A 288,358-nucleotide genomic window follows, 5' to 3' on the forward strand; every position below is an offset into this window, starting at 1 on the left:
GGTGGGGCTGCGGGCACCCAGTTGTTTTTTTCCCTGTGCTCCACCCCATGCATTCTTCCGAAGAGCAGGCTCAGTGGCCCTGCCCTCCAGGAGGCCTCGGGGCTCCCAGGTCTCTGCCCCTGAAAGTGGGGGTGGGCATGAAGGGCGTGGAAGGTGCAGGGGAGAGGGGGCCTATGGACACCCCCGACTCCACCTGGGCGCCGGGCTTGCCTCGCACCGCAGGTTGGCGAGTGAGGGGGCGACCCTTTGGAGGTCACGGAGCACGGCGTGGCTGGCACACTGTTAGGTGCAGGCCCCACGATGGGACCTGTGCCCTGCCTCGGCTCCTCCCCCGCCCGCCCCTCCCGGCCCCGCCCCGCGCGGGAGGGGTGGGCGGGAACCGCGGGGAAGCGCGCAGACCTACCAGCCAGGTGCAGCGCGGGCTGTCCCGTGGCGGACGCGGCCGGGAGGAGAGTTCGGGGCTCCTCCTGCCTGTGCTGCGTCCCTGCGCCCTCTCAGCCGGATGCCCGGGACACTCAGAACCCAGGTAACCGAGGGCGGGACTCCCCCGCGGCACGCGTCCTCCCGCCTCCCTGTCCACGCGCACCCCACCTCGGCGGCCGCCCCGCAGGCTCCCCGGAGCCCGCCGGCCGCTCCCCGGGCGGCTCTTGGAAAGTTTGCGCCCGGAAAGCCGTGCACCAGACGGCGGCGAAATGCAGCCACTTTTGCCCTCGCGCCCTCCGCCCGGGAGCCGATGCGGTGGGGTGGCCGCTGCCGGTGCACGGGGTCTCCGCTGAGATCGGTTGGAAGTTTGCCTTCTCGCTTTTCCCATCCCTCACTCTTCTGAGCGTTTGCGTCCCTCCCCCGTGTCCCTCAGTTCCTTTAAAAATATGTAGATATCCTTAGATGGGGACGGCAGAGTTGGCGATTTCTTAAGGGATGTTTACGTTTGTGCTTCCCGCCTCCTCTGGCCAAGATGTACGATAGGAGACTGGGCTGAGCCAGACAGGGTGCGGGTGAGGGGGCGGCCCTCTGCCGGGCGTGGGGTGGGGGGCGGGCGCCGTCTGGGCCGTGCTGAAGTGGGTGCCCTGCCACGGGGAGTTCCGGGCTTTTGTCTTGTCTCCCGCAGGTCACAGCCCGGCTGGGCATCCTCGGCTCCCCCAGCACTCCTCGAGATGAGCACTGGGGAGAGGGTAGGCAGAGGCAGGGATCTAGAGCGACCTCTATAACCCTTGACGATTTGAACAGAATGGGCTTCCTCTTGCCTTGGCTGCGAGGAGGGCTCAGCTGTGTGTGGGAAAGGGGATGAAAGATGGTCCTAACCACGCAGAAGCAGAGAGGACAGCTGGGGGAGATCAGAGGATCAGAGAAGAGCTAACGGCACTCACATGGACACTTCCTTGATTTCATCCATACCCCATCCCTAATTAACCCGTGAGGTAGTAGGTCTTAATTGTCAGATGAGCAAAAAAGGAGGCTCCAAGAGGTTAAGTAACTTGCTGGAGAAAAGTGGTGGACCTGGACCACAAACCACAGTCAGATGGTTGGTTCTCCATTTTTCTGGGCCCCTTATCAGCAGGGGTTCATTTCTTTTCCCCCTCCCTTGAGCTTCTTTCCCTGAAAGGGGTAGGCCCAGAGAGTGCACCTCCAAGAAGAAATAAAATCTGGTCAGGGGCTTCCCTGATGGCACAGTGGTTGAGAGTCTGCCTGCCGATGCAGGGGACACGGGTTCGTGCCCCGGTCCGGGAAGATCCCACATGCCGCGGAGCGGCTGGGCCCGTGAGCCATGGCCGCTGAGCCTGCGCGTCCAGAGCCTGTGCTCCGCAACGGGAGAGGCCACGGCAATGAGAGGCCCGCGTACCGCAAAAAAAAAAAAAAAAAAAATCTGGTCAGGAAGCTCCTCCAAGAGAGGGCTGGCTCCTTGCTAAGCTAGGAGGTCTGCAGGAGGCGAGGGCCTGTTTTGTTCACGGCTGTAACCATAGTACCTGGCACTCGGAAGGTGCCCCACAAGAATGGAGTGAATTAACCTGAAATAGCAGAGACTCTTTTCCAGCTGATGGATCTTTGCCCTTGGTGAGCAGAAAGGGCATTCTGAAAAGTCAGACCAGAAAGGGGTCCAATGCCATCACTGTGGGTCCTTGAAATCCTTACCCCACTTGGTTCTTTTAAGCCAATGAGCACATCCATAATCCCATGTGCCTTTCCAGACAGCCAGGCTTTCACCTTACCCCCAATCTACTTCTTGTCAGGTTAGGAGAAGCAGCAGGAAGTGGGTTCCATGCCCAACTTGGCCCTGCTCTAGGTTGGAGGCAGAGGACCCTTGGCCTATCTATACCAAAGTCTTACCCATCTCTCCAGGAAATCTTATTTGGAAACTCTAATCTTCATTGCCTCTTCCCTGATCCTTCCATGGGGCAACCATGGATTCAGGTTGGATCCATGGATTCATGGATTCAGGGAAGAGGACTTGCTTTTCTGAGCCTCAGTTGCCTCATCTGTAAAATGGGGACGATAGAATCTGCATGGCTTTACACGAGAGTGTGGTCCAAAGAGCTCTGCAAGCTGCAAAGCAGACTGAGAGAGATGATTTTTCTTTCCTCACATGTTTGTTAGCCTGACCTCCCCTGGTGGGCTGTAAATTCCTTCTGGGACGTGATCATACATCTTGGTATCCCTCTGAGAGCTCTCCTCATTGTGAGCACACAGTAGGTTCACAGGAATGGAAGAGGAATTGCTAAAATTGGTGAAAAATCCACCCCTGCCCCCATGTAAGGAGAGGGGATACTCTACAATACGGGGGAGGGTCTAGGAGGGACAGGAGGGGTCTGAGATCCAAGACCAGGAACGAGTGGGAAGGCAGGGCGTAGCAGACTTTCCATGGCAGTGCCCTGAAGACTTTTGAGGCTCTGCCAGGAACCTTATAACCTTGGACTCCTTAGCAGATGTGGTGTCTGCTTTGGCCTGAGGACAGGCCAGGACACCCAGAATTGACCAGTTCTGCTCCTTGGGGGAGACCACTGAGAACATAGCTGGGATTCAAGCTCCTGCACATCCCCACTCCCATCCCCCCACCCACCCACACACACCCCACCTGTTCCTCCCCAGGGGCTTGTGCACACATAGGGCCCACCCAGCTTCCTACTGCCTGTTCCTGGCTCTTAATAAGAACCCAGTGGAGTAAGACCTTTAGACACAGAATATCTCAGCTGGAATAAGCCTTAGAGGTCATATCTCTCTACACCCCTTCCCTGCTTTGCTTTCCATAGCACATATCACCATCTAACATCCTGTATATTAAGAATATTGAAGAATCTTGTTTCTTGGCTGTCTTCCCTGTTAGAGTATCAGCTCCACGAGGGCAGGGCTTTCAGTCTGTTTTATTCTGCTCTATTCCCAGGAGTCAGAGCAGTGCCTGGTGTGCAGTGGGTGCTTAGTTAATATGCGTTGAGTAAATGAATACATCCAGGCCACCCTTCCTCATTGTACAGTTGGGGAGACTGAGGTCCAGAGATAGGAGTGACCTCTTGAAGACAGAGCTGGAGCTTTTCTTGATTGGACTCGAGTTAATTCTAAGCTGGGTCTCTGTCCCCTGCACCAGGTTGCTAGGGGTGCTTAGGAGCTGCCTTGGAAAGAACCTTCAGACCAGCTGCCTCCAGTTACTCAGAGGGGCTGCTCCTAGCTGAATAGATCACCATCCACATAGAGTGATCTGAGAGAGCAAAGCGGGGAGCGCCCCCGGTTAGACCCCCATCCCCAAAAGAAACCTCCTAATGCTGCTTTCCAAAGGTGAGTGGTGCCTCTATTAGTGGTGAAAATAGTGCCGTCTCCAGGCAGCCTTTTCAGATTCCTCGGGGCACTGGACAACCCAGGCGGACAAGCCAAGTCCCTGGCAGCCCTGGGCAAAGAGGTGGAGCTTCAGATCTGCTGGGTCAAGGATAACAAACCAGTCTGAGAAGATGCAACCAGATGTGTGGGCCAGGAAGAGGGAGGACATTATTCTGCCCAAGGCACGGGAGAAGGTGGGGGGCTCTGAGGCCTCACTTAGGAATCTGATGAGTGGTTTTCTGGAGGCCCCAAGAGCTTGAAATTCTGAGGCACTGTGTCAGGAGAAGCAGGATGGAGAAGCTTGCATGTGTGTATGGGCGAGGGGATAGGGTAGAAGCTGGAACTATCTATGGGATAGAAAATATGGGAGACACATCCACAAACACCAAGCAACTTCAGTCTCCTTCCCCACCCCATCATTCTGCTGGCCAGTGTTGTTTCTGTAAAGGACTTTTGTCTGTGTTCTAAGGGAGAACTCTAGGCTGTGGACTTGATTGGAGGAAAAGATACCTATGGCAAGAAGACCTCCCAAAGAGGCTATTGCAGGAAGTGTCTTTCCTCCTGACACTCACTGGGAATGTAGACCCTTCCTTCTTTCCTAACTGCTTGGAGGAGCAGGGGTACATTCTTTTTTTTTAAATTTATGTATGTATGTATGTATGTATGTATGGCTGCGTTGGGTCTTCGTTGCTGCGCGCGGGCTTTCTCTAGTTGCGGCGAGCGGGGGCTACTCTTTGTTGCCGTGCGCAGGCTTCTCATCGCGGTGGTTTGTCTTTGTTGTGGAGCACGGGCTCTAGAGCGCAGGCTCAGTAATTGTGGCGCACGGGCTTAGTTGCTCCGCGGCATGTGGGATCTTCCCAGACTGGGGCACGAACCCGTGTCCCCTGCACCGGCAGGCGGACTCTCAACCACTGCACCACCAGGGAAGCCCAGATACAGTCATTTTTGGCAGCTAGGGAAAAAGACAGCGTTCCCCCAAAGCAGTGATCCTAGGTATGATTTCTGCCCATGCTCTGTCCTCTCACCCAGGGTTTATCTTACAGAGTTGTCCTTTCTTCCGTCCTTGACACCAGGCTAGGACCACCCCCAGCGAGCTCTGTGGGGAACTTGCGTGATGAATTTTGCCTAAGCCTCAAATGGGCATCTTGCTGGGATACACTATAGCCCCTTAAGACACTCTTCCTCTTTGATTATGTGGGAGCCCTGTGTTCAGGATGACTTTGCTGGGATGCATTTGGAGCCGGCCACAGGCACAGAGCCCAGCCATCACGGGTGTCTAGATCCCAGGGGCCTGAATTCGGCTACTCAGCCAGCTTGCCACCGGTCTTTGAGTCGGTCACTGGAGTCTGGGGAGCTGAAGGCCTGGTGTGGCAGGTGGGGAGCCCTGGATTCTAATTTTATATATATATATATACTTTTTTTTTTTTTCGGTGCTGTGTGGAATTCGGGATCTCAGTTCCCCTACCAGGGATTGAACCCCGGCCCCCTGCAGCAGAAGCTCAGAGTCTTAACCACTGGACCGCCAGGGAAGTCCCCCTGGATTCTGACACGATCTAACTCACCGTATGACTTTGGCCCTGTCCCTTCCTGGGCCCCAGTTTTCTCATCTGTAGAAGAGACAGCTTAGCTGAGATCAGACACTGTTGACCTTTTGGACCAGATACTTCTTTGCTGCAGGGCTGTCCTGTGTTTTGTAGGATGTCGGCAGCAGCCCTGGCCTCTACCCACTAGATGCCAGTAACACCACCTCTCACTTCTCTCCTGGCAAACAGCAGTGTCTCCAGACATTGCCAAATGACCGCGGTGGGCAGCACGATGCTGCCCACCATCTCTGGTTGAGAACTACGGGATTAGATGATCTCTGAAGACCCTCCCACTGATTACCCTCAGGACCAGGAAGACACTTTTCTCTTTCAGCCCCTGTTTTGGAGATGTTGACTGTGTGAGAACCAGGAGCCTGGGCATGGGGTCTCCGAGGGCTTACAGGGTAGGATGTGAGCTATGAGAACAGGAAAGGCTCTGGGCCCACTGGGCCTCTTGCTGAGAGCCAAGGCCAAGGTCTCTTCGCCTCCCAGACCTTGGGTTACATAAGAAGGGAGGAGGCGGGGAAGCAGGCCTGTGGTTGGCCCAGGCACTAAGGTCAGCAGCCTTCCAGCCAGTGACTAATCATCTCTACATGTCCTAAGGACTTAGCTGCTCCATGGTCCGCTCTCCCACTGCCCTGGGAGGGGACACAGGAAGTGAATCAGCCCACCCGCAGTGCAGAGGAAGGGGAAGGTGGAGCACAGCAGTGTTAGACCCAAGGGCCACACGCCCTTACTCCAACCCATCCCTGGTTTTATTTTGTTTATTCCTCCCAAGTTAGTTGTTTATTAACTCGCCCATGGAAGCCCCTTCTGACCTTGTTGCTTAATGGAAGGGTGAAGATTTATCTTCTCCAGGAATGGGAGGAGTTTGTCAATGAATCTTGGAAGTAAATCACTGTTCTGAGGATAACAGGCTCAGAAATTTGGGGTAGTGTTAAACCAAAATGATCGGTTTGGGTTATTCATTCTTGTAGTTCTCATTGAAGGACGAGAGACTGCTCTAGACGGCAGGTTAGATGCTGTGGAAGGAGCAGGGAGTCAGACAAGCCCCCTGCCTCAGAACCCTGCAGTCTGGGAGGACAGAGGTCAGTCTGTAATTGCAGTGCCCAGAGGAGGGTCTGGTCGGCTCCACCCAGGGTGTGAGGTAGGGAATTGGGGATGGCGGGTTGGGGCGTGCATGGGGTCTTTAGGGGAGGTAATGGTAGCGTGCAGAGGGTTTCAGTGAGGAGAGCTGGGTTTGGGTTTTGGTTTTTGCCTTTTTTATTGTGGTAAAATATACATAACATACGATTTACCATTTTAATCATTTCAAAGTATACAGTGCAGTGCCATCAAGGACATTCACATCGTTGTACAACCATCACCACCATCCAGCTCCGGAATTCTTTGCACTTTACAAAACCAAAACTCCGTACCCGTTAACTCCCCTTTCCCTCCTCCCCTCAGCCCCTGGTAACCACCATGCTTCTTTCTGTCTCTGTGAATTTGACTATTCTGGGTACCTCACCTAAGCACAGTCTTATGACATGTGAGTTTTTGTGTCTGGCTTCTTTCACTTAGCATGATGTTTAAAGGTTTATCAGTGTTGTGGTATACATCCGAATTTCCTTCCTTTTGAAGGCTGAATAATATTCCAGTGTGTGGGTATCCCATATTTTGTTTATCCATCCGTCGATGGACAGATGCTTCCACCTTTCGGCTGTTGTCAGTAGTGCTGCTGTGAACATGGGTGTACAAATGTCTGTTTGGGTCCCTGCTTTCAGTTCTTTGGGGTGTATTTCCAGAAGTGGAATTGCTGGATCATATGGAAATTCTGTGTTTCATTTTTTGAGTAACCACCATACCGTTGAGGAATAGGTGTTGGAACTAGATCTTAAGGATGAACATGAGCTCTCCAGGCCTCTAGGTAGAGGAAGAGGGAGGGAAGGGGGAGGGGGAGGAGAGAGGGCAGGGGAGGAGAGAGCCTGGACTGCGGCAGGAGACAAGTGCCACAGTGGGTGTTTGTGCTTGGGGCTGGAGATGGGGCCCTGGACGGGTAAAGTGCGAAGGGTCTTGGACCAGGCGAGGAACTTGGGCTCCACGCTGTAAGCAGTGAGAAGCACTGAAGGGGGTTTTAATCAGGAAGTGATACAGGCCTATTATCATCTTAGATGGACAGAACTGGGAGTGATGTCACAGATGGTCTGGGAGGGGAAGAGGCTTAAGGCAAGAACCAAGTGGGAGAAAACTGGGTAACACTGGAGCCTCGTGGTTGGGGCGGGTGGAGGGAGCAGGTCTGGAGGGTGGGTGCGCTGCACAGGGTGCCCAGGTTTGTGCTTTGGTGCTGGGTGAGTGGTGGTGAGGCTGCCGATAAGCTTATAGGAGGAGCAGCCGGTTTGACAAGATGATGAGGGCATATCCATTAGCTTGAAGGGGCCATGGAGCCACCTGGGTAGAGACAGGATTTGAGGGCTGGGCAAAGCTGGGCAGAGCTAGGTGCTGTGGAATAGGGGGAGAAGCTGGTCCAGGGCAGGGAAAGGACCGCCATCGGACGGCACAGAGGACCCAGCGGAGTTGGAGGCCAGGACACAGGGAGGCCTCTGCTCAGTACCGCTCAGTTCCTGCCCTGCGTATTTCATATTGATCCGCACATTTTCACTGCCAAGCTCAAGGCTGTGAGCTTGAGGCTGGGCACGGGAGGTGGTGGAGATACAGAGATAAACCCAAGCCAGTGACTTAAATTCATTTATTCATCCCATAAAGCTTAGAACATGGAACTTGGCCAATACCTTTGCACAGTTAAATATTGACACAATTGGGATAGGTGCTATGCAGGAGAAATGGAGCATGTTATGAAAGTGTGTCAGAGGACTTGCTTAATCTAGGGCAGGGTTTCTTACATGGGCACTCTTGACGTTCTGCATCAGGTAATTCTTTGTCGTGGGGTCTGTCCTGTGTGTTGCAGGATGTTTAGTAGCTTCCCTCGTCTCCACCCACACGATGCCAGTAAGTAGCCACACACAACCCACCCCCAGTTGTGATCAACAAAAACGTCTCTACACATTGCCGAATGTCCCCTGGTAGGCAAAGTCACCCTCAGTTGAGAGCCATTTGCCTAGGGGCCAGGAGAGACCTCTTGAGAGAATGATGGTAATCTGAGTTCTAGAAGTTAGATAAGAATCAAGATAAAGCAGGGGTGGGGAGTGGAGGGGAATATTCGGGGCACAGGTAACTGTGTGCAGTGGTCCTGAGGTGGGAAGGAGTGAGGAGGCTGGGGGAGCCGATGAGGAAGGCTTCCATTAGGCAGGCAGTGGTGGGGGCAGGGAAGAGCGGATGGATTCAGGGATACTCAGGAGGGAACACAGGCAAGGGAGCCTCCTGGGTGTGGAGGATGAAAGTGTCTGGAAGCTGGCAAGTTACATTTTGGGCCTGTTGGGTGAGCGATACCTGGGAGTCCTCCAGGTGGGGTCCTGCGCTCAAAAGAGAGGTCCGGCTGGAGATGCACATTTGGGGATGACATGTGGGTAAATGATGAGCTTAGCCTTGGGTAGACCAGATGGCCCAAGGGGAGTGTGTGGACCAAGAAGAGAAGAGCCAAGAGGAGGGCCTAGAAGTGAGCTCCAGGGGTGCCAGCATTCAGAGACGGAGCTCTGGGAGGTGTCCCAGAGAGGGAGCAGGGAACCCGGGGAGCCCGGTGCTGGAGGAGCCCGAGGATGCTGAAGGATGGGGGCCTGGCCCACGGTGAAGTCTCTGGAGCCTTCAGGTAAGATGAGAACTGGGAAGTGGCCGCTGGATTTAGAGTCCCGTGGCTGCCACGGGGGAGGTCAGCCTGGGGTCGCTGAGGAAGGGGCAGGAGGGGGGGTGCTGGTAGACAGCTTTTCCAAACCTGTGTCAGCAGAAGGTGAGGAGAGAGCATGGAAATCAGAAAGGAACTACGTTAGGGAGGGTTTTGTTTTATTTGTTTAATCTTGCTTGTTTTGCGCCCACCCTCCCTTATTTTTTCTTAGAAAATAAAAGTACATGGTTCAGAATTAAAAAATTGTGAAGATTTCGCTGTGAAAAAGTCTCCACCCCCATCTCCTTTGGCCTCCCAGTGCCCTCCCCTCCCCAGAGGCAACTTTACCAGTTTCTTAACATTTTCTTCCAGAGATATCTCATGCACAGATCAGTAAACGCATATGTGGTCTTTCCCTCCACATGGTAGCAACACTATATGTATTCTTCTACCCCTGATTTGGTCTTTTTCCACTTAGCTCTCTTGAGAAGCTTCCAGATCAGTACGTGGAGAGCTTCTTCATTCTCCTTTACAGCTATATGATGTTCCATGATATGGATGGCATGTAATTTATTTAACAAATCCCCTGTTCGGGGACATCACAGTGTCTTAGTGAGTCTCCTTGTGCTTCAGTCATTTTGCAGTGTTGGTGGGTGCATGTGGGGAAATGTCTCAGAAATGGAATTGGTGAGTCGGATGGTTTGTATTTTGAAAGATATCAGCAGGTTGCTCTCCATAGAATTTATAAGAATGTACACTCCTACCAGTAGTGTGCAAGGACGCTCATTTTTCTACACCCTCCAAAATAGAGTGTTACCAACTTACTGATGTTTGCCAATCTGGAAGACAAAGATAGTTTTTTTGATTTATTTATTTGTTTGTTTGTTTGTTTGTTTATGCGCAGGCTTTCTTTAGTTGCGGCGAGCGGGGGCTACTCTTGATTGCAGTGCACGGGCTTCTCATTGCAGTGGCTTCTCTTGTTGCGGAGCACGGGCTCTAGGCACGCGGGCTTCAGTAGTTGTGGCACGTGTGCTCAGTAGTTGTGGCTCGCGGGCTCTAGAGCGCAGGCTCATTAGTTGCGGCGCACAGACCTAGTTGCTCTGCGGCATGTGGGATCTTCCCCGACCAGGAATCGAACCTGTGTCCCCTGCATTGGCAGGCGGATTCTTAACCACTGTGCCACCCAGGGAAGTCCCAAAGATAGTTTCTTGATGTAGTTTTAATTTGCATTTTTCTTGCTCTGAGTAAGGTTGAACATGTTTTCATAGATATAAGAGCCATGTGTATTTCCATTTCTATGAACTGTCTATTCATATGTTTTGCCCATTTTCTATGAGGTTGTTGGCTCTTTTCTCATTGAATTAGAGGTGATCTTTGTGTATTGGGGAAACTAGTCTTTTGCTGGGAATGTAATTTACAAGCATTTTCCCCGCCAGTTAATCAAGGAACTTTTTTGTTTTGTTTTGTTTTTGCTGTTGCTGCTATGTTTTCAGAATTATGAACGCTGATGGGAGAGATTTGCTGGGGTGTGGGGGTCCCTGGCTCAGGGGTCCCTGAGGAAGCATTGGAGTGGGTTCCAGATTGAGACCAGGATGGGAAACACCTTTGCTGTGTAACATGCAGAAGGACAGGTGGGAGGACGGTGCCGGTGCCAGGGGGTTAGTGGCAGCGAGTTTCGAGAGCAAGGGCAGATAGCTGGGTTCGTCCAGGCATGGGATTGTGTTAACAAGTTATCAGAAAGTTAGAGTGGAGGAGAACTACTGTATTAGCGAGAGAGTGATCAGATTAATGAACGCTGACACCAGAGCAAGATGAGGGGAAGTGAGTGGATGGGTGTTCTGTGTTTTCTTAGATAGGGTACTTGTCTGTTTGGCACGCAGTAATCACCAGGCCAGGCTAACGGCCAACATGGTTACATTTCCCCTGCGATCAGACCCCATACTCTGAATCCCCTGCTTATCTCACTGTGTCACAAGCCAATATTTCCCCTGCCCTAAACCAATCCAGTGCCAGGTACCAGGCAACTAGGGACAGCCCCGATGCCTCAGAGGCCACTGGAACTGTTCAAACCAGCCAATCCCAAGCTTCTTTGCCATGCATTTCCCAGTGGAAACCCCAACAGAGGCTCTGGCCTTAGGCCTTCCCCTTGCTCCTGCTTCTGCCTCTTGACCAAAGCCTAGTGCTTCCCTTGTTGGTCCTGTGTCCCCTTCTCTTGGGAAATGTAAGTAATACGTTCTTCTTTCAACATCATTAGCCTCTCCGTGTGCCATTCAGACACCTCCGTAAATTAAAATCCTATGGGTACAGTTAAGACAAGAGGGACCCTTGGACAGGACAGAGTGTGAGGGTGAGTAAACTGCAGGTCCCAGTGGGGCTCCAGAGCTGTCACCATGTGAGTGGTTAAATAAGCAGGCTCTCAGGGTGGACTTCCTGGAGGAGGTGGCTGGAGATGAGGAGAGGCCTCGTGGAGGGAAGGGCAGGAGCACAGACTGGGAGGCACAGGGAACTGTGTGTGGGGGGCCAGGGGGGCGGGCGGCCGGGGTGATCAGAACTGGGAGGCTGGAGGAAAATATACAAAGAGGAGGTGAATCTGACAGTGCACGGGGAAGGAGGGAGCCGTGGGGTCAAAGATGCAGGCTGGGTCCTGTGGATGCTTCTTGAAGACAGTGTTTAAATTCCCAACGTTAACTCCCTTTGTGAGTTCACGGTGGGGCTGTGGAGCTGCAGATGATGAAGGACATGGAAATGACATGGGTCTAACCCAGCTCTGGCTTTTTGATGTCACATTAACGAAAACCTATCCCTGGATGAACTCAGCTATCTGCCTTCACTCCCGCAGCTTGCCCCCTCCCACCCCTGTCTGCCTGTGCCACCGCAGAGGTGTTCCCCTCCTGTCTCAAGTATCCCCACCATTTGGTGCTTTCTGCCTCCCCCATGAAAGCTCCCTCCTCCCTCCGGGAGCCTCTCTCCTCCAGGATCAGATGCTCATCCCTGGCAGCTGGTTCTTCCAGTGGCATTGAATTTGAGAGAAGAATTCTTGGAAGATCAAAAAGTCTTCAAAACATGGAGAATAGAGCAGTAATGGTAGAACGGTCGGTATTGGAGCTGGGGGCCCTGGTCCACACAGCCTCAAATCACACAGAATCTGTGTGTGTGTGTGTGTGTGCGCACGCATGCGCGTGCGCATGTGCTGGGGGAGGATTTGCCTATTCTAGTAATGCTGGTCTACCTCCCAGTCTTGTGTGCTCTGAGTCAATAAATCCACTGGAAATTCACAAACACATGCACACTTGGCAATCACTCATGCTACCTTGCGATTTTTCTTTTATTGTTGCCTCCGGAGTTATTTACCTTTTTGAGAGTGGAATTTGTGGGGAAATAACCTCATATTCAGCTAGTGTTTACCTAGTTCCCCTGAACTCTGAACTGGGCTGGGCGTTGTGAGTCTTGCAGGTTTGTTGCGTTTGTTCTGCTTCCCCGGCAAAGGCACGGTGTCCCCTTCTCCAATATGCTCTATTGCCCCAGATGCCATTGCAGAGAATGAAGGGAAACCAGCTGGGCTGTGGTTGGCAGAGATGACTTCTAGAAGGAGGAAGAGCTCAAGCAGACAGTGGGTCTCCTCGAAGGGGAAGGAGGCAGCAGGAGCCTGGTGAGGCCAGGTGAGGCCAGGTATCCCCGGGGAGGTTGAGCATCAGGCCCTCTGGGGCGCAGGAGGACGGGTGATGGCTGCCCTGGGGGCGATAGGTGAGCCCCTGGGAAGGGATGGGGCAGGAGATGGGACTGGGGGCGAGGAGGAGAGCCCCTTTGTGCTCTCTGCCAACAGTGTCGCCTCTCTGCCGGGAGGGGAGCCCTGGGGGGGGCTGGATGGACTGTGACCTTGCACTTCTGTGAGGGACAGTGAGGCTTTGAAAATGCTTCCAGCTGGGCGGTTTTTGTCCCCTCAAGCATCCTTCAGTGGCCCTCAGGTCAGGAAACAAGTGTTTCCCCAGATCAGGACCCAGTAATGCTTCTTGATGGGGTCCTTTCTTGTGATGGGTGGAGCTGGGGAGCAGCAGCTTTGAGAAGGGTGCCAGTAGTGGAGGAGGGGGGGTGTCTGTTTCTGAAATATGGGACGTCAGTGGTTTATTTCTTAGATGCTTTTGGTACACATCCTCTCTAGAACCTGACCGATGCTTTAAGAAATGTTGTGATTTAAAAAAGCAATTGTGTGAAAGATGCCGAAACATCTGGCTTAAGCAGGAGGCGGGGCAGGGTGGGGGGTGGGATTCGGGAAGAAGGGAAAGTGGCTGTTGCCTTCCTCCCTCCCCACTCTTGGTCTGGTTTGGTTTAATCTTCACCGTCCTCCCAGGGACAGTTCCTCCGAGTCCAGCAGGCGCCCAGCTGCTAGAATGTTGCTTCTGGGTTGTCCCTTAGCAAGACTGGGGGCTTCTGGACTTATCCTAGGACCACCTTGCTGGGTGACCCTGGGCAGGCCTCCTAACATCTCTGGGCCCCGGTTTAACACCTGGCTTCTCTTCTGGAAGCATCAGTTTTGTCCTTTAGGTACCTTTTAGGCTCTTTCTAATGATCAAGTCTTTGCTTACCACCCTTCAGATTTCCATCAGGGCCTGAAAGAACATAAGGGGAGTCTGAGGTAGTGAAGTCCAGTGGTCAGGCTCTCACAGGCAGCGGGCCAGGGAGGGAGGGGAAGGGAAAGGGATGCAGCCTCCGCCCGGGCCTCCACCCCACCGATCTGGGTGTGCTGTGAATACCCCTCCTTGTTCGAAGGCCTCAGATTTGACTTTCAAAGGGAAAACGCCTGTCTTGATAAAGTGGGCCTTGCTCCATGCAAGTCAACTTTGTTCGGGCTCCCGGGCTCAGTTCATGTGTCCCGCCGGTGTGAGGAGGACAGAGGCCGGGCAGGGTCTCTGTGGGGCAGATGATCCCTGCTTTGGGAGAGCCAGAGGGTTTCACACACTTGGTGGTGCCCAGCTGTGCCTTCACGCTGTTCCCCGAGCGCCTCCTGGCACTGGCAGGTATCATCACCTCCGTTTTCTCACACTGGGATGTGGAAACTGAGGCACAGAAGGTCACGCAGCTCATGCGGGGTCACCCGGGCCACCCAGGGCAGCTCAGTCAGACTTGACCAGGTCTTCTGACTCCTTGTCCTGTGCTCTCTTCCCACAGACTGTTCATGATGGTCACTACACAGCTGGTTCTCTGCCCCTTCGTGTCACCCCTCATGCTCGGATTTATCCCCCTGAAGTGCCAACTGCCACCAGTTAGCGTGGAAATGAATTCACTTTGTGCGGGAAGGAAGATCAGGGACTCGGCATGAAAAGTAAGAGGGAAAAAAAATTCCTCCGATAATTTCCGCTACTCCCCATGACACCTCTCCTCTCCCCAAAGTATCAGCATGTTCCTCAGGCCCTTCCTTAAAGGCCCAAAGAAATGAATCTCTAATGGTAAAATTTCTAGCCTCACAGTATGGAGGTGACCCTTGACTCAAACTGCAGAGGTGACCATTTTTCCACCTCCTTACGTAGATGCCAGTCCAGTCTGACATTCCTGGGCCAAGAAATAAAGGGACCTATCTCCAGGCATGTTTCCACCTTGATGGTACTTCCTGCTTCCCAGTGCTCCGTGGGACACTGTGGGGACGTGACTGGGAGAGGTGTTTTAATCATGGAAATGATTTTTTCCTTTCTCACTTTTCATACAGAGGCCCAGCTTTCCGTGCCTGGGCAGAGTGAATCACTGTCCACAGAAACCAGCGACAGTTCGGGCTTTGGGGGGCAGGAAGGGATGGCCAGGGATGGCTGCAGCCAGGGCTCGCACCCACTGTCGCCTGCGTGCTGATCCCACGCTGCTGCCTCTGGTGGGCCCTCTCGGGTTCTGGGCCGGCCTCCGGGCAGGGGTGCAAGCCAGCCTGGAGCCTCAGAGGTGGTCTGGCAGCAGAGGCTCAGGCAGGGCAGGGTTAACTGTTTACAACTTCCCGAGCTCTGGCTGCTCCTTCTTGGGGGCTGATTTGAAGGCACCTATTATTCCCATTCTTCTTTTTTTTTTTTTGCTGTTCATGGGCCTCTCACTGTTAGCCGGATGCGCAGGCTCAGCGGCCCTGGCTCACGGGCCCAGCCTCTCCGCGGCATGTGGGATCCTCCTGGACCAGGGCATGAACCCATGTCCCCTGCATCGGCAGGCGGACTCTCAACCACTGCGCCACCAGGGAAGCCCTATTATTCCCATTCTTCATGGGGTTTTGAATAATGCATTTTTCCTCAGCCCTTAAAAAAAAAAAGCCTGTGCTTAATAATACTAGAGTAATGACCTTGTGTCACACTTGAGCCACTGGGGCTCTTAATCCACCGCTGCATTCAAATATTATGAAATGTGTTGCCTCTGACATTAGTTAGCAGGAAAAATACCGTGCCAGCGAGGAGGAAGGAGGATCTGTTTTGCGGTCTACCTCGTAGCCTGCAGCAGCCCCAGCAGAACATCCTCTGTCATAACAGTGTTGTACGGGCAGGTGACTTTCTGCACGCCTGCTGTGCACCAGGGCCTTACACATGGGCTCTTGTTAATGCTCGAGACAGACCAATGGCGTAGTCACTCGGGATTATAAAAGCACCCACCCGGAGGCAGATTGTGAAAATTCAGTGGGATGTAAAATGCCCATAAGGGTCTTGGAATAGACCAAGTGCTCAGAAAGAGGGATTTCAAATCAGTGCCCTCATCGCCATTTACAGAGGAGGAAAGTGAGGCCTAGAGAGACCTCAGGACTCAAAGCCAGGTCCACCTGACTCCAGGGCCCAGACTCACTCATCACCAGTGGGAATAATTATATGTTACAGAGCTGCCCCCACAACCTGCCCTTGCCCCCCCCCCACATCTGAACTCCTCATTGGCTATGGGGCCACTTGTAAAGTCATGTGGGCCCTGTGTCCTTCCCCTTCCCCCTCTGGGCCCCATGTCCTTCTCTGACCCCCAATGTCCTCTAGTCTCCGCTGAAGGTCTGGGCACATGCCAGTCCCCTGCCAGGTCCACGTGACCTCCTTCCTCCTGCCAGTTCACACCTCCCTGGCTCCTTGGCTGCCCCTGACCATTTCCCCCTTGCTTGTGGGGTGTGTTCTTTGGGTAATAATTACATGAAATGGCTCACTTGCCAGTTAGATCAGTAAATAAAATAATTCCCCCCAGTCCTAGTAGGTGAAGCTCAGAGTTAATGATTGCCAGGAAAGATTCTTAGGATGCAGATCATCTGAGGAGGTCAAGCTGAGCTTGATGGCTGGGAGGAGGGGTGCACCCAGGGGCTCCTGTGCCCCCCTCCCTGCCCCCTGCCGTCCTCCCATCTCTTGTGTCTGAATTCAGCACCAGCAGGCCTCCCTGTTTGCAGCCAGCCCATTTCCCCGCGCGGGGTCTTTGCTCTAAAGCTCGTCTCCTTTCCCCTCCTCTCTGCCAGAACAAGTACTCCCCCTCATTTGGGGTCCACTTCTAGCGCTGCCTCCCCCCAGGGGCCTTCACTGACTGTGCTGACATCCTTGCTCTGGGCCCCTTGCTCTGGGCCCCTTCTCTGGGCTCCTCGGGGCCATTGGGCACGTCTTTTCTGAGTGTTCTCCACCGTGTCAGGGGCAGTGCTTGGTTCTGGGGACCCAGCAGTGGGCAAGGTGGGGTTGGACATGCTCCCAGAGTACCCACACAGCTTGAGGTGTGGCAGGGAGGCCCCGAGGACCTGGGGGCAGTGGGCAGGTGAGGGGCACTGGAACCTGATGAAGTGGGGCTCGGGCAAGGATGAGGTGGAACTTTCCAGGCAGACATGGAGTGAGGGCAAAAGCATCTCGAAGCCAAGGGAGGGGTGTGTACTAAGTACAAAGGCATGATCTGGTGGCTGGATGGGTGATGCCTCACCTGCAAATGTGTGGCATTCCAGACACCTGGGAATCGCCCAGGTGGGTGTGTCCAGGAGGCTGGTGGTCCCTTGGAGAAGTCTGTTTCCCTCCCTCCTGTCGCTCCCTCATGGTTTCACTACTGGACATGTCTGGTTTCTCAGAAAGAAGGGATTCTCTGTGTGGGCGGCCGTGCTTTCCTATACTCTGCTCATCAGGGACCTGGGGTTGTAGCACCTGCTCACCGAGCGATGTGGATTCGAACCTAAACTCCTTCAGTGCACAGTGGATTCTGGGCCACGTGAAGGTGACCGATCCCAGGAGCTCAGGGCAGTTGCTTCCCCCCTGGGCCATGCGTGGGAATCCCCACCGGCGCTTGATACTGGGGATGATTCCCGGGCTCCCTCACTGGGGATCTGATTGAAAAAGCATGAGGTGGATTCACCCAGTAGGTTCTGCGTTCACGGCCCCTGGCTTATTTGGATGCACGGTTGGGTTTGGGACTTACTGCTAGAGTGTTTTTCCAGGCTCCTGCCTCTATCCCTAACTTCACCCCGTCCCCAGAGTCAGCAGCTCAGACCCCACCTGGACAGTTTCCGGGTGGGGAGCTCAGTGCCCATAGAGCAGCCCTTCCTCGTTGGGGGACAGTGCCTCTGTGGCTTGAGCTGATGCCTGCCTCCCAAAAGCTCCCATCTGGGGGGGGCGCGGGGGTGTCTTGGTTATGTATGGCCTCCTCCAGGCTTCCAGGGCTGCTTCCCCAGGATGTGGGAAGGCGTTCACCCTTGCCCGGGGCCCTCACTGGGTCTCTCTGCCTTCCTTCCTCTGTGGTCTGGGCTCCATCTCACAGGCTGACAGCCTTGTCTCAGACTTTAAGCTTCTGATCAGATTAGCAGCTTGGAAGGAGGGTGGAGATAGGATCGTGCCTTCCTCAGCAGCCTGACATTTCCTGTTGCGGGGAGGGGAACGCCAACAGTCAGGGCCTGGTTCACCTTGCATCAACCTGGCAGGGACTCACCCTTTCCCAACCTTGGGGGAGGGAACTGCCTGCTGTACCCACCCTGGAGGCCAACAAGCTGTGTAGCCTAGGCACCCTGGTCCTGATTCTCCACAGCTCAGTGGAGGACCAGCTCAGCTCTCGCCTTGGCCTAGAATCTTAGCGGCCTCACCCTGGCTGTGCTGTAGAGTCACCTGGGCTCCTCCTTCGCTCCCTGATCTTCGGAGGCCTCAGTTAACTGAGTAGTGGGTCCAGGCATCAGTATGTTTTCAAACTCCCTAGGAAAATAGTCCTTTATATTCTTTATCATATCACTTCTTGTAAGTGCTGAATATATTCCTGTTTATTTTTCTATGTTGTTTTGTAGCCTTAAGAAGTGTTTCAAACATATCTGAATGTATAAAATAAGAGTAAATGCCCTACATGGTGTGATGCTGCATTATATATAAAACTGTGTGCATAGGGCTTCCCTGGTGGCGCAGTGGTTGAGAGTCCGCCTGCCGATGCAGGGGACACGGGTTCGTGCCCCGGTCTGGGAAGATCCCACATGCCGCAGAGCGGCTGGGCCCGTGAGCCATGGCTGCTGAGCCTGCGCGTCCGGAGCCTGTGCTCTGCAAGGGGAGAGGCCACAACAGTGAGAGGCCCGCCTACCGCAAAAAAAAAAAAAAAAAAAAAAAAAAAAACCTGTGTGCATATATTAAATTTTGTCTCTTGAAAAAAACCCGAAAAAACTCTCTGGGTAGTTTTAAGGTGCATCCAGAGTTGAGAACCACTGGGCTAGGTGCCCAGCACCCACCTGTCCAGCTCCTACAATGTGTGGAAATAGTTTCACTGGAGTAAAACAGCCAGGGCCGTCTTATTATGTATATCACCTAATACTAAAGTACGTCTTTGTATTTTGTTGTTGTTGTTGTTGGAAGATTTTTTTTTTTTTTTTGCGACACGCGGGCTTCTCACTTTTGTGGCCTCTCCCGTTGCGGAGCCCAGGCTCCGGACGCGCAGGCTCAGCGGCCATGGCTCATGGGCCCAGCCGCTCCGCGGCATGTGGGATCTTCCCAGACCGGGGAACGAACCCATGTCCCCTGCATCGGCAGGCGGACTCTCAACCACTGCGCCACCAGGGAAGCCCTGTTGGAAGATTTTTAATCACAGTTTCAATTTCATTACTTGTGATTGGTCTGTTCATATTTTCTGTTTCTTCCTGGTTCAGTCTTGGAAGGTGATACCTTTCTAAGAATTTGTCCATTTCTTCCAGGTTGTCCACTTTATTGGCATAGAGTTGCTTGTAGTAGTCTCTTAGGATGCTTTGTATTTCTGCGGTGTCTGTTGTAACTTCTCCTTTTTCATTTCTAATTTTATTGATTTGAGTCTTCTCCCTCTTTTTCGTGATGAGTCTGGCTAGTGGTTTATCTTCTCAAAGAACCAGCCTTTAGTTTTATTGATGTTTGCTATTGTTTTCTTTGTTTCTATTTCATTTATTTCTGCTCTGATCTTTATGATTTCTTTCCTTCTGCTAACTTTGGGTTTTGTTTGTTCTTCTTTCTTTAGTTCCTTTGGGTGTAAGGTTAGATTGTTTACTTGAGATTTTTCTTGTTTCTTGAGGTAGGCTTGTATAACTATAAACTTCCCTCTTAGAACTGCTTTTGCTGAATCCCATAGGTTTTGGATCGTCGTGTTTTCATTGTCATTTTTCTCTAGGTATTTTTTGATTTCCTCTTTGATTTCTTCAGTGATCTCTTCGTTATTTAGTAACGTATTGTTTAGCCTCCATGTGTTTGTGTTTTTTATGGTTTTTTCCCTGTAATTGATTTCTAATCTCATAGCGTTGTGGTCAGAAAAGATGCTTGATATGATTTCAATTTTCTTAAATTTACTGAGGCTTGATTTGTGACCCAAGATGTGATCTATCCTGGAGAATGTTCCGTGCGCACTTGAGAAGAAAGTGTAATCTGCTGTTTTCGGATGGAATGTCCTGTAAATATCAATTAAATGTATCTGGTCTACTGTGTCATTAAAGCTTCTGTTTCCTTATTTATTTTCATTTTGGATGATCTGTCCATTGGTGTAAGTGAGGTGTTAAAGTCCTCCACTATTATTGTGTTACTGTCGATATCCTCTTTTATAGCTATTAGCAGTTGCCTTATGTATTGAGGTGCTCCTATGTTGGGTGCATATACATTTATAATTGTTATATCTTCTTCTTGGATTGATCCCTTGATCATTATGTAGTGTCCTTCCTTGTCTCTTGTAACATTCTTTATTTTAAAGTCTCTTTTATCTGATATGAGTATTGCTACTCCAGCTTTCTTTTGATTTCCATTTGCATGGAATATCTTTTTCCATCTCCTCACTTTCAGTCTGTATATGTCCTTAGGTCTGAAGTGGTCTCTTGTAGGCACCATATAGATGGGTCTTGTTTTCGTATCCATTCAGCAAGCCTGTGTCTTTTGGTTGGAACATTTAATCCATTCACATTTAAGGTAATTATCGATATGTATGTTCCTATTACCATTTTCTTAATTGTTTTGGGTTTGTTTTTGTAGGTCCTTTTTTGTTGTTGTTGTTGGGTTTTTTTTGCTGTACGTGGGCCTCTCACTGTTGTGGCCTCTCCCGTTGCGGAGCACAGGCTCTGGACATGCAGGCTCAGCGGCCATGGTTCACGGGCCCAGCCGCTCCGCGGCATGTGGGATCTTCCCGGACCGGGACACGAACCTGTGTCCCCTGCATCGGCAGGCGGACTCTCAACCACTGCGCCACCAGGGAAGCCCTGTAGGTCCTTTTCTTCTCTTGTGTTTCCCACTTAGAGAAGTTCCTTTACCATTTGTTGTAGAGCTGGTTTGGTGGTGCTGAATTCTCTTAGCTTTTGCTTGTCTGTAAAGCTTTTGATTTCTCCATCGAATCTGAATGAGATCCTTGCTGGGTAGAGTAATCTTGGTTGTAGGTTCTTCCCTTTCATCACTTTAAGTATATCATGCCACTCCCTTCTGGTTTGTAGAGTTTCTGCTGAGAAATCACCTGTTAACCTTATGGGAGTTCCCTTGTACATTATTTGTCATTTTTCCCTTGCTGCTTTCAATAATTTTTCTTTGTCTTTAATTTTTGCTAATTTGATTACTATGTGTCTCGGCTTGTTTCTCCTTGGGTTTATCCTGTATAGGACTCGCTGTGCTTCCTGAACTTGGGTGGCTATTTCCTTTCCCATGTTAGGGAAGTTTTTGACTATAATCTCTTCAAATATTTTCTCGGGTCCTTTCTCTCTCTCTCTTCTCCTTCTGGGACCCCTATAATGCGAATGTTTTTGTGTTTAATGTTGTCCCAGAGGTCTCTTAGGCTGTCTTCATTTCTTTTCATTCTTTTTTCTTTATTCTGTTTCACAGCAGTGAATTCCACCGTTCTGTCTTCCAGGTCACTTATCCGTTCTTCTGCCTCAGTTGTTCTGCTATTGATTCCTTCTAGTGTAGTTTTCATTTCAGTTATCGTATTGTTCATCTCTGTTTGTTTGTTCTTTAATTCTTCTATGTCTTTGTTAAACATTTCTTGCATCTTCTTGATCTTTGCCTCCATTGTTTTTTGGAGGTCCTGGATCATCTTCACAATCATTATTCTGAATTCTGTTTCTGGAAGGTTGCCTATCTCCACTTCATTTAGTTACTTTTCTGGGGTTTTATCTTGTTCCTTCATCTGGTACATAGCCCTCTGCCTTTTCATCTTGTCTGTCTTTCTGTGAATGTGGGTTTTGTTCCACAGGCTGCAGGATTGTAGTTCTTCTTGCTTCTGCTCTCTGCCCTCTGGTGGATGAGGCTCTATCTTTGTATTTTATAAGAAGTTATTTAAAAATTTAAATCAGTAAAAGTAAGTATTTAGTAATTTTAAAGACAAAAAATGTGTAACATTTTGGAACCTCAAGTAAATATAAACTTATAAAAATAGACCTTGTAATTCTGGTCTATATTAGCAGATAAACAAAAATGAAGTATTCAAAACATTGAAATCTGCCACACTTCAAAAACATAAAATCTGGGGCTTCGCTGGTGGTGCAGTGGTTAAGAATCGCCTGCCAATGCAGGAGACATGGGTTTGAGCCCTGGTCCGGGAAGATCCCACATGCTGTGGAGCAACTAAGTCCGTGCACCCAACTACTGAGCCTGTGCTGTAGAGCCTATGAGCCACAACTGCTGAGCCCTTGTGCCTAGAGCCCATGCTCCCAACAAGAGAAGCCACCACAATGGCTTGCACACCACAACGAAGAGTAGCCCCCGCTCGCCGCAACCAGAGAAAAGCCCGCGTGTAGCAACGGAGACCCAACGCAGCCAAAGATAAAAATAAAAATAAATTTATATAAAAAAAAAGATCTTAAAAAAGGGTAGATATATGTATACGTATGACCAATTCACTTTGCTGTACAGCAAGAAACTAACACAACATTGTAAAGCAACTATACTCCAATAAATTCAATTAAAACAAAACAAAACAAACCCCAAAGCATAAAATCTAGTCATGAAAAATGGAAGATGAATTATTTGATCCCTTTTAGAGGAGAATCTTAAAATCAAAGTTAGCAGTATAATTATGTCACAAGTATTTTTTTTCTGTAACATTTTCTAGAAAAAGATTTCCCTGACTCTACCCTAGTTTAGGAATGGTAAGAAGATATATTTGTGAGATAACATCGAACATTTTCCACTGACAAGGCCTTTTGGCTTTTTTTTTTCTGGGACTGCAGTCTTTTATTTATAAGGAGCCATAGTTTTTGTTTCTAAAGCATTTCTGGTTTGTCCTTAAGTTCTTTAGTTTTATCTTGTTCAGATGGAGATTCTGATGCAGTACTTCCTGTGTCAGTTTCAAAACTGTCGTGTTGATATTCCACGCGTTAGGAAAGTCTGTGAATAGAGTAATAATTATTCTTGCAACAGCATTTTGCTTTGTCTACTGCTGTGCAATATCTGAAAAGGACTTAAGACATATTTCACATTTCAGCGCTTTTTTGTTTTTTTTTTTACATTGTGATTGTCTCTTTTAAGAACATACCAAAATTGAGAGATGAGTACAATGAATTTCCATGCCTGGCCTCAACAGTTATCAACTCATGGACAACCTTATTTCACCTATACCCATACCCATACACCCTGCTCCTGCCAGATTCTTTTGAAGCCGATTCAAGACATCATCTCATCTCTTCTGTGACTACTTCAGTATACATCTCTAAGTGAAAAGGGCCCTTTAAAAAATTTAACCATCATCCTATTATTATATCTTACAAATTGATCATTTCTTGTTATAAAAAATTCTGTGTTCAGATTTTTCCAGTTGTTTCATACATTTTTTTCACAGTTGGTTTGAGATTTCAGATCTTAAAAATTCTGAAATACAGCAGAAACTAACACAACACTGTAAAGCAATTATACTCGAATAAAGATGTTTAAAAAAAATTCCGAAATAAAAATTTTAGACCAAGCAAAAGAGACCATTTTGGCATGGAAGTGCAGGATTCACCAACAGAGCCTGCAACCACTGGGTAGAAGTTTCTAGACAAGTGGGTCAGACCCTGTCTCTAGGTTTCAGAGTGCAGTGGACGGCAGTATCGTTCAGTCATTCAGTAAACATGTGTTCATTCCACAGTGACGCGGGGCCCAGTCCTGTGCTGGGCACCTCGGACAGAGCAGTGAACAAGACAGACTGGGCCAGTCTTGAGGGGAGCCAAAGCTCATTTCACCGTGAGGTTTGCAAAGGGGATGATATAGACCCTTGCAGGTGGTATTGAGCGTAGCCCGGAGCAATGGGTAGAATTCCCTCAAGAAGAGAGTGTGGAGGGAGTGGTGTCTCTCCCCGAGTAATAAACAAGGGCAAAAGCATGGAAGTGTGAAAGCCTGGTGCATGCGAGGAGAGTGATGGGTGGTGGGCGTCGTGGGTGTCTCAAGGCTGGGGACGGGTGAGGCTACTGCGGGCTCGAGGATATGCCTTATAAGGAGCGGGGGCCTCTGGGGCCTTCCAGAAGGGACCCCACAGTTTTGTGGTAGGAGCCTAAGGTGTGGACCATGAGTCTGGGAGCCTTGCAGGAACTCTGAGGAGTTACTTGGAGTTCCTGGCCCTTCGCGGGGCGGGGCCTCCGCGAGACTGGAGCCCCTCCCCTGGGGGCTGCCAGTGTCTGCCTGGACCTCCTCGTGCCTCCAGGGCAAGCACGGTGCCCTGCACGCAGAACGGGCTCACTGTGTGTCTACTACTGATGACCTTCCGGCACTCCCAGTGCAGGGCACCCCTGTCCCCCTCCCCCTTCACCATGGCCGGCACATAGGGAGCCCCCTAAGGCCTTCGGCTTGGGGAAAGGTGGTGGCTTTTCCAAAACGTGTCAGCTATTTGGCTTTGGAACCTGGGCCCCAGCGACCCTGAATGGGGGACTGCAAGGCCAGCGTTGCCCCAGGGCCAGCAGGCAGGCGGGGGGCACGTGGAGGAGCTCCTGGGCTGGCTCGCATAGCTAGTTTATCCAAGACTGGCCAACGGTTGGAGGACTCATTCATTTATTTCATTTTAATAGCATTGGCGCTTTGGTAAAAAAAAAAAAAAAAAAAAAAAGAATGAATTAACAAATAAATAAATAGTTTGTTTGGGTTTTTTTTTGCGGTACGCCGGCCTCTCACTGTTGTGGCCTCTCCCATTGCGGAGCACAGGCTCCAGACGTGCAGGCTCAGCGGCCATGGCTCACGGGCCCAGCTGCTCCGTGGCATGTGGGATCTTCCCAGACCCGGGCACGAACCTGTGTCTCCTGCATCGGCAGGCGGACTCTCAACCACTGCGCCACCAGGGAAGCCCACAAATAAATAAATAGTAATGCACATGCTCATTGTGGGCAAATTCTAATGTTATAGAAAAGTAGAAGCGAGAGAATAAAGCAAATCCCAAGAGCTAAACCCTACCGTCTAGAGAGAACAACAGTGAACACTTTGTGGAATCCTTTCAAACACTTTTCTGTCCATAAATACAAGCACTTAAATGGAACACAGTTTTATATAGATGGCATTACAAGATTTATGCTGTTCCATAACCTGCTTTTTTCATTCAATAGCATGTCACGACACCGTTTCCTGTCCATAACCACAGATCTGTAACATTTTTGTAGCCCACAGTACAATTTACATGGATGTACCATAACTTACCCAGCCAGCTCTCTATTGCCAGAAATTTGGATTGTTTCCAGTTTTTCTCTACAACGTGCTAAAGAGTATCATTCAGCTTTTTTTAGATGTGCAATAATTGCCTAGCAGTAAATATCTAGAATAGCTGGGATAGCTGGAACAAAGGAAAGATTCCTTTCATGCTGCACAGGAGGTCACCATGGCAACCCCACCCCAGCGTGGCGCACCCATTAGCCTAAGCTCCAGCCAGGGAGGTAGGTCAGAGACAAGGGGAAACAATCCATTTTCAAGCAGAATTATAAGCCAACACAGAAGCAGCATGAAGGAGCATTAATGCAGAATTGAGATGGTTTAGGATGCAGTAGTGGTAGACACCTTGGCTTTTCATTCTCACAAGAGCCATCAATACTTTTATTATCCTCATTTAGCTGATAAGAGAAATTCAAGTTGAAGAGGTTAAGTAATCTGCCCGAGGGCTCACAGTAAATGATGGAGCCAGGGTTTGAAAGTGGCCTGCATCCACTCCTCGTAATTCTCGTTACCTGACCTAGGGTCGCCAGCCACCCTCTCTTCCCTTACCATCCCTGAGACTTCCAGTCCTGACTCTGCACCCCTCCAGTGCGTTCATTCCCGCCGCATCAGACGGGGTCCGCACTGAACCTTCATCTGGGCTCTTCCCAGGCTCCGCCCTGGCCACCTGCCACTCCACACCCTATGCCACCTCCACACTGAACTATAGACAGCTCTTTCTTCCTCCATGCCTTGGCTTCTGCTACACCCTCAGCTTAGAATGCTCGCTCCTCTGTGGCTGCTGGGCTCCTGTTTATTCTTTTTCTTTTTTAATAAATTTAGTTATTTTTTATTTTTAATTTTGGCTGCATTGGGCCTTTGTTGCTGTGTGCGGACTTTCTCTAGTTGTGGTGAGTGGGGGCTATTCTTGTTGCGGCGCGCGGGTTTCTCATTGCGGTGGTTTCTCTTGTTGCAGAGCACGGGCTCGTGCGCAGGCTTCAGTAGTTGTGGCTCGCGAGCTCCAGAGCGCGGGCTCAGTAGTTGTGGCACATGGGCGTAGTGACTCGGTGGCATGTGGGATCTTCCCGGACCAGGGCTCGAACCTGTGTCCCCTACGTTGGCAGGCGGATTCTTAACCACTGTGCCACCAGGGAAGCCCTCCTGTTCGTTCTTCAAGGCTTAGCTCAAGCTTCGTTTCTTCAAGAGGTCTTTCCTGACTCCCTAATGTGATGTCTCTTCTCTGTGTTCCCCTGGAAGCATCTGGTTCTAACTACAGTTTGACCATCAGATGTACTTTGTGTCAGTTGTCAGTGCCGAGCTCCTAAAACGTGAGCTCTTAAGGGGTGGAACCATCATATTCGTTTCTCCATCCCCACATCGTACCATAGCCTTGGACACAGAGTGGGTATTCAGTAAATGTATGCTGAGTGAATGAGTAAATAATCAAGCATCTTCCCGTTCACCCTCCATTTCTGCTTCCAGCCCCAGGGACTACTTTAACCCAAGCAGATTGGATGAGCACCCTGCCCACCAGGGGCCGCTCGCTGCTTCCCCGCCTCTCACCTGGCTGGTTCCCCAGTGTTGCCCGACAACAGCTAGCCCCAAGCTCCATCCTCCTTAAGCCCCAGTCACCTCTTTTCCTACCCTTGCCTTGCCAGGGACACTGAGGTACTGGGCGAATCCTTTATATCACCGCCTCTGCCCCACCTCCCCATCCCAACTTTGTTAGTTTTGCCCCATTAGTCCTAGGAACCCTTTTCTCATTCCTTGGGCTCCTCTGCCTGTGGCTCCTCTCCTTGAGAAACCTCAAGTGCTTTGCAAGTCACCTGTCTCTGCCTCCTAAATTGATATGTAGCCTCAACTTCTCCTCCAATATGTGGTCACATTTTTAAATTGCAATCTATGCGAATCCAACTTGACTGAAAACTGCCCTGGTCTTCCTCCCTCCCTTCATGGGTGTCACCATTTCCCAGCCCTTGGGACATGACCCTCTGAGACCCCTGTGATCAGAAACCTGACCCTTATCACCAGGTCTCCAAACGCAGAGCTCCCGGCCAGGCCTGGTTGGCACATGGGGGCTACCGTGAACCTCAGAGGCTTCCCTCACTTTCCCCATGGGAAGGGACAGCCAGCTGCTGCCATGGGCGAATTTGAACCAGAGCTGTATATCTTTAGATTTGTCAAGAGAAACTGGAGTCCAGTGAGGTCCCTTGATTTTTTAATATTGGCCTAGGTTTTTTTTTTCTTAATAGACTTTTTTTTTTTTTTTGCATTACACGGGCCTCTCACTGTTGCGGCCTCTCCCGTTGTGGAGCATAGGCTCCGGACGCGCAAGCTCGGCGGCCATGGCTCAGGGGCCCAGCCGCTCCGCGGCATGTGGGATTTCCCGGACCAGGGCACGAACCCGTGTCCCCTGCACCAGCAGGCGGACTCTCAACCATTGCGCCACCAGGGAAGCCCTAGACTTTTTTTTTTTTGAGTGCCGTTTTAGATTTCTAGAAAAACTGTGCAGAAAGTAAAGGGTTCCCAGTGCCCCTTCCCTCCCCCCACAGTTTCTTCTATTATTAATATCTTGCATTAGTGTGGTACATCTGTTACAAGTGATGAACCATATTGACACATGACTGTTAACTAATGTTAGGGTTCACTCTTTGTGTTGTATATTCTGCGGGCCTTCACAAGTGCATACTGTCATGTATCCATCACAGCAGTGTCATGCCATTTAAGTCTGCTTTCCACACTCTCCTCCCACTATGCCCCTCCTTTGCATTGTCTCTACCCAGCCCTGTACGCAGGTCTTCTCACCTCTCTGGATTCCTTGGAGCTCACTATCCCTGATCATGGACAGTTTCCTGTCCCTCTCACCTTTCCATCAGACTGTAAGTTCCCTGAGGCCCTCAGAGAAAGCTAAGAAGTCTAGAAGGCTGAGTCTCCCCAGCGCCTGGGGCAGGGGCTTGAATGCTTTGGGGACTCACTATAGCCTGTGTCAATGCTTGCTTATGGGCCGGGTCTGGGGCTTCCAGGGAAAATGCTTTGGGTGCAGTTGACGACAGGGAGAGGGCAGGGGGCAAGCAACGGAGACTCGGGCAAATCTCAAGTGTCAGTGGCTGCACGGAGGGGAGGGAGAAGAGATGTCCCAGTAAGTCCAGTTTTAGAGAGGGGAACGTTGAGGACAAACACAGCTCTGGGTGGTGGGATGTTTGAATACTTAGCAGGAGTGAGCAGAGGTCTCCAGGGAGCAGGGAAGGAGATGCCCCCAGAGAATGCCCCCCTGCTCCCCCCACCTGTCCCTTTCCCTCCCGCCCAAGCAGCTGCCTCCTGTGGGGAAATGGGTGAGCAAGCAAGTATGGGAAAACAGATCAAAAACACCTCCCTAGGGAAGCTGACCTTCCCCTGACCCCTCACCCCCAGCTGCGATGGCAACCCTGGGGTCCCTCCTACTGGCACCTGCCCAACTCTGCCCCCAGTTAGGCAGAAGAGGACACACACCTCCCACTCCGCTGACGGAGCCCAAAGCAGTAACTTACTGTTCCTGTAACATGCCTCTGGGCCTTTGCACGAGCTGCTCCTCCTGCCAGCTGTGCCCTCTCCAAACTGACGGATCCTCTCTGACCTCTTATGCCCCAAACAAACATCACCTCCACTGTAAAGTTGACCCTAACCTTCTCCCCAAGCCTGACAGCACCCCATCCTCCCCCAGATGCTTCCACAGAATTGTTTCCATTATCCACGTAGCATCTAACCCACTGGGTTACTGGTTTGTGCGCCTCCCTTGTTCTGTGTGTGCCTCCCACAAGGCGCAGCTTGTGGTTACACCCTGCATCTCAGCTCTCAGTGGAGTGCCAGCACCTAGCAGCCTCATTTCATGGATAAATGGATGGACACATGAATGAATGGACCCCTTCTTTTGGTTTGTTTTTGGGCTGTGCCATGCGGCTTGCAGGATATTGGTTCCCTGACCAGGGATTGAACCCGGGCACAGTGAAGACGCCAAGTCCTAACCACTAGACCGCCAGGGAATTCCCAACGGACCACCTCAGAGTAGAACAGTCAACATGCTTCAACATGCTATTACTGGGTCTCTTCTTTTATATTAAAACAGATCCAGGCCCTGTCTTCAAGGAATCTAAATTGTGGCTGCCTAAACAACCACACCTAAAAGAGTCAGAGGGCTTCCCTCTGGTTGAGAGTCCGCCTACCGATGCAGGGGATGCGGGTTCGTGTCCCGGTCCGGGAAGATCCCACATGCCGCGGAGCGGCTGGGCCCGTGAGCCATGGCCGCTGAGCCTGCGCATCTGGAGCCTGTGCTCTGCAACGGGAGAGGCCACAACAGTGAGAGGCCCGCGTACCGCAAAAAAAAAGAATCAGAGAACAATATACAACCGGGCGCTGGGACTGGAGCCCAGGTCTGCCGGAGCCCAGAGTCTGTGATTGCCACTCCCTCACTTCGACTAGAGGTGCTCAGGGAAGGGAGCGAGAGGGGGTGGGCGGCGCGGTCTGGGGAAGGCTCCTTCCTGGAGGAGCCCTGCTGTGGCGATGCTTGAGGCTCAGGGACGGGCCTGAAACCTAGACAGTGTGGAGAGACCCCAGGAGTTTCAGGGCCTGGGGTCGGAGTGGCCCCGCCCCAGCCTGTGCTCACTCTGGGGGGCCCACAGAGGTAGCGGTACTAGCAGTGCCCTGCTGGGTCCTGGTGGCCTTCCCCTGGCCGGGCCCCGGGGAGAGCCGGGTCTGTGTGAGCGGCACACTCCCTGCGCCCGTGGGGTGGGGCTGTGTGTGTAGGTGTTCCCACGTCAGAGGCTGCAGAGCCGGCTCCTCTGGGGAGCACACCTCCTGAGGGGGTGCCCTGCCCAGCCCATGGGGCCAGTTTCCAGGGTGGGGCGGCGGGAGCAGGAACAGCTTTCTGGAAAGAACACGGCCCTCATACACTGACTGGTACACACACCCAGAGGGTCCAACTGTTTCCTACGGCTTGGAGCCACTCCTGGCCTGCGGAGGGAGGGGGCGGATCTTCTGAGGAGCTGGCGTGCAGCCTTCCAAACATCCATCAAGCTCAGGCCGTCCGGGGGCTTGTTACAGTATATCAAGGGGGGTGGGCTTCCCGGGTGGCGCAGTGGTTTAGAGTCCCCCTGCCGATGCAGGGGACACGGGTTCGTGCCCCGATCCAGGTCCAGGAAGATCCCACATGCCGCGGAGCGGCTGGGCCCGTGAGCCATGGCCGCTGAGCCTGCGCGTCCAGAGCCTGTGCTCCGCAATGGGAGAGGCCACAACAGTGAGAGGCCTGCGTACCGCAAAAAAAAAAAAAAAGGGGGGGGGGCGCTTCTGGTCCAGCTGTTCTTCTGTCTAGATACCTGGCAGCCTTGGTCCCCCCTAAACTCCATGGACACGTCACGGTGTGTGTGACTCTAGATGAAAAAAAGCCATAGCTCCCCAAAATCAGTACAGGTGACCTGTGACATTAGAAACTTTTTTGACTGTGACCTTCAAGAAGAAATGCCTTTGTGGCTGGGCTGGGCGGTGGAGAGAAGACATGAGGATGTGTTTGTCAAGGGCTACAAATTTTCAGTTATGCAAGATGAATAAATTCTGGATATCTACTGTGCAATACTGAGACTGTAGTTAACAGTACAGTATTGTACACTTGAAATTTGCTGAGGGGAGATCTCGTTAAGTGCTCACATCATAAAAAAATATATGGTAACTGTGAGGTGATGGATATGTTAACTAGCTTTATTGTGGTGATTATTTCATGATGAATATGTAGAGCGAATCAAGTTCTGCACCTTAAATATATATAATTTTTAATTGTTAATTATACCTCAATAAAGCTGGAAAAAATAATTAGTAAAAAAAAGAAATACCTTTTATGTTACAACCCAGTACACACATATGGTCATATGTAATACCACAAATATACATAACATACATAACAGAAATATCACAAAATGATACTTATCTGTACTCTATGCAATACGCTGATATTTTCTGTTCTTTTATTTTGCAAACTATTCTATTTTTAAATGCTAGTCATGATCCACGAAATTGATTTTATGATCTACTGACAGGTTGTGACCTTCAGTTTGGAAAACACTGCATTAACAGACTCGGTAATCGTGGTTTTAATTACTAGCGAGCTATCTGGAAGTTGTGTGTATTTTGCTGAGGTGGGCATGTGACCCTGGCCGTGGGCAGGCTGGAGTTCAGGTACAAGTCATCCAGCTAAGGAGAGACGCTCTCACTCTCCTGGGATTTGGTTCTCCTCTCCCTGTGTTGGGTTTCGGAACTGGCACTGGGACTGCTGGTCTTTCAAATCCTGTTGTCCATCTATGTATGTGTTCCCACTGTTCTTTACAGACCTCGTTTCATCCTGACCTTGCCAAGCCTACGTTGAGTGACCTCAGACAAGTCATTTCCTATCTGGGGTCTTTATCAATAGAATAGGATTAAGGGTGGTTTTACTAGTCTGTGCTTCTCAAAGAAGGAGGGATTTTGCAGCAGTAAGTTGTATATAATTCCTCTGTATGTATATGTGTGTGTATGCATGCTATGGTCTGAATATTTACATCCCCCCAGAATTCATATGTTGGAATCCTAACGCTAGTGTGTTGGTATTAGGAGGTGGGGCATTTGGGAGGTAATTAGGCAGAACCTTCATGAATGGGTTTAGTGCCTTTATAAAAGAGGCCCAAGAGAGCCCCCTTGCCCCTTCTGCCATGTGAGGACACAGCACGAAGTTGGGAGTCTGCAACCTGGAAGAGGGCCTTCACCAGAGCCCAGCCATGCTGGTACACTGGTCTTGAACTTCCAGCCTCTAGAACTGTGAGGAATAAATATTCGTTGTTTATAAGTTACCCGGGTAATGGTATTTTGTTATAGCAACCTGTAGGGACTAAGACAATATGTATATTTATGATTTATACTTTTTCTGGAAGATTTGGAGAAAATAAAATTTTATATTAATACAAACATAGCTAGGTTATGGAGCAGACTGTAAAACTCACAATGCTTTTTTAAAAATATACTTCTTTTTATTGCAGTAAAATATACACAAGATAAACTTTAACATTTTAACTTTTTTTTTTTTTTGCGGTACGCAGGCCTCTCACTGTTGTGGCCTCTCCTGTTGCAGAGCACAGGCTCCGGACGTGCAGGCTCAGCAGCCATGGCTCACGGGCCCAGCCGCTCTGCAGCATGTGGGATCTTCCCGGACCGGGGCACAAACCCGTGTCCCCTGCATCGGCAGGCGGACTCCCAACCACTGCCCCACCAGGGAAGCCCTTAACTATTTTTAAGTGTACAATTAATTCAGTGACACAAAGTACATTCACAGTGTTGTGCAACCATCACCACTATCCATTTCCAGAACTTTTTCATCATCTCAAACAGAGACTCTTGTACCCATTAAACAATTACTCCCCATTCCTTCCTCCCCCTAGCCTCTGGCAACCACCATTCTACTTTCTCTCTCTATGGATTTGACTTTGTACCGGGTATAAGTGAAGTCATACAATATATTTGTCCTTTGGTGTCTGGCTTATTTTACTTAGCATGGTTTCAAGGTTCATCCATGTTGTAGCATGTGTCAGAATTTCACTCCATTTTGAGGCTGAATAATATTCCATTGTATGTATATACCACATCTTGCTTATCCATTCATCTGTTGATGGACACTTAGATCGTCTCTACATTTTGACTATTGTAAGTAATGCTGCTACGAACATGGGTGTACAAGCATCTGTTTGGTCCCTGCTTTCTATTCTTTTGCATATATACTGAGGAGTGGAATTGCTGGATCATATGGTAATTCTATGTTTAACCAGTTGAAGAACTACCATACTGTTTTTCACAGCAGTTACACCGTTTGATAATGCCATCAGCAATGCACTATGGTTCCAATTTCTCCACATCCTCATCCACACTTGTTCTTTTCTTTCTTTCTTTCCTTCTTTTTTGTAATAGACAACCTAATGGGTGTGAAGTGGTATCTCATTGTGGTTTTGATTTGCATTTTCTTAATGACTAGTTGTGCTGAGCATCTTTTTGTGTACTTATTGGCCATTTGTATATTTTCTTTGGAGAAAGGTCTATTCAAGTTCTTTTGAACTGGGTTGTTTGATTTTTGTTGTTGTTGAGTTGTAGGAGCTTTTATATATTCTGGATATTAATCTCTTATCAGATATGTGGTTTGCAAATATCTTCTCCCACTCTGTGGGCTGTCTTATTACTTTCTTTTTTAATCTGTCAGTATATTTTTTCTTTTTTTTTAAATTAGTTATCCATTTTGTACATATTAGTGTGTACATGTCAATCCCAATCTCCCAATTCATCCCACCACCACCGCCCCAACACCGCTTTCCCCCCTTGGTGTCCATACGTTTGTTCTCTACATCTGTGTCTCTATTTCTGCCTTGCAAACTGGTTCATCTGTACCATTTTTCTAGATTCCACATATATGTGTTAATATATGATATTTGTTTTTCTCTCTCTTTTTTCTTTAATAGATGTTTATTGGAGTATAGTTGCTTCACAATACTGTGTTAGTTTCTGTTGCACAACAAAGTGAATCAGCCATATGCATACACGTGTCCCCATATCCCCTCCCTCTTGAGCCTCCCTCCCACCCTCCCTATCCCACCCCTCTGGGTCATCGCAAAGCACCGAGCCCGTCTCCCTGTGCTGTGCGGCTGCTTCCCACCAGCCGACTGTTTTACACTCGGTCGCATCTATATGTCAATGCCACTCTCACTTCGCCCCAGCTTCCCCCTCCCACCCCATGTCCTCAAGTCCATTCTCTGTGTCTACCTCTTTATTCCTGCCCTGCAACTAGGTTCATGGGTACCATTTTTATTTTTAGATTCCATATGTATGTGTTAGCATACAGTATTTGTTTTTCTCTTTCTGACCTATTTCACTCTGTATGAGAGTCTCTGGGTCCAACCACGTCTCTACAAATGACCCACTTTCGTTCCTTTTCAAGGCTGAGCAATATTCCATTGCATTTATGTACCACATCTTATTTATCCATTCATCTGTCAATGGGCTCTTATTGGTTTCTTGATAGTGTCCTTTGATACTCAAAAGATCTTAATTTTCACGTCTGGAGGTGGCATGGGGCCGCTTCTAGGTTCTGCCTCCCACCCTCTTCCCCAAGGGCATGTTAGTCCTCTGTGGTATTGAGGACCTTTGGTGGTCCTCTGGTACAGTGATGGGATGGAAACTCTGCCCGGTCACCTCCTGGGCTCAGGGCTGTTTTCTGTTTAACATGAAGGACATCTCGACAGGCCTGGAGGAGGCAGAGGGCCTGAAGTGTGACTCAGACCCCGAGCCTCGCCAGCAGCTGCCCCTTAGCCAGCAGCCTCCTGCCACATCCAGGAAGCTGGGGCCTTATCAGGACCAGTCAGCGTTCAGACAGCTCTGGGGCCCACCCAGCCTAGGACGGACCGATGAGTAGGGGCAAAAGGTGACTCTGGTCCCCTCTCCACTTACTCCCCACTGGCTTCTCATGGAACCTGAACTCCTGCTGGTAACCTCACTTCTTTGGGTCAAATGTATGACCTCTTGTCTGAAATGCCCTCGGTGACATCCATGCATCCGTTGGTAATTTGGACTAGATGGCCTCTCCTGAGCTTCCTGATCTCATGCTTGTAGTTTTCTAAAAGCAAGCAATGGAGAGATTCCCTACCAAACAGCATTCTTTGCCTTTGCTATGTATGCCCAGGAAGGAATTTTATGTTTCCAACATAACATTTTTCAGAAAAGAGGGAGCTGGGTCCATCCAGAGTTTTTCCTATTTAGGGTCACTCTGTTCCTGTATTTTGAACAATGGGCTGTATGGGCTGCTTGAAGGAAGTCACGGTCACCTGAAACTCTTGCCGTCAGTGCTCGTTTGGGATCCTTTCAGAAGACACCTGACATACACAATCAATTTAAAAAGAGAGGGCTTCCCTGGTGGCGCAGTGGTTGAGAGTCTGCCTGCCAATGCAGGGGACACGGGTTCGTGCCCCGGTCCAGGAGGATCCCACATGCCGCGGAGCAGCTGGGCCCGTGAGCCATGGCCGCTGAGCCTGCGCGTCCGGAGCCTGTGCTCTGCAACGGGAGAGGCCACAGAAGTGAGAGGTCCTTGTACCGCCAAACAAAAACAAAAACAAAAAAAAAAAAGAGAGGACAAAAAATGTAATACAGATTGAGATTTATTCCCAGAAATCTGGTCTTCCATTTGCAAGTACTGGTTTTGTTGTCAAGGAGCTTTTAATGATCCCTGTAAAAAGCAGAGTAGTGGATCTGGAGAGAGTAGCTATGCAGACTGACCGGAGCCCATCACTCGTTTACCCTCACTGTATTTCATCAATTACTATGTGCACTTTTTTTTTTTTTTTAACATGAAAACAGCTCTGAAATCAGGATTCATTTCCAGTCACTGCTGTCTCATGATTATAATTGGCGACAATTTCTTTTCGGTCTTAGTGGTACACGAAGTGGTGGTGTGACTTCCAGCCGAGCACATGTGAAGTTCCTGGAAATACAGTCTCAGGCACTATCAGTACTTCGAGGTCCACGAGGGCTAGAGGACCCCCAACCTGACCGGCAGGTGGCGCAGCACAGTGGGAGTCTCAGGCTGAGTCCCACCCCCCTGTCCCCTCCCCCCATTCAAATATTTTCCAGCAGGCGGGCACAAAAACATTAAGATGACCTGTTTTGTTGGCAAAAGTCCCTGCAACCTACACTCTTAGGGGCTCTAACGCACCTTTCTTGAAAGTTCGTGTGAGCTGATGTGAGAGCTGTGTGGTGGCATGTGTCAGCTGAACTTCTTGTGGGTTCAAGCCCAGAATCCTCCTTATAGGGCTCATCTGGGCTCATTCAGAGGGGAAGCCACTTTGGGGCACCCTCTGCTCATGCAGGAGGGAGGGTGCCTGGGCGACACGTCTCATCAGTGTACATATCTCTAATTCCACTCAGTTCTCCAATGAGACAGCATCCATCTGGCTAATTAGTAAACCCTCTGGTGTTGATCAAAAATAACCCCAACTGAACCAGAGGTGTGGCCTCTGGAATATGAGCTTCAGGTTTGTCTTTCAAATGCTAATGAACCACCACCCCAGGGGTATGGGTTAAAACTAACATTTTCACATCACACTGTCTGTGTGAAGTGTTTGAAAGCAAATTGCCTACAGTGTCATAATAGCAAATGAATACTTGTGACTTGGGTACATTTTTAGCAATAGCATTAAACACAGCTTCAAAACGTGTAGCTTTCGAATAACTTAGATGGAAATGAGAATATTTCACTTAAACTGTGTTAGGTGACTCCAAAAAGTGGCTGTGTTATGAAGATGCTGTTGTCAAAGATGCATGCAAAGATTGTGAACACACATTTCTATGAACTAGGAGTGGAAAAACAATATTTTAAAATTAATACTGGGACTTCCCTGGTGGTGTGGTGGTTAGGGATCTGCCTGCCAATGCAGGGGACACGGGTTCGAGCTCTGCTCCGGGATGATCCCACATGCCACGGAGCAACTAAGCCCATGCGCCACAACTACTAAGCCTGTGCTCTAGAGCCCACGAGCCACAACTAGTGAGCCCACGAGCCACAACTACTGAACCTGCGAGCCACAACTACTGAAGCCCGCGCGCCTAGAGCCCGAGCTCCGCAACAAGAGAAGTCACTGCAATGAGAAGCCCTCATACCACAATGAAGAGTAACCCCCGCTCACCACAACTAGAAAATGCCGGCGCACAGCAACGAAGACCCGACGCAGCCAAAATAAATAAATAAATAAATAAATTTATTAAAATAAATAAATAAAATTAAATTAATACTATGTTGGATATGGTAAGGGATTCTAAATAGGTACGTATAACTAAATTAATAAATTAATGTGATGAAGAGAGTGTGTACCATTTGCATCCCTAGAAGTTGTATATTTTTTTGGACCCTCTCATTGGGGAAACAGCCCATCAGTTTATATTCAGCCACCTAATATGTAAACATATTCATTCGGGAGGTGATAAGTTTTGCTGGCTATGTTCTTTAAGGCCTGAGATACACAGTGTGTAGGCTAAAGTTTACTGGGGGAGGGTCCGGGAATATGGATGGAGCACTAGCCTGAAACAGGTAAGAAGTCAGGTGCAAATTTCACCTCTTGTTAATTTCCCTTGGTTAAATCTGCGAGGACTAGCCTGAAACCTCCTGGTGGTGGTTTTGTTGTTGTGATTTGTCTTATTATTATTATTTTTTTTTTAGGGCTAAATCAGGAGAACTTGGCAGGTCCCTGAAAGTGTATAACAGCCCATTTTCCTTTTTTTTTTAAAAAAAAGCTGCTTTAAAACATATTTTAAAGCTGTGGATCCTCTTTTAAAGGAAATCCTATATGGAACACCAATATACTGTTGAAATATCAGCAAAGCTTCACATTGTGGGTTTTTAAAAATACTTATTTATGTATTTGGCTGTGTTGGGTCTTAGTTGCGGCTCGTGGGATCTTTTCATTGCAGCATGCGAACTCTTAGTTGCGGCATGCATGTGGGACCTAGTTCCCTGACCAGGGATCGAACCCAGGTCCCCCTGCATTGGGAGCATGGAGTCTTAGCCACTGGACCACCAGGGAAGTCCCTCACATTGTGTTTTGATTTCAGACTTCTCTGAAGCCTTCTGTTTTATTCAGTCTTATTTCTAGACCTCTGTGAAAAGAGACAACAAACCAAGCTGCAGTTTGAAATACTGGAAATTACACTCTGGTTTTTACAATGTTGGTGAAATTAAGAGCTTTAGCTTGTGATGGCTAAAAAGACCAGTGAGTTAATTTTATGTGCAGTTAATCTGAAATGATTAACAATAGGCACAACATACAAATCATCACCTATGCTTTAATCACGGCCCATGATCATCCGTGGATGTTTCACAGTACTGACAAACATAAAGGTTTACATTTTACATGCAAAATAACAATGTATTAATGAGAGAGTCCTTATTTCTTTGAATGGTGGAAAAACACCACACAAGAAATCTCCAACCGTTGAAACAGCAAGGTCAGGTTTGGTCTTACCTGTGAGTTTGTCTCAACCTGATTAATTGGCAAAGAGGGTCATTGTTTAGCATCTAGGTTATAAACATCATAGTGAACACTGTATTTTTCATCTTTTCTCAGTAGCAAAGAAAAATTAAGTCCTAGTGCTTTGTGCTAGGACTTAATTCCCCTTAATCAAAGTTACTTCTCTTCTTAAAAGGAAACTTTTGCCTCTTATATTTTCTTCCTCAAAGAGAGGACTTGTGTTATTATATTTTTACTATAATTCAGAAAAATTTCAACCAAGACATTCTTCTGGTTGAAATAGGGGTAGAAGTAACCTTTCTGTTGCTCCTAGTGACTACAGCGTCCACCCCCAAAAAAGTGGTCCCTGGAATGTAACTTAGGGTCCTACAGAATTCAGTTTAGAAGTCTCCAATCTCTCTACGTAGCCTGTAGTCCTCAGATCAAATAACACAACTGCAGAAGCATCCCCATCCCCACCCCAACCTTCCTCCACAGACATCCACGCAAACTGGAAATCAAGTGATAGCATCTTTGGCAAGCCCCCTAACTTTCCAACACCTCGGTTTTCCTGCCTGCAAAGTATAAAATCAGTTTCATATCTGAAAATGAATAACAATAGCAAGTGTTTGTTGGATCTTTACTTTATGGCAGGCCCTTTACATAGGCTCTCTCTTTTAATCATAACCACCACCCTATGAAGAAAGTAACTGCTGTTATTTCCATTTCACAGATGGGGAAACTAAGGCACAAGGAGTTAAGTTCCTTGCCTGGAATTGCACAGGAAATGGCAAACCAGTCTTTAAACCCATGTGGCTTGAATCCAACCCCGAGGCCCTTAACTGCTCTGCCTTAATTCCTGAGACGGAGTGGTGAAGGTGAAGGAGACCAGGTGGGCAGGCAAGGTGACCAGCACAGGCTTGGCACAGAGTGGGTGAGGGTTCCTGTCCTTTGAGGGTGACTTGTCCTGGTTAGTTGGGTGCATATCTGTCTCATCTTTTCCTTTATACATTTCTTGGGGACAAGGACTGTCTTTTCATCTTTTTTAAAACTTTTTCCTGTGCAACATAGGAATACAATGGTATGGAGGACACCTATTTTCCTCCATTCTGTGTGTCACAAACCTGTGCAATTTTTATTTCAGTTAAATTCTCCTTTTCCCTCCAGCTACTGCAACTCACAGGGTGTAATCAGCTCTACATTGAGCCCTTAACCTTATTCGTCACATGATAAAAATGCCGGACACACTGGTTGAATGAAGTGTGTGAATCGTATGCTACTAAGTATTACCCTCCTTTTGTATGTTTCGTTGGGTCATCCTTCCTGGATGGTGTGTGCTGTGAGAGTAGGGACCATTTCTTTCCTTTTACTTGCCCATGACATTGAAATCCAGGGAGAACCAGGGGACCAAGGTGGGCAAGTCCGTGGAAACCCAACCTTGGTCCCATTATTGCTAGAGGTTTTTCTGATGTGCCTGAGTCTCCCCTGGTAGCAGACCACTGCCTCTCATCCTGCCACCAGGTGAATTAGTGGTACATCTGGGAGTGAAAGTGTCTTGGTGATTTAGATCAGAAAACCAGGAGGACCAAGGTGTGCCCGGCCCACTTACATCAGTGTTGTTCATTTGTTTGCAAAGTATCAACTTTTATTTTTTAACCTGGGTAAAATGTACATGTGCTTTAAAAATTATTTTCTTTATTATTTTGCATTCAGAAATATTTTGTAACTTTTTTTACTGTGGTAAAATATACACAACATAAAAATTATCATTTTTAAGTGCATTTTACGTTTACAGTAGTGAGCAACCATCACCACTACCCATTTCCAGAACTTTTTATCCTTCCAAACAGAAACTCTGTACCCCTTAAACAACAACCCCCGTTCCTCCCTCCCCCCGCCCCCAGCCTCTATTCTGTCTCTTTGAACTTGCCTATTCCAGGCCCCTCACATAACTGGAATCATACAACATTTGGCCTTTTGTGCCTGGCTTATTTCACCTGGCATAATGTTTTCAAGTTTTCATCCATGTTGTAGCGTGCATCAGAACTTCATTCCTTTTGAAGACTGAGTAATATTCCATTGTATGTGTAGACTGCATTTTGCTTATTTGCTAGTTTCTCTGTTCACCTGCTGGTGGACACTTGGGTCGTTTCTGAAGCACTTCTTCTTGGATGGGAAACTAACCCAGACGCACCTCGGATTGGGACTTGAACCCACGAGCTCTGACTTAGGAGGGGTCTCGAACCCACTGTCTTTTTTTTTTTTTTTTTGTGGGCCTCTCACTGTTGGGGCCTCTCCCGTTGCGGAGCACAGGCTCCGGTCGCGCAGGCTCAGCGACCATGGCTCACGGGACCAGCCGCTCCGCGGCATGTGGGATCCTCCCGGACCGGGGCACGAACCCAAGTCTCCCGCATCGGCAGGCGGACTCTCAACCACTGTGCCACCAGGGAAGCCCCAGCGCTGTAATTTTATGATTGCCCTATTATGATTTAAGTACCTCCCTCTATCACTCTCAGAGTGAATGACTCAGCAGTCTGAGAGTTTCACTATTGTTTTTAAGGAAGCCTGGTTATTTTGCCATCACAAGCAAGGGTATGTTCCTTAGGTAAACAATCTGACAGTCTTGATCCAGCTGGAGTTAGGCTGACACTCACTGGAGTTCTTCACGCTGTATTCTTTCAGTGAAGCAGCTCGGACACCGGCTGGCCAGAGGCATCCGGAGCCATGTCAGAACTTTGAGCGAGGCCTGGTGACAGGGACCGGCTGTCACCCACCAGTCTTCCCAGCTCGGCTTCAAGATGCTGAGCCTGAAGCTCCCCAGGCTGTTCAGCATTGAACAGGTGCCCCAGGTATGTGCTGTTGTTCCGGTGGTTGAGTTCCAGGCTGGGACTAGGGCTTGGCCTCTGCAACATGGCGACTGCTATGTCTTCAACCAGTCTGCCCTGTGTACACCCACTCTCTTCAAGGAGCCCCTCCCAGACTCCCTTGGGGGAATTCGAGCCTCCTGTTTCCCTCACCTACACCAAACCTGGAAACGGAAGTGATCCTAAAACCGTTTAAGTTGTAGCCCTTCCCTGTGACATCTGTATTTTTTCCCGAAGCAGAGTCATTATTGAGACTACTGATTCAAGCTACACAGGTGAAGCTAGCAGCACTTGTCTGAGTGACAGTTTTTTAAGGACACTCCCGTGGGTGCTTGAAAGCAGGCCAGGGGCAGAGTCACCTCAGAGTGTGGCTTTGTGGTTGTCCTCATCCCTTGCAGGAGGCCCAGGCCAGGTGTGTGTTGAGGCGATGAAGAGAGTTATTGATCCCCCTGTGCCTGGGTGCTCAAGGGCAGCTACCCCGAAACACCTGGGATGCATTGATAATCTGCATTTTTAATAAGCCTTAGGTGAGGTCATGCTGCTTGTGAGCTGTGCCAGTGGTGCACCTCCTCCTTCCCTTGCAAAGTAAATGTCATCTCATTACACCCTTGTTTCGGTGTTATGTTTCCTTCCTCTTTGACTGAACAAGAATAACTTGTTTCATGGATGTTTCATCTGGAGGATGTCACGGAGGGAGGGGAGATCTCCTTTCCACCCAGCCGACCGCCAAGCCCTTACGACTTTCCCCAGAAAAATAAATCCCAAATGATCTCAGCATCATGAATGGAAGGTTAAGAGGAGACAAACCACCAGACCCTCTTCCTAAAAGCCTGTGCGGCTAGGTGATGCCAGCTAGATGGCATTGGGGGAAAACCAGAAGGATGTGGAGCTGTTGAAGGGCAGAGATGAGGATGCGGCAGGTAACAGACACACTGGAAATGAGACCAGGTTCCCACAATGCTGTTGGGCAGGTGGCCCACCTCTGTTCTCACAAGGCTGTAGGCATCTCTTCCTGGTGCACTGCCCCGGTTGGTCCTACTCACAGAGAACTAGTGGCTGTGATTAGCAGGGACACAGTGATCTTTTGATTCATTCACTCGTGACATTTTTATTGACTGCCTACTATGTGCAAGGTGTTACTCTGTGCGGGGCCCAGAGAAGAATCACATACAAATCCTGCCCTTAAGGGGCTCTGTGTTGGTTGGGAAGATTTAAAATTGTGCAGGAGCACTTCCGTTGCAAAGTGGATTAGGGTGTGTGCTCAGAGAGGGACAGATGGCTTCAGAAGAGGGATTGGTCACTTCCATCATGGCAGAGGAGGGAATCAGGGATGTCTCCACAAAGGGGGCGATCTGTAAGATTGGGTTTGAGGATGGGTAGAATTTGGGAGGCGGGGAGAGCACTCCAAGTGAAGAAATGGCACGAGTAAAGGCCTGGAGCTGGGAAACTAGGGGGCAGGTGTGGGAACTCTTGGGGTGGGGATTATGGGTATCTGCTCGGGTATCTCCCTGGGAGTTTTGGTCAAGGTTGGGTTCAGAGACTGTGCCCAGGAAAGAAGTGAAGGAGAGAGAATGGTCTCACTGGGGACCTTGGGTAAACTGCCAGGATTCTGAATGTATGGGGTTTCTGAGGGTGAGGACCGGACGGCCCCTGAGGGCTGAAGATTAATGTGTCTTCTTTGTCCAGTTTTTCATAAATGATGGAGATGACAATTTTCTTTTTAGTAAAATGGCACTAGTCAGAGGCAGAGAACCAACATTACACCTTACATCCGTTTACTTCAGAACCTTCCTTGGGCTCCTGCATCCACTACTGGGTTTCCCAGCATCATGCCCAAGGTTCATGTGGCCACGGAGGAAACACAGTGGCTCTGCCTGCCTGGAGGGTAGTTTTATTTGAGGATTTAGTGGGGGAGGGGGAAAGGCATTTTAAAAATATTCAAACAGATGCAAACATATTAAGGAGAAAATGTGTAATTTTCTTGAGTATTTAAAATAGGAGACTTCATAGAAATATTAAGTTTACTTTTGGTGGTCTCTGTGGGTTCCAGTACTTGGTCTGCAGAATTACCTTGGGCAGAGTGCCCTTAGTCTCCCTACCTCAGTTTCTGCATCTGTAAAATGGGGTGGTGCTAGAATCTGCTTCCTCGGGTAATGGTGAGGATTAAATGAGGTAACCCATGGGAAGTGCCTGGCATATGGTGAAGTCAGTAATGTTGGCCGTTATTATTATTATCAGCTCTCCTGTGCACTCCACACTTGGAGGGGTGGAGTGTGTTGGGAGGAGACATTAAGCAGTACCTCCCACAGACTCCCACCCCAGCTCCCTGCCTGGTATTCACAGGCCCAACCCCAACCCACCTTCCCCACTGTTTTTCATCTGTAAACCCTCTTCTCCAGCCACACTGGTGCTCTCTCTAGACTTCCCACCAGATTGGACATTCACTTCTCTTGATCTCTGTTTGAAGAAGGCTTACCTCCCCTGCCCCTCCATCCCCCTTTCTGGCCTCCTTCTCCGTGGAGCTGCAGGTACCCTCTCCCTTCTCTGAGCCCCTTCAGCTGTTGGTTGGCACCTCTGCAGGCTGCCCTATATGGCCACCTCTCCCTTCGTATATCAACCAGCTCTGTGGCCTGGGCCACTTCCCTACCCTCTCTGAGCCTCACCCATCAGAGGAGAGTGGGGCACCGCCTCTTGGCATCCTCAGGGTTCTAATTCTGGTGCTTTCTTCCTAATGGACTACTCACAGGAAAGGACGGTTCTCCCTTCCCAGAGAAGGTAGGACTTGGGTACATACCTCACAATTTCAACTTTCCCTGTGTCTAACAACAGACCTGGGTACGTTAGGGAGTTGTGAAAGATGTGAGCAAACAGCTCAAGGAATGGAATAAATATCTAGGTGTTGATTCCTACACAGACCCAACCTAGAGACAAACAGGGAAGTCTAGACAGCAAGTTCATATGGAACATGGCATGACAGTTGGCCAGGAAGCAAGAGTATTTTGTGTCAAATTGAGAATCTTTTGTTAGTGGTAGCCTTGGCCCCCAGGCTACAGGTAAACTCACCATATTGTCCTGGAAGCCTTAATTTAGGGGCACAGGCAGGAAGATCCCAGAGATGCTACAAAGCATTTCCCAGCCTGGCGCTGTAGCTCTGCCGCTTACTGTGGGAATTTGGACAAGACTTGTAGCCTCTCCAAGCCTCAGTTTCCTTATCTGTGAAATGGAGATAATATCTGTCTCCCAGAGCTATTGTGAAGATCCAAGAAAAATGAGATAGAGTAGTGGGATAATTATGAAGGAACGGAAGCAGAGCCAGATCAGTGGCTGGGAGTGGTGTTGGGTAGATGGGCTTGGGCACCTGAAACAAGAAACCATCTCAATAGGCAACTGATTTTTCCAGCCGAGAATTTCTCAAAGTGGGCGCTTGGATCACCACCACGAGAAGACCTGGGAGCTTATGAAAGGGAGTCATGATTGCAGGCTTTTTGTATTGTTCTTGATTTTAATCCAAATGAATGCTTTCAACATTTCATCATTTAATATAATGTTAGCTCTTTCTGTGTGTATGGGTGCGTGTGTGTGTTTGTGTGTGTGGGTGTATGTGTATAAATAACCTTTATCAGGTTAAGAATATTCCTTTCTATCCCTAGTTTTCTAGGATTTTTTTCCCTCTAATCAGTAATAAATTCTTTTTTCTATCAGTATATCTTTTGAGATGGCCATATATGATTCATTTAAGTTATTAATGTGGTGAATTACATTGATTGATTTACTAATGTTAAACCAACTTTGCATTTATTTATTTATTTTATTTATTCTTTTTATTTTTACTTATTTATTTATTTATTTATTTTGGCCGTACCGCGCAGCATGTGGGACCTTAATTCCCTGACCAGGGATCAAACCTGTGCCTCCTGCAGTGGAAGTGTGGAGTCTTAACCACTGGACCGCCAGGGAAGTCCCCAACCTTGCATTTAAATATTACTTGGTCATGATGGAGTATCTTTTTAATCTGTCACTGAAATCAGCTGATATTTTGTCTAGGATCCTTAAATCTATTTATTGAGTTGGCCTGAAATTTTTCCTTCTTATACTGCCCTCCCCTGGACTGGGGATTAAGATGGTGCCAACCACAAATGAGTTGGAGAGTGTTGCCTATTTATTCTATGGAAAATATATGTAATATTTGTTTAATATTAGAATTATACATTCCTGACAGCTTGGTAGAATTTACCTGGAAAATTGAGCAGGGCCACCATGTTGCCCACCCAAGGGAGCATCGTTTATCTCTTAGTCTACGTGAATGACAGACTGTGGAATTGTGCAAGGAGCAACTTGATGCTCCAGCTGCATTTTCTCTGTAGAAAGTTTTTTTTATAACAGTTTTGTTGAAATATAATTCACATACCATAAAATTCTCCCTTTAAGAGTATATAGCTCAGTGGGTTTTAGTATGTTGACACACACAAAGTATGTTGTACAAAACCATCACCAAATTGAATTTTAGAACATTAACACTGCAGAAAGAAACTCTGTACCAATTAGCAGACATTTCCCACTGCCCCCACTCGCAGGCCTATGGCAACCACTTATTTACTTTGTCTCTATGGATTTGCCTCTTCTGGATATTTCATATAAATGGGGTCATGCAGTAGGTGGCCTTTTGTGAATGCCTTCTTTCACTTAGCATAGTGTTCTCAAGGTTCATCTGTGCTGTAGCATAGATTAGTACTTCATTTGTTTTTATGGCTGAATAATATTCCATTTATGGATATACCAGTTTGTTTATTCATTCTTCAATTGATGAACACTTAAGTTGTTTCCAATTTTTGGTTATTATGAGTAATGCTATGAACATTTGTGTACAAGTTTTTGTGTGGACATATTTTCAATTCCCCTAGGTATACACCTAGGAGTGGAATTGCTGGGTCACATGGTAACTGTATGCCTAACTTTTATTTTTATTGTAGCAAAATATACTTAACATAAAATTTACCGTCTTAACCATTTCAAAGTGCACAGTTCTGTGGTATTAAATACATTTACCTTATTTGGCAACCATCACCACCATTCATCTCCATTCCTTTTATCTTGTAAAACTGAAACTCTGTACCCATTAAATAAGAACTCCCCATTTTCCCCTACCCCAGCCTCTGACAACCACCATTAATACTTTTTGTCTTTATGATTTGACTACGTTAAGTACTTCATATAAGTGGAATTATATAATATTTGTCTTTTTGTGACTGTTTTATTTATTTTACCTAGCACAGTGTCTTCGAGTTTTATCCATATTATAGCATATACCAGAATTTCCTTCATTTTAAAGGCTGAATAATATTCCATTGTATGTACATACCACATTTTGCTTATCCATTCATCCATCAATAAGTACTAGGTTGCTTGTATGTTTTAGCTATTGTGAATAATGCTGCTATGAACATAGGTGTAGAGATATCCCTTCAAGACCCTGCTTTCAATCCTTTTGGGTATGTACCCAGAAGTGGAATTGCTGGATCATTTGGCCATTAAAAAAAAATTGTTTTTTGAAGAACCACCCTGTTGCTTTCCACAGTGGCTGTACCATTTTACATTCCCACTAACAGTTCACAAGTGTTCCAGTTTCTCCACATCTTCACCAACACTTGTTGTTTTCTGTTTTTTTTTATAGTAGCCATCCTAATGGATATGAGGTGATATCTCATTGTAGTTTTGATTTGAATTTCCCTAAAGATTAGTTATGTTGAGCATCTTTTCATGTGCTTATTGGCCATTTGTATATCATCTTTGGAGAAATGTCTACTCAAGTCTTTGGCCAATTTTTAAGTTGGGTCATTTGTCTTTTTGTTGTTGAGTGGTAAGTGTTCTTTATATATATATATATATATATTTTTTTTTTTAAATTATTTATTTATTTTTGGCTGTGTTGGGTCTTCGTTTCTGTGCAAGGGCTTTCTCCAGGTGTGGAGAGAGGAGGCCACTCTTCATCGCGGTGCGCGGGCCTCTCACTGTCACGGCCTCTCCCGTTGTGGAGCACAGGCTCCAGACGCGCAGGCTCAGTAGTTGTGGCTCACGGGCTTTGTTGCTCCGCGGCATGTGGGATCTTCCCAGACCAGGGCTCGAACCCGTGTCCCCTGCATTGGCAGGTGGATTCTCAAACACTGTGCCACCAGGGAAGCCCCTATATATTTTTGATACAAGTCCCTTATCAGATACATGGTTTGAAAATCTTTTCTACCATTCTGTGTGTTGCATTTTCATGTTATTTATGGTATCCTTGGAAGCACAAAAGTTTTAAAATTTAATATTATCTATTATTTTTCTTTTGTTGCTTGTGCTTTTGATATTATAGCAAAAAAACCTTTGGCTGATCCAAGGTCATGAAGATTTACTCCTATATTTTCTTCTAAGAGTTTTATCCCTAAAATTTAAGTCTATGATCCATTTTTTTTGTGTTAGTTATTGCATGTGATGTGAAATAGGGGTCCAACATTATTCTTTTCTTTTTCTCATGTGGGTATCAAGCAGTTCCAGCACCATTTATTGGAAAGACTATTCATTATTTCTTCATTGAATTATCTTGACACCTTTATTGAAAATTGATTGACCATAAATGTGAGGGTTTATTTCTGGATTCTGTTTGTCTCTTCTTATGTCAGTACCACATTGTCTTGATTACTGTGCTTTGTAATGAGTTTTGAAATTGGGAAGTGTAAGTCCTTTAACCTTGATCTTCTTTTTCAAGATTGTTTTGGCTGTTCAGGGTCCCTTGCATTTCCTTATGAATTTTAAGATCTATTTGTCAATTTCTGCAAACAGACAGACCAACAAAAAACCAGGCAGGATTTTGAGAGGGATTGTACTGAATCTGTTGATCAATTTGGGGGGCATTACCATCTTAATTATATTAAGTAAATTAAATCCATGAACATGGGCTGTCTTTCCATTTGTCTAGTTATTCTTTAATTTTTTTCAGTGATGTTTTGTAGTTTTCAGTATACAAGTCTTGTACCATTAAAATGATTTGTTAAATTTATTTCTAAGTATTTTATTATTTTTGATACTGTTGTAAGTAGAATTGTTTTCTTAAATTCATTTCAGATTGTTATTGCTAGAATATAGAAAAATGAGTTTTGTATATTTATCTTATATCCTGCATGCTTGCTGAATTAATTTATTAGTTCTAATAGTATTTTAATGGATCCTTTAGGAATTCCTGTATGTAAGATCATGTCATCTGCAAATAGAGAGAGTTTTGCTTCTTCCTTTTAATTTAGATGCTTTTTATTTCTTTTTCTTGTCCAGTTGACCTAGCTAGAATCTCCACTACAATGCTGAATAGAAGTGGTGAGAGCAGACATCCTGATCTTAGGGGAAAAGCATTCCATTAAGTATGTTAGCTGTGGGTTTCTTGTAGATGGCCTTTGTTGGTTTAAAGAAGTTCTATTACTATTTTGTTGAGTATTCTCTTATCATGAAAGAGTATTGGATCTTGTGACATGCTTTTTCTGTGTCTATTGACATGAATATATCATTTTTGTTTTTCTGTTCTCTTCTTGGTTAATCTTGTCAGTTTGTCTTTTTTAAAAAAAATTTTTGAAAAGAAGATGATTTGGGCTTCGTGGAGGCTCTTTATTATGAATTTTATATCTCTAATGTCTTTTTGTTATTTTTATTATTTTCTTTCTACTTTGGGTTTATTTTGCTGTTACTGCTCTAATTTCTTAAGTTAATCACTCTACCATTGTAATGTAAGCAATTAAATATGTATATATATATATATATTTCTCTCTAAGTATCGCTTTAACTGCAGTCCACATATGCAGTTCTAATTAAGTTCTAACTTCCATTTTGATTTTTTATGCAACTTAACGATTGCTCAAGGTATCCATAATTGAAATGTGTTAAAATCTTTCCTAATGGTGTCAGATTTGTGAATTATTCCTTGTAGGTAAGTCAATTTTTGCTTTATATATTTTGAGCCTGTGTTTTTTAGGTCCATCCAAGTTTGTAATTGTATCTTTCCGGTGAAGTAAAGTTCTTATTATTTCTAAAAAGTGATTCTCTTTATATCTAGTAATGCTTTTTGTCTTAGCATCTGTCTGATAGTTGTACAGTGACTCTAGTTTTGTTGTTTTTGTTATATGTCTGGTTTATTTCTTTCCTTACTTTGACTTGTAATCTCTCCCAGTCCTTACATTTTAGTTGTTGCTCATGTAAATGACACATAGTTGGATTTCATCTAGATTGACAATATTTGTCATTTAAAGGGACGGTTTAGTCTGTTTATATTTGTAATGAGTATTGAAATATTTGCATTTATTTTGATCATCTTATGTGCTTTCTATTTGTCCTGTTTTCTCTGTTGCCCTTCCCTTCCTGCGCTCTTTGAATTGAGTTTTACATTCTTCTTTTCTTTTTCCTTTTGAACATGCTGTTTTCTCCTGCCCTTGTTTTATAATTAATATACTAGAAATATTCTCTGGATTTATCAGCTTAATTGTTACTCCAGCTATCTTTACATGAATAACTACAGGAAGCAGGAAGGGCTAGGCTATGCTGAGTTTAAACATTACCCCAGATAGCTCAGTGACTTAACAGAGCAAAGGTTTATTTCACCCTCACATTACGTAGCTAAGTGGTCAGTGAGGAACTGTGAAGGGCCCAGGCAGATGGAAGGTCTGCCACCTCACAGATGCTCCATCTGGAATATGTGGCCTTCTAGGTCGCCACAGAAGGGGAAGAGAGAGAGGTGTCTTAGGTTGGGTTTCCCAGAAACAGGCTCTGAGACAAAGATATACATGTAGGAAGTTCATGAGGGAGTGTTCTCAGGAACACCTGTAAGGAAGTGGGGGAAGCAGGCTTGGGTAGAAGGAGAAGTTGCATGAGAGGCCTCTGCTGACCACCCAGGGAGCTCTGGAGTGGGGTTGACCCTTCAGAGTTGTCCCCAGTGAGAAAAGAAGGCCAGGACTTTGTATCCATCCTTAGTGGGTTTGTGCTGCCCCTGGACAGTGAGCATAATGTGGTCAAGGTAGCAGCCTTTGGCCAAAAGTGATTCCCAGAGAGGGGTAGTGTCTCAATTCTGAAAAGGGGAAGAGTTGCATCCCCAGTCCATCATGATGTCTACTACAAGAAGGCATTGTTCTTCAACTGCCCTGGCCTGGAATTAACTTTAACCAGAAATAGTCAACATGGCCCCAACCTAATGACAAGACAGTCTGAGAAATGTAAGAAAGCACATGTGATATTTGGTGAGCACCAATTGTCTCTACCATGCCTCACTTAACTTCTTGGCTCTGAGGACTGGTGACTTGCAACAGTTCTAGACATTTACCAGTTATCTCTTCAAATATCACATCAGAACCATTATATTTCTCCTTCTAGAGAAATATTCATTATGTCTCTTGTTTGCTTTTTCACATCTTCTGTCTCTTAATCTCTCTGGACCGCATCCTGGATACTTTCTTTGGATCTACTTTCAGTTGACTAATTTCCTTGTCAGCTTGGTCTAGTCTGCTATTTATCCTTTCAGTGACTTTTAATTTCAATTATTATTATGTTTAATTTCTAAAAGTTACATTAGGTTCTTTTCAAATCTGCTTGCTTATTCATTTTTTTTTTTTTTTTTTTTTTTTTTTTTGCGGTATGTGGGCCTCTCACTGTTGTGGCCTCTCCCGTTGAGGAGCACAGGCTCCGGACACGCAGGCTCAACGGCCATGGCTCATGGGCCCAGCCGCTCCGCGGCATGTGGGATCTTCCCAGACCGGGGCACGAACCCGTGTCCCCTGCATCGGCAGGTGGACTCTCAACCACTGCACCACCAGGGAAGCCCCTTATTCATATTTTTAAGCTCTTTCTTTAAACATATTGAACACAGTTATTTTATATTTCAGTATCTGTTCTTTGATCTCTCTTTCTGCTATCTCCTGTTTTTTGCTGTTTCTCATTCATGGCATTTTGTTTCTGGGTGTGTGCATGCTTGTTTTAACGTAGAAATCCTTCAGAGAGGATTTGCATTTGTTTTGTTGCTTACCTGAGGGAACTACAAAACTTTGACCTCTATCTATTTGTAACCACTTTAAATTTTCCACTTGAGAGTTCTTGGACCGCAGTGGTAGTGTGGATTTAGGCCACAAACCCCTGTGAAGATGAACTGATGGTTCTGAGTTCTTGACAGAGATTTTTTTTTCAGAGAGACAACTTTTGTAATTGTATTGTTCTGTCTGGTAGGATTTATTTTACATTCACTTATCTTGAAAGTCCTAGCTTTATTGATGAGGTCTCCTATTAGATTCCCTGCCTTTGATGGGCCTTGGATTTCATCTCTCATTTGCAAAGGCTGGCAGCAGATAGATTTATCCAGCATAGAATGTAGGCTTCATCCAGCATTTTAATTGTTTTTGTTGGAAGGATCCTTATGACATCTAATCGACCATCATTCTGTCAGAACCAGATGTTCCCCAGCTATTCTTCCAGGTCCTTCCTGCATCACATGGGTCCAGTGATCCCTTCCTTCTGAAAACTTGTGTAACATCTAGTATATCCATGAAACGTTTGTAGCAATCCTTGGTTCCACTAGGCTGGGTGCAGTGAAGCATCCTGGGCTTTTCAATCTAACAAACTAGGAGTTGCATTTTGGTTCTACTATTTCTTATGAAATAGCAGATGAAGCTCCATCTCACCGAGCTTCAGTTTCCTTATCTGTAAAATGGGCTTGACAATCCCTACCTTTCAGTGCTCTCACGATGAGCAAATAAAATCGGGTCTGCCCCTGCCATGTGCTGGATCTGAATCAGGAGAACAAATAGAGGCCACAGACCATATGCCTAAATATGTAAAAGTCACAAATGAAGCTCATAGTTATATAAATTCTACTTTGACAAATATTCCTTCATAATGACAAAAAACAATATGTAAAGCTCTGATTTTTGTTTAGCGAACGCCAGCAAAATGTCAAAGACAACTAAACTTAATTATTATTGCACATGTCTGGATATAATGTTGATGGATTAGTGATGTTTAGATGGGCATAACATACATAATTCATAAATTTACATGTTTATTCTATAAAATTTATTTTTCTTGCCTTCATTTCAGCAAAATTTTGAGATGTTGTAATCCACATTATCACATAATTTGTGTTCTGTTAACAGTGATGCCAAAAGAGACCATTATTCTTGAATCACTGTAGTTCTTAGATTTTTTTAAATTTTAATTAATTTCATTTGGGAGAAACTTCTGTTGAGTTTTTATTCAATTCTGCTGGGGCAGAGCAACTGGAATTATCAAAAAATCTTCTTAAAGCCACATTTAGAATCAGGAATGAGTATAAAATTTACATGCCAGGTTCAAACATTGTAATGAGGTTTCCTATGATAGTTAGAATTAAGCAGGAAAATTATAAAATATTTTAATTTCATATGGATCACCATCTTTTATGTTGCTGTTTTCACTTTCTTAAAACAATATCTAGATCTATATAGTACTTACTTGATTTTTCTTTTTCCAAGAAAAAAATATAAAGAAAACAAAAGAGCATCTTGCTCAGTCAAAATTATACCTCAGTCTGCAATGGCCAGAAAAATAATTTCTGTGGGAATCAACTTCAGGATTGTTTGTATGTGAATCTTCTCTTTCATAGTCCACAGACATTTTTGTTTCCTTATTTGAATTTTATTTTATTGGAATATCATTTTTGTTGCATATTTCATGTGTGGCTCCTTTAGTTTAGAAAAATCCTAGACATATTTAAAATAATAAATATGCATTTTTAATCCCTTTAAAAGTGAAATAGCCAAACTAGATTTTTCTTTTTTGTAAGCTTTTGCTAGCAACATCCCATAACATATATCTGTGGACAGCTCAGGTTCAAACCTAATGTCATTTCCCACCAAAGATGGGATTTGCTCTGTATTTGAGAACCTTCTGTTGTTTCACTGATTTCTTTCAGTCATCTTGCATCTTGCCTAAATTTTACCTAAGTGTTTAATGATATTTATTTGGCATTCCCATTGCAAGAATAAGAGTAGTTTGTGGTCAAATTTGATATGTGTTTCAGGAAGATATCCCATATTGGGGAAGATTCTGTGAATGTCATATATAATCTTTGAATTGTTCCAAAGGAAGGCATCAATTCTCCTAGTAAGAAATTGAAACCATGTGCTGCCATCTCCAGCTCTAAGAATGCTTTTGGATTTTTGGACAAATCCTGACCTTGTATTAGTTTTCTGTTGTTGCCATAACAAATTACCACAAATTTGATGGCTTAAAAAAGAAGATAAATTGATTATCTTACAGTTCTGTAGGTTAGAAATCTCACATGGGTCTCACTAGGCTAAAATCAAAGTGTCGATGGAGGCTCTCTGGGGAGAACCTGTTGCCTTTTCCAGCTTCTGGCAGCCACCTACAGTCCTTGGCTCCTGGCCCACTCCCTCCATCTGCAGAGCCAGCAATGTTGCATCTCTCGACCCTTCTTCATAGTCACATCCCCTTCTACCTCTCCCTTCCACTTTTAAAGGTTTTTTTAAAAAAATGTTAATTTAATTTATTTATTTCTGGCTACATTGGGTCTTCGTTGCTGTGCGCGGGCTTTCTCTAGTTGTGGTGAACAGAGGCTACCCTTCGTTGCAGTGCGCGGACTTCTTATTGCGGTGGCTTCTTTTGTTGCGGAGCACGGGCTCTAGGCGCGCCGGCTTCAGTAGTTGTGGCTCGCGGGCTCTAGAGCGCAGGCTCAGTAGTTGTGGCGCACGGAGTTAGTTGCTCCACAGCATGTGGGATCTTCCCGGACCAGGGTTTGAACCCGTGTCCCCTGCACTGGCAGACGGATTCTTAACCACTGCGCCACCAGGGAAGTCCTCTCACTTCCACTTTTTTTTTTTTTTTTTTTTTTTGCGGTACGCAGGCCTCTCACTGTTGTGGCCTCTCCTGTTGCGGAGCACAGGCTCCGGACGTGCAGGCTCAGCGGCCATGGCTCACGAGCCCAGCCGCTCCGCGGCATGTGGGATCTTCCCAGACCAGGGCACAAACCCATGTCCCCCGCCTCGGCAGGCGGACTCTCAACCACTGCACCACCAGGGAAGCCCTAGACACTTATTTTTTAAAGAACATCACCCCAGTGTTCTAAATTGACCTTTATCTGTAACTGCTTAATACCAACAATGGTTGGCTATTAATTCAGCCAACTTACGGTTCTAGTAATTGCATGTGGGTTGTGTACCAGTGATGTTTTATGTGTTTTAGATTGAGAACCTAAGGCTTCTCTTTTACCAGGACCAAGCATGGTCCGTCCTGCATGAGACAGTGGCTTGGTGTCCGACCCAGTGTCAGGCACATGGCAGATACTCACTAAATGACGGTTATACTCCATACAGCCATTTGTGGCCTGCTCTCTTCCTCCCCCTTCTATCCATGCCTCTGCCTACCCAGCACCTCACCAGACTCCTCGCTGGTCTCTCACTCTCCCCTCCCTTGCTTTTCATGCCTGTGTCTTTGGGTTCATCTTAACATACCTAAAGGGCACCTTCTCTTCTGTGATGAACTACAGATTCTGGACAGGGAGGTGGCAGTGTGATGCTGAGGCAGGAGCCTGGGCTGGGAAGCTGGAGAGCATGTGCTGGGAGCGTGTTGGAAATGCAGACTCACCCCAGCCCCACCGAACTGCAGTAAGATCCCTAGGTGATCTGCAGACACCTGCAGAAGAAAGCTGGAGAGGCACTGGCTTCGAGACTTTGTCCCCCAACCTTACCACTTGCACTTTGTATTAGCTCGAGCTGCCGTAAAAAGTAGGGGGCCACCTTCTTGCTGTGTCCTCACATGGTCATCCCTCTGTGCACACACATCCCTGGTGTCGCCCTCTGTGTCCAGATTTCCTTTTCTCGTGAGGGACCCCAGTTAGATTAGATTAACTGTCTTGTTTTGACTTAGTCACCTCTTTAAAGACTATCTCCAAGTACAGTTATATGCAGAAGTGCTGGAGGTTAGGGCTTCAACATATGAATTTTGTGGGAGATGCAATTCAGAACAATGACACCACTTTAAGGAAGCAGCAGCTAAGGTTCAGAGAAGTGTGTGACGGTCCACAATCACACTGCAGGCTGAGAGGTGAGAGCTTCATCTCTGACAAGCCCTCTGGAGTGGCAGGTAGGATAGTGTGAGAGACCAGGACACGGAGTCTGATGTCTCAGCTTTGCTCCCACTACTTCTGTGATCTTCGATAAATGCCTTAACATCCACAGACCTTAGTTTCCTTTTCTGTGAAGTGGGGACAGTAAAAGGCTGTCCCTCACGAGGCCGTGAGGATTCAATGAGATCTAGATGGGAAATGCAGATTACCACGCTGAGGCCGGTGGCCTGCTGACCCCGCTCTGACAGCCTCTGTGCTTTGCCTGCCATCAAAATCCTCTCTTATTTACTGCTAGCCAGAATGCCGGATTATTTTCCCCAGGTGATTTGCAGTTTAATAGCTGGAAAAACCAAGGGTTTAAAATGGTCACGGTGGAATTTCAGGCATCAGCTGGCAGGGGCACAGGGCTGTTCTTGGAAGCCGAGTTCGTGACAGGCAGTAAGAGAAAAACCCACTGACGTGCCCTTGCCCTTCCACCTGGCTGCCCGGGGGTTCTCGCTCCTAAATTATAGGCCGTGCGCAATTTGATTTCATTTCATTCTAAATTGCCCAGCCTGCAACCTGGGAGGCAAGGCGGAGTCAAATCAATTCTGCTGTGCAAATATGCCAGCGCCTGCTAACTTTGGGCTGCTTACAAATGAGGCCTAGCTACGGAGTATTAAGGCAATGACCACAGTTTGCCTTTGGGGGGTCAAACTAGGCATGAATGCAAAATTGCTTTCAAGTGTTTTGCTGTTCAGATTTATGTAGCATGCATCCTGTAAGGATCTACTCTATGCAAAGTGCTTTGATAAGGCTGGAGCCGGACAATGGAGAGAACACGTCTCCCTTCCTGTGCTTGGAGGGGCTCAGAGCAGGAGTGGACATAGCAATGCCGCCTCATGAGCGGTGGAGAGGCAGGAGGCAGGAGGCAGAATCACTCTTCTGGGACAGAGGGGCTCCCTTTCTTTTATCCATCCTTTATCCATCTGTCTGTTTTTTTTTCTTTTTGGAGGGGCTGCTTAAAATCCTGCCCCATGTCTGGCGTCAGGATAGCCGGTCAGAGGGAAGCAGGTTCTTTTAATCTGTGCCAACCCTGGCCTTGGTGGTAAGGCATTCTCCCCAGGTCTGGGGCTAGATTCTTCAGTGTGGTCAAGTTGTCCAGTTTGTGGACTTCCCAGCCCCTCCGTTCCCCTCTGGCTTTTGACTCTATCAGCATCCTCTCTTGCCTCCCAGAATGCAGGGTCCAAAGAGAGAAGGGCAATAGTCATATCCTGAGTCACCGTGGACAAAATGTGGGAGACTCCCCGCTGCTCTGGGTCCCGTCCATCCACCGTCCAGCTGTGGCTGTCACTGCATCTGAGCTGTCCTGCAGCCCCACCCTGCTTCCTCCCTGTGTGTCACCCTCACATGCCCAGGGCTCCGTAGGCCCCTTGTCGTAAGATCTCCTGCTACACGGGATCTGCTGAACTTATTCACATGAAGCAGTGAATAATTAATAACAATTGCTCCTTTCTGGGGTCCTTGCATTTTAACAAGAGGCCAATGCTTTAATAAAAAAAAAAGGCAGCTTCCCTGGTGGCGCAGTGATTGAGAATCCGCCTGCCAATGCAGGGGACACGGGTTCGAGCCCTGGTCCAGGAAGATCCCATATACTGCGGAGCAGCTAAGCCCGTGCACCACAACTACTGAGCCTGCGCTCTGGAGCCTGCGAGCCACAACCACTGAAGCCTACTTGCCACAACTACTGAGTCCATGTGCCTAGAGCCCATGCTCTGCAATGAGAAGCCACCACAATGAGAAGCCCGCGCACTGCAATGAAGAGTAGCCCCTGCTCACCAAAACTAGAGAAAGCCCACGCGCAGCAGCAAAGGCCCAACACAGACAAAAATAAAATAAGTTTATTAAAAAAAATTTTTTTTTAGGAAGAAAGCAAGAAACGTAACAGGTAGAATGATAGACCTATAGTTTCTGCTGGAGGGCCTTACTTGTGCCTGCCAAGCACGCGCCATCCTCCTCGCTTGAATCAAAGGCTGAAGGCCATCAGCCCGTTTGCCGCCTTGTCAGCAACCCTGGTGGGTGGGCAGCTGCAAGCCGAGATGCCTGCTGCCCATTAGAGAAGCTTGTCCACTAAAAACCGGGGATGTCAGCAGAAATGCACAGTGAATCAAAAACTGGAACAAATTGCTTTAATTAGCTAAAACCCAAACCTAATTCAAACAGTATTTCTTCACTGGACCATGAACCAACTTCATTCTCCCCCTCTCCCTAGTTGACTAGTTTCACCCGGAATTGAACCAAGATGGGAATGTGCTCACCGTCTGGTGAGCAAACGCCCCCCATTTCATAGGTGAGGACACTGAGCCTTGAGAGTTGTGGCCCAGCTCAAGGTCATAGGGCACCTAATGGGCCCAGATTTGACTCTTTACTCTGATATCCCCTTACTAATTTCTCCACTATTCCATGAGACCTGTTGACTCAGAACCTCAAGAGATAGTCCAAGTTATGCCATACATTGTGTATTCTTTAAAAAAATTTTTTTTTAAATTTTTGGCTGCATTTGGTCTTTGTTGCTGTGCACGGGCTTTCTCTAGTTGTGTTGTGCCGGGGCTACTCTTCCTTGCGGTGCAACAGGCTTCTCGTTGCAGTGGCTTGTCTTTGTTGCGGAGCACAGGCTCTAGGCGTACAGGCTTCAGTAGTTGTGGCTCACAGGCTCTAGAGCGCAGGCTCAGTAGTTGTGGCACACAGGTTTAGTTGCTCCGTGGCATGGGGGATCTTCCCAGACCAGGGCTCGAACCCGTGTCCCCTGCATTGGCAGGCAGATTCTTAACCACTGTGCCACCAGGGAAGTCCCTACATTGTCTATTCTTGTGGTTTTTGTTTTGGTTTTGATTATTTATTTATTATTTTTTAAACCATTTTTAAAAATTGAAGTATAGTTAATTTACAATGTTGTGTTAGTTTCAGGTGTACAGCAAAGTGATTCAGTTATTATCATATATATTCTTTTTTGGATTCTTTTCCATTATAGGTCATTACAAATATTGTATATTTTTGAATCAAGATCCTCTCTTAAACTAAGAAGTTGGTAACCCAAATGGGAAATGGGTGGTTAGGTGGGAATTCTCGCAGCCTTCCATTCCTCCCACAGCCCTAGAAAATCAGAGGGAAACCTTTAAAATTGATTGTGATTCAATTTACATCACGATTACTGATACTGTCATTGTTATTATTTGCCTCAGTTAATCTACTCATTTTTACTTACCTCTCAAAGGTTATAACAACATTTGGCTAAGTCAGTGGTTCTTAACTGGAGGAGATTTTGCCCCCAGGGGCATTGACGATTTCGGGAGACATTTTTGGTTGTCACATTACTGCTAAACAATGCCTAGGACAGCTCCCCCCCAGCACAAAGAATTGTCTGGCCCCAAATGTCAACAGGGTCAAGATTGAGAAACCCTGATCTGATCAACACAAAAGGGGGAGAAAATCTCCTGCAAATCCTGCTAGTTCAACAAATAAATCTCTTTCCTTTTCCGTGTTTCTCCCAGTCTCCACCCCACTATGTGTACTTAAAATGTCTATAGTTCTAATCATCATGGCAGGAATACAGTTGACATTCCACTTTTTTTCACTTAATATCGCATCCTGAGCTTTTGTCCCTCGTGCTTCATTGTCTCCATAATTACCATTTTTAATGGATGTGATGCAGTCCTCCAAGCAGGTTGACACTCCCTATTTTACCTGACCCGTCCAAGTTCTCATCCAGGATGGTTACTGAGAGCCTTGCCAGGTGGGCTGCGTGGGGTGGGGAGCTTGCGTGGGCCCTTCTGTGACCAGCCTTCTCCTCCACCTGCAGCGCAGGCTGATGCCATCATAGTTTTCATCGTCAACAGGCCTTTATGAAGCGCCTTGGTGAATATATCCTAGCCCCGGCGGGGAGGGATCTTCCGCAGAGATCATCCTACCAGCCCCTGGCATCCAAGGCTTGTTGGCTTGAACAGGCAGCATATATGTCAACCAACCACAAGGCATCTGAAGACTGGGCTGTAGGCCCCAGGCAGAGGGTGCAAAAGCAGATTCTTAGGCAATATTCATGACAGGAGTAAGTGCATCTGGAATGCAAAGACAGGCTGGATTCCCAAAGGGAGTCAGGGCCTTGAATCCTCTCCTCCCCCTGACTGCAGGCTTCTGGAAGGACATGGGAGTTTAGAAGTGATGGGAGGGAGGCAGGAGCAGCTTGACAAGGACTTGGGGTTAAGGACTCGGGGTCAAGTGTTCCAGGCTCCAGTGTACAAGTGCACAGCCTGGGAGAAAGCTAGAGACTACCGGAGATGTTCCTCCTGAGACCTTCCCGCCACCCTCTCGTCTCACCTCAGCACCCCTTTCTCTTCCCCCTGCAGGTGTTCCACGAGCAGGGCATCCTCTTCGGCTACCGACATCCACAGAGTTCCGCCATGGCCTGTCTCCTCAGCCTTTTCCAAATGACCAATGAGACCCTCAACATCTGGACGCACTTGCTGCCCTTCTGGTACCTCCCAGCCCCCTTGACCAGCTGCTCATTCAGAGCCTGGGAACTGGGGCTTCTTTAAACACAGCTGGGGTGGAGAGAGCTGAGATTCCGTGATGGGATTTGGGGGACTCCCCCGTGGTGCTGGGAGGCGTGGCGGTCTGCTGCTGGGGTGAGCTCTAGGACCCAGATTGTAGTAGGATTCGAGGGGCTCCTGGAAGCTCCCCGGTCTTTCCCTGCTCCCCTGCTTCGGGGCCTGATCTGAGAGGATTGTCTTATTCGTCTTGGAGGCTTTCTGGGTCTTCTGGAAGCCCTGGCTAAAATTCCCTAGCTTGAGCAAGTCACTTAACCTCGCTGGGCTTCGCATTTTCCCATACGCAAACAGGATAGTCTGCGCCTTTCCTGGGGTTGCCCTGAGGGTTAGGGGATGAGGCATTGGAAAAGGCATCGGGCACAGAGCTGTGGGTGCCTGGGACCACAGCAGCTGTGAGGCATTTGGTCAGGTAGCACTTTAATGGAGCCAGCCAAGAGAACGCTCCGGCACGTGCACACGCACATGCGGGAACTGCCAGGAAGGTGAGGAGGGACCTGGCTGAGAAAGGTGGGGACCGAAGACCAGCTTCACATACCTGGTGCCTGTGCAGAGCGAGTGAAGGGTGGAGATGGGGTCATAGTGTACGAGAGCTGGGAGGACCGTGGGAGTCATGCAGGCCACCAGCCGACTCAGCCCACCACTGGCTGACACAGATGCGGCCCAGAGAAAGGAGTGACTTGCTTACATCCCCTGGCAAGTTCTGGCCCAGGTTGGTCTCTGGACTCCCCCTCCCAATCATATTGAGAAGCCAAGAGAGTAGGAAGGACCCCAGGGTGTGCTGCAGGCAGAGAGGGGCCCGAGGACGGCGGCCTGCCTGGCCAGCGGTCAGAGACAGACCCAGGGCAAAATGCAGGGGAAGGCTGCTTGGTGCCAGCAACGTCGCCAGTGGAGAAGAGGGAGAGCTCAGGCTTGGGGTGGGATAGGACCACCTGGAAAGAAGCCCTAGCGCCTGCAGACTGGTCCGCGTGGCAGCAAGATCTGCTCACGGAGGCTGTTCGTTGTTTTTAATGTAAGTAAACTTAAGTAAAAAGTCTAAATGATGATAAATTATAACATTGTAGCAGGGAGTAGAGTCGGAGTCTTCCCCCGGCCCCTCTTTGTCCTCTCTGGAGCCGCCGGGGTGACCTGCTGCTTGTGCATCCTCCCAGAATGCTTTTCTAGAGACTCGAGCATCTGTGACATGTGTGTACACCCAGCACCTGGTTCTTTCCTCCCTTGCTTTTCCCTCAGAGATCTCTGTCTGACCTTCACAGAAGCCTCTCTGGCTTTTGAACAGCTGCGCGGTGTTCCATTTTCTGGATGAACCACAGGTGACTTAGGCTATTTTGAAGTTTGTGCCACTACAAAGTGCCAGCCTGACCATCCCTGTTTGTGGAGCTTGAGTTGCTGTGTGAAGATCCCATTGTAGCTGTTTTACAGCTGAGACATGCTGGCAGGGGCGCCCCACTGGGCATGATGCCCCTGTACCGCCAGGCCCTGAGAGTGCAGCACAGAGCAGCAAGGGGGGTTTGGGAGAGCCGGAGAAAGATGCCCCAGGAAGTGGGACTCGGGAGTAATCTCGAGATGATAAAAGGGTACATTTTGAAAAATGGCAGATAGCTTAAGCTTGATTTCTGCTGGGACAGGAGGGAAAAGATCACAAATGTAGCCAGAGAATTTAGCGATGCTCTTGGGGTTCCTGCGTGAACAGCTTTTAGTCCCTTCCCTGGGAGAGTTTGTGGGCAAGGGACCTGGCTCTCCAGTAGAGGTTTGTGGAAGCGGGCAGCTCTACAAGCAAGAACCCCACACATGGGTTATAGGTTAGGCAGATCTGACACAGAACTGTGCAGTGTCTCCATGTAAAGAGTCTGGAGGCCCAGGCTTAGCCGAGACTCAGCCGTGGGACCAGGCCCCTCAGAAAAGAGATGGTGATATTAGTGGAGGAATAGCATGGAAGAGGGGGGAGAGAATCGTCCTGTTGTCTTCCAGACTTTCCAGACCCCACAGAGGGGATTGCTGCTCTTTGAGGTGCCCTCCTGCAAGGGGAACTTGGACCAACCACAGGGATGAGGACAAGGCCAAATTTGGATCCCATGAGGAATGGTTGAATGCACTGAGGTTTTTTAATGTGAAGCTCAGAGAGGTGTGAGGGATTATGAAGACAGCCTTGAGATATTTGATGGGTTTGTTTTCTGTTGTGCTGATGGGGAGAACTAGGGCTGATCCAATGGAGAGAGATTCCAGGGAGACAGATGGAGGCTCAGTGAAACTTTGCAACACTTAGAGCTGCCTCAAGAGATGGTGAGCTCCCCATCCCTGGAAGCGTGCAAGCTGAAGCTGGGCAAGATGCTGTAAAAGGGATCTGTCACCACATGCGGGGGTGGGGACTGGACCACTGACTATCCTGCATATTTCCAACCAAAAAGGACCCCACACTCACCCTTCCTCGCTCATGGCATGTCACCAAAGCGAGACCATGTAGGAGCCAGTCATCTAAGGGAAATGGAAGGCAGACGACCATCGGCGGAGGACTATAAGAGGAGCCCCTGTCTTGGAGGTTGAGGGTGTCCCCCTGTGTTCCAGGTTCTTCATGTGGAGGTTTGTGAGCACCCTGCGTGTGACGGACGTCCTGAATGACAGCTACTCCTGGCCTCTGCTCGTGTACATGGGCGCCAGCTGTGTGTACCCCCTCGCATCCAGCTGTGCACACACCTTCAGCTCCATGTCCAGGAACGCCCGGCACATCTGCTACTTCCTGGACTACGGCGCCGTCAACCTCTTCAGCCTGGGTACGTCAGGCCCTGCTCTTGTCTCCTCTTCCCTGGGACTGAACCACCTGCATCTTCCCCTGGGAGGTGGGGTCACTGTGAGGCTCTGGTGGGCTTCCGGAAGAGTCACCGCAATGCCAGTGCCCCTGCCCGGGTGCCTGATGAGTGTTTTATAAGAAACTTGTCCAAAGGCGTGCTGGCAAATATTTAACAACTGGCTCTCTGTGGACGAAAGTCCCGGTCTGTGGTGTTGGCAGGTTTGCTGTGGTGTAAATACTCCTGCCACGGCCGGCTTCAAGCCGCCAACATCACTGAACACAGGGCTGGGGAGAGATGCATGGTAGGTCCCCATTACGTAGCAATTCCTCTGTACAGATACAGCGGGTGCATTGACTGAACAGTTGCTACTCTTGTTAATATGATGCATATCATTGTAAGTTTATGTCATTCAATTTTTTTTTATAAATTTTATTTATTTATGTATGTATGTATGTATTGGCTGCGTCGGGTCTTCCTTGCTGTGTGCAGGCTTTCTCTAGTTGTGGCGAGCGGGGGCTACTCTTCGTTGTGGTGCGCAGGCTTCTCATTGCAGTGGCTTCTTTTGTTGCGGAGCACACGCTCCAGGCGTGTGGGCTTCAGTAGTTGTGGCACGCGGGCTCAGTAGTTGTGGCCCGTGGGCTCTAGAGCGCAGGCTCAGTAGTTGTGACCCATGGGCTTAGTTGCTCCGCGGCACGTGGGATCTTCCCGGACCAGGGCTCGAACCCGTGTCTCCTGCATTGGCAGGCGGACTCTCAACCACTGCGCCACCAGGGAAGCCCTGTCATTCAGTGTTTAGCAATTGGCTTGCGAGGTCTCTGACACTAACAATCTGCTGTCACAGGCCAGGGTGAGCCAACTCCACTCATCAGTGCTGGTCTCTGTTGTGCCCCGCAGAGAAGGAGGTGGTCACAGACCCCATCGGTCTGGAGGCTTGTAGGGGTTAGAGCTGCAGGGATAGAGTGAGGGGAGGTGGGGGGTTGACACCCTCTCCTCCTGTCTCCTCTCCTCTCCCCCAGTTGTGAGCATCCGTCTGTCCCCTTGCATCCCAGCTCTAGCCGCTTCCTCCCTCCTGGTCCTGCTCCAGGTGTGAAAGCAAAGTCACCGTCTTCCCTTTGCCCAAGAGGGGGTGTGAGGAACCTACCTCCATCCTGTTCTCCCGCCCCTCTCCCTCTCTCTTCACTAGTAACACACACGTGCATACATACACACCAACACACATACATAGACAAACATAGACACGCATGCACACACACACACACACGAGTCTCTACATGCTCACCAGTCCTCTGTGCTCTGCTGCTCAGTCCCCACCGTTCACTAAAACCTGGTTGCCGAGGCCCCAGCCTCCTCCTGACTCACAGGCCCCGTGGGCTCCCTCTCCAGCCTTTGATGCAGGGGCACCCCCGTGCTCCTCAAACCTCCCCCGCTTCCTCTGGCCCCTGTTACATCACTCCCTCCTAGTTTTCCTCCCACCTGTCCACATGCTCATCCTGCTTGGCCAGTTCCCCTTCCTCCGTCCCCCCATGGGTGCACAAGCTGGGAGTCCATTCTGGGGCCTCTGCTCTTCCATGGTCAGGCTCCCTGGGAGATCTCCTCTGCACCCACACCATCCCCCAACACCTCTGGGGGACACTCCCAAACCCCATCTATAGTAAACTGCTCACCCAAGCTCCACACCACATCCAGCCCCGGACCGAGACTGTCTACATCCTCCCCACCCCTGCCCTTGCATGTACTCCCCTTCGAGTCAGAAATCTGTGAATAATCAAGTTCCCCCTGCCTCTCACTCCCCACCCATCCCACTTCACCATCCTGTCTAATTGGTTGGCAAACTTAGTTGAGTTTCTCCTGCATACTTTTCAAATCGGCCGTGCCCCCATTGGCTTGGCTCAGTCCCTCACACCTCTCCCCTGGGCTTCGCCCAGCTGCCCTGCAGGGTTTCCTCCAGGCCTTCTGACCATGGCACCCCTCCCACTTAAACTCTTCCAAGTTCCCGGTTACCTGGGATGAAATCCAAACTCCTTAACCCGGCAGCTTCCATCACCCTCGATCGCCTGCCCCAGACTCCTGTATGATAAGGGCAAGCGTTTTGGAGGCATCACGGCAGGCTCCGTGCCGAGCACCCGACCCACATCCCACATCACCAAGGGGTGGCATATCGCGGGGCTTAGCGGCCTAACTGCACCACCCCCTAATACTTATATGCTCTTAGGCAAGATACAGTTGGCATAGTATCTTCCTCATAGGAGTGTTATAAAGATTAAATGGGTTTTGTAAGTGAAGCGTGTCAGACAGTGCCTGGCACTTAGTAAGCAACAGAAGGTAGCGATTGCCACGATTACCTAGTTAACCTTGACAGCAGGCCCCTGAGGTGGGGACCATCATTATACCCATGCTACAGGTGAGAACACTAAAGGTAAGTTACCCAGGTCACGCAGCTTGTAAATGGCAGAGCCAGGGCCTGGGAGCCTCAGGGCCCCTGCCTGTGGCTTCCTCCAAGTCCCCGGGCCTGGATCCACCTCCACAGAGCTCTGTCTGATTCCTTCATTTCTGCTCTGCACTGGGAACAACTCCCTGAGGACAGCCATGCATCTTTCACATCTGGTTTTCCAGTCCGTAGCCCGGGGGTGTTCAGTAAACCTGGAAGGAAGGTCTAGTCAGTCGAGAGAGCCTGTGGGATCCACCTGGGACTCCCTTGTCTGCAGCCATCTCCCCTCCTCCCCGACCCCGTGGAAACCCTCAATCCCTGGAGGGTGGCGTTTGCTCAGCTTCCTCCCCGATGTCCAGCTGTTCCCCTCCCTCTTGGACCTCCCGCGCACTTTCACTAGGCTTTGACCATCTTAATCCCGTGCTCAAAAACCTTCGGTGGGCCCTCTATTGCCTGGAAGGGGACATTCACTTTCCTTAGTCTGGCATCCAAAGGTGTCTCCTGGTCCTGCTCCCTGGAAAGCCGTCCCTGCCCTCAGGCACCCGTAAGAATCCCCCATCTTCCAAGGATGCTTCCAAGCTCAGCCGCTTGACTGCATGCCTGCCCATCCTGAACGCCCACCTCACCCTGGAACCCGCCTGGAGGCACTCACCAGTTTCCCTTTCCACTGCGGTTTTTGGCAGGGACTGAGTCTCCTTCACTCTTATATCACCCATGGAGCTTGGCCCCAGTCAATACACACAGAGCAGATGCATCCTGGTCCACATGGGAGCTTCTCCATGGTATCAGACTGAGTCAAGAATCTGTCCCCCTGGAGGCAGTTCCTGCTGAAATCTCACAGGTAGCCTGCAGGAGTGGGGAGCACTGTACCAGGAGTAGTGTTCCTGGCCCTTTCTGCCTGTACGACCCTGGGCACATCCCTGGGCTTCACTAGATTTCACCAGTCACATGGGATCAAAGGCAGAGGTTGAACTTGCATGGCCTGAGGTTGAGTTCAGCCTTGAACTAGCATTCCAGGGTTCTTTGTTTTTGGATAACAGGTGTCCTTAGGCCTGATCTTAGGCTCTGGGCTGACAGGCCTGCAGCTGCCTCTCCCAAAAGGGACCTCAGCAGGTGAGGGTGCCTGGAGAGGCCATCCGGTCCAGGCTCCTGGACACATCTGTCCCCTTTGAAAAGGACAGTGATCTCCCCTGTTCTTTCAAACAAAAGCTGCAGCAGACAGGTCTCTAAAAGGTCCCTCAGTAACCCTTCTCTCACAGACTCCAAAACCTAAAACAAAACAAAATGCTGAGGCTAGCATCTCACGCCCAGCCTCTCAGCTGGCCAGTCCCCCAGCCCGCTGATATGACACACCTCGCCTCAGCAAGGGCCCTCCCTCATCCCACCCCACCTCCCCTGCAGCCTTGATCGTTCCACAAGGGACACCCATATCATCAGGCAGGTGAGATGTGCACACTCAGAGCAAAGCTGAGCACACTGGGGTGTCATCGTGGACCATAGTTAAAAGCAGGGACTGTTGCTGAACTGCCTGTGTTTGAAGCTTGGCTTTGCTGCTTTCTAGCTGTGTGCCCCTGGGAGGCTTACTAAACCTCTCTGTGCCTCCGTTTCCTCATCTGTAAAATGAGGCTAAGTGCAGGATTGATGTCAGAGGGTGGTTGTAAAGTTTACATGAGTTAATGCATGTCAAGCCCTTGGAGCAGCGCTGGGCTCACAGAGCATTCTCATGCTGCGGGGGTGATGCGTGACGGCATGGGCAAGGGGGCAGCGGCAGGACTGCTCATGGCCTGTGGGGATGATGGGGGGCTCAGCCACATGCGGGGGGGTTGGTCTTCCCAAGGAGTCCAGACAGTGCTGAGTCCTGGCTTATGGCCCAAGGCTGGTTTTTCTCCCCAGGCTCGGCCATCGCCTACTCTGCCTATGTGTTCCCGGACGCGCTGGTGAACACCGTCTTCCACGACTACTACGTGGCCCTGGCTGTGCTGAACACCCTCATTAGCACCGGCCTCTCCTGCTATTCCAGGTACTTGGCTGCTTTGTCTCAGATGGGATGGGGTTGGGGGCGGCACAGAGCACGCAGCTCCCTGGACTGTTGGAGGGGACGGTGGAAAAGACGCTCGGGAACCTGGGACTCAGTTCCAGATGGACTTCCAGTTGCCGGGCAGGACCAGCTTCACAGGCACACACCTGTGCAGGCACTCAGGGCCCTGTGATCAAGAAGGCTCCCCACTTGGTTTAATTCCCTGCTGTTGTTGTTTCAAAACACTTAATGAGTTTTGAACAAGGGGGTCTCCCTACTTTCCTTCTGCCCTGGGCTCTACAGGTTATGTAGCTTGTCCTGTTGCTGAACAAGTCACTTACCCTCCTTGAACCTCAGTTTGCTCATCTATAAGATGGGGTCAAGGGAGTTCCCTGGCGGTCCAGTGGTTAGGACTTGGTGTTTTCACTGCTGTGGCCCAGGTTCAATCCCTGGTTGGGGAACTAAGATCCTGCAAGCTGTGTGGCGTGGCCAAAAAAAAAAAAAAAAAAAAGTGGGGTCAACACTGCTACCTTGTGAGACAGATGTAAGGATTACAGGTAATGTATCCAGAGCACCTAACACAAGCCTGGCCCATAGGAGGTGCCCCATAAATGGGCCATCTGCTAATAGGGACAGAGGGGGCCAGCCTCTTGATAGAGGCACACCTTGGAGATACTGCAGGTTCAGTTCCAGACAACAGCAATAAAGCCAACATCACAATAAGGCAAGTCACACAAACTTTTTGGTTTCCCAGTGCATATAAAAGTTATATTTACACTATAGTCTATTAAGTGTGCAATAGCATTATGTCTAAAGAAACAATGCGCACACCTTTATTAAAAAATATTTTATTGGGCTTCCCTGGTGGCGCAGTGGTTGAGAGTCCACCTGCCGATGCAGGGGACACGGGTTTGTGCCCTGGTCCGGGAAGATCCCACATGCCGCAGAGCGTCTGGGCCCGTGAGCCATGGCCGTTGAGCCTGCGCGTCCGGAGCCTGTGCTCTGCAGCGGGAGAGGCCACAACAGTGAGAGGCCCGCGTACCGCAAAAGACAAACAAACAAACAAAACAAACTTTATTGCTAAAAATGCTATCATCTGACAACACAGTGTTGCCACAAACCTTCAATTTGCAAAAACCACAATAAAGCAAAGTGTAATAAAACAAGATATGCCTGGCTGTGTGGTGGGTGATGGATGATATTCAAATGTCCAACACATCCCCAGGGGAAGACTGGTGGCCATGAGTCATGCCCAGCTCACTGGCTCTTACTCCTTCTATTTTTTTCCTTCCATTCAAGGAAGCTCATTGGAGTATGAGTACAAGAGGCATTTTTTAGGATAACTACTCTAGTTTATTCAGCTCTTGGTAAAAATGAACTACCCGAAATTACTTGGGAAACCTCTGGAATGGTGGTGTTGGGGTAACATCCCTGTGTAGATGGTGCTGGGAGCTGGGGGCCTTTCATGGTGGGTTAGAAGAGCGCCAAGGAAGGCTGGCGGTCACCCCTGGCCATCTGTCCCCCTACCCGCGACTCCACTGAGCCAGTCTGAGTCTTCCAAATAGACTGCTGCTGGCCTCATAGAATTCTTATTCCTGGCAGCCACCACCTCTTCCCTCCCTAGGAGAAAACAGGGAGGGAGAGGTATGCTTCTGCAACTTCCCCGCAATGATTTTGGCTCCAGCTTTCTCTGGGTGACACTTTGGTTTTGTGGGATCCAGAGGTAGGCAAGTTCCCCAAACCTGACAGGTTGGTTTTCTTTAAAAACCAAAGGATAGAGCCTTAAACAGCATCGGGGATGCTTTTCCCAACTTGCCTTCCACTTACCTGTCCTGAGGCAGGTGGTGGGAAGCACAGAGCTGCTTGCCATGGGGGTGAGTCTCATTTCCAGGCTCAGTCTCAAGGTTGGGCTTTGTGTTGCTTCGTCCCTGGGGTAGGAGTGGGGGGTAAACTCCCCCTTCCCTCTTCCTGGAAATCGGAGCACCCCTCCAGCTGTGAGGAGATAGGGTCTTCCCAGAGGGTAGAAAACTGAATCAGACATCATGGGGTTATTACTTCCTTCTCCCCCAGTTCCTCAAGGGCTCTGGCGATTAAAAGCTCTTTCTGAAGTGCAACCTCTGTGCCAGGCCAGAGCTGTGAGGGCTGCCACGGATGGGGGAGAGGCGGAGATCGGGTCCCTGCCTCGGGTGAGACAAGGCATAACATACATAGAAAAGTAACACTGATGCTAAAAACAGCCCAAGAGAGATGAAGCGTGGCCTGGAGGTACAGTGTCTGGATGTGAGGGCTCACTGACAGGCCTGGGCCAAAGACACACCTGGATCAGGTCCTTGGACGAGCCACTGTCCTGCCTGGTTAGCTTCCGCGGGGCTGTGTGGCTCTGCTGTTGCGAACTTAGGATCAGAGGGAGGCAAGCACTGCGGACTGGTGGGGTAGGTGGGCTTCATGGGTGGAAGAAACAGTCCTGCCATTCATGATCCAGAACTGCTTTCCCATGAACTCCCAACGCAAATTCTTGGAACTTTTTTTTTTTTAAATCTTCCTGAATCACCTGTAAGCCACGAGGGTATATTGTTTTCTTCTAGCCAGGAGTCCTCCCTGATTGTTCGGGTACAATGAATGGGTCTTTTATTTCTTTATTTGTTTCTTTTTAATTTATTAATTTTGGCTGCATTGGATCTTCGTTGCTGTGCACGGGCTCTCTCTAGTTGTGGCGAGCGGGGGCTACTCTTTGTTGCGGTGCGCGGGCTTCTCATTGCGGTGGCTTCTCTTGTTGCGGAGCTCGGGCTCTAGGCGCGCGGGCTTCAGTAGTTGTGGCTCGTGGGTTCAGTAGCTGCAGCATGTGGGCCCTAGAGCGCGTGGGCTTCAGTAGTTGTGGTGTGCAGGCTCAGTAGTTGTGGCTCGCGGGCTCTAGAGCACAGGCTCAGTAGTTGTGGCGCACGGGCTTAGTTGCTCCGCGGCATGTGGGATCTCCCCGGACCAGGGCTCGAACCCGTGTCCTCTGCATTGGCAGGCGGATTCTTAACCACTGTGCCACCAGGGAAGTCCCTGAATGGGTCTTTTGGATGTGACATGCCTGGCACCTTTAGACAAACTTGTTTGGCAGGGCAGGTTGGCCAGGAATCTCTTGAATGTCCATTTGGGGCCTCTCCCTTGTCAATGAAATGGATTATTTCTGTTTATGGGGCACATCTGTGGCTGTTTCATCCATCCACCCATCCATCCATCTACCCAACCACCCATTCATCCATCCACCCACTCATCATCCATCCACCTATTCATCCATCCATCCACCCTTCCATCCAGCTACCCACCCATCCACCCATCCACCCATCCATCCATCCATCCATCCATCCATCTATCCACCCACCCATTCATGCATCAATCTACCCACCCAACCATCCATCCTTCCATCAATGCATCCAACCAACCACTCAACATTCCTTAAACGCCTGCCATGCTCCAAGTGTCATGCTAAGACCTGGGAAAACAGGGATGAGTGAGGCTCAGTCCTTGTCCTCAAAGAGTGCCCCGTGCAGTATGAGAAGCAGACTGCAGACCCTCAAAAAGTCCAGATGGAGTCATCATTTCCTTTAAAGGCCAGAGGAAAAGGCTTTCAGTGTGTAGCATTACAGGATATAACATAAGCAAATAATGATAATACAAAATGACACCTGCTTGGATTCCCAGGCTTCTGCGAAGTGGCCTTAGGAATGAGTATTGAGGAAGGTTGAACACTTTAGCTGGAGAGGAGGGAAGGGCATTTTGGACAGAGCCAACAGCCTGGACAAGGGCGAGGGCCTGGAGAGGATGGGATGGCATTGGGAGGCAACAAGGAGCTTCAGAGTTGCCAGAGCCTGTGGGGCTGGAAGGGGGGAGAGAAGCTAGAGGGGGGCTAGAGAGAGGCAGGGGAAATGGAAGCACCTCGTGTGTCCTACAGAGGACTGGCCCTGTCCTCGTGAAGGACAGTAAACTTCCTAAGAAGACAATTCTGTGGATTCAGCTCCCGTGCCCTGCGGGGCTTAAGTGGGGACTTGGGGAACAGAAAGGGAGAGAGGGGCAAACGCCACACGCTGAGAGTCAAGGATAGAGTGGATGTCCCCCCGTGGGCCCGTCCGGCCTCCTTCCCATCTGGTCTGCTCTCCTTTCCATGTGTCGGTGGATCCCTGCTCTTACAAGGCCCGCCCTCTTTGTTTTCATTCTCTGTCTTTGTCTTCAGTGTCTGAGGAGTGAGGAAGGGGGCTCGTGTGTGGAGAGAGGCTCTGGCCCTGATTAACTTCAAGAGAAGCAGGTGGAGGAGGGCGAGGGCCGTCTGGGGTCCCGATTTCACAGACTTGCTGTGCTGCCTCTGGCCGATCACGGCCTTTAAACAGGGGCATCTAAGAAGACGTCCCCTGGGTTCCTTCTGGTGTGAGCATTCTATGATGCCCGCTTCAGTGCCTTTTCCAAGATTTCTCTCCTTGCCTTCTTCCCTACCCCCCAAGCCCATGTCTGCCTCCCCCTTCCTGCTCTATCCGTCCGTGGTATGGCCAGGAGTGTGAGAACCACCTCCTTCCCTGAGCAGCAGACCGTGGAGCTCAGGAGTCATGCTTTAGTTATCCACATGCTTCCCAGAGTAGCATGGTCCTAGTGGCGTTCATTCCCTTACGATACATGTCCATTAGGTAAAGTCCACCCAGGGAGACGTGGCCTCCCCCAGCTGTTCTTTCGATCCTTATTATCATGGAATTCAGTTCAAAGGAACACGTTCCAGAAAACTGCTTTCTTGTTCTGCAGCATTTGAGGGGGGGAATGACAGAACGTGTGACCTCTCTGTGGCTCTCGGAGCCAGGTGAGGGTGACAGAGACCCTGCCTGCTCATACCCGCTGACAGCCCGAAAGCCCAGGAAGGCACCACCACTCTCTCAGGAATGGTAGTTACACAGTATTTGCTGTTTACCACGAGTCACTCCACGCACTTTTCCGTTCATCCATTCAAAGCATCCAACCGTTGGTTTTTTGACACATACTTGCTCAGTGAAATGCCTTGTGGTCGGTGCTGTGAGGGAGAGATGAATTTTCATCCTCGGTGGAGAGTGAGCTGTGCTCTGAGAGCCTTGCCGTGGCAGTGCTGTTGTGGCAGCTCAGAGGGGCATGGGGCAGGCCTGGAAGGGGGTTTGGAGGTCAGAGCTGGAGACAGGAGGCTTAGCAGACAGTGGTTCTCAGATACATCTGGAGGTCAGAGAGCTCAGTCAGATGACAGAGTGCTGCTAGGGCCAGGGGCCAGCACGTGCAAATGTCCACATTCCTGCTGTGTCACCCACACAACAACCAAACTACCATAACATCCGCCCCCAACACACATACAGACACACCTCCGCAACAGTATGATGTTTCCAAAGGCCCACTTCCTTCAAGCACTAGTTCTAGAATTCACCTGCAAATCTTTCCAGCTTTGTTACAACAAGAATTTATCAGGTTTCAGAATAGACTGGTATTGTATCAACCCTCTCTTGCTGGAGGCTTCTCCCAAAATCCAGTGTTTCCTGCCCACCTGGTTCTAGGCAGAGGAGGCCTGGCTCCCTGACTCCCAGCTCTGGGGTGCAGGGATTGCCTTACCAGGCGAGGCTTTGGAGACTTTGGGGTGTGGGGTGCTTTGGAGGATGCTGTGGCTCCCTCCCGTCCCTCTCGGAATCTCTGGCTGTGGCGACACCCTGTGGCCTGATTTGGAATTGCACCTTGGTAGTGGGAGGCCCCCCATCTCTGTGGCTGCTGGCCCTTCTGCCTCTTATTCTTTGTTGCTGTCTCTCTTCTGTTCTGCTTTTTCTCCTTTTCCCCCCTGTAGACTCGGCTTTGAAGCTGGAGAGGCTGGTTCGTTTGCCCTTGGGGAAGTACTTTATCAGGCTGGGCGAAATGTCTCAAGTCGCAGGAAATCCATGGTTTGGGGGATGGCCCTCGTCAGCCAGAGCCAGCCTTCTTCCTGTGTAAGTGGCCGCAGAAAGAGCGTGCTTTAATAGCGAGTCTCTTTGCATCCAGAGGTGATAGGCTGTGGCAGTGCATGGGGAGGGAGGGAGTAGGCTTGCCGTGGCTGGACAGGGTCTGCCAGCGTGGACTGAGAAGGCCATCGAGATGGGCCCTGGTTCCTGGGGCAGCGGGAGTGTGTTCCGATTGCCTCCTGGGGCAGAGGGGTGTCTGTAAGGTAAGGACAGAGGCTGGGTAGTGGTCAGGTGCCTGCTCTGCCTGCACGAGGGGAGAGGGTGGGAAGCCAGCCAGATGGCCCTGGCTGTAAATCCTAGCTTTGCCTCTTATTAGCTCCTGTGATTTTAGGCAAATCACCCAGAACTCATCTGGTCCCTCCTGTTCCTATTTTCTGGCACGACGTAGCTACAGGATGGGGATGGGGAGAGGATAGCTCCTATAACACACATTCTTTTTAAAAGCTGCCATTTCGTGAGTGTTACTCTGTGCTGTGCACAGCTGTAAGTTCTTTGCGAGCATCATTTTATCAAACCCTTGCAACAATCCCTTGCAGGGATTCTGTTGTTGTCCCTATGTTACACATGAGGATTTGGGGGCACACAAGGGTTACATCACCTGCTGGATGACATGGTCACAAAGGGCAGGGACAGGATCAGCCTCAGGGTGTCTGCCAGATCGTGACCCTGTGCAGCCTCACCAATCCCGGGGTTTGTGGTTCCTTCCAAGGCTGGGGTTCTATTCTGGGGATCGATGAATGGAGGTCCCTTATTTCTCCTCCTCCTTCTTGAACTTCTCTTCCATCTCTGCCCAGTGTCCACAGGGTCAGGAAAGAAGGAGGGACATGCCCATGGGCTGGAGCAAAGTTGGAGCTGATCTCTGGAGGTTATGGGGCTTCTCGGGGTCCACGGTGGCTGCCTCTTACCCAGAACAGGGATCCCCAGGCTGGGCTGCCCTGAGAGCTGGACGGCACACAGCAGCCTGGCGATGTCATGTCCTCAGACACGATTCTGAGCGGGATGCTGGGGATGGAGAGCTGAGCAGACCCAGCTCTGCCCTCGAGGAGAGTTCCCCGACCACTCAGGAGGCAGGTGTGGGTGTCTCTGCCATTTTCCATGCCAAAGGATGTGGGCACAGTGGGGCTTGTAGTCAGGTGACTGCACTGGCTTGTAGGGGACGTGAATAACCTGGAGGGGGAGATGGGCCTGGGCTGCAGGGGCAGCAGACTATGTCTGGTGGAGAAAGGGCAGGCCAGTGGGCTGGGACGGGGTATCTGGAGAGCAGAGGTGAAGAGCAGTGGTGGGACATAGACTCCATCCCCGCTGGACAGTGTGATGAGGGGCAGAACTGTCGACGGGGGGCTGAGATGGCCCCAGCGCCTCCCTCATCTTACGGGCTGCACTACCCCACGAGCCTCAGCGCCCGGGCTCTGCACACCACCCTTGGGGGTCCTCTGGCCTCGCAGCCCTGTGGGCACCAAGGGAGGATCCATCCCCCACAACACCCTGTGCTGCTGAAGCGGGTACCTGCCCTGCCTCCCAGCCCAGCCTGGGCGTGTGAGCTCTCCCTTGCCCGAGCCCCAGTTCAGGGCCGTGGTTTCACGTGGAGCCTTTCCTTACCCCTCCCCTCCCAGTACCCAGCCTGCCATCTGTGCTGCCCGGCTCCGCACACCCTCAGCTGCTGCCCCTTCCTCAGGCTGGGCCCAAGCCAGCTGAGGCCCCATCGTGTTCCATCCAGGAGGAGCTGCCTATCTTTGCGACAGTCGGCACCACTCATTTTAATGCTGGCTTCATCTGTCTTGGAACCGGAGGCAGGTGGGGGTGATGATGAAAGAGAGAAGGAAGGACCATGCTTACTTAGTTTCCCCAGCCCAGTATCCCTGTGTGTGGTATTAAATATTCCAGAAATCTCTTAAGTAATTAAACACCTAATTGCACCCAGGGCTTCTGCAGGGTAATCAGCTGGCGCCTCTGACTAATTAAGCATCTCAACCTTCGCAGAGGTGCTCGCCCCACGAGCTTCTCAGGATGCTGGGAGATGGTTGCCCCTCCCCGCCCACCCTGAGCTCTTTCCACATCTGAGACTGAGCCGTTCCCATCAGGGTGGGACAAGTGGAGAGCGCTGGGGGAGAAGCTGCCGGCCCTAGGAGGAGCTTGTGCAAAAATGCTTGTCCTTCGTGGGTTACTCGCCCTTGGTTATTTTTAATGTGCATGTGTGTGTTATTTACTGAAACTCTTTTCATTCTCATTTCTCGCCCCTTTCCTTCCCTGATTTAGGTTTCTTGAGGTCCAGAAGCCCAGGCTCTGTAAGATGCTTCGTGTCCTGGCCTTCGCTTATCCCTACACCTGGGACTCCCTTCCCATCTTCTCCAGGGTAAGGGCCCGGCTCCAACCCCTCTCTGCCTGTTGGCAGCATCGGGGAATCAACTGTGTCCTGAGCTCTGGGGGTCGGAGCGCCGTCCTGGTCACAGTGGGACACACAGGAGTCGAGCCCCAGGTGCTCCTTTCATGGCACTTGGAGACTAGTTAAGAGACGGCATGAACACAGAGGCCCTGATGAACATAGGAGATGCACCAGTGGCCAGTGCTGACTGGGGGCTCAGGAGCAATCGTAGAGGGCTGGGCAGGGGAGGTAGCCTGGGGTTCAGTAGAGTGACCAGGAGAGCGGGCTCTGGAGGCAAATCTGTAATATTTACTCACTGCAAGACATTGGACGAGTTATCTTCCACCTCTGTGTCTTGATTTCCCTCATCTGTAAAATGGCCTGGTAATAACACCTCCTTTTGTCAGGCTATGGGGAGGATTATATGAGACAATGTGTAAAGTGTTAGCTGGTGGTGAGAGTCCAGTAAATGCAGTATTATATATTATCATCAATTAACATAGTAGTAGTAGTGGTGAAGGAAAATATATGAATGAAGGTCTTAAAGGATAGATGGGAATTAGATGGAGAACACAAAGGAAGAGGGTGTAGGAGGAAAGATAAAAGGGGGAAAGTTCATGCACGTTCAAATCCCAGTCCCACTGCTCACGGGCTGTGTGACCCTAGGCAATGAACATAAGCTCTCTGAGCCTCGGTTTCCTCATCTTTATTTTTTTTTAATTTTTAAATTTTTTATAAATTTATTTTATTTATTTATTTTTGGCTGCGTTGGGTCTTCGTTGCTGCACGTGGGCTTTCTCTAGTTGCAGTGAGCCAGGGCTGCTCTTTATTGCGCAGGCTTCTTATCGCAGTGGCTTGTCTTGCTGCGGAGCATGGGCTCTAGTCGCCCGGGCTTCAGTAGTTGTGGCACGCAGGCTCAGTAGTTGTGGCTCGCGGGCTCTAGAGCGCAGGCTCAGTAGTTGTGGCACACGGGCTGAGTTGCTCCGTGGCATATGGGATCTTCCTGGACCAGGGCTTGAACCCACGTCCCCTGCATTGACAGGCGGATTCTTAACCACTGCGCCACCAGGGAATTCCTCCTCATCTTTAAATGAGGCTGACATCCTGTCTTTCACAGGGGGGTAGAGGAGAATAATTAAATAAACAGAACTGATGGGCTCAGCAATGCCAAGCCCAGGCCCAGTGGGTGGCATTCCCCTCCCAGAGGCAGCGTAAGGCTGCCTTACACTGCTGCATGAGGCCAGGATGGCAGGGCCCAGGGATAAAGGAGAGGTGTCGAGCTGGCTTCATTAGCTGAGGCACTGAGCGTGTGCTCCTGCTGAGTTCGTGTGGGCCTGGGGGGGACCCAGAGATGGGGATGCAGCCCATTTCCTTGAATCCTTCTTCAAGGACACAGACCACACACAGGAAACCAGAGCAAAGAACAAGCCGGTCCCACAAGGCCACCAAAGCATACAGCACAAGTTCTTGCTATTATGAGCGCTGGGTGCTCCTGGCACTGCACCAGCCAGTGGGCAGCGGGGGAGGGGAGGGCTTACCCTAAATGGCGATGTGGCTGAGCACACAGGTTCTGGAATCAGCCTGACTTCACTGCTAGTTAGTGGTTTGCAAGTCACCCTCCAGCCCAGTTTCCTCATCTGCAAAGTGGGGGGAATAGTGTCTGCCTTGTGGTCATTGTTGAGGCTCTGATGAAGTGATGCACGTAAAAGGCCTTGGCCTAGTGTCCTCTGTAGTGGTGGCTGCCGCCGCTGTTTATAACAATCGTACAAAAACCGTACTGAACTCCACACCAGGGTAATGTCCATAATTAATAGTTTGTGATGATTCAGAAGGCCTTCCAGGGATTTTTAGGCCTTAAAGCCTTAATTAGGAGCATCAATTCAGGGGATGTGCTGGTTAGAAGTGAGTTCAAGTGTGAATAGGCCATGTTTTACTATACTTACGTTTTAGCCCCAGGAAAAATGTAGCGATATATCTAACTGGATTTTTCTTTTCCTTTAATTTTGTCTTCACTTCTGTTGTTTTCCTTTTCTTCCTTTCTTTCTTTCTTCCTTTCTTTCCTTTTTCTTTTTTTGGAATTAAATAATCCAAAGGCTCTCATGAGCATGAGGGGGATTAAACTACAGTTGCCTTGGGTCTCAGTTGATCACACTCAGAACAGGAAGCCTGCGAGTTCCGTTTCCAAGCCACAGAACTGGAGAGGGAACAGCCTTGGCCCACAGAGTCCACACATATGCGTGGGGATGTCTGCAGGCCTCCTCTCAAGACCTGACATACGTTCCTACCTTCCTTCCTTCCTTCCTCTCTCTCTTTCTTTCCTTCTCTTTTTAAAATTTTTTACTTTATAATGAACATAGTTGATTAACAATGTTGTGTTAGTTTCAGGTATACAACAAAGTGATTCAATGATACATATACATGTATCTATTCTTTTTCAAATTCTTTTCCCGTTTAGGTTATTATAGAATATTGAGTTCCCTGTGCTATGTAGTATGTCCTTGTTGGTTATCTATTTTAAGACCTGACGTTTCTTTAAATACCTGCAGCTATTCCTCTTCCCTGGGGAGACTGCACAGAACGAAGCCACCTTGTACCACCAGAAGCACATGGCCGTGACCCTCCTGGCCTCTTTCCTCTACTCTGCGCATCTGCCGGAGCGCCTGGCTCCTGGACGCTTCGACTACATTGGTGAGTGCCTGGTGGCCCTGATGCCCCTTGCCCTGCTGTCCAGGGAGGGTTCCCATCCCTGACACCAGTGCACACAGTTGCAAAGAGAGGCCGGGGCAGGGAGAGAAGCAATTCTTCAGGAAGTTCTCCAGGCACAGACCAAGGTTAGTGAAATTGTAAGGTGACAGAGGCCAGGATGTACGTAGCCAGTGGACGACCAGGGAGGATGGCGGAGGATGGAGAGGAGGTAGATCTAGGATTCTAAAGCATTTCCAGCAGGTATGGGGACAGGAGAGTCCCATTATTACCTAGAATGTGAAATTCCGTTATTCAATGAACATGTAAGGCAGCCGTAAAGAGGAAGAGGAAAGACAGAGTACAGCTGGCTCTGAGGGTACCAGCTGGCAGGGGGCTGTGCTGAGGAGAGGAAAGTGTCTTTGTCTCATTCAGGTGGGTACGATGGGGCCAGGAATTGTGGTAGAACAGTGGTTCTCAGGTATGGCCCCTGGACCAGCAGTCTCAGCATCACCTGGGAACACACAGATTCTCAGCTCCCAGCGCCCAGACATCCCGTGTCTCAGAAGCTTGTGTGATTCTCCAGGTGAGCCTGAGCTCATTCAAGTTAGAGAAGCCATGTGGTGGAGAGGAGGTGTCGGAAGCACAGGGGTTTACACCTGCTGGCAGGGTTCCTTCCTCTCTGTCTAGGGAAGTGGGTGGCACTGCGGAACGTGTCTCCTCCACCCTGGCTCTGGGACTGGCTGGAGGAGGGACCCTTGGGCCACTTCTGGTGAGGCTGATGAGTCCTGGGATGAGAGCTCCTTAGCTAAGCTATCAATACCACGGGGATTCAGAGCCTCATCCCCAGGTGGCGGGCAGGAAGCTTGGTTCTCCCGAAGCCCATTTTGTCCATGGGGTTCCATCTTCTGCCCAAGACACATGGCCAGATTTTGCTTTGTTTGCTCTGATTAGAGTTTCATCTCCTTTACTTCTTTACTTCTTCTCTCCTGCCAGAAGGGATTACAATGAACAAAATGCTTAGAGGGCAGATTTCAAAAAAGGAGGGAGATGAGAGGGCCAGGGGATTGGAACCTGCCTAAGGAACTGCCCAGCACGTCCACCGCCCCAGCTCCAGCCAGATGAAATAGAGGTGGTAGTGTACGAAGTGTGGGGGTGGGGGTGGTGGGCAGGAAAAACAGCCCTGGGCCTTGTTTTGCCAGCTCTGGCTTCTTAATAACATTTTATTTACTCGCCTCTATCCTGTCCTCTTGGGCCCAGAGCAGAAAGACACTCCTATAGGGGGAAATTGGCCAGACGGGCAGTTAGTAACAGATCTTTAACAAAGGGTTTGGAAAGTTCTCCTTCCCTAAATAACAGAGCCAGTCAGATGCTGGGCTCCCTCTCCAACGCCCACAGGAAGTTCCTCCCTATTCCTGCCAGGAGGGATTGTTGAAATCGCTCTTCCTGCTGCAGGCACATTTCACATCTGTTCAGTGCTCGTGGCTCTTCTGTCTTTTTATCTCCTGCCCTAACAGAGACAGGTTTGTGCCTCAGTTGGTGAGCACAGCTGGTCCCCTCCTTCTGCTTGGCCCTGTGTCCTTGGAGTACATGGCTCTCGCTGGATAAGGAACCACATCGTTGCATCACACACAGATTGGAAATTGGATACAGCCCAGTAGTATGGCTTGAGTGAGGCAAGGGTGGCTCCTCCAGGCACACTTCCTCCCTGGGGGATGCAGGCTGGGGTGCTGGTAGCTCCCTGCCCTAAGGAACTCATTGGCCACCTACTCAACTCTCCTACATCCTCATTCCTGACTCTGCTCTTGCTCAGTTGGGCAGATGGCCAGGCTGTTTCCTTCTGTGGACACATTTATTGAATACTTACTCTGGGTTAAGTCCTGCGGGTACAACACTGAATTCTTTTTTTTTTTTTTTTTTTTTAACTGAAGGAGAATCTTTAACTCTTGTGTCGTATTAGCTAGGGCTGCCATAACAAAGAACCACAGACTGGGTGGCTGAAACAACAGCAATTTATTTTCCCACAATTCTGGAGGTCAGAAGTCTGAGATCAAGGGGACGGCAGGGTTGGTTTCTTCCAAGTCCTCTCTCCTTGGCTTGCCCGTGGCCATCTCCATTTCTCTTCACATGGTCTTTCCTCTGTGTACGTGCATGTCTGCATCCTAATCTCCCCTTCTTAGAAGGACACCAATCAGAGTGGGTCCCACGCTAGTGACCTCATTTTAACTCAATTGTCTCTTAAAGACCTTATGTCCAAATATGATCACATTCTAAGGTACTGGGGGTTGGGACTTTCAACATATGAATTTGGGAGGGGGAGATACAACTCAGCCCATGAAACATGGTTTCTGCAGGCTGTCCCCCAAAGCGATCCCCAGCCCTGGGCAATGGACTCCTTTTCTCACCAGTCACCAAATCAGCACATCCCTGCTCACTCCAACCACCCTCCACTGGACTCCCACCCTCTGGGGATGCATACATGGTGACTGGGGTCCTGTAAGTTATTGGAGAGGAAGAGCCCCTGGTTGTGTCTGGGATTAACCAGCAGTGGGGCGAGGAGCACCTCGTAAGAGGCCAACAGAAAATTTGGCTGGCTTCTCCTTTGGGATTGAAGTCAGTATCTGAGCTGATCAGTGACAGCTCTCAAGAGGTAACCTTTGGCAGAACTTTTTCATGTGAAAAACAGGACTGGTGGATAAGTTGTTTTAAAAATGGATTTGGTTTGCTCTGATGGCCCTTTTATTTTTCTCATATTACATTTTAAAAATAAATTTTTAAAGTATATATTATATATTACATAATACCCTAATTTCAGGTATATGATTCAATGATTTTTTAGTAAATTTACCACATTGTACAACCATCACCATATATGAGTTTTAGAACATTTTCATCACTCCAGTAAGATCCTCTGTGCCCATGTACTGTTAATCCCAACTCCCACCCCTGCCTGAAGCAACCACTAATCTATTTTCTGTCTCTGTGGATTTCCCTTTTCTGGACATTTGATATAAATGGAATCATACAATATATGGTCTCTTGTATCTGGCTTCTTTCACACCACATAGTGTTTTTAGCATACATGCCATAGCATGTATCAATCCATTCCTTTTCTATTGCTGATCTTGGTGGTCTTTTGTGTGTTTGCTATAGGTCATAGTCACCAGCTGTTTCATGTGTGTGTGATCCTGGCCACACACATGCAGATGGAAGCCATCCTTCTGGACAAGACTCTAAGGAAGGAATGGCTCCTGGCCCACTCCAGGCCCCTGTTGTTCTCTCAGATAGCTGGAGCCATACTTCTGTGCCTCATCTTCAGCCTCAGCAACATAATTTATTTCTCAGCTGCTCTGTATCGGATTCCTGAGCCAGAGTTACATAAAAAAGAAACATAATTCAGACCATAAGCTTTTTGTGCCAAATGTCAACATTAAGCTACAACTTCCTAACCACCATAAGCCAGTGTCATGGTACCAGTTTACAGTGGCCTAAAATATTTATAATGGTTGGTGTCTTGGCATTTTTGAATGGGTTCATGTCAATAAGGTATTGACATGGGGACATTTCTCTGGACGTGCATTGGTTCCATATGTGTGATTTTAAAAGGGGAACATGGATTCAAGTAAGTCCTCATTCAGGCAAATCATTAATATTTCATTTAGTTTTTAATTTATTTAAAGTGAGTTCTCCAATCCTATTTAAACAATTGGATTAAGCATACCTCCCTTGTAGCTTTACTATGAAATAGTTGGATTCACCTTTACTACCCTTGTAGTATTACTCTTGCAGAATGCAGTGTGCTTCATCTGATGAGTTTCATGTAACAAAGCCTCTCCCAAGAGCTCCCACAGTGGGAAGAGAATGAGCTGGAAAGGTCAGTAGGGGAACCTGAGAAAGAGTATGTTGGGTCTGTGGGAGCCCTGGGGGCTGGGAAGGCATTCCAGAATGAAGAAACCTGGTTTGGGGAGTGGTCTTCTTCCTTTCCCCACCTAGTGAAGGGAATGAATAGAAAGAGAGTCCTCTTTTCCTACAAGTACATTCTTTTTCACAATGCAGGGTTCCCATGTCATTATAGATTTGGATTTTCTTAAAAGTCCACAGCCTGTGGCTAAGTGTTATGTGTTCTGTTTTGCTCTGTTTTCTTGTCACCAGTTTGATGGTGCCAAGTATTATGCAGCACAGGTAAAATGTGTTACCCAGTGGGCATTGGCTGAGTCAATCCCAATTGGTTGTGCTTGTCTGTCACCTTTTAAGCCAATGACATCACGATATTTGGGGAGGTTATACATTTGATGTTGCTTCAGCATTTCATATATACTGCCGAGTTTAGTGTTCATGTGCAGAGGATGCTAAAGACCTTGCCAAAGGGATGGAAACACTTGGTGAGCTTGTGACAAATGTAGATTCCCCAGGCGAATCAGGAGATGCTGCTTTACTGGTTTAAAATGTTGGTTTCCTGGAGAAGATCTACACTGGAGAAAGTTCCCCAGGTGATTCTGAGTCAGGAGGGCCGTGGGCCAAACTTGCAGAAATGCTGATGTCACAAATTCCAGAAGGTACTGGGCCTATCAGCTTTGTTTTGATTGGTCTAACTTTTAGCAACTCACCACCTAAGAATGTGTCCCCTGCTTTCTACTCTGTGGAGTATATTACAAAACACTGAGTATTTTCTCATCTGTTGCATTACTAATTAAAGTTCACTGTTTCATGATGTGTTCAGAGAGTACAGAAATGCTGACACAAAACAGTTTTTAACAGAAGCCCATCACTCCTGTTGTGCACTTGCTAATGACTTAAGGGGCCATCCATCACAATGCAGGATCCTCTTTTGCTGACTCAGCAGCACCCCCATATCTTAGTATACTGCCTCTATGGTTTACTGGCCCAGACACTCGAATGGCCTTATAAATAAATCATCGTCCAATCTTCTGAGCATAAGTAACAATCTATATTGGATGCGAGTGGTCAAGAAATACGATTTCATTAGTTTTATTATCTGTTTACTTCCTCTGGGGAAGGTAGACTGATAAAATAATCTGGGCTGGTAAATTTTTGGCACATTAATTGCTAGCTGCATGACAAAATTTGTTTTTTTGGCAAGAGGCTGACATTGTTAGTGGAATCTTACTCCAGCAGGGTCTGCGGGCTTCCATTTCATGTTATTGTAACTTCAGTCTTATGGTGGACAAAAGTATAAAGTTTAAATACTCCATTCTAGTAATGCCAAAGGCATGAAGGCTTTTAAATTCTCTTGTTTATAGAGAGTAAAATAAGGTTCTTCATTTAGCTCAGAAGTAGTTGAAAGATAACGGGTGACTAATTTGAAGGACTTTTAGATTATTTAATTTAATCTTTGGTTACGTTGCTTTTTCAGCATGCTTAATGATGAAAATGAAATGTTAAATCAACAAAATAAGACCAGGTGTTTCATAATGTTTTTATAAGTTTGGTAAACTTAGTCCCATTGTATACTTTTGGACAGTGTTACAAATTAAAATTTTATAACAGTTTGCAGTACACTGATTTGGAAGCGTCTAACGTTGAGTGAGAATGGGTTCAAATATATTAATTATCATTAAGTATTATGAAGTCTAATGTGAGTATAGTTTTGCCTAAGCCATTCCGGAAATTAAAAAGTTTGGCAGTGGGTCAGTTGAAACCTCACTGGGAAGATGTCTTTTAATGTAGCAGTTCTCGCATTTTTTTCGTGTCTCAATACACTTTAGAGATGTACCATATTCCCACTGCTGTCTCCAAAGGCGACGGGGGAGAGAATTCCTAAAGAGATGTATTTCTTCCCCCTCCTCCTGCTTGAGAAACACTACTGTAAAATTTGCCAGTCACTTTTGTTGTGATAAAACTCAGATATGTTTGAATGAGGCCATTTAGTCAATTGCCCCAGAGTTTCATTTTCCTTTGCTCAGTTCTTAGAAAGGAACTCTCCCTCTTCTTTCTAAAGACATGAATTTGTCATTGTTGATTAGAATTAGAAGTGGGATGTTTAGAAGCCTTTTGAGTACAAAGTGATTTAAATATTTGGTCTGCTGCAATCTTTCTCAAAGTGTTTTTTGTGGAAGGAACTCAGCTCCCAGGAGATGTTCTGAGGAAGGCAGGGTGGGGAAGAAAGCTGTTTTCGGATGCATTGGAGAAAACTTTCCTGTGGATCTGCTGTGTCCCAAATTTGTTGTGGTTATGGTACCCTTTTTATATGAAACACCTATTAACACTGTATAACAACACTTTATAACATATTGTTGAATGCCAGCCTCTGATTTTCCAGTCGACAATCCATTATGGATGAAAAGGCAGAGACCTATGTCCAAACTCAGAGATGTGGGCTTCCCTGGTGGCGCAGTGGTTGAGAGTCCGCCTGCCAATGCAGGGGACACGGGTTCGTGTCCCGGTCCTGGAAGATCCCACATGCCGTGGAGCGGCTGGGCCCGTGAGCCATGGCCGCTGAGCCTGCGCATCCGGAGCCTGTGCTCCGCAACAGGAGAGGCCACAACAGTGAGAGGCCCGCGTACGGCAAAAAAACAAAAAACAAAAAACAAAAAAACAAAAACAAACTCAGAGATGTTCTTCCAACTTATACTAATGTCTGGTTTTCTTAAACTGTGTGGAAGAAAAAATAAAATGTATTTATTATAGGAAGGTCCTTCCGTTTCTCACTTGACTTGGTTATATTTCACCTACCCCACTGCAAACATGTTCATTCATCATGAGAAATAGATTCCTGTACGTGTGTTTTGTTAAGTCATTCAGTGAACATTTATTTAGTGCTTGGTATGTATAGAACAAACACCGTCCTAGGAGTTGGGGATACAGAAGAGAACAAAACCCAAACCATCCTTCCCTCATGGAGCTGATGTTCTACGTCAGTCAGTAGGACAAGAGATATAGATAAATTCAGATAATGGTAAGTGCTTAGAAAATAAGCCTGGGACTTCCCTAGTGGCGCAGTGGTTAAGAATCCGCCTGCCAATGCAGGGGACACGGGTTCGAGCCCTGGTCCGGGAAGATCCCACATGCTGTGGAGCAACTAAGCCCATGTGCCACAACTACCGAACCTGTGCTCTAGAGCCCACGAGCCACAACTACTGAAGCCCGTGAGCCACAGCTACTGAAGCCCGCACACCTAGAGCCTGTGCTCCGCAACAAGAGAAGCCCACGCACCACAACGAAGAGTAGCCCCCGCTGGCTGCAACTAGAGAAAGCCGTGTGAAGCAACAAAGAACCAACACAGCCAAAAATAAATAAATAAATTTATAAAAAGAGAAAAGAAAAGAAGCCTGGTGAGGGACTAGGGAGGGTTGGGGTGGGGCAGCTGAGATAGGATGGGCACTCTGATAAACTGGTATTTGAGGAGAGACTTGATGGGTGAAAAGGAGCCAACTTTGCCAGCATGTGGGGGAGAGTATTTCAGGTCCAGGTAGCTGTAAGTGCAAAGGCCCTAGGGCAAGTAAGCGTTTGTCTTATTGGAAGGATAGAAATCAGGCCACTCATTCCTGAAATGTATAGCTCCAGAAGACATCGGTGTGACTCAAAGAATTATGAAATTTTTCCTGAATGTTCCTCCCGGGAGATTGCCCAAGGGGTTTTCCTATGGCCCCTTGGTATTTGTATGAATTCTTCAGCTCTGTAATAAACGTACTTCAGCAAATGGTTGTCACACACATTCTCTCTGTGCTAAGAAACGGGTTTCTAAAACTGGCTTACATGTTGTCTCCTCCAGAGCATGGAACCACGAGCCTCAAAGAAAATTTAATCTAGCCTTTAAAAAATGTGTGTGATGATGTAAAATGCACATGCTCAGGGCCCAGATGCACATATGTAGAAGACTCACCGAGGGTGCTGGGGGTGGGCGTGGTCCTGGAGTTTTGAATTTTTATCAGAAGCCCCAGGTGATTTTTAATACCATAAGGGAGTTTAGGAAGCACTGATACAGTCCAACCATTCTCTCTCTCTTTTTTTTGGGTGGGGGACATAATTTCATAGTTAGAAAAGTGTTGCTAAATAGTACAAAGAATTCCCAGGTACTTTTCACCCTTCCCCCTTTCAATATTTATATTACTGTCTAACAGTGAGAAACTTGGTTCCCATTATCCACAATGTATTTACTTGCTCAATCCTGGAATGTACAGAATGTCCTTTCAGAACTACTAACCATGTCTTCAAAAAGGCCAACTAATTAGAATTCAATATATGTTTCAAGGTTTTTTTTTTGTCTTGAGCCTGAGGGCATATACTTAGTCTAAATAGTCTAAATACCTTGGGTAAGTGATAGCTCCCCTTCTGTGTATGTTATTCATTTGAAGTTCTGTTCAGATCTTCTGTGTGTTTTTTTGTATCAATTGTACACCCTCCCCCAAGCTTGTTGATTTTACTAATTTGTTGTTGTTGCTTGAGCATGTAAGGCATTAACATCCAATCATTCATTTTACAGATGGCCTGGGGAGAGAGAGTCACAGGGCCTGGGGATGTGAGATTATGTTGCCAAAACCACTGAAGCCTTGGGTGTGCTGAGTGGGTTGGATGCTCACAGGCATCCCGTCTCCAGCTTACCACCTTTCCTCAAACACTCTGGGCTTTGGTAATTTCTGGTGCTTGCTGGTTATTAGGTTCCCACAGCTGGATGTGTTTAGCTGGGAGATGGGATTAATTACGGTTTCAAATCTCTGTAGTATCAGCCCCTCTTCAGTGATTTGCATAAGATCCTCCCAGTCCAGTTTGGCAGTTTCTTATAAAGTTAAACTTACGATTACCACAAGATCAGCAATCCCACCCAAGAGAAGTGAAAATATCTATGTCTACATAGATAACTTTACACAAATAATTATACCAGTTTCATGCATAATCGCCAAAAAGTGGAAACAGCTTAAATATTCATCAACTAGTGAATGGGTAGATTGTCATACAATGGAATACTAATCAGCAATGAAAAGGGAAAGAAAGTTATTGACAGATGCAACACATGGATAGAATCTCAAAAGCATTATGCTGAGTTAAAAAAGAGACATTCTGGAAAAGACAGAAATCTAAGGAAGGAAATCAGAAAAGTGGTTGCCAAGGGCTGGGGATAGGGGAAGGTGATTGCGAAGGGTCAGCACAAGGAATTTTCAGTGTGATGGGAATATTATACATTTGATTATGGAAGTGGTTACAGGATGGTGTATGTTTGTCAAATATATACATGGGACAAATAAAAAGGGTGAATTTTATTGCATGTAAATTATACTGCAATAAACCTGATCTTTAAAAAAGCCTCCCAGTTGTACTCTCTATCCCTCTTCTACCCTCACCCTGGTCTGGATCTCTAATTCTAGGGGAAAATGCAAATCTTTTACCAGCTGTGGGGAGTGCTTGACCATTTTTGAACAGAGAAAATGATATAATGAATTGGCATTAAAAATTAAGTCAGTGAGCTTTAATAAGGATATAGATGAGTGAGAAAGAAGAAACTGGCCAAAAGAAAAGCTGGGGGTGGTGTATTGTAACTGGGCCCTCCATTGGGGTGTTCTGTGCAGGGATGGGTTCATTCATTCCGTCAAACATGTATGGAACATCTTCATTGCTGGGCACGGGGGATGCAACAGCGCCATCTATTGAGGATGTGGGGATAAGCTGGTAGAGGAGACTAATAAGCAGCGATTGAAAATTGGGATGCGAGCTCCGAAGCAAATCAATAGGTGCAGTGACTGGGGGAGTGCAGGGCACTGTGGATAGAGAACAGGGGTCCAGCATCCAGAGCAGGGTCGTTGGCAGAAGATCTGCTGAGAACTTAGGGTAAGGAGGCATTGTCAGAGGAAGGGAGGGAGGAGAGCTTAACAGCAGAGGGAATGGTGTGTGAGCCCAGTGTGTTCAGGGCACTGAAGGTCGTCATGGCTGGAGGGATGCAAGGGGAAATGATAGGTGATGAGCTTGGAGAGGAAGAACCCCAGGGCCTGTTGAGGGTCTCCAGCAATGGGAACTACTGTTGTATTACAAGCAGGGGAATGATATGATCAGATCTGTGATTTAGTGGTGAGCTGGCTGCAAAATGGAACCAGGATTGGAAGATGGCAGCAGGGAAGCCTGTTAGGATATCGTTGCAGTCATCCAGACAAGAGATGGTAGTGGCCGAGGAGACAGAGAGGAGGGGTTTGAAGGTTATTTAGTTGGTAGAATTGTCAAGATTTGGTGATTGAACGTTGGAACAGAAGGAGAGGCAGAATGCAAAGATGGTACCTTGCACTTGGGCTTGGGTGGGTGGATAGATGGTGATGCCATCCACTGAGGGAGAATAGGTTCAGGGGAAGAGATTAGGATGTATTAGGTGTGAGGTGCCTGTGGAGCACCCAGGTGGAGAATTCAGTAGGCTGTTGGACATATGACTCTGGAGCTCAGAAGAGCAAATGTGAGGTCATAGGAATGGTTGGGAGTGCCTGCAGAGAGGGCATAGCTATTGACCACCAGGTGAAAACCCTAAGCCACAGTATTTAAGGGAGAAAAAAGAACTCACAAATGAGGCTGAGAAAGAGGGGTTAGAAAGCTAAGAAGAAAAAGGCACAGGAAGAGAGGAATTGGAAATTTTTTTAGTGTGTTAAGAGGTCAAGTAAGATAAGGGTGGGGAAGGATCGAATAGATTTAGCATCAATGAGGTGGTGTTCTTGGTGAGAAGAGTTCCAGTGGAAAGACTGAGGCCAAAGCCAGGCTGCAGTGTAATTAAGAGGTAAGTGGCCAGCAGCCCAGCCCAATTCCTAAATAATACAGACCTCTCATTTGACAACAAATAAAGTTTTAATGGTTCAAAGACTTAAACATAAAAAACAAAGCAATAAAAGCACTAGGAAAAAGAAAAGATTAAAAAAATTTATCTTAGAGTGGGGAAGACTTTTTTCTAGTATGGCACAAAACAGAAGCCCCAAAAGAAAAGGCTGATAAATTTGGCTACCTTAAGTTTTTTCTTAAGCTGTCACAAAACAACATAAACTAATTAAAATAAAAACCAAGTTATGAACTATACAAATCTTTGAACTCAGATTTTGGATGAGGACCAATTTTCTTAATATGTGAAGAGCTTTTACAAATCAATAAGAAAAACAACCCAATAGAACAAGAAGGCAAAGGATATGAACATAGTTCTCAAAGAAGGAAACACAAATGGCTATTGAACATAGGCACAGACACCCAACCTCATTCATCATAAGAGAAGAGAAATTTAAATTGGTGACTTTTTTTCATCTATTAGATCAACAGTCACAGAAAAGTTTGGTAACACTTTGCTATCTGAGAATTGTGGAGAAACAGGTGCTCTCATACATGGCTGGTGGGATTGTGCCTTTGGACAACCTTTATGGAGGGCAATTTGGCAATACCTGTGAAATATTACATACACATATACTCTTTAACACAGCCATCTGTGTAAAATGATGAATTTCCAAGTTTATTCACTGTGTTTGTAACAGCAGAGATTGGAACCATCTTTATGTGGAACATTATGGGCCGAGGATATTAATTATGTGTATCCTTAGTGGTGTCTGGTCCTATAGGAAGTTGAGGAGATGGGACTACAGTTCCATGAGAGCACAGATGTAGATGCACATTTGATAGTCATTGGTTTAGGCGCAAAGGTCGAAGTGAGATAGAATCAGTTCATCTTAGAAAAGACTGGTTCTGGAAAGAGCTAGAGGTTTCAGAGAGGGAGATCCCAGGAAGGGTGAAGAAGAGACAGAAAGGAAGCCAAGGTGTTGTGATGCTCTGGAAGCTAGAGAGGGAGTCTGAGACTCTGCGCAGGGTACAGCCCAAGGATAGGACACTCCTGGGCCGGAACGACATTGCTGACTTCTGAATCAACCCTGGATTTGCCCTTCCATTGGACTTCTTGTGCTGTGGGAGAAGAAACTCTCAGTTTCCTCCTCGGAAAATTCAAGGGATTGTATTTTCTAATATTTGAGCTCCGCTTCCCACTCCAGCCCTGAAGCTCAGACACGCAGACAGCCCTTGCCCTTTCTGCGTCGGTCGCCTAGGAGACGAGCGCCTCTCCCCGAGACGCAGGCGTTTCCTGAAGCCCCGCCCCCTTCCCCGCGGGCGGGCGCTGATTGGCCCGTTTGAAATGCGCCGGGCGCGAGCTCACCTGGTCCCGGAGCTGCTTCTCCAGGCGTTTCTGAGCGCCACTCCTGAGCTGCCGAGTCTCGGTGCCCGCGGCCTGTCCCTGCGGCCCGCCGTCCTCGCCAGCCCGCCCGACCGAGTCTGGCGTCCCGCTCGCACGTCTGGGCAGCGCGGAGCCTGCTGCCATGAAGCAAGCGTGAGTACCGGGCCGCGGAGCCGGCGTCTCCTCACGCCGCAGCAGGCCCCGGGACACGCGGTCGGCATCGAGCCCCGCGTCTCCCGGGCCGCGGCCCCCAAAGTGGGAGGGAGCCCCCATCAGGACCGCCGAGGGGGGAGCCCGGGCGCGGAGACCCTGTCCGGCTCCCCGCCGCCCGGAGTCGGGCGCCCGGCTCGCCGCCCTAGCTTCACTCGGCCAGGAAATATCTGCCCCACGTTGGGAGGAGGGGGAAGTTTGGGCGGCAACCCCAGTTCGGGTTAGCCAGGTCAACCTCCACCTGGCTCCGGGACCGCCGCCTCAACCCCTTCTTAAGTTTCCCTTTCCATCCCCTGCCGCCCGCACCCGCGGGTTAAATTTTGCGGAGTTAGTGCGGGCCGGGGGTCGTCTCGCGGGTGCGCCGAGTGTTGTGTCCTGGGGTTGGGGTTGGGTAGGTGGTCTCAGCCCCCGGAGAGCCCCGGCGTCCGAGCGCACTGCGTGATTTTCTTAGCCTAGCGCGGTAGCCTGGGGGCCGCGACCACCCCCGGATGAAGGCCAGTTATTTTGCTCTGTTCTTGGGTCTCAGACAGCCCCGCCGCCGACACAAAAGCCCACGCCCACATTCCTCACGGGGTCGGTGACATTTGCAGCTCAGCCTAATTCCTTGACTGCTGCTGGGTAACGAAATACTTGTGCAAAGAAGAGGGCTGCCTTTATAATTAGCACCATTACGTAGCTAGTCGTTTGCAAAGGCAACTTGTTTTCTTCTTAAGAGGCTAAAGTCAAAATCGTTGGGGAAAAATGTTGAGTTTAAGTAAACCTACAGTAATGTTCTACACTTAAAACACGAATTTGCTTGTTTCATCTGGGAAGGGGTTGAAGAAGTATTTTAATAACCTAAAATCCAAGCCAGTAATTTCACTTAGTGTTAAATGTTTTTCTATAGATAAATGGGGGAAAGGGGGGAGTGGCATGCTAGAGAAATGGTGAATAAAGCAAAATATCTTTTTCTACTGTCCCTACTTAAGAGAGCACGAAATTGCAGTTTCGGGACCACACTTTGAGGACAAAGGATGATAGTTTTGAGAATTCAATAATTCCTTGTTCCTTGAAAGTAAAGACAAATCTTGATGAAAGAATGGATTCCTCCATCTGCATTTTTATAATTTATTGAAGTTAATCACTTGTCAGTCTGCCTTGGCAGTGGGCTGTTGGCACAGCGTGTGTGCTTATGTACCTACATAAATGACTTTAGAGATAAGTGTGGTCAACTATCTGTAGATTTTTCAAATTTGTAGTGTCTGTAAAGTTGTTGCTGAAGAAAATAAGCTATTTTACATACAGAACTATAAATAGATATTAAAAAACAGAATTCAACTAGATCTTACCGGCTTTTTTCAATGATTCATGAATCAGGCAGCATCCTATCTAGCACACAGAAAGGTGCTCCTAAGAGCTGTACAAAATGGAAGTTTTTTTATAGGCAGAGGGGGATGGAACAAGGGAATTATACTAGCAATGAGTGGATTGTCTGTGGCAAGGTGAACATCCTTTAGTGGATGGCAGGGGTCTATCAGGCAGATTACCTCACTAGCGCTGACCGGGTAATTCCAGATTGACTGGTTTAAGATTCTACTCCTGGGAGAGGTTGGAACTATAAGTTAGGTATGAAGTCTCAGTTTGGTGATTTGGGGCCTAGCACAAGTGACCCCGTTTTGGGCCTGTTATCTCTATTTTTTAGTAGCAAAAATGTCTCCTAAGCCAAATTTTAATTACTTTTGGGTTATCCATGCCACAAACACTCTTCTACTAAGGAAATTTATTCTTATTCATGTTTTTGGGATATAGTGTTGTGGAACTGCTAAAGAATAATTTTATAAACCCTAGGAAGGTCGGCTCTGTATGAATTACAGGTGAAGTTTTTATATGTTAGTGTTGAACTGAAATGTTTTTGTATCTATGACCAGGAGAACTAAGACACCCAGGAAACCACCAGTGAAAAAAGGATCCCAAACGAGTCTTAAAGACCCCGTTGGGGTAAGGTCTCCCTGTGTATTTGTGTGTCTTCTTTCTTCAGTCCTTTTATGTCTTATGCTTATGCTTGGAAGGGATGGAGAAGTGGAAGTGGAGTCAAAGAACATTTAGCTAAAAGGATGATACTAAATTGCTTAGGCTGGTTCCAGCTTTGAAACTTTGTTTCTATGTAGGATACATTAGCCCAGTAAAATGAAGTGTTTGGTTGTCAGTTGCATACTTCCTATAACTAATTATATTTGAAAAGTTAGATAATGAAAAAATATTCTTCAACTATCTTGGAGAATTCTTCATGCAGGCTTGGGAACTTGCTTTTAAAAGCAAATGGCAAATAAAAGAAAGATGCTTTGGTCTGGGGTTTTTAAATTTTCCCTTCATTGGAACCAGGTGCTTTGCATTATAGTGCTGAACAGGTTTTCCTCAACCCTATCACTGATTAAGAAGACCATATTTCGGGCTTCCCTGGTGGCGCAGTGGTTGAAAATCTGCCTGCCAATGCAGGGGACACGGGTTCGAGCCCCGGTCTGGGAAGATCTCACATGACGCGGAGCAACTAAGCCCGTGCGCCACAACTACTGAAGTTTGCGCACCTAGAGCCCGTGCTCCACAACAAGAGAAGCCACTGCAATGAGAAGCCCGTGCACCACAACGAAGAGTAGCCCCCGCTTGCTGCAACTAGAGAAAGCCCACGCACAGCAACGAAGCCAATGCAGCCAAAAATTAAATAAATAAAATTTTTAAAAAAGACCATATTTCAGATCTCGCACTTCAGTGTATTAAGTGTTAAGCTGGCAAGTTTTTGGGTTTTTTTTTTTTTGCGGTACGCGGGCCTCTCACTGTTGTGGCCTCTCCCATTGCGGAGCATAGGCTCCAGGCGCGCAGGCTCAGCGGCCATGGCTCACGGGCCTAGGCGCTCCACGGCATGTGGGATCCTCCCGGACCGGGGCACGAACCAGTGTCCCCTGCATCGGCAGGCAGACTCTCAACCACTGCGCCACCAGGGAAGCCCTGGCAAGTTTTAATTGACATCCAATTCCAGACAATCCTAACAGCTTTTCAAATCTCATTGTGTGATATGTTTTTGATTTTTAGAGAGAGTTTTGATATCATATGCATTTAAAATTCTCTCATATCTAAAATATCTGTTTGCATTTGACAATCAGCAAATCGGGTAGCAGGGTAGCAGATCTTGGCTTTCACAGCTCTAAGTATATATACTTAAGTTTAGAGGCCAAATGTTTGAATGAATGAATGAAAAGTCAGGTAAAAAGTCAACCTTTGTTCTTTAAGCACCTTCATGTATTTTCAGGTGTACTGCAGGGTACGCCCACTGAGCCTCCCAGAGCAAGAGTGTTGCATAGAGGTGATCAGTAATACAACAGTTCAACTTCATCCTCCTGAGGGTTACAGGCTCAACCGAAATGGAGAATATAAGGAGGTAATTCCTATTGGAAGCAGCTGTTTTTAATTGATAGGGTCTTTCCTGAATGGCTTTTCCATGTTTTCCATTGAACAACATTCATGTGTTTCCACTTTATTGAAAGACTTATTTACTTCACTCTAACCACCATATCAAAAGTATCTTTAATTTCTGGGCTGTACAGACACACCTTTGGTATACTGGAGTTAGAAGATTGCTTTTAGATGATTAATTTCTTGTATTGGATAATTATTGCTTTTTAGAGCATATATTAGGGATAGTTTAATGTGGAATGATATCTGATTGTGCTAGGCAGTTACATGTATATATATAGTTTCATATGTGGGATTGAAATAACATTTAATAGGCATTGTATACTTGTATTGATCTCTTATGAAGTGTTTTTATTTTTAGTAAAATGTTAAACAAAGAGAGTTCAATTCAGTTTGACAAACGTGCTAAGCTGGAGCATAGAAGGAGACTTTAAAAACTGAGTAAGACATGGTCCTTGCCTTTATGGAGCTTACAATTTAGTTGGGAGCACAGATGCTAAGCAAGTGACCCTCCTTGGTAAGACAGAGGTGTGTTTAAAGAAATAGACTCTGGGAATGCAGAAAAAAGGATTGATTCAGGGTGTCATCTCTTTCAAGCTGCCTTCACTCTTTTGTGTACACTGCTCGAGGGAGATTGCTAGTCAAAAGCCCACCAGTGGCCTCTTTGCTGCTAGATGTGATGGACACCTCTTTGTCTTCATTATGATCTATTTCTCAGCAGCACTATCCTGTCTTCTCCAATTCTCCATGTTCTGTCTTTCACTGGCCACCGTCTGCAGGCTTCTCCTCCTTTTCCAACCTCTAAATACCAGGTTGGGCTATACCCAGGGCTCTCTTCCCTATCTATACTTTTCCATGGCTTTACATGTTGATGATATGGTAATAATTTTGGAATTTTTATCTCCAGACTAAATCTTTTCTCTAACTCTCAACTTGAACGTCCACTGCTTGGATGTCACACAGGCATGTCCAAAAGAACTCTTGATTTTTTTCCCCTCTAGATCACTTCCTCCCTTGTTTTTTCTTGTCAGTAAATAGCACCACACCACCACCATCTATTTGCTCAAACCAGACACCCTGTCCTTACCTTTCTCTTGTCCCCCCTCATATCCCATTCATTAGTAGATCCTATCAGTTCTGCTCCAGTGTGTATCTTGAAACTGTCCTTTCAGTTCTATCTCCACTGCCACTACCCTCGTCTGAGGCCTGTTATTAATTACGGAGACAAGTGCTTCTCAAACTGTGGTGAAGAAGCAGCTTTTTTATTTTCAATGCATGGTGACTGATACTTTTGTGCAGCTTTGCCACAAGAAACTGTTAGACAACTGTTAGGCAAAGTTAGACAGCAGAGGACTGGTTTATAATCTGTTCAGAGATAAGCCCCACTGATCACATGCTGGGATGTTGCAGCCGTGTGAAATGGCTACAGAGGTTCTAAGCATTTACCCTCCATCTCTGTAATTACCTACCCCTGGACTGGAGACAGACAGCTCTCAGAGGGGCATTGGCCTGCCTGCTGACCACACTTTGAGTAACATTAACAAGACTATGCTGAAGCCAGCTGGACCACCTGCTTCCACTCTGAATCTTCTCTAATCCATTGCCACAGAGCAGCCAGTCATCTTTTAAAGCAGAAATCAGACCTCACATTTTCTTTTTTTTTTTTAACTGAAGTACCATTAATTTACAATGCTGTATTAGCTTCTGGTATACAGCAAAGTGATTCAGTTATACATATATGTATATATTCTTTTTCATATTCTTTTCCATTATGGTTTACTACAAGATATTGAATACACTTGCCTGTGTTATACAGTAGGATGATGTTCATCTTTTTTTTTTTTTTTTTTTTTTTTTTTTGCTGTACGCGGGCCTCTCACTGCTGTGGCCTCTCCCGCTGCGGAGCACAGGCTCCGGACACACAGGCTCCGCGGCCATGGCTCGCGGGCCCAGCCGCTGCGCGGCATGTGGGATCTTCCGGGATAGGGGCACGAACCCGTGTCCCCTGCATCGGCAGGCGGACTCTCAACCACTGCGCCACCAGGGAAGCCCAGATGTTCATCTTTTTTGTTGTTGTTGTTCTTTGTGGTACGCGGGCCTCTCACTGCTGTGGCCTCTCCCGTTGCGGAGCACAGTCTCCGGACGCGCAGGCTCAACGGCCATGGCTCACGGGCCCAGCCGCTCCGCGGCATGTGAGATCTTCCCGGACCGGGGCACAAACCCGTGTCCCCTGCATCGGCAGGCGGACTCTCAACCACTGCGCCACCAGGGAAGCCCTATTTATCTATTTTATGTATAGCAGTTTGTATCTGCTAATCCCAAACTCCTAATTTATCCCCCCCGCTTCCCGTCACCATTTTCCTGTTTAAAACCTAAAGGGGCTTCCCGGGCTTCCCTGGTGGCGCAGTGGTTGAGAGTCTGCCTGCCGATACAGGGGGACACGGGTTCGTGCCCCGGTCCGGGAGGATCCCACGTGCTGTGGAGCGGCTGGGCCCGTGAGCCATGGCCGTTGAGCCTGCGCGTCCGCTCCGCAACGGGAGAGGCCACAGGAGTGAGAGGCCTGCGTACCGCAAATAAAAAAAAAACCCTTCTAAGGAATAAAGTTTTTAAATGGGCACAATCCTGCTTAATCTTCCTGCTGTCTCTCTCTCCACATCACCTCTTAGTACTCATACAATCTTAAATTGCTTGGATAAGCCAGAATCTTGCCTCAGGGCTTTGCCCTTAGCTCTTAGCAGGATGGGTCCTCATCCTTAGGTTTTAGCTTAAATCACTTCCTCCCCAGAGTGTGTCCAGATTACCCCCATCAGCAGTAGCACCCCTCCCACTACTCTCCTGGTCTGTACTCTCTATACTTCCTTGACAGCACTTAACCCAATCTATAGATTTATTTACTTGTTTATTGTCTCTCCCCTGGTGTAATATACACTTCTAGGGGATATGTACCTTATCTGTCCTGTTTGCCAAACACTCAGTAGATACGGATTAAGCATGAAGGAATGGTCTGGGAAGGCTTCATGGAGGAGTAGGCCTTTGAGAATGTAAAATAGTTGAGAACTGACTTAATGAATTTTACTTCTTTATTAATTTCATGTATGTGTAAATAGTACTAAAGGTTTGGTGGGGATTAAAAGTTCTCAGTGCTTTTTGACAGAAAGCAACACTGGATAATGGAAGAAGTGTTGGAATGGAAATGGCTTTGACACTAATTAGCTTCATGAGCTTGGGCAAGTTCCTTCTTGCCTCAGTTTTCTTCACCTGGAAGAGGGTGGGGATTGTTCATGAGGACTTGGAGGTCATCTTATTGACCTGTCAGTGCTAACCTGTATATATCTTTTCAGTTCTAAGATTCTTTGTTCTTTCTGTGAACTCTAAAGCTGTTTTACAGGATTGGAATAAAAACTTCTACAAAGGTGAGAGTTAGCTTAGCTGAAGTAGGTGTGTGATCTTTAACAAGTTATAAAATGAGCCATAATAATTGATAGTACCTACATCAGAGGTTGTAAAAATGATGATTCACTAATATGCTAAGGCAGTGCTTGGGACATGGTTAGTGTTAAGTGCAAGTTGTTGTTGTTATGATGATGATGATGTATTTGAGTCCTAATCTATACATATCTCCTTTTGGGGGACAAAACTGCTAATTTTAAAAACATAAGGATCATGATATTGATATGTGAGCAGGTTGAATTTAAGATAAAACGTTATAAAACAGGGAAAGGGGGCCACGTGACAAAGGCTATAACCCATAATAAATTCTAGTGAATACTCATGCACCAAATAATAGCATTGACATTTATGGAGCAAAAATTGCAAGAAATTCAGGAAGCCTACAGGAACAATTGCAATGTTTACAAACTAATAAAGCTAGAAAATAACAAAAATTGAAAGAATAGAACTCCAGTCCCTGGATGATTAGGGTATTTTAATTTACCTTGAAATATATACCCTAGTCCCCAGTCTTATTTTCCAAGTAGGAGTTTGGTAATATTTCTGATAATATAGATATGCTTTATAATAATAGTCATATTTTGAAAGATTTGATAATTGAAGTATTATTGCTTTTTTAAAGGTCACAGTTTATTTAAAATTTATTTCATAGAAGAACTCAGATGAGGGACTTCTCTGGTGGTCCAGTGGTTGAGACTCCATGCTTCCACTCCAGTGCACCAGGGTTATATCCCTGGCCAGGGAACTAGTATCCTGCATGCCTTGTGGCACAGCCAAAAACAAACAAACAAAAAAACTTAGATGAGATTATATTGACAGTTATTTTCTAGTTTTAAAAAAGCAGTACATCAAAACTCTTGGTTTTATACTGCTATGCCATTTTAAATGACACCTTTTTTTGTGTGTGTGGTACGCGGACCTCTCACTGTTGTAGCCTCTCCTGTTGTGGAGCACAGGCTCCGGACGCGAAAGCTCAGCGGCCATGGCTCATGGGCCCAGCCGCTCCGTGGCATGTGGGATCTTCCCGGACCGGGGCACGAACCCGTGTCCCCTGCATCGGCAGGCGGACTCTCAACCACTGCGCCACCAGGGAAGCCCAATGACACCTTTATAAAGAAAAATAGATAGCAGTAAAATAGTATATGAAGTAATGCTTGAGGATCTTCACAAGTCTATGACTGAATCGTTGTAATACCTTTTGAACTCCTTTGTCACTTAATTAAAACAAAATCAGCCTTAGTCTATGGAGCATTAGTAGACAAGACTTTTCTACAGTCTTTTTAGTAGTTATAACTGTAAATGTTTACCAGTTTATAATTGGTATAATTTAAGTATGTCATGAATTTTTTAAAGACTCCAAGTTTAAAGACTTGGTATTTTTTTTTCATGTCTAGATCTAATTGTTCAGAAGTAAACATCTGAATATGTTTAAACAGATATATTTCTAGCCTAGCTATAGTGGAATTCCATTTATGTGCTTTTTATTTTTTTTCTTCTCCACAGACTCAGTATTCATTTAAACAAGTATTTGGCATTCATACCACCCAAAAGGAGCTCTTTGATGTTGTGGCTAATCCCTTGGTAGATGACCTCATTCACGGCAAAAATGGTATGATTCTTGGAGTTTTGTTGAACTTTTCTTTTTCTCCCCCTGATAAAAACTTTTTTGATACTTAGATATTTGGTTTATGTTCAGCCTTGAACCCATTTAATTTGCCAGAGTAGTGTTAAACCTGCTTTTTTGAGCAGTTATTTTAATTTTTTTAATTTGCTTATTTTTTCAAATTTAATTTTTATTTTGCATTGGAGTATAGTTGATTTACAGTGTTGTTAGTTTCAGGTGTACAGCTAAGTGACTCAGTTATACATATACATATATCCATTCTTTTTCAGATTCTTGTCCCATATAGGTTATTACAGAATATTGAGTAGATTTCCCTGTGCTATACAGTAGGTCCTTGTTGATTATCTATTTTAAATATAGTAGTGTGTATATATCAATCCCAAACTCCCAATTTATCTCTCCCCTTTGGTAACCATAAGTTTGTTTTAGTCTGTGAGTCTGTTTTGTAAATAGGTTCATTTGTATCATTTTTTTTATTTTTTAGATTCTGCATATAAGCAATATCATGAGATACTTGTCTTTTTCTGACTTATTTCACTTAGTATGATAATCTCCAGGTCCATCCATGTTACTGCAAATGGCATTATTTCATTCTTTTTAATGGCTGAGTAATATTCCTTTTTATATATGTACCATATCTTCTTTATCCATTCACCTGTCGACGGACATTTAGGTTGTTTCCATGTCTTGGCTATTATAAACAGCGCTGCAATGAACATTGGGGTGCATGCATCCTTTTGAACCATGGTATTCTCTGGATATATGCCCAGGCCTGGGATTGCTGCATCCTATGGTAGCTCTATTTTTAGTTTTTTAAGGAACCTCCATACTGTTCTCCATAGTGGCTATACCAATTTACATTCCCACCACCAGGGTAGGAGGGTTCCCGTTTCTCCACACACTCTCCAGCATTTGTTATTTGTAGACTTTTTGATGATGTCCATTCTGACTTGTGTGAGGCGATATCTCATTGTAGTTTTGATTTGTATTTCTCTAATACTAAGCAGTGTTGACCATCTTTTCATGTGTCTCTTGACCATCTGTATGTCTTCTTTGGAGAAATGTCTGTTTAGGTCTTCTGCCCATTTTTTGATTGGGTCTTTTTTCTTTTGTTTTTTGTGATGTTGCATGAGCTGTTTGTATATGTTGGAAATTAATCCCTTGTCGGTCGCATCATTTGCAAATATTTTCTGCCATTCTGTGGGTTGTCTTTTCATTTTGATTATGGTTTCCTTTTCTGTGCAAAAGCTTTACAGTATAATTAGGTCCCATTTGTTTACTTTTGTTTTGGTTTTTATTACTCTAGGAGGTGGATCCAAAAAGATCTTGCTGTGATTTATGTCAAAGAGTGTGCTAAGAGTTTTATAGTATCAGGTCTTACATTTAGGTCTCTAATAATCCATTTTGAGTTTATTTTTGTGTATGGTGTTAGAGACTGTTCTAATTTCATTCTTTTACATGTAGCTTGTCCAGTTTTCCCTGCACCACTTATTGAAGAGACTGTCATTTCTCCATTATATATTCTTGTCTCCTTTGTCCTAAATTAATTGACCATAGGTGCGTGGGTTTATTTCTGGGCTTTCTATCCTTTTCCATCGATCTATATTTCTGTTTTTGTGCTAGTACCATACTGTTTTTTTGTGTGTGTGTGTGTTTTTTTTTTTGCAGTACGCAGGCCTCTCACTGTTGTGGCCTCTCCCTTTGCGGAGCACAGGCTCCGGACGCATAGGCTCAGCAGCTATGGTTCACGGGCCTGGCCGCTCCGCGGCATGTGGGATCTTCCCAGACCGGGGCACGAACCCGTGTCCCCTGCATTGGCAGGCGGACTCTCAACCACTGCGCCACCAGGGAAGCCCCATACTGTCTTGATTTCTGTAGTTTTGTAGTATAGTCTGAAGTCAGGGAGCCTGATTCCTCCAGCTCCGTTTTTCTTTCTCAGGATTGCTTTGGCTATTCGGGGTCTTTTGCGTTTCCACACAAATGTAAAAATATTTTTGTTCCTGTTATGTGGAAAATGCCATTGGTTATTTGATAGGGATTGCGTTGAATCTGTAGATTGCCTTGTAGTATAGCCATTTTGACAATATTGATTCTTCCAATCCAAGAACACGGTATATTTTTCCATCAGTTTATGTTATCTTCAATTTCTTTCATCAACATCTTATAGTTTTCTGTGTACAGGTCTTTTGCCTCCTTAGGTAGGTTTATTCCTAGGTATTTTATTCTTTTTGATGCGATGGTAAATGGGATTCTTTTCTTAATTTCTCTTTCTAATCTTTTGTTATTAGTTATAGAAATGCAAGAGATTTCTGTGTATTAATTTTGTATCTTGCAACTTTACCACATTCATTGAACAGCTCTAGTAGTTTTCTGGTAGCATCTTTATGATTTTCTATGTATAATATCATGTCATCTGCAAACAGTGACAGTTTTCTTCTTTTCCAATTTGGATTCCTTTTATTTCTTTTTCTTCTCTGATTGCCATGGCTAGGACTTCAAAACTATGTTGAACAAAAGTGGTGACAGTGAATATCCTTGTCTTGTTCCTGATCTTAGAGGGAATGCTTTAGGCTTTTTACCATTGAGTATGATGTTAGCTGTAGTTTTGCCATACATGACCTTTATGTTAAGGTCACTTTCTGGAGAGTTTTTATCATAAATGGGTGTTGATTTTGTCAAAAGCATTTTCTGCCTCTATTGAGATGATCAAAGGATTTTTATTCTTCAGTTTGTTAATGTGGTGTATCACACTGATTGATTTGTGGATACTGAAGAATCCTTGAATCCCTGGGATAAATCCCACTGGATTATGGTGTATGATCCTTTTAATGTATTGTTGGATTCAGTTTACTAGTATTTAGTTGAGGATTTTTGCATCTGTATTCATCAGTGATATTGGCCTGTAATTTTCTTTTTTTGTGATATTCTTGTCTGGTTTTAGTATCAGGATGATGGTGGCCTTGTAGAGTGAGTTTGGGAGTATTCCTTCCTATGCAATTTTTTAGAAGAGTTTCAGAAGAATAGGTGTTAACTCTTCTCTAAATGTTGACAGAATTTGCCTGTGAAACCATCTGGTCCTGGACTTTTGTTTGTTGGGAGTGTTTTTTAAAATTTTATTGAAGTGTAGTTGATTTACAATGTTGTGTTAATTTCTTCTGTATGGCAAAGTGATTCAGTTATACATATATATATATTCTTTTTCATATTCTTTTCAATTATGGTTTGTCACAGGATATTGAATATAGTTCCTTGTGCTATACAATAGGACCTTGTTGTTATCCATCCTATATATAATAGGTTGCCTCTGCTAATCCCAAACTCCCACTCCTTCCCTCTCCTACCCCCCCTTCCCTTGGCAACCACAAGTCTGTTCTCTATATTTGTGAGTCTGTTTTTGTTTCATAGATATGTTGATTTGTGTCATATTTAAGATTCCACATAATAAGTTTTATCATAGTATTTGCCTTTCTAACTTACTTTGCTTACTATTATACCTAGAGTGTGATAATCTCTAGGTCCATCCATGTTGCTGCAAATGGCAGTATTTCATTCTTTTTTATGGCTGAGTAATATTACATTGTATATATGTACCACATCTTCCTTATCCATTCATCCGTCAGTGGACATTTATGTTGTTTTCATGTTTTGGCTATTGTAAACAGCACTGCAATGAACACTGGGGTGCATGTATCCCTTCAAACCATGGTTTTCTCCAGCTGTATGCCCAGGAATGGGATTGCTGCATCTTATGGTAGCTCTATTTTTAGTTTTTTAAGGAACCTCCATACTCTTCTCCATAGTGGCTCTACCAATTTACATTCCCACCAACAGGGTAGGAGGGTTTCTCCACACCCTCTCCAGCATTTGCTACTTGTAGACTTTTTATTGATGGCTGTTCTGACTGGTGTGAGGTGGTACCTCATTGTGGTTTTGATTTGCATTTCTCCAATAATTAGCGACATTGAGTATCTTTTCATGTGCCTATTGGCCATCTGTATGTCTTCTTTGGAGAAATGTCTATTTAGGTCTTCTGCCCATTTTTTATTGGGTTGTTTGTTTTTTTGTTATTGTGTTGTATGAGCTGTTTGCATATTTGGGAAATTAAGCCCTTGTTAGTCACATCATTTGCAAATATTTTCTCCCAGTCCGTAAGTTGTCTTTTCATTTTGTTTGTGGTTTCCTTTGCTATGCAAAAGCTTGTAAGTTTGGTTAGGTCCCATTTGTTTATTTTTGCTTTTATTTCTATTGCCTTGGGAGACTGACCTAAAAACACATGGGTATGATTTATGTCAGACAATGTTTTGCCTATTTTCTCTACTAGGAGTTTTATGGTGTCTTGTCTTTTTCTTTCTTTTTTATTTTTTTCATATTGGCCACGCCACGCGGCATGCAGGATGGTGCTATCCAGGGATCGAACCTAGGCCTCTACAGTGAAAGTGCCAAATCCTAACCACTAGGACACCAGGGAACTCCTGGTGTCTGGTCTTATAAGTAGGTCTTTAAGCCACAGGTGTGTGGGTTTATTTCTGGGCTCTCTCTTCTGTTCCATTGATCTGTATATCTGTTTTTGTGCCAATACCATGCTGTTTTGATCCCTGTGGCCTTGTAGTGAAGTCTGGGAGTGTTAGGCCTCCTGCTTTTTTCTTTTTCCTCAGGATTGCTTTGGCAATTCTGGGTCTTTTATGGTTCCATGTAAATTTTGGTATTATTTGTTCTATTTCTGTGAAAAATACCATTGGTAATTTAATAGGGATCACAAATCTGTAGATTGCTTTGGGTAGTATGGCCATTTTAGCAATATTAATTCTTCCAATCCAAGAGCATGGGATATCTTTCCGTTTCTTTGAATCATCTTTAATTTCCTTTAATAATGTTTTGTAGTTCTCAGCACCAAGTCTTTCACCTCCTTGGTGAGGCTTATTTCTAAGTATTTTATTTTTTTGTGGGAGTTTAAAAGGGACTATTTTATTTATTTATTAATAAACAATTTATTTATTAATTAATAAACAATAAAACAAATATTATTTGTTTATTTACATTCCCTTTATGATATTTCATTGTTAGTGTAAAGAAGTGCAACCTATTTCTGTATGTTAATCTTGTATCCTGCTACCTTGCTGGATTCATTTATCAGTTCTAGTGGTTTTAGTGTGGCGTCTTCAGGGTTTTCTACATATATTATCATGTCATTGGCGTATAATGACAATTTTACCTCTTTCCTACAAATTTAAATACCTTTTCTTTTTCTTGTCTGATTGCTGTGGCTAGGACTTCCAATACTATGTTGAAGAGAAGTGGTGAGAGTGGGCATCCTTGTCTTGTTCCATATTTTAGCGGGAAGTCTTTCAGCTTTTCACCATTGAATATTATATTGGCTGTGGGTTTGTCATAAATAGCTTTTATTATGTTGAGATATGTTCCCTCTACCCAGTTTCATAAGGGTTTTTATCACGAGTGAATGTTGAATTTTGTCAAATGCTTTTTCTGCATCTATTGATGATAATGAGGTTTTTTTCCTTTCTTCTGTTGATGTGGTGTATCTCATTTATTGATTTATGTATGTTGGATCATCCTTGGAACCCTGGGATTAATCCAATGTGGTCATGGTGTGTGACCTTTTTTATGTGTTGTTGGATTCGGTTTGCTGGTATTTTGTTGAGAATTTTTGTGTCTATATTTATCAAAGATAACTGGCCTGTAATTTTTTTTGTGTTACCCTTGTCCAGATTTGGTATCAGGGTGATAGTGGCCTTTTAGAATGAATTTGGGAGTGTTCCTTCCTCTGCAATTTTTTGGAATTGTTTCAGAAGGATAGGTGTTAACTCTTCTCTAAATGTGTGATAGAATTTGCCTATGAAGCCATCTGGTCCTGGACTTTTGTTTGCTGGGAGGTTTTAATCACAGTTTCAGTTTCAGTACTTATGATTGGTCCTTTCATATTTTCTATTTCTTCCTGGTTGAGTCTTGGGTGCTTGTACCTTTCTAAGAATTTGTCCATTTCTTCTAGGTTATCGATTTTATTGGCATACACTTGCTTGTAGTAGTAGTCTCTTATGATTCCTTGTATTTCTGTGGTGTCTGTTGTAACTTCTCTGTTTTCACTTCTGATTTTCTTGATTTGAGCCCTCCCTTTTTTTTGTTGATGAATCTGGCTAAAGGTTTATCAGTCTTGTTTACCTTTTCAAAGAACCAGCTTTTAGTTTCATTTGCTCTTTTCTGTTGTTTTCTTCATCTCTATTTCATTTATTTCTGCTCTGATCTTTATGATTTCTTTCCTTCTACTCACTTTGGGTTTTGTTTATTCTTTTCTCTTTAGTTGCTTTAGGTGTAAGGTTAAGTTGTTTGAGATTTTTCTTGTTTCCTGAGGTAAGATTTTATTGCTATAAACTTCCCTTCTAGCACTGCTTTTCCTGCATCACATAGGTTTTTGATTGTCATGTTTTTGTTGTCATTTGTCTCTAGGTATTTTTTTTTATTTCTTCAGTGATCCATTGGTTGTTTAGTAACATCTTGTTTAGCTTCCACTTACTTGTTTTTTTTGACAGTTTTTTTTCTTGTGATTGATTTCAAATCTCTTAGTGTTGTGGTCAGAAAAGATTCTTGATATGATTTCAGTTTTCTTAAATTTACTGAGGCTTGTTTTGTCATCCAGCATGTGGTCAGTTCTGGAGAATGTTCCATGTGCACCTGAGAAGAATGTGTATTCTGCTGCTTTTGGATGGAATGTTCTATAAATATCAATTAAGTCCATCTGGTTTAATGTGTCATTTATGGCCCGTGTTTCGTTATTGATTTTCTGTCTGGATGATCTGTTTATTGATGTAAGTGGGCGTTAAAGTCTCCCTATTGTGTTACTGTTGATTTCTCCTTTCATGGCTGTTAGCATTTGCCTTATATATTGAAGTGTTGAGCAGTTATTTTAAGTGTTTTCTAATACAAAAAATATTATACGTGGAGGACTTTTAAGATATAGCCAAGTGTGACATTTAATATATAACTGTGACTTGTTACATTGTAGGTCTCCTTTTTACATATGGTGTGACGGGAAGTGGAAAAACTCACACTATGACTGGTTCTCCAGGGGAAGGAGGACTGCTTCCTCGCTGTTTGGACATGCTCTTTAACAGTATAGGGTCGTTTCAAGCTAAACGATATGTAAGTTTAAATTTTTGTATGTTGTGACTCACTAGAGGGCATAGGTGCCAAAATACCTGTGGATACAGTAGTATTAAGGGAGAACTAAGGCATCGGATACCTTTTGGAACTTTAAATATGTTTAAATATTGTTTTTTATTTCTTAAATATATTTCTTACTATTTAAGTCAAAGTCTAAAAATTATGGTCTGATTTTTGTCCCCACTTTAAGGTTTTTAAATCTAATGATAGGAATAGTATGGAAATACAGTGTGAAGTTGATGCTTTATTAGAACGGCAGAAAAGAGAAGCCACGCCCAATCCAAAGACCCCCTCTAGCAAGTAAGTAATTACATTTCTAACACTGGCCTCATGGGAACCCTGTCCAGTGGTTTCCTCAGGCATAGGGAATGGGGAACAGAAGTGGAGAAGTTGGTCTGACAGTTGACTTTAGTGAGGTCAAAGTTGAGAGATGTTCTTAAGTAAGTTTATTTGCTCAGATGTTCTGTTTGGTTCTGAGCACACTGTCCTTGAATCACTGTTTAGGGAAGGTGCCACTCTTGGTGAGAGAGGGTGTAAAAGCCTGTGTTGTGTATCTGGGGAGATATGGGAGAACTGTTGGCCCAACCATGAGTATGAATAAAGTTGCTCTGTGCATTCCTACTTGTAATGGAGGTCATTTATTTACTTACAGTGTGTAAGATGAGACTTTGGGGCTTTTTATTTCTTTTTTCAGACGACAAGTAGATCCAGAGTTTGCAGATATGATAAATGTACAAGAATTCTGCAAAGCAGAAGAGGTTGATGAAGATAGTGTCTACGGTGTATTTGTCTCTTATATTGAAATATATAATAATTACATATATGATCTATTGGAAGAGGTGCCGTTTGATCCCATAAAGCCTAAGTAAGTAGTGGAGAGAGTCCCTTAGCTGCTTAACCTTGGTGAAGTCACTTCACATCAGTGAGGTTTAGTTTCCTCAGCTATAAATGGGGATAAAGCTTACTTTTGTTTTCAAAATGAAATATAACTCATGTCATGCAGCTGGTGCTTGGTAAATAGTTCTGTATATTAACTAGATATGTAGCTGTATTAGGAAAACCACTGGGTTAAGGCATCTAAGGAGAATATTCACCTTAGACTTTACTTTTGAAAAACTCTTGGCCCTGGGCTGTATGTATGTATGTATGTATGTATGTATATATATATATATATATATATATATATTTTTTAAAACATCTTTATTGGAGTATAATCGTTTTACACTGTTGTGTTAGTTTCTGCTGTATAACGTAGTGAATCAGCTATATGTATACATATGTCCCCATATCTCCTCCCTCTTGCATCTCCCTCCCACCCTCCCTATTCCACCCCTCTAGGTGGTCACAAAGCACCGAGCTGATCTCCCGGTGCTATGCAGCTGCTTCCCACTAGCTATTTTACATTTGGTAGTGTATATATGTCAGTGCAACTCTCTTACTTCATCCCATCTTACACTTCCCCCTCCCTATGTCCTCAAGTCCATTCTCTACGTCTGCGTCTTTATTCCTCTCTTGCCCCTAGGTTCTTCAGAACTTTTTTTTTTTTTTTAGATTCCATATATGTGTGTTAGCATACGGTATTTGTTTTTCTCTTTCTGACTTACTTCACTTTGTATGACAGACTCTAGGTCCATCCACCCCACTACAAATAACTCAACTTTGTTTCTTTTTATGGCTGAGTAATACTCTACTGTATATATGTGGGCCCTGGGCTGTATTTTGACAAGGCCCTTAATTATATAAAGAAGTGTCCCTGTAGATGTGCCCTGGGGCTACCTTTAAGAACCTGACACTTAATGTTGGGAGTTTGTAGCCTCTAATCCGTGTTCTGGTGATCCCCACAGAATGGAGCCTAAAGCTGTTGTCTGCACAACTAATAGTCGCAGACCTTCCATCACTGACCAATAAGAAGTGACATCTGTATTGTCATTCCACCAGAGTTAAAAGACTATTACTTAGATTTCCTTGGGTCTTGCCCTGCTGAGACTGAAGAGCAATCACAATCTGGCATCACAAACTACATCTGTGCCAGAGCTGACTCTGGTATCTTGTTCCTTGATGGTTTTGTTCTTAAGCTAAATGCTTATCTTCAATGCTGTCTTTGTCAGGGCCTCTCAAGACAAATAATATGAAGACCTGTGTTGTATTACTTAACTTTTGTGTATATGACTCAGTGAATATTATTGGAGGAACAGCTAGATTTGGAAAACCATTAGACTGAGAACAGCTGTCTGTATACCCACTTTTATTTATATTAAACAATTTATAGACTAATTACTTTCCCATTTGTTTCAAAATATCAGTTGTATGTACCCATTTTCCTAAACTTTTGTGATGTCATTCACTGCTACCAATCACTTTCATGTCTGCACATGTGCCAAGTTTCTGTTTGATTTGTTCCAAATGAGATTGTTTTCTAAGAAGCCTATCTTGGTTTTGTTATGTAAATGAAGACTGACAAATGTGACTATGCCTTGTAACCTTTCTGGTAACTCCTTGAATGAACTCACAGGGTGCTTATTTGGCAGTGAATTCAGATTTTATTTGTTAGGGTGGTGATTAACCTGCTTTTTTGAGCTGGTTTAAGGTTTAGTTTTTAATACAATGAAGAAATATTAGAAGCAGAGGATTTTTTTTTTTTTTTTTTTTTTTTGGCTGTATGTGGGCCTCTCACTGTTGTGGCCTCTCCCCTTGTGGAGCACAGGCTCCGGACGCCAGGCTCAGCGGCCATGGCTCACGGGCCCAGCCGCTCCACAGCATGTGGGATCTTCCCGAACCGGGGCACGAACCCGTGTCCCCTGCATCGGCAGGCGGACTCTCAACCACTGCGCCACCAGGAAAGCCCGAAGCAGAGGATTTTTAAGATACGACTCATTGTGACTGTTCAGATACTCTGGACTGAACGTGTTGCTGTGAGATGGCTGCTATAGAAACAGTAACTTCTACCTTATTCCTTTGGTAGGTGGAATAGTTGCAGCACGCCCATGAGGAACACAGATTTTGTGTATGTGATGGTGCTCTTTTCTTAAGGAGAAGGGTGCAGTTATACTAGTGGTTGGCATCTGTGGCATGTTTGCACGTAGGTGGTTTTTCATTGGTACTGGGCCAGCTGCTACTTCTAAGCCCCTCCTTAGTCCCTGAGAAATCTGCCATTTGCTGAATAATGGTGGCTGGTAAATGTTTCTACCCCCACCATTCACAAGACAGGCCAAACAGGCAGCACCTTTCCCATCCTCATCCTACCTTAGACTAAAACTTGACCAGCCACTTTGAAAGGATTGCCACTCCTGGTATATACCAAACTCCTTCTGAATTTGATTTTTGTTGACACTGAAGTCAGAACCAGCTCTATCTGCTGATCTTTTAAAATTAAGAAAATGCTAGATTTTGATGCTTAACCTGTGCATGTGATGGTGCTATACTACTACTTTGATCTCTAATTGTTTAGTAAGTGTTGTTTCATGTGCTTTGTTAGAACAAATTAGAGCAAAGCTTTTAAAATAAAATAGATTCCTGTTATCCTGTTATGTAACTAATCTTTTTACTATATATCCTTATTCTTATCCAAGTGTAATATGCTTCTGGAGTCTTGCTTAGGCTTATTCCCGTTATAAGAATGGATGTCATGTTGCCTGACATTTTAGTCCTTGTCTTAAGTTGCAATATCAGTATCTCGTAATATAGGAAACTAATGTTTTTTCTTTCCCATAGACTTCCACAATCTAAGTTGCTTCGTGAAGATAAGAACCATAACATGTACGTTGCTGGATGTATAGAAGTAGAAGTGAAATCTACTGAGGAGGCTTTTGAAGTTTTCTGGAGAGGTTAGAAGCAGAGCTAGAATTACAGATATATACAGTGATAAATATAATCCTGAAAGTTGCTACTCTAATTTGACAATACTTTTCGGTTTGGTAGAAAGTATGTACACTGAAATGACTTGGTAGAGATTTGATCAATGATTTCTCTGTCACTGTAGGCCAGAAAAAGCGACGAATTGCTAATACACATTTGAATCGTGAGTCCAGCCGTTCCCATAGCGTGTTCAACATTAAATTAGTTCAGGCTCCCTTGGATGCAGATGGAGACAATGTCTTACAGGTAAAGGTTTAACGTGTGGAGTGCTTTCTTGTTCTGAATCCTTAATTTTGGGAATCAGAGGTAAATCATGGAGGTTTCATTACACTGAATATTGCTCTAGAATTATATGTGTAGGTGATGACATTTAAAAAAAATGTTCCATTAATTAGATAGTATAGTTTTGGGAAACTGGCTATTATATCTTAGAACCTGGAATTTTGTTGTTAAAAAGGTTTACAAATCTTTATAAATATCTAATAGAGGAGATAAAACAATGAAAACATATTTTATTGTATCTCTGAAGACTCATTTTGTATGTAGAAATTCAGTTAATGGTTTTTAAATGTTAGCAGTTAACTTTCCAGGCTAGGTACAGTTCAGGAGTGGCCAATTCTAAATTGTTCTTCTCTTGGCTGATAGGCCAGTAGGGCCATCCATCTGCTGATCACTCTTTACTGCTGGGCCTGTCATGCTACAAGGCTTATATCAATTAGTAACAGCATTTGAGCCTGAATATATAAATCATTTAATAACTTTAAGCTATTAAAATGTAATTCCATTCAAAACATATCGTGAAATTGTGGTATATCACGAAAGTTTTCAGATGGCAGGAGTAGACGGTACAGCATGGTACTAAAGACCACCAGGATTTGAATTCTGATTCCAAGGCATTTACTAGCTTGTCTCACCTAATTGTAATAAACTCCTTGTAATGCTGTGAGGGTTAAAGGAGGTGAGGCATGTAAAGTTTTTAGTCCATTGCCTGGCTTACAGTCAGCACTTGATAAATGTTAGCTAGAAAATCCTTTTAAGTCAAGTCTCTATACACTTGCTTTCCATTGAATCATATCTAATATTATAGTATCAGTTATGTATCTCTTGACTTTCATTTCTTATAAGTTATTAGAGTATTATGAAATTATTAGACTGTTAAATTATCAAATATCTCATTATACAAATATTTAGCCTTGTTGTAGACTCACTATTTAGCAGACATTTATTGAGCTCCTGCTGAGTGCTAGGCACTGTGCAAGGTGCTGGAGATGAAGTGGTTAAAAGGTAGAATTCCTATTCTTGTGGAGCTTACAGTATAATGTAGAAGACCAGACAATGGGCAAGTAATGTCATGAGGATATTTATCATATGCTTTTAGCAAACTCTTCCCCCAAAACATGTATCCTTCACCCCTACTATACATTTTGTATTGTGCAAACATTGTATTCATAAGACTTAATTTGATTTGGATATATTTAAAGAACACTGTAAACCAATTATAACTTATGTTACTGGCATTATAATCTTCCCTTCAGGAAAAAGAACAAATCACTATTAGCCAGTTGTCCTTGGTAGATCTTGCTGGAAGTGAAAGAACTAACCGGACAAAAGCAGAAGGGAACAGGTTACGTGAAGCTGGTGAGCAAAGCATAGTACTTAATTATTGCTACAACTTTCAAAAACTTGCCATGCCAGTTTATCATCACTTATTGATAGGTGGTTTATGCATAACTGTCTTCAATTTGACTAAAAATTTAGAGGCTAAGTGACCAGTGCTTTTTCTTTAGTTATGGTGGTTTGGTATTGATTACAACACATTGATTTCTTTAAGAATGAGGAAAAGTGAGTAAAATAAATATAAAATAGGTTATATTCATATTGAAAGTGTCTATTATATCTACGGCTGGCGTGTCAGTACTGGGTCCATTAAATTAAGTGATTGAATAGTTACTCCAACATTCAAAGTGGTAAAAATTGGCTTCTGGAGATAGGAAAAATCTTTGAATACAAAAGCCAGTTGAAAGGAAATCTGTGTGTGTGTTTTTCTTTTAATCTGTCATTTAGTACAGCCATTCATGTTATGTTTTATGTTAATAACATTTATGGAGTACCTACTGTATTATAGGAGTTGAACACAGATATAAAGGATGACACCCTGCCCTAGAGAGCCCATCTAGTACAAGAGAGGCAGGTAACTAGAGTGTCTCAGTAGAGTATGAAGGAGGTGAGCACGAGGTGCTGTGGGAGTACAGAGCAGGGCTGCTCCATCCATTCTGGGGCTGTGTGTGAGAGGGGGCGCTTTGGGGAAGAATGCGTGGAGTTGACACTTAAATTGAGGCGTGAGCTCTTGAAGGATAGAATTAAAGGCATCGTTCCTGAGAGAACATGGCAGTGTCAGGGTAGCTGGAGTGTAGGGTGTGGGTTGGTGAGCCGTGACCACTGAGGCAGGAGGGCACGGCAAGGTCATTAAGACCCTTGACTATCATATTAGAAAGTCTGAATGTTTTCTTGAAGGAATAATGGTGACTACCAATTATTAAGGGACTAGTGTGTGTCATAGTATCTACTATATGTGGGCTTGATTTCTTGATTGTGACTTTTCAGGATTGTATCATACCCAGTTTTCTGATTGGAAGAGGTTAAGTAATTTTCCCAAGGTTAGAGCCTGGTTCAAACCCAGGTTGGTTGAACTTTCAAAACTTGTATCTTTCTGCTGTTACACAGTCAATGAAGGATTAGTTTTAGAAAGACCATTTCCCCAGTGTAGCAGATTAATTTACCAGAGGCAAGTCTAGAGAGATGAAAAGCAGTCAGGAGCCTTTTGCAGTAATGCAGATGAGCAATCGTGTCACCTGGAGGCAAAGGTCAGCCAAAACTAAGAGCTAGTTCGGAAGTAGGCCCATCTGGATGTGGAGAGGAAGGAAGAGAAGAGGGTAAATCAAGGAAGATCTTGATTGAGGAGAAGTAGCTTGAGGTGCAGGTATGGGCAGTTAAGAGTTTTGTGTTGGATATATTCAATTTATTCAAGTGTAAGTGCCTAGTAATTGGATGCAGACAGGTACATGGATTTGGAAGAGAGATTTGACTTGAGGTTTATAGGTTTAGGTTTTGCCAATAAAAGCATGATTTAAGCAATGGGGAAGGTAAGATTATTCATGGAAAACAAAGAGGAACAAACTGAGGGAAGGGCCTTGAGGACAACAAATCCTTGAGATGATTAATTTAGAGAGACTGGGAAGGAGAGAGTGGAGGGATAGCTAGGTGACTTGAGGGAGTATGGGATGACTAACCACACACACACACACACACACACACACACACACACTTTATATAAGTCTTTATAAGAAGACAGAGCATCCGGAATCCAGATCACAAGAGGAAGGATTAACCTTGATGGGAAAAGAGGTTTAGCTGGATTGGGAGGAAAGTAGAAACCTGAGGGTTCTGATGCTTTGGGGAGAAAAACAGAAAGGACGATCAGTGTTGATATGGATGGGGAACAGGTGTGACATGGTTAGGGAGTGAGAACTAGAAGAAGAGGATATTGTGCCTGGGGCACAGTTTAGCCTCAGGTTTCTAGAGGTGCTGCAGTTCTGAGTGACAAGGTTCAGGGCGTGGTTACAGTGGTAAAGAGAGAAAGATCTACTGGACTTGAGGAGGCTGGGGCCCTCCAATGGCAGGTCAGAGTGACCTTCCTCTTAGATCCTGAAGTTGACCCAGGAGCTGGCATGTATGGGGAACATTTATTTGAAGGCAGCATTAAGAAACTGGGAAAATGTTGCTGGCCTCCCTCTACTCACCATCCTTATAAAATGTCAGGCTTTAGAAAACAAGCAACTTTTATTCACGAGACTACAGGGCTGCAGGGGAAGCACCACCCTTCTGGGAAATAAAAGTAAGGCTGCAGGGCTTTGCACCATGGGATGGGGTAGAGCTTGTGGACACTACTCAGAATGCTATTTTAGAATGTATAACATAAAATACAGGATTAAAAAGGAAACCAATTAGACTGAAATGTGTTTTTTAAAGTATTCTTAAAATCTGTCATATAGTAATTTATGTGCTTTATTAAGGCCTTAAATAAAATCCCAACAGCATGTCTAATAACTGCATAATTTCAAAGTATCTTGAGATCAGCAAAAAACCATAGTGTTATAAAAGTATCTGACTTCTACTGATTAAAAATCACAGGTGGTAGTACTACCACCACTGTAGGTTTTTGGCCTACATTCATAATGGAAGAAATGGCTAAATTTCAGAGATCAATAGAAATAAGGGTGTAATTTATTTCCCATCCGAGATCAATAGAAATAAGGGTGTAATTTATTTCCCATCCATGTATGCAGACTCCCTGAAGTGTACCCATGGACAAAACGGACCCCAGGTTAGGAACCCCTGGCATTAGGGAAAGAGGTGAATGGATCATTCTGTGAGAGGCCTGAGGATGAGGGAAGTCTGTTAACAGGAATATCGATTTTGGAGACACAATGTAAGAAAAGGAGGAAGGGCAGTGGGAGGTGGGGTCAAGAAAAATAAAGCATGCATCATGGAATATCACGGAGGTGCAGATGAGCTCTGTGGTTTTGTTTTTTTAATTTTTATCTATTTTTGGATGCGTTGGGTCTTCATTGCTGCGCGCGGCTTTTCTCTAGTTGTGGCTCGTGGGCTCTAGAGCGCAGGCTCAGCAGTTGTGGCGCGTGGGCTTAGTTGCTCCACGGCATGTGGGATCTTCCCGGACCAGGGCTCGAACCCGTGTCCCCTGCATTGGCAAGGGGATTCTTAACCACTGCACCACCAGGGAAGCCTAAGCTCTGTGTTTTGAGAGGCGGCTAAGAATGAAAGCATGGTAGAGTCAGCTGACCTTAAGGTTTCAGGATGAAAAAATTCTCAGGTACTTCTGGGGTCTATGCAGGTGAGCTCTCCTGTACTGTTGGCTTGATAGATCTGTCAGACTTGCCTTGACTGAGAAATTCAAATGAGTGGCCAGGACTAACAAGTATGCTGCCTAAGAAACCCTTGTTTAGATATTGAGGGAACAGATTTAGTTGGCTCTTAAGATACTTGACTGGTAGAAACAGGAGCTCCTCCTGGTGCAGGGGAGACTTCAGTGTCCGGATGGAGCCAACTGGAGCCTGAAACGGTCATGCTTTAGAGAAAATATTTTATTATGAGGATATTAAACATCTGTATCTAATATACTCTTTCACATCACAGTATTTACGATTTGGAAGAAACTTGATGGGTCATGAAGCATAATGTTGCATTCAGTGGAGGGTCTTTATGATACAGTCCCTGAAGGACGGTACTCACCCTCTCCTGCAACACTGCCAGATAAGGATAGCTCTTTAAGTTGAGCCACTAAAATCTGTCATTTGTAATTTCCATCTAATAGTGCTATGAAGTAGGGATTTCACAGGCAAACAGACCACACTCTAGCTACTCAATTGTCGTCTTCAAATGTCTTCTGTGTACATTTTTCTGTCAGGTAACATTAATCAGTCACTAATGACGCTAAGAACGTGTATGGAGGTCCTGAGAGAGAACCAAATGTATGGAACTAACAAGGTAAGCAGCAGCCTTTGAACATTTGTATAGTTTTGTTTGTGTGCATTTTCTGCCTTATGTATTTGGATTTGAATATATTTATAGATGGTTCCATATCGAGATTCAAAGTTAACCCATCTGTTCAAGAACTACTTTGATGGCGAAGGGAAAGTACGCCTGATCGTGTGTGTGAATCCAAAGGCCGAAGATTATGAAGAAAGCTTGGTAATTTTAATGCCTTTATAAAGTCTGACTTTCTACAGAGAAAACAACCATTTGGATGTGAAGAATAACATTTTGAACATTTTTTAAACTGATACAGAACCATTAGTTACAGAAGTGAACTAATGACCAATCTATTACCGTTTCATTTACTAATTTCTTTAGAAAGACTTGGATATGCTTATTTGTTTAAAAAAACAAACCCCATTTATTTTGTGTCTTAGCAAGTCATGAGATTTGCAGAAGTGACCCAAGAAGTTGAAGTAGCAAGACCAACAGACAAGGCAATATGTGGTTTAACGCCGGGAAGGCGATACAGAAACCAGGCCCGGGGAGGTCCTGTTGGAGATGGTATGAGCTGCTGTTATGTCATTTGCCCACTGATGAGTCTGTCTGTCTGTCTCTTTTTTTTTTTTTTTTTTGCGGTACGCGGGCTCTCACTGTTGTGCCCTTTCCCGTTGTGGAGCACAGGCTCCGGATGCGCAGGCTCAGCGGCCATGGCTCCCGGGCCCAGCCGCTCCGCGGCATGTGGGATCTTCCCGGACCGGGGCACGAACCCGTGTCCCCTGCATCGGCAGGCGGACTCTCAACCACTGCGCCACCAGGGAAGCCCCCATGTCTCTCTCTTTTTGAAAAAAAATCTGTTTCACATAAGAAAACTGTTTACTTCCTTTCCCCTCGAAAACCAAGTGCAAAAAAAATTCTGAATCAAAGTATGTGACATTTCTTTTATTATATACCTTTTTTTCATTTTTCCTTCTTTATAACACATTTTTAAGGAAGTATTATGACGGCCCAACAAGGTACAATGTTGACTGGGGATCTTATCACAGTGTTAAAACTTGTTTGAGTAACTTTTTTCCTGTGTAACTAACTTTTTATTTTTAATAACTCAATACAGAACTGCTGGTTTCAGAAGTGGTTTTGCAGAGTTTTCCACCTTTGCCATCCTGCGAAATTTTGGATATCAATGACAAGCAGACTCTTCCCAGGCTGATTGAAGCACTAGAGAAACAACATCACCTACGACAAATGATGACTGATGAGTTTCACAAACAGGGTAAGGGCAAAACTGCAGTCATTTTAACACCAGAAATTTGCAGGGAATTGAGTTCTTTGTTGGGATAGAATTTTCAAGGAAGGGTTATTTTGTCTCTGAACTTAGTAGTCCCCAAGGCATCATTTTATATTCCAAGAAATTAAAGCAAAAGAGAAAAGTGGGTATGAGTTTCTCCCTTTCAGAAATCAATAGTGATGATCAAAGGGATAACAGCTACTTTTTAGTTCCTACTAGTTGCTTATTTGCAAGGCATTTAACATGTATTACATTATAATAACTGTCTTTGAGAAAATCACTTAATCCTTTATTTCTAGTTTCCATCCGCAAAATGGGGATTGTAATTGCTCCTACATCAGGGTGCTGTAAGGATAAATGAGATAATGTGTGAAAATCATGTAGGACAGGAACAGCTTGGTACATAGTAAGTGCTCAGTGAATGTACTTACACTTATCATCTTCATAAGAAAAATGTGAGATAAGTGGTATTTAAATCCTCATTTTGAAGTGAGGAAATGTGCTCAGAAAAAATGCCCACATCACATAAAAGTTGATTTCTTTGGTTATTTTCGAATCGGAGTAACCTTGGCCTGCATGCTCTTGTTTCAGCTATTACTTTTAAAGCTTTGTTGCAAGAATTTGACAATGCTGTTTTAAATAAAGAAAACTACATTCAAGGAAAACTAAATGAAAAGGAAAAGGTGATCTCAGGACAGAAATCGGAAATTGAACGACTGGAGAAGAAAAACAAAACTTTAGAATACAAGGTTGGCTTTGGTATTATCATGGATGTATATTTAGCACTGGTCTCTGACTTAGCCGTTCTGCTATACTGGCCAGCAGCTGCTGCTTACTGGGAGTTATCATTTGGATATTTACTAATCTTCATCCCATCCCCCAAAAGAGGAAATATGAGTGAAAAGCATAAAAGGGGTAATACACTCTTTAATTTTATGAAATAGACTTTAGCAATCGAAGAGAATGTTCTACAGTTTAGCTTTGATTATAGCTTGCTTTTTGATTTACTAATGTGTAATGTTTGTTCTCTCATTCACTGAGGATCATTTAGAGAGTACACATTCATTCTAGAGAGAAGCTAATCTCAACCGATATAGTGTTCTCTATTCTGAAAGTAGCCTAAAAATTAAATTTTAGGCCTTAATTTTCAGGAAAAGTAATTTTCACATGAAATCAGTTATAACTTCATCTTTCAGTGAGGAACTTGTTTAAAAGTTCTCATTTCTAGGAATGGAGGTGGGAATTCAGATGAAATTTTAGAAGAAAATGCTTTCTCCATGATTTTTCTTTCCATAACTATCCTTGCATAAGATTATGAGAGAGATTTTTTTTTTTTTTTTTTTTTTTTTTTTTTTTTTTGCGGTATGCGGGCCTCTCACTATAGTGGCCTCTCCCGTTGCGGAGCACAGGCTCCGGACGCGCAGGCTTAGTGGCCATGGCTCACGGGCCCAGCCGCTCCACGGCATGTGGGATCTTCCCAGACCGGGGCACGAACCCGTGTCCCCTGCATCGGCAGGCGGACTCCCAACCACTGCGCCACCAGGGAAGCCCGAGAGAGATTATTTTAAACCTACTTGAAATGTTTACATACCAAATGCTGAACATAATGGTCTACTTTCCCAGGTTGAGATTTTAGAGAAAACAACGACGATCTATGAAGAAGACAAGCGCAATCTGCAACAGGAGCTGGAAACCCAGAATCAGAAACTTCAGCAACAGTTTTCTGACAAGCGCAGACTAGAAGCCAGGCTGCAAGGCATGGTGACAGAAACAACCATGAAGTGGGAGAAAGAATGTGTGAGTGTCATTCATACAGTGCTCACGTCAGGGATGATTCATCTCTAATTGGAGCATTCTGAATCCCTTGTACTTGGGGTAGGGTTTTAGTGGTGGTGGCCACAGCAGCCCCTATTCAGTTCCTCTTCCTTCCTTCCTTCCTCTGCCCTTACAAGTCACAACAAATTAATAAGCATTATGAAGAACTGGAGAACTCTCATCTTTAGGAAGTAAAGCGTTCAGGTAAACTAGTGCATTTGTTTGCTATAACTGAATTAGAATATTTATCACCATATATAATCTTCAGGAGCGTCGAGTGGCAGCCAAACAGCTGGAGATGCAAAATAAACTCTGGGTGAAAGATGAAAAACTGAAACAACTGAAGGCTATTGTTACTGAACCCAAAGCTGAAAGGCCAGAGAGACCCTCTCGGGAGCGCGATCGAGAAAAAGCTACTCAAAGACCTGTTTCTCCATCACCAGTACCTGTAAGTTATTTGTAGTTGTGTAGTAACTTAGTAGTACTAGAGAAGGTTTGTTCAGATTAGGTGACTATTTCTGTGAGAATCAATTTTTTGTTTTATATTATTGTATTTCTCAAAGTTCTATTTATAAATATTTTCAAATTTAGTATAAACACAAATTTAGTATAAAAATTAGTAATTTAGTACAAAAATTATGTCTTCCTGTGCTAATATTAAAGTAATGAATTGTTTCATTTTTTTCAAGTCTTGCTCATTAATTTCTCTTCAATTTTTTTAGCCTTCTAGTAACTATATTGCTCAGATTTCCAACGGCCAGCAACTCATGAGCCAGCCACAGCTACATAGGGGCTCTAACTCTTGCAGCAGCATTTCTGTAGCTTCCTGTATTTCGGAATGGGAGCAGAAAATTCCTTCGTACAACACACCTCTCAATGTCACATCTATTGCAAGGCGTAGGCAGCAGGAGCCAGGACAAAGTAAAACTTGTATCGTGTCAGACAGAAGGCGAGGGATGTACCGGACTGAAGGCAGGGAGGTGGTTCCTTCACTCAGAAATGAGATAGAAATAGAAGAGGATCACTGCAGCAGGGTCAGTGCCAGTATTATTTTAAAGCATTGTAGCAATAGATTTTAATCTTCTGTGTTTTTTTAACTAACTTGGTTCAGAAAGTTTAATGGAAAGATGGGTGAGCGCTAATATAAACAAGGTCTAATTTTTCTGTTAGTTTGAAAGATCAAATCACCCTGAAACTGAGGCCTAGCTCTTCACCTGAAAAAGCCTAAACCCATTTGGCACAGAAATACTGCCTCCTGTTCAGTGAAAGCAACTCAGTGGGGCACATCCCAGAGTCACATGTGCTTTTCAGCTGCATAAACTGATGAGCATCCACAAAGTCAGTGACTGAGTGTCTTAGAGCACATTTTCCATTTCTGATTTTGGTTTCTCTTCCCCAAATTAGACTTTTTGCTGTTTTCGAACTTTCATTTTTAAAATTGCTTTCCCAGACTTTTATTTTGAAAAATAGATTTGTAAATATTTTTTTTCTTGAACCTTTGACAGTAAGTCATAGACTTCGTGTCCTACATAACCACAATCTTCATCACACCTAAGATGTTAACCCTGAAACAGTTCATGTTTACATTTCCCCAGTTGTCCCAATAATGGCTTTTCTTTTTTCAAACCTTGGTCCTATCAAGGTGAATACATTCTATGTGGTTATTATCTCTCTTTAATCTCGTTCAATATAAAATAGTCCATCCTCCCCTTTTTTGATTTTCATGACATTGACTATTTTTTGAAGAGCCCAGGCCAGCTGTTTTATAACTGCTGAAGAAAGGTTTCCATCTCCAATACATTGTGTTTAATCTCAAGGCCTTTATTTCAATTTACAAGGGCTCTGCCTCATTCAAGGGTGTTTAAACAAATTCGTGTCTATATTTTCTTCTTAAGGATTAAGGTAAAGTTTTCCTTTGAATCTGAGTAAGTGAACAAAGTTAATACTGTGAATTTACATTTAGTAAAATTTTAATATATCTCTTTAAGAATTTTTCTTCTAAACAACTTAATCTTACAGTAAATATTTGCTTTAGATTTTCTTGTGGTATAATTTAGGGTGCAGAAAAATTTCATTCAGGTGGCCTGCATTCCTGATTATTAAGGGATGATGATGAATTACAAGGTATTTACCAAGGCAACGGATAATTCTAAAGTCGCTTAAGTTCTTTACATTGCAGATTTTGCTTTAAACCTTTTTAGGGAGCAAATCATGGTGGCTGGTCTTTCTGATCAACTCTAATAAATCCCCCTTATTTCATGCAAGTCTATATAGACTGAAAACTATTCAAGGCCTACTTATGCCTGGTCAACATTTATGTAATATCTAATTTGGCTATGAGATATTTAAGAGGATTTACTAGAGGTCCTTTAACTTCTTCATTTGAAATCAAAATCTCTTTAGAAGTGCAGCAGAGAAAAGTTTAGGCTAGTGTCTATGCATCTGGGTTTGCTGGTCAAAAATTAGGTCAGGTGGACTGAATTTATAATACTTCAGTGAGGAAGAAATTTAAAATATCATTTATTTCATAAACAATAGTAGAATGTAAGGACTGTTGTCTTTCCAAAGCTTGTTTCAGAATGTATTTATTGCTAAGTGTGTTTGAGAAATCTGTCACCTTTGCTAAATGGTAGGACATGAGAGCCACATTCTTCCTTTACAACATTAAGCTATTTTAAGAATGGGAAGTTTCCTGCTTGTTGTGAGGTTTGGGCATCCAGAGTGGCAAACTCTCTTGCCCATGTTTTAGTATCATGATTTGTCACTAGTGCTTCATTTGTTTCTTTTTTTTTTTTTTTTTTTTTTGTGGTACGCGGGCCTCTCACTGTTGTGGCCTCTCCCGTTGTGGAGCACAGGCTCTGGATGCGCAGGCTCAGCAGCCATGGCTCACAGGCCCAGCTGCTCCGTAGCATGTGGGATCTTCCCGGACCGGGGCACGAACCCGTATCCCCTGCATTGGCAGGCGGACTCTCAACCACTGCGCCACCAGGGAAGCCCCATTTGTTTCTTGTACAGGGAAAAACACTTCAGTTCTCCGCATACGCATTTTAAATTAGATGTTCATACTTGACCAGCTTTGAAGGATTTGGGCTGTGGCAGACTGTTTCATTTCCTTTCAGTTTTGTAAACAGAAAGATGTTTGCAAAGTTACAAAGAAACTATTAACTATGTTCTGTATGTGATTTTTTTCCCCCCCTTAGGCTGAATGTGCTCAATTTAACTGTCCTAAAGTTAGGTGACATGTTACTGGAAGCATCTAGTTTTTCATTGTATGACAGAGGCTGATTTGACAGTATATGCTTTATCTAGTTCTTGGAACCTTTATGAAACGTTTGGGGGAAAAATGTTGCTATGTTTTAGCCATTATTGTTTTTGAACTTTTCAAAAAGTTGTGTTTTGAGATTTTTAATAGTACTCAGAAGTATTTTATTTACATTCTTTTAATCATTTTATACACAAGGTTTTCATGACACCTTATGTTCTTTAGCAGTCTGTAGTCTACAGCTCCATCAGCTTCGGGGAGGGTCCTGTTTTGTAACAGTAGTATTTTCTCTCTTGTTTAGAGGCTTATGATATATTTAGGGCTTCTGCTGGTCTTTCTGAAGCTTTTAACTTAGTCATGGACCTAACAGAGTACCTCACAATAGCAGGCACAAAGACTGGTTTTTGATTAAGAATGCAAAATGAATTACTTGTCCTGAATACCACCTATGCAGGAAAGACGAGCGGCATTACCAGAACCTTTCCTTCCATTCTTTGTTGAAAGGGAAGCTCCCTAGTAGAATATATAATACATATACACAAGCTGGTGTTAAAAGATGCTCGTTGGTTTTAAATACAAAGAGAACATTTAAATTGCTTGAGTAACGTTTAGCTTTTGAAAAGGTTCATGCATTTGTTTTGATATTGTCACCAACTAATGTAGCCCAAACTGCTGCACTTCTAATTGCACGCTTAAATTAATTCTGGGTTATGCTTGTTTCTTGATTCCTCTTTCAACCTGATCAGAATGCACCACCAATTCGTCTGCGACACAGACGATCACGCTCTGCGGGAGACAGATGGGTAGATCATAAGCCTGCCTCTAACCTGCAAACTGAAACAGTCATGCAGCCACAAGTCCCTCATGCCATCACTGTATCTGTTGCAAATGAAAAGGCACTAGCTAAGTGTGAGAAGTACATGCTGACCCACCAGGAACTAGCCTCCGATGGGGAGATTGAAACTAAGCTAATTAAGGTAAAAAATTTACACAAGAGAAGGTCAGCTTAACAAAAAACCATTTACTCTTCCTGTGTGTCAACACAGGCAGTGTCAACTGGAACTTAAATGGGTATTGATAAAACCCTTTTGTTTGTTAGAAAACTAAAGTAACTACTTAGATTATGACTCTGCTAAATTAGAACTAAATCTGCTACTCTCTGTCAAATGAGGCTTAGAGTCTCAGGTTTGTTAGAGGAACTCCAGATGTATTACGTACTTTTAATTAATATGTATTTTGTTTTAACCCCTACTTAAGAAGTAAACCAAACAAAGAACTCCTACCTTTGATTGTACTGTCACTTGAGGGAATTCCCTGGCAGTCCGTGGTTAGGACTCTGTGCTTTCACTGCCGAGGGCCTGAGTTCGATCCCTGGACCAGGAACTAAGATCCCACAAGCTGTACAGTGCGGCAAAACAAAAACAAAAACAACTGTACTGTTATTTGAATATGAGAGGAGGGGTACATCCAGAGAAGAAAGTTATACTGCCTTCTAACGTTTAGAAGTTTCTGACAGATTTCTTGATCTCTAGTGTAGTTTTTAAATTATAGGTTGAATAAAAAGGGATGTTATTTTCTGCAATTAAGAATGCTACTAATTATATTACATTGGACTTCTTTAGTGAGAGATATGTACACAAATCTTTAAAGTATTTTAACGGTACAGACCCAGCAGTCCAAGCACCATCTGGTTTTGTGGATGGGAGTTTCCATAAAACAGCAGAGTCTTCAATTTAATTTGAAATATATATGTATGTTTACCCTTTGGATGTATAAAAAGTGTAATGGTGACCTTTTCTCTTGGCTGTAGGGTGATGTTTATAAAACAAGGGGTGGTGGACAATCCGTCCAGTTTACTGAAATTGAGACTTTGAAACAAGAATCACCAACTGGGTGAGTGATCATCAAATTCCTTTCTTTAGAGGGCTGTCATTTTCTTAGCTGCTCATTCTTGAGGAACTGACTAGCCTGTAAAATGTATCAATTCTCTGAAGGAGTATATAGGGTATTTCCCTATTTCTAATATATTTCCTGTTCTTAGATACAAAAAATAACTGTTGCATTCTATTTTCCCTTTTTCTGTAGTCGAAAACGAAAATCTTCCACAGGAGCACCTGCCCCACCAGATGGAACAGAGTCTGAATGGACCGACGTAGAAACAAGGGTAGGAGTAAAAAATATTTGCTAGGGATGTCATATTTTAAGCCCTACCAGCTGTAGCTTTTCATGCTCTTTGAAACAAACAACTAAGGTCTGATCCCACATGGCCAATGCAGCCTGTAGGCCTGTCCCCAGCACATCTGAGAAGGTATTTGTATTTCTGCTCTGGTTTTACTGGAGCTCTTCAGCTCAAAGCCCGTTTTTACTGTAGAGGGGTAAGGCCCAAGGATCAAGTCAGAGAGCATCACCCTAGAATAACAAGAATGCCCATCAAACTGATGGGAATCTTCTCAGGAGAAGAACTTCCCTGTGGAACTGTTATTCCTGAGGAGAGAGTGACATAATAAAGATCATGGGAAGGTGGGGGTCAGCCGGCCAAGCTCTAGCCTTTGCCACTTTCTTCTTCCTGATAGAAAATGAGGAGATTTACCTGAATGATCTCTGAAGACCCTTCCACCTCACAATTTTTGTGGCACATCAAATAAATTTCAAGTACCTGATTAGTATTTTAACATATGTATCTGCGCTGGACTAGAAAGCAATGTGGGAATTCACCTTGGTTGAATCTGTCTAAATAGATCTGTTTAATAGACTGCAGAGAGGAGCTGATCTTTCCTCTCTGTGGTTTTTCTCTCAGTGTTCTGTGGCTGTAGAGATGAGAGCAGGGTCTCAGCTGGGGCCTGGGTATCAGCACCACGCACAACCCAAGTGAGTACTGACCACGTGTGGCCTTTCTCTGTGTTTTCCCTCCCCACCACCCCTTCTCCCTACCAACCACTTTTTTTTTTTTTTTTTTTAAAGAGGACCTATGTGGTTTTTGTTTGCCCGTTGGAATATCTGGGCCCCACTGGCAGACGACGCTAGGCAGTAGCAGTGCTGAGAACCGGGGTCGGTGGGGCGGTGGGGGGTGCTGAATAAGAGCAATTAGAGCTGTAAGAACATTCGCTCTTGTTCTTTTTGCCTGTGCTCATAAAGTTTTCAGAGGCTGAACTGAGATCACCTATAAGGAGGGGAGGCTGGAGTCAGGGATGGCAGCTCCTCGTGTAATTCATTCTTTCCTAATTCCCCTCTTTTTACAGCAAAAAGTGTTCGCTAAAATAAAATGGAATGGCAGAATTTATGGCCCATTTTTCTCCCCATATTAATCAAACCCACTGCTTTTCAAATATCTACCTATACAGGTCCATGTGTCCACTTTTGACACACGTATTCCTTAGGCAGTTTGGAAAATCAATGCAACAGGATAAAGATGGAAAGTTCTGTTTTTTAAATTTAATACTAGATAAGCATATTTTATAAGTTATTTGCTTTCTTAGAAGGACTTTTAACTCTTCCCATGATAAAACAGGAATTCTCTCAAAGCCCTCCTAGAGATTTATTGCAAAATTCAGCACTAAATGCTGGTTTTCATTTTTTTTCATTTTAGGCGCAAGAAGCCATGAATTGACAGCCAGCCCCCATAACAAAAGAACATTTTCATTTGTGTTGATTTCTCCAAAGCAATGCCAGAAGGAGTCTTCTGAATGAATCATCTTGTAGAACTCCAGCTTTGTTGAATACCACAGACCTCAGCTATGTCATCATGCACTGGCCTACATAAAGATTCCCCTATGGCTCCAAAGATATCTAGGATTCTACAAACTTTTTATATTATACACCTTGCCGTATTTAATATTAATAGCAGAGAAAGACCCCTCTTTCTCATGCCATATGAACTTTTTTATAATGCTATTTTTTGTATATTTCTTGTATACTTATAAACTAATTCATGCATGTATTTGTTTTAGGTGATTAAGGAAAATATATATCTAGATCACGCTTTGCTTTTTATTGTGACTTTTCTACTTCTTGTCTGAATATTTCTTAAGGGTTTTAAAAAAAAACAAATGCTGCTATTGATTAGCTGCAAGAATGCACTTTAGACATATTTGACAATTCAAACTTCCAAAATAAATAAAGATGTCAGAGACTGGCCAATACTAAAACCATTTTAGGAAGGTGTTCTGAATTTTGTATATATGTACTTTCTGACATTTAGCTATACCAAAAGAATTGAAATAAAAAGCACTAAAATACAAGGTTGTGTGATAGTAATTTAACACTTAGTCCCAGAACCTAGCATTGTGCCTTGCTGGCACATTTGTGGGATGAACTAAAAGAAAGCACTAGAAATTTCTCTCACCACATTGAGGATACTTGTTTCAGCATGCAAAGGAACAGCTTCAAAAGGGGCTATTTCCTCTGTTGAAAACCAGGAACATTCTCCCAGCCCACTGGGTGTACTGCAGCCCCTGGGCAATCCTTCACACACAGACTGTGTTTGATCTGGAATCTTCCTTTTACTTCATTCAACTTAGGGTTTCAAGACCAGCACTCAGTCTCCAGGTATGAAAATTTTAAATTACTGATATTACACCCAACTCACATGCATAGATAAAAGGTAGAGGAGCAAGTGCTGGCAGCAGCATGGCGGTGTGAGTTGTAAATAAAAGAGGGGAAAAAAGGGAACAACTAATGGGTCATTCATAACTGAACAAAAGTATCTGTACATTACACCAGAACATCCAAAAGATTTCTACCGATAAGCGCTTCAGAACGTAGGTGGGTGGACCTTGGAGAGGGCTGCAGATCCAAGGGAGCTGCTGAGCCTGCCTCAGCCCCACTCGCTGTGGGCGCGGTGGGAAGCTAGACTGGGAGTGCAGCACCGGGTGGACAGGAGGTCCAGCCAGCCCGACAGAGAACCAGGCACACTGTGGGGAGCGGGACGGAGACCAGTTTGGAGGCAGAGGAAGAGCAGGAGCACACTGGGCGTCCACTGCCAGGGACAGCAGCCACCTCCCTCACAGAGGTCTCTAAGGGACTGCCTGGCTGGTCACAGCTGGAGGAACCTGTTTCTTTCTCTCCAGCAGCACGAATTCCTCAGGAGCGACCTCCCTGACTAGTGGAAGTGGAAAGAGGGAGACAAGAACAAAGGGCACTGAAGTATCTCACTCCCTGCCCTCTGCCTCAGATTTCAGCAGGAGGTCCATGCATGGCCCTCTGGGGGCTCCCCGCAGTGGAGGATCTCCCTGCCAGGCTGTGGGCAACCACAGGTGCTGAGCCCACACTTGCCCACTCTGCTGCCAGCTTTTTTACAGGCACTCCCTAGCACAGCCCCAGAGCCGGCTCAGGTAGAGAAACCGAAAACTTGAGCTATGGTGCCACCTTCTGGAGAATAAAAGCAAGGTTTCTAATTGCCAGTGTTGAACAAAGTAAGCAACTAATAAAAGAAACAAGTGTGCTACTTCAAACTCAATGGCAGGGGCACATTTTACCAAGCACTATGAAAAATCACAGTGATATGGTATCACAATGAGAAAAATAATAATTCTCCAGCAACTGAACCCAAAGGCACAGAACACGGTGATCTGATAAAGAATTAAAACAGCTGTGATGAAGGATTTATTTGCTGAGCTACAAGAAAACTCAGGCAATTCAAGAATATAGAAATAAAGTTACTGAATGTAAGGTGTTTGTTGTTTACCAAATCTACTGAAATTTTTAAAAAGAACCAAATTCTGGAGCTGAAGAATTCAATGAATCACATCAAGAATGTATAGAAAGCTTAGGAAATAAGGCAAATGAGATCTGGGAAAGAATCTGCAACTCGGAGGGTAGAAATTTAGAAATGACTCAGGAGAAGAGAGAACTAAGATTTTTAAGAAGTGAAGAAAACCTACGAGAACTCTCATATATGACGACAAAATAAATGTAAGAATAACGGTCTACCAGAAGGAGCAGAGAGGGAGAGGGGAGCAGAGAGTGTGTATTTAAAAAAAATAATAGCTGAGAATCTCCCAAGCCTGGGGAGGGAATTGGATATAAAAGTCCAAGAAGCTAACAGGACACCCTATTATCTCAATGCAAAAAGACCTTCTCCAAAACACACTATAATGAAACTGTCAAAAATCAAAGAAAAAAAAAAAAGAAAAAATCTTAAAGGCATCCAGGGGTTAAAAAAAAAGTAGCCTACAAAGGAATCCCCACAAGGCTATCAGTGGATTTCCCAGCAGAAATTCTATAGGCCAGGAGAGAGTGGAATGACATATTCAAAGTGTTGAAGATAAATACGGCCAGCCAAGAATACTTTATCCAGCGAAGTTAACCTTCAGCTATGAAGGAGAAATAAAGGCTTTCCCAGACAAACAAAACCTGCCATGCAGGAAATGCTGAAAGGAGTTCTTCAGCTGAAACAGAATGATGCTAATTAGTGACATAAAAACAAATGAAAGTACACATAAAAAGAGGTAAATTGGGACATCAAAAGTATAAAAGGGGAGGAGCAAAAAGGGTTGAATCTTTATAGGCGAATGAAAACAAGGTGCTATCAACAGCATGAAAAGGACTATTTTACCTATGAGATATATTATAAGCCACAAGGTAACCACAAAACAAAAATCTAGAGGCATGAAACATTAAAAAAAAAAAGCGGGAGTGGGGGGAAGACTGAGCAAATCACTAAGGAAAACCACCACTTTACAAAGGTAGACAGAAACAAGGAAAAAGAAAGGAGACAGAAAGGAGTGATATCAATAATCACTCCAAATATAAGATATCACTTATATGCAGAATCTAAAAAAAAAAAAAAAAAAAGGATACAAATGAACCTATTCACAAAACAGAAACAGACTAACAGACTAAGAAAATAAACTTCTGGTTACCAAAGGTTACCAAAGGGGAGGGATAAGTTGGCAGTTTGGGATTGACGCATTCATGCTGCTATATTTAAAATATTTAAAATGAAAAGACAACCCACAGAATGGGGTTTGTAAATGATGCTACCGACAAGGGATTAATCTCCAAAATATACAAACAGCTCACGCAGCTCAATATCAAAAAAAAAACAAAAACAAAACAACCCAATCAAAAACAACCCAGATCTAAATAGACATTTCTCCAAAGAAGACATACAGATGGCCAAAAAGCACATGAAAAGATGCTCAACATCACTAATTATTATTAGAGAAATGCAAATCAAAACTATGAGACATCACCTCACATTGGTCAGAATAGCCATCATCAAAAAATCTACAAATAATATATGCTGGAGAGGGTGTAGAGAAAAGGGGACCCTCCTACACTGTTGGTGGAAATGTAAACTGGTACAGCCACTATGGAGAACAGTATGGAGGTTCCTTAAAAAACTAAAAATAGAACTACTGTATGACCCAGCAATCCCATGCCCAGGCACCTACCCAAAGAAAACCATAATTTGAAAACATACATGCACCCCCGTGTTCATTGTAGCACTATTTACAATAGCCAGGATATGGAAGAAACCTAAATATCCATCAACAGAGGAATGGATAAAGATGATGTGTACATATATACAATGGAATATTACTCAGCCATAGAAAAGAACAAAATAATGCCATCTGCAGCAACATGGATGGGCCTAGAGATTGTCATACTGAGTAAAGTAAGTCAGACAGAGAAAGGGACTTCCCTGATGGTCCAGTGGGTAAGACTACGAGCTCCCAATGCAGGGGGCCCAGGTTTGATCCCTGGTCAGGGAACTAGATCTCTCATGTGTCGCAACTAAGAGTTTGCATGCCACAACTAAGCGTCTGCATGCTGCCATTAAGAAGTCAGCATGCCGCAACTAAGAAGTACGCATGCCGCAACTGAGAGCCCACATGCCGCAACTAAGACCCAGTGCAGCCTAAATAAATAAATATTTTTTAGAAAACCCAGAAAGACAAATATCAGATGATATCGCTTATATGCAGAATCTAAAAATAAAAAAAAGATACAAATGAACCTATTTACAAAACAGAAAGACTCCCAGACTCAGAAAACAAATTTATGGTCACCAAAGGTGAGGGATAAATTGGGAGTTTGGGATTGACTTATACACACTACTATATTTAAAATAGATAACAACAAGGACCTATTGTACAGCGCAGGGAACTCTGCTCAATATTCTGTAATAACCTAAATGGGAAAAGCATTTGAAAAAGGATACATATATATGTATAACTGAACTACTTTGCTGTACATCTGAAACTAACATGACATTCTTAATCAACTACACTCCAATATAATATAAATTTAAAAAAGGCTAAATCAGGAAGAAATAGAAAATATGAACAGACCAATAATAGCCAACTAGATTAAGTCTGTAATCATAAACTTCCCAACTGAGAAAACCCCAGGACCAGATGGGTACACTGGCGAATTCTATCAAACATTCAAAGAATAATCAACATCAATCCTTCCCAAACTCTTACAAAAATTTGAGAAGGTAATACTTCCAAACTGATTCTATTGATATGAGGCCAGCATTACCCTGAAGCCAAAGCCAGATAAGGACACCACAAGAAATGAAAACGATAGATCAGTACCCCTGATGAACATAGGAACAAAAGTCTCAACAAAGTATCAGCAAACTGAATTCAAGAACTCTTAAGGATTGTACACCATGACCAAGAGGGATTTATGCCTTGTACGCAAGGATGGTTCAACATATGCAAATCAATAAACATAATATATATTCATAAAATGAAAGATAAAAGTCACGTGATCATCTCAATAGATGCAGAAAAACCATATGACAAAATACAACATCCTTTCATGATAAAAAACCTTTAGCAGGCTGGGTATAGAAGGAACATACCTAAACATGATAAAGGTCATGTATAACAAATGCAAACCTAACATTATACTCAATGGAGAAAGATTGAAAGCTTTTCTTCTAAGATCAGGAATAAGACAAGGATGTCCACTCTCACCATTCTTATTCAATATAGTATTGGAAGCCCTAGCTAGTGTAACTAGGCAAGACAAAGAAATAAAAGGCATCCAAATTGGGGAAGAATAAGTTACTCTTCCTGTATATAGAAATGAAGGTGATATGATCCTGTATAAAGATAATCCCAAAGACTCTACTAAAAAACTGTTGGAACTAATCAATCATGTCAGTAAAGTTGCAGGATACAACATCAACATACAGAAATTAGTTGCATTTCTATACACTAAGGAGAAAACATATGAAAAAGAAATGAAACTATCCCATTTGCAATAGCATCGAAACAATAACATACTTAGGAGTAATTTTCTTTTTTGTCTTTTTTTTTTTAATTTTTTTTGGTTGTGCCTCGTGGCATGTGGGATCTTAGTTCCCTGAGCAGGAATCAAACCCACACCCCCTGCAGTGGAAGTGCACAATCTTAACCACTGGACTACCAGGTAAGTCCCAGGAATAAATTTAATCAAGGAAGTGAAAGATATGTACAACAAAAATTATAAGACTGCTGAAAGAAATCAAAGAAGACACAATAGAAAAATATCTGTACTCATGGATAAGAATTAATACTGCTAAAATGTCTATAATATTCAAAAGCGTCTATAGATTCAATGCAATCCCCATAAAATATCAACAGTATTCTTCACAGAAATAGAAAAAAAAATCCTAAAATTTGTATGGAGCCACAAAAGACCCCAAATAGCCAAAGTAATCCTGAAGAAAAAGAACAAAGCTGGAGGTATCACACACTTGCTGATTTCAAACTGTACTACAAAGCTACAGTAATAAAAACAGTATGGTACTGGCATAAAAATAGACACATAGACCAAGAACAGAATAAAGAGCCCAGAATTCACCCCAGCCTATATGGTCAACTAATATTCAACAAGGGAACCAAGAGCACCCAAAGTGGAGAAGACAGTTTCTTCAACAAATGGTGCTAGGAAACTGGATTAACATATGTCTAGCACTGAAATTAAACCCATACCTTACACCACTCACAAAAATTAACTCAAGATGTATCACAGACTCAAACATAAGATCTGACACTATAAAACTCCTAGAATGAAACATAGGGAAGAAGTTTCTCAACATTGGTTTTGGCATTGATTTTTTTGGATATGACAACAAAAGCACAAACAACAAAAGCAAAAATCAACAAATGGGAGTACATCAAGCTTAAAAGCTTTTGCACAGTCAGGTACAATTAACAAAATGAAAAGGCAACCTACAAAATGAGAGGAAATTTTTACAAACTGTGTATCAGATAAAGGGTTAATATCCAAAATATATTTTAAAAAACTCATACAACTCAACATCAGAAAAACAAACAAAAACCCCCAATCTAATTAAAAAGTGAGTAGAAGAACTAAACAGACATTTTTTCAAAGAATACTTCCAAATGGCCAATGGGTTCCTGAAAAGATGCTCAATATCACTAATCATCAGGGAAATGTGAATTAAAATCACAGTGAGCTATATCACCTCATGCCTGTTAGAATGGCAATCATCAAGAAGACAAGAGATAACAAGTGCTGGCAAGGATGTGAAGAAAAGGGAACCCTGATGCACTGTCAGTGGGAACGTAAATGGTGCAGGCACTATGGAAAGCAGTATGGAGGTTCCTCAAAAAATTAAAAGTAGAACCACCATATGATCCAGACATCAAAGATAAATAATACATAAGTACTTCTAGGTATCTATCTGAAGACAACGAAAATGCTACCTTGAAAAGATATCTACACCCCTATGTCCACTGCAGCATTATTTACAATAGCCAAGACATGGAAACAACCTAAGTGTCCACCAACGAATGAATGGACAAAGAAAACATGTTATATATAATAACAATGGAATATTATTCAACTATAAAAAGGAGTAAAATCTTGCCATTTGAGACAACATGGATAAACCCTGAGCACATTTTGCTAAGCGAGATAAGTTAGATAAGTACTGTCTGATGTCACTTATATGTGAAATTTTAAAAAGCCTAACTTGTAAAACTTGAGAGTAATATGGTGGTTACGGAGGACAGAAAAGATGTTAAGTTTACTTGCAATAAGTATAAATAAGCCCTAGAAATATAATGCACAGTAGAGTGAATATAGACAACAATACTGTATTATAAACATCAAACTTCCTAAGAGACTAGAACTTGATTATTCCAACTAGTAAAAAGAAAGAATAATTATGAAATGTGATAGAGGTGGTAAGTATTGCTACAATGGCAATATTATAATATATAAATGATCTAACTATACATTATAAGGTGTTGAACACCTTAAAATTACACAATGTTATATGTCAAATATATTTCAATAAAAAATGAAAAGTAGATTTTTGCAATTGTTAAAAAAAAGAAAGCACTAGATAATATAAAATAATTTGCCACTGAATTCACAAATTCAACGAACTGCCTGACAACCATAATATATATGTATTAAGTATGCTCTTCTAGACATTTCAACAAAAAACAAGGTTTGGGGACAACATAATTAGAAGTACTATTGAACATCATGGCGAAATATCCATTCTTATCTGGGTGAACATACATTTTTCTTGAAGCTAGTTTTTTTTTTTTTTTTGAGGCTGAACCTTTTTATTACTAAAATTATAGTTTACCTGTTTTTTATTAATAGTGAAGGCATGATATTACTCCTAGCCAAACGCAGGTTCAAAGGTTAAGGAAAAAGACAAAATCTACTTTCTTGTCACTAATAGTATAGTAGTAAGCAGTGTCATAGGTGTGTTTCTAGAATGCTTCAGAGCACCTCTCTCAATAGATGCTACTGTATTTCATCTTTCTATTTCTTGACTATTTTTATTTTTTTTAAATATCCTATTGCTTAGTCTTTTGAAATACTTTTTTTTTTTGGTCATACCATGTGGCTTTTGGGATCTCAGTTCCCTGACCAGGGATCAAACCCGGGTCCCCAGCAGAAGTGTGGAGTCCTAACCACTGGACTGCCAGGGAATTCCTGTGAAGTACATCTTAACAGGAAGTTTTTACTATGATACGGGAACGTGGGGTAGCAGAATTTGTCTGAACAGTATGTTGAATCTAGTAAGCCCCTGAACTACACAAAATAAAGGGAAATGCAGGGGCAGTTGATGTTTTGCTTAAATAGTTCTCTTAAATAGTCATGAAGAATAGCTGTGGTTAATTGGGTGCTCAGTCTCTGATGCCCTGTAAAGGTGTTATTTATCATTTACAGGTGAAGAAATAGATGGAAAGAGTTAATGACCTGCTCAAGGACCCCCCAAAGTCATAAATGATGGAGCTGATTTTTAAACCCACGTCTGACATCAAAGCTGTTAACTACTTTGTTAATGACTGACTCATTTTTGTAGTTTAACTAAAAATTTCTTAGCCCTAGTCAATTTTACCTGATAATTTTTGATGTTTTACAAAACAGGACTAGTTTTTAGTCTTTTCTTATTGGTTTGTAGAACTTTATATATCCTTTGGGTACTACGGGCCTCATATCTTCTCCCAATCTGACTTTCTTTTCCCACTTTGGTTACAGTATTTTTTAAAAAAAAAACTTAAGGGACTTCCCTGGTGGACTTCCCTCCACTCTCCCAATGTAGGGGGCCCGGGTTCAATCCCTGGTCGGGGAACTAGATCCCACATGCTGCAACTAAGAGCCAGCATGCCGCGACAAAGATCCTACATGCCGCAACTAAGACCCGGTGCAGCCAAATAAATAAATAAATAAAAACTTAATTTTTAGAAAAGTTTAAGACTTACAGAATAATTGTGAGGATAGTATAGAGTTCCCACATATCTCACAGCTAGGTGTCCCTACTTTTTTTCTTTTTAATGATATCTTTATTGAAAAAATTTTGAAGTTTATTGAAAAAGTCATTAGTTTTAACAATCTCTTTATATTCTCTATTTGATGAGACACTGTCAACACTTCTTCCTTTGTTTCTTTAAGCATGGTTTCCTTTGGTTCTTTGAACATATTTATAATGGCTACTTTAAGGTCTTTATTAAATCTAATATGCGATTGTTTTCATTGGCAGTTTTTGTTGCCTGCTATTTCCCCAAACATGTAGGTTTTCCTTTCTTTGTATGTCTTGCATTCTTTTTTTCCCCTTTGGAAACTAGACATTTTAGGTAATATAGCAAGACTAGGTATTGGTTCTCTGGCTTTTTGCTTACTTGTTTAGTGATTGGCTTGATGAGTTTAGTGAAGTCTGTTTTCTCCCCACATTGCGAAACATCTAATGTTGCTCTTAGATGGAGCAGCCTTGAGCACGCTCAGTCACTCTGGGATGGCAGTGATTTTGGCAGGGCTCTCTGTTTCTTTCCCTGGCCACAACCAGTGGTTAAGCCCCACTGATTGACAAGCTGCCCCTATTTTTTAACACACCAGTATGATATATTTGTTACAATTAATAAACCAATATTGATATATTAACTAAAGTCCATATTGTATTTAGATTTCCTTCGTTTTTACCTAATATCTTTTGTCTTTCCCAAAATTCCACGCAGGAGACCATATTACATTTAGTCATTGTGTTTCCTTAGGCTCTTCTTGGCTGACAGTTTTTCAGACTTGGTTTTTTCAGACTTTTGGCTTTTATTGGGTTGGCCAAAAAGTGCCTTCGGTTTTCAAGTAAAAATAAAAGACACATTTTTCATTTCCACCAAGAACTTTATCCAGTGAGAAATCTCCAGCATAAAACTTCGCAAACCACTTTTAACGTGTTCGGTCAGTCACAGCACCTTCTCCATACACTGCACAAATCTTTTTTTGCATTTCAGTTGTGTTTTTAGCTTTCTTGAAATAATAAAGCATAATATGCCAAAAATGTTGCTTTTTTATTCCATCTTCAATATTAAAATGACTATACAAAAATTCACCAATTTTGGTAAATCTTTTTTTAAAGGCACGCTGATATTTCAACTGTCACATACAATCTAACAAAATTGTTTTGAATGAAGTTAAAGACAACTAAGTGCTACTAGAGCCATCCTACGGAAAAAAACTAATGAACCTTTTGGCCAACCAAATAGTTTTCAATTTTAATGTTATCAAACACATCAATCTTTTCCTTTCTGTTCTGTGCCTAATGAAAATTTTCATCCATTGCTATCACAGAAAAACTCCTATGTTTTCCTCTAAAATTTTATAGTTTTGCTTTTCACATTATGTACGGTATGAGGAGGGAATTAAAAACATTCTTTCCCCACTCCCATACAGAGAGAAATCTAGTTGTCCCACTGCTGGTTTTTGAAAAGGTACTCTTCCCCCTAACCACCTCTTTCCGATTTATAAAGCCATACCTCTGACCTTACCAAGTTCTCTTACAAATAGTGTGTACGTCTGGGTTCTCTGTTCTGATGGTCTGTTTATTTGTATGTCAACAACACTTTTAATTCATTCCATATGTATTTATTTGAGTACCTCCTACGTGCCAGGCACTGTTTTAGGAATAAGAAATGCAGCAGGAAACCAGTTTGTGCCCTCAGTGAAACTTACATTAAAGTTAATCCTCCCTTATAACTTAGAAAGTTATTAATGGCCTTTGATACTTCCATTAAAATTAAAGGTCAATTTGTCAAATTCCACTGAAAAGCATAATGGAATTTTGACTGAAATTACACAATTTGGAGAGAATTACCCATTTTAAGATCCTTCCGGACTTCCCTGGTGGCACAGTGGTTAAGAATCCTCCTGCTAATGCAGGGGACACGGGTTCGAGGCCTGGTCTGGGAAGATCTCACATGCCACGGAGCAACTATGCCATGCACCACAACTACTGAGCCTGTACTATAAAGCCCGCGAGCCACAACTACTGAATCCCTCACGCCTAGAGACCATGCTCCGCAACGAGAAGCCACCACAACGAGAAACACGTGCACCGCAACAAAGAGTAGCCCCCACTCGCAGCAACTAGAGAAAACCTGCGCACAGCAACCAGGACCCAATGCAGCCAAAAATAAATAATTTAATTAAAAAAAAAGATCCTTCCATCTGTGAATATATCACTCTTTTTAGTTTACCTTTGATGTTGTTCCATAAAATTTTATGACTTTTAAAATGATGGTCATCCGCATCTTGTTAGATTTATTCCTAGAAACCATGACTTTAATTGCTATTGTATGAGGTATATTTTTAAATATTGTATCTTCTAACTGACTTCTGCTGAGTACAGGAATGCTGCTGAGTTTTGTATATTAATCTTGAATCTAGTAACCTTGCCAAACTACTTATTAATCTGAACTGTTTGTCTGTTGAACCTCTTGGAACTTCTCGGTAAACAATCATATCATCTATGAATAATGAAGTTTACGACTTTCCCATTTTAATACCTTATCTTACAGAGATGGCTAAACTCTAAAATAGTAATTGGAACAGAAGCAGAGAAAGCAGGCATCATTTTTTGTTCCTGATTTTAAGGAGTTTGTTTCTAAAGTTTCATCATTAAGTATGATGTTTGCTGTACATTTTTGGCAGATACCTTAAGATATGGAAGTTACCTTCTATCCCAGCTTTCTACGATCCATGGGAATAGTTACTTAATTTTATCAAGTGATTTTTCTGAGTCTATAAGAAGTTCATGTAGATTTTCCTCTTTAATTTGTTAATGAATTATTTTTAATAGACTTCATTATGTTGAACTATCCTGTTTAGTAATGATATACCGTATTTTTACATACAGTACAGATTCAGTTCATTAACTGTTTTGGCTTTGTTCCCCCCAGTTTAATTGAGATATAACTGACATTAATATTTTATTTTGGAATGCGTTTACATTCATAACTGAGACGAGCCTATAATTTACCTTTTTCGCACTCTAAGGTTCAGGTTTTGTTACTACGGTTATAAAACAACTTGTGGAACAAAATATTAATTTAATTCAAAAAGTATTTCTTAGGGACTTCCCTGGTGGGGCAGTGGTTAAGAATCCGCCTGCCAATGCAAGGGACACGGGTTCGAGCCCTGGTCTGGGAGGATCCCAACTAAGCCCGTGCACTACAACTACTCAGCCTGCGCTCTAGATCCCGCGAGCCACAACTACTGAGCCGGTGCGCCACAACTACTAAAGCCTGCGTGCCTAGAGCCCGTGCTCCGCAACAAGGGAAGCCACCGCAATGAGAAGCCCATGCAGCGCAACAAAAGAGTAGACCCCGCTCGCCGCAACTAGAGAAAGCCCATGCGCAGCAATGAAGACCCAACGCAGCCAAAAATAATTAAATAAAATAAATTCATATATATATTAAAAAAGTATTTGTTACACAGATGGCCAATAGGCACATGAAAAGAAGTTCAACATTGCTAATTATTACAGAAACGCATATCAAAATTACAATAAGGTACCACATCACATGGTCAGAATGACCATCATTAGAAAGTCTACAAATAACAAATGCTGGATGTGGATGTGGAGCAAAGGTAACCCTCCTACACTGCCTGTGGGAATGTAAGTTGGTGCAGCCACTACAGAAAACAGTATGAAAGTTCCTCAGAAAACTAAAAATAGAATTACCATATGATCCATCAATGCCACTCCTGGGCATATATCCAGACAAAACTGTAATTCAAAAAGATACATGCACCCTGGGACTTCCCCGGTAGTCCAGTGCTTAAGAACCCACCTTCTAATGCAGGGGACATGGGTTCAATCCCTTTTTGGGGAACTAAGAGCCCACACGCCACGGAGCAACTAAGACCATGCGCACCGAAACTACTGAGCACAACAAGCCACAACTAGAGAGCCTGCGTGGTGCAACTACAGAGCCCATGTGCTCTGAAGCCTGCACACCACAACTACAGAGCCCACGTGCTCTGGCGCCTGCACGCCACAATTAGAGAGCCCACGTGCCGCAACTACTGAGCCCACATGCCACAACTAGAGAGAAGCCCGTGTGCTGCAATGAAAGATCCCCCATGCTGCAGTGAAGATCCCATGCAACAAAGATCCGACGCAGCCAAAAATAAATAAATAAATAAGTAAATAAATATTTTTTTGAAAAAGAGAGAATATCAGAAGTCAAAGAAGCTATTAGAGACTATTGGGATATTAGAAGACTCAAGAGACAACTGGAGGGCTTCCCTGGTGGCACAGTGGTTGAGAGTCCGCCTGCCGATGCAGGGGACACAGGTTCATGCCCTGGTCCGGGAAGATCTCACATGCTGCGGAGCAGCTGGGCCCGTGAGCCATGGCCGCTGAGCCTGTGTGTCCGGAGCCTGTGCTCCGCAACGGGAGAGGCCACAACAGTGAGAGGCCCGCATACCACAAAAAAACAAAAACAAAAACAAAAAGAGACAACTGGAAATGGTTCCCACCAGTCAGAAACAAGATAATTAGAGCATCAAAAAGAATGGCAACTGTAATGTACTAAAATAAATAAAATATATATTTAAGAAAAAAATAACTTCTCCCTTTGATTAAAAGAAAAAAAAAGATACATGCACCCCTATGTTCATAGCAGCACTATTCACAATAGCCAAGGCATGGAAACAATCTAAATGTCCATCAACAGATGAATGGATAAAGAAGATGTAGTACATATACACAATGGAATATTACTCAGCCATAAAAAAGAAAGAAACAATGCCACTGGTAGCAATATGATGCAACTAGAGATTATCATACTAAGTGAAGTAACTCAGAAAGAGAAAGAGAGGACAGACAGCAGAAGCAAGAAGAACTACAATTCTACAGCCTGTAGAAGGAAAAGCACATTCACAGAAAAACAGACAAAATGAAAAGGCAGAGGACTTTGTACCAGATGAAGGAACAAGATAAAACCCCAGAAAAACAACTAAATGAAGTGGAGATAGGTAACATTCCAGAAAAAGAATTCAGAATAATGATAGTGAAGATGATCCAGGACCTTGGAAAAAGAATGGAGGCAAAGATCAAGAAGATGCAAGAAATGTTTAACAAAGACCTAGAAGAATTAAAGAACAAACACCCAGAAGAGTTAAAGAACAAACAAACAGAGATGAAAATACAATAACTGAAATGAAAAATACACTAGAAGGAATCAATAGCAGAACAACTGAGGCAGAAGAACGGATAAGTGACCTGGAAGACAGAATGGTGGAATTCGCTGCTGCGGAACAGAATAAAGAAAAAAGAATGAAAAGAAATGAAGACAGCCTAAGAGACCTCTGGGACAACATTAAACGCAACAACATTCGCATTATACGGGTCCCAGAAGGAGAAGAGACAGAAAAAGGACCTGAGAAAATATTTGAAGAGATAATAGTCGAAAACTTCCCTAACATGGGAAAGGAAATAGCCACCCAAGTCCAGGAAGTGCAGAGAGTTCCAGGCAGGATAAACCCAAGGAGAAACACGCTGAGACACACAGTAATCAAATGGACAAAAATTAAAGACAAAGAAAAATTACTGAAAGCAACAAGGGAAAAACGACAAATAATATACAAAGGAACTCCCATAAGGTTAACAGTTGATTTCTCAGCACAAACTCTACAAGCCAGAAGGGAGTGGCATGATATATTTAAAGTGAAGAAAGGGAAGAACCTACAACCAAGATTACCCGGCAAGGATCTCATTCACATTCAATGGAGAAATCAAAAGCTTTACAGACAAGCAAAAGCTAAGAGATTTCAGCACCACCAAACCAGCTCTACAACAAATGCTAAAGGAACTTCTCTAAGTGGGAAACACAAGAGAAGAAAAGGACCTACAAAACCAAACCCAAAACAATTAAGAAAATGGTCATAGGAACATACATATCTATAATTACCTTAAACGTGAATGGATTAAATGCTCCAACCAAAAGACACAGGCTTGCTGAATGGATACAAAAACAAGACCCAGACCATGGCGGTCAGAAAGAACAAGCGCCTTACGAAAGGCGGTAAAAAGGGAGCCAAGAAAGTGGTTGACGCATTTTCTAAGAAAGATTGGTACAATGTGAAAGCACCAGCTATGTTCAATATAAGAAATATTGGGAAAACACTAGTCACGAGAACTCAAGGAACCCAAATTGCATCTGATGGCCTCAAGGGTCGTGTGTTTGAAGTGAGCCTTGCTGATCTGCAGAATGATGAAGTTGCATTTAGAAAATTCAAGCTTATTACTGAGGACGTTCAGGGCAAAAACTGCCTGACTAATTTCCATGGCATGGATCTTACCCGTGACAAAATGTGCTCCATGGTCAAAAAATGGCAGACCGTGATTGAAGCTCACGTTGATGTCAAGACTACCGATGGTTATTTGCTTCGTCTCTTCTGTGTGGGTTTTACTAAAAAACGCAACAATCAGATTCGGAAGACCTCTTATGCCCAGCACCAGCAGGTCCACCAGATCCGTAAGAAGATGATGGAAATCATGACCCGAGAGGTGCAGACAAATGACTTGAAAGAGGTGGTCCATAAATTGATTCCAGTCAGCATTGGAAAAGACATAGAAAAGGCCTGCCAGTCTATTTATCCACTCCATGATGTGTTTGTTAGAAAAGTAAAAATGCTGAAGAAGCCCAAGTTTGAATTGGGAAAACTCATGGAGTTACATGGTGAAGGTAGTAGTTCTGGAAAAGCTACTGGGGACGAGACAGGTGCTAAAGGTGAACGAGCTGATGGATATGAGCCACCAGTCCAGGAATCTGTTTAAAAATCAAACTTTTAATGGTGACAAATAAAAGACCTCATTTGTGATACTTAAAAAAAAAAAAACAAAACAGGGCTTCCCTGGTGGCGCAGTGGTTGGGAGTCCGCTTGCCGATGCAGGGGACGCGGGTTCGTGCCCCGGTCCGGGAGGATCCCACGTGCCGTGGAGCGGCTGGGCCCGTGAGCCATGGCCGCTGAGCCTGCGCGTCTGGAGCCTGCGCTCCGCAACGGGAGAGGCCACAACAGTGAGAGGCCCGCGTACCGCAAAACAAACAAACAAAAAACTCATACAACTCAATAACAAAAAACAAACAATCAAATTAAAAAAACAGGCGGATCTGAATAGATATGTTTTCAAATAAGACATACAGATGGGCAACAGGTACCTGAAAAGGTGCTCAACATCACCAATCATCAGGGAAACACAAACTTAAACCACAATGACCTATCACCTCCCACCTGTTAAGAATGGTATCATCAACAAGAGCTAACAAGTGTTGGTGAAGATGCGGAGAAAGGGAACCCTTACACACTGTTGGTGGGAATGTAAATTGGTGCAAGTGCTACAGAAAACAGTACGGAGGTTCCTTCGAAAATTAAAACTACTATAATCTGTCCCACGCCCCAACCCACAGCACTGGATTCCGAACACGGCCCGGGCAGGTGTGGCAGTGCCCCCTTGTCATGAAGCGGCCTGTGTGGCCACGGAACCCCATGGCTCCCTGTCAGGACAGTGTGGCATTGCCAGCCAACTCTAGATATAGTGTACCAGGTAGTGCCCCATCCACTTGCCCCACTGCTGGGCAGGAGATGCACTTGTTTGGGGTTTACCGTGTCTGGGCACAAACAGCTCCTCTTAAACCGCCACCCGAGGGCACAGCAGGACAATGGCCTCTGCCCTGTGACCCTCATTCTCCGACTCCCTCAGTGGCCCAGAGGCTGCCTCCCACTGGGCTCTCTGGCTGCATCTCCACACCTTGTTGGGGAGTGCCTTCTCACTTGGCCTGTTCCCGCTAGTTGCAAAGAGCTGCACAGATCAGTCCCCATCAAGTTTGTACAGTCCGTGTAACTCTCCCCCACAAACCCACCCCCTTCGGTGCTGGCTGGGACTGGACTGGGTCCGCCATGCCAGCCCTTTTGGACGTAACTCCTGTAGTGTCTGCTTTGACCCCCGCCCCAGTCTCTGCTCCCTGGGTCCCCTGTCCTCTGGACTGGAAGTTAAGGAAGGCTGCATGGAGGAAGCAGCTGCTCTCACTATTCAGTGTAAGTGGGAGGGCGTCTTGGCAGAGAGGGGTACTTCCCTACGTACGGGCTTACCAGCAGCCCTGGCCCACTGGGACAGCTTCGATGCAGGAGGGTGGGGTGCGGGGCCTCCTCGCCAGTCTGGGCTCCCTTCCAGGCACTTGCCTGCAGCATTAGCAGCTATTGTTTGGGCCCGCGCTGCCCTCCCTTCTGCTCTTCAGCAGTCCTGCCTCCATGCCCACTCGTGCACTTGGCTGCTTAAGCACTCACGCCCAGTGCTGTAAGACTTGTGTCTCTGGATGGACTGTGAGCCCCTAAGGCAGGGTTCCATCACTCAACCTTGTGTCCCTGCTACACATCGATGCTATTAAACATGAGTTTGATCCATGGGGGGAAAAATCCAGAAATTCTACTTCTGAGTATTTACTAGAAGACAACGAAAAACACTAACTTGAAAAGATACCCGCACTCCCATGTTCACTGCAGCATAATTTTCAATCTCCAATGCATGGAAACTACCTAAGCGTCCACCAACGGATGAATGGATAAAGAAAATGTGATGGAATACTACTCAGCAAAAAAAGAATAAACTCTTGCCATTTGAGACAACATAGGTGGAACTTGAGAGTGTTATGCTAAGTGAAATAAGTCAGAGAAAGGCAAATACCGTATGACCTCATTATATGTGGAATCTAAACAAACAGACAAAAAAACAAAAAAAAAACAAAAAGAAGCTCATAGATACAGGAAACAGATTTGTGGATGCCCGAGGTGGGGATGCGGGGCTGAGTGAAACTGGTGAAGGGGGATCAAAGCTACAAATTTCCAGTTATAAAATAAATAAGTCATGGGGATGTAAGGTACAGCATGGTGACTACTGTTAATAATGTACCACACGGCGAAAAGTTGCTTACAGAGTAGACCTCATCACACACAAATAAATTTGTTCTCCATGTATGATTGATGGATGTTAACTAGACTTACTATGATGATCAATTCCCAATATAAACAAATATCGAATATTATGTTGTACACCTGAAACTAATATATCAATTATACCTCAATTAAAAAAAATTCTAAAGAAAACCTCTCAGCATGAACCCAACACCAGTTTCATTAGCTTCAAAGGACACAAAAAGGCAATACAGGGCTTCCCTGGTGGCGCAGTGGTTGAGAGTCCGCCTGCCGATGCAGGGGACACCGGTTTGTGCCCCGGTCCGGGAAGATCCCACATGCCGCGGAGCGGCTGGGCCCGTGAGCCATGGCCGCTGAGCCTGCGCGTCCGGAGCCTGTGCTCCGCAACGGGAGAGGCCACAACAGTGAGAGGCCCGCGTACCGCAAAAAAAAAAAAAAAAAAAAAAGGCAATACAGCACCTAGCCAGACAGCCGTTACATCAAGAGGTCTTTTAACATCACAAGTACAGTTTCAAGGCGTTTACATCCAACCACGGGGTCCCTTATTTAAAAAAAAAAAAAAAATGAAGCTGAAGTGGAAAGTTCCCCTATATTCCTAATATATCTTTTATGCTTTGGGGGAAAAAAAAAAGACAAAATTTACTCATAATCCCCAGACCCATCCCTCTCTGCACACACAAGAAGGAAGCACTGAATTTAGGTTCCTAGATTCCAAATCCAGGCTCGGCCTCGTAGTAACTGCGGAATCTTGTGTAGTTACCGGGCCTACACCTTAGTTTTGCCACCCACAAAATGGAGATAATAGTACTTACCTCTTATGCTGGGTGAGGATTAAGTGAATCCTTGCAGAGTGTGGCTCAGTGCCTGGGTCACAGTAGGCGCTCAAGTGCCTCTGCTACAGTAACGTTGCAGGTTTCTCATTTTCTCCTATATTCACTTAGTATTTTATCCGAGAAGCTGCGCTAAGCACCGGGACCTCCAGGTTAAAACCTATTTCCTGCTCTTCAGCAGGTCACTGCCTGCTTAAACACTCTCACAGGGCTACAGCAGGTGGGAGTGATACCTATTTATCTAGGTAACTTTTTGCTAAAAATATTTTTACTGTTCACAAGCTCTGAGTTTTTACCCAAGCCACAGCAATTGGCGTCTGCAAACACCTAGCAACTTTTTGAACCCGCAAACGCGCGAGATACGTGTTTGCGCAGGCGTCTTTGGTGTGTTGTCGCGATAGGCTCTAGTCCCGCCTCTTCCGGCAGGCTCGGGCGCCGATTGGTCCGCGTGGCAGGTATAAGAGGCTGCGCGAAGGCGGGCACTTCCTTTTCCTCAGCTTCCGCTAAGGTGCTTGGTCCTTCCGAGGAAGCTAAGGCCGCGTTGGGGTGAGGCCCTCACTTCATCCGGCGACTAGCACCGCGCCCGGCAGACCCTGCCTAGCCCTCGCCCGCACCATGGCCTCCGTCTCGGAGCTCGCCTGCATCTACTCGGCCCTCATCCTGCACGACGATGAGGTGACGGTCACGGTGAGTGCGGGCCTGGGCCGGTGGCGGGGCGCAGGTTACCCGCCCTCACAGGCGTCCGGGGCGGACTCTTCTGGCCGGAGCCGCGGCCATCGACACCCCGACGGAGGGGGACGGGCGCCCATCGGGTAGTCCCATGTAAGGGCGGCCTGGGGCCTCGGCCACGTGCCCGCCCCGGAGGGAGTGGCTTTCACTTGGCGGCGGCGCGCTCGGGCTTTGACAACCTGTATTTAGAGTAATTTGTGCAACACGTGGGCAGCCTCATCCTCAGCTAGAAAATGCCCCAGGACGCTTTATACCTCCATTTGGTGTGATTTCCTTTCTTGCTCTTGAGAAGACCCCCTGGGGCCTGGCTGCGTGGTGTGGAGGCTCTGCTGCACCTCTGGCCTTGCCTCACAACTTAAAATAGCTGCGTGGCTTGGGCAAGTCCCAGCCTGTGAAGTGGCAGCGATGAACTCGAGGCCGTGCAAAGTACCTGGCACACAAGAGCAGAGGCTTTTTAAAATTTTTTTGTCTTTAGAGTGGAAGAGTCGTCTTAAATTAGCATACATGCGATGCCGATAGAATATTTGAACTGGGTAAACGTAGTTTCGTACCCACGTTAAGAGTGATTTGCTTTCAATTTACAGTATTTCGGAGACATTTACGAAAGCTAAACTTCGCTGTCTGATGGATTGCCGTTTTTATTTGTTTTAGGAGGATAAGATCAATGCCCTCATTAAAGCAGCCGGTGTAAATGTTGAACCTTTCTGGCCAGGCTTGTTTGCAAAGGTAAGGTGATGGTGGCAATAATTTGGAGAAGCAAATTTTGGAAGACCATTAAATCAGGTGCTCATGCTAAACTCCAGAAGTGCTAGAATTCCACTGGACTTGTCCAAGTATGAGCAATAATTTCCTCACATTTCTATCTCTGGGAGCGAATTAAGGTTTTGCTTTGTCATGTCTTTGTCTCTTTCTCTGGGTCTCAGACTCTGCTTTCTCTTCCCTTCTGTTCTAAAATCATGAGGAAAATATATTAACCAGGTCATTCCTTCATAAAAGGGTCACCCAGGAGGTAATACCACCTGTGCTGTTCCAAGTAAATCCTGCCAGCATGGTGATGGCCTTTTATTGACCACTTATTCTGTGTTGGAATATAAAAGACTAATGAAAACCGGGTTCCTACCCAAGGAACTTAGCACTGGCTACCTTCCATTGTGTAGGTAACTTAATCTCTGGCAAGTGAAACTGATAGCCTCTAACTATTCATCTTGTGTCCTTCAACCTCCAGACTTGAAAGATTGGACACATTGTTTGTAAATCATCTTCAGTGAATTCCCTTGGGAAAAGTCATAGAACTACATAGTATAAAAAAATTGAATTCACTCTAAGGAGGAGACATGAACTGTGGAAAGCATCCTGGTTTGAGTGTTTAAGGAAGCTTGAAATTTCTCCTAGCAAGTTAAGCCAGCATTTTGGTGCTGGAACAAAAGGACAGGACTAAGCATTTACCTATATATGCATATGTATTGCAGGCTTTGGCCAATGTCAACATCGGGAGCCTCATCTGCAATGTGGGGGCAGGTGGACCTGCCCCAGCACCTGGTGCTACACCAGCAGGAGGTCCTGCCCCCTCCACCACTGCTGCCCCAGGTAGGAAACTTGGTATTGGAGTGTGGAGATTAGAAGTATTATAGGCAAAATTGTTCTTCATTTGCTAAGAGTAGATGATGTATAGAAATCTTAAAACCAGAGGCATAGTTTGATGAGGGAAATCTAGGGTATTTTTGACCACGAAAGTTGAAGGGCCTGGAGCTCTTTGGAGTTTTAGAGAGGTAACTGACTATTTTTTGTTTTGTTTTTAGCTGAGGAGAAGAAAGTGGAAGCAAAGAAAGAAGAATCTGAAGAGTCTGATGATGACATGGGCTTTGGTCTTTTTGACTAAACCTCTTTAGTAGCACGTTCAATAAAAAGCTGAGTTCTTTGCTGCTGTTTGTCTTACTGATAGTTCTGGGGATATGTTGTGTAAAGATGAACTTTGCTTTCAGTGGTCTCTTCCTGGAAGAAGAAGCTGGGTGCAGCATTGAGAACTGCATGGAGAGGCAGGAGGAGAAAGGTTAGAGCAGACACCTTGTCCAGACTACCCGCATGACTTCATGATTACAGGCTCTGTCCTCTAGACCTGAATAAGAGTCACTGTTGGGGGTGATCCAGGCCTCAGATATTTGAAAAACTAACAAATGAAGTAGCTTTGCGGGGAGAGGTGATTGAATGGTGATGTGAAGTGGAAATTGGTTTGCTTTTCAAAATGCCAGGGCCACCCTAGAACTTGGATTTATATAACATGATTCTTGTGTATTCAGAGCATGTTAGGTGCCAGGCACTTGGGACATCTGTGCAATTAATAGATGGGGACATGGGATTGAGGAGTTGAGCAGGACTTTCTGGCCCCGACTGCCCTCACTCCAGCGTATAGGACCATTTGTACATGTTACTATAGCCATCTGGGCAAGTGGCTGGTGTATCTTGTAAAATTGGACATCCAAGATACATCTCTGGTAATGTTTAAAGCAGTGCTGAAAAATAAAAATCTCAAAGGTCCGTCAAATAAGTGGCCCTCAGTTATCAGTGGTGGAAACTACAGATATGGAGGAATTCTTACAGGGTGAGATTTAAAAGCAAGTCTTAGTAAATAACATATATAGTTATCCTTTTTGTAAAGCTCAAATTTTTAAAGGGATTAAGGCATTCATATCTGATAAAAAAGATAAGGTAGGGTAAATTAGGGCCTGAGGTGGCTGGGGTACAATGAGAGAACACAATTTAGACATGGAAAAGGGCATTGCAGAGTACTAAAGAATGTGTCATAAAACAAAGGTTATCTACATCCACGTGGTAAGTGCCTACTTTTCCTCACTTTCCTCATTCATAGCTCACCTAAATGAAGGTCACCACTGCTAATCTCAGGCGTACAATAATCCCATGCTGGTAAGACCCCATGTCAGGTGGGTAAGTAGAAGCTCAGAGGTTTTCATGCCTTTGGTTACGAAGTAGTAAGTGCCTGGAAGGACTAAAGCCAGGCAATGACTGGAAAGCCTACTTTAACTGCATCTCTCCCCATGCCCCTTAGCTTTCTTCTCTAGTGCTGAGAGTACATCCTCTAGAGTTCTGAGATAACGGGTTCCTTACATTTAGCATTCAAGAAGGGAACACCCACGTTTAATTTAGCTGAAATATTTTTTGGATGGGTTAAAGAATACAAGGTAAAGGAAAGCACAGCATCTAAAACAGCTGAAAATTAGTAGTAAATTGGGATATTATAAATTTAAGTTAGCCAAACCAAACAATATAATCGCAAATGTTCACTCTAGCAAGACTCATGTTAACATGGCCTAATGGATGGCCCAGTTTTTTAAAAGAAACCTTTAATATAGTAAAAATCTAATAGAGCTAAAAAACCTTCCCAAAGAATGATCTGATAATCAAATTAGGGGACCCACATCCACATGTAGGAATGCCAGTCTTTTATTCATTTGATATCAGTAGTAAAGCTTGTCCAGTTCCACCCACCTTTCAGTTCTCTGAGCCTCAATTTCCACTTTGCAAAATGGAAATCATATCTACTTCATGTTAGAGAATGAACAAAGTAATGCTTGCTGGCATGCGAATATTATTTTCCTTCTGCATAAGGCCCAAGGAGCACAGCTGGCATCCCTGGTTTCCAGAATCCCAGGTGCAACCTTGTGCTCCCCAAGCCCCCTCCCTGCCGATCCTGCCTAATCATGGTTTCTTTACTATGACACTTGAGGGCTGAGTACCTGCTTGGTTTCTTAGAACTAGTTTCACACTTCTGATGTTCACCAAGCATACTTGTTACTTTTTAAACAGTTCCTTGTTCTTAAAATTCGATTCACATCTGTGGCTACTGAAAGCATACCTAGGTCCATGGCCAGCTCACTCACCCCTCTAATAATCCTGCATTAGCAGGAAGCCAGCATTAGGTATATGGGCTCTAATCCTCATGTTCTGAAGAATCTTGGGAACAGACATGTTCATTGACAAACCACCTAAGAAAAAGTTCTCAGGGGCTTCCCTGGTGGTGCAGTGGTTAAGAATCTGCCTGCCAAGGCAGAGGACATGGGTTCGAGCCCTGGTCCAGGAAGATCTCACGTCACGGAGCCACTAAGCCCCTGTGCCACAACTACTGAGCCTGTGCTCTAGAGCCTGCAAGTCACAACTGAGCCCGTGTGTCACAACAACTGAAGTCCGCGTGCCTAGAGACCGTGCTCTGCAACAAGAGAGGCCAGAGCGATGAGAAGCCTGTGCTCGCCGCAACTAGAGAAAAGCCCACGCATAGCAACAAAGACCCAACGCAGCCAAAAATAAACAAAAATTTAAAAAAATTATTTTAAAAAGTCCACAGAATGTGTTGGACAATGGGATAGGTTTAAAAAAAAATCCGAAGTGCCTATCAACTGTTTTACTCTAATTGTTTTTGTTGTTGTTGTTCTTTCTTCTCAGCTAAAAATGGTAAGGCGAATCCTCACTGTTGCCCATTTGGGTTCTGGTGTGCTTTGACCGTCAGAGTACCTCCAGGTTCCTCACATGCACACCTTTTGGATTACCTCAGGTTGAGTTTCTCCCACATGTGCATATACATCTCGCATTCTGCCTGCAATTCAGATAGAAGTCACAAAAAGGCCTTTAACTCACCAAAGGTAAATATCTGTATCTATTAGGACATTTTATACATAGACCTCAGTTGAGATGTATACTTAGCAAAATTATTTTTAAATTGAAATACACAGTAAATAATATAAAGTGCCCCTTGGATCTTGCTTTCCATGTAAATCTATTGTATTATTACACTTGTCATAATTTTAACTATTAAATCATAAAGGTCCAATTGTTTCACACAGCCAGTTTGGGATGAGCTGCATTCCAGTTATGCTGTATATAGTTTGAATTATATAGAAGTTGTTCCTTCTGGCCACCACTGCCCATCTTAGTATTTTGCAGGGTTTAATTAGTTGTACACCTGGTGCCCCTTACTTGCTACAGTCATTGTAATTTGATGGCAAAATAGACCTCTCATCATTGAAGGAGAGAGAAAACGTGTGTCTAATTGGTCCCAAGATTTTTTGAGCTGTGCCATTCATGGTACTCTTTGCCTATGCATCTCCTTTCTGGAATTTTTTTCAGTCTTATTATATTTATCATTTCTGTAGAGAAGAGGCTTGTGACCAGTACTAATCTTGAGTACAGTTTTATCTTTTTCTGTCCACAAGTAAATTAATGTCTGCTCTTAAATAAATATCTACTCACACTTTCTTGGGGGAAAAAAATCAGATGTCAGCACTAGCAGATGTTGCATGTAAATCGTTAGCAAGTAACGACTACAACTCAGATGATTAAGAGTTTTGTAACAGCTCTGCTATGTTTTAATTTTTATATACAATTATGATAATTAGCACATTGTAAGAATATAAACCTTTGCTTTTTAGAGTTTATTTTTACTATTTCTTTGTCATTGTTTATCGTATCACCATTGGTTTCATAATGTAAATACTATATATTGAACAAATTAAATGTCAAATTTTTTATTACCATAGTTCATGTTACTAGTGGGGCTTTCAGGTGTTTAGAGACTTTTTTGGTTAACATTCAATTCAGAAGTACTAGATGGTGTATAACTCTAGAGTTGAATTTTAAGGGATTCCCTAATATGTATACTATCTTTTTATCTGAAGTAATAAATAAACTATGATCTTGAAAGTGCCTGAAAAAAAATAAAAATAAATAAAAATAAATAAAAATGGTAAGGCGAGATCCATATGTGAAATGTGAAGTTTTAAAACCACCTTTTGGAAAAGAAAAACCAATTGAAAGAATTCAAAATATTTATGCAACAAGACCACTTGGTATATTGCTACAACTTCAAATAAAATGTGTCAGATCCTTTCTCTCCCATAATTGGAAGGGGCATATACAGTAAAATTCTGAGGGAACAATGTGACCAGGTGATCGTTGTTTTGGCTGGGTAGCACTTTATAATTTAGAAGTAACTTTCACACATTCTCCCATTCTGAACTTTACATGTCAGGATAACTTCATTAGCCCTGTTTATATATCAAGACCTCATTGTTGGGAGGGCTTGAGAGCTCTGTCGAGTTCACACAGGTAGTGCAGGGCCTGCCACCTCAGTTGTCTCAAATCAGAATTGCTTCTACCAGACCTGGTGTCCACTCCATACACGTGCTACGTAAGGTACAGTGACCAGCCCTTGATTGTTTTCTCTGTCACTTTGCAAGCCACTTCTCTCTCATCTCCTTATCTTTGCAATCAAGGCTGGACACTTCAGCTTGACATAGATGGGCTGCTTTTAAGAGAAGACTGACGTTTCTAGTTCTGAAATAGCCAGGAGATGCTCCTCAAAGTCAGAACACAGACACCACAGAGCATGCATCATGGAACCTGGACTGTTCAGGTCAGATTCAGCTATCTTATGGAACACTAATGTCAGGACACAGGCTCAGGGGCCATCACATAGTTTCACAGGATTGCTCAAATAGTTATGAGCTTCCAAAGAATCCTCCAAGTTCTACTCAATTTAACTCACTGAAACTTCCACTCCTCTTACTTGTATACTTTGAGGGTTATTATGATGTCCAATTAAGGTAAGAAACGTCTGTCTTTCACCTTCCAGATCTTTGCACTTGGCTATATCCCCCATCTCCCTGGGTCATATACTACCTACCCCAGTTAATTCTACTCGTGGCCTCAGGAAGCCCACCCCAGGCTATGTTAAATCTCTGCCCTAAGTTCCCTATATACCACTTCTTAAAAGTAAATGTGTAATTGTGCATTTTTGACAGTTTGTTCAATATCTTCCTGGCTCCATGCACTGAGTTCGGGGATCAGGGCTGTGTTGCTCACCTGCATCCCCAGTACTTATCACAACGCCTGGCTTATTGTTGGCATTACTATTATATTTATCAGAGCCAAACCCTCTCCTTTCACACGGCAGGTAATCAGTGCCCAGACAGAAGGAGGACCTTGCTCAGCAGCAGTGACTGGCCAAGCCAGAAGTGGAACCCAAGTCTCTGGACTAGAGGATGCCCTTTCCACTGCAGCAGGCCTGCCCCCTACCACAAGTCTCGTTGAGTCAATTCACACTTAGTACGCACCTGCCAGGTTGCCAGGTACAAATGTAGGTGTTCAGGCCCTGAGATGGGAACCCACGGACCCACATGAGGACTGAAGGCGCAAGACGCTGGTACCCGGTCTGGCTTTACACATTCCATAATCCTAAATCCGCAAGACCCGGGTCCGCGGACTCAAACGAGAGCGTCCCGGCATTCCCCCAGGTGATGCCAGAGCCACGCCTTATTGATGAGCGTGGAATTCTCAGCAGGTAGGACAGCAGAAGCAAGGAGTGGCGCCCCCGCAGCCCGCAAACTTCCGTCTGGACATTGTGACCTGTCATCTCCCCCATCACGTCTACATCGCCTAGCATGAGGGGAGAATATGCAGGAAAACTTGGAGACTGAGACCAGGCGACCGGGTGAAGTGGTCTCAGCTCTCCTCAGCCGTACATTCCGGAGAAATCACGCTCCTCAAAACTGGCACTGATGCCTGGGCTTTGGACACCCGCGCTCAAGTTCTTATAGTGAGCATCTCGCCAATCAACGTCCGCGCTGGGAGGAAGGGGCGGGACGGGAGGCGGGGTTAGAAGCCGAGTGTGGCCAAGGGAAGCGAACTCCTCAATTGCACTGAGGCTTAATGACCGCTAGGGGCGAGCGCGCCTCGGGGCTTTTGCGCGTGCCCGTTACCATCTATCCAGCTAGTAAAAGTTTTTAAGTCTGGTTTGGCGGCGGCATCGCAGTCGCGGGCGCCAGTGAGTGGATCAAGGCAACTAATCTGTTGTGAAACCTCTAGGTCAGGAGATTCCTGCTCTATCATTAACCAACAGGAATGGGATGGGGCATATTTGTAAATTGGGAATAACGAGCCCGTTCCTGCCATAAGGCTGTTTTTTTGAGGGGTGGGGAGCAACAATAGATTTCGGCGCTTGGACATTACTAATTAATATCACGGAGTTAGCTCCCTGTTCTTTTATTTTGGGGGCAGTGGATCCTGCCTGTTCCCAGCACCTTGGTTTCCAGAAAGCGGTTTTTTGCCCAGAGAAAGAAGCGGGAAGATTTGTTCTACTTTTGACTATCATTAGCTGAGTCATCTGGGAAGCTGTTAAACAAAACGAAATAAAACAAAATACCCGAATGAAACAAACAACAACTAAATAGCTTCCTGGGCCCCTCCACAGGTCGATGAACCAGGACCTCCCAGAAAGCGGCAGGGAGTCTGCATTTTAACTAGCTCTCCTGAGGAATTTGATGTAGGGTTGGGAACTCCTGGTTTAGGGCAAACCCACCTCCTCAGCAGTGCCTGCCATGTAGGTGGTGCATAATAAGCATTGTTTGAAAGAATGACTGTGTACACCTGAAACTAACCGAACATTGTAAATCAACTATAAAATAAAAAAAAAAAAACAAAAAGGACAATTAATAACTGTCTTCAGATACTGAAGGAAGATTTAACAGTTGAATTATAAACCATGTTGTCAACACTTGGAAGATGGACCGTTGCTTTGAGTGAAAATGACTACAACTTTTTAAGGAGTGTAATTGGTTTTCATCTCTCAGAATTTAAAGTGCCCTTACCTTCCACTCAGGAATTTCACTTATAGGAATCCATCCAAAAATATATGTACAATTTCACTGAAGCATTATTTGTAAGAGGGGGGAAAAAAGTGCATGAGAGGAGGCTTTCATGTAGCCATTAACAGGAGTGCTGCTATTGAAAGATATCTATGACACCTTGTTAAGGGAAAAAGGCAAATTACAGACTATTATACATAATATGACCCCAAAAGATTCACATGCATATGTTTATATGTGTAAATAAAATTTCTGGAAGGATTCAAAAGTAACAACAGTGATTACTTCTGAAAGGAGAGATTGGACAGGGCAGGAGAGAGATTTTTTTCCATTTCAGTTTATCCTTTTCCATATTGCTTGCATTTAAAAAATCCATGACCATGCATTACTTTTAATAACTCTTAAGTCCGGTTTAGTAATGGCAATGTGGTCTCTGACGCTGGTGAGTGGATTAAAGCAACTAATCTGTTGTGAAACCTCAATGTCAGGAGCATCCAGCACTTTCATTAGCCAGCAGGAATATGGGACATATTTGTAAATGGGGAATAATGACCCTGTTCTTGCTGTAGGACTGTTTGAGAGTTGGGGAGCAACAGTGAACGTTATTATTAATTTTTCAAAAATTGGAGGGGCTTTCATATGAAAGAGAAGCTCACTTTATTCCAAGGAGTTATGGAGGGAAGAACTCTGACCAATTTTGAGAGCGTTTTAGCTCAAAATAGGGAAAAACTTTGCTGGGCATTAGGCAGAGGCTGGGATAAATAAGACAATAAGTCTGTTTACGGAATGAGGGTGGACTAGATATGTCTTCCACCGGTGAGATCCCATCAGTCTCTTGGGATAGAGGGTTAAGGCCTCTGATGTCAGACTACCTGGGTTGACTCAAATCCCACTCTGCCACTAAATAAGGCTGTGTGACCTTAGGAGAACTGTCTAACCTCTCTGTGCCTCCGTTTCTTCATATGCATGGTGGGGTTAATGATGAGATCTACCTCATAGAATTCTTGTAGAATTCAATGAGATGGCACATGTAAAACACTTAGTACAGTTCCTGTTCAAAAAATGTTAGCATTTCTTTGCTATCTCATATGATGGATTGACATTTAAAAAATTAAAAAGAGCATCAGAGAACAAATGCCTACTATTGGAGCAGCTGTTTTATTTTTACACCATTTAAATTTTCATGGAAACAGCCACATACTGGATTTTCAGGATTAATGGAATTAGTAGATTGGTAGAATTGCATTCATGTCGGATGGCTTTGCTTACAAATGGAATTTTTGAAAGTTTCTTTCTTCCAGATGCTTGCTCAGTGCTGCCCCTGCGTGGTGAGGCAGGCAGGTAGGGGTGCGGGCTGTCGGCCCAGGGGTGAGCAAGGCAGTCCACACATTTGAAAGGAAAGGCATGTTTGTGTGCCCACCAGTGATCCAGTCAGGAAGAAACCAAGTGCATTTTCACATGGTCTTGCCTCCTGTGTAATTTACTTAAGCATATTAAGAGGAAAATTCAAATGTGCTAAGTTCATTTCTTGTCTAAGAACAAGGAAGAACTTTACTGAGCTGCTGTGCAAGCTGCTGTACCCTTGGCTTTCCTCCAAGGTTGCTGGAAGAAACGGCCACGTGAAAACCACTTCTGCTTTTTCCATAAAACTTATGGAGGCTGTTGTGTTGTTACTGTCTCCTAAATAAGGTCTTGTGTGAAAAATTCTTTTAAATTTAGGACCAGAAGTGGCTTCCCTGGTGGTGCAGTGGTTAAGAATCTGCCTGCCAATGCAGGGGACATGGGTTCGAGCCCTGGTCTGGGAAGATCCCACATGCCGCGGAGCAACTAAGCCCGTGCGTCACAACTACTGAGCCTGCACTCTAGAGCCCGCGAGCCACAACTGCTGAGCCCGCATGCCACAACTACTGAAGCTCATGTGCCTAGAGCCCGTGCTCTGCAACAAGAGAAGCCACCGCAATGGGAAGCCTGCACACTGCAACGAAGAGTAGTCCCCGCTCGCTGCAACTAGAGAAAGCCCACACGCAGCAACGAAGACCCCACACACAGCCAAAAATAAATAAATTTATTAAAAAAGAAAAAAAATTTAGGACCAGAAGAAAGTTTATATCCTCCAGGGAATTGGTAGCCAGGCCTCCTTTATAATAACAAGAGCTCTGTGACTTATCACGCTCTCTTCTCTGCCTGAGAAACAGCACCAGGCTTAATGCCCAATCTCAGCTATTAAATTGACCTAAATGGATAATGGATTTGCTTCCTCATCCTTTGCTTGGTACTGATTTAAAAAAAATTTTTTTTCTTTTTTTGTGGCTCTTGTAATGACTTCACGGCATACTTGTACTTTGATCTATGTTCTCATATCCTTTCAAGAAAGAGGAAAGGAATCCATAAATTAAACAAAGAGTGGAATGTTTCAAGTTGGTTGGTATGTGTGTGTGTGTGTGTGTGTGCGTGTGTATGAAAAGTTATTTGAGATGATTTTAAGTCGGTGGTTGCACTTGGGTTTTTGAGACTAACAAGTTTACGGGTCAAAGATTTCAGACCCAAATGTTTTTTTACTTGGGAAAATGAGAAGCTCATGTAAACAAGGCCATCAAGGAAGTTATGGTGTGGGCAAAGGACCAGAAGCTATTAAGGTTTGTTTCCTTAGCCACTACCACTAAGGGCAATATTGAATCAGCATTAATATTTGCAGACAGAAAGTTCTGTCACCTATTTGGACGAAAAATATTTTCTCACCTCTGTCTTCATTAGGGCTTCACTTCCTTGAAGTGGTCTTTAAGTATAAAAATTGTCCTGGGAAGGTTAAGACATAAGTTCCTTGATGCCTCCGAGCAAATGGATGGACTCCCAAATTCTCCTTTCTGAGGGTCCTTTCAGAGTCTGGTTCTGCTTCAGCTGGCTGTGTGACAATCAATAAGTCCCATGACCTCTCTGGTCCCCACACCCCACACCCCTCCCAGCATGAAGGGCTTACAAGGAAGCTTCTGCCTCACGCAAGGCCAATGCCGGCTCCCTCCCAGGGCCCCGCGAAGCAGCCGGTGCCAGAGGAGTCGCCTTCCAGTCCTCAGGCACACCACAGCTCCTGGCTCTGTTTACTCTCAAGTAAAGCCTTCCTTCTGTTTACTCAGCAAAGATTCTTTTAAGACAGGCTAAGCACACGGTTTACTCTGCTAAGAAGCCTTGCCATTTACTGTGAGGACCTGTGTTGACTTATTCTCGAGTCTCCGTTGACATTCACTGGGAAACGTTAACGCAAACACAAGGAGACATCCTGGGAGCTCCAGGCCTGACAAAGTGCTCTGGAAAGGGCCATCCTTTCTGTTTTGGTTTAGAACCACCTCGATAGTTGAAAATAACAGTCATGTACCACACGACGAGATTCTAATGATCTCCTTTTCGGTTTTAGATTCGGTTTCTGAACACTTAGGCTAAAGGGCTCTGGAAAGCTTGCAGCATTAATTCTGGACGAGACCGTGTCTGTGCCAACCTCATTCCGGGCACAGCTGCAAAGAACCTGGGCTGGGGGATCAAGTACAGCTCGGCCTCTAGGTGGCCCTGTGATTTTGAGACAGTTGCTTCCTCTCTCTGGCTCTTGGCTTTCTCATCCATAGGGTGGGGGGAAGTGGTTTCCTTGCTCATCTCCCCAGCTAGACTGGGCCCGGGGCCTGAGCACTGATCTTAAGAGCGCTCAAAAATGTTTGTTGAATAAATGGATGAATAAGACACGCCAGCTGATCCCTCCCGCTTTGCTCTTGTGCCTGAATCCTCCCCAAAGACTGGCTTGGCCTTGAGTCATTGTCTGACAAGATCTGCTAATGGGGTCATTGCAGACAACCACAAACCCCCAACGTCTGAATCAGCCGTTGTGGCTGCCAAGGGGTTTCACTTGCCTCCATCTCCATCTCCTCCCGGCTCCCCATCCAAGCTGATGCTTGTAAAGGAAACACCTTTGCAGGTGAGGGGACTATGTATTTGCTTTGTCTTCATTGCCTGGAAACTGTTGACATCCCGAGACATTCTGTTGCCTTCACTGGCTCATGAAAAATTGATGACTTTTTTCTCTGTCAACAAACTCGCGGTCTGTTCACCTGGGCTGGGAAAGAGTGGGAAGCTTGCTCCTTGCTCTGCAGCTGTTTGCTTTCTTTCAAGCTGTTGGGTTACTTTTCTTAGAGGTGGCGGTGGGGACCAGAGGCAGTGGGGCCGGTTGAGTGCAGCTGTGTGCAGGTAGCCGATGCTAACGTGGAGAGGGCTGGTTTTACTTCCCTCAAGTGCTCCTTCAGTTCCACCAAGCGTCTTCCCCAGCTGATCAGAAGCATCCCTCCCCTCCAAGGCATCCCCTGGGTGCACCCTGCCCAGAGGCCTTCTCTGGCCTTTCCGGCCCTGGATCCTCCTTGTCCCCTGGGGGCAGCCTGCAATGCACAACTACTGTCCATTTTCCTTCCGCTTGGTCTGGTTTCTCCTCTTGGCAGTGGAACAGCCTTGTCGCCCCATCCCTGAGGGCAGGCAGTTGATCTTCCCGGACAAGCATAGCATATTAGACTTAGAAAGGATCTCAGAGAGCATCTGTGGAAGAGGAAGCTAAGAGTGGCAAGGTGATGTGACCACCCAATTTTGGACTTAAGCTCAGGGTGTCTATCACCCTTGCCCTACAGCAGGTCAAGACTCCCATCCCTACCTCTCAGCTTGCCAGGGGAAGGATCTGCCTTCCCATAGGCCTCCTTGGCTCTGACAGTGTCAGCTTTCCTGCTCATGTCTCTCGCAGATGGAGAGCTCAGAACCCAGGATCTGGCTTCTGACCGCTGTCTTTGGGGCCCTGCCCCTGGGGATTTCTCAGGCCTATGCTATCCCTCTGGCTCCAGCTGCAAGTCCAGGGATGCACCCCGAGTCAGCATCAGGACCTAATTCTGAGGATGGCACAGAGTCCCTGCCTCTACTGAGGCAGTGCCCTTGGGAATGGATTCCTCATAACTAGCCATGGGACCTCAGGCAGACATTTTGCCCAGTGGCCATTTGGACCAGTGCCACTCAAAGTGTGATCCCTGAACTGTGCTGGCTCACAAACTATTGTTACCTGAAGACAGGTACAGGAAGTACTCACTGAGAACTTGTGAGGAAGCATTTAGAAACTTTTATAGCAATTTGACAGTGCCACATCATTCAAGCAGCATTTCATTTTTTAAAAGTAATTCATTTTTATGAATTTTAACAAAAAGTATTGGTCCATGACAGATTGAAAGTTGAAAAAAAAAAAATGACAGCGTGGTCCTTCTCCACGGATGTCTTAGGAAGCGCTGCACCTGACCTCGTTTTCCAACCTGCACTGGGGTGCTCCCCAAAGAGCTGTGGTCCTGTGAAGTTCTCCTTTGCGGCAGGAGGGGGCGACAGAGACATAGATAATCCGTCCTTCCTCAAGCAAGGCCAGTTCATTCTCCAAGCATCCTCCATTTGACCACTTCTGGATGCTGGGACATGGGGAGAAAGGAAGTCTTTCTTCTTTATGTTTGCCTCAGCTGAGAGAAGAGTCACCAGAGAGGACGTCCAGTAGGGCTGGCCACGTGGAGATGGCAGGAAAGTGTGGATCCCAGCCAGGGACGTTCTTCCTGGGGAAGCGTAGCTGTGGCTTGGGCATATAGCAGCAGAGCTCTGAGCCTGGGTTTGAATCCTGACTCCTCCTCTTAGTTGCTGTGAGACCTTGGCAAAGCCTCTTAATCTCTGGGAAAGCCAGTTTCTTCAAGTGTAAAGGGGCCACGATAATGGTACCTACCCCACAGGGCTCTTGGGGGATTTAAGGAGATGATCCACGTAAAGCACTTAGTACTGTGCCTGGTCCGTATAAACAATCAATATATGTCTTCACTATCAGGACAGTCCCATTATGCCTTGTTCTCTCTCAGTCCCTGCAAGGTTGGGAAATACCCGCATTTCTAGATGGGCAGGTGGAGGGCAGCCAGGCTCCTTTCCACCAGTCACTCTGGACCCTGTGACAGGGGGATATTTGGCTCAGTCCCCACCTCCTCCAGGAAGTCTGCTGTGATAGATGCAAACTGCATGAGTCTTCCCGTCCTGGCTTCATTTTTCTAAGTACTATTTTTTCTAATTTCTTCCTACTCCACATCTCCCCAGCTTTGCGCAGACTCTGCACATTGCATAGTATATAAGGCACCTTGCCACTGGAAGGCACAGTGACATGGTGGTTACAAGCCTTGAACCCGGAGCCCTGGCTCTACGTCTTTCCAGTTGTGTGACTTTGGGCAACTTGCTTGACTCCTCTGAGTTCTCCTTATTCTACCTTATGTACTACTGTGGTAACTGAGTGAGGTAATGTGGGTGAAGGTCAGGTGCCAATGGACATCAGCAGATGAGGAAACTGAGGCTCAGGAAGGAGACACGCTCAGCTACTGGGTACTTGCTGTATGTTAGACTCGAGACACCCCACAGCAGAGAGGTGGGCACTTTTGTCTCCAGTTGGCAGATCAGGGAACTGAGACTCAGTTTACACACATCTGTAGGACTATGAAGAATTGGAGTTAGGTTGCTGACCTCCAGTGTCTGATACAAAGTCCAGAGTTCCTCTCTGCCTGCTTTTTAAAAAATATTTATTTATTTTATTTTTGGCTGCTTCGGGTCTTAACTGCGGCATGTGGGCTCTTCGTTGTGGTGTGCAGGCTTCTCTGTCTAGCTGTGGTGCGCAGGCTCAGTAGCTGCAGCGCGCAGGTTCTCTAGTTGTGGCTCACGTGCTCAGTAGTTGTGGCGCGTGGGCTTAGTTGCCCCGCGGCATGTGGGATCTTAGTGCCCTGGCCTGGGCTCAAACCCGTGTCCCCTGCATTGGAAGGTGGATTCTTAACCACTGGACCACCAGGAAAGCCCCTCTGCCTGTTTTGTGACAGGAGGGTAGGACAATGTAGGGGTTTTGGGCCCCTTAGGCACAGACCTAAAAGCCCAGAAATAACATCACACTTTTCTCTCTGATTTGCTCCAAACCTAGAGAACTTTCAAGAAGACAGGGGTGTTAGTGAGAGACTGGGGCTCCTATTTGGGGGGACCCCCAGAGCCCCTGTTAACAGGCAGCCCCTTGGCGTTAAACAGTCTTGCAGAAGAGAGTGGGAGCGAGCAGCAGGGGGCACTGTGACAGAGGAAGAGGGCCGAGGCTTCCCTGGGAACGGACCCAGGGCTCTGACTGCTCTTGGGCAAACTCAGCTGCCTGAGGTGGGCAGTAGGACAGGAGCCTATGGGTCCACAGTGCATCCTCCACATGGGAGCTGAGAACTAGAGGGCTCTCCAGAAATCAGTCAGAACGGGCATAGTGAGCACTGACTTTGGAGCTGGCGGACTTGGATTTGAAAGTCTGCTCAGCTCTTTCTATCAACAGTTATGTGATACTGGGCAAGTCGCTTAACTTCTCTGGAGCCTCAGTGGCCTCAACAAAAACCAAAACGAAAAAATCTGTTTCATGGGGCTGTCGGGAGGATCAGTGTGATGATGTGGGTACATTTCTTAGCATGTGCCTGGCACCTCAGGAGCATTCAGTGAATGGCAGCTATTACTAAGAGATATGTGATTTGCAGGGTCGTCCCAAAGAGGTGAGGCCCCTGCCCCTCAAGGTCTGGGGCCCTGTGCTGCTCTGTCCCCCTGCTGTGGCCCTTCATGGGCTCACCCTCTGGGACACTGACTTACGTAGGCCTCTTTCTGCCCAAGCAAACTGCCTATGCCCAAGGACAATGTTTGTTGTCAGAGGCTTGTGGATCCCATTAGGGCCAAGGTGCTTGTGGGAGGGCCATGGGGAGTGGGAGGGCCACGTGGTCCCTGCCCTGCTGTGGATTTGTTGTAAGTCCCTTGCTTTCTCTGGGCCTCTGTTTCTCCATGCACAGCTGGAGGGCCTGCAGGAGATAAGCATGGAGGTTCCTCTTAGTCTAGCACTGGCCATCTAAGAATGTGTCCCCATCCTGCAAACATATTTACGTTTTAGCAGGGCCTTTTGCTGCAAAACCCAAAGTATGGCCTGAGGTAGGGAATGGGGAGGCTCCTAGCTAATGCTTATGGAGGAGAGCTGGTGACGACCTCCCTCAGCTAAGAGGCGACCTTGGCCTTCCTCATGTCCAGCTTGCCTCTCCCGTGTGCCTCTACCCACGTAGTGCACACCCAGGGTTCAGGGTCCCCACCCCCAGCACGGTCTGCTCTTAGAGAAGGGTCTGATGGACTAGTTTGCTCTAAGGTATGAATGACTGGGAGGGCTGGTGCTACTCATTCTGAGGGCATTGAACTTGGCAGGTATAGAGTTTTTACTAGAGAAATTAAACTCTATATATGGAATCCCATCAAGAGCCTTTGAAGCTGGAAGATGTTGCCTCCATTCAAATTACAGCAGCCTCCATTTCCTGGCCTTGGCCATGAGGTGGGGCTAGGACAACTGATTCAAAGCCCATGGCACACAGCAATCAAAGGAAAATAGATGAACTGAGTTTCATCACAATTAAAAATATTTGTACTTCAAAAGACCCCATCAAGAAAGTGAAAGACATCCCACACAATGGAAGAAAATTTTGCAAATTACATGTCTGATAAGAGACTTATATCCAGAATATATAAAGAAAACTTACAACTCAACAACAGCAAGTCAAATGACCCAATTTAAAAATAAACAAAAGACTTGAATAGACATTTCTCCGAAGAAGGTGTGCAAATGGCCAATAAGCACATGAAAAGATGCTCCACATCATCAGTCACTAGGAAAATGCAAATCAAAACCCTAATGAGATACCACTTCACACCCACTAGGACAGCTATTATCAAAAAGACAGACAATAACAAGTGTTGGCAAGGATGTGGGGAAATTGGAACTCCCATACATTGTTGGTGGAATCTTAAAATAGTGCAGTCACTTTGGAAAAAGTATGGCAGTTCCTCAAAAAGTTAGGCATAGAGTTACCATATGACCCAGAAACTTCTAGGTATACACCCAAGAGAATTGAAAACATACATCCACACAAAAATTTGTACGTGATGAGGGGTGAGGGGAGGGGGAATTGGATGAAGACAGTCGAAAATTACAAAATTCCAGTTATAAGTACCAGGGATGTAATGTACAACATGATAAATTAACACTGCTGTATGTTATACAGGAAAGCTGTTAAGAAAGTAAATCCTAAGAGTTCTCATCACAAGAAAAAATATTTTTTTCTATTTCTTTAGCTTTGTATCTATATGAGATGATGTATGTTCACTCAACTTATTGCGGTGATCATGATGTCTGTAAGTCAAATCATTATGCTGCACATCTTAAACTTACACAGTGCTGTATGTCAATTATATCTCAATAAAAATGGAAGACAGAAAACATATATATGAATGTTCATAAGATCCAAAAAGAGGAAACCACTCAACTGATGAATCAATAAATTGTGGTATATCCATATAATGGAATATTATTCAGCCACTGAAAGGAATGAAATACTGGTAAAGGCTACAACATATATGAACCTTGAAAACATTATTTTAAGTGAAAAAGCCAAACACAAAAAGCCACATATTATATGATTCCATTTGTATGGAATGTCCAGACTAGGCAGATACAGAGATGGAAAGTGGACTAGTGGTTGCTAGGACTTGGGGGAGGGGGGAATGGGGAGTGACAACTAATGGGTATAGGGTTCCTTTTTTGGGGGTGATGAATGTGTTCTGGAATTAGATAGTGGTGATAGTTGCACAACTTTGTGATTATACTAAGATTACAGTTTATACTTTTTTTAAGGGTAATTTCTCCATGCAGGTAGAAATGCCCCAAGGGGCAATGACAACATATGGAAGTATTTCTGGGGGTCCCAATGTTGAAGAGAGCACTGCTGGCACTGGGCTGGGGCTATGAGGAGCCAGGGATGCTGGACATATTGCAATGCCTGGGGCCAGCTCACGGTGAAGAATTGCCTTGCCCTCCACGCGACTTTCGAATGTCTCTCAGGACATTGATGTAGGTGATTATCTGAGCTCAAAACTAAACTCTGCTTTACATAATAAACACCAAGTATATTTGCAAGGTTTTAACATCCATTGAATTTCCCAGGAATATGACTACCATGTGAACTGGGAAGATTGTACGGCATCTCCTACTTAATGTCAGTTATCATTCCAGAAAATGAGATGTTCTGTGTGAAATGCTTCTGGAAACATCTTTCCTTTCTTTTCCTTCCCTTTTGTTTATTGTCTTTCCTTTTTTAAAAAATTAATTAATTTATTTATTTTTGGCTGTGTTGGGTCTTCGTTTCTGTGCGAGGGCTTTCTCTAGTTGCAGCGAGCGGGGGCCACTCTTCGTCATGGTGCGCGGGCCTCTCACTGTCGCGGCCTCTCTTGTTGTGGCGCACAGGCTCCAGACGTGCAGGCTCAGTAGTTGTGGCTCACGGGGCCCAGTTGCTCCGTGGCATGTGGGATCTTCCCAGACCAGGGCTCGAACCCGTGTCCCCTGCATTGGCAGGCAGATTCTCAACCACTGCGCCATCAGGGAAGCCCCTCTTTCCTTTCTTTTTAAAATTTATTTTATTTAGTTATTTTTGGCTGCGTTGGGTCTTCGTTGCTGCACAGGGCCTTTCTCTAGTTGCGGTGAGCGGCTGTTACTCTTCATTGTGGTGCGTGGGCTTCTCATTGTGGCGGCTTCTTTTGTTGTGGAGCACAAGCTCTAGGCACACGAGCTTCAGTAGTTGTGGACTGCGGGCTCTAGAGCGCAGGCTCAGTAGTTGTGGTGCATGGGCTTAGTAGCTCTGAGGCATGTGGGATCTTCCCAGGTCAGGGCTCGAACTCGTGTCCCCTGCATTGGCAGGCAGATTCTTAACCACTGTGCCACCAGGGGAGTCCCTTTCCTTTCCTTTTAAAGGGGAAAATTATATTGTTATCTGTCAACCCCAATCCCTTAACCTAGGGATTTCCTAGGTCTAACTAAAATATGGTAAAATGCTTATATATGTAACAAAGAATCAGGTTAGGTTGTAAGATGCTTAAAGCTCTGCTTCCTGGTCACCTATAATTAATAGGGACATTAACAAGCAGTTACTCTGTGAAATAAACAACAAGGACCTACTGTATAGCACAGGAAACTAAATTCAATATCCTATAATAACCTATAATGGAAAAGGATCTGAAAAAGCATACACACACACACACACACACACACACACACAACTGAATCACTTTGCTATACACCTGAAACTAACATAACATTGTAAATCAACTATACTTCAAGAACAAAAAAGAATGTACCCCTCTAGCGGGCTTTGTCAGATAAATCCAATCTTCATTCAACCAGACCACGTGGGTTGATATGCCGATCTTTGTATTTATGTATTTTCTTACCAACAGGACTATAAAAGCCTCTTTAAAAATAAAACAAAAACAAAACAAACAACAACAACAAAAACCAAGCAGCTGCTCTGTACACGGGAATCTGACCTCAGTGCCAGCAACAGCTAAGAGACACCATCCACTTCATTACTTTCATGTTCTTCAAAACACAACTTGATTTAAACCTTCTACTAATTGTATTTGGAAAGTATCTTGATTCTTTTCCTGCACATTGTTTCATTAAAAATTGTTGTATTAGGGAGCTCCCTGGTGGTCTAGTGGTTAGGATTTGGCACTTTCAATGCAGTGCCCCAGGTTCAATCCCTGGTGGGGGTACTGAGATCCTGCAAGCCACGTGGCATGGCCAAAAAAAAAAAAAAGTATTAAATTTTGGAGATGTACACATATTTTTTTCTCCCATGTATCTTTTTTTTTTTTGGCCACACCGTGTGGCATGCAGGATATTTGTTCTGTGACCAGGGATGGAACCCGGACCCCCTGCAGTGGAATCACAGAGTCTTAATCACTGGACTACCAGGGAAGTCCCCACCCACGTAAATACCAGCCAGAAAACGTTGTATTGAAGACATGTGTGTTCTATAAAGGTGTGATCTATAGGGAGAATGCTCACTGGGGGTGTGGTGAGCAGGGCAGCCCCGAACTTGATCTCCTCTGGGCACTGGGGGGGAGCATGATTCTCTGGTTGGAGCTCAAAGGACCTTGGAGAATGTCTCTCCTTCAGTTCACAAGGAAGAGACCAAGGAACCTGGGGCTTGTCTAGGGTCACAAAGAGCCTGTGGCAGAATCTGGCTGGGAGCCCAGGCTTCTGGTATCAAGGCAGTGGCTCTGGGTTCTACACTAGGACTTCAGGCTGGCTTTGGAGCAGCCTGTGGAAATACAGGCCACCAGACAGGTTTGGGGAATCAGTCACTTTGCCATGTACCATGGCAAACAAGAATTAAGTAATGTACCATGCTGTCTCGTCCATTGGAAGGTAAGTGTCAAAGTGTTCTTGGTAAGATTTCCCTGGTGGCACAGTGGTTAAGAGTCTGCCTGACAATGTAGGGGGCACGGGTTTGAGCCCTGGTCCGGGAAGATCCCACGTGCCATGGAGCCCTGAGCCCGTGCGCCACAACTACTGAGACTGCGCTCTAGAGCCTGTGAACCACAACTACTGAGTCTGCGTGTCACAACTACTGAAGCCTGTGGGACTAGAGCCCGTGTTCCGCAACAAGAGAAGCCACTGCAATGAGAAGCCCGCGCACCACAACGAAGTGTAGCCCCCGCTCACTGCAACTAGAGAAAGCTTGTGCGCAGCAACGAAGACTCAACGCAGTCAAAAAAAAAGAAAAAAAGTGTTCTTGGTAAACATGCTGCCTGGCTATTTACAGAAGTCAGAATGGGGACAGGACTGGGGGGTTTGAACAGGGTCAAGTCAGGGATGTAGCAGCCGAGCAGAGAGGCCAGGGGCTTGGGGTCCAGGGTCTGAAAAGCCCACTGATGCACGCATTGCTGGAGATGGGGAGAGTCTGAGGCAGCTCCCGCTTCAGAGATACAGGTTCATCCTGATGGGGGGGGGGGTCTTAGCCCTGGCTCCCTAAAGTGGAACCCCAGTTAGAGGCCTGTGTTGGAGGAGTTCTTTCAGGAATACGATGACCAGGAAGCAGAGTGCAGGGTGGGAGAGTGAAGCAGGGCAGGGGCAACCAATACCAGAGGCAAGATGGAGTTGCCTCTGTTCTGTGTCACAGGGCCTTCTGCAAAATGCACACAACAAGTCTCAGAACAGTCTGCGGGGGAAGGAGGACACCATTTATTCATCCCCCTTTGATCCGGGGTTACCATGGGGTGTTCATGCCCCTCGGCTCCCCAGGCATCCTGCGAAAGGGCTGGGGCAGGATGAGTGAGGAGGGGGAGAGAGGGGGCCCCAAGCCAGACTCAGGCTGGTGGTACCTTCACAAAACAGAGCAAACCTTGTGGGGAGCTGGTGACCTTGGGGCCGTGGGTGGGAGGTAAGATATGAGGCCAAGGGGATGGGAAGGCGGTGCCAGGAGGCAATCAGTATGAGTGGCTGGAAGGGATAAACTTGGGAGCAAGTCAGCAGGGGGTGTGGGCATGTGAATTCCAGAGCACAGTCAGCGTGCCTAGGCCTGTGCATGGTGCCCTGGGGAAGGTAGGAGGAGAAAACTCCCTTAGAGTCCCTGGACAGCAGTGGGTATGGTGGGCCGGGGGCGGCACATGCTCCGACCCGCCTCGAGGTCTTTGCACAGGCTGTTGCCTCGGCCTGTGTGCTTTTCCCCACCCCCGTCCTTACCCACTCAATTCTGCGCATCCTCCGGGTGTGAATGCAGACATCACTGCTCACTAAGTGCTCTCTGCTATTGGCTCTGAAACACCTCCTTAAACGGTGTCTTTGTAACACTACCATCATCTGTAACGTTGTATTTGATTGTGGGGTTATTTAATATGCGTCTCCTTCCCTAGACTGCAAGCCTCGAGCAAGCTCCTGGCATGACCAGCAAGGACGGGGGTCAACGTGATCACCCGGGGTCCCCAGACCTCCTGCCATCGCTTCGGCTTCTCAGCGCTCTGGAAACACCCAGCCTTGCCCCTCTGGGCCTCTGCTTAGGCAGTGCTCTCTGCAGGGAGTGACTCCTCCACATATCCCCAGGGCCATATCCTACTGATCCAACAGTATGGCCCTAAATGTGATGTCCCTTCAGAAGGCTTCCTTATGTTACTGTCTCTAGGCTGGAAAAAAAAAAAATCAGTCTCTCCCTCTCCCTGGCTCTTCCTCACTCTCGCTCACCTTTTCTGTCTTCCTCCAACATTCTCTGCTCCCTCCACGAGCCCTCTTCTATTCACACACACTGGCTGTGTGCTTTGTCCTATCTGCTGAATGCCACTGGCGCCCCTTGAGGGCAGAAGACAAGCCACCTCCATTCTCCTGCCTTCTCCCACCTCCACCACCGTGTCTCGCAGGAGCACATGTAACTCAGATGGCAGCCAGAGTCCTCAGCTCCTGAAAATCTGAATGAGACAGACTGAAACCTCATTCCACCCCTGTGGGGAACCCAAAGCCCTTAAGATGCAAATTCCTGCAAATTGTCACCAGCCACTCTGGCTCTAGACACCTGCCTCTGTTTTCCTGCAGTTGTTCCTTTTCTCTCCCTTGGAGTTGCCCCAAACATAGGGCATGGGTCGTTCTCCTGGATCTTTCACTCCAAAGTCACTCAGGCTGTAGAAACCTTATTGAAGGTTCTTGGGTCACCAGCAGGTGTTTCATCGTGCCCTCTACGATGGTAGCCTCAGAAATATTTCATGTTATGCATTTCAGTTTTTTTTTTTTTTTTGCGGTACTCAGGCCTCTCACTGTTGTGGCCTCTTCCGTTGCAGAGCACAGGCTCCGGACGTGCAGGCTCAGCGGCCATGGCTCACGGGCCCAGCCGCTCCGCAGCATGTGGGATCTTCCCGGACCGGGGCACAAACCCGTGTTCCCTGCATCGGCAGGCAGACTCTCAACCACTGCACCACCAGGGAAGCCCCGCATTTCAGTTTTTAAAAAGTTCCACCAGCTTCCATGCTGATTGGCTATTTTTCCTCCTCCCTCTCTTGGGATCAGCCCTCCCTCACCCTCTGGGTCCAGACCCTCACCCTCTGGAGAAAACAAATTAGGTCCCTCCCAGTCCACGCCAGCTCCGCAGGGCGAAGGCCACCTGTGTTCTCAGCAAACCCAGGGGTCTGCTATGATGGGGCCTGTCCTCGGCAGGAGGCGCTGGAGCAAGGCTTACAGGGGACCCCAGAACACCCTCCACTGCCTCTCAGGGTTCTGGAAGGCCTAGTCCTGTTATGTTTGGCCTCCTTGCCTGAGGGGCCTTCTCTCTCCTCATGTCAACTCCAGTGGGACCTGGCACAGCTTCAGCTGTGGCTTGGAGTCAGATCCCAAACAAACCGCCTTTCTCAGGGAGACAAACACCCCGGAACCCACTAATCTCTTTCTCCAGAGCATCGTGTTTCTCTTCTGTGATCTTAATCTCTCCTGGCAGGCCATGCTGGAAAAAGCATCCAGGGGAAACCGGATCTTTCTGAGCACAGCCAGGGCTGTCTCTCCACCTACTCCCTGGCTCCACTGGGTGTGCTCCACTGGGAACAGAAGTGGCTCCTGTCGCCCAGCCCACAATCTCACCAGGGAAAGCTCACAGATGCTCCACACTCTCCTTTCCCTCCTCTGCCTACCTCAGGGCTGGGCTCTGGGCCCTTGGGCTTCAGTCAAGGGTCTCCAGCTCACACATCCTCTGCTAGGAGGTGGATTGTGGGGAAGAGGGAAGATCTGGGCTTTGAGGACCTGGGTTTGCCTTCCTGCTCCACTGGCAGCTGCCCAGGCAGGCTAGGTCATGGTGAAGCTGGATGTGTGAACTCGGGTGAGTCTTCCAACTCCTCTGGGCATAAGTGTGCTCATCTGAAATCTGGGCATAATGGCATGGCTGTGGCCTCACAAAGCTGTAGTGAGCACTAAGTTAGAGGAGGTTGAGAATACGCCCTGTGAACCTCAGTTAGACATTCCCTTGTTCATTAATAGTCTTAACTCACAGTGTGACCTTGGAGAAGTCACTCCCCTCTCTGGACCTCCATTTCCTGATGTGTAAAGTGAAGGGGGTGGATAATTGACCTCAAGGAGGGTTTCTCCAGTGGACAACGTGTTGGGGTGTGATTTTATTTTTTTTTTCGGTACGCGGGCCTCTCACTGCTGTGGTCTCTCCCGTTGTGGAGCACAAGCTCTGGCCGCACAGGCTCAGCGGCCATGGCTCACGGGCCCAGCCGCTCCGCGGCATGTGGGATCTTCCCGGACCAGGGCACGAACCCGTGTCCCCTGCATCAGCAGGCGGACTCTCAACCACTGCGCCACCAGGGAAGCCCTGGGGTGTGATTTTTATATCAATTTTACTAAGCTATATTTTAATTAAGCTGTAACTTCTATATAATAAATGTGCCCCTAAGTACACAATTCAATGAGTTTTGACAAATGCATACATCACAATCAAGATTCATTTCAGTCTCCCTAGAAAATTCTCTCGTGCCCCTGCACAGTCATCTGCTTTCTGTTCCTATAGCTAGAATGTCATATAATGGAATCCTACAGATAAATTTTTTTGAGTTTGGTTTCTTCCAGAAGTCAGCATGTCTGTGAGATTCATGCATGTTGCTGGGTGTATCAGTTGTCTGTGCCTTTGTGACACTGAGGAGTATTCCATTGCATGAACACATCACAATTTGTTGTTGGACATTTGGGCTGTTTTTGACTTTTTTTGCAGTTTTTGCCTATTATGAATAAAGCTCCTATGAATATCTGTGTACAGGTTCTTATGTGAACTTAAGTTTTCATTTCTCTAGGATAAATACCAGGGAAGGTATTGCTGAGTCATATATTAAGTACAGTTGACTCTTGGACAATGTGGAGGTTAGGGGCACCAACCCTCAGCACAGTTGGCCCTCTGTATCCGAGGTTCCTCTGCATCCAGGGATTCAACAAACAAGGGATTGTGGATCGTGTAGTACTGTAATATTTACTATTGAAAAAATCCACGTATAAGTGGACCCCCGCAGTTCAAACCCATGTTGTTCAAAGGTCAACTGTATGTGTTTAATTTTTTTAACATATTTTATATTTATTCATTTATTTTGTTATTTTTTTGGCTGCATCAGGTCTTAGTTGCAGCACATGGGATCTTTCGTTGCGGTGTGCGGGCTTCTCTCTAGTTGTGGCGTGCAGGCTCAGTAGTTGCTGTGTGCAGGCTTAGTTGCCCTGCAGCATGTGGGATCTTAGTTCCCCGACCAGGAGTCGAACCAGCGTCCTCTGCATTGCAAGATGGATTCTTAACCACTGGACCACCAGGAAAGTCCCTGTATGTGTTCAACTTTGTAAGAAACTGCGACACTGTCTTCCAAAGTAGCTGGACCACTCTGCATTCCCACCAGGAGTGTATGAGGGTTCCAGTTGCTCCACAATCTCATCAACACTTGATATTGTCTGTCTGGGTTCCTTCCTCCTACTGGTCTCCACTCCCCGTCATTCTCTGAGACCCAAGGCCAGCTGACTGAGGCCTCCCATCTTCCCAGGCTCTCCTGCCTTCTCTGCCCTGCTTCTCAGGCCTGGCATAGGCCAATAGCCTGGGTGGGTGGGTGGGGTCTAGAAATACATATAAACTTTTAGGCTCAACTTGTTTTGTAGACCTGGCCTGAGGTGGAATTTCAAATGCAGTCTTTCAACTCAGCAAAGCAGATAGATTGGGGCCTTTTCAGACTCACTGGCTCCCACAGGGCCAAGAATTTTTTTCTTTTACATCTTTATTGGAGTATAACTGCTTTACAATGGTATGTTATTTTCCGCTTTATAAAAAAGTGAATCAGTTATACATATACATATGTCCCCATATCTCTTCTTTCTTGCATCTCCCTCCCTCCTACCCTCCCTGTCCCACCCCTCTAGGTGGTCACAAAGCACTGAACTGATCTCCCTGTGCTATGCAGCTGCTTCCCACTAGCTATCTATTTTACGTTTGGTAGTGTATATATGCCCATGCCACTCTCTCACTTTGTCCCAGCTTACCCTTCCCCCTCCCCGTATCCTCAAGTCCATTCTCTAGTAGGTCTGCATCTTTATTCCCATCTTGCCCCTAGGTTCTTCTGACCATTTTTTTTCTTTTTTCTTTTTTTTTAGATTCCATATATATGTGTTAGTATACAGTATTTGTTTTTCTCTTTCTGACTTACTTCACTCTGTATGACAGTCTCTAGGTCCATCCACCTCACTACAAATAACTCAGTTTTGTTCCTTTTTATGTCTGAGTAATATTCCGTTGTATATATGTGCCACATCTTCTTTATCCATTCATCTGTCAATGGACACTTAGATTGCTTCCATGTCCTGGCTATTGTAAATAGAGCTGCAATGAACATTGTGGTACATGACTTTTTGAATTATGGTTTTCTCAGGATATATGCTCAGTAGTGGGATTGCTGGCTCGTATGGTAGTTCTATTTTTAGTTTTTTAAGGAACCTTCATACTGTTCTCCATAGTGGCTGTATCAATTTACATTCCCACCAACAGTGCAAGAGGGTTCCCTTTTCTCCACACCCTCTCCAGCATTTGTTTGTAGATTTTTGGATGATGGCCATTTTGACCAGTGTGAGATGATATCTCATTGTAGTTTTGATTTGCATTTCTCTAATGATTAATGATGTTGAGCATTCTTTCATGTGTTTGTTGGCAGTCTGTATATCTTCTTTGGAGAAATGTCTATTTAGGTCTTCTGCCCATTTTTGGATTGGGTTGTTTTTTTTTTTTTGATATTGAGCTGCATGAGTTGCTTGTATGTCTTGGAGATTAATCCTTTGTCAGTTGCTTCATTTGCAAATATTTTCTCCCATTCTGAGGGTGGTTTTTTTTCTTATGGTTTCCTTTGCTGTGCAAAAGCTTTGAAGTTTCATTAGGTCCCATTTGTTTATTTTTGGTTTTATTTCCATTTCTCTAGGAGGTGGGTCAAAAAGGATCTTGCTGTGATTTATGTCATAGAGTGTTCTGCCTATGTTTTCCTCTAAGAGTTTGATGGTGTCTGGCCTTACATTTATGTCTTTAATCCATTTTGAGTTTATTTTTGTGTATGGTGTTAGGGAGTGTTCTGATTTCATACTTTTACATGTAGCTGTCCAGTTTTCCCAGCACCACTTATTGAAGAGGCTGTCCTTTCTCCACTGTATATTCTTGCCTCCTTTATCAAAGATAAGGTGACCATATGTGCATGGGTTTATCTCTGGGCTTTCAATCTTGTTCCATTGATCTATATTTCTGTTTCTGTGCCAGTACCATACTGTCTTGATTACTGTAGCTTTGTAGTATAGTCTGAAGTCAGGGAGCCTGAGTCCTCCAGCTCTGTTTTTCTTTCTCAAGATTGCTTTGGCTATTCGGGGTCTTTTGTGTTTCCATACAAATTGTGAAATTTTTTGTTCTAGTTCTGTGAAAAATGCCAGTGGTAGTTTGATAGGGATTGCATTGAATCTGTAGATTGCTTTGGGTAGTAGAGTCATTTTCACAGTATTGATTCTTCCAATCCAAGAACATGGCACATCTCTCCATCTATTTGTATTATCTTTAATTTCTTTCATCAGTGTCTTATAAATTTCTGCATACAGGTCTTTTGTCTCCTTAGGTAAGTTTATTCCTAGATATTTTATTCTTTTTGTTGCAGTGGTAAATGGGAGTGTTTTCTTAATTTCACTTTCAGATTTTTCATCATTAGTGTATAGGAATGCAAGAGATTTCTGTGCGTTAATTTTGTATCCTGCTACTTTACCGAATTCATTGATTAGCTCTAGTAGTTTTCTGGTAGCATCTTTAGGATTTTCTATGTATAGTATCATGCCATCTGCAAACAGCAACAGCTTTACTGCTTCTTTTCCAGTTTAGATTCCTTTTATTTCTTTTTCTTCTCTGATTGCTGTGGCTAAAACTTCCAAAACTATGTTGAATAATAGTGGTGAGAGTGGGCAACCTAGGGCTAAGAATTTTGTTTTGCTAATTTTAATGGCTACTTTCTATTTCTTGAGGTCTCTACTCAGATGTCACCTTCTCAGAGAGACCTGTCCTGACCACCAGAGGCAGACCAGACTCTGTGGGACCTGAAGCTTATCTAATTTTTGAGAACGCCCTTTAGGAAAAAGAATCTAGGACTGTGGATACAAAATTCGGTAGGGAAGTATTTAGGATGGGAACAAAGGGGACCTCTCTGTCCTTTGAGCCCCTGGAAGCTCTTCATTCCATGTTCCAAGGGGTAAAGGGTCTCCTGGGTCAAGTACTCAGAGCTGAACCCCAGGCAAGCAGGGTTCCAAGGTGGGAGAAGAGAGTGGGTCATGTCCTCTGACTGGGCAGTGGGGAGGGGAAGGGAGGCTCTGTCCACCTCCCAGGCAACAGCCCTGCCCAGGTCAACTTGAACTAGGCCAGCCTGGAATGAATCTGTGTCTGTTGTTAAACAAAGGTACAGGGAATGGGCCCCAAAGAGGGTGAGCTTTGAGCTGCTTCCAGGACTTGATTTGATTTAGAAAGAATAGGGAGAGTACCAGGATCCCAGAAACGCTTCCTGCCCCAGATGCCAGAAATTCCAGCCTCACCCTCCCTGAGAGCTTTGAGGGCTGCATCAGCCTGTGTTAATGCTTCCTCCTCCCCTCCTGAGGACTTGGTCACAAACCACGCACTTCACAGGTTGACATGAGGATTAGTTAAAGTCATGGCATACAAAACAACTAAATACCTGCGAACTCTCTCTCTCCGCCCTGACTTTTATTAAAAGATCTTGGGCTTTTTGGCTAATGTCAGCCTGGTAACCCTTCATTTCCTGTGTTTAAAACACTCACCTCTGTCCCAAGCTCTGCATCAGTTGTTATCTTCATCCTAGGGTCATCATTTTAGGTATAGCAGCTTCTTCTGTAGCACCTACTATGTGCCAGGCACTGCACAGCCATCATCACTCTTCTTCACCACGACTCTGCAAAGTAAAGATAATTATTCCCATTTTGTTGATGGAGAGACTGAGGCCCCACATATAATCAGGTAGATGAGGAGCCCTGATCTTGCTCCATGTCCCAGATCACTTCTCTTCTGTTTTTCTCCCAACTCTCTATGCCAAGCCCAGAATGCTACACAGTTTGACTTTTATATCATCTAACACTTATTTATTGAGTCCTCACTCTTTGTGGGGCAGGGTCCCAGATCAGGACCCAGAGAGGGGCCAGCCTCATCCTTGCCTTCAAGGAGCTCAGCAAGTAGCTGGGAGAGCAGATGCATAGTAAGGAATTCTAAGAACATGTGGCAGGTACAGGACAGCGGGATGGATGCAGTGCTATGGGGCACCTGCTTCTTCTAGGGAGTCAGAGAGCCTAGAAGTGTGAGTGATGAACATGGGCTCCATCTACTCACTGCTGGTGTTTTATGTGTGGTTGTGTCTGTGTGTGCCCACCAGTGTGAAATGATCGTGACAAGGAGTGATGAGACACAGATGTTGCCTCAACTTATGGTGTGGGTTATACAGTGCCCCCAATTGCACTGAGTCCTAATTGCCACTTTAAACGAAGCGCTTTTAATTGCACCTTTATTTATTTATTTGGCCGCGCTGCGCAGCTTGTGGGATCTTAGTTCCCCGACCAGGGATTGAACCCGGGCCCTTGGCAGTGAGAGTGCAGAGTCCTAACCACTGGACCGCCAGGGAATTCCCTTAATTGTACCTTTGATACAAGCACAGGTTGACAGACTGAGTTTGTTGACAGCAAATGGGCATTTTTTTAAAAACCAACATGCAAAATAGTTACAAAGGAAGTTCTTACTCTGACACTTATTTAAGCAGCAAACTTTAAAAAAATGCACATAGGGACCTCCCTGGTGGCGCAGTGGTTGAGAATCTGCCTGCCAATGCAGGGGTCACGGGTTTGATCCCTGGTCCGGGAAGGTCCCACATGCCGCGGAGCAACTAAGCCCGTGACCACAACTACTGAACCTGCGCACTAGAGCCCGCGAGCCACAACTACTGAGCCCACGCACCACAACTACTGAACCCCATGTGCCTAGAGCCCGTGCTCCGCAACAAAAGAAGCTACTGCAATAAGAAGCCCACACACCTCAACGAAGAGTAGCTCCAGCTCGCCACAACTAGAGAAAGCCTGCATGCAGCAACGAAGACCCAATGCAGCCAAAAATTAATAAATAAATTTATAAATATATATATATACATATAGTTTTAACTTTTTATTACAGAATTTTGAAAACATTAAAAAAATAAAGAGAATAGTTTAATGACACCCCGCACCCCACCCCCCGGACCAATGTGTCCAGGTTCCAACTTAATGGTGAACGTTTGTCCATTCCTTGAATAAATAGATTCTTGCTGAGTTAAATAAATTAGAATTTTGCAAAATATTCAATGTAATTCATTCAATGCCTATTGTTTTTCTATGATAAAAGTAAAAACTTTAAAAATATTTACAGTGTTTTTTGAAGAAGCTACTAAGGTCACACATCTCTGCCTATGGGACTCTAAAAGTGCATGGCAAGAATTCAGATTCTTAGGTCACAGGGAGTCTGGGCAGGGAGACGTCTTGCTAGCCCATCTTTCCCAGACCTAATATCCTGTGGTTCTCTTATCTGTAGAGAGAAAAAGCCCATTTATAACTTTTCTCCTCTGGTTTTAAATGTGGTGGCAAAGATTCAGGAATGTGTTTGCTTGGAGCTCAGAGCCCTGGGAGAATCCCTTAGAAAACAAGGCCTCCTTGTCTCCTGCTCTCTCAGGATATGTTTTAATGAATTGCCCTCAGACCCAAATTGGCTCCATCCTAACTCACAGCAGCTGCAGTCCTCAGGGAGGGGGGAGCCCAAACCTGGGGGCAGGAAAAAATAAGTCCTAGCTCTGCCCCCATTAGCTGTGTGGTCTTGAGGAAGTTGCTCTCCCTCTCTGAGTCTCCACTGCCCAGTCTTTAAATAGGCTTTCACCTGGCTTCTCTCTCCTGCCTCCACAACTCTGAGTGACTCTGACCTGTGGCCAAGTGCAAGGAAGTGGGGGGGCAGGTTAAACACCACGTGTGCTGGATGTGCACACTTACCCATTTATTCTTGAGGAAATGGTGTGTTAGAGGGCTCCGATGGACTATGGAAAGGTGAATAGTGTTTTCTAAGTTTATTAGATGCTATGCAGTTAACAAGAGCGATGCAGATGTCAGCTGTAGGCAGTTAAGATCTACATCAGACTGTCTTGAACTCCGGTTCTGAAGCTCCTTCCACCTCTCTGAAGAATTCCACAGATCCCCAAGGGACCCCAGGCTCTCAAGGTGCAGATCCAAGACCCCTCCCTTTCACTCCACATGACCCATCACTCCATCTCCACACCTAAGAGGTCCACGCACACCAAGGTCCGTGAACGTGGCAGATTCTTCTACCCCGGGGGAGGGGCCACACGAAGCATCCCCCAGGGAAGCCCCTGGGCTTTCTTATTTTAAAATGCTGACTCGCCTCCTCACCTCCAACTGCCCAAACTCCCCCACTTACTGGGTTCTCCCTCTCTTTCCTTTTCTGACGCTCCTCCTCTCTATCCCCCAGATGTCCAGATTCTTTTCCTTCTATTTTGCAGAGCCGTTCCACCACTCAGCTGCTCCAACCTACAAGGGCACACACCAAACCTGTCAGGGTACTTGCCAGGCAAAAAGACTCCCACTTAATAGGACCAACCTTCTACAGAAAGGAGGTGTCATCATAAAGATTTTTAAAAAGGTTTTATGAGGCTACAGCCTGATACCACTTGGGTGGGATCAGGATGATGATACTACATACTTTTTTTTTTTTAAATAAATTGTACCTAGAAAGTGTATACCAATTTGTGTTCCTTTTATTTTTTATTTCCTTTTATTTTTTATTATTATTTTTTAAATGCTTCTTTTCCTTTTTTTAAAATTAATTAATTTATTTATTTTTGGCTGTGTTGGGTCTTCGTTTCTGTGCAAGGCTTTCTCTAGTTGCGGCGAGGGGGGGCCACTCTTCATTGCGGTGCGCGGGCCTCTCACTATCGTGGCCTCTCTTGTTGCGGAGCACAGGCTCCAGACGCGCAGGCTCAGTAGTTGTGGCTCATGGGCCTAGTTGCTCTGCAGCATGTGGGATCCTCCCAGACCAGGGCTTGAACCCGTGTCCCCTGCATTGGCAGGCAGATTTTCAACCACTGTGCCACCAGGGAAGCCGGTACTACATACTTCTAATTCACTAACCACAGGCTGAGCCCTGAACTGTCTTTCAGGCAGACCGACCTAGGAGAATATCCGCTAACATCTGACAACCTTCCTTCCTCCCTGGTTGAGTCCAACCTTTCTCTCCTGACTGTCCTCCTTCGTCGGCAAGCCAGGCTCCTTCTCCCCTTCCTTGGCTGAGTCTCTGGGCCATGTCTGTGGGAAGTGGAGGAGGCCATGGGAGTTTAGCTTGGAGCATCTGCTCACAGGAATCCTCCTGGAGTGGGGGTCGGGGGCTCTCCCCTCCTGAAGCTCTCCCACAATGAGCCCCACCAGTCTGAGCACCTGGATTTGGGGGCTCCACTGGTGAGTCTTCACTGCTGGTCCCAGAGTGTGAACTTGATGCAGGAATGAGGAGGAAGGAAGCAGGGAAACAGCCAGGGAAAGTGATGCAGTTTGACAAGGTGTGGAGAAGAGCAGCGGCATCCAGGTGAGAACTGGCCTCTCACCCTGCTCTCCAGCCAGCGCTGGCCGACAGAGAAGCTGCAAGGGATGATGGGTGCAATTGCTCAGGGCTGAGCTTTGGCTCGGAGTGGGAAATGACTTGCCTTGGTTCCCGCAGAGAAGAGAGTTCGGTCTTGTGCCTTGAGGTGTGGCCGGGGGAATCACAGTGGAAAGCAAAACGTGGGGAGAGGGGTCTGTGGGCAAATTCTTCACACAGATTCTTGAGCTGAGTTTTGGGGATGGCTGATTGCAGGCGGATCCACTTTGCCAGGTGGATCAGTGCGGGTGGGAAGGGGCTGAGTTAAAGGAAAGCTCCCGCCTGGCAGAGGGAGCAAGTCACATGATCCAGGCAGGGTGGCTGAATACCCAGCCTGTCTGGTGAACCACAGACTATCCCATGAGGCTGGATTGGAAGGGGCAAAGTGAAAGATGAGGCTTTCTTGAGCTCTGCTAAGGCATCTGTGCTTTGTCTTGTAGACCACAGTCATTGGAGGGTTTTTAAGCAGGTAAGTGACAATGTCAGGTGTGCACCTTAGAAAGATGCCCTTGGCTGCCCAGGGTCAATGGGGAGTAGGGGGGTCAGTTAGGAGTCTGTTACATCATCTAAGCAAATATGGTGGCATGGGATTGTTGGGGTGACGGAAAGGAGCAAACAGATCTTACAGACATCAAAGAGGTGGAATCTATAAAGCAAGCATAGGGAGCAAATGTCAGAGGTAATATGTATATATCTAGTTCATTTTAACTGCTGTATGATATTCCATTGGGTGAATAAACCACATTTTTAGATCTCCATTCTCCTAATGGTTATTTCCACTTTCTCACTATTACAAATAGGTCTGCAACATACATCTTCATACAAACATCTTCATACCTGCCTCCCTGTGCACCTGGAACTCTCTTTAGAGTGGTTACCTAGAATTGGTTTTGCTGTGTTGTGAGGTCTGACCATCTTTCGAATCTACTAGATATTCTCAAACTCCTCCACAAAGTGATTGTACCAACACACTCTCCCATCAACAAGTATAGGAGTTCCTTTCCCCCATTGCTTATGAATCTGTTACAATCAGACTTGCAAGATACTGCCAATTTACAGTATGAAATGGAATCTCTCTGTTGTTGCAATTTGCTTCCCTGAATCCTAGTGAGATTAAGCCTATTTTTATATGATTATTCACCACCCTGCTTTCTTCTTCTGTGAATTACCTCTTCATATGCTTGGCCCAATTCTGTTGAGTTGTTTTTTCCTTACTGATTTGCTGGAGTTCTTTATATATTCTGGATACTAATCTTTTGGTAGTTAGATATCTTTTCTCTAAAAGCAAAAATAAACAAATGGGACCTAATCAAACTCACAAGCTTTCACATAGCAAAGGAAACCATAAGCAAAATCAAAAGACAATGTATGCACTGGGAGAAAATATTTGCAAATGATGCAATCAACAAGGGCTTAATTTCCAAAATATACAAACAGCTCGTACAACTCAATAACAACAACAAAAAAAAACCCAACCGAAAAATGGACAGAAGACCTAAATAGACATTTCTCTGAAGAAGACATACAGATGGCCAATAGGCACAAGAAAAGATGCTCAACATCACTAATTATTAGAGTAATGCAAATCAAAACTACAATGAAGTACCACCACACACTGGTCAGAATGGTTATCACCAGAAAGTCTACAAATAAGAAATGTTAGAGAGGGTGTGGAGAAAAGGGAACCCTCTTGCACTGTTGGTGGGAATGTAAATTGGTGCAGCCATTATGGAAAACAGTATGGAGGTTCCTCAAAAAACTAAAAATAGACTTGCCATATGATGAAATAATGAATGAAATAATGCCATTTTCAACAACATGGATGGACCTAGAGATTATCATAGTAAGCAAAGTAAGTCAGAAAGAGAAAGACAAATACCATGTGATATCACTTATATGTGGAATCTAAAATATGACACAAATAAACTTATCTATGAAACAGAAACAGACTCACAGACATAGAGAACAGACTTGTGGTTGCCAAGAGGGAGGGAGTGTCAGGGAGGGAAGTTATCTGGGAGTTCAGGATTAGCAGATGCAAACTATTATATATGGAATGAATAAACAACAATGTCCTACTGTACAGCACAGGGAACTATATTCAATATCCTGTGACACACCATAATGGAAAAGAATATGAAAAAGAATATATATATGTATAACTGAATTGCTTTGTTGTACAGCATAAATTAACACAATATTGTAAATCAACTATACTTCAATAAAATTAAAAAAATAAAAATATCTTTTCTCAGTCTGTCACTTGTCTTTTCCATTCTTTTTTTTTTTGCGGTATGCGGGCCTCTAACTGCTGTGGCCTCTCCCATTGTGGAGCACAGGCTCTGGACATGCAGGCCCAGCCGCTCTGTGGCATGTGGGATTTTCCCAGACTGGGGCACGAACCCGTGTCCCCTGCATCGGCAGGCGGACTCTCAACCACTGCGCCACCAGGGAAGCCCTCCATTCATTTATAAAAGTCTTTGTCAGGCAGAAGTTTCAAATTTCAATATATTCCAACATTACAAAATTTCCCTTTATAGTTTGTAGTTAATGTATCTTGATAAAAATTTGATAAATTTTTTCTATGCTGATAGTATAAAAATATCCTTCTATATTTCTATTTTTTCTGAAAATTAGAAAAATGACTTTTCTCACATTTAGATCTTTCATCTCCTCGGATTGTGTGTGCGTGTGGTGTGTGTGTATATACAATGTGAGGAAAAGGCCTAATTTTACTTTTTTTCTAAATGGCTAACCAATTTTTCCAGTACCATTTATAGAATAATTCATCTAATCATTTATTATTTATAGAATAATTCATTACACTGATTTGTAATTCTGTTACATGTAAGCTATGTTTATGGGTTTATTTCTGGCCTTTATATCCTATTCCATGGTTTATTTATTCCTGGAGCAATGCCACCCTGTTTTTAATTATAATAGCTTTATAATAATTCCTCATATCTGGCAAGCTAAGTCTCCCTATTTTGTTCTTTCAAAATTTCCTTGGCTTTTCTTGGCCCTCTTTCCTTCTATATTAACTTTAAGATCATCTTATCAAGTTCTGTGATAAAACCCTTTGGGATTTTAGTGGGAATGGCATTGAATTTATAGACAGAAGTGGGGAGAATCACTATTTTTAAGATGTAGAGTCCTCCCATCCATAGATGTGCTATATCACTTCTATTATTTAAATCTGCCCTTCAAAACAGTTTTACATTTTTCTCCTTATAGGTCCTGAGCATTTTTTGGTTAGATTTAATGCCAGATAACATGATTTGTCATTTTAAAGAAAATACATCTGATGTTTCACCACTGAGTACAACATTTGCTGCATGTTTTCCAAAGATATCCTTTATTAAGTTAAGGAAGATCTCACTATCCCTAATGCTCTAGGAGTTGTTTTTAATATGAAGCTTTTAAAAATTTTTTTATTTATTATTTATTTTTGGCTGCGTTGGGTCTTCGTTGCTGCGCACAGGCTTTCTCTAGTTGTGGTGAGTGGGGGCTTCTCTTGTTGCGGAGCACAGGCTCTAGGCGCACAGGCTTCAGGAGTTGTGGCACGCAGGCTCAGTAGTTGTGGTGCACGGGCTTAGTTGCTCCATGGCATGTGGGATCTTCCCAGACCAGGGCTCGAACTCGTGTTCCCTGCATTGGCAGGCAGATTCTTAACCACTGCGCCACCAGGGAAGTCCCTAATATGAAGCTTTGACTTAAAATATAAGTAGGTTTGAATTTTATCAACTGTTTTTTCATATAGTTTTTCTTCTCTCTCTCTGGTAATATGGTGAATTACAGTAGACATTTTCCTGAAGTTGAATCTTCCTTGCAGTTCTGGGATAAGCTTTACTTGACCAGGATAGATAGATAGATGATAGATAGATAGATAGATAGATAAAAAGACAGATGGATAGGTTACCACATTCAATTTCCAGGACCTTCTGGGGCAAGGGCTGTAAGGGAAAGGGCACTGTTGAGGAAGACATTTATGAAGAGCTGGTGTTTCCTAGGCTTGTTGATGTCTAAAGCTGGCTCTTTCTCTCCTTGGATTTTCTCAGAGCCCCATCTGCTCCATTGGGATCTCCAGCTGCAATGCCTATGGCATGGTGACATCTTGACTCCAGCTGGCTCTCTGGTCTTCTCCAGCAGATCCTGTCTATTTGGGCCTGTCCCCCAGAGGGCAGACTCCCTTCTCTTCACCTCCTTCCCTCCGGCCCTTTGCTTCCTTGACCACTGTCGACGGAGGGCAGCTCCCTAAGCCAGCCCTTGTTCCTCACTCTCCCTCTGCTACTAGGCAGCTCACCTTGACTTGACTTTAGGTTTCTCAGGTACTTGTATGCCTTTATTACTCCCAGTCCTGGGAGCCACTCAAGCCCTCTGAGCGGTCCTCGTCAAGCCCCTCTCACTTGGTTTGAGGTTAAAAGGAAGCACCTGCCTACATGCCCATCTCCTAAGACTTCCTCCTTTCTTCCAGGCCTCTCCAATTTGTACCCTTTTAGCAGCTTGACCTGGTGAAGGCCAGCACCGGCAGAAGTGGTTTCACAAAACCTTAGCTCACCCTGCAGAAGTGAGTGAGGTCATTTGGCATCTTGTTTAGGAATGGGAAAGCATTTGGCAACTGCATCTAGTTCTTGGTCTCGGGACCCTCAGCTGAAGCAGAGATGGAGAAAGTCCCATTTTAATACCTTGTTACACATTTTTCTAGAGCATGACTTATTTTTTTCTAGAGCATGACTTATTTGGTCTGTTTTAAAACTTATTGGCATAGAATTGGTCACAGAATTCTTTAAAGAGTTGAAAAAACTCTACTGTATCTGTAGTTCTATCCTCTTTTTCATTCTGAATATCTGTGCCTTCTCTATTTCTTTCTTGATCCATCTTGCTAGAGCTAATGATCTATTAGTGTTTTTAGAGAACACTACAATTCTTTTTTTTGCATTCTATTTCATTTATACTCTCTCCTTTTTTACTTTTTAATTGTGAAATAAATCATACATACAAAAAAGTGCATATAAAGTATGTGTATGCTTTAGGAATAATAGCAAAATGAACGATTGTGTATCCACGACTGAGTTTAAGAAATTGAGTGCCGGGATCAGGGAAGCCACATACACATCCCCCTCTACATCCCAGAGCAATCACTATCCTAAATGTTGTATTAAACGTCCATTTACTTTTCTTCCCCCTCAACAAACAGCAAATATTTATTGAGCACCTATTATGTGCACAGGCACTGCTCTAGAACACCACCCCCCACACACTCATCTGTTTACACTTTACAAATGCTTTTCACGTGCCTATGTATTACTAAACAATATATGCTCTGTTTAGCAATTAAAAAAATTTTATTTATTTATTTTTGGCTGCACTGGGCCTTCGTTGCTGTGCCCGGGGTTCCTCTAGTTGTGGCGAGTGGGGCTACTCTTCGCTGTGGTGTGCGGGTTTCTCATTGCGGTGGCTTCTCTTGTTACGGAGCACGGGCTCTAGGCGCGCGGGCTTCAGTAGTGTGGCTCGTGGGCTTCAGTAGTTGTGGCTCACAAACTCTAGAGCACAGGCTCAGTAGTTGTGGTGCACGGGCTTAGTTGCTCCGCGGCATGTGGGATCTTCCTGGAGCAGGGCTCGAACCCATGTCCCCTGCATTGGCAGGCAGATTCTTAACCACTGCGCCATCAGGGAAGTCCTTAGCATTTTTTTAAAGGACCCTGGGTGACCAGAATTGGATGAATCAAAATCCTTGCTTCGTGGCATACGCTCATCTCTGGTAGGACACCTTTCTCTCCTCTCTTCCCTCCCGCTCATCTTCTCTTACTTTCTTCCCCCCGCTTCCATTTTCTTTCAATGTAAAAAGCACCTGTGGCTCCACCAGCAAAAGGCAGGACCTTAATAATAGCCCACATCAAGCTACCCTCCCTAATCCGAGTAACTATCACCCTGAATTCTCTGTTCACTGTTCTCTTGCTTTGCTTATTTTGTTGTACTGTATTTTATTTGCTTTCTCAAAAAGCCTATTTTAAATTTTACTTGTTTTAACTTTATAAAGAGGACATCATGCCTCTTTATGTCACCTTTGGCAGTTTCTTTCTTTCTTTTTTTTTTTTTTTACTTAATATTATCATGATTAAGTTAATCTGTATTATCGAGTTCACTGTATTTGTTTTTTTATTATGGTTATATATATATGATGTAAAATTTACTATTTTAACTATTTTTAAGTGTACAAATTCAGTGGCATTTAAGTACATACATAGCGTTGTGCAACCGTCACCACCATCCAAATCCAGAACTTTTTTCACCTTCTCGAACTGAAACACCAATTAATTTGATTTGACTCTACTGCACGTTGTGGTAATACACCATAGATTATTCATTCATTTCTGTGTTGATGAACAACAAGGGTCTTTCAGGGTTTTGCTATTGTGAACAGCGCTGTTAATGATCACTCTTGTAATACCTACTGATAAACACGTGTTCCCTGTGGAGTGTTAAGTATGGGAATGTTCAGCTTTAGGAGATAAAGTCAAGGGTTTTGCAAAGTGGTTGCACCAATTTCCACTCCACTACAATGTGCAAGAGATACCACAGATCCACATGCTCACCAACACTTGGCGTGCCAGCTTTAGATTTTGACAAATGGCCGTATGAAAGCTTTGAAAAACAACTGTTATGTTACAAGTTGGGGGGAGGCTTCCTAGTGCCTGCCTTTGGGGTCTCCTTGAACTCTCAACTTTCAAGACCCTTTTAGAGACTTTATTCTTGCAGAGATTCTCAAAAGGACATTTCCTGCCTTTCTTCCCCAATTATAAAAATCATACATATTATTTGTAGAAAACTTGAAAAGTACAATAAAAGTTACTTTTGATCTCATAACTGTTTTTAACATTGGTTTGTATAATCTTTCTTTTTGCACAAAATTGGAATCATACTAGATGTACAGTTTTGTGAGCTTTTCTCCTCTGCTCAACAATATTCAAATCATAATTCACATTGTTAAATATTCTTCTAAAAGGTGATTTTCAGTGACTACATATAATCTCACCATTTGAATGTACCATAACGTTAACCAATTGTTGAACTTTTAAAAATGTTGGTACACAATGTATCAATAGCCTTGTCCATAAATCATTGCATGTATTCATAATTATTTCTTAGTAGAAATACCTAAAAGTGGAATTGCTGGAGATTATAAAATTTGAAAAAAGATCTTCCTAACGAATGCACCTCACATATCATATAACAGCTAATTAGGGTGTGCATTTATATTAATCAGAAACATCTGTATTACCAAGCCAAGCTTCTGGCTAACATAAGATAATGGTGTTTACTACACTCTGAAAGAACATTCTAATCCAAAGCAAAGAAGATTGGCCCTTGAGTTTACCTAGGGAAATACCTTCCGTAAGACTTTCTGAAATCTTGATAATAGGCTGGAGGTTCCAGGGCCACATTTTGTGAGCCCCTGGCATCATGGGATCCTATATTTAGAAGCCTCGGCTAGGATGGTCCCTGGTCCCCATATCCCATAAAAGCAAGATGGGGGTGTTTTGAATGTTGGTGTATAGGGTCCATGCCAGGTACTGCGAAAAGGCAGTTGTTTTAAGCATATTCCATAAGAGATGAGTGTGGTACCAGGAATGCCTCATCAGGCAGGTGAGCTGAGGGCTCTCTTGGGGGAGTGGGAGTAACACTGTGTGGCCATCCTGGTCCCAGACTCTACCCTACTTGACCCTCATGGCCTGAGAAACCGGCAGGACAGATTTTATTATCCCATTGTACAAAGGAGGAGACTGGGAACCAGTGGTTAAGTGATGTCTTTGACCTGACTCCTCTGTGTAGCCTCAAAGACAGTTTTGGACAGCAATTCCAGTGCTCCTTCTACTGTCCCATGATGTCCTGTGGGACAGACTGGCTGCCAAGTCCTGAACCAGGCTCTGGCATCATATCACAGATTCCCGAAGCTAGAGGGGAAGGGGGCTGAAAGTGCCTGGCAACTCTTTGGAAGAAGCGACTTGAGTCTTTGGACACTTGGCTCAGTAACCTAGAAAAGGGCCCAACTGGCTCTTCAGGGGACATTATCCCAAGGGAAGGATCGGGTGACAAGTTACTCACTGTGTAGTCTTGGGCAAGTCCTTCCTTCCCGGGGCCTCCGGTCTCCTGTTCTGTGAAACGGGTGCTGGATTAGCAGGTCTCTGAAAGTTCCTATTGGACAGAAAGTCCTCAGACTCTGCACCGCCTGCAGTGTCCACTCTGCAGGGAGGTCGGGGCCCTTGCGGCACCCAGCAGGGATCTCCATGGCAGGGCTTTCATCTCGGCGTGTCGCTCTCTGTGCCTGAAGCTGAAGATGTGGTTCTGCTGGACCTGGGATTCCACTTGCCAAGAATCCTAGGGGCCCCCTCTGCCTATCTGCGAGGGCCTAGCAGGGGCATCTTCCACAGACACAGCACTGGCATCACCACTGTAGACGCGCAAGATGGCGGGCGACCCTCCTTCAAACCTCCGCTCAAGCCTTTCCCTGGCTGATCAGCTTAAAATAATAAGCAGCTGGAGTTTCCCTCTGCTTATTAAAGTAGAATGAGTGATAGAGGGAGTGGGAACAGCTAGAAACCATCCAGGCTTCCTGCCAGGGTCTTGTACCTTGCCCAGTGGGTTTCAAAAAACGTCAAGCCATGGGAACTTCTGTTCAAACCAAACTTTAGCTGTAAGAGAAAATGGGTTGGTCCCTGGGGTCTTCTCCAGAACCCCGACAGCTCCAAGGAGCTCAGCTGTGCAGCCGGGCAGGCTCAACGCGCTCTCCTAACTCCTCGTGGCCTCTGGGAGATTCCCCTGAGCCCTCTTATCCAAACCTCTGCAGCTGGTAAGCCAAGGGTTGGGCCTTGACCTAGGCTCCTTTGTTTGCAAGTCACAGGATTCTATCAATACTAAACTGGCTTAAGCAAAAAGGTGAATTGATTGGGAGAGCAGAGGCGGTGGGTCACACAACACAGGGCAGGACAGCATCACAAAGGCCTGTAGCTGACAGGAACACAGGCTCCCTCCCTGTCTCCCCTTCTCTTCTCTCTCTGTCTCTCTCTGTCTTCCTCTGACTTTCTCTCTCACATTTAGATCAGCTGATTCCACTAGCATCTGGCCCCAGGTCCTTGATTAATTTTGGTTGCTGATGGGCCAATTCCCTTCTCTGAGATGTGTCTTCAACTTTGCCTGCCTTCTGTGGTCCACATTCTGGACTAGAGACTATCGACATTTTTCTGCTGCAAACCCATGGCTGAGACCATCAAGGAGGTCTGTTCACTCCTCTCAGTAAAGCGCATTCTCTGTGTCCTGGCTGTCGACTCCACCGCTTGCCTATGAGAAAGCAGAAGGGTGTATGTGCGATTAAGAAACAGATTCACAGACATAGAGAACAAACTTACAGCTACCAAAGGGGAAAGGTGTGGGGGAGGGATAAACTAGGAGTATGGAATTAACAGATACAAACTACTGTACATAAAATAGCAACAAGGATCTACTGTATAACACAGGGAACTACATCCAATCTTGTAATAACCTATAGTGGAAAATAACCTGAAAAAAATTATATATAACTGAATCACTTTGCTGTACACGGGAAACTAACACAATATTGTAAATCAACTCTACTTCAGTAAAAAAAAGTGATGATGCTGTAGGTGTAACTTTGAATCCTCTCCAATTTATACAATTAAATAAACCATTCCCAAACTTTGTCATCTGTCAGTAACAAATTATTTGCTCCACACTTCACAGCCAATCATTGCCTATCAGAGGGTCACCACTCCTATCTGTAAATTCTCCTTCCAGGTGATTGAAGGTTTAGTATCAATATAATACGAAATGAAGGATGGGAGGATGGGTCCGAGTGTTGGCTTCTAAGTACTGAAGCTTTGTGTGTTTTAAATAGCACATGGATGGCCTGTGTGTGTGTGTGTGTGTGTGTGCACGTGCATGTGTGCATTTCGAGACTGCCTGAAAGAGCTTTGGCAGATCTGTCCCCTGACCTCGGGCCACTTCTCAGGGTACAGATGGAGGGCAGGTGCTGTGATTTCAGAGCAGAGGGAACCAATTACAGTTTTTTTCCCCTTCTTCTTCTCCTTCAAGGAGACTCGCTTTTAATTTCCTTTGTGATTATCCTGCTTATTGCTAAACATAAGCTGATGGCTGGCTCCTCTTTGATTTCTCCTTTCAATAAGTCTCCTTTCCCACCTCCTTTCATTTTCATTGTTTTGTATTTAGCCCCAGACGGTTGAGAAAATAAGCAATGCGTGCAGCCATGCAAGCCTCATCACTTGTTTTGGGTTGATTTCAGGCACTGGGGCAGCATCCTTCTGGCCCCTTGGGAGGGAGTGCAGCTAGAGCATTAACAGGCTCGATACTCATCTCCAAGTTTGGGGAGAGAGCAGACCCTGTGTTTAAAAGTTTGAGTTGAGGGCTTCCCTGGTGGCGCAGTGGTTGAGAGTCCGCCTGCCGATGCAGGGGACACGGGTTTGTGCCCCAGTCCGGGAAGATCCCACATGCCGCAGAGCGGCTGGGCCCGTGAGTCATGGCCGCTGAGCCTGCGCGTCCGGAGCCTGTGCTCCGCAACGGGAGAGGCCACAGCAGTGAGAGGCCCGCGTACTGCAAAAAAAATAAATAAATAAATAAATAAAAGTTTGAGTTGAAGGGGCCTAGGAAGGCCTCTGCTCCTCCCATCCCGGCCTTGCACATTCTGTTGCAGTGACTGAGAGTCCCATTCATTTGTTCATTCGTTTGTTCATTCATTCATTCAACAAATATTTATTGACCACCTGCAGTGTGTCAGATCTGTGCTAGGGTTAGGGCTTCGATGGTGAATAAAAGCAGCCATGGCCCCTGTTCTCAAGCAGTCTGCCTCTTTTTTTTTTTTTTTCGGTACGCAGGGCTCTCACTGTTGTGGCCTCTCCCATTGCGGAGCACAGGCTCCGGACGCGCAGGTTCAGCGGCCATGGCTCACGGGCCCAGCTGCTCCGCGGCATGTGGGATCTTCCCAGACCAGGGCATGAACCCGTGTCCCCTGCATCGGCAGGCGGACTCTCAACCACTGCGCCACCAGGGAAGCCCCAGTCTGCCTCCTTTTAAATTATAAAACCTTATAGAGAGAGTTGCCTGTACCCGGCTTTCATGACTTGATTAGTTTAATGGCTTTCTGGCTGTTGCAGAATTTCTACGCAGAGCAGAACCTGGGCTGGGGCAGGGGCCTGGCAGGTTGTAAGGATGCGTTTGGGGATGGGAGGTCTGCAGCATGCGGATGAAGGGCTGGGAAGCCAGGAGGGAGAACGAGAGTGCGCGGCCCCTGGCAGGGTGTGGGTTACCATAGTTGAGAAAATTGAAGCAGAAAAGGCCTTTGAGATAACTGAGTTGATCTCTTTAATTTCATCTTGAGGACGACTGGGCTGAGGGCAGGTCCTGCTGGTGAGGAGTGCTACCCTTTTCTCTGTCCTTCACACTCTGGTATCACATGTTAAAGTCCCTTCACGGCTCATGCACAGACCTCAATTATGTTCAGCCCGGCTGCCGGGAGAGCTGTGAGCAGAAAGGTCAGCCATACGGTGCCCCTGACTAGTGCTGACTCGATGGCCTGGCCGCTCCATCCAACGGTTCCCTGGCTATGGGCTCTGAATGAGCAGGGTGTGGACTTCTACCTGGGCTTCAGGTGCCCGGGTCACTGTGCTCCCTGGAGCTTAGATCACTGAAACTTTGGGGACAAAGCCTGCTCCAGTTGCCAAGACTTGATCTTGGGACTTGGCCCAGAGCCCCCTCGGAGCCTGGTCCGGAGGAAGGACTCGGTGCCTCCCCAAGCACTGGGTGCTGTTTTTCAGGCCCAACTCTCCTGCTACAGTCAAACCCTTCTTCTGACCCTTTCCATCTAGTGCTCTGTGCTGAGGGCCTAAACAGCTTGTCCAGGCCCTTGTTACTTCCTCAAACCCACTGCCCTAATGCTGTCTGTCTTCTATCTTTTGTTCTGCCCGTTTTGTCCTCTGTGTTGGCACTATTTCTCCGGGAGCTGGAGAGATAAGGTCTCAGTGAATGTCACCTAGGAAGGAGCTTCCTGTAGGAGTGTATTCGTTTCCTAGGGCTGCTGTAACAGAGCATCACAAACTGGGGGTTTCCCTGGTAGTGCAGTTGTTAAGAATCCACCTGCCAATGCGGGAGACACAGGTTCGATTCCTGGTCCAGGAAGATCCCACATGCCACGGAGCAACTAAGCCCGTGTACCACAACTACTGAAGGCTGCACGCCTAGAGCCTGTGCTCCACAACAAGAGAAGCCACCGCAATGAGAATCCCGCGCACCGCAACGAAGAGTAGCCCCTGCTCGCCGCACGCAGCAATGAAGACCCAATGCAGCCAAAAATAAATAAATGAATAAATAAATGAAAAAAAATTTTTTCAAAGCATCACAAACTGGGAGGGCTTAAAACAACAAATTTATTCTCTCACTATCAAGGTGTTGGCAGGACCATACTTCTCTGAAGAGCTAGGCAGAATCTTTCCCTTGCCTTCCTCTTTGGGTCTGGCATTTGCTGGCTATCCTTGGCCCTCCTTGGCCTGCAGCTACAGCACGTGTCTCTTTCTCCCTCATCACACAGCTGTCTTCTCCTCCTGTGTCTCTGTCTGTCCTTCTCTTCTTATGAGAACACCAGCCATATTGGATTACGGGTCACCCTACTCCAGCACGACCTCATCTCAGCCAATGGCCTGTGCAAGGACCCTATTTCCAAATAAGGTCACATTCTGAGGTGTAGGGGATTAGAACTTCAATATATCTTTTGGGGGGACACAGTTCAATCCATAACCCATGACAAGCAGAGCTCACCGAGTAGATGGAGGGAATGTGGGTGGATGTTTTGCCTGCAGGGTGTGTGAACCTCTCCATTATCTACACTACTGTGGCCAGTGATCACCAAGGTGGGGGGGCATCCAGGGTTTTGTAGGGCTTGAGGCATATGCAGCTTGGGGGTTCTCTTTAAGAAAAAGAATACACAGTTATGAATACAAAATTAGGTATAAAGTTGTACCTACACCTATATCTATCCATCATTTTATTTACTATATTTTATGATGTCTTGACATCTTAAAAAAACCTTTGTGGCTGAGGAGAGACTGCCCCTCCTGGGGGCTAGCCAATTCTTAGAGAGCAGGCCTTTGATATGCGAACTAACCAATGCGGAGCCAGACCCCCTCCACCTGGGCCTTGCACCCCAGAGGCAATATTTCTCTGCCTTAATCGTTCCAGGGCCTGGTACCAGGAATCTGGGGACAGCCCCTATGGCCAAAACCTGCTGGAATTATTTAAACTAGCCAATCCTAAACTGTTCACCCTACCCTGCCTTGCCTTTCCCACGGAAACCTCAATAAAGGCCATGGTGTAAGCACTTCCTCATTACTGTCTTCTGCCTCCTGAGCCTGGTGCTTTACCACGTGGCCCTGCATGGTGAGCCCCGCCTCCTGTCCCTAGGACCTCTGAGTGCAATAAACTGTCTTTCTGAGCCTCTTCTCTGTCTCCTCTTGTGGCCGTACGTACCTGACTGACCATCTCATAAAAAGAATACAAAACAAGACTGAATGCTTATTTAGAATAAGATAATAAATTATAATAAAACAGAGAATTTAAAAAGCTGACAAATACCACAAACATCACAAAATCCAGAATCATAATGTGGACATTGCTGTTGGCCTGTGCAGATGTCCTTTACCAAGTAAGGATGGGACACGGTAAGGATGGGGCGGCTAGCCTAGAGGGATTTGGAGGAGGCCTAGGGGCAGTGGCTACTCATGAAAGCATCTCAATATTGTTTCTTTTTTTTTTTTTTTTTGCGGTACACGGGCCTCTCACTGTTGTGGCCTCTCCCATCGCAGAGCACAGGCTCCGGACGCGCAGGCTCAGCGGCCATGGCTCACGGGCCCAGCTGCTCTGCGGCATGTGGGATCTCCCAGACTGGGGCACGAACCCGTGTCCCCTGCATCGGTAGGCGGACTCTCAACCACTGTGCCACCAGGGAAACCCCAATATTGTTTCTTTTTAATTAATGTTTACTGGAGTATAGTTGCTTTACAATGTTGTTAGTTTCTGCTGTATAGCAAAGTGCATCAGTTATACATGTACATATATCCCCTCTTTTTTAGATTCTTTTCCCATATAGGTCATTACAGAGTATTGAGTAAAGTTCCCTGTGCTATACAGTAGGCTCTTATTAGTTGTCTATTTTATATATAGTAGTGTGTATATGTCAGTCCTAACCTCCCAGTTTATCCCTCCTCCACTCTCTCCTCCTTGATAACCATAAGTTTCTTTTCTACATCTGTGTGTCTCAATATTTTAACTGGTATGGCCACATTGCTATATATGGGCCACACCTTCATGCCGGATATAAGGATGGCTCCTCCCTGCTCCCATGCTGGGCTGCCCTCAGCCCAAATGTAGGTCAGGGGGTGCTCTGTGAGGAAGGTTTGGTGGCGTTGACCATGTCTGCAGGTGATGGAGAGGGAGCCTGCCTGGGACAGCTCTCTGGGGTTTTCTATTCTAGGGAGAGGCAGTCTGCAGCAGAATATCTGAGAAAACTACTGTTCCCCAGGAAATCAACAGAATTGAACTATCATTCAAACATCATGAGGGGAGGCATGCAGGTCTTTAAAAGTCAGAAAGAGTTGGGACTTGATGATTTAGAAGGGATCCCAGGGACAGCTGTTTCCCAGACACAGTGTTAGCCCACCTGCCTGGCAGCAAGTGCGGGCAGGTGAAAAGGGGAAATGTGGGGAGGGAATATGCAGGTTCAGTTTAGACTCATTCAGCATGAGAGCTGGAAAAATGGAAGTCCAGAGAGGCAAAGGGACTTGCTGAATGTCATATGACTTCCCATTTTGACTCACTTGGGCTTTTAATAGGAGTTCTCCCTAAGATAGCTTATGTAAAGAGATGAAAGGAATTAAAAAATGGGTATCCTTGAGGCAGTGCTAAGAGAGCACTGGGCTTGGAGTTTTCTCTCACATTCCACCGGCAAGAACTTGGACACAGGGTCACACCTAAATGCAAATGAATCTGGGAAATAACCAGGTAGTTGTATGCTGGGCTACACTGCTAATGCTCTGGAGGAGGGGAAAGGGATTTTGATTGACAGCTGGCATTCTCTGCCAGAGCTAGAAGAAATGGTCAAAAAAAAAAAAAAATCTGCAAGGCTGTGGTTGCTATTAAGCTCTTCTAGGTTTGATTTGATTCAATATCAGCTCAATGGTGATGCACTTCAGGAAACTCAAAAGACACAATAGGGGCAAGAAACGGGAAGGTCAAATCGTGTGTTTATTAAGCACCTAATATGTACCCAGCCCTGTGCCATCAATTGAGGGGATATCTAAAAAAAATGTTATCCCCATCCTCATGGGCACTTATAGTGTATAGTTTCCAAAACACACTTGGAAAATAAAGGACACCCAAACCATGTGTTGCAGACCAGGAATGCAATAGAAATTCTGGACCAGACCTTGTTTCTGCCCATCCAGGCATCTGTACACACACCAGGCTGGCTCTGTGCTTGGCTCTGGGGTTAAGAGAAGTCATGAGTCCTGCCTTCTAGGGACTCACTGTCTCATAGGGGAGGGTCACCCAGGAGCGTGACAAGCTATAAAACACAGTGGAAAGCCTTCAATGCCACCAGAGAGACCCAGATGGCATCACATCTAGATTGGAGGTGGTGGAGGCAATCTGGGAAGGCTTCCTAGAGGAGGTGACATTTGATTGGGTCATTTGAAGGATGATCCAACTGGTTATGAGGAGGTAGGGTGAGGCATTCCAGTGGGGAGAGAAGGCAAAAGCAGAGTTGGGGTGATGGGAGAGCATCAAGTGGGCAGGGGGTATGAAGGAAATATTGATTTAGCTGTGGGACAGGGAGTATGTTTGGGAAGTGAAGAGGGCCAGCTCCTTTCTCCCGGGATGGTGGTGGTGAGGCTGCAGAAGGAGACCAGGCTCTGTTGGTTGGATACTCCCACATAGGACTGGGAGTCTGCAGACAGACATGAGGAGGTGGGGATGCTTAGGGGTTATTCATGGAGGCTGTAGGGCTGTTGGTTGGTGGCAGGTGCCCATCAGTGGTGTGGTGGTGTCAGCTGTGGCATCCTGGCTGGACCACCCCCTGGTACACATGACTTTATCTTTGTCTTTTGCCGGCAGACCTCCCAGCTTCCCATTGACCCTATGAGCTCCCTGATGTCTTCCTGATAGGTTCTTTCTGCCTTAAATTAGCCACAGTCACTTTCTGTTGTTGGGAACCAAGAACCCTGATGTGGAATGGTCAGCTGGGGCCATGGTCAGACGATGGGGCCTTTAATGCCAGGGTGAAGAGGACTACAGACAATGGGGAGCCATGGGTGGTGCATAAGCAAAGTAGTGACTTGATTCACAGATCCAGGAAGAGTCATCAGTAGATCAGAATGGGGGGAGCAAAACTTCAGGAGCAGTGGGGAGCTGAAGCAGGGCAGAGACAGTGACAAAGAGGAGACACTGTGACAAGGGTCGCTGAAGTAGAATTAGTAGAATCGACAGGATTTTGCAACTGGCTGGATATGGCAGGAGAGTGGGGAGAACTTTCCACAGAGACCACATATTGTGGCCTATTTCCTCTCTATGGTCTTCTCAATAACCGTCTCATCTGTTTCAATTTATGGTTGTGGAGGGAAGCTTGTAGATCGAGGCTGGTCAGCCTAGCTCTCTGGCCTCATCTGGGAGGTGGGCTCCCCTTGGAGCCGTACTCTGCATGTGAGCAGACAGGAGGCTTAGGAATGATTAGCTTTTAAGGGGAGGGGAAGAAAGCGACCCTTAATTCCTCTTTAATAACATATGTCAGTAGGTAACGTTTTCAATGTGTCACTGTGTCTGCAGCTCCGGTCAGCAGGTCACTATCATTTTTGAGCAATAAACAAAGGACTGCTTTTAATTACTTCTGTGAAATTGCGCGACCCATGCATGATTAAATATTCATTATGTAGGAAGAGGCATTTTCTTTGTATATAGATCTATATTACATTTAGCTGGCAACCCGCTGACCGAACAGTACTAATAAATTCCTTGTAATGGTCTGCAGCTTGTCCTGATTTCTCCATCTCTTCCCTCTCTCCAGGTCCCTGCTTCTGTCTTGGCCTAGCTATCTCTATGTCACTTAAAAAAATTGTGGTGGAATTCACACAATATACACTTGACCATTTTAATGTGTACAATTTAGTGGCATTTAGTGCATTCACAATGCAACCACCAGCTCTCTCTAGTTTCAAAAATTTTCATCCCCCCTCAGCAGAAAACCCCATACCTGTTAAATAATCACTCCCGGTTCCTTCCTCTTCCTATCTCCCGTTGATCACTAATCCACTTTCTGTCTCTATGGATTTGCCTATTCTGGATATTTCATATAAAACGAATCATATATCATGTGACCTTTGGTATCTAGCTTCTTTCACTTAGTTTTCAAGGTTCATCTAAACTGTAGCATGTATCAGTACTCCATTCCTTTTTATTGCTGAATAATATTCCATTGTATGGATGTACCGCAATTTGTTTATAAATTCATCTGCTGATGGACAGTGGGCTGTTTCCACTTTTTGGCTATTATGAATAATGCTGCTGTGAACATTCATGTACAGGTTATAGGTGGACATACTTTTTCATCTGTCTTGGGTATATAAGAGTGGAACTGCTGGGTCATATATTAATTGTATATTTAACCTTATGAGGAAATGCCATACTGTTTTCCACAGCAGCTAGACCATTTTACAACCCTTGCCCCCTGCCTCGAGTGATGTTATGAGGGTTTCTATTTCTCCACAACCTAACTAAAAATATCCTCATTTTAAAAATTATAGTCATTGCAGTGGGTATGACATGGTATTTCATTGTGGTTTTGATTTGCATTTCCTTACTCACCAATGGTGTTGAGCATCTTTTCATGTGCTTGCTGGTCATTTGTGTATATATATATTTTATTTTTGGCTGTGTTGGGTCTTTGTGGCTGCGTGTGGGCTTTTTCTCTAGTTGTGGCGAGCAGGGGCTACTCTGTTGTGGTGCGCAAGCTTCTCATTGCGGTGGCTTCTCTTGTTGCGGAGCATGGGCTCTAGGCACGTGGGCTCAGTAGTTGTGGCTCACAGGCTCAGTAGTTGTGGCTCACGGGCTTAGTTGCTCCACGGCATGTGGGATCTTCTCAGACCAGGGCTCGAACCCGTGTCCCCTGCATTGGCAGGTGGATTCTTAACCACTGTGCCACCAGGGAAGCCCAGTCTTTTCACATTTTGATAATATCTCTTGATGCACAAACTTTTTCAGTTTTGTGAAGTCCAATTTACCAATTCTTTATTTTGTTGCTTATGCTTTTAGTGTCACATCTAAGAATCCATTGCCAAATCCAATACCATGAAGATTTACCCCTGTGTTTTCTTCTGATGGTTTTTATAAAGTTTTGGCTCTTATATTGAGGTCGTTGATCCATTTGAGTTAATTTCTGAATATGGAGTGACGTAAGAGTCTAACTTCATTCTTTGGCATGTGAATATTCAGTTGTCCCGGCACCATTTGTTGAAGAGACCACTCTTTCCGCCATTGAATGATCTTGGTACCCTGTCAAAAATTGTGTCAATCTTAGTCTCTTCCTGTTTCCCCGTCCCCCTGTCTCTCTCCCTGTCTCCACCTTTCTCACATCTTGCAGATATATCAATATGTCTACCATCTACGTTCCTTACCTGTTGTCCTCTGACTGTAGCATTCTACATGGAAGGGAAATGATGGAATTTGGGTGTGGCCTGGGGAAAGTGATCAGCCAGATGAAGGGATGCTGTGGCAGGAGTGAGCCTGCCATCCCTTGCCAGCTAAGTGCTTTGGCACAGAGAGGAGGAGGGGACTCAGGGCTGGAGTGAGAGAGAAGGGTAGGCTTGGTCTTCCCTTTTATAATCAGATCAGGAACTACTGTACATATTTGTGCTTTTTTTTTTTTGCGTTACACGGGCCTCTCACTGTTGTGGCCTCTCCCGTTGCGGAGCACAGGCTCCGGATGTGCAGGCTCAGCAGCCACGGCTCACAGGCCCAGCCGCTCCGCGGCATGTGGGATCTTCCCAGACCGGGGCACGAACCTGCATCCCCTGCATCTGCAGGCGGACTCTCAACCACTGCGCCACCAGGGAAGCCCCTATTTGTGCATTTAAAAAAAAAATAAACTTTATTTTCTAAAACTTTAGATTTACAGAAAAAAATCTAACGATAGTACAGACAGTTCTCATATACCCACACCCAGTTTCCCCTGTTACAGACACTTTACATTACTATGGTATGTTTATTACAATTGGTGAATCAATATGGATACATTCTTATAAGTTCATATCTGATTCCCATCTTTTCAGTTTTTATCCACCGTCCTTTTCCTGTTCCAGAATCCCATCCAACATCCCACACTACATTTTGGGGTCATGCCTCTTTGGCCTCTTGCGCTGTGACAGTTTGTCAGATGTCCCTTATCTTTGATGACCTTGGCAGTTTGTGCATTGCTTTACTACATTCTGAGTCTACCTCTTGATGTGCCATTTATTTCCTTTAGACCCTATGGAAAAGTAACTGTATCAAATCAATAGATGATTCGAATTTCTTAATTTTTCCCCTTCCTCCCTCTTTCCCTCTAGTTCCCCTCGTCTATAACTACCTCATTATACAGGGGTGGCCACACAGCATTTTGGGCAGCTGAACTGGGATTCATTTTAATCCAGACCAGGTATACTATTTACTAGCCTAGCTAGGGGCAGGGAAGACCACCACCTCTCTGGGATTTGGTTTCCTCATTTGTAAAATGAGTAATGAATGTGAAAGTGGTTTACAAACTGCAGAGCAAAGGGCTCTTGTAATAATAATTATAGCACAAGTAATTTATCGTTGTTTTAAAACCACCAAGGTTGAATAAAGGAGTGACAAGTCGCATAAAATCATGGGGGCGCTTTCCTTCAGTGAGCGAGGATGCTGCAGAGCAGTGCCGTGGACCAGAGCCTCACTGCCACCAAAGCCTGGTGACTCCACCCACGTTCTCTCCACCTGCCCAAACTTTGGCTTTCTTTACACCCAAAGGGCCCTGGAGATCATTGAGTTTTACCTGCTTATTTGACAGAGGAGGAAACTAAGGCCCAGGAAGGGATTTGTCAGGGCTCCACAAGCATTGGTGATGGAGCCCATCCTCCCACCCAGAGGCCTGACACTGGTTAGGGGGCCCCTTTGCCTCTTTAGACAGTTCCCTGGTGGTGTTGCTCAGCTCAGGAAGCATTTTTTACGTTTTGGGAAGCTGGTGTCTCCCAGGGTACAGAAAAGAGATGGGCTGTCTATGGGGCCAGTAAGAGCCCAAAGACTGCTCCCCCCTCCAATTGTAGCTGGAAGGGAGTTACTTTAGTGGGAGCAAGTTTGGGGTTCAAGGTATTTGTTTTTTCATAAAATATTCCAAACACGCAAAACCATATACCCACCACCCAGCATAAGAAACAAACAGGGAAAAATGAGTTCAGCAAAGCTGCAAGATACAAAAACAACACACAAAAATCAGTTGCATTTCTATCCATTAACATTGAAAACTCTGAAAAGAAAATCAAGAAAACAATTTCTTTAAAATAGCATAAAAATTATTTAGGAATAAACTTACCAGGAGGCAAAAGACTTGCATTCTGAAAAGTACAAAACCTTGCTGAAAGAACTTAAAGAAAACATAAGAGTAAAACATCCCATGTTCACGGATTGGAAGACTTAATATTTTTAATATGTCAGTACTACACAAAATGATCTATAGATTCAATGTAATTCCTATCAAAATCCCAAAGATTTTTTTTTGCATAAATAGAGAAATCCATCCTAAAATTTATATGGAAACTCAAGGGACCCCATCTAGCCAAAACCACCTTGAAAAAGAAGAACAAAGTTGGAGGTCTTACACTTCATGATTTCAAAACTTACTACCAAGTATGGTAATCAAAACAGTGTGGTACTGGCATAAAGACAGACATACAGACCAATGGAATAGAATAGAAAGCCAGAAATAAACTCTTGTATATACGGTCAAATGATTTTTGACAAGGGTGCCAAGAACATTCAATGAGGAAAGCAGACTTTTCAACACATGATATTGGGAAAACTGGATATCCACATGCAAAAGAATGAAGTTGACCCTTTACCTTACACCATCTGCAAAAAAATGAAATCAAGACAGATTAAAGACCTAAATGTAAAATCTAAAACTATAAAACTCTTAGAAAAAAACATAAGAAGAAAGCTTCAAGACATTGTATTAATATTTGGCAAAGATTTCTTGAATATGATACTAAAAGCACAGGCAATAAAAGAAAAAATAGACAAGGTGGACTTCATCAAGATTAAAAATTTTTGTGCATCAAAGGACGCTATCAACAGGGTGAAAAGGGAACCCACAGAATGGGAGAAAGTATTTGCAAATCATATATTTAATAAGGATTGATATCCAGAATATATAAAGAACTCTTCCAACTCAGCAACAACAAAACAACCCGATTATAATGGGCAATGGACCTGAACAGATTATTTCTTCAAAGATGACATATAGGGCTTCCCTGGTGGCGCAGTGGTTGAGAGTCTGCCTGCCGATGCAGGGGACACGGGTTCGTGCCCTGGTCCGGGAAGATTCCACATGCCGTGGAGCGGCTGGGCCCGTGAGCCATGGCCGCTGAGCCTGCGCGTCCAGAGCCTGTGCTCCACAATGGGAGAGGCCACAACAGTGAGAGGCCCGCGTACCGCGCGCAAAAAAAAGATGACATATAAGTGGCTAATAAACATATGAAAGGATACTCAATATCCCTCATCATTAGGGAAATACAAATCAAAACTACAATGCTACATACATATTAGAATGGCAATTATATTAAAAAAAACAGAAAATAACTGTTGACAAGGATGTGGGGAAACTGGAACTCTCCCACAGTGTTGATGGGAATATAAAATAGTGCAGCCACTGTGAAAAACGGTAGAATTCCTCAAAAAATTAAACATAGAATTATCACATGATCTAGCAATTTCACTCTGGGTATATACCTAAAAGAAGTGAAAGCAAGGGGCTTCCCTGGTGGCACAGTGGTTGAGAATCTGCCTGCCAATGAAGGGGACACGGGTTCGAGCCCTGGTCTGGGAAGATCCCACATGCCGCGGAGCAGCTAGGCCCGTGAGCCACAACTACTGAGCCTGCGCGTCTGGAGCCTGTGCTCCGCAACAAGAGAGGCCATGATAGTGAGTGGCCCCCGCTTGCCACAACTAGAGAAAGCCCTCACACAGAAATGAAGACCCAACACAGCCATAAATAAATAAATGAATTTTTTAAAAAGCAAGTTTAAAAAAAAAAGTGAAAGCAAGGTCTCAAACAGATATTTGTACACACAAATTTATAGGAGCACTATTCACAATAGCCAAAAAGTAGAAGCAACCCAAGTATCCACTGATGGATGAATGGAAAACAAATTGTAGTATATACATACAGTGGAATATTATTCAAACTTTAAAAGTAAGGAAACTATGACACACACTACAACATGGATGAATCTTCAAGACATTATACTAAGTGAAATAAGAACAAGTATTGTATGATTCCATCTCTACATGAGGTAGTTAGATGGTCAAATTCATAGAAACAGAAAGTAGACTGATGGTTGCCAGGGGCTGGGAGGAGGAGGAAGGGGGAGTTTGAGTTTAATGGAGATGGCGTTTCATTTGAGAGGATGGAAAAGTTCTGGAGATGGATGATGGTGATGGTTGTACAACAACGTGAATATACTTAATGCCCCAGAACTGTACACTCGAAAGTGGTTAAAATGGTAAATTTTGTGTTATGGGTATTTTACCATAATTTTTAAAAACTGAAAAAAAAAAATCCAAGCAGGAGAGGAGCCCATTCTTTAAAAGTGGAGCCTTGGACTTCCCTGGTGGCACAGTGGTTAAGAATCCGCCTGCCAATGCAGGGGACATGGGTGCAAGCCCTGGTCCGGGAAGATCTCACATGCCACGGAGCAACTAAGCCCATGAGCCACAACTACTGAGCCTGCACTCTAGAGCCCGTGAGCCACAACTACTGAGCCCAGGTGCCACAACTGCTGAAGCCCGCGTGCCTAGAGCCCGTGCTCCGCAACAAGAGAAGCCACTGCAATGAGAAGCTCACGCACCACAACGAAGAGTAGCCCCCGCTCGCTGCAACTAAAGAAAGCCCACGCACAGCAACCAAGACCCAACGCAGCCAAAAATAAAATAAATAAATTTATGAAAAAAAGAAAGCAGAGAGTTTCTACAATATTTTTCAGGTACTGTGGACGTGCTAGTTGACCAGGATAGCAGTCCTTGCTGGGGAAACTGAGCAATGTGGAGGCAAGGTCCAGAGACTCCTGGAGACGGGTCAAAGGCTTCTGAGGAGCTGGCAGTTCCCCTGGTGTCAGAAGCACTGACTCAGCATGACCTTGCCCTGCCCCTACATTCTCCAGAGGCATCTGAGGCGCGGCTGGACTTCAATTCCTATCCTAAGCCCCCATGGCAGCTTTCTGGAGCCTTCCCACCCTCAGACCATTATAGAAAGATATTTTGAGAGCATCTCTACAATGCTACATACCTATTAGAATGGCAAACTACAATGCCACCCAAAGCAATTTTATTTAATTTTAATTTCTATTTAAAAACTGATAGTCCCCCTAGTTATTGGAAAACTTTAAAAAATGTTTGGAGCAACTTGGTTTCAGGAATTTACTTCTTTCACTATAGATTTTACGAAATCTAAATCCAGATCAAAGATTTCCAATGCCAATTTAGAGTCTGAATTGAGATGTACTGGGTGAAATGTGCATCACATTTTGAAGACTTAATATGAAAAAGAGTGCAAAATAGCTCACTAAAAATTTGTGTATTGATTACATGCTGATATACTAATGTTTTGAATATATTGGGTTAAATAAAAATATTATTAATTTTGATTTCACCTTTTTACCTTTGTACCTTTTTGCCTTTTACGAGGCTACTAGAAAATTTAAAATTATATGTGTGGCTCATATTATATTTCTATTGGGTAGTGCAGTATCCTGAGGAAGCTTGGATTAGTTGACAAACTTGTATAACTAGTAAGTGGCAGAACCAGAATTTCAACCTAGATCTGCAAAGCGGGAGTTCTTCCTATTCGGTTAATTGGAAAACCTTGCTGGTTGGATCTAGGGCCTCCAACAAAACCTGCCTGGAAGGGAAGCAGCTGTTCTCCCCCTAAACTCAGGGTCCCAGCATCTGTGCCCAAAGGGGAGGGCTGAGAGACAGGACGGGTGGGCAGGGCTGGACAAGCTCTCCTCTCCACATCTCCAGACAACCACCAACCCATTCAACCAGAGAGCTCTGCTTTTATTATTTCTTTTATGCACTGGGCATGAGATTTCATTTGAGAACGCAGCCTGTACTCAAAAAAAAAAAAAAAAGTTGAAAACCTTTGGTTAAGAGGGAAGTCTTTGAACTCAAAGACTTATATTTGTGAACTGCTTGACCGTGGGCAAGTTTACTGCTCTGAGCCTTAGTTTCATCATCTGTAAAATGGGGATTGGCATGACTTGTTTTGAAAGGTCATGACAACAATGAGATAATGGAAGATATAATGCATGACTCACAGCAGGTGTGCAATGAATGTGACTCTTCTCCCCACCCAAAGCTGCATTGGACCCACTTCTGACTGTGTGTGTGTGTGTGTGTGTGTGTGTGTGTGTGTGTGTGTGTGTGTGTGTGTAGGTGGGATGAAGTGGAGTGAGTACCTGTTGAATAGGAAGTGGTGATCTTTGTCCCCTCATGGTTTCTTGCCTCATATTTTCCCTTATTCCCAGAATTGTTTTCAATGGTAGTTTCATAGCCACCTGTAGATAGTGAAGGACTTGGAAGGATGAGATAAAACGGGAGAATGACTGTTCATGCTAAATGCTGCACATGTGACTGTATTTAATCAAATAGGATTTTTCTTCATTTATTTGATGAGAAATGGAGGCCTGCAGGGGGCAGCACCTGGCCAGTACTTCACCCCTGAGGGACTGGCTCAGGGGCCTATGGGCTTTGCAAGAAATCAAAGCCTTCCCGGGTATAGGGGAACACGGGGGATTTCTGGAAGGAGGCTCAGCTCTGTTGCTGAGACGCACATGATCCTGCCCTGCAAAGTAGTGATGCTGGTAAAATTGGGGTCCTGGGCTTCCTGGTCTCCTGGTCCCTGTGGTTCCAGGCAACCTCTTCTCCAGTCCCTCAAGGACCCACACTTATAAAATCTCCTAGCTTCGGGCCTGAGAGGGACCTAGATGGAGATCTAACCCTGATACATCATTTTAACCAAAGCAGGAGGCGAGCAACCTGGCAAGGCAGGGATGTGTGTATCCCCATCTTACAGAAAAGACAACAGAGGCTCAGCGAGCTTAAGTGACTTTCCCTAGGTCCCACAGATAAGAAGTGATAATTAGTTACTTTTCTTTTGTTTGCAGGCAACAGAAATGACTAGTTAGCTTAAGCAAAGGGGAGGAACATGGATCCTGAGACATCTCACAGAATGGCAAGAGGGTTGACTGGCTTGGCCCAGTCAACTGGGCCAAGGGGCCGGAGGCTATTCAAAAACCACAGGCAGCAGACTGTAGCCCTTTCTCTCCTGGAAGCCCCTACATGACCGAGCCCCACCTCTTGCATCTCCCAGGCCTTGTGTCTCTCAGGTTTAAAATTCAGGTTCCCAGAAGAGAGATTCTGAACGAACCCTCCTGGATCACTCAGCAACGGTCAGGGGTCAGTGTCACAGTGCAGATGTGGAGGAATTGTTTCAACAGGTCCTGCAGTGAAGCCCAGACACATCTGCCACTACAGATGTGCACATCTGCTCTACGCTGCTCCCCTGACTCTCAGCCAGGGCCTTTGCTCTGTCGCACACAGCACCATCAGGTAGCTGCAGCCTAATCCCAGTGACAGGCCAGCCAAAGAAACTAAAGGTGCTATTTGCATTTTAATAAAGGATGTACACAGACCAAAGGCCTTTGAGTCCTGAAAGACTGATTCTCCCAAATGATGGAAATTCTAGGCACTGTAACAGATGGGACACCAGGGATAAGGCACCCACTCCTGGTACCTCTTGTCACATCACACAAGGGTGCCTCCAACTCATGAAGTTCCCCTGTTTATTTTATTTCTCCTGTTGCCCCAACTCCTTTCCATCTCCCTCTCCAAGGATTTAGTAATATGTTGTCTAGACACTACTGCTGCTGTTTCTCCTCCATTAATCCATTTTAATTGGAAAGTTATCATAATGCAAACTCTCTTTGGTATTATTTGCAGCTCTGCATTATTAGAACTTCACCAACTCGCTTTCCCAGCAAATTAATCTTGCTATGGAAGCAATTAGATCAGCTGCTCATATTAAATCCGGCGTGTTGTTAAGTGGGGTTGGGAACAAGCCTTCCTCAGCTGGGTGGGGTGCCATTGCTGGAGGCGTTTACAATGGCACACTGTTTCTACACTGGGGATTTGGCCTCTGTGCCCAGTTCTCCTCTTTCTGGCTGAGCGCTCTGTGCTGGAAATTAGAGATGAGAAGAAACGGGACAAAAAAAACCTCTGGTGGTATCTGGCCTCTCACCCCAAACCCAGGGCAAATGGCAGTGATCAGAATGTACATGGGCCTAATGCTTGCTATATCACAAAGCACATTCAACTCTTCCTCAGAACCCTGTGAAGAAGGAATTCTCGCAAAGAGGGTAACTGAACTTCTGCAGGGTTGCACAGGCAACCCTGTGGGCCAGGCTCGTGTAGCAGGTGTGATAGAGCAGGGGCTCCACGCCAGGTCCTCTGCATCTAAAACCATGCCACCCAAGGGAAAAAACAGACCAAATTAAGCAAACACCCTTCTCAGGGCAGATCTTGGAAGATGAGTCATAAAATTCTGTCTTTCTTTGCCAGTGATGGGTCTGGAGGCATCTGCCTCATTTATGGCCAATTGCGCACGAGGGAAAGACTGACAGGGCCTCGTGGGAAAAACTTCTCTGATGACAGAGTGGTGTGGAGAGGAACCCTTTTGCTTCCTTTACCCTCTTCCTGTATGGACACAATTTCTGGTGGTTTTAAAAACATGTTCACTAAATCTTTGATCTTTCTCCCTGCCAAAGGTGAAGCCTAGTTCACCTCACCTTGACTGTGGGCCAGACTTAGTGACCTGATTCTAATGAAGAGAATGCTACAGAAGTGAAGGTGTGTGCCTTTTGAAGACAGGCCAACAAAGATCTTGATGCTTTAGTTTTGCTCTCACAGACTGCTCACTAGGTGGGGGAAGCCACCTGCCGTGTCATAAGGATGTTCAAGCAGCCTGCAGAGACCCACAAGGGGAGGAACTGAGGCTTCCTCCCAACAACCAGCACCAATTTGCCAGGCATGTGAGTCAGCCACCCTGGGAGCTCCTTTTCCAGCCCCAGCCAAGCCTTCAGATGGCTGCGGCCCTGGCTAGCATCTTGACGGCCCCCTCCTGAGAGACCTCAAGCCACAACTCCCGAGTCAAGCTGCATTGTTTTAAGGCACTATGTTTTGGGATCATTTGTTACACAGTGATAGATGACAAATACACTTCATAAAGCCATCTTGGAACCATGAAATGACAAGAGGTTGCCTATTTTGAGACTTCTCGGTACGTGAGACAATAAAAGCCCTTAATTCATGGTTAGTCAGGGATTCGGTTACTTGTCACCAAAAGAGGAAGCCCACCAGCTCCCCACTGCCCCAGCCCAGAGGAGATGTGGGCTACTTCCAGCCACATTTCATTGGCCAGCAGAGGTCACATGACCTCCACCCAACTAGAAGGGAGGTGGGGAAATGCCAAGAAGTACATGAAGGCTTCTAGGAGGAGGAGGTAGGGACAGAGTTAGGCCCAAAGGATGAGTAGAATTTTGATGTTGGATGGAGTGAGAAGAGGGAGACAGGGGACTTTAGAGGATCAGGCCACAGAAAGCGATGGATGTTGGCCTGACTCTGGTGTTGAATGAAACTCCCCATCCTCCCTGACGGGCCCACTGGAGGGCTGACTAGCATTCCCTGTGAACCTTCTTGCTGAGGGTGACCGTGGGCCCAGCTGAGGTGAAATGCCCCCGAATCCTCAGAGTCTCCTTCTTGTCGCCAATGCAGTGGGGCCTGCGGGAGTCTCTGTTGCCCTCTCAACCTCAGCCTGTGCTCTTGACCAGAATTCACCTTCCGTTTGGTTAAAGGGGACTGTGTGAAGCTGGCTCCGCATCTCTGTGCAGCCCTGGGCAATGAACCTCAGGTAAAGTTTTCTGGACAAAACTCAGACCTCACTAAGGGGCTAAATGATACATGTACATTTATATGTTGGGATGGAGTAGAGGCCTTGTGGAGACACAATACTCCTCTCCCTAACTGCAGAAGGTCAGGCACTGTGATGGGCCTGGGGGCTCTTGGAACCCTGGATAAGAGACTGTCTGTGTGACAGTCCATGGATGGTATGGAAATAGCCACTCATTGAAAGGCTGACTTTCAAGTGGTTCATTCTCTGGAGCCCCAACATGGCGGGTCTCTACAGCAGGTGGACTCAGAGGTGTCACATCATCCCGGCCCCATGGTGACTGAAACCAGTACAAACTGTCCTGCCCTGTTCCCACGCCAGTGCATTTCAAAGGACAGGGAACCTATGGATCTGGTGATGGATATTGCTCCCCATTTACCCTTATCTGTGCAAGTCAGTTAATTTTGAGAAACTACTCTTTCCTCAAATGAACATAGACCAGTAAGACTCCAAAGGCAGCGGGTGTGGAGTGCCCTGCAGACCTGTAGGGGGGTGTCAGAAATTCAGGGGTTCTCAAAAGGATGCCCCAGGTGCACAGATCTGGGGAGACATCCATGGCATCAAGTCTCTTGGGACAGGGCCCAGGAATTGGCATTTTCCTATAAGCACTCCAGGTTATCCTGACCCACTCTGCATGTTTGAGTGCCACCCGATGAGCCTGTCTGTGCCCTGGGATGGCCTGGCGATTGGGCAGGCAGGGTGATCAATCCGCATGGGAGAGCTAAATAGGCCAAGGCAATGCCCAGGGTCACCTGAGGGCAGGGTGGAGTCTGGAACCTCACTCCTTAGGCTCTTTCCACTGGCTGCAGTGAGGTCCCTCACCCTCCTAGGAGGGGCTGGGAGGCCCTGCAGCTGAGGAACCCAGAATCAAGGGATGATAGCCATTAGGGGAAGCAGGATGCTCACTCATGCCATTCGTGGCAATGGGCTCTCTGCCATCCCCAGCTCACATCCCTGGTTCTGGGAATATTAATACAAATAAGAAGTGTTTACATAATGCTTCCTATGAGCCTGGGCACTGGCTGAAGAGCTTTGCATGGACTAACTCAATCAATCCTCACATTTACCCTCTGAGACAGGCACTATTATTCTCCCCACTTTACATATGAGGAAACTGAGGCACTCAGAAAGGACTGAATGTCCAAACAGGCTCTCAGGCCCTGAAGCTGTTGAGTGGGCATTCCTTCTGGGCACTTTTCCAAGCCCTGATTTTACAGAGAGACGCAGCCCAGAGAGAAGAGGGAGTCACACCAAGTCCACAGCAGAGCTGGGGCCAGGTTAGGGTTCTGGCCTTTGGGTGGTCATGCTGCCTTCCTCAGAAAGGGGTGCTTCTCGGCTATTCTGGCCACAGGGCTCATTACTGATGCTACAAATTGAATGAAATAGCTGCTTGGTTACAAATTAATAACAAATTTGTTTGTCATTAAAGCAGCATTGTTTAATAAAATTAGTTCAGCTGAGTGTAATTACCTTCATATAAAATTCCCCTTTAAAAATTACTTTGATAAATCTAAGCCAATTAGGCGGTGTAGCAACTGGGGTGTGGGGTTTGGCTCTGAGCTTAGGTTAGGTTCCTGCAGTGACATCCCAGGGCCATAGTTCAGTTCCTAAGCCCTTTGGGCGATACCCCTGGGGACCTCTTGAAGGCCCAGTGGAGAGCATGTAACTCAGCTTCTCCAAGGCAAAACTGTACAGTGCCTTGGACAGATCTCTCAATAAATCCAAAACAATATTCCTCCTAAGTAGGACCACCTCCATTTCTCTCTCCCCCATTCCAGCCATTCACGCTCATTCCTGAACTCTGGGTTTCCAGGTCATTTCTCTCCTCAGAGACTTCCAGGGCCTCCCTATTGCCCGTAAGACACCATCCCAAACCTTGATCTTATTATTCAAGGCCCTGTGAATCTGGCTTCCTGGTAATTTAGGAAAAATGATAACCAAATTGGGGACGAGGAGACTAAGGTCTTAGGTTCAGCCCTGGCCTAGTCCATGCTGGGTGTTCTCAGATGGACCCCTTCACCTGTTTGGGCTTCCATTTACTCCCCTATAAAATGGGAAGCACAGTAGCTTCCTTCTCAGGCGGTTGTGAGAAGAACAGGAGATTATGGCCATGGGGCTTTATAAACCACAGATGCCCTTTGAGGCCTCCCTTTTGCTCTCTCTCCCTTCTTAGCAGCTGGCCTGCTTTCCTGGCCTGGCCACTCAGCTCACCATCATTACTGGGTCCCCCTTGTTGCTAGGGCCATGCAGCCCTCTCTGGAACAACCTACCTCCTCTTCTCTGGTTAACTGACTTAGGTTTTAAGGTTCAGTCAATACCCTCCTTCCCATATACTCCTGCTGGCCTCTGAGCCACCTCCCTGAGCCCCTGAGCCTGACCTTGGGATTGCGTCCCCAGCCAGGAGTGGAAGCGGATGAATGGTTATAAGGTTATAAGGTTTTGACCCTTATAATGTTTTATAAGGCCCCAAACATTCTAGTTTTATGTCACCGTTTCTTTCGGGGATTCTCTGGAATATCTTCCGTAGAAGCAAAAGATGCCCCTCTGGATGGGCCCTCAGAGATCAGCGGGTCCCACGTCCTCATTCATGGAGGGGGAAATGGAGGCACAAAGACACTTAGTGGCAGGACCGGGCCTGGTTCTCTTATCTCTTCACTTCCAGGCCAGAACTTACCCCAGCCTGTATTTTCCATTGTTTCTGTTCTGCTCTAACCCCCCTCTTTGCCCCTCACTGAGCTTGCTAGTCATTTCCTGAACAACACTCTGAAATTCCACTGCCTGGATTTCCTGGGAAACTTACAGGCCCAAGATCCCCAAATGGCCCAGCAGGAAGCCAGTGGAAGGTAAAGATGCTGAGTAAGGAGGACACAGTGCCACACAATTCCAGGGGGCACCACTCATAGCCTATACCGTCCCCTGGCATCGCACAGTGCACAGCCCACACAGCTGTACACTGTGCCCTGGGACCAAGAACCAGGGAGTATGTAGGCATGTAAAGAAAAGACCCAGCTTAAACTGCAGGGACGTGGCTGAGACAAGGAAAGAAGGGGGACAAGAACTCGGCAGGAAAGAGGACAGCCCTTCTCCCAGAAAGCCCTGTATCTCGCTTGTCATGGGGAGCATCTGGAGCCTGCAGGTGGGCACAAACACACTCTGCAGCTTCAGGCCTCAGGTTCCTCGCTTGTAAAAGAGTGAAAACAACATGTAATTTACAAGGGCAGGTGATGAGAAAATAGGTGTGGCAGTGCTTCAGAAGCAGAAGGCAAAAGCCGAAAGCTGGGGACATCAAAGCTAATGATCAGATGGCAGAGCACAGGAGTATCTGGGATGGGGGCTTAGGGTCTGAGAAGCCCCTTCCCTCTGCTCTGAGCCTGAGGCCTGGGCTGACAACCTAGTAGAAGACCCTGTTTCTGGTTGGAATTCCAGCATCCACCAGGGCGCCAGGGGTTTTGTGACAGTGGTGAGTGAGACTTGTGGGGCAGCCGGGTGGGATGGGGACACTGGCCTTGCTTCCTCTGCAGAGAGAAGGGAGGACATTCCCCTTGGCCCTCAGGTTCTCCTGACGCTCCCACATTCCCAGGGCCCAGAACCCTGGGGCGGCCCCTCCTGAAAGGCCTCACCTGTCATCCACCCAGCAGGAGGGCTTGGGAAGGGGACATCAGCACGCATGGGCTGAAAACTTCTGAAAACACGCTGCCGGGGTGCCAGCCCCCTCGTTGGCCCCCCAGCTCCCTCTAAAGCCCCTTTTGAAGGGGACCTCGGAGCTCTAATGAGTTGAGAGCTTTTATGGGAACCCAGGCAAACCAATTAGGTTTGCTTAAAAATATTGTATTAATTAGCATGAAAATAAAGCTGAACTTTTTAGAGATAATTGCATCTTTTAAAATGTGGTAGTCTTTGTCTGGGCTTGTCTCATAAATATGCATGCTGCAGAATCCTTTTGGAACCGTGGTCTCAATCATGAGTAACACACAAATGCATCCAGGGTGTTAATATTCTGACGAGAGTGGGGCCTCTTGGGCAGGTGGTGCCACCGGTGGTGGCCTCTGGAGACGGCCCTGTAATCCCCCAGCTGCAGCCTGTGCCTCTCACAGGGACGGAACGCTGGCTCAGATCCATGATACCATAGACCAGGGCTCCAGTTCTAAATCGCTCCCTTTTGTGTGGATGTTTCCAAGGAGGTGGGCTGCAGGATTCTTGGGCTTGGCTCAAGATGCAGAGAAGGGGGGCAGAAAAGTTGAGCTCGACTTACAGTGGGGGAAATTGAGGTCCCAGGGGTTAAGTGGGTTTGCCAAGGTCACCTGGCAGGGATGGGGCCAAGATGCAGCCCAGTTTACCATCAGAGGCTGATGCTCTTTATCTGAAATCAAGCGAGGGTCCATGCCAGGGAAAGGATTGCATTTACATTTAGCAGGGAAAGAATGCATTTCAGGTTGTGAGCCTGGGTGGCTGGGGGAAGGGTTGGTGGCTCCAGCTGCCGTCTCTATCAGCTGCCCTCCAAGCCACCCCAAATAAACATGCCATATAAGTTGAAGCAGTCAGCTTGCTATGTCAATGCGGCTTTGAGACCATTTCTAAGCACCCCCCTTCCCAACTGGGAGTGCCCCTCAGCCCTCTGGGTAGAAATTTCTGAGCTGCCTCTGGTGCCTGCCTAAAGGAGTTCTTTTATCCCCCTTTCCCACTCCCTCCTTTCCTCCCAAGCAGAACAGCTTTATAAGATTAATATCCCACTAGGATGATAGGACTGGCCCCCAGGGAAAACTGTGAGCTCAGTGAAGTTTCATTTCAGCAATCATTTTCTAAGTCCTTGAGTGGTCCCACACACCAAGCTAAGCCTTAGGGGACTACACAGGAGGTACGGGGGCCTGCCTGTCCTAGTTCACCATCAATGGGGAGCCAGGCACATTTGTCAGGGGCCTGAGATCCCTGCTCTTTGCAAAGCCACCATGTGGGGAGTGAGGCATACATCCGGTGGGTGGCAAGGCTGATTTTGGCCAGGAAGCTGCCTTTTGAAGACCAGGTGGGATTCTGGCTGGCTTTGGGAACCACTGGAGCAGAGGGAGGCTCAGGGTTTGGGATGTGTTGGGGCCATATCAGAGCCAAGAAAGTTTTCCTTTGCCGCTTCCCAGTGTCCCTCCAGAGACTCCTATCTCCTGTCCGAGGGTTCTCAGCTGCCTCCTGGCTGCCCCTCCTTCCCACCCCCAGGCCACTGCAAGGTGTGCCAGGCCTCCAAAGTTACCAAATAGGAAACCATCTATGTCCAACTATGACCAATGGGGTAGAAAGTGCAACGCCTTTCCAAACTCATTCTATGAGGCCACCATCACCCTGATACCAAAACCAGACAAAGATACCACACAAAAAAAGAAAAGAAAATTATAGGCCAGCTAATATCACTGATGAACATAGATGCAAAAATCCTCAATAAAATACTGGCAAATTGAATCCAACAACACATTAAAAGGATCATACACCATGTTCAAGTGGGATTTATCTCATGGATGCAAGAATTTTTCAATATCCACAAATCAATCAGTGTTATATACTATACTACATTAACGAATTAAAGAATAGAAACAAGATGATCATCTCAACAGATGCAGAAAAAGCTTTTGACAAAATTCAACACCCATTTACGACAAAAAATCTCTCCAGAAAGTGGGCACAGAGGGAACATACCTCAACAATAATAAAGGTCATATATGACAAGCCCACAGCTAACACTCAACAATGAAAAGCTGAAAGCATTTCCTCTAAGATCAGGAACAAGACAAGGATGTCCACTCCCACCACCTTTATTCAATATAGTTTTGGAAGTTCTAGCCATGGCAATCAGAGAAGAAAAAGAAATAAAAGGAATCCAAACTGGAAAAGAAGAAGTAAAACTGGCACTGTTTGCAGATGACATGATACTATACATAGAAAATCCTAAAGATGCTACCAGAAAACTACTAGAGCTCATCAATAAACTCAGTAAAATTGCAGGATACAAAAGTAATACACAGATGGGACTTCCCTGGTGGCACAGTGGTTAAGACTCTGTGCTCCCAATGCAGGGGGCCCAGGTTTGATCCCTGGTCAGGGAACTAGATCCCACATGCGTGCCACAACTAAGAGTTTGCATGCTACAACACAGGAGCCACCTGCCACAACTAAGGAGCCTGCATGCTGCAACTAAGAAGCCAGTGAGCTGAAGCTAAGGAGCCGCAACTAAGGAGCCTGGCTGCCACAACTAAGAACTGGCGCAACCAAATAAATAAATTAAAACAAAAAACCGAAAAACCAAAATTAACACACAGAAATCTCTTGCATTTCTATACACTAAACAAAAGGTTAGAAAGAGAAATTAAGGAAACAATCCCATTTACCATCGCATCAAAAAGAATAAAATACTGAGGAATAAACCTACCTAAGGAGGCAAAAGACCTATACTCTGAAAAGTATAAGACTCTGATGAAAGAAATCAAAGACAACACAAACACATGGAGAGATATATCATGTTCTTGGATTAGAAGAACAATATTGTCAAAATGACTATACTACCCAAGGCAATCTACAGATTCAATGCAATCCCTATCAAATTACCAATGGCGTTTTTTTGCAGATCTAGAACAAAAAAATCTTAAAATTTGTATGGAAACACAAAAAACCCCGAATAGCCAAAACAATCTTGAGAAAGAAAAATGGAGTTGGAGGAATCAGACTCCCTGACTTCAGACTATGCTACAAAGCTACAGTCATCAAAGCAGTGTAGTACTGGCACAAAAACAGAAATATAGATCAGTGAAACAGGATAGAAAGTCCAGAAATAAACCCACACATCTAAGGTCAATTAATCTACAACAAAGGAGGCAAGAATATATAATGGAGAAAAGACAATCTCTTCAATACGTGGTGCTGGGGAAACTGGACAGCTACATGTCCATGTTCCCCCCATGTTGGGGGGAATATAAATTGGTAGAGCCACTATGGAGAACAGTATGGAGGTTCCTTAAAAAACTAAAAATAGAGTTACCACAGGATGCAGCAATCCTATTACTGGGCATATATCTGGAGAAAACTCTATTTGAAAAGAGACATGCACCCCAATGTTCATAGCAGCACTATTTACAATAGCCAAGGCATGGAAGCAACTTAAATGTCCATTTACAGATGAATGGATAAAGAAGAAGTGGTACATATATATAAGGGAATATTAGTCATTAAAAAGAATGAAATAATGCCATTTGCAGCAACATGGATGGACCTAGAGATTATCATACTAAATGAAGTAAATCAGACAGAGAAAGACAAATAGAATGATATCACATATGTAGAATCTAAAAAATGATACAAATGAACCTATTTACAAAACAGAAACAGACTCACAGACTTTGAGAACAGAGTTGTGGTCACAAAGAAGAAAGGTGGCGGTGGGAGGGATAAATTAGGAGGTTGGGATCGACATATGCACACTACTATATATAAAATAGGTAACTAATAGAGACCTACTGTATAGCACAGGGAGCTCTGCCCAATACTCTGTAATAACCTCTATGGGAAAAGAATCTAAAAAAGAATAGATATATGTATATGTATAATCAAATCTCTTCTCTGTACACCTGAAACTAACATAACATTGTAAATCAACTATACTCCAATATAAATTAAAAGTCACAAAAAAAAGAGAAAGTGCATCACCTTTATTTACAGCCTGCCGACTTTCGTCAAAAAACCAATTAGAGGGCTTCCCTGGAGGCGCAGTGGTTGGGAATCTGCCTGCCAATGCAGGGGACACGGGTTCAAGCCCTGGCCTGGGAAGATCCCACACGCCGTGGAGCAACTAGGCCCGTGAGCCACAACTACTGAGCCTGCGCGTCTGGAGCCTGTGCTTTGCAACGGGAGAGGCCGCGACAGTGAGAGGCCCGCGCACCGCGATGAAGAGTGGCCCCTGCTCTCTGCAGCTGGAGACAGCCCTGGCACAGAAACGAAGACCCAACACAGCCAAAAAAAAAAACCAATTAGGTCGAACCACATGAAATTGCCAAGTTCAACCATTTTGGAATAAAATGGTGATTTTAACCTCTATGGTTAAAATCTGTGTACAGGTGCAGATTAAATGCATTATCTAATTTAATCCTGAGGATGTAGCCATGAGAGAGATACTGTGACTACCACTGCCATTGTACAGACAGGGAAACTGAGGCAAAAAGAACTGAACTTTCCCAGGTCTTATGGATCTGGGCTTTAGCCCCAGCTACCTGGGCCACATGGCTGTGCCATGAAATACAGGCACCATGGGCTTGGAGCTCACCAGACAGAAGAACAAAATGTCATGAAAAAAGAGGTAGCCGGGAGTAGGAAATGGCATCGCATAACTCTGACGAGACTTTGGCTGTTAAAGGCAAAATATGATTCCATGCTTCCTAAGGGAGGAGGCGAGTGGGAAGGGGGGAAGAGCACGGGCAGGGTCACGGTGTTCTCACTACTACAGGGAAGGGCCTGCCTGTGCAACAGGGACAACTCCAGGAACGCGGCACCATCTCCCCAAGGGCCATGCAGACCAGCAGGAGGCACCTCTTTGGCTTCTGTTTTTAGAGCAAGAGCAGAGGTAATAGTGGTGAAGGCTAAATCACAATGTTAAGGTCAGAGATTGGTTTGGAGGGAGGACACCAAAGGCTTGACCCCAGGAATGCAGCTTCCTGGTTATTTGTCTTAACACATGAAACCTTGATGTGGGAAAGCGCCTTGAGGCATCCTATTGTCAGATCTGAATTTGAATCCCTGTCTGCCACCTGCCTGGTGGGTGACCCTAGGCCGGCTAATTAATTATATCATTTCATACCAAGGTTAAGTGGCCTCTGGAACCCTTTTCTTTCTATGCTTAAAAATTCCAGAAGAACTAGTATTGTAACTATAGGGACTTAAAAAAAAAACCCCAAAATTGATTTCTAATTTGTAAAGAGTCAGGTCTGGGTCCATGGGATGTGGTTGGACACTTCACTGAGTCCTCTCATCCCATATCATTGCCAATAAAAGCTGATCTTACTTGGTTCTTAGGATTCATTACAACTATGTTAGAAATTGGAGGGCAGGAGGGGTGATCAGTGAGTGCCAGAAACCTCACACAATAAGTGTATCATGAACATCTTTTCATGTCCATACTTATAAGCCTACCTCACACTTTTTAATGATGGCATAATATTCCAAGGCATGCAGGTACCACGTTTGTTTAAAAGCAATATATTAGTCTTTTTGTCCTTTTAAAAGTAATACTTTTTTGCCATTACCAGTAATTCTGTAATGACCAACAGGGTACAAATACATTTGTAAATATTTTGTTTGATAACATTGTGCATTACACGTTTACAGATAGTATTTTGTATGAGGACTTAGAGGAATTGCTGCATTAAATGTACGTGCATTTAACATGTTGATAGGTACTTTCAAATTACTCTCAAAAAAGAAAAAAGAAAAATCACTTTACTTCTAACAAATATATGAACATGTCCATTTTCCCAAATCCTCTAAACAAGGCAATATATCCTGTGCCCATTATTCTACATGTTGATTCTTCTTATTGATTTTCAAGAACTCTTTGTATATTATGGATATTTACCCTTTGTCAGTTATGCATCATGGTACAAATATTTTCCCTGGTCTGTTACTTGACCCTTATCTTCATTTATATATTATTTTGCCACACAAAAAGTTTACAATTTTATGCAATTAAATCTGTAATTCTTTTATGGCTTCTGGATTTAATACCTTGAATAAGAAGTCATCTTCCTCTCCAAGGTTATATGAAAAAAAATTTACCCTATATTTTCTTCTGCTTTAAAAAAATTAAAAATACTTTTTTGCAGGGGGCAGTGGGGCATGAACCAGGGAAGGTAGTGTGTAGTCATTGTGCTCTTCACCACAGTGCCCTTTTGGTTCTCTTCACTTCACAGCATATGGTAGGATTTCACTTCCTGCACTCCTTGTGGTCGGGTGGGGTGGTATGACTAGCTCTACCTCGAGTTGTGAGCAGAATTGATGGGGTCACCTCAGGGCCAAGCATTTAATTGCTAATGCAAGACCTTCCAGTCCATGCCTACACCCTCCATGGCAACATTTGAGATGGTGGTTGCTCCGTCAGCTGGCTCCTATGTGATTTTAATGAGCAGAGCCATCCTACCAACCTGCAAACAGACATGTGTCCCGAGCCAGAAATCAGCCTTCAGTGTGTTAAGTCACTGAGATTTGGGGGCAGTTTATCACCGCGGCACAGCATAGACTATCCTGGCTGATACCTTTGCTTTTTTCCATATGGACAGCTCATTATTGCCCTTCTGTTTTTTAAAATGGTCCATCTTTCCCTGCTGATATAAAATGCCATGCTGATCACTTCCCCAATTCTCATATATACCCAGGTACATATCTGGACTCTTGAGTGCCATCCGTACATCCACTTGCCTATTCTTCTACCAAAATCAACTGTTTTAAATGGTAAAGCCTCATAATATATTTTGATGTTTTGCAGAGCAGGTTTTCAAGCTTATTTTACTTTTTCTTATTATTTATTTCTTTTTCTTGAATTTACTCTTTAGACAGACTTTAGAATTAGTCATTCAAGTTTCATAAAAATCCCATTAGAGGGCTTCCCTGGTGGCGCAGTGGTTGAGAGTCCACCTGCCGATGCGGGGGACACAGGTTCGTGCCCCGGTCCGGGAAGATCCCACATGCCGCGGAGCGGCTGGGCCCGTGAGCCATGGCCGCTGAGCCTGCGCGTCCGGAGCCTGTGCTCCGCAACGGGAGAGGCCACAACAGTGAGAGGCCCGCGTGCTGCAATATAAATTAAAAAAAAAAATCCCATTAGAATATGGGTTGAATTTATATATTAATTGAAAGAGAATTTCTGACTTTACATATGAAAACTTCCTCATTTATTTTTCACATACTAATCCTCTTATACTTTTAAGAAATATTTCCTGAGCTCCTACTGTATGCCAAGCATTTTGCTGGTACCAAAGATAAAAGATGAACAGGGCACAACCCATGCCAGAGAGGCTCACAGTCTAGTGGGAGATGGGCAAGACAATTGATGCTGGTCCTAAGGGGGAAGCACAAGACACGGTGGGAGCCCAAAGACAGGGTGCAATGAAACTGTTTTGCAGTTTGAAGGGGAGTTAGCCAGGGAAAGGGCCTACTGGGCAGATGAAAAGGTATGACCAAAGATTCCAGGTGGGGCTGTGTCAGGAGAGGAGGAGGGAGGTGAGAGCTGCCTCTGCTGTACGTAGTGTTATAGAGTCTGGGCTTGATCTCCAGAACAATAGCGCGTGGCTGAAGGGTTTTAACTGAGACTGACCCTGTGGCCTGAGTGTCCCTGTATCTGGGGCATGGTCTGCTAATTTAACTGAGAAGGAGAGGAATACCATAATTCCCATATTTAATCACTTAAGTTCAGAGTATAAACCAATCCAAAGGATATCAAATGGCTAAGAAAAAAAGACTAAGACCTACAAATAACTAACATTCGTTGAACACCTACTATGTGCCAAGAATTTTCATGGTATAGGATTCATGTTGCCAGTGTCTGGCCAGACATTTTTGTTGTTTTTTTTGTTTGTTTTTTTTTGCGGTACGCTGGCCTCTCACTGTTGTGGCCTCTCCCGTTGTGGAGCACAGGCTCCGGATGCACAGGCTCAGCAGCCATGGCTCACGGGCCCAGCCGCTCCGCGGCATGTGGGATCTTCCCGGACCGGGGCATAAACCCGAGTCCCCTCCATCGGCAAGCAGACTCTCAACCACTGCACCACCAGGGAAGCCCTGGCCAGACATTTTTACATAATAGAAAACCTCACAATAACCCCAGGTTCTGCAGGTATGATTCCCCCCTTTTTTTTTTTTTTTGCGGTATGCGGGCCTCTCACTGCTGTGGCCTCTCCCGTTGCGGAGCACAGGCTCCGGATGCGCAGGCTCAGCGGCCATGGCTCACGGGCCCAGCCGCTCCGCGGCATGTGGGATCTTCCCGGACCGGGGCACGAAGCCGAGTCCCCTGCATCGGCAGGCGGACTCTCAACCACTGCGCCACCAGGGAAGCCCTATGATTCCCATTTGACAGAGAAGAAAAACGAGGTTCAGAGGGCTCAGGTGATTTACCCCAGGTCCAAGAACTAGTTAGCAGCGGAGCTGGGACAGTCCAGCAGGATCTTGCATTTCCAAATCTAGGAGTCTTTCGGCCTCTCCACAGCTGCGTCTCATTATAAAAAGGAGCTAGTTCTCAGCCTGGGGAGGAGAGGGAAGGCTCCTTCTTGGCCAAGTTTCATCTAATTTTCCATCAGTAGGTGTCAACTGTGAACTAGTCAGAAATGCTAAAATAACAGCTTAAAAACATAGGCACAGAAATGGAAATATAATTTTAGCGGGCCTCACCAGCCCCCTCCTGAAGATAAGTGCTGCTTTTGGAGTATCTGTTACAGAAATGTAACACTTAAGGACTAAACTCACAGGAGTTGCTGGCGATGTGCAATTTAGCAAGTTGGGCTGTTAAAAAAGAAGGGAGAGAGAGAGAAAAAAGAAAAAACCCCAAAAAACAAAACTCCACAGGCAGAAAATTGAAAACAAAAAGAAATGGAGAAAAAAAGCCACATAGCATTCCTACCTCTGATTGTACTTCCTTCTAATGGCCTGGGAAATAGCTTGTTGAATTGAAAAGGTCTTGCCTGTGAGAAACATTAACTCAGAGATAGAGCCTTGGATGGAAAAAGAGGCTGGATTTAGCCAATCAAGCATCAAGGCCTTTGGTAAATTAGCAAGGGCTCATTCAGTGCCTACTCTATGATGGGAGTGGTGCTCCCATCGGCCCAGTGGGGGGCTTCAGAATGAGAGAAGGCTGGCATTCCTCCCTCAAGGGGTTTGCTGTTTGAATTTGGATACAACACCCACTGGGACCAGTGAAGTGATAATACAAATGCAGGACAAGACCCAGAGATGCTGGGAACAGATCTCAAGCTGAGGGGAAGGAGGGGGTGCAGCTCTGGTCTGGGCAGGTTTGAGGAAGGGGACATGGAGGGGAAACATAGGGTCACAACTTAGGAGCAAGGTCTATAATCCTGTCTCAATTCTGGCCTGGATTTACTGTGTGACTTGGGACAAACCATTTCACCTTTCTGAGTCCCAGATTCGTCATGTGTTGAATAGTGGAGGTTGGTCAGATGGTTTCTAAGGCCCCTTCAGGCTCTGACACCTATGATTCTATGAATTAGAATGATTAGTAAGACTGTTTCAGTTGCCAGTAACGGAAATCCAGCTCCAAACAGCTTAATCAAAAAGGGGGCATTCACTGGAGGTAATTGTAAAGGCCAAGGGAGGGCTGAGATCAGGTATGGATGGATCCAGGAGCTGACAAAGGGTTCCTTGAGCTGTGTCTTCCTCCTGCTCCATCCCAGTTTATGTTTTCTTCTCTCTGAGCTGGCTTGTCTCTCCATCATAAGGAGAGTGTCTTTTCTGATAGCCCCTAGTTGCTCAGCCCCATCTAAACCAAAGGGAATGGGTTTCCTTCCAGAAAGGGAAGTTTCAGGTACCAGCTGAAAGGAGATGCAAAAATGACAGATGATCTCCACATGGGCATTGAGTGCATTTTAGCTTCAGATAGAAGAAGAGGAGGAGGTGAGGAGCATTCCAAGGAGAATGCGGGGTCAAAGCTATGCCACAGGCCTGGCCAGAACTTTTGTGGGCCCAAGGCAAGAGCCCAAATGGAGGCCACAGACCATATGTCTAAATATTAAAGAGTCATAACTCACACTAGCAATCTGTTAAATAAAATAGGTTTCTCTGCTCATCTGGATGCATGTACTTTCATAATGACCTGAAGGCAGGTTCCTATTCAGAATTTTCAGCATCCTTGGAATTTTGCACCAGAATGAGATGGAACATCACGAGCTATAGCCTTTCCCTTCTCTTTCCACCCCTGACTCCCTCCCACACTGAGGAAACACCTCAGCACACACGTCCAATGTCTGAATTGTTGGAAATAGCTGGCCTGGGCGTACATGCTGACGCTCCCTCTTCACCTTCAGGGGGATTGGCCAGGAAAGAGGCCTGTGCAGACCGTGGAAGGGGGCTGGGGCCATGTGAGCAGTGAATGCTGTGGCTCCAGATGCTGGAGTGTGGCACTGAGACAGGCTGGGACCTGAGACCCTTTACCGGAGTGCTTGCACCTAGACAAACGTCTCCTCAAGCAACAGAACACAAAAAAACTATAAGGAACTAAAAATAACAGCATGCATGTGCAGTCGGGGCAATTATGAACAGTAAGATACAAAAAGGCCACAAGCCAGGCTTCCCTGGTGGCGCAGTGGTTGAGAGTCCGCCTGCCGATGCAGGGGACACGGGTTCGTGCCCCAGTCCGGGAAGATCCCACATGCCGCAGAGCGGCTGGGCCCGTGAGCCATGGCCGCTGAGCCTGCACGTCCGGAGCCTGTGCTCCGCAACGGGAGAGGCCACAGCAGTGAGAGGCCCGCGTACCGCAAAAAAAAAAAAAAAAAAAGGCCACAAGCCAACTGCCACTTCTAAGGTACTGGGAGCAAAAGCAGGGTACTTTGCATGATCGCTGCACACAGCACCACCAAGGGGGTGGGTAGACCCTCTAAACTGCGCCTCCGCCTGGCTCAGACCCACCAATTCGCGCCATCCTCACCCCATTTAAGAAAGCAGGCCGCCCTCCTCAGAGGGCAGAGTGAGCAAGGGCACCTGTTACCTGTTTTCTCTCCCCCTCCCCCTGCTGCAGCACAAGTCCCAACCAAACCTTGCCTGAATTTCTCATCTGTCCTCTTATCAATTTCTATTGATTAACGAGCCCAAGGACCTGGTTTGGTAGCAGCATTGAGAAGGGTATGTGGGCTCCAGGTGGGCACATCCTTGTGGCCCCATAGACTGCTCATTCCAAGGAGAGGGGTGTGGCCAGAAGAGGGGCCACCAGAAGAGCCGGGTCCAGAGCAGTGGCCCTCTTGCCCAGATCGAGGGCTGTGACTGGTGGGGAGTCAGGAGTGGAGGTGCCCAGGTGGGGTCGCAGAGGAGAGTGAGATTTGGAGGGGAGAGCTGGGAAATAAAATTAAATATATTTGGGCTTGATTGAGGATGGCATTGGACTTCAAGCTACAGAGATTGGACTTGTTCTTGCGGGCGACAGAGAGCCCTGGGGTATTTGATCCCACATCCGGGAATGTTCCCCTCTCCTGCCCTCGGGGACTCACAGGGGCTGCTTCCTGCATCTGCAACATGCTTCACCTCAGGTTCCTTGAGATTTAGCTTTGCTGTGAGAACAAGTCCCGGAACCTTTCCCCAAACCCCACCCTCACCCAGACTGAGTGGTTCTTCGCTTGGACTCCCAGAGCCCCTGGGATTTTCTTCATCAGAGAGTACATCGCATGGATCCAGCCTCATTCCTCCAGCCCAGGGACTTCCAGAAACCAGCCCCCTCCCCCCAAATATTGGTGGAAGGAAGGAAATTACTACAAGAAATACAAGGGAGGTGAACCTAAGAGAAAGCGTGTTGTGAAAAAGTAGCTCATGTGCTTACCTCCTCAGAGACTTGGTTTCCACACCCCAAACCTGCACTCACCTTTAAAAATACATTTAGGGCTTCCCTGGTGGCGCAGTGGTTGAGAGTCCGCCTGCCGATGCAGGGGACGCGGTTTCGTGCTCCGGTCCGGGAAGATCCCACATGCCGCGGAGCGGCTGGGCCCGTGAGCCATGGCCGCTGAGCCTGCGCGTCCGGAGCCTGTGCTCCACAACGGGAGAGGCCACGGCAGTGAGAGGCCCGCATACCGCAAAAACAAACAAACAAAAAAACCCAAAAATACATTTAGAATCCGACCGCTTTCATAACCTCTGTCATGACCAGCCCGGGACCAGCAGCTGCCATCTTTACTCACCTGGATTGTATCAGACCTCTCCTAATTGGTCTCCCTCCCCTCTCAATTTATTTTCAACTCAGCAGCCTGTTACATGCTAAATCATGTCATCTGTGATGGTTTCCCAGCTCATAGGAAATGCCACAGTCCTTATAAAAGTCTAGAAGGAGCATACATGTAGTCTGAATCCCCTGGGGGATCTTATGAAATGCAAAATTCTGATTCAGGAGGTCTGGGGCAGGGCCTGGGATTCTGCATTTCAAACAAGAATATACTTCCATTCCCTGTGCGTGTGATGCCACTGGGCTGAGGACCACACTGTGCACGGTGAGGCTCCAGGACGGCGCCCCCTCTTCTGAGTGCATCTAGTACCCTCGCCTTCCTTCCAGGGTGACCAGCTGTCCCTGTTTGCCCAGGACTGTCTTGGCTTTCAAATTGGAAGTCCTACTCCCAGGAATTCCCTCCCTGCAACTGTTGGGTGCCCTCCCCCGCCCCTCCCCTTGGGCTCCCTTCCTCCCAGGTCCTTACTCCATCACACGTCTCAGCGAGGCATCCTCTTTACAACTTCTGCCTCCCCAGCTCGCATCCTCTGTTCCTCTTTCCCACTTAATTTTTCCTCTTAGAACTTACCACCCGCTAGCACACTATCTATTTTATGTATTTATCTCATTGATTGTGCTTCTCTCCACTAGAACGTAAGCTCCGCAAGAGCTGAGGTATTTTCTCTCTTTTGTCACCAAGGTACCTGCGGAACCTACAACACTGCCAGGCACAGAGTGGACGCTCCATAAAAATTTCTAAGGATAAAGTGAATGCCTGAGTCTCCAAACCAGTGCTTCTCAGACTTGGATGTGCACACATATCCACTGGGGAAATTGTTAAACTGCAGATTCTGACTCAGGCGGTCTGGGGTAGAGACTGAGAGTCTGCATTTCTCAGGTCTCCAGGTAATGGGGCTTCTGCTAGTCCATGGATGGAGGCTCTAAATAGCGGTCCCTTTGCTTCTCTTCCATGTGTCCCCTCCTCTCTCTAGAAGGAGGGCAATCTGGATTTGGAGGTGGGACAAGGACTCCTTGGAAATGAGAGGAGCAGGTGGGACGATCCCAGTCCCCATGATGAGGGGCCTTCGGCTCTGCTGTGGCTGGGTGGCCATCCAGCTGGCCCATCCGACTGATTGACTTGATGACGAAAAAGGCCCAGACCAAACTTTCCCTGCTCTGAGCTGGCTTTCAGAAACAACCGTTCCCCCTCCCACTTCTCTTCACTGTCTCTACAGCTGGCTTGACGAGCAAAAGATTTCTCTCCAGAGCTGGGCTCTGTTTGGCTTTGCACCTGCTGCCGGCAGCTGTCGCTGAAGTTGCCGTTAATGGTACAAATGGAGTCTCTTATGGCCAGGGCCTAAGCCCTGGTTGGCAGCGGAGCTGGGGCTATGTGGGCTGTGCAGACAGATGGGAATTCTGCCAGCTACTGGGATCCAGGCTGCACTGTCAGTCAGCTGGATGGCCAGACAGTGGGCCAGCCAGCCAGACTGCCAGCCAACCAACTCAGAACCTTTACTCAGGGAGACTGTTTTAGGGGGCTTGGGGAAGTGTAGATGAGTTCTCAGATTCCAGGAGCACACGTTTTAGTTGAAGTGGGAAGACTTCACCATAGAAAAGACTTGAAGAATAAAACAAGATCCTGGGTAAAATTCTGGGCCTGACTTGTGTTTGTGGAACCAACCAGGAGAGCTGCAGGAATTCTAATAAATGGGAATATTTCTTCTCCCCAAGACTGTGATTCACTTTACTACAATGTTTCAAATGGAAAACAGATGCTCTCTGTCATACTGCATGTACTCAATTAGAAAGTTGAGACACGTAAAAGCTTTTTAATTTATGGAAGCAAAATAAAGTCATTGGGCATTATTTAAAGTTGCTAAGAAGTCTTAAGGATTTTAAGATCTGTATACTTGCACTGCCAAGTTTTGGGATTTCTAGCTTTTAAAAATATTAGTATGCTCAAATATTACCCAAAATCAATAATGCTGATACTGTGGCGAGAGCCACGTTTACTGAGAATGTTCTATGTGCCAGGCACATAATCTCATGGCATCCTCATGACACTCCATGAGGTCCTGGAGGTCATCAACTCTGGAGCCACCCAGTTTCCACTTGCCCTTTGGCTGGTCACCATGTCCTGATTCCCATGGGGTATCCATTCCCCTCAATTCTCATTCCTTGTGCTTCTGTAGGTGACTCTACCCCAGTGCAGAGATGTGACATGTGACTCAGGCCTAGCCAATCAGAGCATTTCCCCGGCCATGGTGGTTGGTTCAGGGATGGTAACGTGACCCAAGGAGAACCAATGATGCTGGGGAACAAGATCTGACTGTTCCCTCAAGGATGAGAAGCTGAGAGGATGTAAGACCAGGAATTTCTGCCTCCAGCTTGTGACCACGAGAGGAGAGCCTCTCTGAGAGCCGTGGGTAGGTGATGTCTCCCCAAGGCGGAGAGCAGAGCTGGGGCTGAAGATAGAAAACAAGGGCCTGGTGACATGTTTTCTTGTTTTTGCTGGAACCAGTCTGAGCTGTTTATTTGTATGTTACTTGCAACTCAAAGTGTCTGAGCTGATAGAAGGGCAAGTATCACTCATACTTCCATGTTGCAGACAGGAAGGTTCTATCTGTTAAGCAAGGGATGATGACAGTTTGAACTGCTATCTACAGGGCATCCCCACCAGATGTGGGGCTGAGTGAGAGAGCAGGAGGGTGGAGGAGAACACGATTTCTGATGGCGTGGATAGGTGGATGGTGGGGTCCTTCCTGAGAGAGAAACTACAGGAGAACTGATTTGCAGGATGGGAAGCGAATTCAGTTTGTGCAACACCCAGGTGGGCATGGAGTCTGGAATTCTAAAGAAAAAGTGGATTGGAGACAAGGGTTTGGATGCAAAAGAAAACCAACAAACCACCACCAACAACAACAAATCAGCTACTCTGAAGGGAGCTCTGCGGTAGGTGGTGTCACTCCAGGTGACCCAGCTGTAGGGAAAGAGGTCTGTTTCCTGTGCAAGGGTATTTTTGAGTCTCAGGGGCAGAGGATTGTGTTAATTTATTTCTTAGGTCATGGCACTCCTCTTATTGGTCCCCATAAGGCCCTATGTATTTGTTTACATCTGTTATTTATTCCCAATAATCTCCATTCCTGGGACTTCCCTGGTGGTCCAGTGGTTAAGACTCTGCATTTCTACTGCAGGGGGCACAAGTTCGATCCCTGGTCAGGGAAATAAGATCCTGCATGCTGTGCGGTGCGGCCAGAAAAAAAAAAAATCTCCATTCCCCTTTCCACCTGTGCCCAGGCAGCTATTCTAATGGGTTTAACATGTATCTTGTAGTTTGGGTGTGTTCCTGCAAAAATGTTTTGTTGTTTTAACTGATGTTAATGGGATGGTGCTATAGAACTCACTCTATAGTTTACTTTCTTCACAAAGTATCATGTTTTTAAGATGCATTCATGTTGCCATGTGTTCATTTAATCCCTTTCTTTGACCTGATGCACAGTATCCATTGTACCTGTCCTCCACATCCCCTTCTCTGCCTGGAGCACTTCCACTCCCGGCCACCCTGCATAATGTTGCAGTAAACATCCTTGCACATATCAGCTTATGATCCTGGTGAGGATTTCTGTGGGATATGGGTCTGTGTCATTGTCAGCCTCCAAGAAGGCCCAGTGTTTCTTGCCTCCTGAAATTCACGCCCTCCAATTTTAAACAGGGCTGGCCTGTGTAATCTGTAGGGTACTGCAGAAAGGCTGGAATGTGACTTCCAAGGTGAGGTCATAAATGAGATTACAAACATGCTCACTCTTGGATCACTCTGGGGACAGCAGCTGCCATGTTGTAAAGCCACTCAAGCAGCCCTGGGGCTCCGGATGCATGTGGAGAGAAGAAGCCATCCTGTCAACAACCAGCACTGGCTTGCTCTCCGTGTGAGTGAACCACCTTGGAGCTGGGTCCTTCAGCCTCAGTCAAGCCTTCAGTTGACTGAGCGCCAACTGACGTCTTGACTACAAACTCATGTAAGCCAGAAGCATCCAGCAAAACTGCACAAAACTGCCCTAACCTACAGAAACTGAGATTATGGATTTTACTATAGTTTTAAGCCATTAAATTTTGAGGCAATTTGTTATGCAACAGTAGCTGACTAATACTAACTAACAAAACCCAGGAGGGAGTTGCAAGCTCATTGGGTGTTCCAGTATAAGTTTAGATCATGTGCATAGTTTAGAGAATGTGGCACATATATACAATGGAATATTACTCAGCCATAAAAAGAAACGAAACTGAGCTATTTGTAATGAGGTGGATAGACCTAGAGTCTGTCATACAGAGTGAAGTTAGTCAGAAAGAGAAAGACAAATACCGTATGCTAACACATATATACGGAATTTAAAAAAAAAAATGTCATGAAGAACCTAGGGGCAAAACGGGAATGAAGACGCAGACCTACTTGAGAATGGACTTGAGGATATGGGGAGGGGGAAGGGTGGGCTGTGACAAGGCGAAAGAGAGGCATGGACGTGTATACACTACCAAACGTAAGGTAGATAGATAGTGGGAAGCAGCCGCAGAGCACAGGGAGATCAGCTCGGTGCTTTGTGACCGCCTGGAGGGGTGGGATGGGGAGGGTGGGAGGGAGGGAGATGCATGAGGGAAGGGATGTGGGAACAGATGTATATGTATGACTGATTCACTTTGTTATAAAGCAGAAACTAATTTAAAAAATAAATAAATAAACTTAAAAAAAAAAAAGAATATAATGGAGTTGTTCTTATTTTTCCAGTCCTTTTCCATCTGACTGATAAGGAGTAGGTGAATGGAATCCCCTAGGCATAAGGCTCTAGAATAGTGTCAGATTCTGTGAATGCTACTGGGAGAAGATTGTCTGTGCCAGAGGCCAGCATTTCCAGAGAAATTCCAAAGGATCGTCCCAGAGGACTATCTATTGTGGGTCAAAGCACTCTAAACCCTGGATGGGCTAGCAAGAGCCTGGGGACTCTTGCAGTGAGCTGACCTCTCTGGAGGGGAGCTCAGCTAATGTGACCTGGCTGCATGATATGCGGACACAGTGCAATTGTATTTGGCCAGGCTGTTGAAAAGCTTCAATTTGCAGATTGAAGGGACAGAAATTCATTTTCTCTTATTTTTCCAATCTTGGTCTGTAACATAGGTTTCTGCAGTGTCATTTCTCTGCTCTCTCCAATCTTTGTTAAGGAAATGAACTGCTGGAGTTGGATGCCTGTTTTATTTAGAATGCTTTAACAATCCCCAGATACTGGGGCCATTTTGATGTCCCAGGCCATTGGAAATTGAGCTGCGCCAGCCAGGGATTTTTCCATTTCCAATTGTGCTTCATTTTACAAAGTTTATTCAGAAGACACAACAGAGTTCCCACTGAGGACAGAGGGACCAGAACAGCCAACTCACACATAACAGCAATAATATACGCTCATTGCAATACCCCCTAATGATCATCAGGTTGAATAGTACTTTGTGATAACAGAGCTAGTATGTGGTAGGTCCAAGAGTCATTGAAGAGTGATTGCCCAAGGTCACCCAGCTAGTGTGGGCCATATCTGCCCAAGTCTTCTGACCCCTAATGCTTTCTGCACTCTGGTCTAGTGCCATCTCTAACCCTGTAGCCAAAGACCATAGATTCTGGGTTTACTGGGTTTGGGTTCTGACCTAACTGCCAGCAGTGTGAACTTGGGCACGATGTTTACCTTGACAGAGTTTTAATTTCCCCATCTGAGTGGAGAGAGAGGGAGAATTTCACATTGAAATAGTGGAACAAAATTCAGGAGGGCTGGAGATAGGGTTCAAGGAGTAGATAGCTAGAATGGGGGCTATGGAGGCAGGTAAGGGTTGTATCTGCTGCCTTGTAGTGTAGTTTGGACTTTATCCCTAGGACAATGGGGAGCCACAGAACCTTAGGGGAGAGGGTGCTCAGATTTGAACTGAGAGGCCCACTTCCACTGTTGTGTGAGAATAGGTCAGCGGTGGGCAGAGCACAATGCTGGGTCCCTGGCTTGGTGAGTACAGAGCAGGCTATAGCTCAGCCCCTCTTTTCCCCTTTGGACAGGTGCCCTTGTCCAGTGAATAACCTACAAACCATATGTGACATTCCTGCTTCTATCAGAAGCACTTGCTAAATATCATCTCAACAAAGGCCAACATTCCCCTAAGAGGGATTTGCGGCCAGCTGTGATTGGCAATGACTTTCCTCCACCTTAGCCTCACCACGCACCTGTGAGGTGGAGATATTGCCTCCACTTTATAAATGAACAAACAGACACAGAAGGTTAGTCATAGGTCCAAAGCCACAGTAAGAGGCCAAGTGGGGACTCTGAGGTCTCTTTGAACCTAAAGCTTTCGCTCCCCATTTCTTCCCCTCTTGCCCTCCACCCATCTGCCATCCATGTACCTCAAATATGCCTCAGCCCTGCCTCAAAACGTTAACCACAGAGTTACCATATGATTTAGAAATTCCACTTCTAGGTATAAATCCGCCCCAAACTGAAAGGAGACACTCATACAGGTACTGGTCCACCCATGTTCATTGCAGCCTTTTTCACAGTAGCCAAAAGGTAGAAAAAACTCAAGTGTCCATAAATGGATGAACGGATAAACAAAATGTAGTATACCCACACAATGGAATATAATCAGTCTTTAAAAGGAAGGAAATTCTGACACATGCTACCACATGGATGAACCTTGAAAACATTATGCTAAGTGAAATGAGCCAGGCATAAAAGGATGAATATTGTATGATTCCACTTATACAAAATACCCAGAGCAGTCAAATACACACAGACAGCACAGTAGTGGTTACTAGGGCCTGGGGTGGGAAATAGGAATTATTGCTTAAGGGGTACAGGGTTTCAATATGGGATGATAAAAGACATCTGGAAATACATAATGGTGATAGTTATACAGCATTCTGAATGTACTTAGTGCCAATGAATCGTACACTTAAAAATGGTTAAAATAGTAGATTTTATGTTTATGTATATTTTACCACAAAAAAATTTTTGAATGAAAAAATGTGCCTCAGTCTGTACTGCATTATAGCTTTCTGTTCAGGAGAGGGTCTCCTAACCAAGGGTTGTGGGCTCCTCTAGGGCAAGACCATCTTGTCTTCATCTGTGTGTGTCCTGTGGCTTTTAGTCACCTACCCACTCCTAAATTTGCCATGTGTTGGAGTAAAAGTGGTCCAACTCGCAGCCTGGAGGCTGGTCTCTTCCCTGCAGTCCTGTGGACCTGGCGGGGTGACTAATTTCAGAGTCAGAGTATGAATAATGCTCTTTCCAGTAATGGCTGAAAGAGGAAGGTTTTGGCCCCATATGCTCAGATGCCCCAGGAGCCCTGTTTCTCAGGCTCCCTTCGCCCAAATGTCCAGGCATTCCCTAACCTTGCAAGGGGCCAGTCCAGTCCACTCCCAGAGCTGGAACAAAGGGACAGCTTCCTGAGACCAGAAGATGCTCCTTGCATCTAGAAACTGCAGTGCCCCCCAGACTCTCTCCAAGTCAGGGACAGCTGAAGTCTGGGGCAGGGTCTAAGAAGATGCTCCGTGGGCTACAGCTGCCTCACTGAAGTATTTGGTGCTGGACCAGGGACCCTAGTGCTTCATCCTACCCCAGGACACCTGCCAGATCGGGGTACAGGGATTCTCAGAGGGCGAGCCCAAGCCATCCTGGGGTCCTGTTCTTTAATGCCCCACCTGGCCGAGGAAGTTGTCAGTGCAAATCAGTGAGGAAATGGTTGGCTGCAAGTTCAAATTGAATTCACTTGAGGAAGAGGGGAAAAAGAATGTACTGGCTCTCATAAATGGCCATATTTGGGGTTGGCTTCTGCAGGGTGGACCCAGGGGTCAGTTGAAATCATCAAGACTTTCTCTCTCTTCTCCTTCTTGGCCTGTGTGCTCTCTGATTGGTTCCATTCTACACACAGGTCCTTTTCTTGGAGGAGGCAAGAGGGCAACAGGTGGTTTCAGACTCATATTCTCTCAATTTAGCAACAGCAATTGAGAGAGTTCGTCTTCCTTGTTAGCTCTGGCAGAAGCATCCCAGGACAGCGTCTAATTGATCACACCCTGAGTGTTTGTGCCTCCCTGAATTAATTGCCGTTAATGCCTTGTGGAGGACTATTCTGATTGGCTGGGCCTGACACTGCACAATTACCAAGGGAAGGTGGACTCGTATGATTGACTGGTCCAGCAGGACCCCCAGGGATGGGGGAGCAGCGTGTCAAGGGAAAAGTGGATGCGTTATCAGAGAAGGGAGATGGGAAAGCGTGATGGGCCCTCAAAGGCTTTAAGAATCAAGTCCATAACAAGCCCCAAATGGGTGGGCTCCCACTGTGGCTCTTTAAATTCATTCCTAGACCTTCTTCCCCAGAGTGTGGGGCTCTCCCAGAAGAGCAGGCTCAGGCCAGTTCTGGGGTCCATAGCCACACTGACCTAGAGCCCCCATTTCCCTTGTGACTACTTTTAGTTTCTTCTTGGGAAGAACACAAGAAGTCCCTCCTTCTTTGGCTCCCAAATCTGGACTCCTCTTCTGTCTCAGCTCAGGAACCCTTATTTTGGGGAAAACTCCACCTGGTCGGACTTCAGTTTGGGCACAGCCTCGATGTACTGGAGGTGCTCAGAAAAGACTTGCTTCATCTATTCACCCTCCCGGTCATGCTCCCTTCTCTTCTCCATGCCCTCTTGCATCACGGGCTTCCAGAAGAGTCAAGCATGGTGAGAGGATGGGTGGCCCAGACCTGGCCCGCCTTAGGCAAATGAATGAATGAATGAGTGAGTGAATGAATGAATGAGTGGGTGGGTGGACTGACCGACTGTGCTAAACTTCAGAAGGCGGTGAAAAAATAAGACACTCTGTTCCCAAGAGGTATTGGCAAATGGCATCTCTGGCCAGCTTGAGTTTGGGAGCTATCGTATCCTGAATCAATTTTCAGACTTGAACAAAAATGCATATCTATCTCCCTCTGGTTCCCTCTGCCTCCTCTCCCCCAAAAATGTGTCTGCGGGGACAGATGGCCTTGTGTCAGCGTCCCTGTGTGATATTGATGTGAACAGCGAAGGAAGGCGACATGTCTCATGGCTTAAAAATAGACGTGCATTAGGAATGCATGAAGTCAGACCCCCTCCTCTGGCCACGCCAGCCGTGCTATTCTAAACCCAGCACTCATGGGTTTGGTATCCAACTACCCGGCAAGGCAGAGCAGTGGTCTGGAACTTGACATTTAAAGGGTTTGAAAGAAATAGAAAGAGGCATGGAGATTTCTTTTTTTAAATCAGTCTGGCTATTTCTGAATGGGACATGCCAAGGAAACCGGAGATCAAATTCACAGCATTTTTGAACCATAGCGTCTGAGAGATGGAGGGGGCTGTAGGAGCTGTTCTGTCTGGTCTCCCTTCCCATGCAGGAATTCCTTTCATGGTGCCTCTGATGATTGTCTACTTTCTGCTTGGATACCTCAAGTGACGGGGAGCTCTCTACCTTGAGGGGCAGCATTTCATCACTGGGCTATGTTGGATGCCTCTGGCTGCTACTGCAAAGTGTTTTTAAGAAAACATTGAGGTGCTGTCTATCTCTCTGTAATGTCCTTCGCCGACCTTGGGGTTTTGGTCTGTTTTATGGTCTGGAAATTTACACACACTGGTATGCCTTGGGTCCCTGCTATCTGCTCAGCCCCGCACAAGGAGCTGTGGAGGCTAAAAGAGAAGGTACAGTTTCTAAAAGTCAGCTAGTGCACAATCTGGGGAGATAATGAACATGTGTGGAATAATGAGATAGTGCCTGGAGACAGGATATTATTAAATTTGACATTGTGTGATACTGCCTGTTTCCTTCCGAGTCAAAATCAGTGGCAATTTTTGCCACCCCCATGTCGGTTAATGACACCTACATTTTAGCAATCTCTCTGGCTTGGGAGCTTGGGATGACTTTGGCTTATTCTTACTTGCTCCCCTCCCCATCCGGTCCCTCCCGAGTCCTGCAGAGGGGTCGCTCACCAGTGCCCCCCACCCTCCTACTCCTCTTTGCTCACACCATCCTCACAATCTTCTACTTGGGATTTGAGACCCTCTTAAAGTTTGGCTCTGCTTTAACTCCCCGCCGGCTGTGCCTTTTTTTTTTTTTTGCGGTACGCGGGCCTCTCACTGTTGTGGCCTCTCCCGTTGCGGAGCACAGGCTCCGGACACGCAGGCTCAGCGGCCATGGCTCACGGGCCCAGCCGCTCCGCGGCATGTGGGATCCTCCCGGACCGGGGCACGAACCCACGTCCCCTGAATCGGCAGGCGGACCCTCAACCACTGCGCCACCTGGGAAGCCCCGGCTTTGCCTTTTACTTACAGCTCCTCCGCGAGCCCAGCTCTGGCCACACCATCGGGGTGGCATCCGCCATCTGCCTCTGCTGCTCCCTTTGTTCCTGCCGCTTCTCCTCTGACTCTCTTTTTATCCAGATTCCATCACTTCTTCGAGGTCTGGTGGAAACTTACCTTCTCTGTGGTGCCTGTAACGATGGTTGCCGTTTTCTCTCTAGGAGAACTGCCGGTCATCCCTTGAACCCTCTTTTGGTCTTGAAGGCTCACAGCCCCATATGATGGAAAAAAAAGAATGGGCTTGGGGGTCCTAAGACCTAGGTTCAAATTGTGACTTTGCCACTTACTGCTGTGCTCTCAGGCAAATCACCCACTCTCACCGGCTGTCAGTTTCCACATCTGCCTTGTGGGATTAATTCCACCCACCTCCCTGGGTTGCGGATGAAGCGAGATAATGAATGTGGCATATCTTTCAAATATGAGATGCCTTACAGGTATTGGTTACAGCTATGGTCATGTCTTTTAAAAGAGAAGGAAGCTGGGATTGGACCCTTTTAAAATCCTTGGGATTTATATCAGCTAGTCTTTATTGGGCACCTGCTGTTTGTCTAGCCCTGTGCAGCACACTTAGGGGGTTAAAAGAGAAGGCATAGTTTCCAGCCAATGAGCTCACGCTCTGGGGAGATAATGGACACATGCAGAGTAATGAGACTGTGGGATTGGACAGGGTGTTATTAAACTTGATGCTGTGTGAGCCTGCCTGAAAGCAGGGGAAGGGTATTGAGAGGGGGCTGGTGTGGGAGAGCTAGGGTGATGGGGCGGGCTTCCTGGAAGAGGCAGCCAGGAGCTGGAGCTTGAAGGGTGGGTGACACCTGTGAAGGTGGAGAGGAAGCAGGAGGGCCATCGAGGCAGAGATTCCTCTGTGGAATGCTGACCGCCCTGGCGGGGTTTAGACGGGAGAGGGAGTCCCCTTCAGTCAGGAGTTGTGCTGGCCTCTCAGCTACATCTCACCACAACCCAGGGTTTGGGATTTGAAACTGGAGGACTGCTTGTTACAAATATTTCCTCACTATTGCAGATGAGAAAACTGCAGCTTGGGGTGCTAACTGGTTAGGAGGGGAGGGGCAGGGTGCTTGCACGTGCTTACTGCGTTTGATATACCGAGAGGAGGTACATTTTGGATGCAGCATTTTCTGGTTTGACCTCCTCTAGCTTTCTGGAGAGTCCCACACATGTTGGCAGCGAGTCACACACGTGAGCGTTGTTTCCCTCCAGGTGTAAACCAGGCATAAGTGGACAGTGGGGACTCTAGAATGTCTCTGGAGAAGGAGCTCAGGGGCTGTACTCAGATGGGTGGTGCAGCCAGCACACGCAACTCACAGGTAGATTAGATATTAATTCAGAGAGGCTTTGCAGGGGGGCTGCTGGAGACGGTGCGGGGACTAAACCCCCTTAGCCGTCTCTTGGTAAGACCTCTGACCCCACCACATCTGGTTCTTGGCATTATCAGTTCCATCCATTGTAATGGGTAAGTCATTTACCTGCTGTTGTTGCCAGGGTGTCATCATTTTCCCGGTTCCTGGTGGAACTGAAGCTACGCTATCGGGAGGCCTTTCAGAAAGTACCTTGTCTCCTGTCCAATCTTGGTAGCTCCACATCTCAAGCAACCTTGCCCACAGGCTGGAAGGGGATGGGGTGCTGAAGGCTGCTGAGCTCAGGGTGAGAGCAGGTGATAGCAAAGGCTGGGGTAATACAGCCACCTTTGTTCTTTTATTTGCCCAGCCTTGAGCAAACAAGTCACAATAAACTACATGACATTTGGATATTGAGAATGCAAAGAGAAAGTGTCTCAAGAACAATAAAGGAATTACAGCCAAGGTTGCAGCCCAGGAGGAGATTACATTGTCTAATTCCCCTCAAAGGCACAGGTGGTTTGGTTTCCCAAACAAGAAATGGTTATCTGAAGCCTGGGGGACAGAGCCTGATATCAGAGTTTCCTTCTTACAACATTGATTTTATTTGACTGGATGCTGACTTAGACTTTGTAGACAGGACATACGCACCCATTTTAGCTAAGCCTCGTGAATCATGCAAGGAGATGCCAGGTCTCAGAAATGCCAGCCTTGCTGGGAGGAAAATCAGGCAAGAACAAAGCAACTGGGGAACAATAAAGGCCTGAACCGAGACACAATGGCTCCATAACCTCAGATACCTCTTCCAGGAAGCCTCTGTCCTTCCCCTGGCAATCAGTTGCTTCTTCCCTCCCCTCTGCAATCCACAGTCCTTGGCTAGCACTGCTGTCATTGCACAGAAGTAGGTTTTACCTTCACATAGTAAATTCTTTATGTGTCTGTCTCTCTGTTAGACCAGGGGTCAGCACACTGTAGCCCAGGTAGTTTTTGTAAATGAAAGTTTAATGGAACGTGACTCTTCTCATTCATTTGTCCATGGTCTCTGGCTGCTTTTGTGCTAGAAGGGCCCAGCTGTGTTCTTGACACAGAGATGATCTGCAAAGCTGAAAAGAGTTACTATCTGGCCCTTTGCAGAAAAAGGTTGCCAATTCCTGATTAGACAGTAGGCTGGTAGAGGGCAGGGACTGGGTCTTATTCATATTTTCTCCCCCTGGGCACAGCGCTTTGCACAAGGTGTATTTCTATTAATGCTTAGTTAAAGGAAGAAGTGTACAAGCAGGAGAGAATGAAGAACATCAAGGGGAAACAGTTAATTACTTAAGAGCAAGAGCCATTTTCAAATATTTTAAAAGACTTTATTTCCATATACAGAGTTGAGAAGCTAATTGCACAACAATCTTGTCCTAACATTAAAGCAACCTCTCAGGTCTCCTTAGATAGCACCTTGTTAACCCAGTTCAAGGAAACCTGCTGACTCTTGACAATAAAAATTTCCATTTCTATAATCCAGACTCCTCTCTCCTCACCACTCCAATCTCCCTTTAGTCTGAACTAGACACTGGATAGATATTTCTTCTGAATTAGAAGCAACTATGAAAATAATCTAGTGCAGCTTTTCTCAAACTGTTGAGGCTGGTAAGCACAGCACCATCTTATGCATTACGGGTTATAAGCTTGGTACTCAGGGCCCACCAGCTTCCCCAGGGCCTGAGAAAATGATTGCCACATGGAAATGTAAAAAGAGTTGCCTCCAAAATTAACATTCCTTGTAACCGAGCAAAACCAATAAGAAAGAATGTTTAATTAAAAGTCTACTAAGCAAATGACATTATGCTATCTCCGACTCAACTCCTAGAGTTATTTATAAATCACATTAAAGGGGGGGGTGAGTGCATTTTAAGATGTTTCACATAATGTAGGGATGGGGCCTCCAGAGGTGGGAATGAGTGCAGAGCAGGGTACAGATTTTGCGGGATCCAAAGCTCGTACAATTTGGGGGGCGCTCTTTAAGAAGATAGATAAAGCAAGATCTTACTTCTTCGAAGGTTACACGAACCTATGACCTGATGAACACTTTGATAGGTTCCTTCTAGAGCCTTGGAATGACCTAGGCAGGTGAGAAGCTCTGAAGCTTAAGTTGCATGAACCTGATGGTAAATACTCCCCTGAGTGGGTGGGTGGTAGATTGATGTAGTCAAATAAGCTTGGGAAGTGCTGTCTGCGTAGTCAGTGGAGAGTCACATTTCCTGGTAACTCTTTAAAGGTTCTGAGAAGTCTTGAAGTTCAGAGCATTAACTTTATTTGACCTAGAGTTTCCAAAACTTGTTTTTGCCATAGAGACTCTGGGTGAATATTTTTGAACAACTGAGAAGCAGGCTGGAAAAGACTGACTCTCCCTGACCTCGATTTGCAGATCCAACAGGTCAGAAAGGTGCTTTTCTGGCAGCAGCTGGCCGGGAGGAGAGGGCTTAGCTTGGAGGACAGGGTCAGACCTACTCATTAGGAATTTTGTAATGTAATCAAATCCTTTCCTCAGAAGAGATTCTGCAACTCAGATGTCCTCTTGCTCGGAAATTTAAAAGAATGGAGCATTTTGATTCAAATGAGAGCAAAGGGGCTTGATGTATGGATTCCTGTGTTTCACTTTCTCTTAGCGTCACCTTTTTCTTTCCTTTAGGAGTCTGGTGCAAGACCGGTGACATCGTTGGCAGGTCCCTGTGCAAAGTGAAAATGCTGGGGGCCCCTGCTCAGAAATTATTAAGAATGTCAAGAGAGAGACGGCAGAGCATTAAACCGCGTGAGGGGCCCTTCTGAGCTCGGGCTCTGAGTGGCTGTGTGGATCACAGACCCACGACCCATGAGGCCAGTCCTCCTTCAGTGCATATTTGTATTTACTTATTTCAAAGTTCAAAGTTCTGAAGATACTGAGAGTCTGTATGGAAGGTCCAGTGATTTAAGACAGGACTATGATTTTAGTAGAATACACCAGAGCTGGGCATCGGCTGCGGAGATACATTTTTACAGAGGTGGATGGTTAATTGAACATTCTCGGGCGTCACTCAGCCTTTTCAATGATTCATCAGCAGTGCTGCTGTGTAGTTCACATTATGGTTGTAATTAGCTTAGGGCTTCTCAAGTGAAAACCCTCTTTTAACCTGGGTGCTTTCCAAAGCAGTGCTAGTTACTATGTATCCAGGTAGATGGGGGTCAGCTTGCAGTAAGTTCCTCTTTTCCTGGCTTGTAATAATTAACCCCTTCTATCAGGGGATTCAGTCTAATTGTCTTTGCTGTAAACAGTTGGTAATTATGAGTACAGCGATGTGGGGAGAGAGTGGGGACATGCGGTGGGGGGTGGGAACCACGGCTCCTGTTTTCAGGCCTGCATCTTGGCAGCGGCAGAACGCGGCATGTGCCTGGAGATGCAGCAGCAGCAGAAAAAGGGGCCAAGGCTTTCCTTACCTCCTGATTTAGGCTTTCAGAGGGGGTGGTCCCTGCAGGTGAGGTAAAGCAGGCACCTGATATGGGATTTCTGGGCTCCTGCGGCCCAGCGTGGATGGAGGAGGGGTTACAGATCCACTCTGAGCCATGTCTATCTTTTCCTTAATCCATTCAGGGCCGAGGCATCTAGAAACCCTTACCAAGCGCACGCTCGGCTAGGCTTCTGACTCCAAATGAAAGCTCCTCCAGGTGTGCTCGGTGGTCATCTCCCTGTTCAAGAAAAGAGGACTTTACCCGACAGACGTGAGAGTAAGGTCTGGAACCTGATGATGGTCAGGGATGGGTGCGTGTGTGCCCTGTTTTCCTACTTCCAGGCCAGTGTGGGTATGCTTCCTGGACCCTTGAAAACAGCAATGGTTTTTACTCAACAAGTTTCCCCCTTTTCACTTTTAACCATGTCATCGTTCTGAAGAGCTGGGGGGAGAGCTGGGAGGGAGGGAAAACAGGCATCTGAGGGGGTCCTGGAACATTTTGGCTCTGCCTGAGCTCTGGGGCCACTAGGGCAGTGGGGGGCGCCTGAGGCCCGGGAGGTGAGATGGCCATGGTGGACTTTGGCCAAATGCACGACCATGGCTAAGAGCCTTCTCCTTAAGAGGGGGATCTTCTGTATATATCCAGATGTCAGGCTGTGCAGATGTGGAAAATCACGTTGTCTCTACTTAATACATATCATAGATTGTCCCTGTGTTAGTGTGTCCCTGTGTTTACTCTCTTGTTCCCAGAGCAAATGGTTTTGAGACAAGCTTTGTGGAGACAGACGTGTCATTGAGGTCACCAGGATGAGAGCAGGAGTATCAACACAGGGGCAGTTTACTTATTTGTTTCTAGTTGCAGCCGAGGAGCCCTAATTAATTAAGAACTTTCTGGTGAGGGGAAAGAATTAGGTCACCATCCACTCCTCTCTGAAGACCAGCGTTAGCTTCTCCCTGATAACCTGTCAGTGCTCCTGCCTTAGAAGACCCAGTCTTATCACCCATTTCCTTATTGTCACAGATAACTTGCTGGGCAGCTGACCTTCTCTGTGACCTCGGGCAAGTCCCTCCTTTGCTGGGGCTTCCCGTCTCTAATCAGAGGATAACAGAGCGGCCCATTTCTCTGAGGCACACTTTGTCTCCACTGCACGTAGCCTTCTGGCTGCCTGGCGCCCAGGTAGGGCTGAGGGTGCAGGAACAGGAGGCCTTGGAGTGTCCCCTCTGGGGAGGAAGTCCACCTGAAAAGCTTTCACAGGCTGTGCTCTTAGAAACTTAGTGCCTTTCCTGGCTTGCCCGGTAGAATCTCTGTGCTGACCGCAGTCTGACAGTCGGTTTTCTAGGCAAGACTGGTGGGCTTCCTCATTGAGAATGGGGTGTCCTCCAATAGTCACATGTGGATGTGGCAGCGTGTTCTCACGAGGGTCTGTCAGGCCCATGTCACAGAAGTAATGAGTCCCTGCTATTTCCTGAGGGGTTACGTAGGTGAGTGACCGCACCGAGGCGCCTACACACAGTAGCCCATTGAATCCTTACAACAATCCTTTCAGGAGTGTATTAGTATTTCCGTTTTACAGGGAGGAGTGTTAAGCTCAGAGAAGTTAGGTAACTTGCCCAAGGCCACACAGCTAGTGACAGGCAGAGCTGGGATTCTACCCCAGGCAGTCGACTCTGAAGCCCACCACTCTTAATCACTTGGCCTACATCTTTCCATTAAGTGTCTGTCTAAAGATCCCTTAAAATTAGGAATGCTCCCTTCTGTGAGCCACAGCCTTCTCTGATTCTTCTTATCACCGTGAGACCAAATGCCAAAAGTCAGAGATGACCAGAATGGTTTATAAGCTCCTTTTACTCTTATAAAATGCAGTGCAAAGTAATACCCTGGGGTTAGCCACACTGCTCATGGCTTCCATTAAAGACAGCAGTCAGTCCTCTGAACTGGTCAAGATCCAGCATAGGTGTGCCCCCTCCTTGTTTGGGGGTGGGGGCAGCTTCTAGGGGACCAGGCCAGTCAGGGGAAGGAGGTAGAGGTCAGGGTTTTCTTCTTCCTGTGACTATTCTCAGAGAGAAGTTGTGGACCAATGGTGACATCTGATCGCAGCCCTCTTACATCATTTGGACACTGAGGAGCAAGCATCTCCCACTCTATTCTTTTACAGAGATATTAAAAGGCAAGCAAGCATGGTTTTCAGATTTTCAAGGAATTTGCCAAAATCGTATATTTCCTTCCTCCTGCCCAGCTTCTAGGAAAGAACCAGGTAGCCACTTGTCTAAAACAACAGATGATAGTCATGGTTGTGGTCCATTCCATTGTCACACGGTGATCTCAGAGGGTCTTGGGTCCGGGAAGGGCATCCTTCAGGGTCTCACGGCAAACAGCCCAACTCCTTATACAGGGGCAGTGTTCTCTGGCAAGAGTGTTCTCCCAAGCCTGAGTGGGCTTGTCTGAACTGCGCCCTCGTGTATCCCCGGCAGGGTCTGCATCTTCCCCTTGGAAGATGCAGAAGCTGAGGCCTAGGGAGGTGATGGTGGAAGGCCCAGCCAGGGGGACCCAGCAGCTGTAGTAAGCCCTGGTTTCTTGGCACTGATTCCAGGATTCTTTCCGTTCGACCAGCTCTCATGCATGGCCAGTTCGGGACTCAGAGAAAGAAACTTTATTTCTGGATTTTCTTCTCTCTGGTAGCCTTCTGGCTCATGTTCAGGAGATCTGCCTCTTCCTAGCTTGGGACTTGCACCTAGAAATTTCCGTGCGAGGCTGCTACCTCCAAGAAGAATAGAAAGTCCCAGTTGGACTTATGAAAAATGAAATCAGTCCCAAGCCCCGATCTCTCTGAAAAGTTGTTATTAAATTCTGTGCGTAGCCCTGACCTGGATTTAAAGATTTGCAAGAAGACAAATTCCAAACAGATGCCCATTAGGGCCCTGACAGCCGCAGCTTAAAGATAACATTTACATTCTGCCGGGGTTTGCACCTCTCTGTTCCCTGCTCAGCCCCTCTCCCGCCTCCAGTGGGATCAATACCTCGGTTGAGGTTACGTGGAGGTGGCCACATTCTTTTAAGCTGTTTGCTCAGCGTTTGGTTTGCTCTGCTGACACGCCAGGCACTTCTTCCAACAGGCCTGTTTGCCCAGTATTACGGCTGTTTGCTGAAACACCTACCCCAATCCGAGGGGGCTCAGCTTTCCAAACAGTTGGTCCCCGCATCTGTCAATCAATACCGCCAATCAGGTTCCTGATATGGACAGCAAGTGTGGCCAAGTCCAATATTTGCCCATACGCCGTCCCCTCCCTCTGCACCTGACTGTCCTCGGTTTGACGAGATGGACACTCGCCAAGTGCACAGGATGCTGGGAAGAGGCCATGGTAGCAGACAGGGAGCTGATTGCAGGAAAGAAGGGCACACGAGCAAACATGATAGCTCCTTTATGAGAGGTAATTTACTGAAATACACAGCGATTACCTGCTCAGCCAGCCCCAGTGTAATTAAACATGGCCGGCTTGGGGCTCTGGTTTCTCCAGTGCTGGCAAAGGAAACTGGGCTTCATCTTGTGTAGCTTGAGGTTGGATCCAGGGGTTGGCTTGGAGTCATAGGTGATCAGAGGGACATCAGGATATTATCAAGCCCAGGAAATCAACTCCTGAGAAGAACAAAATGATAGCAAGAGAAAATATACCCTGAAAAGAGGGGGACATGTAATGGGTACAGGCTTTTCCTGTTTTGGAACTTGATAGTGGTGTGTGAACGCACTAAATGTCACTGAAGTGTTCGCTTTATAATGGTTACTTTTATGTTACATGACTTTCACCTCAGCTGGAAAAAAAAAAAGGGTGAATCCCAAAGAGCTCAGGACATTTACATTTGAGAGGCTCTAACACCTAACTCAGGCTTTGGCTCAGAGTAAATGCTTAATAAATGTTTATTGAAAGAACAACCTAACATTTGCACAGTCAACAAAGCTCTTTGTTATACATGAGCTCACTTCATCCTTAAAGAGAGAGCCCTGTGAGGTGGGCAGGGGTGAGTGCCCTCACCTTGTAAAGGGGAGACTGAGGCTTAGAGAGGATGCACAGCTAGTAGTGACGGGGCTGGCGTTTGAACCCCAAGGTCTCTGGCTTCAAAGTCCGTGCCTGTAAAATTACCTGTTGTGTCTACCTCATGGTTTCCAGGATGGGAGAGAAAGAGTCTTACAAATGTTACCTCCCCCTTCTTCTAGGGCATTTTTTTACTAAAATTATTTAAAGACTGGGCTGTCCAGTGAAGCTGCTTGTTCTCCGCCACAGTTGCTAGCACAGTGCTTGATAATTATTTGCCGATTCATTCAGCGGCCCAGGCTAACCTCTGGTTGCTGTGGCGACCATCCAGAGCAAAGCACGGGCAGCTTAGGGTATCAGTGACACCAGAGCACTTTGGCTGGTAGGAGTCTAGGAGGAGGAGCCGGGGTTTATGACTGCTGCCTCCCAGAAGCCTTTGCTGGTGCAAGGTGTCCTCCACACACCAACGGCACTGTGGGCAGGAGAGCCTGGTGGTGGCTGGGTCACCTTGCCACTGTCACTTGACAGTCTAGGTGGGGGTGGTGGACACCTCATTCAAAAACTGAGAATTTCAAGATGGCAACAGCAGAGCATTGAACCCAGCAGGTGTCCCTCTGAGGACAGGGCCTGAGAGGCTGCACAACTCGCTGGCGATCCGTGATCCTGCCAGGCCTCCTGCTGGGCATCTCTGTGGGAGCTGTGTGGAGCCAGGAAGTAGTGGGGGGCAGGAGGGATAGAAGCTCACCTCTTCCCTAGGGCGTCCCTGCTGCCTTGGGGAGAATTCCAGTCCACTTCTGCCCTCACCCAATGCTCAGAGCAGGCTCCAGACCCTTCTGGGTTTCCATCCTATTTCTGCTACCAAGACTCTGTGTGACTCGGGATGGAGCACTTCACTCCTTAGAGCCTCGATTCCTCACTTATAGAATGGTGTCGATGTTTGTCTCAGCAGGTTATTGAGGGGTTAAATGAGAGGATGCAAAAGAGGCTGGCACAGTGCTCGATACACGGTGCCCCTCTTCCCAGATCACAGCACGTCTCACACCAGACCAAGCTGCACTCAGCTCCCTCTCCACTCCACAAAAGAGATGAGTTGGCTTACAAGAATCTATAAACAAACAAAAAAACCACACATGGGTTGCAAGCTCAAAGGCTGTCAGAGGCTAAGCAGAGAAGATATGAAAGAGACAGTCTACAAGGCAGTGCATAAGGGAGTGGTGGAGACTGCGGTAAACTGGAGGTTTTGTGCCCCACCTAAAGCCACTGAAATGCAAAAGACAAAATTTAGACAGAAGGATGTTGCAAGTTAACGAGGCTGTGTGGGAAGTCATTTTGAAAACTTGGAAACAGTAAGTTGAATATTGGGACTGGGAAGGTATACATTAGGTTGACACCTAAGCACTTGGGGGAGAAATTAAAGGGGAGAAATGAATAAGGTCCTACAAAGTGAGCCATGAATTTGGCTCTGAGCTTCATGATGCCAAAGCAGTAAGGGCAATATAATCAGTCACATGATTTTCATTGTCTATGAAGGAAAAAGATATAACATTTCCCTCTGGCCAGCTCTGAAAGACAACTCTGGGGGCTTTATTTAGGGTATCTTGGCCTGTGTACTAAGGGTGGAGCGATGGGTACAGTCGTCTAGTGCAAGCAATAAGCAGGTGCAGAGGAGTTTAAAAAAATAGTACATTTGGGCTTCCCTGGTGGCGCAGTGGTTAAGAATTCACCTGCCAATGCAGGGGACACAGGTTCGAGCCCTGGTCCGGGAAGATCCCACATGTAGCGGAGCAACTAAGCCTGTGCGCCACAACTACTGAGCCTGCGCTCTAGAGCCCGCGAGCCACAGCTACTGAGCCCGTGTGCCACAACTACTGAAGCCCACGTGCCTAGAGCCCATGCTCCACAACAAGAGAAGCCACCGCAATGAGAAGCCTGTGCACCACAACGAAGAGTAGCCCCCGCTCACCGCAACTAGAGAAAGCCCGCAAGCAGCAACAAAGACCCAACGCAGCCAAAAATAAATAAATAAATTAAATAAAATAAAATAAACCCCCAAAACAATACATTTGACTGAAATTTGGTCTACTTTTATTACCATTGTACACTGGCAATTGTAAGCAATATCAGTGATAAAATTCTCTTCCATGAGCAATCTTTCCTTGGCCTAAGGTGTAAACAATTGTAGTCATACCATGGAGTTTAATAATAATAATAGTAATAATAATAATAATATACCCTTCACATTAGGACAGTTTTATTACTTGTCTTTTTTTTTTTTTTTTTTTTTTTCGGTACGCAGGCCTCTCACTGTTGTGGCCTCTCCCATTGCAGAGCACAGGCTCCGGACGCACAGGCTCAGCGGCCATGGCTCATGGGCCCAGCCGCTCCGCGGCATGTGGGATCTTCCCGGACCGGGGCACGAACCCGTGTCCCCTGCGTCGGCAGGTGGACTGTCAACCACTGTGCCACCAGGGAAGCCCTACTTGTCCTTTAATAAATATTTTCTTGTACACAGAAGTGAATTTGGAGAACTCCTAGTTATAGAGTTGGCTCTCCAAACATAGACCTACCCATATGCATCTGTTTTGAGAGTCAGGCTACAGAATTGTTTGCTTTCTCTCTGGGTACAGTTTGTGTCTCCAACTCCCTGTGGTATTGAGCATTCTTGCACTTAAAAAGTAGATTTGAAATGAACAGTGATAGTGCAGTGATTGTAAAATGGAAAAAGGTAATTTGAGTTCTTTAATTCAGTCATTCTAGGGGACCACTGGAGTTTATTTTTGTTGAAAATTTAAAACAGTGCAAGGGTGTGAACTGTGAGGTGTCATATTTTTGTTCAGTAAGTGCATATTTTAGCTTATGCTGGAAATATTTTACTGAGTTTTAATAAGATTTTTAAAATTGAAGTTTATTATTTAAGTGTTCTAAGAAGACAGAACAAAATCCAGAAAGTGGATTTATCAATAACTGTACCTTTTGCTGATATTTTAGTTTTATTAAAATCCACTCATTGGTTACTGGATAATTATTTACATAAGTTATTATTATTATGTCAGACAGTAACCGAAGGATCAAAGTTCAAACTGGTAGGCGTGTATAAAAACCATTGTATAAATAATTGTGCCTTTTTGTCCCATAGGAACTTGGAGTAACTAGAAATGTCTTGCATTACTGTGAGGCAACAGGCTCATCATTTTTCTGAAGGTCTAGAGCAATTTCAAGTGGGACACTTGTGTCAACTGGAAATGACATGAATTCGGTGGAGCTCAATTAAGAAAAATGAAAAGAACAAGAGAGGAGGCCATTGAAACCATGTCTGGAGGTTTTAAAAGGAGGTACTGCTTTCAAAATCATGTGTAGTGAACGAAAATGCTGAATAAATGCCAATGGGACTATCTGGTGCACCTATACTCTTATAGTTCATTGCATTTCATGATTCTTACAGAAAATAATTGTGTTGTATAGGAGAAGCGTGAGTTAAAAAAAAAATGATCTCCTGGGTATCAAGTAGTCTTGTTACAGCACTGATTGGCCACCTCTGGTTGGGCTACATGGGCTGCGTGGAGGGTCTCAGTCAGGGGCCAAGGTGGGGTAAAATCAGTTACCATGAGACTCTCTTCCTTAACTTGTTCCCACCCCCTTGAGAAGAGGCCTCTCTTTGGGCTCTTTTGTCCTGAGGAGCAGCACCCGCGTAGCCTGGCTCGAGTCAATGGTGTTGGGCTGCTCGGCATCCTGTCCTCTCCTGAGGCCTGGCGCTGAGGGGGCAGGGAAACCGAGGGGATGTCACCAGTCCCTGGGGTTGCCCTCCATCTACCTTTAGTGAGCTGTGTTTAGAGCGGGGTCATGTAACAGAGGCAGATAGGTCCAATGCTTCTCCACAGGCCCTCGGGGAAATTCTTACTAATTTTGTCAACACAGTTGACAAACAGGTATTAAGGGCCTTCTTTAGGCCCAGGCCTTGTGCTGGACACCATGGGTCAACAAGATCAGACAAGACCCAGGTCTGCCTTCACGGGGCCGTTTTGACATTCAGGAGTGTGGCTGGAATCAGAGGAAGGGCAGAGGCAGCTGTAAGAGAGAGGCAGGTGGTTATCGTCTGGGCAGTTAAAGGAGGGCGAGAGAACTTGCCCCAAGGGGTCTCGCAGAAGTCTGGGAGCCTTGGCAGAACCTGAGACAGGAAGAGAGAGCATCCTTTGGAGGCCAACATGCTGTGCTCATACCCTAGAATCCCCACTCCCTCACCAGCTCTGTGTCCCCCTGCCTTCTGGGACTCAGCTCCCTCCTCTGAGAAACTGGGGTTGGGGGCGCTAGTGGCCGGATGTAGCTGTAGCTGTAGCGAGGACAGAGTAAGGGGATTGTACAGCTCCCGCCCCTCCCCAGAGGAAGTACTGATGTCGTGCTCCCAGGCTCTCCCATGAGACTCCCCTTCACTGGTGGTTCTTGACCCTGATGCACGGTAGAATCAAGGGCTTAACCTGCACCTGCACTCAGAGAAGGCCTTTCTGCAGGGGCTGGGCGAACCTAATCCAGACTCGGAATGCCTAGAGAAAGAGACAAATACTGTGGCCCTTGCACAGCCTTCTTCAAATATAAATTGTCTCAGCGGAGCTTTTGAGAGAAGTTGGAGAGCTCTTGTGAGCTATAAATTGTCATTTTTGTTGCTAATAATAATAATGACAATGATCCCTGGGCTCCTGCCCTGAGATCATAGTCTGTCTATAGGCAACTTTAGTCACTCATCCAAGGACTGGCCCAGTATGCAGACTAATAATTCAGCATTCCCTACCCTCAGAGCCTCATTTGGACCATGCCTATAACCTCCTGACTCATCTCTAGCTTGGCATCTGTACCAGGGCCAATATTTCAGCTACTTTTGTTGTATCACCTAATTGAATCCCACAGCAACCCTGTGAGGGAGGTTGTTTCATCTCCACTTTACTGTGTCTCAGAGAAGCCAAGTGGCTTGCCCAAGATCACACAGCTCACAAGAGCCAGAGCTGGGATTTGAATCCAGGTCTGTCTGAGTCCAGAGCCCAGGTTTCCAAGTCCAGCCTCTTTGCTATTTGATAGAAACAGTTCTACCTCTGGGAGTTACATGTGAAGATGGCCACCCCGAAACACGCTTCTAAGAAAAGGAAAGAACACGAAATAAAGGTCTTGACCGAACTCAGTGAATATCTTATACTCAGTCACCGCCGAGTCAGAATTTGTAGAAGCCCAGTCAGTGCTGCACCCAAGTTGCCTGAAGGACTCTCAAGGTAGCGAGAAGTTGTTAAATTAATAAAATGCATTAAGATGATTGCAGGAGGAACACTTAATCTACAGAGGATAGTACACTGTTTTCAAGTACTTTCCAAGACACCCTTTTCCACACCAATAATTGATAGACTAACCTGAAATTGTTCTTATTTGTTCATTAACATAAGTCCCCCAAGGGCTCACCATGCAACACTTTATTAGCCTGGATTGAGTAATATATTTTAAAGTAGTAAAATGACATTATTTTTAAATTATTTTTTAATGTGGACTTTCCAGCCATTGACTGCCCTCTTTGATAGGTCTGAATTAGTGAGTTTTACTTGTGTGTAAAGAAGCAATAAAATAATCATTACTAAGATGATGGGGTTCTTCATTCATGGCAGACACTGAGCTGGGCATGTCACGTGCATCGTGCCGTTCAGCCTCGCAAAAATCCCGCCGTGACGTGGGCATCACATGCCCCCACTTCGGAGACATGGAACTCATGTTCTAAGGGACTAAACTCCTTGCTCAGGGTCCCTGGGCTAATGAGTGGTGGAGCCAAGGGTCAAGTCCAGGCTTGTCACCTCTTTCTGCAGCATCCACTGAGCATGGCCAAGGGATGAGCATTGGATGGTGCTGAATGGGGCTGAGTCTTTGGCTCAGAAGAACTGAGTTAATAAAAGTGGGAAAGTAAGAAGTTTTAGAGAAGAGAGAAGTCAAGATACGTCAGGGCACACTGAGGACTCCTCACTGTTTATCTGCTCAGGCTTGACCATCCCTAAGAGCCAGGTGGGCACACAAAGGTGAGTAAGAGGTGGTGTGATGATTAATTTTATGTGTCAACTTGGCTAGGCTATGGTGACCAGCCATTTGGTCAAACATCAGTCTAGACGTTGCTGTGAGTTATTTATTAGATGCAATTCACATTTAAATCAGTAGACTTTGAGTAAAGCAGATTACCCTCCATCCTGTAGGTGGGTCTCATCCAATCAGTTGAAGGACTTAAGCACAAAGATTGAGTTTCTCAAAGAAGAGGGAATTCTGAAGACTGCACCATAGAAATGCTGCCTGAGTTTCCAGCCTGCTACCCTGTGGCATTTAAACACGAGACTGCAACATTAGCTCTTACCTAACTTTCCAGCCTGTCAGTCTACCTTACAGATTTGGGACTTGCCAGCCCCACAACTGTATGAACCAACTCCTTAAAATAAATCAATTTCTCTCTCTCTCCCTCTCTCCCTCCCTTGCTTCCCCAGCCCCCAGTGTATATACAGATATACATATACACACATATACACATCTATCTACCGTCTATCTGTCTATCTGTCTACCTCTCTATCTATCTATCATCTATCTATCTATCTTATTGCCTAGTAATTCTGTTTCTCTGGAGAATTCTGACTAATACAGATGGAGATGTCCTCCTTTCTCTCAGGAAGCTCACATGTTAACATGTTGCTGGAGGATGGTCAGCACAGAAGCAGACGATTATAGGAAACAGCCTAGGGTTCCAATATGGTAGCCAATTTCTGTGTAAGCAGTGGCAACGTTGGGCTATGCGTTAAGGACTCCCAAAGGAAAGACAAGAGGGAGGGAAACAGGTGGAGATTGTTCAGCCGGGCAACATCATCTCTCCCCACTAAACCTGGAGTCTCTTTCCCTCTAAGTCTTAAAGGCTCTGGCGTTTTATTATTCCAAGTAAGTATTCACTCTAGAAGGGACCTCAAAGACAATGAAATGCAACTCTTTCATTGTACGGCTGGGGAAACCATGTCTTTGAGAGCTTTTTTATCAAAGTGACAGAGGTACCAGGTCATGGTGACCAGGAAGATTTAGTCACAGATATAATAGCAGCTCTTCATACACATTTCAGTACACTTTTCTATGGCTGTGAAAAAATGAATTACTGCCTCCCCCTCCACAACTTGGAATTTTACCAACTTGACCCTTTTGAGAAAGAACCAAAGGAACTAAGCAACTACGGACTCAGAGCTAAGTGACTCCTGAGTACGTCTGAGCTCCAGGTCCACTTGGCCGCTATCTCCTGCCATTGCCCCTGGTCCCGCCCTGGGCAGGGTGGACCCGGGCAGGATCCACACCAGCAAAATCATCTCCAGTCATGGCCGCAGCAAGGTTCTCTCTCTGGAATACTAGAAGGCTTTGTAGCCACATGGGTTGGAATCAAAGGAACTTCTAATCATTTAGAAAATTCAGTTCCCCAGAATGTGCCAGGGAATTAACTTCTCCTCTGGAGTCCTCTTATCAGGTAGCATTGAGGCCACTCTTGCTCTTATCTTTTATTCAGATATCACCTCTATAAAAAGACCAAAGTTCTGTTAGAAACCGTGACTTGTGCCCTCTCATCTTCCTCTCCACTCCTACTGGAGAGTTGTGACAGGAAAGCAGAGATCATTCCCATTTTACAGAGAGAGAAACTGAGGTGCAGAGAAGGGTACAACTAGCTTCTGACTGTGGCAAACCAGGAATGGAGTGCAGGAGAGGAGAGACCTGCAGGTATTGGCCCCAGGGAAGCCCTGGTCTGTCACTGTGGGTGGACAGGGCACCACTTAACCTGGCCTTGAAAATTAAACCAGCTCAGCTGCTGCAAAGAGACCCAGGTCAGTGATAGGAGAGCATGTGGACAGGCTTTAAAATCAACTTTTTCTTTCCTTACAGTTCACTAAGATCCAAGGCGAATCATTTTGTGGTGATGTTCTGTGACCCTCTGTCCCCTTTCCCAGGGAAGTGAGGGGAAGGTTACACCTTAAGTCTATTCTTGCTGACTCTGGTATGAAAGGTGCTCTCCCTGGGGAATAAGGATTGTGGCCATCAAGCCAGGGGGTATGGGAGAGATACCATCTGATAATGTGGAAGGGGCACATGGTCTAAATACCTGAATTTTAATCTCAATTATTATTTTTATTACTAGCTGTGCGATCTTAGACAAGTCACTTAAACTCTATGAGCCTCAGTTTCTGTTTCTGTAAAATAATGGCCCTTTTGGGGTTATTAGTAGTCTTAAATGAAATAATAAGTGTGGCCATGTTTTATAGACTGGAAAGCTTTGAACCAACATTACCTATTATTATTTTTTTGATATGCCCTAAAAAAGATGTTTACCAAAACCCACGCTGGGGCTCTGAGTGCAAGGACACAAAGATGGTGCAAGTCATCCCTGGTATGTGACTTCTGCTTCAGAAACAGGGTGAAATAAACACACAAAGCAAATCTTCAGACTACCACAGACGAGGGAGGAAAGAGAGTTTTCTAAAGAAAAACCCTGAGGTTGAGAAATGGGGGCTGTAATAGTTTTGCTATCATCAAAACTATGCCTGAATCACTTTTGGGTAGAATTTACAGGACAGGGGACAGGGAAGGAGATCGTGTACCTATGTGGGCACCACGCCCACACACATGGCTCAAACGCAAGTTTTCCACTGAAAATGACCCAAGGATTCTGGTAACAAGAGTTGTCATTCAAGTTAGGCCTTGACTCACTTCTCCTACAAAGGAGGAAATGGGAAGTCAGCAATAGAGAGCAGACTTCATATCTAGGTGACCTTGAGTGCCCCATCTCTCCTCCCTCCTTTCTGCCAAAATATTTCCCCCTTTCACCTCTCTCACGGACTTACACTTTACTGTTAGAGATGTATTCCTTTGGTTATTCAGTCTCTGAGAGTTCTCTATTACAAAGCAAAATTTCTTGAGAGAGGCGACAGGTAAGTCTGAACTGTGTTCCCGTTCAGGCAATTGGGACCTGGGACTGTTTCCACTGGGAGCCTGAGAGGACAAAGGGAGTGAGTGGAAGACAGAGATGGGGGACAGATATTGTTGTCCCATTTTACAGATGAGGAAACTGAGACTTAGTGAAATAAAGAAAACAATTTAGCAGTCTGAGGTGGGAGAAGGCCAAACCTCACTTTCTCACCCCAAATTGTGTGTTTTCTTCAGAGTCATTCAAAGGCAACTCCAAGCAATTTGTCTCAGAGAAAACAAGCATCCATTGTCTTCCCTACTTTTACCTCCAGGGCAACCCAGGCTGTGCAGGCAGCATATGGTCCCTTCCCAAGCAGGTCCATTCATAAGCTGGAGGGTAACTACGACTTGTGTGCCTGGTCCTAAATAATACAACTGTGCCAATCAGGCTCTCTCTCTCTCTCTCTCTCTCTCTCTCTCTCTCTTGCTCCTTCTCTCTGGAATTTGAACTGAGACCTAAGGGACATTGCAACTGGTGTCATGCTGGAACTTGGAGGTCAAGTAGACTCAAGGGTGGGGTGGCCATTACAGGGCTACAAACATCCCAAGGTTCTGAGTAAGAAGAAACCCAGGGAGCCAGCCAGACAGGGGAGGCACAAAGAACCACGGGGAGAGATACCCGCGGGACAGTCCCAGTCCCTGAGCAAGGAAGGTGCCCCAGTCCTAGGGCAGGGACCCTTAAAATGTCTGTCCGTGGAATGTCAGGATAACTGTGGAGCAGCGTCTGCCGAGGTGCATCTCCCACTTATCCTTTCTAACTGGGTGTATCATTGACGTTATCTTGTACTTGTTAATTCATTGAATATTGAATTTGAGGGAGGCAAATAATTTTAATTTTCAGGTCATTGGTCTCCAGATCAGGAGGCCCCCCACCTGTGAGTGATAAAGGGATCACTGCATCTCATTGCTGACAAGGAGACCCTAACAGGCCACCCTGAGGTCCTGTTCCTGTGCCGATACTATGCTGGGGGGCGGGGTGGTGGTGGTGGAATTTGGGGCTGTATTCCTCAGGGAGGGGTGAGTGTGTTTTGCTTGTAGGAGGAAGAATGAGCCGAATGTTTGGTGACCTGAAGAGTAAACTAACTACTAGTCATCATACTGTTCTCTGAATATTTCCAGCCCCCAGACGTCTGGGCACCTGGTAGGATTGCATATCCAGGCCCCTCGTATAGGACAGGGCCATGAGACCTGATCTGGACAATGAGCTGTGAGTGGAAGTTTAAAGGTCTGTGGAGGCCCTTCAGTCTCTTGCCTTCTGTCACTGTCACTGGCAACATTCAGGATGGTGGCTGCTCCCTTGTCCTGGATCCTGGAGGCAGGAAACATGGAGCATCACCCCCAGACAACCCAGGTCCAAGAAATAAAAATTGTTACAAGCTGGTTCACTTTAGGGGGTGTTTGTTACCATGACATACCCTGGTGTATTCTGACTGATACACTGCCCTTCTCAGGGCTTAAGCATGGCGTTTGTCCTGGCTCCTTTTGGAAAGCAGATGGAGGGGCTGCTATGAGCTAGGGCAACCCCGGGGACTGGTGACATTCCTTTACTGTCTCCTGCCAGCCTCAGTGCCATCCCTCAGGCTGTGGGACCGGAGTGCTGAACAGCAGAGGGCACCAGAGGCCTGTGTCTGCTCTCCCCATCCCAGTGCCATCACCCGGTGTTGATGTTGGGGAAGCTGGCACTGGAGGAGGGTGGCACACGGGCGCTAAGCAGGGAGTGATCTCAGGGCCTGCTCCTCTTCCGTGTCACTGCACCTGTGGGCAAGTGTTTGCATCATGCAGCCTCGTCCCTCCGTAGGCTTCAGAGAACACTGGGGACCGGGAGCCGTGGGGCCCTGCTGCAGCTTCTAAAGAGCAGGTCTTTCTCTCACTCTTTCTCTCTTGGCCTGGCTCTGCTTTAGTTGTCAGACATCAAGCCCAGAGTCAGGCTGGAAGCTGCCGGCAGGAGCCGGGATGGAGTGTACGGGGCATGGCTTACACACAGCCAGCCTACCTGGGCACAGAGCAGGGTGAGCTCAGGCCTTCCCCGAGGCTTCTGCTCTGATGACTCGAATCCCCGCACTAGACTTTGTCCCTTTAGCACACAGCTTTCCTTTGTGTTCAGACGCAGCCCTGTTTCTCTTTTTGGTGGGAGGATGTGGTGGAGGTCAGGGGGCGGGGCTAAGCACAGCTTTTCCTAGACTGACAGCCCAGCACGTGGGGAGGACAGTCAGCACAAAGGGCTTTGTCCTGGGGGGCGGGCTGCTGTGTGATGCTTCGAAGTCCCTTCCCCTCTCTGGGCCTCAGTTTCCTTCCCTGAGTGGGAAAATCTGCTCCCAGAAGCATAGGTGCCTGGCCCCAACTACTGAAGCCCTTGCGCCTAGAGCCCGTGTTCTGCAACAAAAGAAGCCACCGCAGTAAGCCTGTGTGCAGCAATGAAGAGTAGCCCCCGCTTGCCTCAACTAGAGAAAGCCTGTGCGCAGCAGCAAAGACCTAACGCGGCCAAAAAAAAAAAAAAAATGTAGATGAGCTGTCATCTAAGGCTGGGTCATCATTTGGGACCGTTGGGGTAATGGCTAAGGGGTGTAGGGTTTCTTTTTTGGGATAATGAAAATGTACGAAAATTGACTGTAGTGATGGATGCACAACTCTGTGAATTTTTTTTTTATGTTTTACTTATTTTATTTATTTATTATTGGCTGCGTGGACTTTCTTCTAGCTGCAGTGAGCGGGAGCTGCTCTTCGTTGCAGTGTGCGGGCTTCTCATTGTGGTGGCTTCTCTTATTGCAGAGCGTGGGCTCTAGGCACGCGGGCTTCAGTAGATGTGGCACGCAGGCTCAGTAGTTGTGGCGCATGGGTTTAGTTGCTCCGCGGCATGTGGGATCTTCCCGGAACAGGGCTCGAACACTTGTCCCCTGCATTGGCAGACGGATTCTTAACCACTGCACCACCAGGGAAGCCCCTTTGTGATGATATTAAAAGCCATTGAATTGTGCACTTTCAAATGGGTGAGTTGTCAGACTTAGAAAACAAACTGGTAGTCACCAAAGGGGAAAGGTGGGTGGTGGAGGGATAAATTAGGAGGTTGGGATTAACATACACACAGTACTATACATAAAATAGATAACCAACAAGGACCTACTGTATAGCACAGGGAACTCTGCTCAATACTCTATTATAATAACCCAAATGGAAAAAGAATCTGAAAAGGAATAAATACATGTATATATATAACTGAATCACTTTGCTGTACACCTGAAACTAACACAACATTGTAAATCAACTATACTCCAATATAAAATAAAAAATCTTTTAAATGGTATTGTAAAAAAAATGGGTGAGTTGTACGGTATATGAATTATATCTCAATAAAGCTGTTTTTAAAAAATATAAAGCTACCAGGATAAAATCCAAAAGATTGGTGAGACTTGAGCCTTGGGCATCTCACCCCTCCCACTTCCCTGCTCCCAGAGTGAGTCACAATCAGAAAGGTAAAGGACAGGAGTGGTTTCCAGTCCTCATCCAGATCTGGAAATTAGGAGCTAACTTGGGGAAAACGTGGAGGCCTGTTTAGAAAGTGACAAATACTCCCTCCCTAGCCAAGGGGTGAGAACTCTTTCTCTGGGGCTTTCCCATAGTTCCAGCCTCCTTTGTCCCCTTTGGTGGTGAGCTGGGTGACCAGGGGAACTCTGGCTTGCTGGGCTCTGGAGGCCAAGCTCTTCTCTTTGGAGATCGTAGCCCAGGTCAGCAGCCAGCACAGGGAAGGAACACTGAAGTGGGAACCTGGCTGGGATTCTAGGCCAGTCTCTGCCATTAGCTCGTGTGAGGTGGTCATCGCTTTGGGCCTCTGTCGCCCCATCTCTAAAGCAGGGATTCCAATACTGCATTCACCAGGGTATCTCCCAAGGATAAGATGGGATACTGGATGCAAAGGTCCCGTGTAAGGGAGGAAGTGCTGTACGTAGGCCAGAGTTTTCTTCATTCATTCACTCATTCTTGGATACATGCATGCATTCATTCAACAAAGAATGACAAAATGCTCACTAGATGCTATGATTATAAAATACTAAGTGTTTGGGGGCAGAACAGATGGGCAGAGCTTGTGATCAGAGCCTACCTTTGGCCATATTTATGCCATCCCCTCACTGTCTGCAGGGGAAAGGGAAGGGGGGGTGCTGATGGGTCAGTGGGCATCGGTGCTCCAGGCTGGTGGGGAGGGGGGCGGCCACCAGCCCTGATGTTGCACTATGGTCAGTAGGCTCTGCTGCTTAGGAGTCTGTGACACTAGGAATTCCTTCTCTCTCCGTCCTGGTGGGGAAGAATTTATACTAAGTAGTGTCTAGGGTTGTTTTCCTGCTTTGTCATCTTGACCCCAGAGGCTGCCTCATTTGTTACCTGGCAGTAATGGCACATCAGCCATTGACATGGGCAAAGTCACTGCTCTTTGTGCATGTAAGAGGACCACAGGGCCGCAGATGGTCATCAGAGGCAGCTCAGTGGACACAGCTGGCTCCTGGGTATGAAAGACCTGGGTTCAAATTGGGTAGGTGAGCTTGGATGAGGTGCTTAACCTTTATGAGACTCAACTTCTTCTTCTGTAATATGGTACTCAATACCTGTCCTGTGTGCCTTGTGAAGATACGGTGAGGGTGTGAGAGAATTTTGAATATTGTAAAGATGCCTCCTCCTCCTCTTCGACTGATGTCAATTCATCAACATCATCATCATTGGCCCACTTTTCTGGGCTCCATCCCACTCTTCCCTTCTACTGATGGATCCCTCTGTAATGTGTCTACTCAGTAGGACATCCATCAAAGTGGGTCTGCCACTTATTCTTCTGTGGATCTAAATGACCGCTGAGTGGCTGGCTGGGCAGGATTTGCTGACTTACTGTCCTGATTCTATTTTATTACGATTTATGGAGGTCATAACCCACAGGATTCTGGGCCTCAGGATCACAAAACATCAGAGCAGGAGGAAGCCTTGGAGAGCATGCACTCTGGCTGAAAATAACAGGTGGATAAAAAAAATTGCTTGGATGGCGCCCCTCAAGTGTGAGTGGCTTTTTCTGCGATCCTGCCAGTCCTCTGCCCTGCATGAATCGGGAGGGCCAAGGTGGGTGTGCTTCAAGTGCAGGGCCCTACACAGGTGCACCCCATCCATCAGCCGGCATCCATGCAGATATTCAGATTCGGGCAACCCAACAGAAGATTACAGAGGTGTGGAGGATCATCGGTTTTACAGATTAAGCTTTGAGGTTTAACTATCCATAAATGACTTCAAGGTCCATTATGTGTGTGGGAGAGCTGCTTCCCATGGACTCAGACCTCAGGCCGCCCTGGAAGGCAGCCAGGCTTCCCCACATCCCCTGACATCGTGTCTACTTGGGGGCCTCTGTGCACCTGGAGGTCTCTCTTGTGGGGGGCAGAGGGGAAAGGTCTGCTCCCTGGGAGATAGGTTCTCCTCCACCAGACTCTGCACACTCTCCTGGCTAGTAGACAGCCTTCCAGGAGCAGGCCTAGATGCCCCAAATCAATTTGCTAAAAGCCAATTTGCCAAATGATCAATTTGCTGAATGACTCATTTGCCATAGGACTGAGGATTCATTTTTTAAATTTCAGGTTCCCTGTGCCTTTGCACAGCAGTTTTGGCAGCAGAATTTCACATGAGTGTCAAATTTCTAATGCTGAGCCCGACTCCAGCCCTCAGTATTTTACATGGAAAGGATGGGCTTGCCCACCCCCTACCCCTGCCCCTGAATCCGTCTCTGTCTGCTCTGCTTCCTAGGTGGGCTTTCTCTTCCAATGCAGTTTCTGTCTTCTCTCCTTTTGCAAGCTTACTCCGTGTCTGCCCTTGAACATGGGCAATGAGAATGCATCCCTGATGGAGTGGAGGCTCAGACCCTTCCTCTGAGGGGGCTCAGGACCTTGCATTTGGGTAATTAGAAGGATGGAAAAAAGTGGTATTTCTTGCATACTTGGGTTTGTGATCTAGGATTCATGCCCCTGTTATTATTATTTATCATTTTAATTGACATTGCAATAGACATTGAAATAGTATTTATAAGTGAAGAGCTCTAACCTTGTATTTATTTATTTATTAAATTTAAGAATTGAAATTTAGTTTAGAACCATCTCATTGCCAGCACATAGGACCATAAAATTTGCTAATCACCCAAAATGAGCAGCTTAAGGTCTAGAGGTATAGGAAAAAATAAGTTATTTCAACTCTTGACTCTCTATGGCTCTTACCTATTGCTACACCTACATCTGTATCTGTATCTGTACCTATACCTATATATATTAGTAGGCAATTCAAGAAGCAGATTCATTCTGAATATTTTCATTTGTTTTGAAATGTGTGATACTTTTGATTGCTAGATTTTCCTTCTTAGTAGGCTTCATTTACATTTGTGCCTATTTGCATACTTGTACCTAGTGAAGGCCAGTTTTTCTTCTGCTTTGTCCTTTCATCCGGCCACCATGGTATCTTGAACAGAACACTGTGCGGGTGACCTCTGGGCAGATTCATCAATTTCACTGTCTTTTTTTTTTTTTCTTGGCTGCATTGAGCCTTCGTTGCTGTGCGCGGGCTTTCTCTAGTTGCGGAGAGCAGGGGCTACTCTTTGCTGCGGTACGTGGGCTTCTCGTTGCAGTGGCTTCTCTTGTTGTGGAACATGGGCTCTAGAGCACAGGCTCAGTGGTTGTGGCTCGCGGGCTCTAGAGCGCAGGCTCAGTAGTTGTGGTGCACGGGCTTAGTTGCTCCACAGCATGTGGGATCTTCCCAGACCAGGGCTCGAACCCGTGTCCCCTGCATTGGCAGGCAGATTCTTAACCACTGCGCCACCAGGGAAGCCCTCACTGAGTCTTAATGTCTTCATCTGCAAAGTGGGGCTAAAAATGCCTCCCTGATGAGGTTCCTGTGGGTATGGAAAGAAACACTGTGTGGGAAAGTGCTGTAACCATTCATGGAGTTGTGCAGATGTAGGCTGTTAATATGTCCCAAATTCTGGTTAGGAAGAGCAAGTCCCAATGTCTGTTGACCTTTAGAAGAGAGATGGGCTAGGCCAGAAGAAAAATTTGCCATGGCCAAGTTAAAAAGCAGAGAGCTCTTTCTTTGCTGAGATTCTTCATGGGCTCCTCACCCACTCAGACTAGATTCTTTGCTGCCACCCCAGCCTCGTCATAGCCCCCTCTTCTCTGCATGGCTCTGAGCTCCAGCCACACTGACTCTCCACAGATTTCTGGAATGTTCCATGCTCCTTCCTGCCTTGGGACTTTTGCACAGGTTGGTTCTACTTTGCCATCTCCCCGCTAAAGACCGTCTTTAGGTCTTAGTTAAGATATCCCTTCTTCTGTGAACTTTCTGTGACCCTCCTACAGGTAACCTCCTCCTGGCAAGCGTTCTCTCTTAGCATCTGCCCTTAGTTATTCTTCACAGCATCAGTTACAACAGCAGTTAATTAATTCATTGTGTAATTATTTGTTTAATGTCTGCCCTTTTGACTGATCTATAAAAACAATGTAGTCAGAGGCTGTGTCTTGTTCATTGCAGTGGCCCAGCATTTAGCACTGTGCCTGGCACATAGCAGGTGTTGGCTAAGCACTTTTGAATGAATGAATGAAGTTGGGACAACAGGGCAGGGAAGGATGAATGTCTGCCGGACACTTCTCTTTTTGACTCATTCTGGCACTCCCCAGTAGAGCTTGGTTCACTTTCCTTCCTTGGTTTGTCCCCAGTTCAGGTCTTGGCCTCTGCTCTGGGCGCTGGAGTCCGTCAATCAGCAAACATTCCATGAGGTGGCAAGCACCCGAGGAGGGAAGCAGCTCTGGGGAGTAGGGTAACTCCCCAGGGTAACTCGGGGGCCGCATGGAGGAGGTGGGACTTGCAGTCTGAGTTGAATAAAGCTCGAAGGGAGGCCTGGCCAGTTGGGTCAGCAATGCCATGAAGACTTCAACCAGTCCCATCTGCTGTCAACATGATGGCTGGCTCAGGACAGGGCAGCCTGGGGGAGCAAGACCCCTAGTCTTCGCGGAGCCCGCAGTTAGCCTGGCCCTTCGGGGAGAAGGGTTGCTCGAACCTGGAAGACCTCCTGCCAGTACCTTCTTTTTCCTGTTCGTCCAGGATGGGTGGGGGTGTGTGGACTGGGGTCCACATGGGTCTCCAGCTCGCATGCCTCGGGTGGGCTGAGGAGGAAGAAGCCCTAATCCTGTGGTTTCTCACAGGCACCTCACCTCTTGAATCCATTTTCTGACCTTTAGCTTCTTCAGAGGGCAGTGAGCTCGTTCTGCACCAGCTCCTCTCCCCACCCCCATGTCCCTGGATATAAAAATATAAAAAAATATATAAAACATATAAAAAATACATGGACAATGTATAGAATTAGTTGTGCTCCTCTCTCCCGCCCTTCTTTTTTTTTTTTCTTTTTGCGGTACACGGGCCTCTCACTGTTGTGTCCTCTCCCGTTGAGGAGCACAGGCTCCGGACACACAGGCTCAGTGGCCATGGCTCACGGGCCCAGCCGCTCCACGGCATGTGGGATCTTCCCGGACCGGGGCACGAACCCGTGTCCCCTGCATCGGCAGGCGGACTCTCAACCACTGAGCCACCAGGGAAGCCCCCGCCCCTTCTTAAGAATATTTTATGGAACCAGAGAACGTTGGAGCTGAAGGGAGGCTAGTTCAACTTTACCTTTGCAAGAGAAGGAGGCTCAGACTCCAGGCAGTAAACTGAGACTCCCTGAACCACCTATCACATGTTAGTGATGCATGCCTTTCTTTCAGAAATATTGGACCTGATGCCTTAAGCCATTTTAGGGTGCCATATTTTTTTTGAGGGGTGGTCAATCGACAGGAAGCTAAGGGCCAGGCCCCGTGGGAATGGGTAGTGGGGTACAACCCCCAAGAATTGAGACAGCACGGGACTCTTCACAGGCTTCTGAGAGTTGTCCACCCTTTCAGAGCCTCAGTTTCTTCATCTGTTGAATGGGATAATAATCTTGTCCCTGGATGACTACTCACCAGGGAGGTTGTGAAGTGTTTCATGATTAGATGGAGGCTGAGCTGCCTGATTTCTGGAGTCCCCCTGTAATTTTAGGTGTGTCTGTTTTGGAGCCTGGGCTGGAAGCACTGGGAGGCTCTTAAAGGCTTGAAGTCCAGAAGTGAACAGTGTGGGAGGGGTCACCCCCTGAGCAAGGGGGAGAAATATCAGCTTCTCTTGGGCCCCTCTCTGACTGGCCACCTGTCCCAGCCTCCCTGGGCCAGGTTGACTGTTTATAGACCCATCTCTCAGAGTAACAAGGATTACAAGGCCTGATGTCCACCATCACTAGATCCCTGTTAGAAAAGCATATTGGGAGGAAATACACTGAGCTGTTCTTTCTTAAGAAAAGTTCAAAAATTTCCGCTAACATTTGGCAGGTGAGTGACTGTATGTTTCTCAGTACCATGGGAATCTTTTGTCCTCGCCCCTGATGTCTTGCAAGTCCTGGCCTTTGATAGGAAAGCACTGTCTTAGCTCAGCATCACTAAGAGAGAACCTAGCTGTGCCCCAGGGCACATCTCCAGCCTCTCCTCCCTGATAATATACCTTCCCTGATAATCTCCTCCCTCAGAAATACAGAGCTTTAGTCCTGCTGAGACCCCTCGAGACCCAAGCAGGAAGGACCTGTTGGCCTGGCTCTGTCAGCATGTCCACCCCACCCAGCTTGGCTCCCTTTTCCCTGGAGCACAGGAGCTTGGTACCAAGGCCTGTGTTGTGGCCCATCTTTCTCCCTCCTGTTCCATAGTCTACTTCCTCTTCCTTCTCTCCTCCCAGCCCCCACACTGAGAGACCAGTGAGCTAACTAGTGTGTGAAGGAGCATTGGGACTGGATTGGCGGGAGAGGCCAATGGGGCTGCAGTAGTCAAGGCAGACTTCCTGGAGGAGGAGGCCCCAGACCGGGCTTTAAAGGACGGACAGGGATTGAAGAAGTGCTGAGGAGGAAGGATAAGCTATAGAAAAGCTCAAGGATGGGTGCAAGGAGCCCAGCTTGAGACAGTGGTGGAGCAGGGGGCAGTGGGTGGGGTGGGTGTGTGCTTGTGGAACCAGGAGAGACAGGCTAAGAGAAGGTTGGGGAGCCAAAGCTGAGACATTTTCTTTCACAAATAATCCAGTGGTCCCCAGCTGCGGTCGCTTTAGCTAAATAAAGCAGTCACTGTGATTTTGAAACCACAGCGGGCTTCTTACACTGTGATGGCAACTAATTATGGATTGTAATTGTTTAAACATAGGGAGGTGTTTTGACCTGAATAGCAACACTGTGATGGGCCTCCTTTGGTGTCTTCCCATGGCTGGCCCACGAGCCATGGGCCCATCTGTGCATCCCCGCCCTGCTCCAGATGCTCGGGAGGACAAAGGTCAAGCAGGGGGTAGCGTCCACCTGGCACAGGTGGATCTCCACGAGCCAGCCTGTCATGGTGGAGAGAGAGCCAGGAGGGACCCGGTCAACTCCTTGTCCATGACCTGGGGTGAACAGCACCTACCCAGAAGGGCTGCATCATGAAGATGCAGCAAAACACCGAGGGGAAGGCGACTGCATGTGGCAGACACTGGAGGCATGAGAGCTGCAACAGCTGTGAGTAGCAAACCAAAGTGACCTCATTTTACAGATGAGGAAACTGAGCCCCAAGGCGAAGCTTGACCAAAGTCACATGGTCATGGGAAGAGATTTAGGGTTTCAAAGGACTCTCACCAGCGTGATTTCACCAGTGTTTCCCATCACTCTGAACCATCATGTGGACAAATTACCTCTCTGAGCCTTAACTTTCTCATTTGTGAAATGGAAGTAACTCATACCTATCCAGTGACTCCCTTGGGAGGATTACACGGGATGATAAATGCAAAGCTGCCCAGTGCCTGGCATGCAGAACATGCTTAGGAAGTGGTGGTAGTTCCCACGCCACCACCACTGTCCACCCCACTGTGTGGCATCATCAAGAATCCTGTCCAAGTAGAGACCTCCAGGGATGCTTGCAGCCACCCCGTAGACCCCTGCAGAGAGAGCTGTGGTCTCTGTGGTCCCTGTATCCCAGGGTTGATGTGAGGCTGATGGTGCTCAGATGTGAACTTCTCTGAACCCTCCAGTGGGGCTTGGTTTCTTTGCCTGATCCAGTTCTCCCCTTACAGCTTTCAAATTGTATGAGTTTCCTCCGTCTGTCTTGTCTGAAAGCCCTGAGAGAATGGGGATACGGCATAAGGTGGTGTGCCCTCTCCCTGCCCCACATAACCCAGCAGAGGTCCTGATAAATATTTCATAGGATTCGAGTGCAGAGTACTCACTTTACAGCTGGAGAGGCTCAGAGGGGCATGTGATGTCTCCTCAGAGCCAGGCCTTAAAGCCATGTCTCCTGACCTCACTTCAGGCTCTCCCGGTGGCCTTGCTGAATTCACAGCAGAGTTGTCCACTGGGTGGAGCTTCTGATCCTCTGCTCGGAATTCTTCCCCTACCCCTTTGCTTCTCTTCCTCCCAGGTATCCTTTAGGCCTCAGCTTAAACGTTATGGCTTTGAGTCCCCTCCTTGACCTGGTTGAATCTCTCTGTGTTTTGCTCTCACAACATCATCTGGATCAGAGATTGCTGGCCCTTTTCTGACGTACATGATTACCTTCATGTTTTATCAAGTCCCAGTTTAACAGGGAAGCAACGTGTACAGTTAAAAGACTACCTTTCATAGCCTTCCTGACAGCTAGGAAATTGCTGGGTAGAGCTTCCGAGAAATTGAGAAAGGGCTGATTATTTTTTCTCTTTGCATTTTGCTCTTTGTGTCTTTCCTTTATTATTCCTGGAACACAGATGTGATGGCTGGAGCTCTAGCAGCTGTCCTGGACCTTTAGGTTAAGGATATGAAGGATGTTTGTATGTTAGAGCAGAAGCATAGCAAGAGTTTGGGTCCCTGAAGGCTTTGTGGAAGCCATCACTCCAGCCCTGGGTTGCCTATTTCTGGACTTGTAAGAGCTAAAACCCTCATTTGTTTTCATCACTGTAGTTGAATTTCTATTCCTGGTAGCCAAACTCAATCCCAATTGAGAGAACATCCTTGTAGTGCTTATCATAGTTTATGCTAGTGATGTGCAGATCCTTTTAATGTCTCTGTCATTAGACAGTGTGCTTGATGAGGGCAGAGACTCCATTGGCCTTGTTTACTCTTGTATTCCTAACAACCAACACAGTGCCTGGCACTGTTTGTGCCAGTAGGTACTTAGTAAATTTTCTTGAATGAATGTATCCCAATGAGTATGTGGTGTCTAGTAGGGTCCTACAAGATGGTTTGAGGAAAGAGTGGCTCTGACAGTGGCCTTTATAATAATTTTGAGAAGCAACTTTAACTCCCCAGGCTGTCAGGAATGACCTTTCTTTTCCTAGTAAATTGGCTCCCCAATATAATCATTTAAAAAATATAATTTTAATTTTTTCCCAATCTGAATGTCTCTTTTTTTTTTTTTTCCGATACGCGGGCCTCTCACTGCTATGGCCTCTCCTGTTGCGGAGCACAGGCTCCGGACACACAGGCTCAGCGGCCATGGCTCACGGGCCCAGCCGCTCCACGGCATGTGGGATCTTCCCGGACCGGGGCACGAACCCGTGTCCCCTGCATTGGCAGGCGGACTCTCAACCACTGCACCACCAGGGAAGCCCTGAATGTCTCTTTGAGGGGACTCTCCTGTAATCTCACTACCTGTCATAGCTAGTCACTTAAAAATACACAAGGAACAAAAGGAACACACAAGAAAACCAGTTTCTTCTTCTCAGTCTTGCTTCTCTGCAGTTGCTTTTCTCACATAGTTAGGCTCATATAAAAATTGGTACCTTTTCCTCCCCTCCAATATCATACCAGAATTTTCCCATTTATTAAAAGCTGGACTGAACTATAATTTTTAGTGGATTGCCTGCAACCTGTTTTCCATCGAGGGGAATTGCTTAGCCTGCCCTCTCTTCTGCCACTTTTAGCTGGAATGATGCTGTGATGACCGTTTTTGTGCCCAAACTTTTCCTGTGCTTAGGATTACTATTTCCTTAGAGGAGAGTCTCAGAAATGGAATTATTTGATCAAGGGAGATAAACATGTCCCAACGTCATTTTGAAAAACAGGAGTCAATGTAAAATTAAAGGGAAAGAGAGCCTCTGTCCTGTTACTTTTCTCTAGGCTCAGTTTCTCCAGCTGTAAACTGAGCAGGTCAGACTAGAGGGCTCCAGATTCCCTTACAGGGTGGGAGTTCTGCTGACAGCTGGAGATGAGGTCTCTGACATCTTTCAGGGCACGAGGTCATGAGATGGGGAGGCAGGCAGAGACCTGGGTATATCAGCCAGTACCTGCTGTTCATCCTGCCTGGAGCTGATCCTAGCTGTGAAAGTGGGTCATTGGAGCCTCCAGGCCCCCTTTCTGTGTCTTCCTCACCTTTACACTTCTCCCCATCTCCCAGCAAGCATGTACTTTATTGCAACCGTAACCCTTCCTGGAAGGGAGGAGAGCTTCTGATCCCCACTGAGTCTGAGAGCCTGTGTGGTGTCTCCTATGGGGGTAGGGATTCACCTTTGAAGGCAGATGCAGGAGGAGGGCAATGCTTAACCTGAACGGACAGCTCTGGGCCAGAACATGAGACCCCACTGCAGGTCCCTGAGGGACCCGAGCACAGCTTGGCATGTAAGCTACTCATGTCAACAGCCGAAGATGCCACTTTGACTCTGTAATGAGGCTTTCTACCTTCTGCTCCAGGAGATGACATTATTGTGTTTCTTTTCATTCTGGGCCCTGATCAGACAATGAGCTCCTTGAGGGCAGGGATTCTCTCTGATTCGTCTCTATACCTGGGACACAGCAGGTGCTCAATCCCTATTTTAAGTGGACGAGGGAAGGGAAATGCCCAGATGTGATGGGAAGAGTTCTTGGCAAGATGGGAAGGGAAGCTAGAGCTGGGACGGGAAGGAGTGAGAGGGAAGAGGCAACCGTGAGAAAAGTCCTGGGCTGCTTCTTTCTCTGTCAAGACCACATGAACTGAACCAGGCCCAAATCCCTGCAGCCTGGCCCTTCTTGTGTGTGCAGGTTACAGGACCTGGGCATGAATGTCTGGGGAATAAGCCCTCAAAGTACATACTTTGGCCAGGGTGACAGAGAGCTCTGGATGGAGGGGAAGCAGGTGCAGAAAGAAGAAGCCGGGGGCCCCGATGGCTCATTTGTTCATCACAAACCATTAGTTAATTTATTCACTCATTTTTCACCCAATAGTTTTGAACATCTGCTATGCATTATGTTCTGTGTCAGGTGCTGGGTGTTCAAAGGTTGAAAAGAGAATGATGGCCCCTGCAAAGGCTAGAGTGCTCTGGGGAAGTGATGGGACCTAGGAAGGCAGGGGGTGGGTGATGGGCATGTGAAGAGCGTCCAGGCAGGAGGGGCGGTGGGCAGCAGGGTGGCTGTGCCTGATGGAAGGGGCCTCCCTGGCTGGGCCCTGGGCCCTGGGAGAAAGAGTGCAGTACCATCCTGCAGCTCTGCAAGTGCAGAGGCACCAAAGGGGAGCTGGGGAAGTAGAGGAGGGGAAAACGGGCACCCCATGTGGGCATACCTGGGTAGAGCCTTGAATGGGGTGGGAGGCCATGGGTGGGGAACACGAGCCTGAGAAACACTGTTTACACATAGAAAAGTGGCAGATAAAGACCAAACGGCAAATTACAACCTGATATGCTTGCTAAAGTCACGTCTATGTAAAAATACTACCTATGGAAGGTAATGTGCAAAAAAAAAAGAAAAAGAAAAAGAAAAGACTGTTGATTGCATTAAAGGCGAGGCTGAGTGATTTGTTAGATGGTTTTAAATGTTTAGCTTACTATGTTAATAGTTATAATCTTATCATAGTAATAATAAAGTTGAGAGGTAGAACAATACGAAAGCTTATGGAGATGGGAGATGTTTCCTTGAGGTTCCTTATCACATAATAAAAGGGTACCCAATAAAAATAGGATGGATGAATGCCCTCTCGGTCTACTCCTGTAGTGGGGACTCAGGGCAGTGGGGAGCCCCTGAAGGAAGCCCTGATACTACAGGTGGTCCAGTTATATTTCCACTGATCTTGGGGATTAACAGGGCTATTTGTTTCCCTTCACGGGCAACAACTAGCTAATACCCCTCCAGAGTTAGCCAAGCAAGAGCCGTCACTTCTCGTTCTGACTGGGCGGTTGGTGTAACTGATGACTTCTAGCTGCATTAGGGCTGATAGCACATCAGAATTGCTCCTCTCCTGTGACAGGAAAATGGAAAAATGTGCTTACATTTGCTCTGTGGTCTTTAAAAGTTTGTTTGTGTTTTCAACATGTCTTTGCTGGGGTTGGGGTATAGCTTGATGGATGTTTGTTGAATGACTAATTATTGACTGGTAGTCTAACAGCCTCTATTGAAGTAGGCTGAGCAAACAAACCACTGAGTGGAGCATGGTGTCTAGGTTACACAGCTTACTCAGCTGCTGATGGTTGGGGTGCACTGTGGGTTATTACTACCTGAAACACTCAAAGGAAGCATGAGCCATCTCCATGGAAATACCAGGAGAGGTAGGAATCAAGTTAGACCAAGGGTGGGGAAGAAGATGGGGTGAGATGCTCAGGGATGAACAAGTGTAGTCCAGAAAACAGGGCATTTCTTACCAGGTGTCTTGGTCAATAACTGTTTGGTGCAAGAATCAGAATGATTATAGACTCAGCTCTCGATAATAATAATAATAATAATAATAATAAATTTGTTGGAAGGCTACGAGGAATCTCACTGAACCCAAGGGCAGGGATGACAACCAGTCCCCATGAGATGCTCAAGGTGCAACTACTGGAAAGTTATCCGAGCCCCAGACAGCTGCTTGCCTGCACTCTGTGTCTCTCCTTCTCTGGGGCCTTGTGGTCTTTTACCTCAGTCTCTCTCAGTCGGTCTGTTTCATTCTTTTCTCTGCAGAGTGGCCTTCTCTAGGTCCAAAAATGTTCACCTCAAGTGGGACGTGATCTCTCAGATCATAGACCTGACACCAAGAGTCTAAATCCTAATTCCCAGAGGAAGGAATCAGATTAGTCAGTGGCCAGCCAATTGGGTATCTCTTTTTAGTCAGGTGTCTGTCTCTGTTCCAACAGGGTGCATTCAGGTGATAAACAGGGCAGCAGGGACCACTCCTGTCGGTGGGAAGATGTTCCTCAGAGAAGGGGGCACAGACCTGGCAGGCACATTGGCTAGCATGTCTGCTTTGGGGGGAAAGTGGAATGACTTGGCTGATGACTAAAAATATTCCACCACGTGTGGAAAATGCCCACCACATACTTTTAAAAATGAATCGTTTCTGAAGCTTAGAGTTTGGGTCATCATAAGGGCATACATCATAGCTGATTTCTGAGGAGTTTCCCCCCCTCATTTTCCAAGTCTTTGGAGAGAGCAGTTAGTAGAAAATGTTAATGACCAATTTTAGCAAATGACCATTTTGGTGTTCTCAGACCTGGCCAGAGCTAATTTTCAGAATGCCCCCTCAATGATTCTGGCAACTTGTTTAATGTTGACCTAGAGACATAACATGGGCCCAGATCCAGACGTACAGCTAAGCCTAGATTTACTTCACTGTGGGCAAGGAAAAGCTGCCCCATTTATTCCATGTGGATTTCTCATCTGTAAACATTCTCTGTCTTGTCTGGTCTTACTGTGGAGCTGCTGGTTGTGGTTGGGCAGGTGGTACACAGCCATATGCAGTGGCCGTGATCATGATTCTCATTAAAATCCCTCAGGAGCCCTGATTCCACATTGGTTTCACAGTTTCGTTTCATTCCCCTCTGGAATGCAGGAGATATGCCTTCCTCCTATCACTCATGTGGCTTGTGCAGGCCTGGCTACTGGTTTCTCTCCCCTGATCCCTCTACCCCTCTGAGATGGCTCTCAGGAAGAACATGACAACAATCCTTATAGCTAGATATAGTCAAATGGAAATGACCATAGTTCCTCTCCTGGACTTAGTTTAAGGCCTCTCACTATGGCACATTCAATGTTGGCTCCTGTTAAAGGGACTTGAGCCCAGCTGGAAGGGAGAGTGTTTCCTAAGGACTGGGTTGTTCTCAGTTCTGAACTCATGCCCAGGAGCTGGTTACTCCCTTACAGCAAAGACCAGGCCCAAGACGGAGGCTGTTTTCCTAGGTCTTCATCATTCAAACATGGCGGCTGCCTTAGCTTATCCATAAGGGCCCTCCCATTCTAAGCTTCTGGTCCTGATCTGCACAGTGTCTGGCACCTAGTAGACCCTCACCTAATGGGTGCTTGGTTCATGGATGGATTCTCCATCCTACTGCTTAGTCACCAGGAGCCAAAGAACCCTAGTCTCTGGGGGTCTTTCCCAACCGAAGGCTTTGGTATGTAGCCTGGGGCTGCTTCGCCATCATTTTTCACTGCCCAGCCCCCTCACCAAAGGTCGGCCTCCCCTGTAAACTTTTTCAGTTGCTCCAGCTTCCCTGGAGTGTTGACTCAGCCAGAGAGCGGAGAGCGTGCTCCTTCTCTAACCTCTGTGTGTTTGCTCAGCCAGGGAGCGGGCATTAGGTCCGCTTGACTCCACGAGCACACAGGTTTCTCTGTCTTTACAGGAGTGTCCTCCGGAGGAGGTGCGGCTGGGGAAGGGGGTGTGCTGGGGGTGGGGTGCAGCTTCCTGTTCTGCTGCCGGTTATCACAGGCTGTTCTAATGCTGCTCAAACAATATTGAGAATAACCCTGGCTCAATAGCACCAGTGTTAGGCTGCAAAGTCAATATTGGCTGAGCAAACACGGCAAATAAGGAGTTGCTATTTGCGTAGCTATGCGTACTTGTGGCTCCGGCTGCCTCGACAGGGCCCTTGGAAATGAATGGGAAAGGAGGTGGTGTCTGGAGGCAGAGGGGCCAGGGAGGGGGCTAGACCAGGATTTCTCACCTCGGAGCTATTGACAGTTGGGGCTGGATCATTCTTTGTTGTGAGGTGCCTGTCCTGTGCATTGCAGGGTGTTGAGCAGCATCCCTGGCCTTCACCCATTAGATGCCAGTATCTCCCCCTCCCCAGGCATGACAAGCAGAAATGTCTCTAGACATTGCCAAATGTCCCTGGGGGGCCATCTCCCCATGCAGAGACCCAGGATGAGGAGCAGGAGGGGGTGAAGGGTGAGACCCTCCCACTCTCCAGCTCGGATGGCTAGTCTCTCGTGAGCGCCCAGAAAAGCCAGCCTCTTTAAGAAATAAATGCCATGTCCAAGTGCCTCTTCAGTGGAAGAGGCTTTTCAGCTATTGGCTGGGTATCTGTGGCCGCTTACTCACCCTTGCCCTGTCTTGGAACCCTCAGTTCATCCCGAGAGAGAAAGGTTGTGAGATGCTCAGATAATTTACATCTGTCTCTCTCTTGTAGAATTCTGGCATGTTTCACTCTGGCCGGTGACCTTCTCAGTCACACACGCCTATTTATAACTCTCTGTCCCTGGCTCTCCCTCCGTCCTCCACTTTGCCACCCAGGGGTTGGCCTGTGCACTGTGGAATTCTGCAAGTAGCCAAGGCTGGGCCCCAGGGGAGGGCACACCAGCCACAGGGCCCTCCCTGGGCACAGGCCACTCTGCAGGGTCACCTCCAGTCTCACCTTTGGTCCTCCCTTGGGAGGGCAAGAAAGTGTTTACAGCCTGGGGCTGGCAGAGACCCTTTCCGGGGCTTTCTGTGTCATAACCACTGTCCTCGCTGCCAGCCCTTGAGCTGGGGCAGGAAGATGGCCAGAGAGCCTGCGCAGAACAGCCCTGGCCACGTCTTAGGGCCTGGAGTTCCTCTCCAGGCTGGGCTCTCAAGATGGCCAGGCTGGGGTAGATCAGCAATGACAATAAGGGCACCGGCCATTAAGTGAGCTTGAAGCGTGTTCCCTTCCTGCATGTTGATCCCTTTGCTGTGATGGGAACAGGAGCGGGAGGGCCATCCCTAGGCAGCCATGACGATGTGGGTCCTGCCCACTATACCCACTGGCTTCAGCTCCAGGAGGGGACACCTAGAGGGGAGGTGGCACCTCCCCTCTTAGGGGGAGGGAAGACTCCTGTGTGCTCAGATGTTGCAAAGCAAGGAAATGTGTTTATTGTCAGGAAGGGAGGAAGGGGGCAGTCAGAGCGGAGCTGGGCAGCTTTAGTGTGTTTAAGCAGCTGCAGAAAGGTAGAAAGTTTTTGTTTTTGTTTTTTATTTTCTTTTTCCAAAGTTAACACACACACTTCTTCTTGCAGCCTCGCTCTCAGCCCCCGCCTTCCTCACGTCTCTGTCTCTTAGATGGGGTTAGGAGAAGGTGTGCGAGAAACCTGCCGCAGACACGACATCGCGAAGGACTATGTCTCCCAGGGCGACCGGAGATCTTCAAAACTTTTCAGACCTGCTGCCCTATTTCTTTTTTTTTTTTTTTTTTTTTTGCGGTATGTGGACCTCTCACTGTTGTGGCCTCTCCCGTTGCGGAGCACAGGCTCCGGACGCGCAAGCTCAGTGGCCATGGCCCACGGGCCCAGCCACTTCGCGGCATGTGGGATCTTCCCAGACCGGGGCATGAACCCGTGTCCCCTGCATCAGCAGGCGGACTCTCAACCACTGTGCCACCAGGGAAGCCCTGCCCTATTTCTTTAGAGACTTGGCTGGAGGCTGCTTGGCCTGTTTCTGACTCCCTGCTGGTGTTATTTCTCTTCCTGCCAGGAAGGTGGTGTGAAGGGGGGCTGTGGCCGTGGATGGAGAAGCCTCAGGGGCAGTGAGGGGGGTAGGTAGGGCGGCTCTGGGTTCTGCACGATGGTTCCAGCCAGAGGACCTCTCTCCTCTCTCTCTTGCATCCTGAGATTCTGTGTCAGGTTTTGGCTGAGTAGAGGCTTGTGCTGTTTAAGAAAAGAGCAGTTACCGTTGTAGTAGAAAATGATTTGACTCTCAAGCCAGGAGTAACCGAGTTCTAATCTATGTCCCCACACTTACTGGCCACATCCCCTTAAGGTGATATAACTGTTCTGAGCATAAGTTGTCCGACCTGCAAGGTGACGATAGTACATTTAGCCCATAGGGCTGGTATGAGGATGCAATGCAGTGGTGTGTGTACGTGGTAATGGTGCTATGCACAATGTCACAGGCGCCCAGGAAGTGTCCATCCTCGATGCCCCTCGCCTTGCACCCACCTGACCCTGCCCAGCTTTGCGGCCCAGCCTAAGTTCAGCCCTACAGGAGTCTCTGATGACCGTACTTCTCCAGCTCCCAATTATCTCTTCCTTCTTTGAGAGACGGAGAGTTAATATAAAGAACGTGGGATCAAAAGACCTGGCTTTGAATTCCAACTCAGCCACTTAATAGCTGTAAGATATCAGGTCAGAGACTTAGACCTCTCTGAGCTGTCATTTCCTCATCTGTATAATGGGTCTGACAATACTTTACTCAGAAGTTAGGGTAAAGCAGTGCTTCAGAAATGTTGGCATAGTTATGCAGAGCCCAAGAATGTGCGTTCTAGATAAGCAGGTGGGGACTGTGATGTGGACAGCCCACTGAGAAATGGAATAGCGTGAGTGTGACCCCGGGGTCCCAGGGCCTCATCAGGTGGTACATATGAGGCCGCTGTAGGGCGCCACACTCTTCTTCTGTCCAGCCGCTCAGGCAGGACTGCCTGCAGAGTCTTCTCGAGCACTTCTGAGGTCCCCCCAAAGCGCCAGGTCACGCCGTGGTCACCACTCACTTCCTGTCCTGTCCCATCCCACACCCGTCCATGCCGTTTACTCCTGAAGCTGCTGAGTGTTGCAGCCATTGTCCATGACGAAGGTGTTGCCTCTGGGTGTGTCTGCCACGAAGCGGTGTCAGATGGGGCGAGGTCCCAGGCAGAATATGGGGGGCCACTCTGCAAGTCGGTTTTACAGTTGCCACTGGACCCTAAAACTGCACAAAATCCTAGAGAGATAGCCTCGGGCTAAAAGTTCCTCAAGGCCTCTGGCCAGCACCTTCATCCTACTGGAGCTGAAAATAGTCCAAGGACGGGGCAGGGCCCAGACACCGTCCCTTCCCCACAAGATGCTGAGCTCCTGGTGCGGTAGACATGGGTCTCCCTTTTGGAGTCCCATGGCATCTTACCAAGGTCTGGGCGCAGAGTCTAAACCTGGGAAGAGCTTGTGGAACTGATTGGTAGCTCTGAGGGGACGGAGGCTCCGGCTGCCAGGAGGACTTCTCATCATCCCTGTGAGAATACGCCCCTATATTCATCTAGGGCCTTGGCGGCTGATCACCGTCTTCCTCCTCCCAAAGGCCTGCCATCCTCCCAGGGGACTTCAGCGTCCCTGTGCATGACACATCCATCACCCATACCTCACGGACCTCCTAAACCTTTTCAGATCTGTTGGCCATCATCACCACTTCATGCTACTGCACACACCCCCAGTTCTACCTTAACTGCTAGGGACTCCCCAAGCTGGCTCTCGTCAACACCACTTGGGGGGCTTTAAAGTATATATTCCCAGGTGCCAGAGACTCCAGAAATGGGACGCAGAAACTAGATTTGACATGCTGATGATCAGCCAGGTTGGGGACCCCTGGGTCTTGTCATCCTCTGTTGTGACTCTCTCTGGAATTCATCCTGACAGCAGCTTACCCCCTGCCACACGGGTCACCTCCAGGCCCCTCCCTCACTGTACTGGGTCCCGTCATCAAGTCTTCCAGGCTTCTGACCCTTCTCTTTTCCTCCTGTCCATCAGCTTCCTCCTGTCTTGGTCAATGTCCATCGCATCAGCCTGGAGTGCAGGAGCCGCATATCAGCACTCGTGCCCATAGCCTGGTCCCTCGTCCCTGCTTGCTTCCCGCTGCACCTGTCTATAGAACCGGACGGCAGCCTTCTCCACTCCTCCCGTCCTCTGGGATTGCTGCCACACACACACACACACACACACACACACACACGCAAGGAATCCACACCCCCTTGAGTTCTTTGGGATGCCTGGCAATCCTCTCATGAGTTGTCAGCCCCGCCTCCCAGTCCCCTCGACAGCCACTGCTAGTTTCCACTCCTATCCTCCATCCCCCATCCCAGCACCCACACCTTGTACACACCCACTATGTACCGAGCAAGCCAGACAGGGCCCCTGCCCTCCTGGAGCTCCCAGCCTAAAGTGGGAAACAGACAAGCAATCATTATCAGTCTCTGGATTGTGAAGAAGGCCAAGTGCAACGCCGGGCCACCTGCCTTGCAGGGAAATGGAGCCATTAGGTGGAAACTGCTTTCAACAACCAGTCCTGCTCTGTCTACACACCTGCGGTGTCCACAACCCCTGGTCTCCTTGCCTGTGCTCTCGCTGGAGGAGGCACCCTTCCTGCTTCACCATCAGCCTCTCCTCTGTGCCCTGGCTCTCCCCTCCCCTGCCAGGCCTGTAAGGGATTAGGTCCCCTCTCAAATGTCCAACCTCTTCTTTCCCATTGCCTCGTTCCTTTCATCTCCAGCTCTTCCATTTTATTATTGGTAATAATATTAACTGTTTGCTGAACCTCATTGCAGGTCAGTCTCATTGACAAGATTACTCACAAAGAACCGGCCACAAAATAAAATGGCCATTTACCTTTGTTTGGGGGGTGGGGTGGGGGGAGGGTAAAAGGGCAGAGAAACGGAGGCATGGTAGGGGAGGAGACGGTGGCCAGGCCCAAGCAGAGCTGCCGTACTGATGCTGTGCATTCCAAGTACACAGGTTGTTCATTCAGGGAACTAGAGGCTGAGGCAGCTGCTGGAAGGGTGGAGGAATGAAGGTCAGGAAGCCATCCTTGAAGGTCACCCGGCAGGTTCCAAAATGGATGGTTCTCCAGAGCCGGCCCCGAAGCTGTGTGGAGCCTCCTGGAGGCTCGTGCTGACCCCCGCAGCTGTGAGCAGGTGAGGGCAGGCGCTGGCCGGGAAGCGCCTGCAAACCTCACGTCTGCCAGTGGGTCGGCCTCCAGTGCCTCTGGAGAAGAATGGCCTCTCCCTTCCTTTGCCTTCCAAATATCACATGAGGGTTTCATTAGCAGAGCATCTCATTGGGACCCTGTGCAGAAGGGGAACCTGGGAGCCCCGTTCCTGGGGGAGACTGTGGAGGAGGGTGGCGGGATGCCCAGGTGATGACAGACAGTCCAGCACGGCTGCTGCCGGGCAAGGCTGGGGTCTGAACTCAGAGCTGCAGGCTTTCAAATCCTTTGCTCCATTTCCCAAACCATGCTGACCCCTGTGCAACTTCCTCTGAAAGAACTTGTGTCTTTCCTGCCCCTGCTGTTCTAGAATCGTCTGAAATCCTTTCAGCCATCAGAGGACGTGGAAGGCTGCGGGCCACTGACTGTGGACTAAACCTTCAGGCCCTTTCCTTCTTCTGAAATAATACTTCTCACTTTAGAATTAAACTCAAACAACTCGAGGTATCAGTTTCCAACCTGTAGTTTTTGAGGTTCTTTTAGAAGCAGAATCCTTCATTCAAATATGACACATAATTCCACGCTACACGGAGGGTCCTGTGGGACTGCTTGGTACCCTGCTGACTGTCCATCTTCTGTTCTCCCTGAGCAGGGATGGGTAACAGCAGGTTCTGGAGAACAGCAAGCAGGAGGCGGGTGGGGGAGATGCTTCCTATCAGCCCAGAAAATCCTGGCAAGTAGCAGAGGATTGTGGGAGGGAAATGCCAAGAAAAAGACCTTCATTTATTTCCTTCCACTCTGGTGGGGGGCTTTTATAGGGCAGTGACCCAGACTCCGTTAGAGAGGAGCGGGACCTCGAGGTGTAATATCTAGGAATGGAGCCAAAAAGAAAGTTGTGTCCTTTGACTACAATTTTCCGTGAGCTTCATCATCTTTTCCTCGAATAGCTTTGGCTTGAGGACTGGGGACATTGTTGATGAAGAACAGTGTCCTGGTTTGGGTGGGGCTTTCTTTAGGGATTCTCGGAGTCCACAGTTTTGTTCTGTTTTCCTTCCCTAGCTCCTGCAGACCCCAGGGCAGCATTTGTGACTGTGTGCATGTGTGTATTTATTTAAGTGAGGGAGACACTGGATCATAAATTTTTCTTCATAAATTACAAATATGAGATGTATTAACACTCTGGGCCAAGACAAATGTAATTTTGGATTCTTAAGTCCACATGACAAATGAGTGCCTATTAATTTTTATTTATCTTGAGTGAATTAACAGGAACTAGCAATGGAAATAATTGTCTTTCTGCTCCTTTGTAGGGAACAGCTGATTTGGAGAAAAGCCTAAGAAACAGTAGCATAAAAATCATTGAATATTGAAACCGAGAGAAACGTTTACTTGTGCTAATTCAACAAACATGTATGGAGTATTTCCTAGGTCCTGGGGATTCAAAAGCAAACAAGAAACTGTTTTTCCAGTCCTCAAGGAACTCAGAATCTAGTAGAGACAATGACTAGTGGGGAAACTGCAAAAGTGGGAATTTGGTCAAGAAATAAAAGTTGTATGAGGTTAGAGTGGGCTCTCGTTAACTCTTTTGTGGGTGGCAAGAGAGCCAGGAAAGGCTTGCTGGAGGAAGTTATATCTGAGTTGGGTTTTGCTGTATGAATAGGAGTTAGGCAAGAAAAAAAGGTGGGGAAAAACATTCTTGTCAGAAAGAAGGAGAACAAGGGTTTATTAAACCAGGAATTGAGTTCAGAAGCCAGCAGTCCGAAGGTATTTAATGGAGGGAGATGAAGAGAGACAGGGGAGGGACACAACCCAGAAAGCTGAGCTGATGATGGGTCTGGACTTTTCCTTAGTGATGGGGGTCATCCAAGGGCATGAATCAGGAGAAAGACCACCTTGCTGGTGCTATGGAGGATGCAAGGCTTGAAGCAGAAAGCCCTCATGGGGAGATTGCAATGGATAGAGAATAAAGTCAGGCAGGAGCAATGTGAAAGGAGAAAGATGATAGACGGTATTAGTTTCTTTTTGCTGCTGTAACAAATCACTCCACATCACTCCAGTCTCTGCTTCCATCATCACTTCATCTTCTGTCTAACTCTGAGCCTCCTGCACCCCTCTTACAAGGACAGTGGATATCCTGGGCCAACCTGGATAATCCAGGATAATCTCGCATCTCAAGGTCTTAATTTAATCACATTTGCAACTGCCCTTTTACCATATAAATTAACATTCACAGGTTCCAGGAATTAGGAGGTGGATATATTTGGAAGGCAGCCTACCACAAGGATGCAAGGGATTTTGAGAGATGTAGAGAATAGTTTGGTGACTGACTAGGGGGTGAGTGGGGTGAGAAAGGAGTGACTGAGATAACCCCTCTTGTTACTGACTTGGGTGAGTGGATGGCGGGGCTACCGACAGAGAAAGAAGGAAGAAGCGCAGATTTAGGGAGTAGGTGTGGGGGCAGGTGGAAAGCAATGAGTTCTCTATGTTGAACATATCAAATTCGAGATGTCCAGTGGGCCATCAGATCTATGGAATTCAGGGGAGGGTTCTGGGCAAGAAAGAAATCCGAGTCACTGTCATGTAATTGGTAATTGAAATTGGGGGCATGGATACGGTAACTCAGGGAGAATACATTAAAAAAAGTTCTTGAACTTTATGGTGCATCAGAATCACCTTGGGATAGGGTTGGCAGGTTTAGCAAACGAAAATACAGGATGCCCCATTAAATGTGAATTTCAGATAAACTACAAGGAATTTTTTAGTATGTCTCAGATGTGGCATGCACCTCTGGACATCCTGAATTTTATCTGGCAACTCAACGTAGGGAGCTTGTTAAAAGGCACGTTCGTGGGCTCCATTTTCAGAGAGTCTGGTTCAGTAGGGCTGGAGGGCGAGGCCTGGGAACCTGCATTTAACATGTTCCCCTGTAGGGTCTCATGTAGTTAGACCTGTGACACATATTGAAGGAGAGTGAGGCAGGGAGAGGGCTCAGGGGCAGACCCCAGGGATCTCAGCACTTAAGGGCAAGAGAAGACAGAAGCCCACAAACACACCCAAGAAGGGAGAGATGAGCAGGAGGAAGATAGGCCTGGGATGGTATTACTGGGATCCTGAGGAATAGGCAGGCGGTGAGCATGGGTGGTAGCTCAGTGAGGAGCTGTAAGGGGCGCACTGAGAAGAGGTCACTGACTGCCATTGTGGGGTCAGTGGTGACCCTAGCAAAGTAGTGGACTCCCTACCGCAACCCCTCTGGGTTCCCCAGAGTCATCCTGCAGCTGTGGGCTGTTCCCGGAGCACAGTGAGAGCACCCAGCATGTCTCTGCTTCTCTGCCTAAGGACTGTCCTCAGCGTAGCTTGCTGCAAACAGGCACAGCCTGGAGACGCAGGGGAGCGAATGTCCCAGGGCAACCCTCACCCCTGGGGGATGCCATTGGGGTTTTTGTGTCCCAGCCTCCCTGCCTCTGAGTTCAGTCCATTCAGTTCCCCAGAGGGGGCCCACGGGATGGCTCTCAGTTGCCCACAGTGGCGACCTGCTCCTAAATTCACTTGTTTGGCTTTTCTTCCTTCCCTGTCCCACTCCCTTCTAACCCCCTTGCACCCATCCTCACTTCCTGGGATTGCCTCCCAATTATGTACCCGTGTCCTCGTTCAGGGTCTGCTTCTGGGGGGACCCAAACCAAGACCTTGGAGATGACTGTTTCCATGGAGCCATGGGGTTTAGCTGTGTGACGGCAGAGCAGGTGGGGAGAGTGATGGGCCCTTGAGGAGGGTCTGAAGCAGGAGAGGGTTGTCTTCAGTGAACCCTGACTCCCCAGGTCCCCCCTCCTCACTTGCAGCAGTCAATCCTTGGTGCTTGTACCTTGTGTCCCTCCTGCAGAGCTTCTGGGGGCCTTGAATCCTGGTGGACATTTCCCTGGGACTCTGCCCTCCGCAAATGTGCTGACGAGTGCATACTGGCTAGCCCTCCCCCTCCCTCACAGTCATGCTCTTTCTTTCAACACAAGCCTTCACAACATCTTAGAGAAGCAAGGAGATGAAGCTTTATGGAGCACTGCGGTGTGTGCAGCACACCATTTAACTTTCACAACTCCATATTCCCATCTTTCAAATGGAGAAACTGAGGCTCAGGGGAATTAAGTACCCTGCTGAGGTCCCCCAGCTCAGTAGGGGTGGAGCTGGCACGTGGACATGGGTCGGCCTCTCTAGGCTGGCTCAGGCCCATGATGGGTATTTGAAGATGGTGCCCACGCTCAACCACGCCTTTCCTTTCTCTGACCAGCCCTGTGATCAAATTCTCTCTAGATACTTCTTCAAGAAGCAGGGTTCTCTGACTTCTCACTCCTTGGGTGACATTCTCGTCTGTGTTCCTAGTGAAGTGGCACCCAGGGCTGGAACCTTTCCAAACCAAGTCTGCGCCCTGTGCCTGTCACCTCTATTGGCCTGAACTTTATACTCCATCTCCCATCCCAGAATGGCTTTCACTCCTGAAGCAGCGGCAGCCCTGAATGGGCTCACATGAAGCTGTGGGACCACCTAAAACCCTCAGGTCTTTTTCACCTAGACTTCAGCCAAGTCATGATGCTTCTGGGGTAGTTCATCATTTTGAACCCAAATGCAGGCCTTGACATTTGTTAGGACTGTGGTTTTCATGGTTTGAGCTAATATTACAACAAGATAAGAATGTGACATCTCTTGACCCCCTTGTCCACCCACAGAGCCCTCTACAGGGTCTTTCTAAAACACAGTGTGATCAGGCCCCACCTTAGCTCAGGATTCCCCAGGGCCTTTCCATCCCTGGAGGAAAAGGTACAGAGAGAACTTCAGAGGTCTCTTGGCCACAGTCCGTCCACAACCTCTCAGGTGTCATAAGAGCCTCTTCCTGGCCTTTGCACATGCTCTTCCCTTCCCGCCCTCTGTCTCTGGCTAATTTTTTCTCTTCCTTCCATTCTCAGAACATTTCCTTCTCTTGGCAGCTGTCCATGACACCCCTTTCCCCCCTCCAGTTGATGGGGGTGAGTCCACTTGTCCCATGTTGTCAGAGCCCCACCTCTTGCCTCAGCTCTAGGACCTAGCCCTGAGTCACAAGTCACATGTCTTTCTTGAGTCCTCCAAGTTCCAGGCCCTTGCCTCAACCTTGAGGACACAGAGATAAACGCACCACGTTCCTGGGCCTGGAGGAGCTCACCATGAGAGCGAGATGCAGGTCCATGCCAATTGGGGCGATGTGCTGGCCAAGGCAAGCTCGGATCTCTGGGAAGCAGCACAGGGAAGACAGGTAACCCAGCCTGAGGGGGTCAAGAAGGGCTTCCTGGAGGAAGAATTGCTGAAGTGGAGTTTTAAGGTCTTGGTAGGATACATGAGGCCGAAAAGGAAGGAGGAACATGGGTTCCCAGCTACAGTCCTGAGGATGCAAGGCAAGATGGGACCGGCAGCAGGGCTTCCAACAATCCTGCACCAGCTTGTTTACCAGGTGAAAACAGGGAGTCTCTGAGAGGATGGAGGACTCACTTAAGACCACATAGCACGGGCCAGAGCCTAGGGCACAGGAGGTGCTCAGTATAGATGTATTATAAGAAAGGGCTGACTGACTGACCACAGGAGTGAATGAGTGAATGAATGATAGAATTCAAGCCCAAGCATGTCTGGCTCTCAGCTCAAGCTCTGGCCTGTCTTGGACCATGTCACCTGAATTCTCTCCACCTCCATGAAAACGAAATCCTAGTGATGGGGAGAGTGAATCACACAGCTTCCCCCTATGCCGGCTGTGCTGGTTGCTTTCAGAAAAGACCTCTCTCCCCTCAGCCCATTCCTCCAAGCCAGGAGCCCACAGGCCACCCGCCCCCACCCCACCCCCATTCCAGAACCTTCCCTAACTGCTCCTGGGGCAACTCCACAGCTGCCCTTTTGAAGATGCTGTTTGCTTTTCCTGCCTCCAGTTTTATCATTTTCTCCAGGAAAATATTTGTCTTCCCATTACTTTAATCATGCCTCCCGGGTCCAGCGGGGAGCCTTGGAGGAGAATTAGTTCTGTTTCTTGTTTGCTGTACTGGGAGAACAAACAGGCTTGTTTGACTTACCTGCATTTTCCCAGTAGGTGGACCCCTCGGAGCCAACACCGAGTAGCCCTGCCTTCTGCCCCTTGGACCTGAGCTGACTGTGGCGCATTTAAACTGAAAGGGCTTCCCTCAAGCCAGGCCGGGGTGGGTCAGGCCGTTCCCGCTGGTTTACCTCAAAGCACACAGTGCTATCGCCGCCGTACGAGGTGCCTGAGCTGGGCCTGAGGTTCTCTTGAGGTTAGGAAACATTCCATCTTCCTCAAATAGCAACCCGACCCTGTTATACTTCAATGGATTGAAGTAAGAGTGAGACTTCAAAATGAAAGGGTTCTAGAGCTGACGGGTGGGATTGGGTGGAGGGGCTGTGACCAGGAAAAAAACTGGAAATTGTGGGTGTGCAAGGGCCTTGGGTCTGGAGCCAGACAGATCTGGTGAACTTGAGCTACGGGTAAGCTGTTTGTTACGTGTGTGTTGCTAAGGACTGAGCTGGAACTTCATTTATTCTATATGTGTTTAGTGAGCACTTCCTATGTGCCAGGTGTGAGGATGCATCAGTGAACAAAACAGGTAATAGTCTCTGCCCTTTGGAACAACGTTCCAGTGGAAGAAGACAGACAAACATAATATATAAGAAAAACATGTTGCCAGTGAAAAGGGGATGAAAAAATTGAGCAGGATAAGGGTGAGAGGGGAAGTCTTATGGATGGGGCTGCAGTATAAACAGGGTGGTCAGGGTAGACCTCGTGGAGAAGGTGTAATTTGGGTAAGGACTTGAAGGAGGAGAGGTACTTAATTCTAGGCATGTCTGATTCCAAAGCCCAAACTCATAAGCCTACACTCCCTCTTTCCCAGCTGAATGAGCCCAGAGAGCTGGATGCATCATAGCGCTCAGTAAGTGTTTGTTCCACGCCCATCCTTCTTCCTTGTAGGGTCTCTTGGGCACCCATCCAACCAGGGTGGACAGACATGAGGGCGGGGCTTCTGGCAGGGCAGCATCCTCAGAGCAAGCACGTAAAGTGGTGGGGCTGGGGAGCAGGCAGCCACCGAGATGGCCATGATTGACCTTGAGGGTAGAGTTAACTCTGGTTGGGGAGTGGAGTTAGATCCGAGAGGGATGGGTCTGGCTGGGAAGGTAAGGCTCATGCACTGACATTCACCGCACTCTCTAAATATGGCCTGTAGACAAATGAATTAAACAGACATTAATTGAGAGCCTACTAGGAGTCAGGTGCTTCAGGGTGCTTTCCCATCCATGTCATTCTCACAACAGTCCTCTGAGGCAGGTAATAGTATCTCCACTTCACAGCTAGGAACAAAAAGCCTCTGAAGTTGAAAAGCTTATGTGCTGCTGACTGTCTGGGATATAGAACTGGATCTGTCTGATTCCACAGACCAGTGAATTTTCACATCACCCTCATTATCAACTTCCCCATCTGAACAACCGCCAGCAGCATCACTGTGACCATCACCATCATCATCAACACTACCAACAACATCAACATCACCATCACTGTCAATCCCACCAAAGTCTCCATCAACCTCACCTGTGACATCCCATCAATGGCCCCATGATCACAGGCAGTTGGGTAACAGTCTGATAGGTAACTAGGCAACAAGTAACTAGGCAACAGGTAACTAGGCTTTGGGTAAGTCAGATCATCTCTCTCAGCTTCAGCTTCCTTGTCTATAAAATGGGATAATCATATCTCCCTCGGAGGGCAGGTGAGATGCTGAAATCAGTCTTTGGTTTCCTCCATTCCGCTGAAACTGCTCTTGTAGAGATCATCGATGACCTACGTAACTGTGGTCATGATACTCGCCCCCCATGAGAGTTGGAGGCGTCTGACCACTTCTTCCTGCTTTGCTCCTCCTGGTTTTTATGACCCTCACTTTCTAGCTTTCCTTCTAACTCACCGATTCCTCGTCCTCTGTTGGCTCCATCTCTTCTACTGGACCTCTAAGTGTTTGGATGTTCCAAAGCGTGGATCTAGCCCCTCCTGTCTTCATCCAAACTCTCCAACTGCTTCCTCCCTGGTCCATGCAACCATCGTGACCCCCCGGGAACACTACAGCGACCTTCCCATCACCAGGGGATGGCCAGGGAAGTGGACCCTAGAGTAGGCTGTGGAGCCCCCCTGAGGAAGGAGGGCCCCTTCCCAGACCCATCTGGGACTAAGAGCAACCTTTCCAAGGAGGAGACGTAGGGCTAATCCTGAGCACAAGTGTTTGTAGGTAGTTTGAGGGGCCTCTGCCTCTCGAACCTGCATCCTTTTAACTTTTCTCTCTTGCTGGGTCTGCATTGCCTCAGGAGATCAGAGCCCTTGGACTCCTTCTTCCCTCAAACACATCCATGCCGAGATGCCAGTGACGGAACCTCTTAGAGAGTGGCCCCCACCACTGTGGGGGTGGGGGGCGGTTCCCACTTAGCAAAGAACTAAGCAGAGAGCTAAAGAGAGATCTCCAGTTAGTGGCTGGGGATATTCATGGGATGCTTTCCTGGAAACTCTGAAATAGCACCCCTTTGGGGGCTACTGTTTCCTCCTCCACACTGGGCCCATCCTGAGACAGATGGTCCCCCTGTTGGGCTGTTCTCACGCACGTGAGCAGAGGTACCCTTTTAGGTCCTCTTGGCCTCAGGAGTATTTTGAATCTGATGCCAGGAGAAGCAGATTGCCTATCCCTTATTCTGGGGGCTGTGGGTGGACGGGTTGGAGAGGAGCTCTCTTCCAAGAATGTGTTTTCCCTTTCATCTTTAGGATGCGATGCGTTTCACTCTCTGCTCTTTTGGGGCTGACATGAGTGTGAGATTGCTTGGGGCGGGGTAACACCTGCGCTGCCTCTGCCTTCACTGCTCCCTTATTGGGGGGTGGGTGAGTCACTATTGGCATCAGCATGTGTGCCCTTTGCAAAGGGCTACCCCACTGGAAACACTATGGTCTGCTCCCCACAGCCAGCTTATCATTCCTAAAATGGCTCGGTGTGATCGGGCCAGTCCCCTGCTCTAGAACAATCCAAAGTCTCTTGTTGCCCCTGGAATAAAGTCCCAGGCTTCATTTTCGCCTTCAGGCCCCCTACAGTTTGGCCCTCATCAGCTTTTCCACCCACGTCCCTCATTCCTTCTCCACCAAGGTCTTCCCTCCGGGCAGCCAGGCCTCTCCTTTCCCAGAGTGTGCTGGCATCCTGGCTGTTCCCACACTGACTCGTGGTTAAAATGCCCTCACCCATCCCCTTCTTGTCTGTCTAAACTTCTTCACGTTCTCTCAGACAAACTTGCAAAGGCCTGCCTGCTCCCTTGGTCTCTTTGTTCATTCACCCCTGGCCCCATTGGACCAGCCATGCCTCTCATGGGTCAGTCTCCCGTGACTGACCACCCATGACTTCCCCCACTGAGAAGGTTCTTTACAAAGGGGCCACTTACTAAGGTGCTGTCAGGGAGTGGGAGAACCACAGGGGATAATGCAGTTGCCCAGGGCTAGTCACAGTAGGGCTATTACCACCGCCAGGCCTGCAGAAAAGAGGGCAGGAAGCTGCTCACCACACCTGCAGGGAGAGAGTCCGGTGGAGGAGGGGCTGAGGCAGTCTGCTGGGGGAGAGCTTGCAGGGACGGGGTGGGGGGAGAGCTTGCAGGGACAGGGTGGGAGATGGAACACTCAGACCTCAGTCTCCTCTTTCTGGCTTCCTGCTGGGGCTTGCTGTTGGCTGAGGCCACGCAGAAGCCAGAGGGCAAGGGAGCCCATTCTGTAGTCCCCACAGGTCCCCCCCAGGGCAGGCAGCTGAGCGTGGGAGGGCACAGAGGACTCTGGACTACGTTTTATACCTTAGACTTCCTATGGGTAAGTGATGAGAACTTTGAATGTCACAAGGAGAAAGGTCCTTAGGATCAAGCTGTTCAACTTTATTTCATAGATGGGAACATGGAAGCTCAGAGAGGGTTGGTGCCGGTCTGAGACCACACAGTAAGGGAGTGTCAGAGATGAGCCCAGAGCAAGTGTGGGCCCCATAGTTCATTAGTAAATTGGTTCTTTTGGAAAGACTACATAATAAATCACATAATAGGATTCTGAGTTTAAGTCTTACTGGCCATGCTGGCCATGCTTGGTAACCTGTGGAGTGCCCTAGTTGGGGGGTCTGTTTGTAAGCCGTGGTTGACAACCCCCAGGGAAGAGATTCATCCTGAAGGGAGAGGCCACTAGCAATGTCTTTGACCCAGTTTTAAGTGACCAGAAGTTAGGAACGCAGCATGGGGCCTGTTTCTCAAGCCTGTTCCCCACCTGACTTCCTGGACACATACTTGAATCCCATGGAGGGCTGTGTGTGTGTGTGTGTGTGTGTGTGCACATGTGTGTGTATTTTAAGGGGAGGACTCTGCAGTAGAACGTGAAGGAACTGTTTTATTAAATTCTGAAACACCTTGGGTCCCAAGCAGCACGGCTGTGGGACCCCTACAAGAGAGCATCCCTCACCCCCTGACAGACCTCATTTTGTTTCAACTCTCCACCCAATTCCCCTCTGCTCTTTTATGAAAAATTAAAGCAATTGTATAGTGTTTCACAATTTTGAGACCTTCATATATATTACTCTTTATAGCTCACAACAGGCCTGTGATCGAGCTAGGGCAGGGATTACTATCAATACATCCAGTTGTCAGATGAGGGAATGAATTCAGGGAGGTCAAATAAATAGTCCAAATGTGGAAAGTGATGGAACCAAACAGTGGGCTTGACTCTGAAGACCAGGCCCTTTGGATGGGACCATATCCGGTCCCCTCCCTCCACAAACACTGCCTCTTTCTGAATCTTCTCCTATTCTTTCTCTCCTTCCTTCTCCCAGCTCTTCCCTTTCCTCATCTCCATCTTCCCATCCTCTCTTTTCCATCTCCCCCTCCCTTCTTCTTTTTCCCTCTCTCCTTCTGAGAAGCCAACATTTTCTCTGGTCCAATACACCCAAAGCATTGTTTCAGGGACTTTTTTGCTTGCTTCTTGATATCAAGAGTGACTGCATGGATGTACTTGTTAGGCGAGCCTTTGCCTCCATGGAGAGAGCAACTAACTGGCAGCTTTCTGCTTCCTGTACCCACCAAAGTGTTGTTTGCAGACAATACACAGAAATTACAGGCAACGTAAGTCGTTAAGCAATCTTTCCTTGAAACAATTAGATTCTGACATCTGCTTACTGTTTAATTATCTCCTGACTGAGGAAATGGAAAAGTTGATAAACAGTTTAACCCAACAAGAGTCAAATTCCTTATTTTTTGCCCTTTGTGAGCGTGTTTATAGAACACTGATCTGCCAAGCCCTCCTAGTCTCTCTGGAGCACTGGCAAAAAAAACATAGACAAATATTTATATTCCATGAACTCGAAATGGTTTTCATGTTTAACTGATTTCGAATGAACGACAATGGCCCTTAATGTGGTTACAAGAATTTGCCATTAATTTTCACTTAAAATGGATCCAGCTGGTATATATGCCTACCCTGTATTCCAGTTCTTAATGATTTATCTTCCGAAAATATGGGCTGCTTCCCACTGGCTGACTGGCACAACAGCTTAGTGGGGGTATCTGTCTCCTATTACATGTGAACAAAAATTAAGTTCAGAAAATCATTCCTATTTTGGAGCTTTTTGCACAAAGCATTTGAGGCAGGCGGCTGGGAAACTGGGTGAAGGTCACAGGAGTGAGGCCGGCTCGGCACACCATCCTTTCCTGCTGGCAAAGATGCCAGCTCAAGCTCCCAGTAGGAGACAGGGCTGGGTTGCCAGGGCACATAGGAGTGCTTCAAGGTCTCAGAACATTTTTTTAAATTTCCTGGTGTCTTTCTACCTTGGCTTTTGTGTGCATCAGTATAATGTCCTAGGTTCTTTGTGAGGTTTCAAGTCTTCCCTCCCTTGGTCTGAAACACTGATGTGGATGGTGGAGCAGAGATGGACCGGGACAAAAAGAGAAGAGTTGAACCAGAGGAATAGGATTCTCTACTTTGGGGATGTCATTTAACCTTGGTAGCACTCAGTTCCTGCTGAATCGAGGTAACCAGATGATGGAATATTTTTGTAGGGGATAAATGTTAAATTGGTCGGAAAGTTGGGAAAACAGCCTTAAATGGGAGATAAGGTCCACTTATGAATAAAGCATGGTGGAGGGTAGGAAGTAGCTTTCATATCCATATCAACTCCAAGAGAAAGAGTGAGTTCCTGGAGTGCATCGTGAAGGATAAAGCAGCTCCTTCTGAGCTCAGTGAAAAAGAATCCCCTGATCGATTAGCAATGTCTGTCCTGGTTGCCCGGAACAGAAAGGGGGCACCTATGCCAGGTATTCACCATTCCTGGATTGGATGAGCTTCATAGGCCCTTTTATTCTATTTTTGTGATAAGGAATAATTGCTAACGTCTCTCTCTGGAGGTTGAGACCTAGAGAGCTAGACCAGGAGGCCTAAGGCAGTGCTTCTCAAACTCGAATGCGCACACTTGAACCTTGTTAGAAAGGAATCTATAGGTCTGGGGTAGAGCCTGCATTTCTGTTTTTTTGTTTTGTTTTCTTTTGGTTTTTTGCGGTACGCGGGCCTCTCACTGTTGTGGCCTCTCCCGTTGCGGAGCACAGGCTCCGGACGCGCAGGCTCAGCGGCCATGGCTCACGGGCCCAGCCGCTCCATGGCATGTGGGATCTTCCCGGACCGGGGCACAAACCCGTGTCCCCTGCATCGGCAGGCGGACTCTCAACCACTGCGCCACCAGGGAAGCCCAAAAGTGTCTTTAATTTGTTTTGTTGTTGTTGTTTGTTTGTTTGTTTTTTGAACCTGCATTTCTAACCATCTCCCAGTGATGCCGATGCTGTTGGTCTGTGGGCTGCACTTTGAATAGCGGATCCGAGACAGCACTCTGGACCTGGCCAGCACCCCTTCACTGCAGGCTTAACAACTTCTACATGCAGCCGACGTACACCTTCTGTGTATATGCCCCTTTCCAAGGATTTTTCACCGATCATTTAATTTATTCCTCCAGACAGCCTTTTCATGTTGGATAGATTATTTCCCACCCACTGCCCACTTTACTTTTTTTTTGATTTTTAAGGGTTTTTTTTGCAGGTGCAGTGGATTTTATGGCTTAGCCCAAGGTCTATATACGGCAGAGCTGGGACTCACCCCTGCACCTGCCTGGCCCTTTGAGCACCTAACACAGAAGTGTAATCGTAGGGCTAATTGTGTGAGTGCCCTCTACTCAAATGCGGCAGCTCTTGGAGCTATGCCATGGGATTGGCCTGATGTCAAATATGCCCTCAGATCATGTCAGAAGGCCAAGTTCTGCCTCAGTGACTGCTGGCCCCACCATTTTAGATGGTCATTAAGGCTGGCAGGAAACATCCTGTGATCCTGGGTTCGTGGGAAAGAGCCCTCTTTGACCTTATGAGGGTTTTGGAGCCAGACAGACCCAGGTCGGAATCTAGCCATATTGCTTGACCTTGAGCAAGTTGCTAAACCTCCCTGAGTGAAGGGGGCCCCTCACTTGTTCAAAGAGATAATAAACATTCTTGCTTTTCAAAGTTGTTGGGAAGATGGAAATTAATAATGCAGTAAAATGGATGATACAGTGCACAACGCAGACGGAACACTCAATTTCCCCCTTTTGCCCTTCTGAAAACTGTAATGGTTTAGTTTTTGCTATTCACTGCACAAATATAAGCATTTTAGATTCTCCTTCAATGCAATGGCATCATCTGTAAAACTTCCAAAGTAGAAGTTTAATGTGGCACCTTAGCCACATATGATAAAACAGGAAAATGTATTAAATATGAAATCTCATTCTATCCTATAGAACAAAAAAATTAACTATTTAAACAAACATCAAAACGTATACGCTAAAGTAAAGTATGTCAGCACCACAAGATATTCAGTCAACACAGACAAATTTGAAAATGAGAAGCAATCTTTGAACGTCTCCATTGTGACATTAGCGAAGCCATCGATAAGTTTCACAGCTTCTGCTGCCTTGTTTCTGCAGTGAGTGCTGTTATTTCTGTTAGAAGTTGTTGTCGCAGAGTGTTCCTTAAATAGTTTTTAATTGGCTTTAATTTGGAGAAAGAATGTTCTGCTTAAGATACAGGGACAGGAATTGTCAAAAATAAAAGGAACAGATATCATTCTACGGAAAAACAGTGTAGACAGCTGTACTGTTCTATATACTCCCTTGGCAAATACATGGATACTTTCAATTTTGTCAATTTTGCTGGTTAATGATTTTCGCAGAGCAGTGGTTTAATTGGTAATGCTTCTAATGGGTCACTGGGACATTTATTTTTCACCTCCTGTGTGTTCTTCACCATGGACTTTTTACCCGCATAAATTAATAAGGGTGGCAGAAAAAAATGCAAACAAGTCAGGCATTACACTTCACCCTGAAATTTTAGGTCTATTTAGTTAATTCAGGTTATCAATTAACCTGTGAAAAAGGATAAGCCTTATAAAATCTTTCTTTAAAAAACATTGCTGATGATCAAAGTACCATCACCCCGACACTCAGCAAGTAAACAGGTGGAAGCAAATGATGCAAAAATCTTTTTGTTATCACGTTATCTTGGCAAAATGTCAGCCAACGCAGTCT

General features: G+C 46.1%; 4 protein-coding genes and 1 long non-coding RNA gene across 13 annotated transcripts; 4 read left to right on the forward strand and 1 right to left on the reverse strand.

The window, feature by feature from the left end:
- Positions 1–454: 454 nt before the first annotated feature.
- On the forward strand, positions 455–85,279 carry PAQR5 (progestin and adipoQ receptor family member 5). 4 transcript variants are annotated; one of them, XM_081227414.1, is made up of 9 exons: positions 12,665–12,803; positions 14,311–14,464; positions 40,850–41,016; positions 59,536–59,663; positions 62,299–62,504; positions 66,844–66,970; positions 75,199–75,295; positions 77,851–77,992; positions 81,140–85,279. In XM_081227414.1, the coding sequence occupies exons 3-9, from the start codon at positions 40,966–40,968 to the stop codon at positions 81,379–81,381; spliced, it is 993 nt and encodes a 330-aa protein (XP_081083540.1). In that variant the 5' UTR covers positions 12,665–12,803; positions 14,311–14,464; positions 40,850–40,965; the 3' UTR covers positions 81,382–85,279. The 4 variants fall into 4 exon arrangements, with proteins under 4 accessions (XP_081083541.1, XP_081083540.1, XP_081083542.1 ...); XM_081227415.1 differs by lacking the exons at positions 12,665–12,803; positions 14,311–14,464 and adding an exon at positions 455–526; XM_081227416.1 differs by lacking the exon at positions 14,311–14,464.
- Positions 85,280–90,109: 4,830 nt separating this feature from the next.
- KIF23 (kinesin family member 23) lies at positions 90,110–126,019 on the forward strand (the record flags this gene model as incomplete). Of its 6 annotated transcripts, XM_081227408.1 has the most annotated exons (24): positions 90,110–90,269; positions 92,234–92,303; positions 93,610–93,738; positions 98,727–98,832; positions 105,866–106,002; positions 106,214–106,323; positions 106,718–106,888; positions 108,986–109,027; positions 109,735–109,847; positions 110,003–110,124; positions 111,414–111,516; positions 115,364–115,443; positions 115,528–115,647; positions 115,869–115,995; positions 116,546–116,704; positions 117,311–117,468; positions 118,343–118,516; positions 118,803–118,982; positions 119,257–119,568; positions 122,543–122,773; positions 123,607–123,689; positions 123,882–123,960; positions 124,594–124,664; positions 125,383–126,019. In XM_081227408.1, exons 1-24 carry the CDS (start codon positions 90,259–90,261, stop codon positions 125,396–125,398), a joined length of 2,904 nt encoding a protein of 967 aa, XP_081083534.1. In that variant the 5' UTR covers positions 90,110–90,258. The 6 variants fall into 6 exon arrangements, with proteins under 6 accessions (XP_081083534.1, XP_081083535.1, XP_081083536.1 ...); XM_081227409.1 differs by lacking the exon at positions 108,986–109,027; XM_081227411.1 differs by lacking the exon at positions 119,257–119,568 and having other exon boundaries at positions 90,112–90,269.
- Positions 116,359–144,689, reverse strand: LOC308613640. The gene is made up of 3 exons (XR_014015280.1): positions 144,311–144,689; positions 123,080–123,194; positions 116,359–116,667 (listed from the first exon to the last, which is right to left on the reverse strand). It is a non-coding gene; the product is annotated as an uncharacterized lncRNA (long non-coding RNA).
- On the forward strand, positions 140,554–141,412 carry LOC308614464 (small ribosomal subunit protein eS1-like; the record flags this gene model as incomplete). Its single annotated transcript, XM_081228910.1, has 1 exon — positions 140,554–141,412. The coding sequence occupies one exon, from the start codon at positions 140,554–140,556 to the stop codon at positions 141,343–141,345; it is 792 nt and encodes a 263-aa protein (XP_081085036.1). The 3' UTR covers positions 141,346–141,412.
- Positions 144,690–144,820: 131 nt separating the features above from the next.
- RPLP1 (ribosomal protein lateral stalk subunit P1) lies at positions 144,821–146,978 on the forward strand. Its single transcript, XM_081228780.1, has 4 exons — positions 144,821–145,015; positions 145,709–145,783; positions 146,527–146,644; positions 146,857–146,978. Exons 1-4 carry the CDS (start codon positions 144,944–144,946, stop codon positions 146,934–146,936), a joined length of 345 nt encoding a protein of 114 aa, XP_081084906.1. The 5' UTR covers positions 144,821–144,943; the 3' UTR covers positions 146,937–146,978.
- Positions 146,979–288,358: the final 141,380 nt, after the last annotated feature.

Source organism: Mesoplodon bidens, assembly GCF_964165515.1.
Source record: "Mesoplodon bidens genome assembly, chromosome: 3".
Classification (NCBI taxonomy): Eukaryota; Metazoa; Chordata; class Mammalia; order Artiodactyla; family Ziphiidae; genus Mesoplodon; species Mesoplodon bidens.

What these genes read in the sequence shown, in the direction of transcription:
- RPLP1 (XM_081228780.1), top strand. Translation starts at nt 144,944, where the DNA reads ATGGCCTCCGTCTCGGAGCTCGCCTGCATCTACTCGGCCCTCATCCTG. An exon ending in ACGATGAGGTGACGGTCACG is followed by an intron (nt 145,016 to 145,708) that starts GTGAGTGCGGGC and finishes TATTTGTTTTAG; the next exon opens with GAGGATAAGATCAATGCCCT. An exon ending in GGCCAGGCTTGTTTGCAAAG is followed by an intron (nt 145,784 to 146,526) that starts GTAAGGTGATGG and finishes TATGTATTGCAG; the next exon opens with GCTTTGGCCAATGTCAACAT.
- PAQR5 (XM_081227415.1), top strand. Translation starts at nt 40,966, where the DNA reads ATGCTGAGCCTGAAGCTCCCCAGGCTGTTCAGCATTGAACAGGTGCCC. An exon ending in CGTCAACCTCTTCAGCCTGG is followed by an intron (nt 62,505 to 66,843) that starts GTACGTCAGGCC and finishes TTTTCTCCCCAG; the next exon opens with GCTCGGCCATCGCCTACTCT. An exon ending in CCCTTCCCATCTTCTCCAGG is followed by an intron (nt 75,296 to 77,850) that starts GTAAGGGCCCGG and finishes AAATACCTGCAG; the next exon opens with CTATTCCTCTTCCCTGGGGA.